Source organism: Podarcis bocagei, assembly GCF_964188305.1.
Source record: "Podarcis bocagei genome assembly, chromosome: 7".
Taxonomy (NCBI): Eukaryota; Metazoa; Chordata; class Lepidosauria; order Squamata; family Lacertidae; genus Podarcis; species Podarcis bocagei.
Genome location: NC_138132.1, coordinates 35,946,574 through 36,234,931, shown reverse-complemented (window position 1 = coordinate 36,234,931; position 288,358 = coordinate 35,946,574). Strand labels below are relative to the sequence as shown.

At 46.2% G+C, this 288,358-nt stretch overlaps 1 protein-coding gene across 1 annotated transcript; it reads left to right on the top strand.

Annotated features, from left to right (window-relative positions):
- Positions 1 to 72,257: 72,257 nt before the first annotated feature.
- Positions 72,258 to 275,401, top strand: GRIK3 (glutamate ionotropic receptor kainate type subunit 3). The gene is made up of 16 exons (XM_081203652.1): positions 72,258 to 72,444; positions 203,388 to 203,564; positions 208,123 to 208,380; positions 210,753 to 210,934; positions 220,266 to 220,319; positions 225,716 to 225,889; positions 226,849 to 226,992; positions 236,607 to 236,714; positions 239,757 to 239,870; positions 244,044 to 244,247; positions 252,928 to 253,151; positions 257,265 to 257,383; positions 260,958 to 261,175; positions 273,455 to 273,677; positions 273,902 to 274,152; positions 275,120 to 275,401. Exons 1-16 carry the CDS (start codon positions 72,285 to 72,287, stop codon positions 275,312 to 275,314), a joined length of 2,805 nt encoding a protein of 934 aa, XP_081059778.1. The 5' UTR covers positions 72,258 to 72,284; the 3' UTR covers positions 275,315 to 275,401.
- The last annotated feature ends 12,957 nt before the right edge of the window (positions 275,402 to 288,358 follow it).

Below are 288,358 nucleotides of genomic sequence, written 5' to 3'. Positions count from 1 at the left end.
AAGCCGCTTCTGGCGAACCAGAGCAGCACACGGAAACGCCGTTTACCTTCCCGCTGGAGTGGTACCTATTTATCTACTTGCACTTTGATGTGCTTTCAAACTGCTAGGTTGGCAGGAGCAGGGACCGAGCAACGGGAGCTCACCCTGTCGCAAGGATTCGAACCGCCGACCTTCTGATTGGCAAGTCCTAGGCTCTGGGTTTAACCCACAGCGCCACCCGCGTATGGATAAGCCCATAATTACTGAAAGATTATCTGACACAAGAGTGTTTGCTTGGGTGACACATCACCCCCGTGAAGCATCCAGAGAATATCACACAAGGAGGTTAGTCTGCCCGGCCATGCCCATGTGGTCTGCAAGGCAGTGGGGACAGGCACTGCCCACAGCCCACCCATGAGGGAGGGTAAAGCAGACACCCTAGGTGGCAAAAGCCTGTAGGCACCCTGCCCTGTGGGCGCCAATTCAGCTGGAAAAACAGTGCTGGAAGAGGAGCCAATTTCTGGGAAATCTTTTGAGATCCCACAAATCTCATGAGTTTTCACCTGCTGGAAGTCACACTGTTTCTCTGTCAGTGGTGGAGGTCGCATGGCGGCACTTCCCATTTTGCCGCAAGTGGTGAAATGGGACGTGTGGACTCTGAGAAGGAAGCACCTTCAGACAAACTAGCTCTGCTTGTGACCACAAGAATTAAAATAAGCCTCTCATGTTCTTCCTTGGGGAACTAACTTAAACATCCTAGCAATATATACATACACTATAAGTATTTGCCTCCCTCTGACTTACTGAGTTGCATTTAACAGTACTAATAAGACAATAACTTGCCTAATAGTCTAAACAAGCATTCATTAAGCCTTAAGAAAAGGTCATTTAGGTTTCTGAGATCTAAAAAACAACTAGAGATGTTGCAATTGGATATATTTAGTTATATCATCTGTTTGGTAAGTTGATCTCTTTCAGATTTTGCTCCTCAGAAGCTCCTCATTGCCTCCTATGAATGACAGGTGCCACACCATGCTTCGCTGGACATCTTTGGGGCATCTTCCACTGCAGTATCAGGGCTAGAACATGAAGGACTTGGGTTCAACCACATCCTCCTTTCAGGAGAGACTGGAATCTGCCCTGAGATGAAAAAGAGGGGGTGGGGACATAAACTTACAAATAAAATAAGCTTATTTGTAGGCCAAGTAAACGAACGGGAGATTTAAATGTGGTGCTGCCCTTTTGCAAGTGATACAATGTCTGCACGGGGGAGAAAAAGATGCTGATTTGCTGGAAAAGAACCTCACATTCTCTTCTGCTATTACCCATAGGAAACGTCACGCAGATGGAGAAGAGATTGGCAGTGCCCTTAAGGAAAGTGACAAGTGAACAGATTGGCATTTTTCTTTTCATACACACATGCACCATGGTTCTTTTTTTCCTTTTTCTTTTTTAAAAAGAGGAGCCTGGCTTTCTCAGAGTCTCTGACCTTCTCCCATATTTGCAGCCAGGAAAGCATTTCTGGGCCCTGCAGGCAACAGAAGTTTAACATCAAGCTCTCCTACCCTGTGCCCACTCTCTGGCTGTGGCACAGGCTGGTGTGTCTGTGTGTGTGTGTGTGTGTGTGTGTGTGTGTGTGTGTGGTTTGGGAGGAGGGGCTGGGTGTGTTGCTGGCCCCATCTTTGGCCAAGGGTCTGGACCCAGGGGGGACTTACTCAAGGAATGCTTCTTGTTTGCAGCTCCTCCTTGCAGACAGGGGCTTGCACACCCTCCAGTGAGAATAATTAAAAAGTGTGCACTTTTGATCAGAGCCTCAAGGAACCTGGGAGAAGAGATACAAATAATAATAATAAATTGCATGTATTATTTCTCAGCTGTGCATCTCGTGCGCGGAGTCCAAAGGTCAGCGCTTCTGTATCTCCCTGGCTGCCGCGGCTGCCGCTGGGATGTCGGCTAATCACTCTTTAAGCAGCGTTCATTGCGGATGGCAAAGAGCTTCGGTGGCAAAGCTCATTCCCCAGCTGAGGTTGCACAGCCAGGTTAATAACACCTTATTTAGCAGAAAATTCCACTTCAGTGGAGCATGTTGGAGAGGAGCTTTGATTTCAATAAGGATGGATATCAGTTCTGCAAGGCAGAGTGACAAAAACGGCAGGACAATGAAACATTCGGAGCTTGGTCATGGTCTGCTTGCTAAGTCGCAAACTCGCCAGTGGGTTTGCCATCATCTGGAGTGGGGTGGGGAGGATGGGTTGTGCTGGGAAAGGGTCGTTTTAAGAACTGCCTCCCCCCCGCCCCCCGTACTGCATGCCACAGATTTAAAGGCTGAATCCTGAACATCTAGTAGCACTTGAGGATCCAGATGGAGATCAATCCTATTTGAATTTGTGTATGCATGAAATTTTGCATGAAATCTAGACAAGAGAAAGTGCTCAGAACTTGATGCTGATTTCAAGGGGGAATTCTCCTCGTGCTGGTTTCAGGGGTCAAAAGCTTGCTGTGAAATCTGCATTTCACTTCTAAGAGGGCCCATGTGATGTTTTCCTTGCCCTCCCATCTCTGGCTGATTGAGATTATTACATATGTGCAGAGGTTCCCTTCGGCTTCTCCTGGAGTGGTTTCACCACCCCATAATTCAAGGCAGGATGTGTGCAGAATAAAAAAGCCAACACATCACACAGCCTTATGCATACATTGCCCTGGGGGAATGTGAGGGGAAAAAAAGGAATTTAATCCACATTCCTCAAATGCACAATGAAAGAGAGATGATAAAAAAAGGCCAGCAGGTAGTATAGATATGATTTGAGTGAAAATCTTGCTTTCCCCACCCGAGTACTTCATGGAGCAATGAGATGAGTTATCCCAGCATGTGCCTGATAAACCAGAGAGCCAGTAACCTGTCTTTATTGGCACCTGGGTCCATGAAGCCCAAGTCCCTACCTGCGTAGATGGTGATCTCACAGCCAGGACTTGGATTCCAAAGAACAAATAGTGAGGACAAGAGACATAGTTATAGGCCTCACTGACAGATTTAAAACTGACAAATCAGGTCTGGATGGCAACCACCTGAGAGTAGTTAAGGAGCTCAAATGTGAAATTGATGATCTTTTAAGAATAAGGTATAACTTGTCCCTGAGATCGAATTCCATCCCAGAGGAGTGGAAAGAGACCAGCATCACACCAGTTTTAAAGAAGGGAACTAGGGGAGATATAGGGAAGTGACAGTCTAGTTGGATTCCAGGAAAGAGTGCAGCCAAGGAACAACATGCACATGGGAGGCAGGCAGAGCCAGCTTCACTGGAGGCACTTTGAACCATCCACTTATTGATACCTACATCTCAGGGAAAATCAGCCACCCAGGCCTTTCAAGGTGTTCTCCCTGCAGCTTATAGGCGTTTACATCATGCATCCAGACTGTGGCCCTGCAATGCACAACAGAGTAGAGTCCATGAACCTGGCCTGCCAATGTGGAGGTTCATGGCTAAGAGGTTTCTAATTTCTGCACAGCACCTGCTTACTTCGTTTATCCTCTGTGGGAGATACTGCAGCCACCTGATGAGGGAGGAGAGGCTGTCTGGCCAGGATCCTGTTTTGAATAGTGCAGTTATGTGGGGAGATGTGGGAGCCATTTGTAGTGGCCATACTTTGAGACACAGTCTCCTGGCCTATGTGTAATAATCATTGTCCTTGTGTTACTACTTGCAGGAGTGAAGTTCCTGAGGGATGTTTGTGCCTGGGATCCTGAGGTGAGAGTCTTGATAAATGCTCTTTTTATATTTGTTTCAAACTTGGAACCAAGGTCTGTGGGAGTTTAATGACCTGACCAGATCCTCCTACACCTCACTGTGACATGCCCTCTCTTTCATCCACTTCATGCCCCTAGCTTTGTGATGGCAGTGGAGTTACATTGGTGTTGTCCTGGCAATATTCTGGCACAGAATCTCTTGCCAGTGCAGGATGCTAGCACCCTGAGACTCCCCCAGCTGATGGAAGAGGCTGTAAAATTCTTAATCAATAAAATGTGATTGTTTCATGGCCAGTAAGTGTCTGTAGTAATAATAGGGGATTTTATTATAGCAACATTTTATAAAATCTGATTCTGTCTGTATGCGGTGCAGTTCTAACAACAACTAAATAAATGCTTTGCGTGTGGTATCAAGGAGATTTTTTTATGTCTTCTCAATATTCTACCCCCGACATCTAGGTTCTTTTGATTTCTCGTGATCTCTTTAGTATTTTCATATCAAAGCAGGAAGTGACATAAAAGTATTTCATTGTCCTCACCTGAAAATACTGATAGAATCAAAAGTGGCAGGTATGGGGAGCCTGAACAGCAGGAGGAGATGCAGAAAACAATAAACTGGGAAAGTGTGAGATGAAGAAAGGGGATTAGAAAGGGGAAGAAATGCAGGGAACATCTGGGCACGGCTGTTTGGATTCCTTATGGAAAGAAGCACTTCTTTCTCATCACCCACCTCATGTATGAGATTAAAAATTCACTCTGATTCCCACCTTCCTATCTGTCTCCACTGTGGAATAGATTTGCCCTATAGTTAAAGGCACGGTTTGCTGCACACAATTTTCACAGGTTTGTTAAGGGATCTTTTATTCTGGAGATAAAACGAACATAGCAAACACCGAATGAGAATCCAGTGTCCTTTTAAAGGCATTAAATGAGAAATGTCCCTTATATATGACTCACAACTCAATATTCATGCACTTGGGGGTTGTGTACTGCATGTTCTGTTGGAAACTCCAGCTGTACAGGAGGTCGAGCCCATCCAGGTTTGACTAACCCCCAACCAATTTTTAAATCCATTCTGCACTTTCATTTTCTGTTTAGGCAGCTGTCTATGGTGCTGAATTTACTTTGCCCAATTCCTCCTCCTCCTCCTCCTCCTCCTCCTCCTCCTCCTCCTCCTCCTCCTCCTCCTCCTTTCTATTTGTTTATGTGTGCCAGCTCCTAGCCAAATGTGGAAGCACATCTAAGCTACCTTAAAAGGACAACACCAGGCATCGGTTGTCATGGTGGCACGATTGCAGTGGTTGTGTAGGACAGGAGGCAGTTGTTGACACGTGAAGAAACTAAACACAAGGAACAAGAACTGGGAAAGATACAGATATCTTGGACTTAGAAGGTTTTAATAATGCATTTGGATGGCATGCATATTTATGGTATGACAAAGTCAAGGTGCATAAGGCCTTTAAAAATCACATTGTTAGAAAAGCACTATATAATGTTTGGACTAGATACAAAGACTTGATGGAAAACAAAACTCCTAGATGGTTGTCACCTTTGGAAGCTAAAGCTGTGAAAAAACTCAATATGGAGGCCAAATGGCCAAAGTATTGGGAAATTTTGGAACAAGAGGGTGACAAATTGAAACTACAGAGTCATGAGAAATTGAAAACTAAGGTACGAGATTGGCTCCATTATTATCAAATAATGGAGGTTTACAAACAAGACAGGAAAATTGGCTTCCAGGTGGAGAAATCAAAATTAGAAACTGAACTGTTAGAACCCAATGCTAAGAATCTGTCAAGAATGTATAACTTGTTGCTGAAATGGAATACACAAGATGAAACAGTTAAATCAGCTATGATTAAGTGGGCACAGGATATTGGTCATAATATTATGTTTGCTGACTGGGAACAGTTGTGGACCACCAGTTTAAAATTTACGGCATGTAATGCCTTAAAAGAAAATATTATGAAAATGATCTATAGGTGGTACATGACCCCAGTCAAGCTAGCAAAAATCTACCATTTGCCTGACAATAAGTGTTGGAAGTGTAAAGAAACTGAAGGTACTTTCTATCACCTTTGGTGGACGTGTCCGAAGATTAAGGTTTTCTGGGAAATGATATATAATGAAATGAAAAAAGTACTTAAATGTACTTTCCGTAAGAAACCAGAGGCCTTTCTCTTGGGCATTGTCGGCCAATTGGTGCCAAAGACAGAACTTTTTTTATGTATGCTACTACAGCAGCAAGAATACTCATCGCAAAGCATTGGAAGACCCAAGATCTACCCACCCTGGAAGAATGGCAGATGAAGGTGATAGACTATATGGCATTGGCTGAAATGACCGGCAGAATCCGTGATCAGGGGAAAGAGACGGCGGATGAAGATTGGAAGAAATTTAAAATCTATCTTAAGAAATATCATAAAATTGATGAATGTTAAAATGTCGAGGTTTTAGAAAAAAGGGGATTACAGCGGCAAAAGATTAGGTAAAAGAAAAGAATAAATAAGGGACAAATTTGATAAAAATAGGTTAAGGATTTGCTGAAATAATTTTGGAAATTGGGATGTAGAAAGGGGAGGTTTGGGGGAGTCGGGGAAGTGAGGTTTATGAAAAAAGGATACGAAATTATACATGTTTGTTTGTTTCTTTATTTGTTTGTATTGTCTATAAATTTTTTTGTAAAACCAATAAAAAATATTTTTTTAAAAAAAACAAGAACTGGGAAAGAGGCAGGGAAGAAAGGGAAGTAAAGGCAATCTATTGGGGCAAAGCAGGTCTCAGCAACAAGAAGAGAAATGAATGCCAACCGCATATAATCAGTTGAATATTCAAAACTAAGGGCTTCCCAGGGGCAGGAAGATTAATCAAAATACCATTATGGGAGCCAATCAGCTCTACCCGAAGGGAGGGGGGCAGGCACATAGGATTCTTCTTTCTCATGTGCCTCATAAGGTGACTGAGCATCTCTGGCTGAGAAGACTCTCAGGCCTGCAAAAGCATCAGTGCCTTTTCTCTTCATTTTTGTTGATATTTTTTTTTGGGGGGGGGGTTCTACAAGTGTATGACCAACCCATTTCCTCCCACCCATTAACCCCCTTCTGCCTGGTTCCCTCTTCCCATCTCCTTTCTTGTCATTTGAATCCATTGGTTTGGGTCCTACCTTCTGGAGCAGCAGATGGAGCTTGCTCCATCTTTCTTGTGACAGTCCTTCAGATAAGTAAATATGGTGATCTTATCACATCTCAGTCTTCTATTCTCCAGGCTCAACATCTGCAACTCCCTCAACAATTCCTTGTAAGGCTTGATTTACACAACCAGCACACCTTCCACCTTGTCAATATCCTTCTTAAACTGGACTTCAGAAGAGGCAGAATAGAGTGGTGCTATTGACTCCCTTGACCAGGACACTATACCTCTGTTGTTGCGGCTAAGAATTACATGAGGTTTTTTTTGCTGCGGCATCACACTGTTCACTCATGTTAAGCTTGTGGTCTCATAAGATGCCTAGAACCTTTCCACATGCTGTAATGGCTCTTAGCGAATCATACTGCAAGGCTGATAGCTGATCAGAATCCAGGAGACCTTTGGGAGAGAAAACACAGGGCAAAAACTCCATATTGTGAGTCTGTAGTGGAATGCGGGGTGAGGGGAGATATTTTCTTCAGTGTTGTTGTGTATCCAGCGAAGGCGAAAGGAAGCAGGAGGCTTCTGTCTTCAGAGGGCTTTGCTATTGACAATAATCAACAATCAGACATTTAGTTGGCAAATGAGGATAATTCAGCCCCATTGATTTCTTGCCACAAATAATTTCTTTTTTCCTTTGTGCCAAGAGACAATTCATTGGAGTGGTTGAGGGCGGGGGAGAAAACAAAACTGGCTGAGGGCTTGAGATGGGATGATGTCATGTTACTTTCAAAATGGAAGGATGAACTCAGAAATAGTGAGGTGGTGGTGGGGCAAATACACACAGCTCTGGCTGGTTGATATATGAGGATTTTACTCCTCGGCCTTCCTCTTTTATAGAGTCATGGGGCTGGACCAAGCAATCCTATCCATCAAACATATTTTTGATGCTTTATTATATTTCAATGTATGCTGTAAGCTGCCCACAGTGGCTGGGGAAACCCAGCCAGATTGACGAGGTATAAATAAGCTAATAATAATAATAATAATATTATTAATAATAATAATAATAATAATAATAATAATAATAATAATAATTCTCCAACTATTTTGCAGTGGTGAGGATGGGACCCATTGTTGTTCTGCCTGAAGAATGGATGCTGTATCCAAAAGGTCTGTTCAGCCTCAAAAGGAGGGTGAGACACACAGAAATATATTAATATATAATTATATTAACTAAGCAATAACACATGGCCAACCACCCCCCTTACCAGACTTGTCTTTCAGATTGTATGTTTCCTGAGTGTTGGGACCTGTAAACTCTGTAGATGCCCTACATTGAAGGTATGGTACAAATAGTAGGCCTGGTAATTATAAAGAAATTATGGATTATTATTGTTATTATTATGCTGATTATTTTACTATTAGGCTGCCTGTCATGTTTTTTATGATGGTTTTTTTATCTTCGATGTTCTATAATGAATTCTTAGTGTTGTACACTGCCCTGGGATCTTCTGATAAAGGGCGGTATATAAATTGAATAAGATAAAATAATAATAATAATAATGAAAGTCCTAAAAAGATGTTTAAATGACACACTGCTTTGTAAGTAGCATTTTGTGGTGCTACACTGGTTACAAGAAATGTTGCATGTAAAACGCATTTCATGTAACATCTCATCATATTTTCCTAATGGTAAGAAACTCATAGAAAAGAATAAAGTTAAAACATATAGATTTTTATTTTCATTTGTTGAGGGGGTGAAGGATGTGTTTTTGTGATCAACATAGCACACTTAATCAATGTTAGCTGTATTTTTTTAAGCTCATTTGCTTTTGTTTGTAACGTAAAAAAATTTCTCCTTTTCCCAAATGAAAGAGCAATCAACAAAGGCTTATTAACCTATTGTTGATTTTCTTGGTAAAGTCTTTAATTGAAATTGGACAGAAATTCTGAGTCATCTTGTTTTACTCTGGTGTAAAATGCCATTTTGAAAAACTGCAGCAAGATAATGAAACTTCAGGAAATTATGTTTAAAATAATATAGAATGTGTTAACTATATATGAGAATGAAAAATGGGTCTGTAGAATGACATTTTCATAGGATTACTCTGTAGATTTGTTCCATTATTAAATGCATATGAGGCAAGAGATCTCAGAGTGAAAGCTCTGCCACTGGTACCATCCAGCATAACCCAAGGGCATGTGGGTTCACCCTCCTCCTCCCTGATCATTTTATTTATTTATATTTATGTATTGCTTTTATAGCCCACCTTTTCTCCACGGAGCACAAGGTGGCAGTCATTGTCCTTCTTCCCCTCCCTGTATTATGCTCACAGCAACCCTTGTGAGGGAGGTTGTGCTGAGAGACAATTGCTGCCCAAAGGTCATACCCAGTGAACTTCATGACTGAGTGGGGATTTAACCCTTTATCTTCCAGATCCTAATCCAGGAGGTTGGAGCAACTTGATTCCCACCCAGCCTTTATCACTCCCCACCCCCAACCCAGCTTCTGCGAGCGCTAAGAGCTTTTTAGAGAAGCCATGTTGAATGTTAAGTTGCCGTTACTCAAATGCAAAACTAATAACTGCTGTTTAAATTGAAGCTGGGCTTTGTTCTATTTAACATCCAAAGGTCAGGCCTGTCTTGCAAACAAAAGGAGGTTTAATCTCAGTGTCGGAGGGAGGGAGGGATGGGTTTTATATGAAACATGGGTTCTGAAAGAGGTATTTAATCCGTAAGGTCACAAACACCTTATCTCACAGCCTGTTCCATCTCTCAGAGGAAGGGAAAGCCAACATCCCACTTGCCACTTGAGATCTCCAGAAGATAATATAATCACAGAATTGTAGAGTTGGAAGGGGACCTAGTGGGTCATCTAGTCCAAAACCCTGGAATGCAGATCTACAGACTCCCTTGTTCAAACAAGAGCTCTATTATTTGACTAATCCAAGGGGACATTTTTTATTTTTACCCTGGCGTAAAACTGCAGAAGGAAAGCCTTGCAGTATGTCTGTGTCTGTAGCTCTCTCTCTCTCTCTCTCTCTCTCTCTCTCTCTCTCTCTCTCTCTCTCTCTGTGTGTGTGTGTAGTGGGGGCAGCCTCTGCCCCACACAAGAAATTGATCCCTTCCATCCCCTCAAGTCCCCTCAAGGTCCCTGCTCCTGCCAATCTAGCAGTTCAAAAGCACGTCAAGTGCAAGTAGATAAATAGGTACCGCTCCGGCGGGAAGGTAAACAGCATTTTCGTGTGCTGCTCTGGTTTGCCGGAAGCAGCTTAGTCATGCTGGCCACATGACCCGGAAGCTCCCTCGGCCAATAAAGTGAGATGAGCACCACAACCCCAGAGTTGGCTATGACTGGACCTAATGGTCAGGGGTCCCTTTACCTTTACCTATTCCCCTCAAGGAGCTGCTACTTTGCATGCAGAGGTCCCCAAATTCAATCCCCAGCCAGTTAAGATTGGGCCATGAACTCTGCCTCAGTAGAACTACTACTGGGTATGATTAGAGACGGACAGATATATGGTGGCTGTGCTCTGCCCCCACCATTGGAGGTAGCAATGCTTCTGAACACCAGGGGCTGCAAACCGCAGGAAGAGACTGTTGCTGTTGTGCTCAAATTCTGCTCGTGGGTTTCCCAAAGGCAGCTGGATGGCCACTGTGAATACAGGATGCTGGACTAGATGGGTCACTGGCCTGCTCCAGGAGGCTCTTCTTAGGTTCTTAAGATGGGATCCACCACCAAAAAGGCCTTATCTATGGGATGCTCTTCCTCAGGATTTTGCATTTTGCATCCTACCTTGACTTCTTTTGGTGAACCCCAAAAGACTTCGCCAATCTCTTTTTGGATAAGACCATGGTTTGGCCACTTGTGGTATCTCCTTGCATTGCAGGAGGTTAGATGACCCTTGGGGATCCTTCCAACATTACAATTCTATGTTATCTCTATGTGATTTTGTCTTGGGAAGAAGGGTCCAGCTGCAGTGATTTCTCATTTACACCTTGCCCCTTTTAGATTTATGGAGTTGATTTATGTACTGATTTTATTACTCAATTAATGATGTTTGTTTTACTGTGTTGAGGTGTTTGAGTGTAAGCCACTTTGGGAGGATCTATGCTTCTGAAAGGCTGCATAGAAATCATTCAAATAAATAAATAAAATGTAAAAAGCAAATAAAGGTTCCTCACATCCAAAACAATATTTTAGAGTCAGAAAAGGGCAACCAAAATGATCAAGGGATGGTGTGACTCTGCTATGGGAAAAGGCTGCAGCATTTGAAACTTCTTCATTTAGAAAAAAATGTGAATATGAGGCAACATGGCAGAAGTTTGTTAAATTACGCATCACTTGCAGAAGGTGGATAAAGCCCCCCCCCCGCCATATAAGAACATCCAGTGAAGCTGAATATTGGAGGATTCAATATATATGTAAAGAGTCCTTTTTCATGCTGCACAAATGCACATAGTTAAACTGTGGAACTCACTCCCACAGGAGGCAGTGATGGTCACCAACCTAGATGGCTTTAAAACTGGATTTGACAAATGCATTGAGGAGAGTTGCTGTAAACTTCAAGAGGGGAGTGTGCTGCTATTGTGCTCAAATCCTGCTTGCGAGCTTTGCATTGAGGCATCCGGTTGGCCACTGTCAGGACAGGACGCAGGATTAGATGGGCCATTGGTCTGATCCAGAGGCTCTTCTTATGTCCTTATGACATTGCTCTTGAAGGAATTAGACCGAGAGATATCTTTGAAGGCTTCTGAAGATTTGGTTCTGGACTTCCCTCTTTGAAGGCAAGTGAAAAGACATGAAAACACAAGAACAAGAAAGAGGGATTTATATCTAGATGGCGTGCTCTGGTCCATGGGGTCACAAAGAGTCGGACACGACTAAACGACTAAACAACAACAGGATAGAGATGATAAGGAAAACAGGAAGACACAATGAGAGATAAAGGAGGTGCTGTGGGATTGGTGGAAGTCAATGTTTGTTTTTCTTTTTAGTGTTTATATTATTAACTTGTAAGATATGGATTTGTGTTTTTTTGTGAATGTTGGTTTTTGTGTTTTGTGTATCCCCCCCCCCCAATATTTTTCGTGTTGTTGTTGTGTGGAAAATACTAATAAAATTAATAATAATAATAATAATAATAATAATAATAATAATAATAATAATAATAATAGAAAAGACAGAACATAAAAAGGGCCTGCTGGATCAGGCCAATGGCCCCTGTAGTCCAGCATCCTGTTCTCACAGTGGCCAACCAGATGCCTGTGGGAAACCAGCAAGCAGAATTCGCACTCATCTCCACCGTGATGCTTTTCCTCCCGGAAATCTTCACCCGCCCAAATCATCTCCTTTCCATGTGATGGGTAATCTGAGAGTCTTCACATTTCGGGGACACCCCCTCTAAGCAGCCAAAAGAAACAACGAGACAGACGCTCCGAGGGAGAATGTGACACCTGGATATTACAGCCTGTAATGGAATCAGCCAAGTGTTAAATGTAGCTTTTAAATAGGTTTTGTGTTCTCCATTAACTTCCCTGATGTTGATTAGTTCTGACAGGGGGGGAAATGGGCTGGTCAGCAACTTTTCCTCTGCCAAGTTTCGGCGGCTCACTGCCACCGTGGAGGTGTGTGCCGGATTGATCAGGTCCCACATGCATGGGGAATCAATTGACATGGAAAGGCGTGTATTTTGCAGTGGATGCTTAGAAGGAGAAATGCTTGTTGGTGTGTTCTTGGCCACTGTCCTGGAATGCAACCCCACAAGTCTGAAGGAAAGGACTTTTTGCGATGTGGTACAGAGGGGACCCACCTCTTATGCTTTCTCTCCCCTCACCCTGAGTCTTCCAGCATGATTATTGTCACATGCCACCCCAATCTCCGAGGGGCGAGAGATTCCAGGGGTTCCAGTAACTTACCCAAGTTCTATTTCCTTGGAATGAAGGCCAGTGAAGACAGTGGTGTCTTTAGGGTATATGGTTTTATTTACACGTCTATACCACATGAGAACGGGACGCGGGTGGCGCTGTGGGTTAAACCACAGAGCCTAGGACTTGCCGATCAGAAGGTCGGTGGTTCGAATCCCCGCGACGGGGTGAGCTCCTGTTGCTCCGTCCCTGTTCCTGCCAACCTAGCAGTTCTAAAGCACGTCAAAGTGCAAGTAGATAAACAGGTACTGCTCCGGCGGGAAGGTAAATGGCATTTCCGTGCACTGCTCTGGTTTGCCAGAAGCGGCTTAGTCATGCTGGCCACATGACCTGGAAACTGTATGCCGGCTCCCTCGGCCATTAAAGCGAGATGAGCGCCGCAACCCCAGAGTCGGCCACGACTGGACCTAATGGTCAGGGGTCCCCTTTACCTTTACCTTTACCACATGAGAATAAGGTGGAGGGGCTCACAGTGTTAACACCCCGGCAGATGTTGCTTCTCCTTTAGTCACAGCTTTGGATCCAGCACAGAGCAAGCATGTCTCTCTGCTTCCAGCCTGTTTCCATTCTTAGCTCACACCCTCAACTCTGGCTATTCTTCTGTCTACCTGCCAGGTGAGAGGGGGTGGAGGAAAGGCCCATCCATTAGTCTATTCCAACACTCTAACCCCACCAGCATACTAGCTCTTTCATTAAATAAAGCAAACAAATAAGGAAACACACAGCTCTCTGCCTCCAAAAGAGGGGAATGGTCAAGAGGGGGTCAGGTAGGACAGCCAGGGGTCAAGCCACCGCTGCCCTCCAGCATCACTTCCACTTAGGGGCCTGCTACACAGTGAAACAGGGGGTGGGTAAAATTGAGGCAGGTCTTGATCGTATGACAAAGGTAAGATCTGGTGGAAAGCTGTTTGCCAATCAATATAAGACATTCCCTGTCTGAAAGCCTGAATGACTTACTCAGAGGCATTTTCTGAAGTTACGTAATGTACACTCCAAGACTGAAGAAGTGCCTGATGAATAAATACCCTGAGCCCATCTGTTCTTCATTTTGAAAAAGCCCTTCTTCCTCTTCTTCTTCTTTCACATTCTGAGAAGATCATTTGCGTAATGAAAGGAAGTTGTTATTTCCACTGTGTTCCCAACACCTCACACTTAGCACATCCCACGTCCAACGATATGATTGAGAGATGCTCAGAACCAAAGATGTGACACTAACTCACTTTTTTCCCCAAGCAAGACTTGATTTTTTATATATATATTTTTGCATTTCTGCCAACCAGGATTATGTCATTTCCAACATTCATCTTAAACATAACCATACAATCCCCATCATTTTTGAGTTACAGGAGAAATGGCAGCCCTATAGCAGGGACATCTGTCTATCTTTTGCCTAGGGGGGTTACCTGCACCTATGATGATGGCTGTCATCACAGATCCATGGAATCATAGAATTAGAAGGGACCTCAAGGGCCATCTAGTCCAATCCCCTGCAATGCAAGAATCACAGCTAAAGAATCCCTGGTGGGTGGCCATTCAACTCCTGCTTAAAAACTTTCAGTGAAGGAGAGTCCACCACCTTCAGTCCATTCAATTGTCAAATGTCTCTTACCATCAGAAAGTCATTCTTCATGTTTAGTTAGAATCGTCTTTCTTGTCATTTGAATCCATTTGTTCAGGTTCTACCCTCTGGAAAAGCAAAAAATAAGCTTGCAAATGCATCCTCTCTCATTCTCTTCTCCAGGTTAAACATGCCCAACTGCCTCAACTGCTCCTCATCAGACTTGATTTCCAGAACCTTGATCCTCTTTGGTCACCCTCCTCTGCACAATGATGTAGAAATTGTGATATTTGATTGAATATTAGATATAGATTTTGATTTTGTTCTAACTGTCCTAATATTAATTGCATTTAACCTTTTAGATAGAATGCATTAGGCTTGTTCTGCATTTTGTGACTCTTATGCCTTCCTCCTATGCTGTATTCCATCTCTCCTATCTGCCCCTGAAAGTGGCACAAATGGTCAACCAGAATATTTTGCTATGTCTTTTTTGAGATTGTGTGTGTGTTAATCCAGCATCTCTCCTTGAAGCTTTTGGACATCTTTTGTGAACAGGGAAGTAAGATATGGGATTGGAGTGTCAATAGCCCCCACTGAAGGCTTGATTGCCTAGGTAACTGGGGTTAAAGTGTGATAGTTTAGACCTCAGGAAGTTGATACCAGTGTGGAGTCATGTATCATGGCATCCCATGACCTGTAAGTTTTCTTGATGTATGTTGAAGGATGTTTTGAAGTTTTATGACTCTGTGTGTGCTGTGTTTGGATCTGCTATTTAAGCTTTGTTCTGATGTGCCTCTTGGCAGTCTTTTCTAACTAGCAGTTCTGCTGAACAACTGGTTAGCAAGGCTGTCCGATTTCAATAGCTTTAATAAACTGGGTTCCTACTGGATCTGTTGGGCTTGCTGTTATTCTCTTATATCCATGTCTTTATTGGAAAGGTGTTCCCTCATCTGGGTAAGAAACAAGTGGGGTAGAAGCAAATTCTTACCAAAACATGTTCCAGCTTGTCCATATCCTTCTTAAACTGTGGTGCCCAGAACTGGACACAGGACTCCAGGAGACATCTGATCAAGGCAGAATAAAGTGACTTTCTTTGATTTGGACATTGCTTCCCTTTATCTGAACATTAGTTCCTTTGATCAGGACATGACAACAATTAGAAACCAATAATACACATCTTTTTGGCCACAGTACAGTACTGGATCAAATGCCCACCAGCTCACTCAAATTAAATATAAGGCTTTCTCTCTTTCATGCTATGTCTGTCACAATAACATCTTGCAACCCCCTTTAAACAAGAACATTCCACCAGCACACCAAAGGACAAAACTGCTACCTCTGCATCTCTTGTGAAAATTGCCACTAGAGGATGCTTCTTCCAAAGTTTCTTCCAAACTGATCTGTATGTATTTTCTTTAGGCGTGAAAAGGAAAAAAGCCAGCAATGATGCCTAGAGGAATATTCCTTGTTACTCACTGCAATAAAAATGCACCACCACCCACCCACCATGTTTATTTCACTTTTTCCTACACACTGTTCAATTTGGAGGTGTTGTTTTCATTACTATTCTAATTAACATAGTAGAAGAGGGAAAATATACTCCCAAATACAAATCGCACAGATGTTTATTCTTCCGAGCTACCTCCTTTCAAAGATTTGTGGCTCCATAAAAGAAGCTACCTGGAAAAATATGTGTTGCCTGCATGTTGATGATGAAAATCCTTTGCAGCCTTGCTTGGCTAAAGTGATGGCGACACAGCACCTTCTCTTGGAATAGGTAGAGTCAGAAATGCTGGGTGCAAACTTTTGAGTTACATTTCTCCAGATACATTTTATTTCTTTGTATTCTTACACCATAAGGAGGTAAATATAATTAAAAAAACTAAAAAACACACACCTTACCATTGTAAGAAAGGAGGCCACCAGAGTTGGTGTTATCTGGTCATCCTGTCAAGGGCAAAAGCCTGTAACTGCCCATTGCTTCCTGTGCAACCACAGGTCAGAGAGCCATCATGATTGCTGCTGGTGGGGAAGGAAGGAAATTGCACTTCCTCAGCAGCAAATTGTTGAGATTTGAGTACTTGGAAAATATATTTTGCTACAACAATAGCACTTCTTTGAACTACATAATGGAGAAACGAAGAACAGCCATGCATTTATCATTCAGCGCACACACCTGCAGCGCCCCGCTGCCACCCCACATAATTTGGAAAAGCCCTAAAGGAAATGGTTTGTCTTCTCCCAAGAAAGATATCAGAGGCAAAAGCTGAGCTCAGCCCACTTTTGACTTCTGCGGTATTTCTTCTCCCAAGTGGTCCTGCATGATGTAACTGTCCTTTCTCCAGAAACATTAAATTTTGGCACTCCAGCTTCCATTTTATTAGGCTAATAAAATAATGGACCTATAAAATTTCTGGACCTTAAAGGTTACTTAGTCAAGTGTTTGAGACAAAAGGAGGGAGAAAGCAGGAGTCCTGAAAAGGTCTGGCTGGAGCTTCTGACCCCTTTCAGAGTCCAGCAAACACCGTCCAGCAGGAGGAAAGTGTTTTCGTCCATTAAAAACAAAAAGGAGTAGAACATAAGACCCCTTTCTGAGGAGTAGGAATATATTTTCTATGAAATAAAAAGCTACAGATTATGAATGCATGCAAATGTTATAGTGCATTTAAAGCAAAGGAATGGTTAATAGAATAATAGAATTGTAGATTTGGAAAGGACCCCAAGGGTCATCTATTGCATGTTATTGTTGGCATCCGTCTGTCTTAGGAGACAGTGGAAGGAGTACACCTTTGGGGGTGAAGTCAAACCATTGGAGAGTTACAGCGCCTGCTGTGGCTGTAGAGACATGTTTTGTTGCAGCTGGGGCAGAAGAAGGCATCCAGTGGTGCTCCTGCAGATGCACTACAATGTTTGTTTTCTCTGTGGTCCTCCTAGTGCCCAGCAATGCATGCTGGACTTGATAAAGGGATGGCAAGATCATTGTTTATTTCAGTTTGTTATAACTTTTATGTATGTCCTTTGCAAAGGAAAATCTATACAGTGGTACCTCTGGTTGCAAATAATATCCGTTCCGGAGGCCCATTCACAAAATGAATAGAACGCAACCTGCAGCAGCGCGTCTGCGCACACGTGGGTCACAATTCACCGCTTCTGCGCATGTGCGTGACGTCATTTTGCACATCTGCACATCCAGAAGACTCCCCAGGGGAGAACATGGTCCTCAGGCTGCAAAAAGCTCCCCACCTCAACTGCAGAGATTTCACTGGGATTTGGGGTCTCTGGGCCTTCCTGCGATGTCCCTGTTTCTAAATTCTTGTAAAGAAAAAAAGAGTTATTTCAGAAACTCTCTTCCAGAGGAAAGGTTTCACAGCCTAGGGCTTTTGAAAAAGTTCCACGCCTACCAAAAAAATAATCAGTTCAGAGAAAACAAATTATTGTTTGATTTAGCACTTTACCCAATATTTACTCCACAAACAATGAGCAGGCAAACTATTTTCATATATACGTAAATGTTGTCATGCTGTGGTTTGTGTGGCCACTGATACATGGCTGTGCTAATGAAGTTTGTGCTCCAGTGCAACAAGAGAAAAGCAGGGAGGGAGGGAGGGGAGCAAGCAAGCAAGCAAGCGTCAGGAGGCCGAGGTGAGCTTCTGATGGTGGAGGGCAAAGGTGCTTCAGAGAGCGGGTTGGTTGGGGTGAGCTGTGAGGAGATGGGAGGCTTGGGTGAGCAGGCAGGTGATAAACAAATGGGTGAGTGAGGTGTAAAGGCACAGGCAACTGGTCGGGTGCAAATGGAGGAGGGGTTGACCAGGTGTGGGGAAATGAAGGGTTGGCAAAAGGTTGGCAGGTAGGTGAGGGTTGATGAGTGGATGGAGGGAATCACAACGGAAGAATCCCTGACAAATAACTACTCAGCCACGGCTTCAAAAACCTTAAATGAAGGAAACTCCACCACCTTCTGAATGAGCTTGTTGCCCTGTTGAACAGCTCTTACTGTCAGAAGGTTCTACCTCATGTGAACAGTGAAGTCCCAGGAATCCTTAAAAACTCATCTAAAAAGCTGAGTTGGAACTTGCTTTCTAAAAGCTTAAAAAGAGGTGCACATCCTTGTGTACATTGTAAACTCTGCCACCATAACTGATCCAGCTTGTTTTGGGGGGAGAGGAGAGCCCTTGTCAGCAACCTGCACAAACAGTAGCGGATTCCGGTCTGCTGATGTCGTGTTACTCACGCCTGGCAAAATTCTAAAGGGCTAAAAAACTCACAAGTTTATAAAAAGGAGCTGGGCAAAGGCTGTGTTAGTCCCCCGTAGATCTTGTGCCTGTTGTTTAAAGTACTGCCAGAAATAAATTTTCCACCCAAATTCAAAACAGGAAGGCTCCCAGTCTTGCACATTGAAGCACAACCTTGCATTTTGCCACCTTGCATTTTGTTTGGCCACAGGCAGGTGGCAATATGGACTTCTGTGAGAAGTGCCCCTGGGCAGGTGGACAGCCCAAGCGAGGAGGGGAGGAGGGACTTAAGGGACAGAAATACTGACCCAGGCAATGTAAGGAGGGGACCGAAGGATGGAGAAGCAGGTGGGAGGTCCAGGCAAGTGTCCGGATGAGGCGAGGAGAAAGGATCTGCCAGGTGAACAGTGTCATGAGGTGTGGAGGGAGGAACCAGAGGATGGAGAGGCAGGTAAGTGAGCATGTGAGTGGCCTAGGGTCTTTTTTTTTCCTTTGCAAGGTGTAAAAGGAGAAGGGAAATGAGTTTGGTAAGATGTACAGGGAGAGGGTTCACAAGGTGTAAAGGAATGGAAGTGGGGGTTGGTGAGAGGGTGGGAGCGTTGGCGAGTGAAGCAAGTAGAGGTCTGGAGAATGAAGCCCAGTTTTTCAGTGGTTGAAACGACTGGCTCGTTTTAGCACAAACTGAAACCGGGATAGAGCCCAAGGATGCAAATTTCTGTTCCTTTGTACTGTGATTATATAGCAAGCAAAGATCCATTGGTCCATATAACTCGGTGGGGGTGGGGAGCAGCCTCTGGTAGTAACAGATTAAGGTTATAAGGCTGGCTGTGAAGCAGACATAAAAATGGCAAGAGGGAGGCCACGCGCTTGCCCCATCTGGCAGCACAAGAGGTGATTTTTGGCAAGGCTCAATAGCACTCAAAGGGCGACCCATCTAAATGATGTATATGCAACATTCATTTCCTTGAAGGGGAGTTGTAAAACCTGTCATGAACAGAGACGGGAGTGGAAGATGTCCAAAGGGGGAGAAAGAGGGGCTCCACATCCCAGTGAAATGGTGCAGAGAAGCAATGGAACTGCAGAAGGGGCTGGATTTGATTACAAGGAGGGCAACTGAGCCACGTGGCCATATGGAAAAGCTGGTTTTTGTGTGTGTGTGTGTGTGTGTGTCTGTGTGTCTGTGTGTCTGTGTGTGTCTCTCTGTGTAAGAACAGCTATGAACATTCTTATGCCAAAGGCGAAAAGTCAAAAGGATTTGCCTTTCATTGGGGTTGGCATTATTTCCTTTTAGTGACACACAGAGAGGAATAATATTGCTTCTCTAGTTTGTTGGCGCAGGGCACAAAGTGGAGCTGGGCCTTCTTCCCTATAATGCGAGCTGAGCCAGGGCTGCTGCTACCACCTCTGCTGCCTCTTCCTCCCAATGCTGCCACTGCAGGGTTCTTGGCAATAGTGGTTACAGTGACCGCAGCATTGGCGTGCCAGCAAGCAGCCAGCCCTCCCATAGCTGGGGAGCGCCATTGCAGCTGCTGCCATTTCCCCTGCTGCCGACCACGACTGCTGTGGCAGTGGCTGTGGCGGATCCCATCTCAGCCATGCTGCAGTCTGGCCTGCAGGATGCTTGCCTGGTACGCCACCATGCTCAGTGTGCTAGGCTAGGTGCTTGGCCTCCTTTTGGCACCACACACATGCGCAATGTCATAGGCACACACTGCATGAACTGTTGCATCAGAGCCACAATGTGCCCCTGAGCCGCCGCCCCCCCAAATGTTGGGGCCAGGCCGGCACCTCTGCATGGGATCCATCATTGGATGGGGGAAGTTCTGGTGAGTCCATCAGACAAGAAAGGACAAAGCAGCAGGGGGAAATGAGAGCACTGACCAGGGTTGAAGAAAAAGAGGAATATTCTTCACACCATCAACATGGTTTGCAAACAATGCTGAAATATCTAGTTGCAAATGGAAAACTGAAATCAGTGAAAATTCCATGTGCAGTCGCATTCCCACATAGCTATGATTTGGAAGAGACACTTGACAGTTCAAAGCATCGGGGGGCCACTAGGGGGCGCATTGGAAGATGGCTGACAATAACATCTCTCCGACCCACACGAGGTAATTTGGAGCCTATGATGGGGGTAATTAGCCTCCTTACCCCCCCCAGGACGGTGGGGGGGACTGCCCTTGCCTGCTGTGCCCTACACTACCCCCGAATTTGTGGGGGTGGGGGCACTAGGCACAAAGCCCTCCTGTGGGATTCTGGCACTCCTGGGCGCCGTCCCTGATCCGCGCCACTAGCTGCAAGAACTTCAAAAGAAACAATTTGGATGAAGCTAATTGCATATATTTCAAGGAAGGAGGGGGAGTAAAGACTGCTAACAGAAGAGATCTCTGATAAAACAAGACAAGAATAAATCATGAGAAGATATGCCAAGATACGGTATGGCAAATGACTGATGGGGGAGGGGAAAAAACTTTCCTTTCTTTCCTTATGTGATTAAACAAGAATCCCCTCCCCTCACGAGTCAGAAATGTCGTTTTAAGGACTTAAGCTGTGGAATTAAGACTGTGTGAAGATAAACTTTCAAACCAAGGCATGTTTTGAGAAGAGCGTGGAATGTACAAGAGCTCTGGAATGACGCAGTTAAAAATGCCGTCGCCATATTGGGAAGTTCTGTCGGAGGTCTTGAGTCTGGGAGGAGAAATAGAGAAATAGAGCTGCTTTTATATTGTGGGTGAAACTCCTCAGAGGGACTTAAGAGCGACAGTTTTGCGAGATAATGATGGAAAGAGCGATGTTATCTATGAAGGTGATGATATATGGAAAGCACCTCGATTTGAGGATTGGAAGAACGGAAAAATTCACACAGGATTAATATTGGTGTTTATCGGCTTAAGGAGACTATCAGAAGAGATCATAAAGAAAAAAGAGAAAATATATGAACAAGATGTGATGTGGAAACAGCAAGATAAGACTGGATAGAATTATGAACTTTGTTTGGACTGATTTGGTTTGATTTGGACATTAACGCAGTAGCAAGAAGATGATCAGAATCCCCCTTCGGATCTTGAAATATGGGTCCCCCCCAACAAAATTTAAAATTCGGCTTTGTAATTCGGAACTTATGTGATGTGATTTGATTTGATTGGCCGGTTAATAAAAATTATTTTTTTAAAAAAAAGATAGTTCAAAGCATCACCTCCCAGTCAGGCGTTGAGAGCCTTGAACATTTAATTATTACATTTATATCCCACCTTTTCCTCCAAGTACATTGCCCCCCTTCTCATTTAACTCCCACAACAATTCTGTGAGGTTGGTTAGGCTACAGTAAGTGATTGGCTCAAAGTCACCCAGTCAGCTTCATAGCCAAGTGGAGATTTGAACTCTGGTCTCCAAGGTCCTAGACTGACACACTGTCTTTTTCTTTTTCTATAAATTTTTAAAAGTTAATTATTAAATTGTTTCAACACATAACAATACAACAGTGGCGTAGCGTGGGGGGTGCAGGGGGGGCCGGCCGCACCGGGCACAACATCTGGGGGTTAGGGTTAGGGGGCGCAAATCCACGGGTTAGGGGGTGCAAATCCACGGGTTAGGGGGCGCAAATTACTTGCCTTGCCCCGGGTGCTGACAACCCGCGCTACGCCACTGCAATACAATACAAGTAAATAATGAAATATCCCACTGTAACCCAGAAGCTGGCCTTTAGGCAATACATACATTGTTGTTGTTTAGTCGTTTAGTCGTGTCCCACTCTTCGTGACCCCATGGACCAGAGCTTGCCAGGCACTCCTGTCTTCCACTGCCTCCCGCAGTTTGGTCAAACTCATGCTGGTAGCTTCGAGAACACTATCCAACCGTCTCATCCTCTGTCGTCCCCTTCTCCTTGTGCCCTCCATCTTTCCCAACATCAGGGTCTTTTCCAGGGAGTCTTCTCTTCTCATGAGGTGGCCAAAGTATTGAAGTCTCAGCTTCAGGATCTGTCCTTCCAATTAACAAAGACAACAGGCGTATAAAAAAATACATACATAATAGCAACCAAATAACAAAAGTCCTTGTCCCAAAATATTATCTGATGCTCTAACCACTACAACACATTGGCTCTCCTTGTTTGGACCAGCAACATGGATGGGCCTTCTGAACTGGCTGCCAAAGAAATACATGCTTGTTCTTTTTGATGTTGGTATTGAGGGGTGTGTGTGTGCGGAAGTAAGAGACCACAAATCTCTCTCCACCCCCCCCCCCGGAAAATTCTCATTTCCTTGTGTGTTCTTGCTAACCACATATTGGCTGGCCCTTCTTAACCACAGCTCCAGGACCTGCTTAAATTCAGCTCTTGAGTGGAAATTGCGGGTTCATAAAAAGCCTGGAATCTTAAAATTATGGTTCCCACAGCAACTGCAAAATGGCAATTATCTTCATTTTGTCCATTCCTGCAACAGGAAGACGTATCGATCTCCTAAATCTACAGCCTCCCTTTTATTGCAGCTTAAATTAACATCTTGACGATGGCAGCTGGGCGAGGAAGAGGAGAGGAGACGCGTGAGGGCTGGACTCTGGCCACCGTTCCCCTTTCTTTCGAGACGTCCCTCCCTGCCCCCACCAACATAGAACATTTGCAAAGAAAACCCACTCCCACTTTGAAAAGCTGAGCCCCCTCAAAATGCATCATGGTTAATTTATTTCCAGTTAGATCATTAGATTGACTCCTTGCAACAAACATAATTCATGGGATAGGCTGTGTCAACCCCTCTCTTTCTATATATCATCTATAATAAATATCGCCACAATAAAATTCATTGCTTGTGGCACTCCTTATTAATGTCAGCACAGCTCAGCAAAGAGATATAATATCAGCCTGACCGGGAAGAATTTATACAGCTCCTACTTGTCCTGCTCTGTTGGAAGGACTGGGCCAGCTGGACACATGCAAATGTACACCCAGGGCAGGCTCTATCATTCGGCAGAGTTAGGCACTTGCCTCAGATAGCAAATGGTGCAGGGCAGGGACTGGCAGCAAAGTGCTGGAGGACAGAGCTATATGAGCCATGTGATTTGCACCTCAAAACTAGACTATTGCCCCCAGGGTTGAAATAAGATTCATCTGATCGGCTTCTATGTGTGGAATGGGCAGACACCATTTTTGTCCCATTGCTGAGACTCGGCAGGAATCTGGGGCTAGGAGTTTCCAAGGAACTCTTACCCAAGAGCAGAATCCACATACGAAATCAGTCCAGAGATCAGGGAATCCAGATGGTCACCGGGACACGGGTCCAGTCCAGAGGTCAGGGAATCCAGATGGTCACAGAACCAAGGGTCCAGATGGAGAGCAGGAAGCAGCAAGGTAGAGCCAGGAACTACAGGCACTGTTTCCAGCATCTGACTGCTGCTGAGAGCTCTGTGAAGACTGATCAGCTGCAGGTGGAATCACTCTGCCTTCTCCCCCTTCAGGCTGCTGTTCAGCGGGCAAAGCTGACTCCTGGCCCATGGCAATTTTGTCTTTTGCCTCAGGTGCCAAAATATATTGGGGCAGTCCCATGAACACCACTTGCCAATTAAATAATTAGGAGCCCAGCTAAGGATGCCAATTAGGAGATACTCTGGGATGATATGCTGATGATCCCAGAGCCCCCACAGCTGGATGCCTGAGGAGCTTATCCCAGCAACTCCCAGCCCACTCTCCTGCACCCTAGTTGACCTTCCTTTCCCTTCCTGCTTCTCTAAACACAATTCTTCTTGAATTACTAGACCTACAGAAGAAGCAGCAACTTGGGGGTAAGTGTCTCACAAGTGGGTAGGACCCCTAAAGCCACTAGGGGAAAATACTGATCCTCCCCAGGTTTTATTTGGTGGGGAGGGGGATGGTTGTGTGTGAGGGACAGGTTCAAAGCCCAGCCATAAGCTTCCTAGATAACCTCTTTGAGTCTCAGATAATTCAGAGGCCTTGGAATGCATACTTGGTCATGCCCACTCCAGAAATAGTCAGGGATGCTTAACTGTGCATTAGGTGAATAAATGTTGGGCAAGGGCTCTACATTTAGCACCTGTAAGTGTACAAAACAATTGTCAGGGGTGTGCATGCTGTGTGCACACAACAGGCTCCTTCAAAGACCCACCACACTTCCAGGTCGGGATTTACTGTGGGGCAGGTGAGCCTCATGTAGGTACATATTTTTGCAGCATCAGCACAATGTTACTGGCATTAAGATGTCAAGCTGTATTATATCTACCCCTCCCCCAGTTCGGCGATTTAATCCAGATTTACCCTTTCCAGAGAAAATCAGAAATGTTGAAAAACAAAACAAAAACAGCAACCTGTTGCCAGTTACCCATTTGCAATACCTGAGCTACCTGTTTACAGTACAGTGGTACCTCGAGTTACAAACGCTTCAGGTTACAAACTCCACTAACCTGGAAGAGTTACCTCGAGTTGAGAACTTTGCCCCAGGATGAGAACATAAATTGTGTGCTGGCGGTGCAGTGGCAGCAAGAGGCCCCATTAGTGAAAGAACACCTCTAGTTAAGAACAATTTCAGGTTAAGAACGGACTTCCAGAATGAATTAAGTTCGTAACTAGAGGTATCACTGTATTACATCCCTATCTGGAAGCATCCCCAGGTTACTCTGGACATGGATCAACAATCTGTAGATAAACAGAGCTCTGTTGCACTCCGTTCCACACTAAGCTGTTTTTTTTACCCTGTACGTGACTTGAGTGTGATGGACCTTGTAAACACAAGTAGAGCCCATCTAGTCTAGCATCCTGTTCTCAAAGTGAGATGCTAGACATCAGATGTCCTAATGGAAAAGCAGAAAGCAGGACCCGAGTGCAACAGTACCCTCTCCATATTTGCTGTTTCCAGGAACTGATATTCAGAGGCATTTACTGCCTCCAGTGGTGGAGGTAGAACATAGTCATTGTGGTAAGCAGCCATGGATAGTCTTATCTTCCATGAATTTGTCTAATCCTGTTTTAAAACCATCACTGCTTCATGTGAGAACAACTTCCAGAGTTTAAGCATGTACAGTGTCAAGAAGGACTGTCTTTTGTCCATCCTGAATCTTCTAATGTTCAGCTTCATTGGTTGCCCTTGAGATCTAAAGATGTAATTTTATATCCCTCTATCATGTCTACTTTTACTTGACTTTTCTCAAAACTAAAAGGCACAAGCCTTCTCCAAGGATATGTAGTAGAAATTGTATCTTCTTTATGGGACTGAATGGGTTCAAGGCAGCATGGAAGAGTCTTAGGACCTGTCCCTACATCAGCTTAATGTGGTTTGTGAATCCCTTCTCCCTTGTCTATGTGGCAAACTACTGCTGCCCCACACTTTTTCCTTCCTAAATCCAGAGATTCCCTATGCTTTGAAAATCTAATCAGGGCTACATCGATTGTCCACCTCCCTTTAACCTTTTCTCTAGCCCAGAATACTCATCTTGCATCCAAGTGCTCTGACTAACAGATCTGTGGGCTGGATCTTGGTCTTGCACTCTCTCCTGAAGGAATGCATCTGGGTCAGATCACACAGCAATCCTCCGTTGCCACCTGAGCTCAGGGAAAGGACACCAGGCATTTCAACAGATCAGTGGCCTTTAAATGTCAACCTCTTGCGAGTGGCCATGCAAGGAGAAGGTAACCCTTGCAAGCATGCCTATCACCTTCAGTTGCAGGGTGATGGAACAGCTTGGATTCCAGTGCTTTAAGTCAATCTGCTTAAAACCACATTTTCATATATTCTTATGTGGATGTCCCTGTGTTTTGAAGGAAAGAGGAAGCCCTAGGGAGAGGCTAAGTCAGCTAACAACATCCAGCCCCCTTCCCACAACGACTCAGGGATCCAACCCACCCACTGAGATGGTTCCCTGTGCTCCAGCTGTTCGTTGTTGTCATCTAGTTAGTCTTTCCTTTGTCTCCTTGGAAGGGTGATTTATGAGCACCAATCAGCTGTAGGAAATGCTGTATGGAAAGCCCAGCGATATTTGGCTAGTCTTGAAAAGGGATCTTTCATTGAGACTGGGTGTGTGTGTGTGTGCAAATGCCTGCGGCAATTCCAGACCCTGTTACGTGCTCTTGATGTTCCTGAAATTGGTCTTTGCTTTCTCCCTGGCAGAGCACGATTGTCTCACTTACAGAGTCAAGTTCCCAATCACATTCTTGTGTGTGACTGGGGCTTGAGTTTCCTTGCCAGGGGAAGCCTGTGTGTCCCCACTAGTGCTGCTGCTGCACATGCAGATTGAGCTGCCAGAACATAGGCGGTGGGTGGGTGGGGGAGCTTCTTTCGGGGGGGGGGACCTGGCATTTCTGAGTGCGCGTTAATAATTAAACCCCGCCGCACAGTGGCTTGTTCATATTTAAACGGTATTAGTGTTGCAAACCGTCTCGATTGGTTTAATATTCATCCTGTAGTCGAGTCTCTGAAAAGTGGTGGCACCTGATTTAAATTGCTCCTGTCAGTTTTGATTAAAAATTAACTTGAGTACAGTTAAAAGGAAATTTCATTAACATTCTTTTGGAGCAATCCCGTGCAATTTAAAGGAACAATTAATACGATTGGTTTGTAGGTCTGCAAAGAGAGGAATCGTTTTGTAAAATATCCATCTGAGAAAAGGCACTTACCTGGGATTTCTGAACAGAGAAATGGCTCACACATTCAGTTATTCTGGGAGAACAGTGAGAAGGTATAGCAGTGGATAGTTTCCAGGTGGTGTGAACATGTCATTTGCATTACCCAAGGGTTATTTGAGGGTTCAGAGGCCCCTCTGAAGTGTGGTGATCTCACTTTATTTAAGTCCCGGGCACCAGTTCCCAGAATTTCTCTTCCCTCTGTTCCATTACTGCTAGTCCCAATTCCTGCCACTGGGTTTTCGTGTATTCAGCTTTCTTGTTTTTGAGCAGACTCTTGTATTCCAATCTACATCCGTTTCAGATTTTCAGTGGCTTCCTCTGATAGATTCTTACACAAATCCTTAATTGCCTTAATCAGAACTTTCTTAGTTGATTTGCACTGACTGCCAAACCACCCAAGGTGTGTTGATTGTGTGTAGTTTATTAACTGTAAAAAAGGTAAAGAGGTAAAGGACCCCTGACGGTTAAGTCCAGTCGTGAATGACTCTGGGGTTGCGGCGCTCATCTCGCTTTCCTGGCCGAGGGAAACGACGTTTGTCTGCAGACAGTTTTTCTGGGTCATGTGGCCAGCATGACTAAGCTGCTTCTGGCGAAACCAGAGCAGCACACTGAAACGCTGTTTACCTTCCCTCCGGAATGGTACCTTGCACTTTGACGTGCTTTCGAACTGCTAGGTTGGCAGGAGCTGGGACTGAGCAATGGGAGCTCACCCCATCATGGGGATTCGAACTGCCGACCTTCTGATCAGTAAGCCCTAGGCTCAGTGGTTTAGACCACAGCACCACCCACGTCCCATAGTTATTAACTGTAGAAGTTATCAAATAGGGTCTGAGTTCTATTACAATTTGCTGGAAGACATCAACAAATTTGCTCATAAAAAGTTGGCACAGGCTCTTCAGGTGATTACCATATCGTGTCTCTTGAATATTGCTGCTCAGTTTGTGAAACCATTCCAGTCTTTTCACACCATGTAGATGCTCTTGTAGATTCAGTTGTTGGCAGGGATTTTTTTCAGCCAGAGCCCACACAGGAGCTTAGCTCTGGCATCTCTCAGGTGGGCACCATTGCCACTCTAAGGGAACAAGGGAGAAGTTCATGGTGAGCTTTGGCACCTCTTCTTCTAGAAAAATAGCCCTTGTTGTTGGTATGCATTCTATTAAAGGACATAGGGTCACCGATATTGTAAAATGGGCATTTTCTGTTCGTTCTAACACTTCAAAAGGATTCACAAAAGTGAATAATGAAGGAGAGACTATAATTTGATCAATAGTTCTTTCACCATGTTTGTTTAAATAAGTATATTGACCCTTACCTAGGTCTACAGGACTCCTGTGAAGAACATACACATTACAGTGGAATGCAATTAACAAGCATTTCAGGCCCTGTGCTTTATATTTGTTGTCCAAAGAACATTGTGAGGTTGGAAAAAAACTTTGGAGAATCAGCAAAAGCAAATAGGTTTGCTGAACCAGTCAAGTATATGTAGAGCACTGGTTCTCAAAGCTTTTCTCTGGGCCACATTTTCAAAAGAAAAATTTGCTTGTGCCACACAGAATTTTGTATTGATAAGAAAGACATTGGAAAACAAGAAGAAACAACTCTTAACAGTGCTTGATTTATAACATAGAACACAACTACTTTATAATATGATTATGGGACATCCAGAAAGTATAAAACAATGCAGCTATATATGAACACAAATCATTTCCCAAATATAACTATAAATGAGTCTTAAGCATGTATACAAACTCAAGGAGAGATGTGAGTTTGCTTTTGCCAGGTAATCTCATGTATATTAGGTCTAATCTGAGACAAGCAAACTCTCATCACAAAGAAACTATTCTCTTTTCTGATCTTTCGTATTTGTCAGAGTGGAAAATCCCTGTTTACAACATGTTGTAGAAAACTGTAGAATATTCAATGCTCTTGAAGAAAGGCATGGATACTGATTCTGATTGTATATCCAGAAAGAGTCAAGTGGCATACTACCCTGTTTCATTTTCAAGGTAAAATCAGGCCGTTTCCTATTCCTCATTCAATGTCAGTCCTGAACCACTGCAATTCACTAAGGGGTCTCTAACCCAGTCAAAATTTTCTATAAACAACAATGTGAAGTAATGATCAACCTTTTCTACCAGTGTTGCAAGATGTTCCTGAATGAGGCCGTACAATTAATTACTTGTCTTTAATTTTTTTACAAGTGGGAACATTTTGAGATTATGTTTCATCGCTCTTCTGCACTAGAGCTGAAGCCTTTTTTAAATTAAAAAATGCAGCTAGTTTGCCTGTAATAGTGAGGATATTGTCATTGTAGCCTTGCATACCAGCATTGAGCTCATTCAACTGGATAAAGATATTGGCCAGCTATAGCAGTTTTGTACACTAATCGTTGTCATCCACCTGGTGCAACAGGTTCCCTTCCTGTTCCAAAAACTTTGTTCTTCAGTTGCAAGACCCGATTTAAAACTTTTTCATGGGACAGACAGCAAACCTCCAAGTGCAAGGGTAGGCAGTGATGTCTTGAATCCATGTCTTTGCAGAGTTGAGCAAAGGTGCGGCGGCCAGAACTATCCAAAATATTCCAAGTGTAGCTGCACCATCGATTTCTGTAGCAGCCTTATGATATTGGCAGTTTTATTTTCAATTCCTTTCCAAATGATCCCTAACATGGCATTTGCCTTTCCCACGGCTGCCACAGCTGGGTCAACAGTTTTGTCAAACCATTGACTACAACCCCAACGTCTCTTTACTGATGACTTTCCTTTAATTGCTAGGCTTCTCCTTCCGAGTGATGGGGAGTCTTTTGCTTCTTTACACTGTTCCGACAACTCTGCTAACACAGTTTAAGTGCAATATTAAAGGGCTTGGAAAATGAGATACGCAGCAATGCTCATCAGGGACAATTTGCAAAAATTGCTCGAGGCGCAGCCTCCAGAATATGAATGTGAGATGCCACTGCTCCCTACAACCCCCTCTGCGTGTTGCTGGTGACGTGACACAGGGAGGGGAGCGGACTGGAAGTGTCTGTTTTGGGATTTCCTGGGAAGTGCACGTCAACACACGGGAGACTGCAATGCTGTTTACAGGCAGAGCTGCGCCCAGAGGCAGTATGGAGTGCATGAATCATTTAACAGCAGCAAACTTTCTGAAAATGTCAAAGAAAGGGATTGTTAACCATTCTCCAAGTTGGGCCAGCTGTCTTTCATGGTCAAGGGCAATAAATGCTCACCCTGTTTTGGGGTGGCTGAAACCATGCAGGCTGCCTTGGGGAGCTCACCTGGAGCCCAACCCAAGCAGCAGCACCTGTCTGGTGCTGACAGAACTACCTCAGCAGGTAGCAGGTGGTGGAACTCAAAAGCAAGCATCGTAACGCTCTCTTCTGCCTCAGTCAGCCTGCACCTGAAGTCCTGTGTCCATTTCTGGGCACCATCGTTTCAGAAGTATAGTGACAAGCTGGAAGGTGTGCAGGGGAGGTTGATCAAGATGATCCAGGGCATGAAAACTCTGATATGATAGTCATCTTCAAATATCTGAAGGACCATCACATGGAAGATAGAGCAAGCTGCTCCAGTGGGTAGGACCTGAACCATTTACATTATAAGAGGTTTGACTAAACATTCAGAAGAACTAGTGATGGCACATCCTGTTTTGACACTTGAGGTGAAATGCGAAGTACTGCCCTGCTGCGACTCCTACCACCAGCACTGCCATACCTGCTGCTTCCACCATCACATGCGCCACCTGCACTGCCTGCCCTGCCACCTCTGCCATGTCTCCACTGCTGGTAGAGCCAGCGGGGCAGGCAGAACACCTGCAGGGGTGCAGCCTTGGGGACTTCCACCACCTCACTCTGCCTAATGGCCAGTCCAACCCTGGGAAGAACTTTCTGGGGGTGAGAGCTATTTGACAGTGGAATGGACAGCCTCAGAAGGTGGTGGACTCTGAAAATGGTGAAAGGTTGGAGAGCATGCTATTAGCCATGATGGTGATGCTCTGCCTCCACAGAGGCAGTAATGTTTCTGAATACCAGCTGCTGGAAACCAGAGGAGGGGAGAGGGCTCTTGTGCTGGGGTCCTGCTTGCAGATTTCCCATTGGGGCATGTGGTTGGCCACTGAGAGACCAGGATGCTGGGCTAGATGGGCCATTGGCCTGATACAGTAGGCTCTTCTTACATTCTTACTCCTGCATTGTGGAAGGGAACCTCAGTGGGCCAAAAACAGTGAACATCCTTTCAGGCTTTGTAATCTTAGATGTTTCCCTGGGAAATTTATTCCCCAAAAGAAATATATGAGCATTTAAAAGATTCAAGTAGCTACTTAAGTAATGAACTGCAGCTCATTGATTGGCGTGTTATTTATTCAGCTGCTCGAAAGAGAAGTAGAGAGAGAGAGAGAGAGAAAGCTCTTATCTGTTTTGCCACAGAAAGAGAGGAAGTCCTCTGAGTCTGGGCTAAGCAGATATGTCAGTATCTATCAAGGTGGCCACTTAAATCACTTCATTAGCCAGTCCCAGGTGTCCTGGGTTGACCACGAACTATGAAATGGAGCATCTGAAGAACTGCTGAAGTTGCACATCACCCACAGAACCTCTGGCCTTTTCTGAGATGAAAACTGGCACAGATTCTTGGTAAATGGCAGCAACTGCCCAGAGTTTTAGATATACGATGGAGTTCAAGAACAGCAGCCTTGAAGCATCTGAGATATGTTAGCTGGGTCCATTTATCTGGAAATAAAATGTGTGGTATACTCTATGAATGTCATTACAAAGGTTATGCACCCGCCCCATCTCTGCTGAGCGGTAGCAAGTTTCCAGGGTGTTTCAGGTGCTCCCCCAGGGTTGTGTTTCTGTTGGGAAATCAAGGCACAACAGAGACTAGTGCCTTTAAGAAATATAGTTTCTTGTATACATGTTTACACCTGGGTCTACCTTGGAGAGAGTTCAGAGCATTACATCTCAAGAGGGGCTTGTTCCCAACAGCAGTGCAGCATTGGAGTCCATGGTGTCCTAGACATGCCTCTGTCCCAGCCAGCCAAGATGGTTCTCCCTCACATGGGCTCTGCCTAGAGTCCTGGCTCTACCTTTCTCTTCCCAAGAAAAGCCAATTGCCCTGTACACTCAGGAACAACCAATTGTCCCTTTCTGTTTTCTACTGTGGGCAGGTGATAGTGAACACATGGTGGGATGCTGTTTTTTGTGGCACTTGCCTGGGCTACTGTCATTCCAGAGAAGTGAAAGGAGATGGCTGGAATGTCAACCTTAATGGACAAAAAGTGATTCATCGCAGAGAAGAAAAACCTGTTGTCTCACCGAGACCACCTGTCGCCATACATATTCCTCCACATCCAGCCAATCCTGACCAAGTCTTTTCTCTCCAGCAGAACCTTCTCCATAAATGTTGAGGGGCTTATAATTTATCTGTGGTTCCTGCATGTAACTAGATGTCCTTTGGGTCCTTTCCAACTCAACAATTTTGTGATAAGCTAGACAACCAAAAAGAGAGGCACAGGGGCAGCCTGGAATGTTTTGTTGCTATAGGCAAAATGTTCTCCTGCTGTCTCATCCTCCCACACCAGCTACAGATTTGGGCCCCTTCATGCCCCCACCTTTGCACCCATGCAATGCAGCTGGCACTGCCAAAACTACACCTTTGCCTGCTGCTGCACCCACACTGCTGCCACGACACAGTGGCAAGGGCATGGGTGAAGCCACAACCGGACTGGCAGTGGTCCATTGAGGCAATAGCGGCACAGTGGTGGGATCAAGGGGCAGATCCTCTGCCTGAAGCAAATTACTTCACCTTGCCTTGTGGAAGTGTCAGCCTTGGGGAGGTGGCAGGATTAAAACAGGTGAAAGCTTGGCTTACTTTAAGGGACTGGGGAAATGAGGAAGTTGTTGGAGAAGGAGGATGGGCTGTAGCTCAGGAATAGAGCACTTGCTTAGCATGTAAGTACAAGCCTTGGCATTTCCAGGTAGGGCTAGGGCTTGAAGCCTAGGTTCAAGCCTTGGCATTTCCAGGTAGGGCTGTGAAAAAGATTCACATCAGAAACCTTGGAGAGCCCTTGTCAGTGCAGATAGTACTGAGCTAGATGGACCACAAGGCAGCTTCCTACATTCCATCAAGGGGTGGTTTTTGAGAATAGTAGAAACAATAGTGTGTTTGAATACAGTGGAGAACACAAGAAAAGTCCTGCTGGACTTTTCAAAGGCTCACTGCATCAGATTCCAGTTTGCCATGTTGGACAGAAGCCCACTGAGATAATATCCAGAAGGGTAGCCATATTAGTCTGTGGCAACAAAAACTACAAAGAGCCATGTGGCATCTTAAAGAGGGACAGCAGATTTATTGAAACAAAAGTTTTCATGGACCAGAGTCTACTTCATCAGATGCCTGAAACGTGATCTTGAACTGGCCTATGGTGGAGGAAAGGAGAGGAGTGAGGCAAGAAGGAAATTGAATGGATAGATAGTGATGATTACGCAAAAGCAAAATAGCTACAGCAACAAACAAGGCAGCATTGGTGATAAGCAACACAGATGTCCTGGCATTACGGAGCTATTTAGCACATGCAGTGCAATACAATTCCATCATCTCAATTCAAGTCACAGGTGACAGAGCTGGATTCCCTGGAGAAAAAAACCATTCAGAAGTTTGAAGCTGGAGGTTCCCTCTGGAGATTCTTTGTTCAAATATGGCCAACAGAGGGTGGTTAGCTACAAATGATCCTAGTACTGTATGTCGGGTTTCTGATTGTCCAATTTGTCCAGTTCTCATTGTCCAATTTGTGTCCATTTTTCATAGAGACTGACCACTTTATTGTAAGTAGGGTACAGAAAAGCATTGCTGGCATTTGACACCCTTTATCACCTTGGAAGGTGAGCAGATGAGCAAACCATGAATGTTCACCCCCTAGTGATGTCATTGCCAGGACCTGCCCAGGACAGAAAATGCCTCCCCTCTGCTGCCACCGCCTCCTGCTCCACTGCATGCCCACCACTGTGCACCTCCCCACCCCCACCCCCTGTTCCTCTGCTACATCCCCATCACTGTGTGTTCTCCCACCGCCCACATGCCTGCCTGCCACCTGGCAGCAATGTGTGGATGTGCTGCGCCAGCAGCAAGCCAGCAGCCATGGGCGGGCGATGGGGTGGTTGCTGAGTGTGTGGCAGTGGGCACACAGAGGAAGAGGAGGCATCAGCCAACAAGCACAGAGCATGCTTCATGGAGGCCAGATTTGCCACCCCTCCCAGCTATCTGGAGCCTGCCGCCCCTAGACACGTCACCTCACCTCATACAGACTCCTCCTTGTACCTCATCTGGAGTTGTGTTCCACTCAGTCATTAGGTTCCTCCTAAACTAGTTTTTGTGGGATGCGGGTGGTGCTGTGGTCTAAACCACTGAGCCTTGGGCTTGCCAATTGGAAGGTTGGAGGTTCGCATCCCCGTGACGGGGTGAGCTCCCGTTGCTCAGTCCCAGTTTGAAAGCATGTCACAGTGCAAGTAGATAAATAGGTACCGCTCCAGCAGGAAGGTAAACGGTGTTTCTGTGTGCTGCTCTGGTTTCACCAGAAGCGGCTTAGTCATGCTGGCCACATGACCCTGAAAAACTGTCTGCGGACAAACGTTGGCTCCTTCGGCCAGTAAAGCGAGATGAGTGCCGCAACCCCAGAGTGGTTCGTGACTGGACTTAACTGTCAGGGGTCCTTTACCTTTACTTTAAACTGATTTTGACCAGTTTAGTTCTCAGGCCATACCTTTATATACATGACACTGGTCTTGCTGCCAGTGGGTTTCTTGTTCCCCTCCGGAATTTCTACTTCACTTTCCTCTTACAGATCTCTGATTATCTGCCTTTGTATGTCAGCAGAGGCCTTCTGACAGTATCTTAAAATGTGAGAAGAAGCCCTGTCTCCAAGAACCAGTTGCTCCCCTATCAAGTGAAGGAATGTCACCATAAAGGTAGTTATTTGGGGTCATGGTCATTGCTCTCAGCCCAACCCAATATATGCTGCTTGCTAGGGCAGCACTACTTATGTGGGCCAACTAAGCCAGGATGAAGAGATGGCACCATGAAATCCCTAAGGAGATGTTGTTGCTGTTGCTATATTTATGATATATTTAAATATCACCTTTTTGTTCCAGGGAACTCAAGGTGGTGTACATGGTTCTCCTCCTCCCCATTTTATCATCACAACTACCCTGTGAGGTAGGTTAGGCTAAGAGATGGTGACTGGCCCCAGATCACCCAGTAAGCTTCACCACCGAGTGGAGATTCAAACCCTGGTCTCCCAGGTCATAGTCCAACACTTTAGCCATTACACCACAATGGCTCTATCGCTAGTAACACCCCCCCCCCAAAGGGAGCTGAGACATTTGGGTGCATGCTATGAGCTTTGGGTAATAAAGTGGACTGTAAGTATGGAAATTATTTGGCTCACCCATTCTTTGTGTGTGCTGACACAGAACCTATAAGCAAGGGTTCCAGGTTTTAAACCCTGGGCTGGATGAATCCACAAGGGCCTGACTCTGGACCAACATACAGTTTGTAACCTCATGCAATGAGGAGGTGACTTTTTGATTTTCCAGCTGACATATCAAAATGTATTGAGGCAGCTCTGTCAATTGCTTGGTTGTAGGCAGAAAGAGAAAGCAGGAGAGCAGCCAAGGCTGTTTCAAATCAGCTCAGAATTCCACTCCACACACACACACACACACAGAGAGAGAGAGAGAGAGAGAGAGAGAGAGAGAGAGAGAGAGAGAGAGGAACCAAAGCAAATGGAGGATTCAGACCTCCAGAAACACTGCACAGCAGAAAGTCTTTCTTCTGTGCCATCAGGTGCTCCCATTTGGAGTCCTTTTCAGTTGCGTGCATGATGGTCTCTCCAGCAACAGGCCGGGGGGATAATTACAGCACTTTTCATAAATGAAGTATGGGAGGCACAAGAGGAGGAATTAAGCTGTCAATAGCATTGCAACAATCTACAGATATTGTTTGGATTTGACACAAAAAGCATCAATCCTCCCTTTAGTGTGGCTGAGCCCGTGAAAGGAAAACAATGGCGAGGAAGGAGTGGGGAGAAGAGGGACGCTAAAGAAGCTGAGCAGAAGATGATTCACGGCTCATTCAATGGGGGGGGGGGGAGGTGGGATCTGATGCAAAAGGATGAAGGGCCCTAGAACATGTTTTTCATCCAGCTGCATTAAAAACTTGCTTGGGGCTTCCATTTTGCCACTCTTGCCGCATTACCCTGTAGCCCTCCACCAGATGCATCCACAGCAGGAAGAAATGAGACTCTTACTGGGTGCTGCTCAGAGTGACAGCAATGTAAAGCAAACAGGTCTAGCCTATGGGAGTCACAATGACACTCACATTTTCCTCCACTGTGTCATTTCCATACACTTGGCACAGAAGAATTTCCTGGGAAATGTCACCCATGTGTGTGTGTGGGGGGGGAGGGAGCAGAGAATGGGCAGAACAGGGAGGAAGGGAGAGAGTTTTATTTACTCATTTATTTTCATAAAATTTATACACTGCTTGTTTGTAAACAAAACAAAAACTGGGAACATTAAAGCGGTTTGCAAAAAAGATGAAACCACAAAATTATCAGTAAGCAGAATTAAAAACCAATAAAAGAAGACTTCTGAAATATTCAAATGCCAATAGATTAAAAGCAAGAGTAAAACTCACATCAGTTTTCTAAACATCTGAGCAGGCTTGCCTAAACAGGAATGTTTTTAGCAGGAGCTGAAAAGATAATAAGGAAGGTGCCAGCCTGGTATCAAGAGGCAGGGAGTTCCAAAGTGTGGGGGCTGTCACACTAAAATATTGAGTTTTTAAAAATGTGGAATGAGTATTATCTGGCACCTGTAAGAGGACCAGTTCTGCTGATCGAAGCCATCAAGTGGGCACATACGGGGTAAGGTGATCTTGCAGGTAGGCTGGTCCCAAATTGTTAAGGGCTTTATATACAGTGGTACCTCGGGTTAAGAACTTAATTCGTTCTGGAAGTCTGTTCTTAACCTGAAGCTGTTCTTAACCTGAGGTACCACTTTAGCTAATGGGGCCTCCCGCTAATGCCACGCGATTTCTGTTCTCATCCCGAAGCAAAGTTCTTAACCCGAGGTACCATTTCTGGGTTAGAGGAGTCTGTAACCTGAAGCGTCTGTAACCTGAGGTACCACTGTACTAATAACGACACCTTGAACTTTACAAAGCAGCAAATCAGCAACCACTGCAAATCTTTGAGCACAAGTCTTACATGCTGCCAAGGTCTCACTGCAGTCAGCAGTCATGTTGCAGCATTCTGCATTAACAGCAGCCTCCAGATCAAATACAAGGGAAGCCCTACATAGAGCACATTGCAGTAATCCAGTTGGGTAGCATGTTTTGGGTCATCACAGCTCCCCAATCAGCACCATTCCAAGTCTGGAGCATTCTTTTGACCAGTTACCTCCACACACTCTCCAACGTCACCATCATTAACTGTGATTCCTCCATTGCAGGGAGTTGGACTAGATGACACTTTGGGTCCATCCAGTTCTACAATTCTATGATCAGCCCAGTTCTCCCACAAAAGAGACCCCCTGGAGGTTCTTTTGGTGACTTCTTTGGAGGCAGATTTAGGGGAGTGTGGGAGGAGTGGGGGCCTGCAACTATGCAACTAAGCGTGAGAGTTGGAGGAGTGATGGATTTTGGTGTCACACAGGGCGTGGCTGAAATTTGAGACCCCAAGATCTGCCACTGCTCCTTGCTCAGAGCACCCCAGCATCTGCCTTCCCTGAGAATGAAAGCCATTGCCAAACACTGCTGCCAGATGTCCTTTGCATTAAGGTGGAAGTTTTCGTTTTATTTATGGGAAGGAGCAGAGAGGGTGAGTCATGCCATCAGTGATGGAAGGGAACAGGACACCTTTCACCCTTGTTACTGTTTCTTGTCTTCTCGCTGTGTGATGTCCCAGGATGATGGCAGCAAGTCTTCCAATCTGTCAGGATGATAGACACAGGCTGACCCTTCTCCCTCTGCCCAGCAGAGACTCATGATCCTCTCATTAGCAGCATAGCTAGCTTTTGGCCCAAATTCAACCTTGGCTACTTGTTCCAGGAGGGAAGCCCAACAGACAGCAGGAAGCTACCCTCCCACTTCAAGCACAGACCAGTTAGGCAAGCAAGAATATTTGTGAGTATCAAATATTGACACAGAATACAGGTGTTAGGTGAGGTTTAGTGAGTACATGCATTGCATCCCACAACAAAAAGTCTTGAAAGGATTTAGAATAAGAATACAATATGAAAGTAAAAATAATGAACATATTAAAATCATTATAGAATTGTAGAGTTGTAAGGGACCCCAGGGGTCCTCTTGTCTATGGTTACCAGGTTTTTTCCAATGAATCTGGGGAATTTGTTTGTTTTTTTAAGCTGAGAAGCAAAGGGAGTCAGTAGTGGGGATGGTGAGGCAAAAGACCCTGGGCTCAAGCACACATGCATATTGTATAAAGGTGCAGAGCCCTTCTTTCACACCCTGTGAAACAAATGTGCAGAATTTTAAAAAAACTGGGCAATGGTGCCTGCCTGCAGCTCCTGAGCCTCCCCCGATCTGTCAAAACAAAGGGAGAAGGGGGCAGGAGATCGGGGGAGATTCGGGAGTCATGGGCGAGTGGTGTGCCGTTGCCCAGTTTTAAAAAAATTCTGCGCATTTATGTTTCACAAGGTGCGAAAGAAGGGCTTTGCAGCTTGCCCGGCAGAGAAACCACACACCTTGGGCAATGGTTGCCCACCTGCAACTCCCAAGCCTCCCCCATCAGTCAAAACAAAGGGGGAAGGGGGCAGGAGATCTGTACCGCCGGATGTCCCCAGTTCCCCTTCGACAGTGGCGGCGGCAGCAGCAGTCAACAGCTTGGAGCCAGCCAGAGCCAACTGCGCTACCAGGCTGGCTCCGGGCTGCTAAGGCTGCCGCTGCCACATTTCCTGGGGACAGATGTGCAAATCTGGGGACTGTCCCTGGGAACTGGGGATGTCTGGTAACCCTAGTCCAACCCCTGCAATGCAAGAATCTCAGCTATAGCATCCATGACCAATAACCATCCAACCCCCTACCCTGTGGAGCATCAGAAAACAAGCTTGCTCAATCTTCCATGCAACAGCCCTTCAGATATTTGAAGATGGTTACAATCTCGCATATCTTGGATGGCCATCTGTCGGGATTCTGTAGCTGTGGTTCCTGCATTGCAGGGGGTTGGACTACTTGACAGTTGGGGTCCCTTCCAACTTTACAATTCAGTGATGCTTTGATTCTATAACCATGCTGGTTCTTAAACCGTGGGCCAATAACTGCTTTCAGGCAAACATCCAGAACATCACAAAAAATAATAGAGGGAAATGCTGAAGAGCGAAGGCTCGTTGGAGGTCTCCATCCTGGACTGAAAAGCCAAGCCACTCTGCAGATTCAGTTCTCCTTTGTCTCCCTCTTTCCTGATGTGTCTTGCTTACCTCTCTCCCGGGATTGTGGCAGGGTCTGGATTGCTTTTTAATTTTGTGTACCAGTTAGACATTTTAGTCACTTCATTAAATAATATCTTTTTCCCCTGGAAAACAGCTTGCCTTTTCAGTAGCTGCTGTGGAAACTTCAAAAACTATATCTCTGTCTGTGTGCATAATTTGCTCCCATATGAGATCAGAGCCACAGCATGGATTATGGGATGGACGGCAGTCACAGACTGCTGCAGCGAGAAGACTTTCAAGCATCATCTCTCTTGGCAGCTGTAACAAAAATGGAGGAGTGTTTGCAAAGTTCAAGTAAAACATAATAGACACCCTAAGCCTGGTTTAAAAACCACAGCTGTATCCAGATGCTTCATGCTGTTAATGACCCGTTCCCCATAATCCCTGCCTATAGATTTTGAGTATGTTGTGGGGGAAGCTTCTACTCCTGCTTTCTCCTTGACCTATAAATATTCATAGACAGGGAGATTTTGATATGGGTGGCTTTCAAAGAAATTATCCCCCTTTTGGTCCATATGCACATCTATTTGCTTTATGCTGCCTTGGTCCCACCCCATCTGGAGTCCTGTGTTCAATTCTGTGCACCACAATTGAAGGATACCGACAAGCTGGAAGGTGTGCAGAGGAGAGTGACCAAATAATCAAGGGTCTGGAAACCAAGGAATGGCTGAGGGAGTTGAGTATGTTTAGCCTGGAGAAGTGAAGGCTGAGGGGTGATATGAGTGCAATCTTCAGGTAGCTGAAGAACTGTCACATGGGAGATGGAGCAAGCTTGTTTTCTGCTGCTCCAGACAATAGGGTCAAACCAGTGGATTCTAATTGCAAGAAAGAGGATTCCAACTAGCCCTTAGGAAGAACTTTCTGACAGTATGAGCTGTTTAGCAGTGGAATGGACAACCTTGGAAGGTGGCTGACTCCCCTTTGTTGGAGGTTTTTAAACAGAGGTTGGGTGGATATCTGTCAGAGATTCTTTAGCTGTGATTCCTGCATCTCAGGGGGTTGGACCTGATGACATTTGGGCCCCCTTCCAGCTCTGCAATTATATGATTCTGTATCAATCAATTCAGACTGTTCCTTGCACCCTTCTAAATGACAGAATCAGCTGTGAGAATGTTGCCAAGGAAGCTGGCACATGGATATATACCTGTCAGAAGAATGAGGTGCATTCCACATGCCCCTTGTCCTTCCTTCCTTCCTTCCTTCCTTCCTTCCTTCCTTCCTTCCTTCCTTCCTTCCTTCCTTCCTTCCTGGCAAGGGCTCCTCTGTCGGCCTTGGAAGGCAGCCAAAGCCAGGCCCCCTGGTTGGGTCACAGTCACTCTCCCCACCTTTTGACTCCCTCCTCAGCAGCAGGCACTAAAAAATAGAAAGAGAATTGGTTTAATTTAGAATAATGCGACACAACTCCCCATTGAGCGCCTCACCCGTGAAGGGTGATTACCTTTCTTTTTTGCATGTAAGGAAGGCCTGAAATACTGATGGGTCTTTGAGGCCTCTTGTAAGATGGGAGGGGGGGGGAAAGGCATATAAGCATATGGGGTCCCCTTCATGGGTGAAATACTGTATATTTGTTATTATCCAAGAGTGGAGGGGGAGGTGGAAGCAAATAGGTGCGTTTCGAAGGGAAGCGTGCGGAATGAATCAGAGGCAAATGGAAGTAATAGCCATCTTATTAGCACGGTGGTGCTTGCCTTGATGCAAAGTGGGACGTGCACGGAACAGCAGATGTCTCTAGATAAATCAAATCCGTAGCCTGATTTAAACTGCAACATTGTGCGGAGACAGAGGGAGAAATTGTTTGCAAAGTATGAGCAGATTCACACAGCCTTGTTAGATAGTGAGGAATGCAGGGCAAGATGCTTGATCCATCTGTCAGGGACTTTTTGGCTGTGATTCTTGCATAGCAGAAGCTTGGACTAGATGACCCTTTGAGTCCCTTCTACAGTTCTGTGATTCCATGATTCTGTGCTGCAGAATTAAGCACAGGGTGAAACTGTTCTGCAATTCTCTCACTCCATGGCTTACAGCTCAGCCCACATTTGCTGCATCTCGCTCAACTATTTCTGGGTGTGTGTCTTTCATAGCGGCAAGGCTCACGTCTGTTCACAGCTGGCTCTGCTCCATAGTAAAGCAAAGATTCAGCTTGCTATAAGCTGAACTCTGCAGAAATCCAGTTTTGGAGTAAAGCTATCCTTATGTGCTCAGAAGCTCATATGTGGTCTCTCAAGCCAGTGAAGCTTCACCTGAAAAATGTCACAAAAGCAGTCCAAGAGCAAGGGCAAATCTTGTGCCATGTTACGGAACTATGGACATGCCAGTGGCTTAAAATGCAGTGAGATTGTTTCTCTTCTGATGCATTGCAAGTCACAGCTGCACATATCTGCACACACCAGAGATGGGGCAGGGATGTTTTCATCCAATGTGCATTGCCTGCTTGGTTCCCGCCCCTACCGCTCCCAACTCCGATTCGTGAAGCTGTCATCTGGACTCATGCAATGGCTGCCTCAAATGTGGATACCTCAGCTTAGGTTTTTAAATCTTTTTTTTTTTATAAATTTTTATTAGTTTTACGAAATTTTAGAAAACAAACAAACACTTAAAAAGACAAACATACACGTATAATTTCATAACCTATTTTCATAAACCTCTTTTCTGGGACTTCCCCATACCCCCCCTTTCTGCATCCCAATGTCCATAATTTGCTTAGGTTTTCAAATCAAATAGAAGTTGATTTCAAGGCAAGCAAGAGTTTTAAAAATGGTGCATGACATGGAGAAAGCAGATAGAGAAAAGTTTTCCCCACCTTTCCCATAATGCTAGAACACACTGACATCCAAGAAAGCTGAATGTTGTAAGATTTAAGATTTAAGGTAAAGGAAAGGACTTCTTTATGCAGCATATTGTTAAACCATGGAACTCACTCCCACAAGAGGCAGTGATGGCCACCAACCTAGATGACTTAAAAGAGGATTAGACAAATTCATGGAGGAGAGGGCCATTGAAGGCTACTAGCCATGACGGCCTCCACAGTCAGGCGGAGCAATGCTTCTGAATATCATTTGCTAGAAACCACATTAGGGGAGAGGGCTCTTGTGCTCAAATCCTGCTTGTGGGTTTCCCACAGACATCTGGTTGGCTCCTGTGGAAACTGTATGCTGAACTAGAGGGGCCATTGGCTTCATCCAGCAGGCTCTTCTTATGTTCTTAGGTGGGAAAGCACATTGAACAGCAGTATTCCTCGAGATACTACAGGGTGGATATGGATTATGGCTAATGTCATGTGTAGATGGCTTCAAACACCAGCAGTGGGAGTGCACTGGAATCCAAGGGAAGTGTGAAGTGTGCACAGCCTAAGTGATGATGACGACAATGACAGTGGTGTGTCCTGGCTGGCCCCTGGTGGGAGAAGCTCACTCCAGACCTTTGCCATCTCTCAAAATATCTTCACTGCTGTATCCTCTTCAGAGGGTAGATGTAGCACAATTTGGCTTTCAGTTGTTTTGCTCATGGCAAACTTTTACAAAAACTGCCATTTTTCAGAAGGTCTTATTCCATCCTTGATGCATCCTAACCACCTGTGCCCAAGGAGTGCATTGTAGAAGAGTGTGGAAAAAAGCCTTAATAAATCCCACATTAAAATCAGATCTCAAATTCTGCAGTGAAGTTGTTCAAAAGAGAGCAGGATCGATAACAGTCTGTTCTCCTCCATTCTATGTGTCAGCTTTATTGTTTCTAACAAAAAGTGAAATCAATAGCAAACGCTACTTATAGTTCATTTTCAAACGCTCAATAGCCACAATGCAATTTTGACCAACAGTTATGAATGATCTGTTATCTTGCCCATCCAATCTTCTGCTTTATAGTCTGCAGGCAAATCTCTTTGCATGGTGTGTGTGTGTGTGTGTGTGTGTGTGGTGGGGTGTGTGTGTGGATTGGTTTCATACATTGACTTTACTTCCCGCAATTCTGCAATAATCGTTCACAAATAGGCTAGGCTTGCTGATCAATTCCATCATCTGAATGGAAGAGTTATTAATGCCTCTAAGCCTGGAGCCAAACTTTTCTGAACCATTAGCCATGCACCCCCATTGATTAAATAAACAAAGCATGGCCCCCTACCAACCAGCCAGTGATCTGACGGTGAGCTGCTTTTCAAAGTTCCTGTTTTAATGTAATTATTATAGCAGCATGAGATGATTCTGCAATTTCAACACAATAACTTCCCCTTGTTGCTATATGTGTCTCAATACCCTATAGAGCGGCATCTCCTCTCTCAAACCCTTGGGGTTTTTTTCCCCTCTCTCCCCCCCCCCCCCCAGCACATTACTTTCCACCATCAATGGAAATTTTTTGAGAAATGTTATGTTGGGGTTTTAACAAACAATATATATGCATAAAATGTTGTGTCCTCAGCGCGGCTGTCCAGCCTAGGAGTATTTCATGGCAACCGTCCTCTTTTACGAGATGTTGATCTCCCTTTGGATGACTTGGAATAATATGAGCTTTATTTTCTCTGGTGGTTGACAAGGGCTAGGTTCATAATCTTCCAAGTAAGGCAAGGCAGCTGTCCAGCAGAGCAAAGCAGGGAGGCAGTTCTGAAGTCAGCTTCCAGAAAGAGAGATGCATTGTGGTGGTTGGCCAGTGCTTTATTCTGAGGAGTAGTGCTGTCTTGGTTTTAATCTGTACATGGCGCTTAGTAATTTTTAGGTGCCTTCATAAATGATAAATCATCATCATACTACTGCTACAGAAAGGAAGGCCTCAGAGTATCACTGCCACCTCTGGTTTTGGTATCCCGTTTTAAGGGTGAGGCTTTCTCCATCTCCAGCAGGGGTATTTAGAGCAACAGAAAGAGTCCTCTTGGTAGTTTCTCCACCTTCAGAAGCTTGGGGAGGTACTGGTAGCCCAGGAGAGGGCATTCTCTGTGGTGCCCCCTAAGCTGTGAAACCCACTTCCCACAGAGGTGCATCAGGCAACTCCATGGTAGAGTTTTTGGTGAATGGTGAAGAAATTTGCCTGTACCTTTGATACCATGGCCTTAGAATCTTCCCTATTTTTGTGATTGTAAATTTTTAATAGAAGTTTTATATGTTTTATTTTAAATTATTGTAACCCACCTTGGGATTTCAGGGTGAAGAGTGGGCAAGAAATTAAATTATTATTATTGCTCGTAATAGTAGTAAATGAGAAATACTAAGGTTTAGCTCAGCACAGTGCTAAGAATGAAAACCTGGTCCAATTTGCGTCCACCTAACTGCATGTTTTTCAAAATTTATGTGGGCTAATTCAGAAATAACCATATCTAAGCCTACAAATTACAAACATAGCTGTATCCAAGTTGCAATTTACATACCTTTAAAAGCAAACATTATGTATCACCTACAGCAATGGGGTGGGAAAGAGGTGCAAAAATGGGGTAATTTCCATGCATCAAAATGTCCTCTTAGCATAGCTAATCACTCTGGGGAGTTTGCTGGCCAATTTGACATTTTCCCTCTTGGATGGAAGCACCATTCTGTCTCTAGTCCCACAGTTGGAATTGCAGCATTTTGCTTGAAAACAGAGAGGAGCAGGAGAATGCAACCATTTTAACAGTGAGAGCTGAGCAAAGGGAAATCTTGAATCTTTATTCAGAGGCATATTGTTGCATGCCACCCCAGTCTTGGAGCAGTGGGATAATCCAAGGGTTCCAGGGGTTTTCCCAGGTTTGGTTTCTTTGGAATGAAGGTCAGTGGAGACTGTGGTGTCTTTAGAATACATGGTGTATTTACACATATATACAACCTAATCATAAGATGGAGGCGCTCATACCATTAGCATCTCAACAGATTTTGCTTCTCCATTAGTCACAGTCTTGGATCCAGCACAGAGCAAGCATGTCTCTGTGTCTCCAGCTTCTAGCCTCTTTCCAGCTAATTCTCACACACACTCTCTATTGTTCTCCTATCTAGTAACCAGGTGAAGGGGGTAGAGGAAAGGCCCACTATCAGCCTCAGGGCATTGTCACTTAGTTGTGGCACTAGCAACCTAGCTCATTCTTTTGCAATGCCAATGAGGGCACTCAGTTGGCCAGCTGAGGTCATTGTTTTACAGACATGCTTCTTCGTCCAGTTCAGCAACCTCATCTGCTAAATTCTAATCCTCACTGGGTGCAGGACCCCAAGTACTGGAAGGGTCTCAGGGCATCATCCAGACTAACCTTCAAACCCACAACAATACGCAGGGCAGAGACAAAAGTGTCTGATGTGGTAGAGGTATCAAATTTCAGAATTATCTCATCAGAATTTTATCTCATCAAAAAAGATTTTAAAATAGTTCAAACTCTTAGGTCCTGTAAATAGGAATGGGGTTAGGAACTTTTGATCTGAATGAAAAAGACATGCATTTAGATACGTATGTTTCCAGCAATTCAGCAGCTAAGAGTTACTCTAATGTCATTAGTTGTCCTAGTGCTTAAAAAGACTATCCTGCTCACTCAGGGCTGAGATATTATTCAGATGTCCAACTCCAAAAAGGAGCCTCATTATAATGGCATTGGGGCTGAACAAGGAAGCACAGTATGTGAGACTATGGGGAATGGGGAGCCTCTACTGTACTTTATTCCTAGGGCAACCAGCAACTGTCAATAATGCCAGGATCTTTATGGGAGGAGGAAGTAAAGGACAGGAGGCATGTTCTATACTACATGGGGACAGCAGGGAAACAACAGCTCGAGAAGAAGGAAAAAAACCTGAAGTTGCTTAGAAGGTGCATTGATGCAAATGCAGCCATAGCATCCTTTGATCTGATGAGCATCTTAAGTGCAACTATGAAGGAGAAGTAACATGCTTACTCCTGCAGTCTGGAACAGCTCGGGGTTGGGGGGGGCGACCTTCTCCTAGCTTGCGCCTGGCTTGGAGGAGAAAACACTTGATACTTCCTCTCAAAGAGGTTATTTACAAGGGCTCTTGTAGCCGGAATCAATGCACTGGATCTGGTGAAGTATGGCTTCAATTTTCCCTTGAAAAACTTGGATCGGAGAATGCTGATTCTGCAGGTCTTCCTTGCCACTCAGTGTGCTCTTGAAAGAGGCCAAGGCTTGAACAGCTAGTGAGAGAGGCACTAGGAATCCAGCTAGAAATACCTTGGACATTGATGGGCTCTTTTTAAACAGAGGTTGGATTGCCATCTTTACCCATGATTCCTGCATTGCAAGGGGTTGGGTCCCTTCCAACTCTATAGTTCTATGACTGAGAGGACAGCCAGCTCAGTTCCCAATTCCACCCCTCCATTTATTCCTTGCTGAATTAGTCTAAGCTGCTTTCCCATGAACTGCCCTTGATAAATGGGAGCTGCAGCTGATATAAAGTGAAGTGGCCTTCCTCCTGGAGATGGGCTAGTAGGCACAATTATGACCCATTACTCCATCACCTTTCGGGGAAAACAATGTCCTTTTTTTAACCCATGAAGCTTGAAATGTTCTGTACATTATGTCCCTGAGAAATTGCCGCCTCTCCTCTGCCCTGAGTCATCTCTCAGGTTTTTACTATGCTCTGGGTGTGTAGGAGTCCATGACAGATAAGGAACTACAGGAGCAGAGCCTCTAGCAGCCCTTCCATAGCTTGGTGCTGTGCTGCTGATTTATGAAATAGGATCTCCTTCCTTCCTGCCCATGGAGCAACCATATAGAGTCATGCTGCTTTGCTAGATACCATCTACAAAAAAAGGTCCCGGGTTGATTCGCAACACAAAAGATAAAAAATGTTGGTGAGTACTATAGACACTGCCTGGGTGAAGTTGTTGTTGCTCTCAGCCATGCAGAAAAGGACTCTGGGAATCCGTGGCCTGTTTGCATCCCCAATTGCCTCCTTGAGGCCGGGCTGTAGCAGCAGCAAACTCTGGTTGGAGACCTGTGCTCCCGCCCATGATGGAAGGTCAGGGCATGTATCAAAGCTATGTTATTAGAGCTAATGCTGCTCTCTCACACGCCAGTTAATTTGCCATCATGATGAGGCACTTAGAAGAAACAGCTATTAGAGCGCTCTCTTCCTGGAAAGGCTAATTGCCAGTGCAGCTCAGATGAGGCTGGGCCCAGCCAGAAAAAAAGGCCAGTGTTCACCTTCATGAGAGTGTCAGTAATTTGGGGTTAAAGGCCTGAAAGAGCTGTTGACCCCCTCGAAATGACTGTGTTTGTAGACAATTCCACTGGCAAGAATGCCTCTTTCTCCTTTTCTTCCCCTTGAATAATAGGTATTTGCCCAAAGATGCTTGTGTGTATGTGTGTGTTTTAAAGTATTCTGCTGCCTGTTGAATGATAATCTCCTTCTTAGATCATCCTTTTGCTCTGGAAAATATGGTAATGACTTGAGACCAGAAGATTATCATCAGCTTTAGGTGAAGAACAACCAGCTGCATGCACTCGAAAAAAGCATTTATTTTAAAAATATGTTGTTTACTCCTTGTTTTGGCAAATGGGAGTCTGTACAGGATGAAGATGGTTCTTCCCCTCACATTCCTGCATGAGGCATCCTCCTTCAGGAAAACAACCCCCATTTCTCTCCTTTGCCATGGAGAGAAAAAAGAGAGATAAGAAGCTAATAAAGAGCTAAGTACGGACCCCAGAAAGAAGGGCCCAAGTAAGCCTGGATGAGTCCACATTACCTCAGTTCCCCACCTTCAAACCAAACAGTGTGATCTCAAGGTGAGTGGGAGGGAAAACTCATGGGGCTTATTTAATATACCAGCCTAGTCAGCACCAATCTTAATGCTTTCCCTCTGTAAAGTTGGGCTTACCCAGTACAGGGATAATTTAACAAGTTTTGGGAAAGACTCTCATACAACAATCCCCCATGAAGCTTTGACCCTAACTGGGCAATCTTGGACCTATCATGATTCCACAACCTGTCCTACCTCATGGAGTTGTTGGGAGAGTGAAAGGCAGGTGGGGTGGATCCATGGAAGAGAACAATAAATGCAGCCCTGAGCCCCTTGGTGGAAGGAAGAATAAAAATGGAATATGCAAATGATTTGGCCTTCCTTTCTAGAGAGAATTGGGTGTCTTTATGAGTACTCAGACACTTTCCCAGGCATCTACGCCTGAAGAAAGGATGCCCCAATCAAAGAGGCTGTGGCACTCTTGTAGTGAGAACCCACCAGCAAGACAGAAACATCTGTTCTCAACCTTCCTTTGCTGTTTTAATGCAACAATTTGAGTCATATGGCTCCAGCTGAAATAGCTTTGCTTCCATTTGCATCTGCAGGTTCGCTAATTCCATAATGTTTCTGTTGATTTGGGTTCTTTAAAAAAATGCTTTAAAAATTAGTGAAAAACTGTTTATAGTTCTGTTGAGACCATGTTTTTGCCTGGATAGTTCAGTTGGTACAGCATCGCAAGGGCGTGGGTTTGACTCTCATGTTGGGCAAAAGATTCCTGTGTTGCAAGGGGTTGGACTAGATGACCCTCATGGTTCTTTCCAGCTCTATTAATTAATTGTTACTGTTTTGAATTTTATTGTGTTTCTTCCTTAGTGGATTGTGCAAATAGCTATTCTGATGATTATTTTTAAGGTAACATAGGGGGCCCTAGTGATGAATTTATAGAACCAAGAGTGGCCCAAAAAAGTTTGGGAACCTCTGTTCTAATGTGTACATAGCCTTTGTCTCCTTGAATGTGCATCCTCTGCTACTGAAACATCAGCCAGAACCGAGCCACTGCTTTTTTTGTGCTGGATGCACAGCTGTTTATGATGAGCTAACTATTTTGTGTGCTGACCTGAGCAGCCAACAGGATCATGTTAGAACTGAAAACCAATTGGGAGGGTGGGGGAGAGAGAACACTCTCACACTCTTAAGTTTTAAGTCAGCATCTGAAAACACACAGCTCAGCTGTCAAATTATTGAAATTCAAGGTTCAGTTTCCAGAACTTAAAATGCAGAGGACAAAGTTCATTTTCCACTTTGGGAAGACCCAAGGGAAAGGAAGGCAAGCTTTCCCCAGGGACCCTGCTGGAACTCAGCTATTCCTTCCTGCTCTAGGAAAAACTGCCATTCTGCCAGCCTCAATCGCCCGCCTGCCACACCCTGGCCAAAAGAGGATGGGGAGCAATTTGCCCCTGCTTCCTTCAAAGCACAGCCACCTTTAGATTTGGTGGACAGAGTGCCTGAAGAACTATGGATGGAGGCTTGTAACATTATACAGGAGGCAGCAACAAAAACCATCCCAATGAAAAGGAAATGCAAGAAAGCAAAGTGGCTGTCCAACAAGGCCTTACAAATAGTGGGGGAAGGCAAGCAAAATGTGAGGGAGATAGTGAAAGATACAGGAAATTGAATGTAGATTTCTGAAAAATAGCAAGGAGAGACAAGAGGGCCTTCTTAAATGAGCAATACAAAGAAACAGAGGAAAACAACAGAATGGGAAAAACCAGAGATCTGTTCAAGAAAACTGGAGATATGAAAGGAACTTTGCGTACAAAGATTACCATAATAAAGGACAAACGTGCTAAGGACCTAACAGAAGCAGAAGACATCAAGAAGAGGTGGCAAGAATACACAGAGGAATTATACCAGAAAGATATGGATGTCTCATACACCCCAGGTAGTGTGGTTGCTGACCTTGAGCCAGGCATCCTGGAGAGTGAAGTCAAATGGGCATTAGAAAGCACTGCTAATAACAAGGCCAGTGGAAGTAATGATATTCCAGCTGAACTATTAATTTTTTTAAAAGATAATGCTGTTAAGGTGCTACACTCAATATGCCAGCAAGTTTGGAAAACTCAGCAGTGGCCAGAGGATTGGAGAAGATCAGTCTACATCTTGCTCCCAAAGAAGGGCAGTGCCAAAGAATACTCCAACTACCGCACAATTGCACTCATTTCACATGCTAGCAAGGTTATGCTTAAAATTCTACAAGGCAGGCTTAAGCAGTATCTGGACCAAGAACTCCCAGAAGTGCAAGCTGGATTTCAAAGGGGCAGAGGAACCAGAGACCAAATTGCAAACATGTGATGGATTATGAAGAAAGCTAGAGAGTTCCAGAAAAACATCTACTTCTGCTTCATTAACTACACAAAAGCATTTAACTGTGTCAGCCACAGCAAAGTATGGCAAATTCTTAAAGAAATGGGAGTGCCTGATCACCTCATCTGTCTCCTGAGAAATCTCTATGTGGGACAAGAACCTACAGTTAGAACTGGATATGGAACAACTGATTGGTTCAAAATTGGGAAAGGAGCACAACAAGGCTGTATATTGTCTCCCTGCTTATTTAACTTATATGCAGAATTCATCATGCGAAAGGCTGGACTGGATGAATCCCAAGCTGGAATTAAGATTGCCGAAAGAAATATCAACAACCTCAGATACGCAGATGACACAGCCTTGATGGCAGAAAGTGAGGAGGAATTAAAGAACCTTTTAATGAGGGTGAAAGAGGAGAGCACAAAATATGGTCTGAAGCTCAACATCAAAAAAACTAAGATCATGGCCCATCTGGTCCCATCACCTCCTGGCAAACAGAAGGGGAAGAAATGGAGGCAGTGAGAGATTTTACTTTCTTGGGTTCCATGATCACTGCAGATGGTGACAGCAGTCACGAAATTAAAAGACGCCTGCTTCTTGGGAGAAAAGCAATGACAAACCTGGACAGCAGCTTAAAAAGCAGAGACATCACCTTGCTGACAAAGGTCCGTATAGTTAAAGCTATGGTTTTCCCAGTAGTGATGTATGGAAGTGAAATCTGGACCATAAGGAAGGCTGATGGCCAAAGAATTGTGCTTTTGAATTATGGTGCTGGAGGAGACTCTTGAGAGTCCCATGGACTGCATGGGATCAAACCTATCCGTTCTTAAGGATAGGATCAAACCTATTGTGATGGGATGATGAGCTGCTTGTGCGTAAAATCCTAGTCCCTCAGAGTTTGGTCAAGTCCACAAACCTCTGTCTGTGACGGAGCGCCTTAAGCATGGCTCCGTCAGTCGCTGGCAGTTTCCGACAGTGGTTGCTTTCGGAATCGTTTCCAACATAAAAGCTCCTTAACGGAAACGCGTCTTCTGGACTCTCGGCATGACAGTTTCCGGCGAGGAGTGGGTGTCCCTATAGGAGGTCCTGAAACCTCCCCACTGTCTTCGCTGGAAGTGTCTCTGAGCCATCCCTCCTGCTCACTTTCCCTCGGATCCCCTCCTCTCCCCCTGCTGGTTCCCTCTTCAGCTGCTGAGTCTCTCCCAACCTGTGTGAGCCCTTCCACCTCCTGTCCTTCCGATGGCAGTTCCCTGACACCTATCCATTCTTAAGGAAATCAGCCCTGAGTGCTCACTGGAAGGACAGATCCTGAAGCTGAGGCTCCAATACTTTGGCCACCTCATGAGAAGAGAAGACTCCCTGGAAAAGACCCTGATGTTGGGAAAGATTGAGGGCGCAAGGAGAAGGGGATGACAGAGGACGAGATGGTTGGACAGTGCTCTCGAAGCTACTAACATGAGTTTGACCAAACTGCGGGAGGCAATGGAGGACAGGACTGCCTGGCGTGCTCTGGTCCATGGGGTCATGAAGAGTCGGACACGACTAAACGACTAAACAACAGCAAAACAGGTGCTCCATCCCCCTGTTTGATTTTAGAGTGAAAGACCATGGAAATGTGTGGCAAGGGGGGAATCCATGGAGAGCAAGTTGTGAGCAAGCTCAGTTGGTGATATTGCACATCATTACTGATGTCAGGACTTGCCTGTTAATACATCAGTCTTAGGGCTCATCCATACTTTCACTTGTACACTGTCCTGGTTTGTCCATCAGCCATGCAAGTTGGAGGTGCTGGGAGCTGTAGTCTGGAACCTCTGGAGGGCACCAGGTTGGCAAAGGCTGGTCTACTCCAAATGCCAGTGGTTTTCCAAGGTATTTCTCCACTTTGCCACCCAAGATCTTTTAGTCTGTAGAAGATGGAATTTGGATTTGGTACTTCTAGTCCTAAGCTATGTCCCCCACCCCAAGATTTGAGAATGTGCATGCAGCCACCTTACACTGAGTCAGATCATTGGTCTGTCGAGCCCTGGTTTGTCTCTATCTGACGGTTACTGCCTCTCCAAGATGGTGGCTGTTGCACTACCAGTGATTCCTTTAAATGGAGACTAGATGGACTGAACCTGGGACCTGATGAAAGCCTACAAAAAGGGTACCCTATCCATTTAAAAATTATATACACAGAATTCTAATGTATTATCACCAAGGTGTCATGAGACACAGTGAAAATGTCTAGATCTACAGCCCAAAGTGTTGTTCCCTATTCACTAGAACCCATGTCAGTCAGGGCGGCATTAGTGATGAACAGGCCTCAACAAGATCAATGAAGCAGAGAATTCACACAAACTCCTTCCCCTATAAAGATTACAGTGTTGCGAGTTTTGTTAGCTCAACCCTGCAAATTTACATGTCGTTTCCCATCTGCTGTGTTGAGCGGAATCCCATCCTGGGGCTTGTAGTCAAGAAAACAGATGGAAGTTTTCTTTCTTAAAACCTGTGGGGGACAAAGGAAGAAGAGGAGGAGCCCTGGAACTGGATTTGGGAGGGGGGTATTTCAAGCAGATTAACCCCCTTGTGTACCTAAGGTATTTGTGCCTCTAACAAGAAATCAAAATTGTGGAAATTCACTTATCTGCCTTTTATGGGGGAGCATGTTTCACTACTTATGGATTACAGTGAAAAAGACAGAGGGAAGTTTCAAATACAGGACAGTGGCTGTATCTCCCAGCCAAGGAGAAAGGTTTGCATTAGGACTGTGCATGACATTTATAAGACTTACCTGGAAGGTAAGCCTTGGCAGGACTCAGAGGGGATCAGTTCCAAGCTGGAAGCAGAGCATGGGACAGAGGGAAGTAGAGGCCAGGTGTGACTTGGGAATACCACAGATAGCATACAAAGAGTGAAGATGGCAAAATTCTTCCTGGAATGTAGAATAAGAGAATTGTAGAGTTGGAAGGGACTCCCAGAGTCATCTGGTCCCACCCTCTGCTCTGCAGGAATCAAAGCTGCAGAATCCCTGACAGATGGCCGTCCAACCTCTGCTAAAAACAACCTCCAATGAATGAGAATCCATTACCTTCCAAAGGAATCTGTTCCACTGCTGAACAGCTCTTATTGTCAAGAATGTCTTCCTAATCTTTAGTTGGAATTTCCTCTGGAGCAGCAGAAAACAAGCTTGCTCCATCTTCATCTGAAGATGGCTATAATATCACCTCTCACTCTTTTCTTTTCCAAGCTAAACATGCCCAGTTCCCATAAATCTTGTTTTTCGGACCTTTTCTCATAATACTTCAATGCATCTTCAGATAGCCATTGGTGATGGGGTTGCAAGTGTGGATACTGCACATGAAAATTTAGCCCAGTAGGAACTGCAGGAGGGCATGGGGGCTGTCTGATGGCAAAGATGCCAACCCACAGACACAGCCATTCCATTGACTTGCAGAGTCTTCTGGTCTCTGATTGACAATGCTTGTTTTGCTAGTTAAGTTTAGAATTCTCAGAACCTACGCATTGCCAGCTCTGCCCCCTATATCACCACAGTTATGTTGGCAATCACATTAATATCTGCAGCCAATTAAGTTATTCCCACCAGTCAAGAAACTAAGATTTGGCCTTCTGCGTGAGTAAATATTCTGTCTTGCAATTTCCCTTCCTGCATTTATCCCCCTGACACTTTTAAAATATTAGATAAACACCAGATTGTTCTGAGATAATTAACAAAGAACTGACTCTATTCTTCAGAAACAGTGCTACTGCTTAATACGTAGTGAATAGATTCGCCGCCCACATTTCTTCTCCCAGCCCACAAATATATCATGCTGAACAATCCATGGAAATAGAAGTTCTATGCACTTGTTGCTACCAAGGAGATGCAATCAAGTCCACATCTTTTGAAAATTCCAGTGGATGGTTGTGGATACAGTCAAACCTTGGCTGTCAAACGTAATCCATTCTGGAAGACCATTCGACTTCCGAAACATTCAGCAACCAAGGATCAAAGGGTGGACGGCAAACTCAATAGAGAAAAAAGAAGAAAACTGGAAGCTGTTCGGTTTCCAAAAATCGGTTGAAAACCAGAGCAGTTACTTCTGGGTTTTTGTTGTTCAGGAGCCAAAACGTTCCAAAATGGAGGTGTTTGGGAGCTGAGGTTTGACTGTATCTGGAAATGTGTTCCACTGGAGGGAATTTGAGGAATACAGCCGAACCTGGGGTGGGAAAAGCTGTGGACATCCAATGAAGCTGAATGTCAGGAGGACAGACAGAAGAAAGCACTTCTTCATGCAACTCAGGAGGCAGTGATGGCAACCAACCTAGATGACTTTCAAAGCGATCAAGATGAATTCATGGAGGAGAGGGCTATCAATTACTACTAGCCATGATGGCTCTGCTCTGCTTCCACAGTTGGAGGCAGCAATGCGTCTGAATACCAGTTGCTGGAGACCGCAGTATGGGCGAGTGCTCTTGTGCTCGAATCCTGCTTGTGGGTTTCCCATAGGAAGCTGGTTGGCCATTGTGAGAGCAGGATACTGGACTAGATCGGCCACTGGCCTGATCCAGCTACAGGGCTCTTCATCTGTGCTTGTGCCCCAGCCAATCAGTGCCCCCCGGGGATGACTCACGGAAGAGGATAGTGCAGATTTACCTGACTCATAACATTAATGTAGGACTCAAAAAGGTCCAGTGTATCAGGTGGATATGAGTACAAGGACATATCCAGACAGCACCCTGGAGAGCAGCATATGTACCTGGAACAAATGCTGGATGCCCCCAAGGGGATAGCTCAGTGGCAAAACTGGTTTGTCCACAACAGAAGAACCACACTAAGGACCATACTCAATGGAGGACACACTGGAGAGTGGTGGAAAATATTCAAATTTCTGCCTGAATAGTTTCCCCATGGCTTTTCTATTCTCCTTCATGATGTCTCAGAAGTTGGAAACATCTGCATAGCAGGAGGAAGAAGGGCTTTGAGTTTGACACCAACGGCTAGTGCTTTCTTTGGCTCTAGGATTGGCAGGCAGGATAAAGGCAAACATGTCAGAAAGCCAGCAGACTACATACAAGGACAATGGCATGCTGCTCCCAGGTCTGCAGGCTCTAATTTTCTCGCCTGACAAAACAGGCACAATTAATGCCCATCAGTTTCAGGCAGCCAACAATCCCAAGGGCTGGTTTTGAAATATCTTTGGAGGAAAGGATGAAAGGTGATTTCCTGCTTCTACAGAAAGAGAATGAAAATGAATATGAACGATTGCACAACACCGGCATGTGTAATAAAGGCATCGGTTACTTCTCAGTCAAAGAGTTCCAAAGGACTGACAGCAAGCCAGAATGAAAATGCTGGAGGGAGGTGGTTGGGTCAAATGAAGCCCCTTGGCAGGTGCTGTGCTGAAGAGAATCCCTTACCCACAATTCACTAGTGCCCTTGCTGCTCTTTTCAAGGTGTGATACATGTGACAATCTGTTGTTCTCGCTGACACCCCTGATTAGCAGACAGATGCAAAGAGAATGTGTCGGTCACTCAAAGCAGAGTCCCCACACACTAACTTTTGTACAATCTATCTTTCTTCCACTTTTTATCTCTTGTAATCCAGTTCCTTAGCCCAAGGGCTGGCAAATTTTCAGGTTTGTTTTATTAGAATCTTGAGGACTACCAACCAGAGCCAGGAGTAGGAAGACAATTACTACTAGTGTTCAATATATCAATAATGTGACATAAAGAAAAGAATTTCAAGTTTAAAAAAGGAAAAAGCAGATGTAATTTGCTTACAAGAAACTCATATTAAAATGTGAGAACTTATTAAAAATTGATTTCTTGGATTATGATACATAGCATGTGATATGAAAAGGGCTAGAGGGATGTCAGTGTATTTGAAAAATAATGAATGGCATGTGGAAATATTCTTTTTAAATTTATTAGGTCCATTGGGAGAAAAGATATTGAAATCAGTGTGTGCTTCTAATACTGATAGATAGAATATTGATTAATATAATATTGATTATTACTAGAAGTGATATTATATGATACCATGGGTGAGAAATCAATAAATAAGATTGATCTTACTAGTAAAAATGAACAATCTGGGAAATTAGCAGGTATTGTGGGAACCAACAAGAAAGTCTTTATGTTAACTGAATCTTGGAGACACTATTATAAAGATCAAAGGGACTATTTTATTCCACCGCACATTTATCACATTTAAGAATAGCAATGATATACTGACCCCTAATATAATATAAAGTGTTGTGTAGTGTAAAAGCAGAGACAAATCTCTATGCAAATCATATCAGGGTGACATAGAAATGGTGTGTGTGTGTCTGTGTGTGTTCAATGGAGGCCAGATGATTTTCTCCTTTAAAAATTCAGAAGTAGTGAACAAATGCCAAGAAGAATTGATGAATTTGTTTCTTTTAAATGAATCTGACAGGCTCTCTGCAACAACAGTTTGGGATGCAAGTAAAACATTCATTACAGATCAATTGACAGCATTAGGAGAAGATTATAAGAATTTGGGAAAGGAATAGAACAAATTTAATAGAGGAAATTACCAAATTGGTAACGAAACAAAAGAAGCCGGGTTAAGTAGTAACTTAAACTAACTAAATATGTGTAAAAGCTTTGCTAAATACATGTAAGTTTTATTTGAAGGGGGAAATGAAGATGGAAAACTGTTTGCTCCTCAACTAAATAAGGGACAGTAAAGTATTTGACACCCCCTGTAAAGAAAGAGGGAGGATTTACGACATCTAATGATGAAATTGAAAGTGGATTTTAAATATATATCACTATAATAATAATAATTTTATTATTTATACCCTGCCCATCTGGCACGGTTTCCCCAGCCACTCTGGGTGGCTTGCAGCACATAGAAAATTGTAAAACATGAGACAATAAAAAATTCCTGATTCAGGGTTGCCTTCAGATGTCTTCTAAAAGTCAGTTATTTGTTTATTTCCTTGATATCTAATCAAAACTGTACTAAACAAAACTGAACCAAGGGATATAGCTCAGCTTCTCTTTCAGACATAAAAATCCCAAATTTTACTTTAACAGATAAACTTAATTTAGAGCTGCTGATTTCAGGGACTGAAATATAAGACACAATGATTTTTGTTTTTATTTTAAGTAAAGCTCCAAAATGTGTTTACAGAAATATATCTATCGTCTATCATCTATCTATCTTCTATCTATCTATCTATCTATCTATCATCTCTCTCTCTCTCTCTCTCTCTCTCTCTCTCTATCTCTATCTCTATCTCTATCTCTATCTATCTATTCATATATATACAAAAACTATAATAATATTAATAATATTAATAATATTAATAATATTAATAATAATAATAATAATAATAATAATAATAATAATAATAATAATAATTTATATCCCGCCCTCCCCAGCCAAAGCTGGGCTCAGAGTGGCTAACAACAGTAAAATAATACAGCATTCTAAAATCAATTCATTATAAAATCAGTTCAAATCAAATTGATGGCAACCATTGGGCTAGAGTTCTTCATTGTTAGCAAAACCTTTAGCTAAAACAATAAATTTAATTATGGAAAGGAAGAGAATTCCAGAATCATGAAAAGAAGCATATACAGTTGCCATTCCCTAAGAAGTTGAGGATTCTTCATCAGTTACAAGCATATCGATTACAAGATTTTTACTGGAATCTTAGCAAAAGGTTTGAATACTATAATTGGTACATTTATAAACTTGGATCAATCTAGCTTTTGGGAGGTTGAAGGGTGAACAATAATATTCATAAGATCATACATATCTTAGATCACACTTGTAATATTAAACAGGAAACTTGCTTCTTTTGGGTGCGGAGAAAGCCTTTGATAATATTGAATGGCTCTTTTCTTTGAGAAAGTTTCATTTAAGGGATTCTTTTAATTCATGAGTAACAGCTTTTTATACAGATCCAAGTACTAAAATACATACAAATGGGATAGTTTCAAAAATCTTTAATTTAGCTAAAGGCACCAGATGGGGTGCCCTTTGTCACCACTTTGTGTCTGTGTTAGCTGTAGAATCAATTTAAGATACGATGATAATATACATGGAATGAAAATTTAAGACAAAGAGGAGAAAATCAAGCTATATGCAGATAATATATTATTAATTCTGGATTATCCCTTCATTTCTTTAATGGAAATAGAAAAACTAATCTTAGCATATGGTAGAATGACAGAATGCAGCTTAAATAAACGGAATAAAACAGAATTTGTAGGCATAAATATAGCAGATGTATGGAAAAAACAATTACAAGTAACATAGATATTGGGTAAATAAACCACTGGGTAAATAAATAACTATGAACCTTAGTATAGAGAATGTTGTTCCATGTTGCTGGAATTGCAAAATATATATTTGTCTTTTTCAAATAGGATCTCCGCAGTAAAGATGGCAGTACTTCCATTTTTTATTATTTCAACACTTGACTATTAAAAAAATATTAAAGTTGGTATTAAATAAATGGCAACAAGTGATTTTTAAATTTATTTAGAATAGTAAAAAGCCAAGGTAGTGCTTAGCTTAGAATTAATGGTCAAATAAGAGACACTTTAGAGTGTGAGAATGTACGTAATTATGATGACAAATAAACATGTGCTGCCCAAAATTCACACATTATTCGGAACCAAGATCTGCAAAACGGAGATCTGCCCTAAAACTTGTTCTGACCATAATGCTGTGAAGATGGAAATGAAATTGACGTCAATTGGTTCCTTTAGATGGAGGATGAATGATACTCTGTTCAGGAATGAAGATGTGACTAAGAAGGCTCAAAAAACTCTAAGAGATTATTTTGAGATAAATATGAATACTACAGTGGAAAAAAGAGTAATCTGGGACGCAAGCAAAGTGGTTATGAGAGGATTCCTAATACAACAGAATGCAATTAAGAAGAGAATTCAGAATGAAAAAAAGGATAAAATCCTGGGGAAAATAAAGGAAGGAGAGAAAAAACTGAGAGCAAAACCAAAGTCACAGGAGATCCTGAAAGAGATAAAGTTATACCAAACACAATATATGAAGCTGATGAATCAGGAAATAGAATGGAAGATCAAACAGATGAGGCAAAAGACATTTGAATCGGCAAATAAGTGTGGAAAATTGTTGGCCTGGCAGATGAAAAAAAGACAAAAATGTAATACTATTACGAACTTGGAAGTGGAAGGAAAGAATATACAGAACCCAGTGGAGATCAGGAAGTGTTTTCAGAGATATTTCAAACAACTTTATACACAGGAGAAGCAAAAAGAAATGAATATTGATTGTTTTTTAAAAATGAATGGACTACGTAGAATCTCTTAGGAAAAACAGTTAATGTTGAATTATAAGATAACGGATCAGGAGGTGGAAGGGGCCATTCAAAACATGCAATTAGGCAAATCTCCAGGACCAGATGGTTTGACTTCAAGATATTACAGATCGTTGAAAGAATGGTTAATACAACCATTGAAGGAAGGCACCAGAGTCGTGGAAGGAAGCTTACATTACACTTATACTGAAAACAGAGACTGAAAAGACACAGCTTAAGAACTACCGCCCTATATCGCTCCTTAATGTGGATTACAAAATCTTCGCAGATATTTTGGCTAAAAGATTAAAAAAGGTGTTAGCAGAAGAAATTCATATAGACCAAGCGGGCTTTCTCCCGGGCAGACATTTGTCTGACAATACGAGGAATATAATTAATATTCTAGAAAAACTACAAGTGAATATCAATACTAAAGCAGTCTTGATATTTGTGGATGCAGAGAAAGCCTTCGACAATATTTCTTGGAGTTTTATGAAGAAGAATTTACAGGGGATGGGGGTAGGACAAGGCTTTGAAAATGGTATAGGTGCAATTTATTCAGAACAAAAGGCAAAATTAATTGTGAATAATGTGATGACAGAAGAGTTTAAGATTGAAAAAGGGACACGACAAGGTTGCCCAATTTCTCCATTGCTTTTTATATCGGTCCTCAAGGTTTTGTTAAACATGATTAGAAAGGACCAAGAGGTTAAAGGTATACAAGTGGGAGCTAAACAGTACAAACTGAAAGCATTTGCTGATGATTTAGTATTGACTCTACAGGAGCCAGAGCCTAGTACTAAAAGGGTACTGGAACTGATTCAAGAATTTGGACAGGTTGCAGGTTTCAAGTTGAATAAGATGAAAACCAAGGTTTTAGAGAAAAAATTAACTATGAATGAGAGAGAGAAGTTTCAGGAGGAGACAGGACTAACATTGGTTTAAAAAGTGAAATACTTAGGGGTTAACATGACTGCTAAAAATGTGAATTTATTTAAGGATAATTATGAAAAATGTTGGACTGAAGTGAAAAAGGATTTAGAAGTATGGACAAATTTGAAGTTATAATTGTTAGGCTGAATTGCTGTGATAAAAATGAATGTGCTGCCAAGGATGTTATTTTTGTTCCAAACATTGCAAATTTTGGATAAGATGGATTGTTTCAAGAAGTGGCAGAAGGATATTTCTAAATTTGTCTGGCAGGGCAAGAAGCCTCGAATAAAATTTAAGATATTAATGGATGCCAAAGAAAGAGGTGGATTTGCCTTGCCAGACCTTAAACTTTATTATGAATCAGCTGCTTTTTGCTGGCTGAGAGAATGGCTGCTTCTTGAAAATACTGAAGTGTTGGATTTAGAAGGTTTTAACAATGTATTTGGTTGGCATGCATATTTGTGGTACGATAAGGTAAAAGTACATAAAGCGTTCAAAGATCATATTGTTAGAAAAGCATTGTTTATTGTTTGGATAAGATATAAGGATTTGTTAGAAAAGAAAACCCCAAGATGGTTGTCACCAATGGAAGCGAAGGCACAGAAAAAACTCAATATGGAGGCCAAATGGCCGAAATATTGGGAAATTCTGGTGCAAGATGGAGACAGAATAAAATTGCAGAGTTTTGAAAAATTGAAAAACAAAGTGCGAGATTGGCTCTATTATTATCAAATAATGGAGGCACACAAATTGGACAAAAAAGTTGGTTTCCAGGTGGAAAAATCAAAATTGGAAACAGAATTGTTAGATCCAAAAACCAAGAATTTGTCAAGAATGTATAACTTGCTGTTGAAATGGAACACTCAGGATGAAACGGTGAAATCAGCTATGATTAAATGGGCACAAGATGTTGGACATAACATAATGATAGCTGACTGGGAATGGTTATGGACCACAGGTATGAAATTTACGACATGTAATGCCCTAAGAGAAAATTTAATGAAAATGATTTATAGGTGGTACATGACACCAGTCAAGCTTGAAAAAATCTACCATTTGCCCGATAATAAATGTTGGAAATGTAATGAGACTGAAGGTACATTCTTTCACCTTTAAGACATTCTGGGAGATGATTTATAATGAAATGAAAAAGGTATTTAAATATACCTTCCTTAAGAAACCAGAAGCCTTTCTCCTGGGCATGGTCGGCCAATTGGTATTAAAGAAGGATAGAACTTTCTTTATGTATGCAACAACAGCAGCAAGAATACTCATCGCGAAATATTGGAAGACACAAGATTTACCCACCAGGGAAGAATGGCAGATGAAGTTGGACTACATGGAATTGGCGGAAATGACTGGCAGAATCCGAGACCAGGGAGAAGAGTCGGTGGAAGAAGACTGGAAAAAGTTTAAAGACTATTTACAGAAATACTGTAAAATTAATGAATGTTAGAAAAATGTTGGAATAAAGTTATATGGCTTTTGTAGAAATGCTATAAGGAATTAAATATAAATAGATTAATAGAGTATTAAAGGGAAAAATAAGGTTAGAATGTGTTAAGACAATTACAGGATAGAAAACAGAGGAAGATGGAAAGGAATTGCTGAAACAATTAATAGAAGTGGAATACAAAAAGGGAGGCGTGAGGAGGTCATGGAAATAAGTGAAAGAAAGATAAGATATTGAAATTGGACTGTGTTTTAAATGGTTTTTGTTTTGTTAGTTGTATGTGTTAGTGTTTTGTAGTGTTTTTTGTAATGTATTGTATTGTTGTTTTTTGGTTTTTTGTAGTGTTGTGTTTAATTTGTTGGAAAACTAATAAATATTTTTTTTTAAAAAAATCACACATTATTTTTGAAATATGATACTGAGCAGGAGCAGGTAAAAAAATGCATGAAAAAATGGCCTCTCTGTGTGTGTGTGTACACACACACACACACACACACACACACACACACACGAAGTGACATATAACCATTATGACTAAATTTTGCTCTAACCACTTTGTCCACAACCTGCCTAGCTTAATGCAGCTCTCTCATGTTCTCTATTTCAGTTTTATTTTCAGCCCTGACGAAGGAAAAAGTCCTGTTCCTCCTACTCCTCCCAGCTCCCTTTGCCTCTGAGAAAGAAACACAAACGTCCTTGTTTAGTGTCCTCGCCCCCCCCCCACTTGGAGAAGAGGGATTTGGGTCTCCTGTGGAGCCCACCTGCCACCTGGCAGAGACTGAAACCCACCACATGAGTCCATGTGAGAGGCAGTCTGTGGCATAATTAATTTAAACAATGCTTTCTCTCCCTCTTGCTGTCCTAATTATTTTCCTCCTTTCACATTCTCCGTTGGCCACAATAAATCTAGCCTCAGGCAGGAAAGGCTGGCAAAGTTTAACCAGTTCCTTGGGATTGTCATTTCAGGATTCCAAGCTTGGGGTCACCTTGTTGTCCTTCATTCCTCTTCTAGTAAGTTTTGCACCAAGATGGAGCAAAATGAGGCCCTGGATAGAAGCAGCAGCAGTTGTAGGAAATGCACAGCAGGACAAAAGCAGGGAAACAGCCCAAGTCCGCTTGAAGGTCTTCTCATCAAGTTGTGAGACAGCAGGCAGGTACCATCCAACTTTTTCTGTGCAAAATCAAGGACACTCCCCCCCATGATGCTCCTTTGCCTTTGCTCTTGCCGCTTGCCTTTTTTTTTTTTTTTGCAAAACCACGGGGGGAAATGCCATTTTTGAGCTATTTTTCTGGGAGGTCGGCAAAAACGGCACTGCCGACATGGTGTGCCATACGTCTGGATTCCTGTGGAGGTTTTTTTTTTATATTTCCACCTGGGCACTGCTGTTGACTGCAGTATTCTGTATATGTGTGGGACATTCCAGATGTATGGCAACCCTGCTACAGGGGTCCCCAACAGCAGTCTGTGATGTTGCTGCAGCTCCTGGACCTACTGCCAGCCACACAGGGATGTTGGCATGGGGTGACACCTGCCAGCCAGGAGAAAATGGAATGGAATGCCCTCGTCTGTTCACCCTCTAGACCAGGGGTTGTCAACTTGGTCCCTACTGCCCACTAGTGGGCATTTCAGGATTCTAGGTGGGCGGTAGGGGGTTCTACGGCACAAGCTGAATCCTCCTTCCATCGAGCACTGGGGGGCAGTAAGGAAATTTTACCATCAAGAAAGATGCATTAGTGGGTGGTAGGTATAAAAAGGTTGACTACCCCTGCTCTAGACTGAGGCTTATTGAGGCAGGCAGGGGCCTGGAAAGCAGTGGAACATTATAGCCCACATCCCCCCCCCCATAGTGAGCTAAAGGTGGCTTACATGGTTCTCCTCACACCTCATTTTTAATCCCCACTACAACTCTGTGAGGTAGATTAGACTGAGAGGCAGTGAGGGGAATGGGACTTTGTGCTGACCATCAGGCAATGGCTTATTCCACCTGCCTTGTCCCACCCTCCAGCCGGGACCGGGTTTAGGTTTGATGAGGCCCTAAGCTGCTGAAAGTAATGGGACCCTTTATATGTCCAGCTGTCCTTTGTCAACAACAAATTGTTGCTCTTTTTTGTGTTGAATATATGCTATATGGTAATTTATGAACCAAATAGGTATCTAACCAGTGGTATTTTAGGGAGCAGACTAGCAGGTGAGGCCCATTACTTACATCATAGGAGCCTACACAACACAAAACACTGTTGCTGTATGTAGGTTTTATTTTATTTGTGTTTTATCTTATATTTTGGAAATGTACGTCCAGGGTTTTTTCCCTTTAATTTTTTTTCGGGGGCCCAAGAGAGTGGGGCCTTAACTATAGCTTGTTTAGCTTATACGTAAATCCAGCACTGTCTCCAGCTCTAGGAGCCCTCAGAATGGAGTTTCTGCCACTGGCATTATGTGTATGCATCTTTTGATGAACTGAATGGAAGACTATGAGTCATGGGGTGACAAGAGTGCATGTGAATTCAGCAGTACTTAGTTTGGTGTTTTTATATATATGATATTTATTAAGGTTTCAAAAAAAAAGTTACATATATAAGAAAAAGAAAAATAGAAAAAATAAAAAATACAAAATACGGAAAAAATAAAAAAGACTTTAAAAACAAATCAATCTTTCCATGCCTTACATTTCATTTACTTGTTTCCCTGACCTCCTCACGCCTCCCTTTTTTGTATTCCAGTTCAGTTAATTAATTCAGCAATTCCTTTCTCTCTTTGTTTTTATCTTAATCCTTTAACTTAATATATTATAGCTTTAGGTTCTCACCTGTTAACAATCCATTTTTACATACACCTTTATAACATTGCTGCTAAAACCACTTAACTTCATTCTGACATCATTCTAACATTCATAAATTTTACAGTATTTCTGTAAATAGTCTTTAAATTTCTTCCAATCTTCTTCCACCGACTCTTCTCCCTGGTCTCGGATTCTGCCAGTCATTTCCGCCAATTCCATGTAGTCCATCACCCTCATCTGCCATTCTTCCAGAGTGGGTAGATCTCGTGTCTTCCAATACTTTGCAATAAGTATTCTTGTTGCTGTTGTGGCATACATACAGCAGTACTTAGTTTGGTTTTGATTGTTGGTTTGCTAATATTGTTAATACAGTCATACCTCTAGTGTTAGGTTCATGTTGCGGATTTTCGGGGTGCGAACCCGGAAAACCCAGAAGTGTATACTTCCGGGTTTTGCTGCATGTGCAGAAGCATTCTGCACACTTCACACATGTGCAGGAGTGCTCTATTGCATCACGGTCATGCGCATAAGTGGCACTCTACTTACAGACTTTTCAGGGTGCGAACGGCACCCCGGAATGGATCGCATCTGTAAGTCGAGGTCCCACTGTACTGTTTTGTGGATAATGAGTGCTGTAATGCTTTGTGAATGTTACGACTTTTCTTGTGCTGTTTAGCTTGTTTTTTAGTTGTTTTGTTAATAGTGTTTTATAGTAGGTGGTTGTTTCGCTGAAGATTTGTAATTGTTTTACTGATGATTTGTTAACTATTTTATGTGATTCATGTGGTGGTTGTGGTGTTTTTCTTTGTTATTGTTATTTATTGTTTGCAAACTACTTTGTGACTCGTGTGAGTGAAAAGTGGCATAGAAACATAACACATGAAGTGAAATGATTGGCCCCAAGTCACAGCCAGTGAGCTTTGTTCATGGCCGAATGGGTATTTGAACCCAGGTGTCTTCCGGGTCCTAGTCCAACACTAATCACCGCACCACACTGGCTCTTGTAAAAAAAATAAACATAGTCTCCCTTATACCCTTATACACACCCATTCACAAAGTCACCCCAGCTCTATTCTGACCGGCAGATCTAGTTGAGTTATCTGGGCAGGCTTTCTGATGGAGAAGGTGGAGCCATTTCAAGTTTTCAGTAGCTCAGCACATTCACTTGGGGTTTGCTTTTTTTTCTATATCTCTTTCTCTCTCCAATTGTGTTTTGTTCATTTCAAACTGACACAGCACAGTATGACTGTCGTTCCTTCAAGGGCACATTCTGGGCAGGCAACAGTGGTCATATATTTTCCTGCTTGGCTTTTACCTCTCTTTTTCCAGCTGTACAGTAATGACTTTGTACAGTAGCTTTTGCTTCCCTGACAAATCTATAGAAATATATTCAGCAAGGGCAGGCAGCATCGTGGCCGAGGATGATGCTTAATGCTCAGGAGTTGTACTTTTGACTTACAGATTGTGCTCTAGCCAAGGAGAGTGCTGACTGGCTGCAGTGTGGGGGGAGGCTGGGCTTAGGACACAAAAGAACCTTTGCAAATGATGGAGGGTGAAACCCCTGGAATATGTGTCAAGGGGTGATGTTTTTTCTCTGTAAGGGGGGCAGGGAAGGAGGGAAGACAATGGAAAGGCAGGAATCCAGTGGCAACAAGGCAGACTAAAACCCCATTTGGATCCCAAAGAGATAACTCGTCATGTACACAGGCAAGGAAAAGCTGAGTTTAGTTGGGCATGCACCCTGGAATTTAAGAAGGCTGACTTCAGGTAGCTTAAGGAGCTACAAGGTGATATCCCATGGTCAGAAATACTCAAAGAGAAGAGAGTTCAAGATGGGTGGGAGGTAAAATACTGAAGGCACAAATCCAGACAATTCCCACAAGAAAGAAAAGTGGTCAGCACCTAAAGAAACCCGTGTGCCTGCCTAATTTGCTTGCAGATGAGCTGAATTGTAAGAAGACCATCCAAGTCAGTGGCCATCACTGCCTCATGTGAGAGCAAAGGCCATAGTTTAACTCGGCACTGTGTGAAGAAGTGCTTTATTTTGACCGTTCTGAGTTTCCCAGCATTTAGCTTCCTCGGATGTCCATGAGTTCTAGTTATGAGAGACGGAGAAGAACTTCTCTCCTCTCTCTCTCTCTCTCTCTCTCTCTCTCTCTCTCTCTCTCTGCCGTGCAGGATTTTACAGCTTTGTATCATGTCACCTCTTACTCTCATTTTCTCCAAACAAAAAAGTCCCAGATGCTGCAACCTTTCCTTGCAGGGACATGATTAGCACATGTGCCTTTGGTCAGGAGGCTTACAATCTATGTCAACTCAGCAAGAGAGAGATGGAGGGAAGAAGCAGTTAAAAGAATGGGGTCGTATGGGGTAGTCTTGTGGTCAACTGAACCAAGGCAAAGGAGAGCAAGAGATGTTTCCTGGCCTTCAGACACCACCATTTCCCCTTTGTTTGATGCCATTTGCAAGGAAGACTGAAGCAACTTTCATTCTAAATAATCATTATATATGTGTAGGCTGTCTGCTTTAAGCTGAAGGCTGACATAGTTTTTTAATATTTTTACAAAATCTTGGAAGAATACACTATAAAGGAGGTGTGTGTGTTTGTGTGTCTGGGGAGGGAAGCCCGATAGAGTAAATTCAATTTAGCAAACCCATCAATCAAGCTTCTAACCATCAAACATAAAGAACTTGGGCACATTTCAGTAGAGGGCACTCCAGACCGAGGAATCTATCCTTGCCAAATCCCAGGCATATTTAGAAACTCTGGCACATGAATCTCTGTAATGTGTACACAGGGCCTCATAACTCACACTGATTGTGGCTGTATTATACCTGATGCATATAAATTTAAACAAAATGCAGGCAGTTGTGGCTAATTCAACCACCAACCATTTTACTCACTCCCCCTTTACTTTTTTTCTCTTCTAGGCCCTTCCTTTGTCTTCATTACTGCTGAAAACTAAAAAGCCCCTGAGGCAAAATTGCTTATTTCACACCTCTTTCTGGGTGGATCATCTTTCAAACGTGTTTTGATTTGGACTTGAAAATACTCTGTCCCATCAGCAATCCCCCCACTCCTTTCTCTCTAGAGATTAATAAAATGTTTCAACATTTGTCCTCTCTTGTAAGCAGTTTCCCTTTGTTCTCGAAAAGCCCAGCGTTAAAATTAATAGGACTGAGTCTCCCCATAAATCTGCTCTTTTTGCTCACGGGTGTGAGAAGAACATGAAATGGTTTTATGTCCCTAAGCAAACCAAAGCGTTAAGAGCAGCGTCCCAGTGTGAACTGTGTCGGGAACAGGAAACCTTGAGCACATGCAAAGCACATGCAAAGCATACAAAACCAGGTCCTGTTGTTCTGGACCTTCTGTCCACCTTGTAGGGTTGCCAGGTGACTAGGAAAAAATGACAAGGTTAGTAGGGTTTTTTTCTTTGAAACCAATGGCTAGCAGCCTAATTGTCTGAGGATTTTATGCTGTGCAGCTTCAGTGAATACAGTTTTTGTGCTGGGCTCAGCTACTGAATTCAACAACAACAACAAAAACAAAATAATAATAATAATAATAATAATAATAATGATGATGATGATGATGATGATGGACTCTGCCTGCTGTCTCCACTACCAGTCCTTAACAAGTCTGAGACTTTTTGAATTCAAGGGCTGGTGACCTGATAGCCAGGTACTGCCAGCTCTGATTGGCCGCATCTTTCCAAGGATTCAGGCATGTATTAGTCTGCCTGGTATATTTTTAGTAAGTCGGGCCCAAGTTACTGGGCACAGTTAAAGAAGTGAGACTGACAAGCATCAGGGATGTCATATAAAGTCCTGAACTTTGGACCAGGTTACCTGAAAGACTGCCTGCCCCTGTAAAGACCTGTAAAATCACATAGGTTATCTGAGGAAATTATACTGGGGGCACCATGCCATACCACAATGTCCCAGCCAGGGTTGTGAGCCTGAAATGGGCATTCCCTGCTGCTGCCCCTGTTGTGTGGGGTGCCCTCCTTCCCTCTGCTAGACATGAGCAGCAACCACCAGCTGCTTTAGATATCTTATCAAGACCTGTATTTTTGCCCAGGCTTTTATCTCCTCTTGTTTTATTGTTTTAATATTTATTTTAGTCTGTATTTTGTTTTAAAGGATGCTGTTTTATTTTGTATATAGTATACACCATTTCAAGATTTTATAAAAATATGAAGAGGTTCGGATATGCTTTTAATGAAATAAAAACTTAAAAGATAAAAACGGTTTTCCTAAAACCTAAAATGATCTCCCTAAGAAGGTTCATAGCAGCACAGCTTGTCCTGTTCTGGACTTGTTCCAGGGCATCAACCTCCTGGCTGCTGCTGCATTGTTGCTTAGGAGGAACTGCTCATATGCCTTTTGCTAACTCAAAGATGAGCTCAACTTTTTTTTTTTTCATTTTTGCAAACTACAGTTATATTTTTCACTTGCATGTCCTTGACATTTCATGGGTGAGCTTCCTCCAAAGCACACATGGGAGTGTGCCTCTGCACAGGGGACTGTGCTTACTGTTAGCCTATCCCTGCACCTTGTTGACTGGCTGGGCATAAATTGTTTAATTTTATTTTGTAATGCACTTCAAGCTCTTTGATCAGGCAAGGCAGGGTGGAGGGCAAGGGGACAGCCAGCCGTTTTAGGATAACTTCGAAATGCACAAGCGACCACAGAGGGTAAGCAGCTTTGCAGCTCTGAGCGAGACCCCTCCTTCCAAACCATCCCGTGCCCCCTTTTAATGAGCTTTCAAGCATCCCCTAGAAGGCAGGCGATGGGAGGATGCAAGCAGAGAAGGTGAGGTGAGCATGCATATTTCTCTCTGGCATCTCGCCAAACCCTTTGTGGATCCGCGTTGCACGGTGAACAAATCAACCCTTCTGACTTCCCCCGGGAGCAGGTGGGTGGGTTCGCTTGCCCTTTAACATGCAGAATGATCACATCTGATTAACTTAATGATTCTTCCTGCCTGGAACAAATTTATTCGCTTTGCAGTTGCTGAGCAATTTCAGGATGCTTCCAGTCGCTCCCGACTCTTGATTGCGGCTGGAACTCTGCAACAGCAAATCGGAGGATGAAATGTGCTGGTGTCTTCGCCTTGGAAGGCGAGGCCCTGACAGAATGCCAAGGCGAGCTCTGCAGGATCAGCAAGACCTCTTCGTGGAGGCAGAGAATCACCCACATATTCCCCAAACTCTCTGCTGCTCCAGCACAGGGTTATTTACTACAGTGCCTGTATGGGAGGAGGCAGTTCTTGGAACTACCTCTGGCTAGCTGGCGGTACTTTTGCACTCCACTGTCACCTCCTTCAAGGCTGGGTGATGTCTGATGGGGAATTAACTCCTCCCTCCAGCCGAACATACCACCACCACATAAACGGAAAGGGCATAGCTCAGTGGTAGAGAATGTGCCTTGCACACAGAAGGTCCTAGGGTTTCATCCCTGGCATCACCAGGTAGGGCTGGCAGAGAACTCTGCTGCAAACCCTGGAGAGCTGCTGCCAGCCAGTGTAGACAGTACCGAGCAAGGTGAGCAATGGTCTGACAATTGCCTCGTACTAAGGCAATTTCCTATGCTCCTATCCAACGGGAGTCATTTATTCATTGCACAGGGTTCTGTGCCGCAGGAGGGTTGCACCTCCTGCACCCCTCTTGAAATGAACATATTCCTGGTCTCAAAGCACCCTTTGATTCCAGGATCCTCCCCCTCCCCCTTCTTGACCGAGAGAACGGAGTTTATCTCAGCGGAGGCTCAAGCAGCGCTCCTCACTTAGCCACCACCGGACCAGAGCCTCCCGCGTCCCAGACTTCCTTTTCTCCACTCTCGATGTAGCGCACCGAAAAGCTTATCCATTTCGGGGCCCTGACGCTCACAGATGGCTGGATATTTGCCAGCTTTCCTAAGGAAGAGTCTCTTCGGGCGAGGGGGTGGGGGGTCTACCTTTCAGCACTTCTTCCTGCAAAACTCCCCGCCGCCCGCGTCCAAGTTCTTAGAAACACGCGCATTTCGCATGGGCGTTGTGTGCGTGAGTTGCGCGAACTCTTCGGGCTGCGCAGTCTCTCTCCCCCCGCCCCCCGCGAGCTGGAAGCCTGGCGCCACAGTCACGCCTCGGCCCTCCCCGCTCCCAACTGGCTCCCTCCTTCGAGGCCTGCAGGGCCAGAGCTGGAGGTTCCGCTGCAGTGAGCCCCGCTGCCTCCCCCTTTCCTCCCCCTTCTCCTCCCGCCTAGCGGTCGGCAGCTACCCAAAGGGGAGCCCCGTCGGGGCGGCCGCGGCCTCAGCCAGGAGGAGAAAAGCACTCTGCACGTGTTCAGAGGCCCTCCCTTCCTCTCCTTTCGGGCCACGTGCCTCCCAGAAGTCCCTCTCCCGGAGACGGGGCGAATTCCTCGCTTGCGCCTGGAGAACCCCGCCGTCCAGTTGGGTCGAAAAAGACCACTCCGTTTAGAGCTTCGGGTTCTATTCACGTAGCCCAGTATTTTCAGCACCGGGACAGCTCCTTCAGCGCAGGGAACTACCGCCTCCTTCCTTTCGCCTAGCTGGCATGCCCTAGAGCATGTACAGAGTGCCTTCCCCCTCCGCCTGAGCCTCGGGGGCAGGGCTTGCCGGGCAGAGGGCGTGCCTTGCTCCGAGGCTTGAGCCCCGGCACCTCTCGGCCGCGATCCTCCCGCAGCAGCGGCGGCAGGAGCAGCAGGCCCCCTCCACGCTCCCCCGCCCTCCTCGTGTGGACGCGGCTGCACAGCTCCGCGCCAGGCAGAGCGAGCGGCGGCGGCGGGAGGCAGCGCCAGTCGGGGGAACTTGCGAGGAGGAAGGAGGCAGGAAGGCAGGCAGGCAGGCGAGCGCGCACCGGGCGTAGGGGGAGCCCGAGCCTCGCCGGGCGTGGCGGGGCGGCGGCGGCTCCGGCGGCTCTGGGTCCTCCTCCTCCTGCACGTCCCCGCCGCCGCGGAGGTCCGGCTCCAGCTGCCGCTCCTCTCCGCCAGGAGGATGCCCCGGGCTGAGGGGGAGGCGCCCTCCCCGCCGCCGCCTCGCCCGCTGCTGCCGCCGCCGCCTCTGGAGGTGTAGCGGGCGCCGGAGCCGGAGCCCGGCTGGCTGGCTGGCTCGCCCGCCCGCCCAGGATGCTGACCTGCTGCCGCCGCCCGCGCCCGCTCCTCCCGCCGCTGGACCGACGCCGCTGCTCCTCCGCCGCCTCCACTGCCTCCTCCGCCGCCGCCGGACTCTTCCTGGGGCTCGTCTGGCTCCACTCCTGCCACGGGATGCCCCATGTCATCCGCATCGGTGGGTGAGACGACAAACCGGGGCGGGGGGGGGGAGGGAGGTCAGGGCTCACTATCATGCTATCTCTTCTTTAGGGGGGGCTGTCACTCCACTTTGGGGCGATTTTATTGGGTTTGGGCTTTCTTGGGCGTTTGGCTGGCAATAGGGGCGGGGGGCGACCTTGATTGATTATTTAGTAAAAGACCTTGAAAACGACCCTTCCAAGACTTTAAAGACGGAGTCGAGATATAGATATATATTTCTGCAAAGAACAGAGTTCTTTTGCTGGCAGGGGTTCTGTCTCTGAGCCAGAGGTGGCTTCGAGGGGGGGGGGCTTGCCTCTTCACCCTCCCTTCTCCTTACTTTGCCTTGTCCCCTTCTGCAATAGACGTCTAGCAGGCGACGGGAAGTTTGCCCCTCCCGCACCCCCACTCGTCCTTTCCCCCTTTCGTTGCCGATATAGACGGAGCTTTTCGCAGGAAGCAAAGTTTGGCTTCTCCCGCGAGGCGCTTTCTGATCTGTGCAGAGAGAGGATGCTGGCTAGAGAAGATGCTACGGAGGATGCAGCTTCGCCTCCGAGATGCTCTGGTCCAGCACATCCTGCGCTAAAGGGGATGCTGAGGGCCAGGCGCTGGAGGCTACATTTCCCTCTGTACAGGAGCCAGGTGCAAATGTGGAGTTTGAAATTTTGATGCTGTTTCCCAGCAAGCAGTTGCTGCCTCTGAATGGGTTCCCCCCTTCCCCTAATATTTTGACAATTACTTTCCCCCAAATATAGTACCAGATTTTGTTGCTGCTGCCAAGGGTGATGTCTCTTGCCTTTGCTTTCCACCAGCCGGCGCAAGGCTTTCTCTTCTTGCTCCCGGGGCTCAGAGGAGTGGGAGAGAGGAACAGCTGTAAATTTTTAGCCATGTGGCAAAGTGAATTCCAAAAGTCAAAGTATCTTTTTTGTGCCTTAATTAAAAGAAAACATTCCCCTGCCTTCTCTTCTGCCTCCTTTCCAGCATAGTTCAATTGTGGTTCCCTTTGTCTTTGGAAGTTCTTGCAGGAGATTTTGTTGCTTGGCATGGTGTGGTGAAGAGAGGGGAGGGGCAGCTCTGATACCAGGGCAGCCCTTAGGATTCCTGAGGTCAACACTCTCCCCAGCTAATAGAACGTGGCCCCTAGGGAAGTACTCCTGCCCCATTGAAGAGAAGGGGAGTTGCCTAAGAGCACGGTGGCATTTGTAAGGGTATCTCCCCACCCCCTGTCTCCCCTGGAAGCAGCTGCCTCTGGGGTCACACATGCTCTAGAGTTCCTTTGTTCTTTGGCCCAGGAACAGCTGAATTGCCTCCATCAGGGAAGGGAGCCAGAATAGCCACCCCACCAGAGCTGGTGTCTTTGACAGAGAGGCAATCTGAGGTGGGATTCTGGTGAATGCCTTCTCAGTGTCCATCCAGCAGGCTGATTTCCAACTAATGTGAGGTCTGGCTTCTGGTCCAGTACAGGTGGTCTTTCCAGCCAAGCTCTCTGCAGTGCCTGTGGGTTTGTGCACAGTCCACACCATCCCTTGAGGATGGGGTAGCCCCTGTTGTGCCTGAACATGGACCCTCTTTCAGTCCCACTCCCATAGAATGAGCTGCTCAGTGTTTGGTGGATTGGGTAGACATCAGGACCTGATGTTCCATTGCAACTGTGCCTGCTGTTTGGCTTCACCTGATGGGTCCGTTTTGTCCTGGGATGCCTGAATGTGAGCTTGGGGAGCTGGCAAACATCAAAGGAGCCCCCAAAAGCCTTGGCATGTATGTCACCTGAGGAAGGCTGCCCTGTGGGCCTAAGGGGCCTCTTCATAATGCAGTGATTTTTCCTCAATTTAATAAATAAGTAAAAATACATCTAAGATGGTTGGAAGGTCAACAGCCTTTTATGAGCTCTTGTACTCATGCTATGGATGCTTCAGGCAAATGAGTCCTATTTGATGCTTAATGTATGCTAACGGCAAAAATGAATGTGCATTTGGGCTGGGGGCGGGGGGAGGTTGTTCATCTGAACATGCACCATGCTGTGTTGCTTTCATTGACAATTTGAGAGTATACAGGTTTAACCTTGGTTGTAAACATGGCTGGAACATAAATCCAAGGAATTTGGATGCTTGATATACTGTTGTGTTTGTGCCATTCAAGAGTGGGCACATGGCCCCCTTTGGATATTTGAAAGGGGAGGGAGCTGGCCCAGCTAGCTGAACTCCACCTCCTGTGGTGTGGAATTTTCTCTGAGGTGAAAAGGCACTGGTGGATTTGTAGAAAGAGCAGAGAAGAGCTTGTAGTTTGCAAATGCTGTGGATTCTACCTTCTAGTTTGGATGGATTATTTCTAGAGGACCACTCAGGTGTGTCTGAGCCATTGTTTATTTTCCAGAGCTCTCTGTATAACTGATTTTCAAGGATGGAGAATAATTTTCTAAACTCTGCTTTTCAAATCTGCCTTGGCTAGGCTTTCCCCTGGAAGCTGGTGGAAGAAAACTGTTTTAATTTTTAAAAGGAAAAAAAGGAAATATGTTGTTTAGATTTAATGCTTTTCTATGTAAAAATCTCTTTTCTAAAAATGTCACATAAAAGAAGAGAACTGAAGAGCCAGAGAGACAAGAGAATTTGTAGCAACTGCGGCAATTTCAGGTTTAGATCAAAGTCAACACAGCTTTCCCGTGCTGAACTGTCATTTTTCCCTTTTAGGAATGCTACAATTTCATTCTTCCCGCTTTCTTAATTTCATTTCTTTGTCCTTTTGTGTCAACTTAAATCAGGTTTTACAATAAACTGAGTTCTAAAAAATCAGGAAAGTTGTTGAATTTCAAATAGAACAGCCTGGTTAAATGACAACAAGGCGTGATTCTGAAAAAAGAGACGGCTTGGAGTGGGGAGATCTGTGGTTCTGTTTTTGCTGAAATCATGGTTTTTCTCAGTGAAAGAGAAAATTCCAGTACTTTCCTACATCGTTTCTGAGTTATAAGCATTGGGTTTAATCAGAATTGCATGCAAACAGAGGGAGATGTTTTTTACTGGAACATCTTCATGTTTTCTCGTGCAAATGTCATGCAACTTTGAGCATAATCTTTCTTTGAGTGTGATTTATTATGCCTGGTGCAAATGTAATTGCAGACACAGGATTGAGGATTTCAAAGGCAATGTGGGGGTAAATCTGGAACAGCCCAATTGTCTTACATGAATATTGGCTGGTGTAAGTGAGGTGGCTGCTGGTAAGTTTGCAAATGCAATTGAACAAAGTATTGTCCTTTGGAGTGAATGACTCCCCATGAAGCAAATTCATTTGGCATTTATGGTTAAATCGCATTTCTTGCCTGCCGTTCATTCATCTGAAGTTTAAAAGCCTTGCTGAGTGATGCAGCAGCAAGTCTCTGCTCCCCCTTGTGCTGCCTTGCAGCCTGTGACATCGCAAAACCTCAAGAAACATGGCAAAAGCTTCCCTAAAGGAGACGGCGAAAGCCTCTCCAATTGCAAGAAGCCTTCGGACATCACATTTGATTGCTGTGGCAAATCACTCATCTGATTGAAGCATCAATTAATATTCTGCCTTGTTGAAAGAGGTCAAATATATGCAGAGGCTAAAAGGGGAGGCAACAGAGTCAAAATCTGGGTGAAATCTTAGACTCACAAGAGGAGTGTCTCGTTGCCATGGATCCTTGGGTTTCTGCAGGTGGCTGGTATCTCTCCAGAGTGTGATGATGCTCCTAGGTGAAGCATCCATCTCCCTTTTGCATTGTCCTACATGCACTGTGGACTTGAATGGGAAAATTGGTTTGGACCAAAACACAATAGCTGCCTGGCACGTTGCCAAAACGTAGCCACCATCAGCCTTGGTGTTCTCCCACAGACAGCAAGCTTCTGCTTTTTTCCCCTTTTTTCTTTTGCACAGAAGCACTGACAGCTCGCCTCACCCTAGCACTCTGCAGATTGGCGGTTGGAAAGGGTGCATCTTGTGTTTTGTGTACACTGTCGCCGTAAGCCCGGCAAGAAAGGGGCTTCTTTTTTTTTTTTGTGCTCTTGGCTTGTGAGGCAGCTGGGACGAAGGCCACAATGCTGGTTTTGAAACAAACAGGCTGAAATAAGAGATGAGTTATGCTAATTTGTGACTGAGAAAGGAGGTTGTGCCATCAATTGTTTGGATAAAATACAAGTAACACAGAAGGGAGGCATGTGGGCGGTTGTAGTCTGCCGAAAATAAAATAGTTCATTGATTATTTTACAGAAATGTGTTGTGGACAAATTCAATTCATAATTACATTTCCTTGAGAGAGTAGCCTTTTATTCCTGGGACTCATTATTCTGTTTGGCTTTTCTTTTTAGAAACATCGCTTCCAGTCATCCCCTCCAGGGAGATTTAACAGCGTTTCCCTGATACCTAACCCCCACTTCCAAATAATAATTTCACAATTGAAAACTGCAGTGTTCAATTGTGTCTGGTATTGTTCTGTGAGAAAAGAAAGAATCTGGAGGAAAGAGTCAGATATTATTTTATTTGGCTTGGATGTGATGAATAGCTTGGAGAAAATCTTGTTTTGTGGGGTGGCTGGAAGAAGTGATTTAGAAGGTGCACTCAAACCTTTAAGGAGTGCAACAAGTGTGTGGGTGTGTGGGGTGTTGATGTGACCACACTATGCCTGGTATCAGGAGATGAGTGATCCTGGAGAGCAATGCTTCCCCCTTTGAGTGTGTGTGAGAATGCAGCATTCCACATTCCTTGGGGGTTGTGTGCAGAGCCTCTCCTGATTCTACACACCTCGGATCGACCCACCTGCTTGCTCACTTGTACTTGCCACGCTGATCTCAGGAGCTGCAGTCAGCACTCAGAGGCAATGCCAGATTTGTCCCACTGTAAACCTGGATCGATGCCTTGAAAGATGACGACTTGGCTCCCAATTTGTGGAAGCGTAATTGAAAATTGATGCTATCGAAGTGAAACCGGTACGGAGATGTTTGCAAGATCAGGGGTGATCTTGTCAGGATAATTCCTCAGAATTAGGGCTCTGGGCCAGGGAGGCTTGATCACTTTACATCGGTGTGCAAGCAAGATTGGGATCTGTGCCTGGCTCCTACCCTTCCTCCCCTATCCCGCCCAACCGCAGCAGTGGTGGGATGTGTCACCACAGCCAGCTGGGGATGTAGCGCCTGTCTCTAAGTTTGTGTCTTGGCGAGTGTTAAACAATGAGAGAGGCACGCTGGCGGCAGCCACGGCCGTTGATACAATAAAGCTTAGCCGTACTGGAGAAGACACAAACTGAATGAAGATCAATATGTCACCCCTCCTCCCCCCGCCCTCACACATTCTCCCCGCGCAAAGCAAATAGCTTCAGACAAGTGGCTTCTCACCACCTGGGAATAGTAGGACCAAGTTAGAAAACATTAGCTTGAGGAACTGTCCCTTCCAGCTCGGAAATTCCAAATGCCTTTAAAAATCCTTTTAAAACAAGAGAGGGAAGCAAACAGAATGAAACGCAAGTCCATTCAGATTCAGGCCAGCGTACAGGAAGAGACGCAGCACCAGGCCAGGTCTGAAAGTTCCCTGATGCCCCGGGGGGAGCAGGGAAATAGCTCTTTTAAAAAAAGACCAAATGGTATTTAAAATACTAGGAGGACATATGCACATCTAGCAGATTTTTTTTTTTGTCATGTCAAAGAAAAAAAAATGCTGCAATGCTTTGCCATGTCTGCTTTCCAATAAAAAATAAAAAATAAACTCTGTATGTAGATGCTGATATTTAGGTCTTGCTGGTGCAGATTACAAAGAGCCCTTCCAGAAGCAAAACAGCGAACAAACAATGAGAGGCTGCTTTTGTGAATACAGCAGCCAAGATTAAGGCAGGCCCAAGTGTATCCATGCATAATATGGATTTAGGTTTTTTCCTTGTCTCTCCCTTCCCCTTCACTTAATTCTGCGATGTGGATTTAAGCTTCCATAAGCTCAGTGTGTATGTGTATGTAACCATCTACCTATTTTAAAATTCTCCCATTTTCTAACCAGCATTAGTGTTTTATTTATTATTGTTTCTTGTTTTTTATTACAGTTCTGTGAACCACCCCAAGATCTTTTGATGAAGGGCGGTATATAAATTTAATAAATAAAATAAAAATAAAATACAGTTGCACCCTACTTTTCAGGGTATAGATTCAGGCTGTTGGTGGCAGCAGGCCATGTGTGTGTGTGTGTGTGTGTGTGTGTGTGTGTGTGTGTGTGTAGAGCCTAGCTTGATCAGGCTCTGATGTGGCCTTTGCCTTCACCTCACCCCCCCCCCCAATTCTCTCTCCTGTGCATAGATGTCATACCTGAAAAGCTCCAAGGATCATTTAGTGACATGCATGTAAATGCTGTGTCGCCGTTAAATTTCTGGGCTCTATGGCGTGCAAATGCAAAATTGGGACGATGCTCTTGGCGCATAATGGAATTTTACCTGCCGGTGTGGAGTGAGGATGGAAGCCATCTGTCCCCTTTGCAGAAGCAGAAACTGCATCCTCCGTCTCCCCTTCTCCTGTTGATGCTTTTTTTGAGGATTGATTTCATATCATGTTTTTGAAACACTGTATTTTCATAAGAAACGAGAATGGCTAATTCTCGGGGGGGGGGTGATAGTTCCAAAATTGCCTTCCCCCCCTTTTTTTTTTGCTCAAACCTGATTCCAAAATGGGTTTTTAATTTCAGGTCACACAGTCATTTGGTGATTTCTGTGAGGTGAGAATGAGGCTGCTGGGGTGTAAACTGTAAGATGAATTTCGAGCGAGAGTGTCATTGTTGCTTCTTTGTGGCAGGCAAATCTAATTACTTAATCCCTGCTCTCTTGAGAACCATCTACGTGGATATTAAGGTTTGGCAGCAGTGCAGGAAACAGGGCTGTGGTTGACGTAGGGTTTGCGAAGCTCAGAGTCAGGAGTGCAGTGGGAGATTCAGGCGGCTTTCTCTGTCGGCCACCCTCTATTGTGTCGTGGGCTGTGATATCGTTAGGGTGGTCTTAAAATTTAATTGTTGCAAGTGCAACCCACCCCAAGTGATGAAAATGTGTTAGAGGACACACTTGCATGGACTGATAAAAATGAAAGACATTAATGCTTTGGCTGCTTTTTCCAAATGTGCTTCATGCCCAACTCAAACGCCATAAACTGGTTGTTGCATTTGTAAGGAGAGCAGAAAGACCCAGGACTGTTTCTTTGCACAGATGCAGACGTCATTTCTAATCTTCTGGCAAACTTATCCTGTTTTTCATACAACAGGAAAACCATATTGCTCTTTCACTTTGCGCCTTGAATTCATTTGCATTTGTTGTGTGTGCGTTTTGCTCCCGAGGACGTGGTTCTATAATAACTCTCCTTGATTTGACAAAATCCTTCTGTTGCCCACCTGGCAGGGTGACTCTTGCCCTTTTCACATGACTGCTCTTAAGCTCCCGTTGTGTTAATAATGTCAAATGAGAGGGGGTCGATCTGTTGCAGACACCACAGCAGGTGTTTGAATGGCAGCTGGTGCTTCAGGTGTGGATGGTCAGCAGAGGGCGCTGTGCTTTGAGGACACTTAACGTGTGTCCTGATTTCCACCCTCCTACTTTTACCTGCCAGATTCCCTTTGCAGTTGCTACATGATGCTTCTTGTTGCTTTTAAGGGGTGTGGTGAACTTCCACCCTCTTTCACCATCTGGAGTCTACTGAGCCAGCAGGATTTCTGGTGCATCCTTGGAGAGACAGGCAGGGAAACCCAAAAGAGCAGAGTGTCCACAGTATATGCTTAAATAGGAATTGCATAATGTCACACTTCTCCATGATACTTTTGCAGTCATCATCGTAATCATCATCATTATCTTGTTGGCAAAAGGTTTTAATGTGCTTCCATGCCACTGGCAACTGCCTTTGTTTTCATGTGTTTCCACCCCCAAACAAATGTTTCCCCTCTTTTCCTTACTGATAAAAAAGAATAATAATATCACTGGTGAGAGAAACTAGGTACAGCTCACATGTTGCACATGTTGCAGATTATTTCCCCCCCCCTCTTTTAATTTTATAGGAGAGAGGAAAGCAGTAGCTCTTTAGGACCACAGGAATTCCTATAGCCTGGTGTCCAAATATCTCATTCATTAATCATAGTTCTGACTTTACTCATAAAAACTCAACAGGAGCAGCCAGGCTGGCTTATCTCACCCAAATTAGGGGGGGTGCCTGCACATTTTGCTTCATAACTTTCCTTCTAGTATGGGGAGAGGCTCCCCCCCGAAAGCTCAAGAGTCTAGGCCAGGGGTCTGCAACCTTTAAGACAAAAAGAGCCACTTGGACCCATTTCCGAAGAAAAAACAACTGGGAGCCGCAAAACTCGTCATTATAAAAATAACTTTTTTGTCACTTTTTATTATTTCTTTGTTTGACCCCTCAGAATTACTCCTCCTCGTAGAAATAAATGTTAAATTAACAAGTTACCTTTGTGTGTGTGTGTGTTCTTCACTCCCCTTCAAAACAGTGACCAGCGTACATGCCCCCTCTAAATGCAGTGACCAGCGTACATGCCCTTTACAATGTAGCGGGCGGGTGGGAAGGTGACGTTGGGACGGTGCATGACTAACACACGCACCGCCCCCATGTGACGTCACAGCCAGTACAGCGCCCGCCACAGTGGGGAGTGTCGGGGCGCACAATGCGCCTCCTCCCCTCGCTAGTATCCGCCCTGGAGCCGCGGTAAAGGTGTAAAAGAGCCACGTGCGTGGAAGGATAGCCCCAGCAATGAGAGTGGTATATATATGAATTTAGATAATAATAATGAAAGAACCAATGTTTAAACGGTAAAAAAGGATAACATATGTGTTTATTGAATAATTTGGACAATAAGTAATTTAAACTAAATATGCAATCAAAAGTACAAAAGAAACATATGAAACAAGGTTATAATTTGCTGATAAATACATTATTTGAGAATGCATTGTTCGGGAGATGTGGGGAAGTCCGACGATGGATTGAAACAAGCTTTGTTAATAATCTCTCTTTTTTTCTTTCTTTTCTTTTCTTGTTTTCTTTGTTTTTCTGTACTGTTCAAATCTATCTGGAAAAAATGTAATAAAAAATATTTTTTTTAAAAAAAATAAAAGAGCCACGTGCGGCTCCGGAGCCGCGGGTTGCAGACCCCTGGTCTAGGCCCCCTTGTAGGCATGGGCCATTACAATTGTACCTGGTGCAGTTGTACCATTTGCACCATTATAAATCTGGCCATGCTTCTCCTGATCTTCCACAGTCATACCTGATCCATGCTTGCAATCCTGGTTTGGAAGGATCACTATTTAATCCAGGCAGCTGGTGTCAAGAATGTCCTCAGCATCACTGGGTTCCTCAGCATCACTGGGTTTAGAGATCTGCTGGAGGGTTCTGCTCCTCATGCTCTTTCTGTGAGGAGACCTCGGGCTTCAGGTCTGGACAGGGATAAACTTTGAACAGTCAGGCTATTGAGAGGTGGCAGCTAGAGATTTGGTCCGAATGGTTTCCAAAGAGTTATCTAAAACCCTGAGATCCAGGAGCCTGTTTTTCTAACATAAAATTAACAGTAATGAAAATCAGAATGTGGTTAACCAGTCACCCAACTGAGGGTTTTGGGCTGCCTCTTCACTTCCCACATGAACTTGCCTCTCAGCTGTGGTCATCTGAGGCTTGTTGTGCATCATTGAATCATAGAGTTGGAAGGGACCACAAGGATCATCTAGTCCAATCCCCTGCAATGCAGGAATCTTTTGCTCAATGTGGGGTTCGAACCATTGGCCCTGAGATTAAGAGTCTCATGCTCTACCAACAGAGCTATCCTTCAAGGGCAGTGGTTGGGGTAGGGCTTTTTGGGTGGCAGTACCAGAATTGTTTCTGTGCGCTGCTCTGGTTCACTAGAAGCAGCCTAGTCATGCTGGCCACATGACCCGGAAGCTGTACGCCGGCTCCCTTGGCCAATAAAGCGAGATGAGCACCACAACCCCAGAGTTGGCCATGACTGGACCCTTTACCTTTACCTTTACCAGAATTAAACAACTCCCCCCACCACTGTGCCCCACCCCAGGGTGCTTAGATTGACCCATTCTTTGTTGTCTTTTAGGCAGGGGACGGATACATTTTTCATGTATGTAAATTTTGTCTTGTTATGGGGCTGATTTTGTTTGGCTCTGGGCTTTGAATGCTCTTTTTAACTGGGTATCTATCCCATTGTTGTAAGCCATCTCGCAGGTTCTTTTTTGAGCTGAAAGTTGCTACAAATATGTTTTATAAATAACACGTTTTGGAGCTTCCTGTAGGGTGGGACTTTATTGCCTGCGGGGCTCTCTTCACTCCCAGATCCTGCTGTCATCAACACAACTTTCACAGAGACCAAATGCCTCTTGGGAATAGCAGTGGGCAGCTGCCGCTCAGGGCCGCTTGAGTTCCCTGTTGCTCTGGAAATGAAAGAGGCTGCTTTCCTCCACTATCCCAGAGTTGCAAAAAAGCTATGGGCTTTGGGGGTCCGTGGGTATTTTTGCAAACTGGAGATAGTGTCATGGGCTGTGCTCTGCAGCCAAGCCACTCTGCTGCAGCACCAGTTATCTGGGCTTCTATGGGCTTCTTCCGAGGCTGTTTTCAAAGAGGTGGAGGGGTGGGGATGCTGCTCTGTGCACCAGGTAAAGCCCCTGTGGCTGAACATTGGGGACCCAATATATGGTTTGGGGTGGGGGGAATTTCAAAGCAACAGGTTTGAGAGAGGGCCAAAGCAGCCTGTTTTGAAAGCACCCAAAATGGAACATGATGCGAAAAGAAATGCCCGATGTAGGCTGTGTGTTTTCCCGCTTAATAAATAGACGGCTGTCATCTTTTGTCTCTTGCAATAAAACAGTAAATAAAATATGGAATAAGCCACGAGCTTAGCTGAGTTAGGGAGGTCTGCTGGGACCTGGCATCAGACTCGCCTGCTACTATTCTGCAGTGAATTTAGAGTACTTGGGAAAGCAGTCGTGGGAGTTATTTTAAATCCCACCACCTGGCCATGCCGGAGGAGCTTCTTGGAAGAAGTGGGCTTATGTAATGTTTCCAGGCACTGCAGTAGGAGGCCCCCCTTTTTATTACTTCCACTTAAATATAGATATTTATATATTGTCGTTTTGTGCAACCGAACAGAGCTTATTCCCAAATAAATTTGTTGAGCATAAGGGCAGCAGCCACCAGCTCCATTTTATTCCTCTAGTTGTGGCGTTGCTATTATCTAAGTGATTTTTTAAAAATGCAAAACTGCATTTTATGCTCAGAGTATTTCCTCCCCACCATACCCCCGCCTCCGGGTTGGCAAATGGTTTCTGGGTTTTTGTTTTTGCTGTGCCATATCAGGAATATAGAAGCAGCTGTAAATCATTGAATGGCAGTGCGGCGGGGGGGGGGGGAGTAGAAAAGGCCTTCTCTGTGCAAGAGGGCTGAATTGCTGGCCCCACCCTTATGTAGGATACAGGTATCAACTGGATTGTGCATTTCTCTGAATTTTGCAATGCAATTTTGCTTCCAAAAATAGGGGGGAAATGCATGTTTTATATAGAAGTGTATAAAAAAGAATGGTTTTTTGGAAGGGAAATGCATTGAAGAGCATAATGAAATATATCAGTGGAAGTATTCATTTGATTTCATAAAATTTATATGCTGCTTGATTATAGAAAAAACCTCAAAGTATGAGGATAAAATCCATATAAAACAAGCATTTTTAAAAATTTGCAAAAGTGGTACAGAACAGACCTAAGACCTCAGCCTGTGCAAAACTGCCGTGAAACAAAAATAGGCTGACCTGTCCTCCCCGAAGTCTGTCATTCCCTCTTGCACTCAGGAAACATGCCTCCTCCCAGTTTGAAGGATGCTGTCCTGCTTGCTTCTCCACTTGGATGAGGGGAGATTACAAAAGTGTGGCATATCTGCAGGTCTAGAGGTGCATTTACTGTACTTTCCACCCTGCACATGCCTTAATCTTCCATGCCTGCAGCTGTGACTCTGGCCCGAACTCTGCCCCAGGATGAGCCCAGTGGACTGCTTCAGGGGGAAGATGGTACGTGTGCAACCACAGCAATGCCACTCCACGCTGCTGCTATTTTGTTTTGTGCTGAGGACTCTAGGAGCCACTCAGTCTCTGCTGCCACAAAGGAAGGGTTACAATCCACAGCAAATAGGCGGGACACTGGGTGTCGGGAAGGGCTTTGCAGACGTAGTTGTCTTTTTTATGATGGATAAAGGAGGACCTGGCTGCCCCTTGGGAACAGCTGGGTAGGAAGAGGTCTAGAAGCAGATTTGGATGAGAGAAGCAAAATGGGGGCAGCAGAGAACATGTGAGCACAGGGTTGAGAAGGGGATGTTGGGGAGACTGGGAGGGAGGGAGGCAGACAGGTTCTTCCAGCGTCTGTAGAATATTTCAGATGCATTACATAAAAAAGTCATGACTTTCTGCATCTGAAGCTGATGAAAACACAACAGTGTGTTCTAAATATAGGGGGTGGTGTTGCCCCTCTCTGATTACTGCTTTGAGATGAAAGCTAGGAGATTTTAGCACTTCAGATAAATAAATGAAACCGTTGGCATACCAGGTCTTGGTGACCCATTGCAGGGGATATTTTCAGCCCTGAATTCTTAGGCTTCTCTTGGGAAGTTGAAAAGTGCAGCTGAGGAACTTGAGCTCATCAGGGAAGCTGGAAAAAGCCCTGTGGCTCAGAGACAAGAGACCGGGGCCCTGAGTCCCAGGCCAGAGTCACCGCTGCAGCAGCTTTGTAGATGCTTTCTGCCATTACTGGAGCAAGCAAGGCCAGGCCTGCAGCTTCAGCATATAATATGAATTGCTGTAAAATCAAAGACAGTCCCCCAGGAAGTCATGTCCCTTGGCAAGAGATTTCCTCTGTAGATGCTCCTGGTAGAATTGCCTCCCCTATCATTTATTCATTCATTCCTCTAGCATTTGCTAGCGAAAGTGGATAGGCCTCGCTCATAATGCTAGAACTCAGTGGGGTCATCCAAGGAAGCTGAAAGTTAGGAGGTTCAGGACAGGTAGAAGAAAGGACTTGTTCACACAGCTAAACTATGGAGTCAGCCCCCCACAAGCTATCATGATGGCCACCAACTTGGATGATTTCAAAAGAGGATGAGACAAATCAGTGAGAAGATAGGATTCTCAGAGGCAGCTAGCTACCATTGCTATGTCCAACCTTCACTGTTGGAAGCAGTAATACTGGTTGCTGGGAATCTCAGGTGATGCCAGGTGCTCAGATCCTGCACATCCTACCTGTGAGCTTTGACTTGGCTTGGATTTGTGCCCCAATGCTTTCCCCTGTGGCCTTTTTTCTTACTCAGTAGCATGCAGGGCATCACTCTCTAGAGGTTTCTGTCCTGGCTCTCGCTGGGCAAAGGACTTGAGTGGAATCTCTACAGTAGCGCATTCATAACTTCATCCACCTCATTTTAAAAAAAGTGCAAAGCCAGGAGATGGAGAGGCCAGGAGGATGAAAAGATCTGGGGCTCAGCTGGCTGTAAGCTGGGTAGCAATAAGGGTAGTACAAGAGTTGTCCGTAGCTATCGCATATCTACTTTAATTAGATTTTTAAAAATTGTTCTAGGTGTGTACATGTGGAAGGTGCCTGTTCCCAAGTTTCTGAGATGGGGGCAAATTCCCACCACTTGCAACCCCCCCCCCCAACAATTCGCCACGTATCAAGGAACAGCAATTCTCTGGCAGAAATCTGGGCTTTTATTCAAAGCCCTTTATTTAAGAATTTCTGACTGAGGTCACCCAGTGTGGCCCACATGTCTTTCTGGGGGTTAGCACTCAAGTGAACATGCAAAGCACTTCTCTCTCTCTCTCTCTCTCTCTCTCTCTCTCTCTCTCTCTCTCCCTTTCCAATTGTAGCTTCTTCAAGGTTACTTGTTAAGATGTGTTAAGATTCGAAATAATGGCTCCCTCTTTACACATGTGGGAAGTGATGGGCCACTGTTCACCTTCCATGCTGGAGAGTTTCTTGCCTGCCCACTACAAATTTGTATTTCTCTGGCCCCTGCCTATTTTTTTTTAAAAAACCCTCTGCTTTCATGGGGCATGCAGTGATTTATTGAATAATCAATTTCTTTATCTACCTAATGCTTTCAAGTAATCGATCAGTGCCAAAGCAATAAATCCAGGCTGTGATTTCAGCTCTCTCTCGAGTGTCCTGAGGATATTTTGCTAAGAATGACTTGGAGTTTTCCATGTTCCCCACTACTCTTTCTTTTCCTCTTCCAAGGTCTTTTGTTCAAGGCACATAAAGACAAAGCCCACAGTGTACATGCCCCTTAGGCCTTGTTGTTTGCAGGGCTGAGGTTGGTATGCAGTCGTTTAAAGGTTGAATTAAAGGTTGAATTGATTGGTGGGAACAAGTTTTAATTGATGGAGTCTGAGACTAAAGGCGACTTTCTTGCTGCTGTTCCTTCTTTTGGGGAGGCTGTTTCGTTCTTCCTGCTGTGCCAGGAAATAAAAATAAAAGGTGACTCTGGTGTCCTCAAAAAGAGGGGCTGGCTTTGTACATTAAATGGCAAGATCTTACCCCATTTTTTAATGTTTAAAATGGTTGACAACCTTTGTTTTTAATTATTTCTCTTAAAGCAAAGAGAAAGCACCCGAGTTCTTCCATCTCTTTCTTTCCTGTATGTTTATTACACTCGTATTCCATCTTTCCTTCAAGGAGCTCAAGGTGGCATGCCTCTCCCTCTCCCCATTTAATCCTCACAGCAACCTTATGAGGTAGGTTAGATTGAGTGACAGGGAATAACCCAAGGTCATACAGTGAATTTCATGGCTGCCACTGCTTCCCTGGCTGATCAGGCACTGCTGTGTTCCAAAGCCCCTTAATACAAAGAGTGAATGTATTCTGGGTCCACTATTAAACATGTCCTGCTCTTTGGGGCTTGATGATGTTAAGGCTTATGTAAAGCTTGGAGCTTTCCTTTTGAGGAGGCAAAAAGCTTAGGTGTGCCAGGCTGAGTGGCCACTAGGGGAAAAGCATGGGGTGCAAGCATGTTTCTGGAGGACATCCCAAACCTTGTGTGATGTTCAGCACAATTCTTAATGTGACTCTTCCCATTAAGAACATAAGATAAGGCTGTAAGAAGAGGCTGCCTGATCAGGCATGGGCCCCCATCTAGCCCAGCATCTTGTTCTCACCATGGCTAGCCAGAGACCTCAGTGAGAACCTCCCAAGCAGGACCTGAGAACAAGAGCACTCTCTCCTCCTATGGTCTGCAGTAACTAGTATTCAGGAGCATTGCTGCATCTGACACTGGAGGTTGTATATTGCCATCATGGATAGGAGTCATTGGCAGCCTTATTCCCCATGAATTTGTCTAGTCTTCTTTTAAAGCCATTCACATTCGTTGCCATCACTGCCTCCTGTGGAAGTGAGTTCCATAGTTTAACTATGTGGTGCATGAACTGGATTTTGACAGTTTGTTCCTGCATGGACAGTGCAACTCTCTTAAATCCCCCATTGATTGCTAACGGGAGGAAAGAGATATTTTCTAGAAAAGTTTTGCAAGGTGGCATTAAAGAAACAAGTGTACACTTACTGAAAACAGAGTTACTGGCCATAAATCAACTCATAGAAATAAACAAAATTCATAGTGTAATCCCTGTGCATGCTTACTTAAGAGTCAATCTCATTGAGCTCAGTAGGTTTTACTCCCAGAAAGACCCATGCAGAGCTTGTCTGAGGCCCGGGGTGGGAGTCTTGTACTTGGCACAACAGTGTAAGTCCAGCAGGCTCCTGACAGGACCCCTGGTCAGCTTAGCCCTCCAAGGCCCGGGGCAAGCATACGCTGCTGTCTCCTCCCCCCAGGCTGCATGGGCCTGCTCCCAGAATTGCCACTTCAGTTGCTCAATAAATGTTGAAGGATCCAAGAATATCTGAGCCTCGCAGCAAGACTAGTGCTCACTTTAAATTGCACAATGACCGCTTGCAGTGACTTATCTGACCCCAAAACAGATGCTAGGTGTGGTTTGGGGAGTTCATTGTGTTCCTGAGCCTTCTGACTGTAGCTTCAGACTTGTCCTACGAAGGAAGGATCTAAGTTAAACATTCCCAAATGGAAACAGTCTTGGATAGCTTTGTTCCCAACAGATCCCCATGTTAGATGGACCCTCGTCCACTGTTCACACAGCACTGGAGTGTGTTGCCTGTTTTGCTTGGCTGAAGGTTCAGCTAAAAGAAAGTTAGTGTTTGCTCTGTTTTGTCATATTGAAATATTCATGTCGCTCTGGCTATTTGGTTTTGGAGTGGCAGCATCTCCTTTCCTTGCTATGAGGCTGTTTTACATTTTGAGTACCTGGCTTCTGGGGCCAGATCCATTTCTCCCAATTAGAGGGAAAGCAAATTGCACACTAAAAGCTGTAACCCAGCCCAATTTGCATCTCATTACCCATAATACTGTCCATTATGAATTCACATTTAATTTTAGTACTCTTTTTTTGGAGGCGACTCACCACCTAATTAAATCTTCCTTTTACTCCAGGAATATGTTGTTGTTGTTGCTGCTGCTCTTTTCCTCATCCTAAATGTCCCCTCTCTCTCTTTCCATCTCTCTGCCAACAACAACAGCTAAGACATGGCTGGAGAGAAAACACAACACTTGTGGGAATGATGGTTTTGGCTGATGTGTTCTGCCACCATTTCATCATGCCTTTAAACAACATTCCTGCAATGTTCTGGTTTCCCAACCAAATCCAAATCCTGCTTTGGGAACTTAAGTGGCTTTTTTTATCTTCTGCAGGGAAGAGGCCCATGTTCTCCTCTTAATGGTAACTCAGAAGCAGAGCCACTGCTTTCCATGTAAAAGGCCCCATGTTCCCATCTGAGACCCTGGAGAGTCAGTGCCAGTCAGTTTGGACAATACTGAGCTAGATGGACCCCAATGGCGTAACTCAGGAAGCAGCTATGTGCCCCAGTCACACTGCCATTGTGTTCAGGTGCAGGGCAAACCGAAGAGGTTTTCCTCAGACCTTTCTTAAAATGTTCAGCTGTTGTTCTCCTTTCAGGGGACTAGGCCAGGGATGGAGAACCAGCAGCCCTCCAAATGTGGTTGGACTCCAACTGCCAGCAGCCCAAACCATCATGGCCACTGGCCTGGGTGAAGGAAGTTGGAGTCAAGCCACACCTGAAGGGGCACAAGTTACCCAGCTCTAGATTTGGCAAAGAGGGTGAGTATCAAGAATTTCCATTTTGATTACTAGTCTGGTTTGGGTGTAACCATTGGACAAAACTGAACATAACTGCACCCATGATAAGAAAGGAAGCTGCTTGGCTTCAGAAGCATGGAGTGTTTTCACAATCTGCTCTGTTGTATCAGAGAATACGTGGTAAGAAAATGTCGTTGTTGTTGGTGCAAATTTGCAACATTCTTTCTCTATCGCACCATTCTCAATGTTTGGTATTGTGTCTCATTTGCTTCTGCGAGCCATGGGGGAAAGCCTGCACTTGTGTTAAGTTCCTTCCCAGCCCACAGAGCAACCTTTTCAGAAACTCTTGTCTTGGACACACTTGCCCACAAGCTTTCAAGCTTAAATCTGCAATCAAGGCCACTTCCTGTGCTTTGACCTCCTTTGTGCATGTGTGGAATAGGGGCATCAGCATAACAACACCACCACTAATAAGACACTCAAACTTGCCAGTTCAGGGAAACCATTTGGAATCAGTTGGCAATGATAAACCATTGATTAACATGTAGAATTCCCACCACCACCAATAGCTATTTCACATGCTCAGATGACAATTTCATGAATTGACAGGGTTACAGACACTGAGAAACCAAGCAGGTAATGCTCATTGGGTGAGGACACCCCCACCCCGACTTTGGCATGTACAGCAATGCTACTTGAAATGCGGGGGGGGGGGGATGGGGACAGATGCTGGATTTTCAGTTGCTAGCGTGTACATAACCCGTGTTTTCCAGAGGAAGATCCTTGCTCTTGTCTCTAGCACCCACCAATACAGTAGTACCTTGGTTTACGAACTTAATCTGTTCCGGAAGTCTGTTCTTAAATCATAGCATTCTTAAACCAAGGCGTGCTTTCCCATAGTAGCGGGGGACTCAATTTACAAATGGAACACACTCGACAGGAAGTGAAACATGTTCACAAACCAAAACACCTGACAGTAAGAGCTTTTCGACAGTGGAATTTGCTTCCAAGGAGTGTGGTGGAGTCTCCTTCTTTGGAGGTCTTTAAGCAGAGGCTTGACAAACATATGTCAGGAGTGCTCTGATGGTGTTTCCTGCTTGGCAGGGGGTTGGACTCGATGGCCCTTGTGGTCTATTCCAACTCTATGATTCTATGATTCTACTTCTGGGTTTGCAGCGTTCATAAACCAAGGTACCACTGTAATCCTAATTCCATACTACTAACCCCTCAAATTAACACCACTCCCTCAATTCATGGTTGTGAATGGATAACTAGGACAACACCAGGTGCCTTGTAATTTTCTCCTTTTGCTGCTGCTGTTGTTGAGGATGGATTTTTCCTTACTCTCGGCTGTTCTTCAAAACTTGTGTGATGGGGCTGGGTGCCTAACAGGCCTCTGGTAATGAGGATATGAATCTCAGTCAACTTCTTCTTGAACCTGGAGCTGCAGATGCCTTTGAGAGAGCCTCGTTCTCCTTCAAGAAGTTGCTTTGTTTGAAATGGCTACAGAGATCTCTCGTCTGTTGCAAACACATTAATTCTCTCCTTAAAGTGTCTGACCTTAAAGGCCATCTTGCCTCTGGCTTGCAGTGCTGTGATCTTGCCTTTCCTCTGCAGCTGGCATCAGGTACTTAGCATTTCTTTCATATTATAAAGAAAACAAAAGGTCGCTTCCATTTAAGATGGGGCACTAATCATTGCAAAGCATTGGTGCCTTGTTGCAAATGCAGCTGGAAAGCATTCCTGGTGCCTTCTGGATAGGCCGTTTCTGAGGACAGTTTGACTAGATTTAACATTTGCTTGTCAGTTTGATACACCACACACACACACACACACAGAGAGAGAGAGAGAGAGAGAGAGAGAGAGAGAGAGAGAGAGAGAGACAGGATGACACGCACATTTGCTGTGATATTAAGGTCACTTTTGTGTGGCTGACTGTCCCTTTCTGTGAGTTTGTGGGGAACGTATTTCCATATAAATGATGACAGTTTGCACCAGGAATAAGCTGGAATTGCATATTGTTGTGATGATCTGCATATTTGGAAGAAGATCTGGAGAAACCAAGGAGCTGGTGTTTGCACGTGTGTGATCATCAAAGGAAATGGACCTGCCTGTTTGGGAAAGAAAGACAAGTCTGTGGAAGGGATTATTGATGACCATTTCCCAACAAAAGTGCGTGTTTGCATTTTTATTGGAAGAAAACTACTTGTAAACCACAGGGGAGCCAATGAAGTTTTTCTTTTAAAGCCATGTTGTATGCTTTATGGCTGTTATAAACCATCTGATTCAATTTATAATGGGGATAATTACTCATGAAATCAGCCATTCTGGGCAATAATTGGCACATTCAAGAGAGAGCCACCTTGAGATGTCAGCTGACAGAATCTGGAAAGGAGAAAGCAGCTGAGCTGCCTTCAACCTCCAGGGTAGGGACCTATGGTAGTAGCTCTACAGGTGTTTTGGAACTCAAACTCCCATCAGGGTTTGCACCCAGCTGATTTATGGTTGCCTATATTGTTGAGCCCTAGAAGCCTAAGGAAATTGACTCAGAGAAGTCCCAAGTGTTGAGGAGGAACTTGGATTGGCTGACACATGGCCCTTCCCTGCTGCAGTGTGGGGTTTTAGAGCAACAGAGTTGTAGAATTGGAAGGGAAACAAAGGGCCATCTAATCCAACCCCATGAAAGGCAGGAATCAAAACTCAAGAATCCCTGAAAGATGGCCATCCAACTTCTGCTTAGACACCACCAATGAAGGAGAGTCCACCACATTTTGAGGTAGTCTACTCCACTGTTGAACAGTTCTTACCATCAGAAAGTTCTTCCTAATGTTTAGCTGGAATCTTCATCGTTGTCCTTTGAATCCATTGGTTCAGACCCGGCCCTCTGGCGCATCAGAAAACAAGCTTTCTCCATCTTCTATCTTCCATGTGACAGACCTTCAGATATCTGAATCACCTCTCAGTCTAAACATACCCAACTCCCTCAACTGTTCCTCGTCAGGCTAGGTTTCCAGACCCTTGATCATCTTGGCCACCCTCATCTGTATATGTTCCAGTTTGTCAATGTTGTTTAAAAACTGTGGTGCCCAGTACTCCAAATGAGGTCTGACCAAGGCAGAATGTTATTGTCTAGTCGTTTAGTTGTTTCCGACTCTTCATGACCTCATGGACCAGAGCACGCCAAGCACTCCTGTCTTCCACTGCCTCCTGCAGTTTGGTCAAACTCATTTTAGAAGCTTCGAGAACACTGTCCAACCATCTCATCCTCTGTCGTCCCCTTCTCCTTGTGCCCTCAATCTTCCCCAACATCAGGGTCTTTTCCAGGGAGTCTTCTCTTCTCATGAGGTGGCCAAACTACTGGAGCCTCAGCATCAGGATCTGTCCTTCCAGTGAGCACTCAGGGCTGATTTCCTTCAGAAAGGATAGGTTTGATCTTCTTGCAGTCCATGGGACTCTCAAGAGTCTCCTCCAGCACCATAATTCAAAAGCATCAATTCAACCAAGGCAGAATAGAGAAGTACTATTACTTTGTTTGATCTGGACAATACACTTCTGTTGCTGTAGCTTAGAATTGCATTAGTGATTTTTGCTGCTGCATCACACAGTTGACTCATGTTAAGCTTGTGGCTTACTAAGACCCATAGTACTGCTGTGAAGCCAGATGTCCCCCATGCTATTTCTGTGCATTTGGTTATTTTGAATGAGACTTTACTTTTAAGATGCCTCATCTGGTCCTTGGGATAAGTGCCTTGAGTTCTGACTCTGCAATTGCTCTCCTGCTGAAAATGCTACCTGAACCTGAGGCCATAAATCTGGACTTTGCTTTTCCTCGCTACTTCTGTGCTTTTCTTCTTGTTAAGTTGCTTCAAGTACCTTTGAATGTCAGAGAATGTGGCATATAAATATTTAAACAAACTTACAATCTTAGCTTAGAGGCAATGTGGAGTGAGTAAGTATCTCTCTCTCTCTTATTTCCGTTTGAAAGTGTTTGTGTAGTAACTGCATCTTAATAAAATAGCCTTTAGATACGATTCCTGGTTTGCCTGGAGAGACAAGAATGCATTCTTGTTCTCTGACATCTTCCATTTACTGCTGGTTTTCCACAGAGCCATTCTAGACTGTCAGAGTGCAATTGTAAGTATTTTAAAAAAGTATATATTTACATTCCACCTTTCCTCCAAGGGCCTCAGGGTGGCCTACAGATTTCACCCCCATTTTATCCTCACAACCCTGTGAGATAGGTTTGGCTGAGAGGCAGTGACTGGCCCAAGGTCACCCGGTGAGCTGAGTGGGGATTTGAACCCTGGTCTCCCAGGTCCTATTAGAGCACTGTAACCACTATACCGCCACTGACTCTCAGGTGCAAAACACCCATTGTATTCAGGGGAGCCTACTCCTGCCTGAGTAACCATGACCAGGAAGCCTGAGAGCAAGTGTCAGAAGCCTGCTCTAGCCCACACCAGAAGGAGGGGGTGTAAGGTCACATTGGTTTGTCTCTTGCCTGTGCCATGTCCCCTAAAACTGGCCAGCAAGCCACCTGATTTGCCGCACAAGGTGGTTCTAGAGGGGCACTACAGGCCAAGGAGTGCTCAAGAAGCTTTTCTGCACATGCTCTAATACAGTGGTACCTCGGGTTACATACGCTTCAGGTTACAGACTCCGCTAAACCAGAAATAGTGCTTCAGGTTAAGAACTTTGCTTCAGGATGAGAACAGAAATCGTGCTCTGGCGGCGCGGCAGCAGCAGGAGGCCCCATTAGCTAAAGTGGTGTTTCAGGTTAAGAACAGTTTCAGGTTAAGTACGGACCTCCGGAATGAATTAAGTACTTAACCTGAGGTACCACTGTACTAGAACTTGGGGGTGTCCAATGAAGCTGAATGTTGAAAGATTTAGTGCAGATAAGAGAAAGTCCTTCTTCCTGCAGGTGCACAGATAAACTATGGAACTCACTGCCACAGGAGGCAGTGATGGCCACCAACTTGGATGGCTTTAAATAGGATTGGACAAATTCATGGAGTAGAACAATGCTATCAATGACTACTAGCCATTATGATCTTCCACAGTTAGAGGCAGCAGTGCTTTTGAATACCAGTTGCTGGAAACCACAGCAGGGGAGGCGGCTCTTGTGCCTGTGACCTGCTTGCAAGCTTTGCACAGGCATCCAGTTGGCCACTGTGAGAAGAGGATGCCGGACTAGATGGGCCACTGGCCTGATGCAGCAGGCTCTTCTGATGTTCTGCCTCTTTCCATTTTTATTTTTTTGCCTTGATTGGCAAGTGAGAGAACCGGAGGACAGTGCCCTGGACCCCGCTGCATGTCACATTTCCCTGTTCTGCAAACTGAGTTTTCTGTGAAATTGTTTGTTAGCATTACAGTTCCACAGCTGTTTCCCAGACACAACTGTGCATGTCACACATAGTAATAATAGAATGCCCTTTAAAAACTACCTGTAGAGGGAAAAGAGGGGTGGGGGAGGAGAGCCTGTAAATTACAGGTAGAATCATTTGAGAAGGTGCTGCTGAGAGGTGAGCACTCAGATTTGAGAAGCTTTTAGTCTCCTGTCTGACCAATTTGCAGACTGTTTTGCATTTTTCTTCAATTACTTCAATTTATCAGAGTGGGCTCCGTGTTGCAGCATTTAACAGCCCATTGCTGGCGTCTGTTCGGCTTCTGGTGACAATGACTTTTGCAGGCATCTTTGAAACACACACACACAAAAAACGGTGTCATTGTGTGTGTCTGTGGTGGGGGACAGTTTTGAGACGCTGAGGGATAAGGATATGGGATCATGGGCACAGCCAGGATTTAGGTTAGGGGGGTGCAGAACTTCAGTTAGTGAAGTATTTTTTATTGATTTGTGAGGGGGCAGTTGCCCCCCCCTTTGGCTATGCCCATGTGCGGGATGACCCTTCCTTATGTTTAACCCTATTCTTGGATGATTCTTAAGACTGAATTTGCACCTGCAGCTTCAGCTCTGGGATCTTTCCCTGTTTCAGTCACTGCACAAGTTAAATGCTTTTCCTTGTATAAATGTCACCACACACCTTCAGTTAGTGTGGCAGAAGATCAGTCCCCACTTGCCTCCCTGGGTTTCTGGCCTTGTTCAACCAGGCCTTGGGCTGATTAACATCCTGTATCCTTTTAAATTTGTTTGTGGGAGGCTGGGGGGGGGGAGGGAGTATTGCTTTGTTTTTATTATGTATTTTGTGTTTTTTCTTGTATTTTTATGCTGTGAACTGCCCTGAGAGCTACAGATGAAGGGCAGCATAATAATTTAATAATCTTCATCAACAACAATGACAACAGATCAAACCCTAGGTATGGTTTCAAGGCGCTAGTCCCTGCTGCTGAAATCACAGGCAGGCTGCTCCTCCCCCAGTCCTGCTGCTGCTTTGTTGCCAGCATGGTCTGCCTTAGCATCACACCTGAACCTAGACCAGTGGTTTGTTTTTCTCCCAAGACAAGGATTCAAATCCCAACTGAGTCATGAAACTTTGTGCGTGACCTTGGGGCAGTCTCTCTGTCTTTCAGCTCAACTTACCTCACAGGCAGTGGCAGAGAGCAGGCGGGGGCATGGCTGGCGTGCATCCCAGGGGCATGGCACATGTCCTGGGGGCGTGGTGTGCTGCCTCCAGGGACGTGGCGTGCATCCTGGGGGCGTGGCATGACACCTGTGGGGGCATGGTGCCCAGCGTGGGGGGCGGGCAGCCGCAATGGCACCCCACCGGAATCGTGCTGCCGGTGGCGCTGCGCTCCCCCCGCACCCCTCTTCCTCTGCCAGTGCTCACAGGGTTGTCATTGAGGATAGAAATGGCAAGGAGGGAGAAACCGAATATCCCACCTTGGATGAAAGGTGGGTTATAAAGGTGAGATCCAGTGTGGTGTGTTAGTTAGCACGTTGGACCAGGACCTGGGAGACCAGGGTTCAAATCCCTACTCAGCCATAAAGCTTACTAGGTGACCTTGGGCCAGTCATGGCCTCTTAGCCTAACCTACCTTGCAGGGTTGTTGTGGGGATTAAATGAGGAGGGGGAGAAATGTGTTTGCCACCTTGAGAAAAAGGTGGGATATAACTATAAATAAAAAATAATAATTAAAAATGTAGTAATAAGTAATATAAAAGCAGCCTTGCATCTGAATCTGTGCTCATGGTTTGTTTCTCTTCAAGCAAACCATGGTTTATCTGGAGAGGAACAATGCATGGGCTGTGGTTCTAAGCCAGACCATGGCTTAGCTATTGGGGAAAGAGCACAGTATCTGCTATTTAAGCAACACAGAGAAGCACCCCGCATGTTTGCCTTTAAACTATGATTTAGTTAATCTATGATTTAAAGCGAGGTGTGAACCAGACCAGTATCACTAGGCACTACCATTCATCACCCAGTAACACCCTCCAAAAACATGCATGAACTGATTAAACAGGCAGGCAAATGAGGTGTTTGCAGTGAGTGTTAATTTCTGTGTGAGAAATCGTGGATCCTGGAGACTAGAAAGGCAAAGTGTTTTGGTACTTGCTATAGTCCCTTTCTTAATTAAATGACTCAAATAAGAACTTAATTAGAATGTAATAGATTGTTATTGCACATTTAAAAAGCAGGGGATTATTAAGCACATATTTAAAATAAACCTTTTAGCGGCATGCCTAGTGTACAGAACAATCACACAATCTTAATGAATATGGGTGCGAGCAGATGAGGGCTCAATATTGTTCAGATACTGCAAACAGGTGGTTGGCAACAGATTTTACAACAATGCAAAAACAGTAACAATAAAACTTTGTGGTACGATCAGATTGCAACTACACAAAACAAACTGAGTGAAAACAGTACAGTACATACAAGCCCCAGCTTCAGTACTAAGGCATCAGGGATCCGGAACATGGTCCCTTGGGCACCCCAATAAAAATGGGGGGACAGGTCCCCCAATATTTTCTGCATGTTAGTGCCTCCCTACCTCCATCTCTCCCTCCCTTGGGCAGCCACACCCCACCCAAGATGGGTGCAGCTCTCTTCACCGGCTTTTGGTACCACTTCTGTGTTTGTGCCAGGGCAGCTGGGGAGAGGCAGGTGGGCAGGCCCACCAGTAGGAGAGGTGAGCAGGTGGGGATGGAGGTGGGTGGCAGGCAAGCAGGCAAATGGGCAGAAATTTCTTGCATGTTGGTGGGGTGCGAGAGGCGAGTGAGCGGGGAGGCAGGAGAGGTCTGTGCCCAGTTACGCACGGCCAAGGAACTGGTGCTCCACAGAAGGGTGGGAGGGTGGAGAAGTATTTGCGGAGGGGCAGCCCCCCCAATATTTTGTTCAAGTTGGGGCCTATGGTCCTACCCTAGGTAGGCCCAGTGATGGGGTGGGGTGTGGGATCAGGGTGTCTGGTACTGTTACAGCTTCTGTTTACTTAGCTAATAACAGCAAACCTTGTTAAAATGGTTGTGGTTAGCCTGGCCTCTTACTACTCCTTGGTGTTGTGTCAGATGTTCCCAATATAGATCTTCACTTCCGCCTTCATCCTGATGTAGATCCTTATTTGCCCCTTGTAATGGATGTAAATCTTTCCTCATCGCTTCTTCCTGGGCTGGGGGACACACCATTTTGTGGTTCTCCTCAGGCAGAGACGAAACTAGGCTTTATTTCATCCGGGTCAAAGACCCAGTTTGGCAGCCCCCATGTGCATTTTCATACACAAACACACACACAGGCTGGGAGCCTCAATGGTGCCCCTCTGGAGGCTTCACCCAGGGCAAAATACCTGGCTAGCCCCCCCCCCCATAGCTATGGCACTGGCCTCAGGCGCCAAAATGTCTTGAGTGAGCCCTTTCCAAACTTGGCTCTGTCTCCGTGGCCCACCAGCCACTACTGAAAAAAGATAGCCAGGCCTGTAGTTCATAGGATCACGGAATCATAAAATTGTAGAGTTGGAAGAGACCCCAAGGGTCATCTAGGTCAACCACCTGCAATGCAGGAAACACAGCTAAAGAATCCCTGGCAGATGGCCACCCAACCTCTCTTGAAAAACCTCCAATGAAAGTGAATCCACCACCTTCGGAAGGAGCCCATTCCACTGTCAAACAGCTCTCACTGTCATAATTCAGTTGCTGCCTAATTATTCAAAATAGTAAATTTCAACATCTGAGCTTCACAGAGAACATGATTATGTATTCTGTGGCCCAGTTTGCTTTGCTGCATTTCATTACTTGTTAAGAGTGAGACAAACCCCCCAGCTCAGGCTCAGATGTAACAGTAAGCCAAACCAAACCATGGCATAGCTCTGGGTAGTGCAGCCACAGGCAGCAGTGGAGCAAGCTGATCAGGCGCCTGGGGCAGCACGCGTGGGCCAGCCACCTGCAGGGGCGGGGCGAGCTGGGGCAGGACGCTCCGCGGGGCCTCCAAGGAGTCTGCCTGCCTCCTCCCACTCATCTGCCCTATAGCTGAAGGGGAGGCAGCGGGCAGACTGTTTGGGGAGAGATGTGTGGCTCAGGTGTACTGCAGGCCCTGTGGTGAGTGCCGCCTGGCATTTTGTCACCCCCCCAGTAGTGACACCCGGGGTGGACTGCCCCCACCGCCCGCTCTTCCTCCGCCCCTGGCCACAGGACTAGGGAAGGAGCAAAACATCTGTACCCACATGCTGGCTAGTTCATGCTAAGCCATAGTTTGACCTAGCATTACATACAAACCAGACCTTTATCTGAAATAATACATTTTATAAAATATTGTTTTCATTTATTACTTTACACGTTTCTATCTCACCTTTTTCTCCAAGGGACTAAAGGTGGTGTACACTGTTATTACCCTCCTCACAACAACCCTGTAGGGTAGGTAAGGCTCAGAAGCAGTGACTCGTCCAAGGTTACCCAGTGAGCTCCATTTATGGCAGAACAGGGATATGAACTCTGGTCTTAGTCCCAGTCCAACACCAGTCTTAACTCCTGTACCACATTGGCTCTCATATTGCATCCTTGAACAAAAGGAGACTCCTTAAAGCAAATAGATTGGAGGACTTTCACAATCCTGTTGGTCTTAGGCTATGAAGAAAACCAAGAGAATCTTGGTCCGTGATAGGAGCAGCCCCCAATGGACTCTGCCTTAGCAGCTGCCTGCCGGGAAGAGTTTTGCACTAACCCTCTTGTAAGGAACTTCAGTTTTCCTTTCAAGAATGCAGATCTTTGGAGGATGCAAAAGGTGCAGATGTTTCTCACTAACTGTCAGCGAGAACAGGAGCAATTGCTAGATTGTTGTAGCTGCTCAGTATTCTATTAACATTGCCACGGGGCTGAATTTATTTTTAGTTTTGTCTTGGAAGCCAAGCACGCGTCCTTCTGTCCAAGTTTCAGAAAGTGTCACAAGAAGTTGTGTCCCTCCCTGCCTCGCTTTACATTTCAAACGCTTTATTGTCCAATGGGTGAAAATCATTTCTTCTCCAAATGTATGTACTCCTCTCCCCCTGTCTCTGCCCAAACCAAAGGAGGCGTCGGAATAAACTGCAGCTGTGTCAGGAGTAATTACAACCGTGGAGCCTTGTCAAGGGCTCTCTTGTCTGGCTCCGCTGCCATCTGCGGCATGCTGAATGCAGAGATCGTTGGAGTCTCGGCTGCTCAATGCAGAGAATAATCCCGGAGCCTCAGATATTTATGGTAAATTATTTAACTTTATAGTTGCGTTTTATGGCTTCATCACTCCACATGTGGCAGCAGATCCTGTGTGCTGGCACTTTGGAGTTTCACTTTTCCAGCTGCAGCAGAAGTACATCACAGTGAAAAGAAACCCTTCAAAAGCCCTTGGGAGATCGATCAGCCCTGCCCTCTGCATCACCACCCAGCCCCTTTCTCTGTCTGACTTTGCTCCCCTCCTCCCTCCCTCAGGACCCACTGAATGGCTTTCTTGGTCTGTTTTAGGGGAAAGTTTCTTAATTGATTAAGGATGGGTAGATTCTTGAGAGGCTGCTGTGCCCAAGGGGCTAGGACCACCCAGCATTGCGCCACAGAGATCTCTTCCTCCACGTTGCTTCTCTGGAATGAGATGACTGTGGCTCTTTTGACATGCACAAGGCACCCATTGTTTCTTGGCAGCTTTGTGTAGCCCTTTGCAGAAGAGCCTGATAGATGACCTGCCTTGACTTGGTGCCTCACAAAGCCATTGGGAGTTGGGTCACACCCTGCTTGGCTCAGTGAGCGCTGAAAGGAATGGTTTGCGATTATGGTAAATTAATGAATGTGTTTAAAAGTCATATGTTCCACTTCATTAGTTTGTCATTTTATTTGTACGCCGCTTCCCCCCCCCCCAGCTCAAAGCAACTCACAACAGAGGAGACAGGAAGGCACTTCAAAATCAAACACTGCAAAACAGTTTGATAATACAGACGTCTCCCTACTTAGTCATGTTCAACTCATGTGCAACTGCGCATACACATGGCACCAGGAAATAAATAAATTGATTTAAACTGCAAAGAAGCACGGGAGGGGAAAAATGGCCCCCAAAGAGTGGGAAACCTACAAAAATGGTGTGAAAGAGTGGGAAAATGGCTAGCAGTCCCAGGAGCCTTTGCGCCAACCTCTGAGGAGAGTTACAGGTTGAGAAAGGAGGTTTGGAGGGCGCGATTGTGGTGGAGTTTGGTGGCTTTTGGGGAGTGTTTCACTTTTTAGATGGTGTTCCATACTATATAAGATTTCACGTACTGTATACAAGATGCCTGGAACATAATCAAACAACAGTACAATAGCAACTATGACAACATAGAAAACAAAATTTCAGTACTATAAATATAACAAGATTACAACACCCCAAACCAAAAATAAGATAGAATAAGGTTACCAGGTTTTTTTCAATTAATCCGGGGACACTTTTCAACTTCAATGGCTTTTGCATGAGGACTGATTTGTAAATCCGGGGACTGTCCCCAGGAAACGGGGACCTCTGGTAACCTTAAGATAGAGGCTTGTCAGTTTCACCTTGGTCCTAGAAACACCTCTCGTGTGATGTTGCTCACAGTCCCTCTCCTACAGCAGGTTCTTATAAGGCTTCCAAGGGCAGAGAGTGTGGTAGATCTTATGTCAAGCAGAGCTCAAAGTAGTTTCCCTGAAAGTATAACTTCAGTCCTCCCGATGTCTCCAGATGTGATGCTGTGCCTAGCATGAGGCTGCTGCTGGGGTCGTTCTTGCCATCAACATGTTCTTTAGCGTGTGCAGGTGTGGAATCCCAACCTTGGTCAGGGCTGTTGTCCTTAGTTCCTCATCTAGCAAAATGACTGGCGTATTCCTTGACGGATAGCTGAAGGAACCCAAAGTCAACGCGCGTGCCTCTTGAACTCAAAACTGTCATTTCTGCTGCCTCATAAATTATAGGAATTAGTTGTAAAAAATGTTATGAAGTGTCTGGGTTTGACCCTGCGCAGGCAGGCGCTGGGTGCCTCCGAAGGATGATTAATGGAACAGTTAGAGTGCGGAACGCCGTATTAAGGGAAGCCTCCCCCAGACTTTCTTCCCAGGGATAATGCTGATAACGTGAATGTTCTCTTGATGCTGTCATGGAATTGTGTTTTATAGAGATCTGTTTACAACTGTTATCGGGGGCCTGTGAATGTTTGACACTTACGTACATTAAATACCTTTTTATAAAGGCTTGTCTTGTTGGGGGCGGAGAGAAGAAATCCTTCTTTGTAGACAGACTACAATCAACTCTTTCATAGGGCTGTGTGGAAGGAATCATGCTCCATATTTATCCCCTCCTGGCAGCACTTATTATTCACAAACTGCATTTTTAACTGGAAGAGGGATTTGCAGTTTCGATTGTCTTGACCTCAGGGACAGCCCAACCACTCGGTAGAGGGGGGCTGATGCCTCAGCTGGCAGATGCCGTGCTGGTAGTGATGGTAGGAGTCAGTCTGCTGCCTCCAGATCTGGTAGAGGGTGCTACCTCATTGCAGTGGGATCTCTAAGTGGACTGGGAGGGGGCCATCTTGTTTGCTGCCTCAGGCAACAAAATGTCTTTGGCCAGCCCTTGTTGACCGTTGCAATACCTGTTATCCATTTGTTTTATTTATTTAGAAAACTTGTACATTGCTCTTCCAGTGCATTTGCAGCATTCATGATGACTTACTAGATAAAAGGAAACCAATCCTACAAAAGAAATAAATAGCAGCATAATAATGAAAACAGCCACAATCCTCAGCCGAAATGTGGTGTCCACTGTATAATTTGATTTAGTATTTGTAATCCACTTATCCAACAACAATGTTGAGCTCAAAACAGTTCACAGTAATAATTGTACCATTCAAAATTAACAAACATTCCAGTAACAATCATATCGAAAGCGCAATGGTGAATAAATAAGACAAAACTGAGACAACTTCATTGCACAATAAATGCAATTCCATACAAATCAAAGGTCTCCACCAAGGAATTCAGAGCAGAAGTTCAACCTCTCCTCACCAGCTTTTGAGTCAAAATAACAACTGCAATGTAAGATAGACAGCTTGCTTCCAAAATGATAAAAGCAAAGCAAATGTCAGCAACGCTCTGTAAAGGAAACACCAGGGTGTGGAGCATGGGGAGAAAAGGGGAGCTGGAGTTTGCTCATTGACAGATCCAGTTTGTAATCTTGGGCAAGAATCTCACCCAACCCTCTCCAATCACGGGGCTATGGGGCAGCAGTGGCGTAGCGTGGGGGGTGCAGGGGGGGCCGGCCGCACCGGGCGCAACATCTGGGGGTTAGGGTTAGGGGGCGCAAATCCACGGGTTAGGGGGCGCAAATCCACGGGTTAGGGGGCGCAAATTACTTGCCTTGCCCCGGGTGCTGACAACCCACGCTACGCCACTGTGGGGCAGTGGAGGTGGGGTGTTAAAGTTATAAACCATTCTCCAAGGATCTTCCTTGTCCTCACTCTTTGGCTAGTTCTCTAGTGGGGTCTTCTGGGTCTCCACCTGCGTGGTGTGATTCAGAGCAGGCCCCTCCCCCCCCCCATGACAACTGTTGGGTAAAGTAGATTTGTCCCCCCTGCCCTTGTTCTTGATGTCGGTCTTTATTCCCTCTTTGTTCCTGGCGTAGATCTTCATTCCTTGCTTGATCCCAGTGTAGATCTTTATTCCTGCCTTGTTCCTGATGTAGACCTTCTCTTACCCCTTCTTCCCTGGTGGAGAGGGGCACTATGATGATGGTGGTGGTGGTGGCAGCAGTGATGATGTTGTATATAAAACCCTTCAACCAAGATCTCAGGGTGGTTGACAAGATTCTGTGGTTTGCCTCAGAATGTCTTAGGCCAGCCCTGCGCAACATGAAACACTGAACTAGACTCTGAAGCAGTGGGGGGGGGGGCTGGGGGAGGCCCTAGCATTTCCCCCCAAAGTCTTTGCATCCCCACCTGCTGAGATGAAGGGAGCAATGTGTCATAACTGTAAGGGTGGGAGGCTCATGCTGCAGTCAAGAGGCTGCCTCCCTTCCCTGTGTCTGCCTATCTGGAAATGGGTGTGGAGTTGGAGTGCTGGGTGGGTGTTGTGTGGCGTTGGGATCCAGTTTCTCTGGACTATACAGTAAATAAAAGGGTGTCCTTATGTGTTTATGTTTTCTGCAGCCTATTGGAACGTACCTCTAAGCCTCAACCGTGGCCAGGATTAATCACAAGCTATAATTAGCGTTATTAAATGAAGTCATTATAACATTAGAAGTCTAATAAGTGAGTTCACGGACATTAACCTTGAAGTAATAGTAGTAAAAAATGGAATCCAAAAGAGGCTCCTCTGTCACTTGCGTTCTTCTGGGGAAGAATTGAAAATAAAGTGTGTGTGTGTGTGTGTGTGTGTGAGAGAGAGAGAGAGAGAGAGAGAGAGAGAGAGAGAGAGAGAGAGAGAGAGAAATTATGAAAGGGAGCAGGAACAAAGTGGATAGAAGGAAAAAATGTTGGACTTCAACACTGGCACTAGGACAGTGTCCTCCACCTGAAGGAAGCATGGAAGCTGAAGGCATGCAGAGCAGGCCACATGGCACCCCAACACTTTGCCACCAGTCAACAACAGTGCCTGTGACTTGGGCAGGCTGCCAGTCTACTGGATTGGTCAGTCTAGGGCAGTGATGGCCCAACTTGGCCCTCCAGCTGTTTTCGGGCTACAACTCTCATCATCCCTAGCTAACAGGACCAGTGGTCAGGGATGATGGGAATTGTAGTCCCAAAACAGCTGGAGGGCCGGCCACCACAGGTCCAGGACCTTTACAAATGGAGATGTCTATGATGCCTGGGAGGATTAAGCGCCAGCTTCCCCCACCCCCACTCCCAAAGGAAGTGGAAGATGTCTTTCAGTTGCCACAGCACCTGAGCAGCTGGCTTGCTCTTGGCTTCCAAGTGAAAGAGGAAAGGTTGGTCAACTCCTCTCACATCCTGTTTGTCTACTACTACATACGGACATGTTCTGACCTTAAATGGCTCGGGACTTACCTCAAGGACCGCTTCTCTCCATGTGAACCTGCCCAGACCCTGCGATCATTAAGTGAGGACCTTCTTCATGTGCCTGACCTGGGAGTGGAGCTGCAGCCTGGTGGCACTGGGTCAGTGCCAAGGAAGTGGCCTCTGAAGCTCCCTTCCATGCCACAGCCCAGCAGAGGAGAGGAGAGGTGTGGCACTACCGCCACCACTTCTCCTCCTTTCTGCCGCTTCCACCCCCTGGTCAGGCCTGACCTAGGAGTACTGGTGGTGGTGCTGGGCTGGCACTGAGGAAGCGGCCTCTATAGTTCCCTGGTGTGCCAGAGACCAGTGGAGGAACAGTGTGGTGCTGCTGCTGCTCCTTCCTGATGCTTCCGCTCCTGAGGTAAGAATTTTGCAGGATATGACATTTAGTCAGAACCTCCTTTCTTGCGATTTGAATCCATTGGTTCGGGTCCTCCTCTCTGGAGCAGCAGAAACAAGCCTGCTCCGTCTTCCACATGACAACCCTTCAGATGTTTGAAGGTGGTCATCATTTCACCTCTCAGTCTTCTCTTCTCCAGGCTAAGCATCCCCATCTCTTCCAGCCATTCCTCGACAGGGGGAGAACCATGCATGCAGCCTTAAGCTCCTTGGGAGGAAGGGTAGGGTGTAAATGCAATATATAAATAGTGATAAATGGTGTCTTACCTGGGAGACCCCAAATGCTAAATTTTCAACAAATATAAGAAAATATTGAAGCAGATGCACGTTTTTGTGCGTTCCATTTTTTGTGTGTGCCAAAATGTTCATGTTCAAAAGACCTTTCGTTGCAGCATGAAGCAAATTGTACAGGAATCAAGACTCTTTCTTTGCGTTTTGTTTTTCCATGTCTTGGACTCTCATCCCAGAGTAGACAAAGCTATGGAAAAGCACACACACCACATAGCTGGCCTTTAAGACTCCAGGAACTGTGTACTCCCTCTCGCAGCTCTGCACACCTCAAGTCTGTTCTTGAGCTTTGGTTGCAAAAAGTAGTTGTCCAAGCTCAGCCACCTGATTTAAAGATTCTGGAGAGGCCTTTCCCACATCCTCTTAGAATTCAGCTCAGCTGGGGATCATCCTCTATAAACCAAGGGATTCTTGGCTCCTTTGCTTCTGGGTTATGGGGGCTTCCCTGCGCTCTCCCTTCTGGGTGGCTCGGGGAGGCAGGCTTTGGCAACCGGTCTTGTGGGCTTTAGCAAGCTTCCTTCTATCACCAAGGACTTGGAAGGGGGAGAAATCAGGGAATCCATCATCATGGGGTGGGGGCATCAAGTCATTTTCTAAAGTAACTAAAGCAAAACGAAACTAAGCAGATGGTTTCGGCTCGGGTCTGGAATTCATTTCTTTCTGCGTATAATTTTGCTTCTTTTTCTTCTTCACAACATTAAATTGTAGTGCTAATAAGGGGGGGGGGGAGAAGATACATTGTTCCGTTTCTGCAGCTGAAACTCCAGTTGCAAATATTGTTGTGTTGTTTATTGATAGGGCTATAATATGGGTGAGGTATTGCCAGACGGCGGCATTTCGTGGCGTTTAGAGAGAATCGGCAGTAACGTATTGTAAAGCATTAGCATAATAATTGGTAAGCATTCACAGATGAATAGTTTACTGACTGATAGATTTTGTACAGAAACTGTGAAGGTTACATGGAGGGTGAAAACATTTCGCTGTGTCAATGAACATACTTAATTTTTCTGGAAGTGCTATTTAAATTGTACGGCGCTGTGGCATTAGCATAACAAAGACATAATGCTTTTGGTGGTGTGCTATAATAGGGAACACTGCCCCACAGTTGCTTAATCAGGTGACCCAGAAAGGATGATGGCCTCGGCGGTTGAAATATTGGGCTATTAATCTCCAGCTGGCGTTCACCGGGAGCCGGCCGTCTCTCCTTGGCACCAAGTTCTCCAGAATTTAGGTTTTCTGTCTTGCTTGCAGTTGCCTATAGAGGTTGTGTGGCCTTCTGCTTCAGAGAGAATAACTCTAGGCATAATTCTGCCATGTGCATCTGGTGGTGGGACAAGTCCCATGCAATATGCAGCCCTAAAATTTCATTATTTTATTCTGGATACAGAGCAGTGGAAGGGACAGGATGCAATGCTTGGCTACTATGAACTGACAGTTGGGGGGAGTGTTATGTATGGTACAATCACATCTTACATAGGGATTTGGTTCCAAGGGGTCCAGGTACAGTGGCGTAGCGTGGGTTGCCAGTGCCCAGGGCCACACAAAGGGGGGTAGTGGGAGGGAAGGAAACAAATGGAGCATGCATGCACATTCAACTGCCCAACAGCATCTGCATCACCCAGGAGATTGTACCTGCAGAGATAAGAAAAGAAGAGCCATTCTGTTGCCTGGAGAGGTCACTTCCTGGTTTGCATGGAGAAGCTGTTTTCTCAACATAGCCCAGCGACTGAAACACACAGCTGTATTGAGGCAGCACCGGGTGCTGAAATTTTGTGCCTCCTAACAATTTTCCATTTGGGGCAACCACCCCTGTGGCCCCCCATGCTATGCCACTGTCCATGTTTACACAAAAATTGTGTCTACCCAAACACTTGGAGCTGCCTCATGGCTATTGGGTGAGGAGGTGGAGTGAGAGAGAGAGGGAGAGAATCCCCAGCAACCACAAGGTTCATGTGCCAAACAGGCTTTGCCCAGCAAGCAAGGTGGAGAGATTAAAAAGCTCTTCTTGTGTTGGATAATGTAAGCAGACCTGGTGCAAAAATACCTTTTAAGCTCTCTGCCTTGCTTTGTGGACTAGGTGCACTCATTGCACCAGCTCTGGAAGGCTATGAATCTTCGTGCAAGCTCAGAATACCTTGCAAGTTCTCAAGAACCTCCCAGGACTGGTGTGCTTAGTAGGTCTTGCTCCCTTCCAAGCAAGGCAGAGAGCATAAAAGCTCTTTCTGGGCCAGGTAACCAAAAGCAGACTGGGCATCAAAGGAGTTTTTTAAGCTCTCTGCCTTGCTTGGATTTAACTTGCACAATTTCAACCAACTCACCTCCAACCACATATGGTTGAAATATTGCAAGTTAAATGCATGTAAGATACCACTGTACTGCATTCACACTGTTAGTAGTGGAGGATGAGGTGGAAAAGGTAAATGCTCTTGTACATCTGAATAGGAATTTTCAGAGGTGTGACCTGCAGGTTCCTTTTCAGGCAAATCTCAGTGGGCTAAGAAGATGAGAACAAAATGAGTCTAAATCAAAGGTTTAGTATTCGATGAGATGTTGTTGCTGTGGGATGGAGGAAGCAGGTAGAAGAATTGATCTTGTTGGCTAACTCAGGGTCCCTTTTGGAAAGTGTTTGGGGGTGTATATGCTTCTTCAGTCTCTCAAAAAATTCCCTCCGGCTACTGGAAATTTGAAATACCACACCTATGCATTTACAATTAATGCAGATGTCTCTTTAATTATGTAATCATCATCATCATCATCCTCTTCTTTATCTGCTGGCTGCTGCCAGGAAAATCTCTGCAACACCCTGGAAGACCAATCCTCTCCAGACTTCAGAATGTGCAGTGGCTCCACAAAGCACAGATTTGCTAGTCATGCTGCAGGAAACTGCTTTCTAATGAGTCAGAGAATTGGGCCACCTGTCTGGCAATGGCTCTTCAAGCACTACATGGTCTAATGGTGTCCAGTGCAGCCCATCCCCAAATCCATCATTGAGCCATACTGTTACTTGGACCACCCAAAATGTCACAGAATGGGGAGCAAGTTTCAGAGGGTTGGAGATTAAGCAAAAAGAGAAAGGAGACAGAGCTGGTTTGAAGTTAATAGTCATCAACTCTGCATTATGTCTTTGACGCATTCAGCAGCAAGCTAGATTACTCAGACTTTGCTTAACATTCAACCTGATGCTCTCGAAAGCTTGCCAGCTACTTTTTGCCAGTTGCCAGGAATCACAATTAGGTAGTGGGCTTCCCACAGGCACCTGAGAGTGGAATACCGGATTGGATGGGCCCCCTTTGGCTGGATCTTGTGGGCTTTTCTGATGTTATTACAGTGGTACCTCGGGTTACAGACGCTTCAGGTTACAGACTCCACTAACCCAAAAATAGTACTTCAGGTTAAGAACTTTGCTTCAGGATGAGAACAGAAATCACGCGGCAGTGACAGTGGGAGGCCCCATTAGCTAAAGTGGTACCTCAGGTTAAGAACAGTTTCTGGTTAAGAATGGACCTCCAGAACAAATTAAGTTCTTAACCCAAGGTACCACTGTATAACATTTGGGTTGATCTTGGTCAAGGTAATGTCCAATTCTGGAGTTTGGATTTCTCTCTCTCTCTCTCTCTCTCTCTCTCTCTCTCTCTCTCTCTCTCTCCTTTCTCTTTCTCTCAGACCAAAACAGCTTCCTTCTGCTTTCAGCACAGCCTGTGCTTATTTCAAATGGATATGACTTTGGGAATAATGAGATTTATTCTCACACGTGTGTGATGTATTTTATTCCAGACATGTTTTAAGAATAAAAATGTGGGCACATTTATAGTACAGTGAATGGATTGTGTGGAGAGGCCCCTTGGCACTTTCCAGTTCTTTCCTGCTGTGTACTTTCACATTTATGAATCTGAAAACATCACATCATAAGCCACAGCAAATAACAGAGAAGCTCCCGGAAGGTTTTCCTCCTGCTGCTCTTCCTTGGACAGGGGTCCCTGTTTCCTTGTTGGGGCTCAGAGAGCATGGTGGGGGAAAAGGGAGGGAGGCAATGATCCTGCCTGCCCTCTGCATTGGAGGCTTTTCCAAGCATTTGTGTTAAGTGATGTGTAAACTACCTCCGTTCTTTCTGAAGTGGTTGACTCTTTCTCCTGCTCTTCATTTCTACTAGGAAAGTGTTTCCATTGACAAACCCTTCACAGCTTTGTAAACATCTTCAGCTCCCTTTGCCTGACAATCAGAAATGCAATTCGTAGGGATGGATTTGTTTCTGTTTTTCTGAAGCAAAAAGGAGAAGAAGGTGGCATGCATTAAGGTCAAGATGGCGGAATGGTGTCTGGTTCACTTTCTGGCCTGACCTTCTCCCCCTTCCTTCATGGGGAGTTGACCCCAGACATCTGCTGCGATGGCAGGAGATTTATTTATTTATTTTTTGCTGTTCAGAAGGGAGACCACAGGTCAGAGGGTATTAAAAAGAGATTGCTTCACTGTGCTCCTTGCCTGAACTGCTGTATAATGGACCGATCTCTCCAATGTGCCATTTCCCCACATGTGGGGAGATTGAGATACAGACACATTATCAAATGAGTGATTTCCCCACCCTGTGGACTCTCTGGTGGTTTTCCTTGAGCATCAGTTTTATGATACATGGCTAGGTTTGGTTATACAGACCTGCGAAGATTGTGAATGATCTGGCTATTCTGAGCTGCTTCTGCTGCTACTAAATAATCCTCCCACATTTTGAATGTTTTTTTTATTTTCGTTTTATGACTCTCTGCGGGACTCTAGACACTTCACCCAAGACATAAGGCTTTCTTATGTTAGCTTCAAAGAACGCCTTTTGTGAAATGTGCTGTGTTTTCCCTGCACATGTGTGAAGTTATGTCTAAAAATGTCTGTGGCAAAAGATTGCATTAGACCACACATCTCTCTAGCACAATATTTTAAAGATGTGCTTCGGCCAGAGGGTGCAGGGGCATTTCAAATGGCTGCATACAAATCCCTCAAAGGACACCCCTTTCCCATACCAAATATTAAAAAATAACCTCTTGAGCAATGGAAGGGGGAGGCAGATGTCAGAAGGGGGGCTGCATCTGCTTTGAGTGGGCTTCCTCCATTTCTTCTGGGGATGCTGGGACTTGCCCTGGACCATTTCCAAGCAGGAAAAAGGATTCCTAAGCAGGAGTGCTTTTGCACCAAATCCATCTCCACTGCTGGCCTCTACTTTCTTGGCAGGTGAGGAGTTGTGGGGCAGGAGAAGGGGGAGCTTGTGGCAAAGGCAGTGTGGGGCCAGTGTGGTGTCGTGGTTAAGAGTAGTGGACGCGTAATCTGGTGAACCGGGTTCACATCTCCGCTCCTCCACTTGCAGCTGCTGGGTGACCTTGGGCTAGTCACACTTCTTTGAAGTCTCTCAGCCTCACTCACTTCACAGACTGTTTGTTGTGGGGGAGGAAGGGAAAGGAGAATGTTAGCCTTTGAGACTCCTTAGGTTACTGATAAAGCGGGATATCAAATCCAAACTACTACTCCTCCTCCTCCTCCTCCTCTTCTTCTTCTTCTTCTTCTTCTTCTTCTTCTTCTTCTTCTTCTTCTTCTTCTTCTTCTTCTTCTTCTTGTGAAGCCAGTCACTCTTCACTCTGATTGGAGCAGGCAGGCACCCAGGGCTGCCTTCAGCCTGGTCCTACAAGGTGACCAGGAGCAATACCATTGCAGGGGTTTCTAGCTACCCCACCCCCATCATCAGAAGCCTTATAAGAACTTGCAGCAGGAAAGGGTCAGTGAACACAGCAGCCAACTCCTAAGGACCAAGACCCCCAATTTTTTTTTGAGAGGCCCCCCTCAGTTGATGGGCATTGCCATTCAAATGGTGTGTGTGCATCATGTCTTGTGATTGATTATGCCCCCCCCCCCATATTCAAGTTGGCACCCCTGACAGTGAGCAACATTACAGGAGACACAGAGAGGCAGAAACAGAGTTGTCATCTTACCACAAAGGTTGCTGTGAGGATAAAGTGTGGGGTGGGGGGAGATGGAAAAATCTTGAGCTCCTTGGAAGGAAGGGTGAGATATCAATGAATAAATCATAAATCAGAGGCTATTAAGGAAAATCCTTTTGTCCATTGTCAACTGGCAGGATGTATCGGGCTTTCTGCTTCCTTAAATTGGAGTCTGAACCAGTGATGAGTTGCTAATAAGCTGGGTGAGGTCCAAAAGACTTAAGTTCAGTCCAGGGAGCCTGGGATTATTCATGGTGGCTGGGCCGCTTCATCCAAAGCTTGTACAGGATTGTGCGCCCCTCCCCACTCCAGGACTGTGTGTGCAGGTTGTGCCTGGCTCTGCATTGTGATGCTCAGGTGGCCTCTGTGGCCAGGGATGCCATTTTGCAATTTCATTTGGTATGGCAGCTGCTCTCTTTCCTGGGAAATAAGAACCCAGCTACCGTGATACCTGTCTCCTGTGGTCTCAAGATTAGACCGATGTAATGTGCTTCATCTAGGGCTGGTCTGCAGGATATTTGCCACATAACACTTCACAGGACTCTGCTGATTGCCAGTTTTGATTCCTTCTTTTCTCACATTTATATCCCACCTTTCTTCTATCAAGGAATATATGGAGTGTGCATGTTGTTCCCAGAAGGTATCCCATACTGGGAATGACCTGACTTAAACCTGCTTAGCTTTAGCAGGTTACAAATATAAGAAGTGCCTGCTGGATCTAGTCCAGTATCCTGTTCTCACAGTGGCCAACCAAATGCTCCAATGGGAAGCCCTCAGGCAGGACTCGAGCACAAGAGCACTCTCTGCTGCTGGGCTTTCCAACAACTGGTATTCAGGAGCAGTTGCATAGCGTGGATTGCCAGGGCCCAGGGCAAGGCGGGGAGTGTGGGAGGGAGGGAAACAGATGGAGTACACATGCACATTCAACTGCTTTACGGAGACTGAGTCACCCAGGAGATCGCAGCTGCAGAGATAAGAAAAGAAGAGTTGTTCCATTGACTGGAGAGGTCACTTTCTGGTCCACATGGAGAAGCAGTTTACAACAGAGCCCAGTGACGGAAGCATGCAGCTGTGTCGGGTGATGAAATTTAGTGCCCCTGAGAATTTTGTTACCAGGGCAACTGCCCCAGTGCTCCCCATGCTACGCCACTGTTAAGAAGCATTGCTGCCTCAAACTGTGGAGTCAGAGCATAGCCATTGTGGCTAATAGCCATCAATAGTCCACTCCTCCATGAATTAGTTGGCAGCCTGATGTGCCTTTGGACCGTCCCCTGGGACCCCAGTGAGCTTCTAGACTCAGTTCTGAGTGCTGGTTTTGCCATTGTCCTTTAAAGCTCTCAACAATCTGAAGGATCTGAAGGAGCATCATTGTTCAGATCTCCCCTGCCATGTCCCCTGCCATCACTTTGAGGTTTCCATTAGTTTATCTTCACTGTTGTAAACATTAGAAAACGCTCCTTTACAAAAATGAAAAGAAAGCCAAGGTTCTGAAGATGAACTTTTGCGTCCAGTTCCCTGCAAACCTCTGTGCTTATTTGATGCATGGGATACAAACTATCTTGGTCATTGCCTAGCAACCTAGATGCACTTCTTCCCCCTCTGCAAAAGCACTAAGGGATGAAGCCACAGATGGAGGAAGAAGAGGAGAGAGAGGTGATGGGAGGGGCAAGTAGGGGAGTGAGATTGCCTTCTGTTAGCAAGAAGGTGAGCTTTGATGATGGGGATAGGTGGAAAGGTGGCAGGTGAGATTTAAAGGCACAGAGCCTCAGTCAGCCATGAAAATCAATGGATGGAGTCATCCTATGCAAAGAGCCCTACTGGCTGAAGACATCCATTGTCACTGGGCAACTGAGTCAGAATGCTTCTCTGTGTTGTTGTCCTCAGAACTGCTGGGCACCTCTTCTGTCTGCACTCAAGCAAGCTCAGTCTGCATTCAGGGCCTGGAGTTACACTGTTCTGTGTATATTTATATTCACTCCATAAATAGCTCACCATCAGAATTCTGAACACATGGGGTTATCTGTGCCACAGAACGAGGAAGAAATAATCTGTTTAGCTCAGGTTATATTAGGTCCACTGTCTGTGCAAAACAAATTGCCACTGCTGCCTGAAATGCATCACCCCTTGTTATATTTCCTGTTAAATGCGGTGATTTATTCCCATTTCAAGAAATTAAGAAATTAGAACAATGAGATGTAGCAGCAGGAAATGGGGTGGGGAAGAAGCATCAGACAGCAGCACTTGCATCTAGTAGGGGCTTTAGGGGGCCCAATCCACCAGTAAGATCTCCTGTATAAATGGAATCCAGCCAGTTGAATGAGAGCTACACATGAAATGCTTCTCCTGGATGGATGAATAAAAAAATAATAGTAGATTCTGAAAACCAAATGAGAGGCCTCTTGAATAATAATAATAATAATAATAATAATAATAATAATAATAATAATAATAATAATAATAATAATAATAGTATGAACAGTGTCAATGAAAGGGCAATGTGTGCTTTGTTTAAGTTATTTTTTTATCCTTGTTTGTAAGATGCCCTGAGAACCTTACTAAAGGGCAGGATGGTGTAAGCTAGCAAACATGTCTGTCACTATGACAGCAAGTGACTTGGGTGCTTTAGCTGAGATTCCTGCATTGCAGGGGTTGGACTAGATGTTTCCCATCCAACTCTACGATTCTATGATTCTACGACTGTGTGCTTCCAGCCCACTTTTCCTCTTCTGCTCCAATTGGCCAACTGCAAACACATGAAGGGCCAGTGCTCTTGTTGGAGATGGGCAGCTGGTTCACTCCTTTGGGCTGGTGGGGTACAGTTGGAGGTCCTTGGTTCCTTGGGCCTGAGGGAAGGCCCGTGAGGGCCCTGGCTCTTGCTCTATAGTCCCTGGTGCTGAGGGGGGAGTCTGGTTCAGTGGCCCTTCCTGCCTGCAAGCCTCGGGGCCAGAAACCTGGTCCAGTTGTTTGGCTGCCAACAACGTCGCCTCCATGTCAGTGTGCTAGTCAAGACAGTAAAACTTGCTCTGCATGTGCTCTTGAAGCAACTCTCTCTTCCTGCCATTCATTCATTTCCCCATTCCCCGCTCCAGCTAAGCTGCACGCACAAGTGATTTAGGCATATCAACACCCTGCTTAGTTAGCGGAAAGCATAGTGGTGAAATTTTGAGCTCCTTTACCTTTACCTGAAATTTGTTAAGATGCAGAGCGACACTCACCTTTTTAACGTCAGTCAAATGGAGCCCCCAGCTCAGAAGTTGTAACAGACACTTGAATTAAAAGGATGTCAGTGCAATTGTGCATTTGCTCACATGATTAAACAAAAGGGGAAAATGCTTAAATGTTTTTGTGTAAATTCTCCCCCCCCCAGGGGCTATTTCTTTTTATGAGTATAGTTATGAAAATGACATGGAATGGCTCTATGCCTTGCCAATTTTCTAGCCCACTCTTGGATGCAGACTCTGTTTTTTTATTATTATTATTATTATTATTATTATTATTATTATTATTATTATTATTATTAATTTATTCCCTGCCCATCTGGCTGTGCTTCCCCAGTCACTCTGGGCAGCTTCCAAAAAAATATTAAAATACTGTAATACATCAAACATTACAAGCTTCCCTAAACATCTTGCCTGGATCAAGGTGTATTAATAATAATAATAATAATAATAATAATAATAATAATAATAATAATAATAATAATACCCCACCCATCTGGCTGGCTTACAGCACATATAAAAATTGCAAAACATCATTAAAAAATCTCTAAACAGGGCTGCCTTCAGATGTCTTCTAAAAGTCAGATAGTTGTTATTTTAATTTGAGAGCAGATGAGAGGGCATTCCACAAGGTGGGTGCACTACCGAGAAGGCCCTCTGCCTGGTTCCCTGTAACCTCACTTCTCTCAGTGAGGGAACCACCAGAAGGCCCTCGGAGCTGGACCTCAGTGTCCGGGTTGAACGATGGGGGTGGAGACGCTCCTTCAGGTATACTTGGCTAAGGCCATTTAGGGCTTTAAAGGTCAGCACAAACACTCTGAATTGTGCTTGGAAGTGTACTGGGAGCTAATGCAGTAGGACTGGTGTTATTTGGTCTCGGCGGCCACTCCCAGTCACCAGCCTAGCTGCCACATTCTGGATTAGTTGTAGTTTCCGAGTCACCTTCAAAAGTAGCCCCATGTAGAGTGCATTGCCGTGGTTATCAACTAGGATACTGGTCTGGCCCTTTTGGATGCTAATTCTGCTGCTGTCTGGGAGATAGGTTTTCCCTGAATGCATTTCTGTCTACAAGGGGAGAAAATATATGTGAATATAGGGAAGGAATTGCGCCTGCATCTACAATTTCTGATATTAATCATAAAAATTATTGTGGGGAAACGGGCAGCTTCGTGAAGCAGATCATAGGGTTTTGTCAATCCGTAGGGGACTGGGAGACATGTCTGCACCTAAAGAGACAGGCTTTCTAGAAACATTTTGAGTGACTGACATGTGTCTTTGAAAAAGACCTTTAAAAATGGCTTCCATTAGGAGCTGAGCCCAGGATGGACCCCAGGGGAGGGTCTGTAGGAGGAGGCAAGGAAGGATTGGGAGGTGCAGTTGAGGAAGGGGAAACAGGCATATTTTATTTATTTTGTAAAATTTATACACCTCTTGATTGTAAAGAAAACTTCAAAGTGGTTTACAGAGATAAAAGAGCAAAATTATCAATAAGAAAAATTAACAACACTGATTTAAATAACTAAAAACAGATTAACACTTGCACCAGCTTTCTAAAAGACTGTATAGGTTTGTCTAGACAAAATATGTTTGTTAGCAGGCACCAAAAAGAGTACAGTGAAGGTGCCTGCCTGATGACAATAGGTGGGGAGTTCCGAAGTGTAGATGCTGACACACTAAAATATCACATTCTTATGTGGCAGCTGTAATAGTGCCTGTTCTGCCAATCGAAGCAGTCTAGTGGGTGTTTATGGAGTAAGGCAATCTTGTAGGTAAACCAGTCTCAAGTTGTTAAGGGCTGTATATACTAATAGTAACACTTTGAATTTGGCCTAGTATCTTGCTGTGTGTGTGTGTGTGTGTGTGTGTGAGAGAGAGAGAGAGAGAGAGATTTCAGCTCTACCTGTTGTCTGTGAAACTGGAATCAAATGTTGATTGTTACTCCAGAGAGACCTTATTTGGATTTGGAAAGCTAAACTTTCCGCTCTCTTCGCAAACGTGCCTCTTTCCGAGTGGACACGCCGTTGCAATTTTAGTATTCAGGCAAGGAAGTGGATGATATAAGGGCAAGGTAATGCAAAGCAAAAGTGGTTTTTGAAGACGTCTCCTCCTAATTCAGTAATTGCCAGTGTTTGCTGACACCACAGAGAAGCCGTCGGGGGAGAGGTGGGGAGGCGGCGAGTGAATTGCTAATAAGTTTGGGGTAGATGTCATTAACTCACAAACGTTTTAGCGCTTCCACGCTGATACTTCTGTCTGATTGTGGATGCTTTCATGTGAACACAAGGCTGGCTGAGGGAACACCAAACAGTCATACTGTTCAGAAAAGAATGATTAAATGTTAATGGAAAAGCGAGGGAGAGTGAATTAGGCTGGGGTTACTTAGTCGAGGAATTTTAATGAGACTCTGATTTCATTAAAGAAAAGTAAACAGGAAAGTGAGCGTGCTGTCATAGGGCTCACCCACAGTTACCACTTGCCCCTCATTTTCTAGGCACAGGCCCATACTTTACCAGTTCATTCCCAAGCCCTGCTGCTTTCCTCAGGAACACCTGATCTTTGCTGCTGAATCAGAGCCAATGGCAATTGGGGTTGACACAGATTGCAGCTTGCTCCAATTCAGCAGTAAAGAGCAGGTTTTTGTGGGGAAAGCACCAGGGCAGAAATAAAGCTGTCAGACACAGACCTGGAAAGCTTGGACCTATACCTAGAAATGTGGCGGCGAGAATGCTACTGGACCAAAAATGGAAAGAAGAAACATTACCAACAAAGGAAGAATGGGAGACAAAATTGATGGACTATGCAGAAATGGCGAAACTGATGGGAAAGATCAGAAACCAAGACGATCAAGTATTCATTAGAGACTGGAGTAAATTTGTAGTTTATTTAAAAAACCACTGTAAGCATTGGCAGTGTTGTAATGGCATTTGTAATGTGAAATTGACTATAATAAATTAGGGATACGTAATAGTTGGAAAAATTATAATATGCAAAAAAAATATTTTTAATTTAAGAACCCATGGGAGGGAGGAGATGAAGTCAGAAGGTTCAGGGAAATTTGTAATTGGATATATGTGAAAGATAATATGTACAAAAATGTGGAAAACGTGTATATATATATATATATATATGTAGGTTTTGGTGTCTTCGGGTGTCTTCCCGTGTAAGAGTTGGGGTGTCTAGGCGACGTTTCGACGAGGTCTCACTCGTCATCTTCAGGCTGGTGCTTTCGGTTTCTTGTTACTGGAACAGAGCAGGATCTCAGTGTTTGAGTTCTTATAAATACTGTTGAGGGGGTGTGGTGTATAGCCTCCAACGTTCTGGGCAGAGAGGAAGTTCCCAGGTTAGTGTGCCTTTTCTTCTTTTGTTCATTAATTACTTGAGGGATATCTTGAGAGATTTCTTGAGTGATATTCTGAGTACCATTTAGGAGGGTCATTAGGTGTGAATTAGTTGCTAAAGCTTTCGTGTCTTGACCTCTTGAGCTTGTGAAGAGTTTTTCTGAGAAGATGGCTGTACTGCACTTAGTTGTGCTCTGGCTTGGCTTCGTGTATAGGGGCGAGCTGTGGTTTTGTGCCCTGTGCCAGCCAGATCTGTGTAGGGATTGCAGGGGGGTGCAGCATCCGGAGGTGCCACTATGGTTTGGCTACTGGATGGTGTCTGTAATTTATCTGTGGAGAGGGTCTGGGTTTGGGTCTGGTGTGGTTGATTGGAGATGGCGTTCTGCGTGCCTCTGGTTCTGGTGTCGGTTTTTGTGGGGAGGGCTAATTTCCAGATGTCTGGCAGGCGGGACGTGTCGTCACGCTTGTTCATGTTGTGAGGGTGTTTCTCTATCTCGATGGCTTCCATGATTATTCTCTTGTGGTGATGTTCCATGTTAAAGAGCAATTTGGAGTCTGCAAAATTAATTTCGTGTCCTGTTTCTTTCATGTGTTGGTAAAGAGAGGAAGTTTTTTCTTCTTTTTTGACGGCATTCTTGTGTTCTGCGATACGTGCATTTATTCGTCTGTTTGTTTGTCCAATGTACGTGGCTGGGCAGACTTTGCAGGGTATTTCATAGACCCCTTGGTTTTCTAACTGGATTTTATCTTTGGGGTTTCTGAGGATATTGGCTATTTTTTGGTTGGTGCAAAAGGCTGTTTTGATATTGTGTTTATGGAGGATTTTGCTAATTTTATCTGTAGTGCCCTTGATATAAGGAAGGAGGGCCATGCCATTGTTTTCTTCTGTGTCTTGGTTTTTGGGGGGTGTTTCTTTTTGGATTAGTTTCGTAACCCTGTTTTGCTGGTATCCGTTGGCGATTAACACATTTGAGAGATTCTGTAACTCAGTTGTCAAGTGGTCTTTGTCAGCCAGGCGTTTGGTTCTGGAGATGAGAGTCTTGGCTATGGAGTTTATTTGTGCAGGGTGGTGGTGTGATTGTGCATGTAAGTAGCGGTTGGTGTGTGTTTTTTTCCGGTAGATAGTGTGTCCTAGGGAGCCATAATTTTACAGATAAAATTAGCAAAATCCTCCATAAACACAATATCAAAACAGCCTTTTGCACCAACCAAAAAATAGCCAATATCCTCAGAAACCCCAAAGATAAAATCCAGTTAGAAAACCAAGGGGTCTATGAAATACCCTGCAAAGTCTGCCCAGCCACGTACATTGGACAAACAAACAGACGAATAAATGCACGTATCGCAGAACACAAGAATGCCGTCAAAAAAGAAGAAAAAACTTCCTCTCTTTACCAACACATGAAAGAAACAGGACACGAAATTAATTTTGCAGACTCCAAATTGCTCTTTAACATGGAACATCACCACAAGAGAATAATCATGGAAGCCATCGAGATAGAGAAACACCCTCACAACATGAACAAGCGTGACGACACGTCCCGCCTGCCAGACATCTGGAAATTAGCCCTCCCCACAAAAACCGACACCAGAACCAGAGGCACGCAGAACGCCATCTCCAATCAACCACACCAGACCCAAACCCAGACCCTCTCCACAGATAAATTACAGACACCATCCAGTAGCCAAACCATAGTGGCACCTCCGGATGCTGCACCCCCCTGCAATCCCTACACAGATCTGGCTGGCACAGGGCACAAAACCACAGCTCGCCCCTATACACGAAGCCAAGCCAGAGCACAACTAAGTGCAGTACAGCCATCTTCTCAGAAAAACTCTTCACAAGCTCAAGAGGTCAAGACACGAAAGCTTTAGCAACTAATTCACACCTAATGACCCTCCTAAATGGTACTCAGAATATCACTCAAGAAATCTCTCAAGATATCCCTCAAGTAATTAATGAACAAAAGAAGAAAAGGCACACTAACCTGGGAACTTCCTCTCTGCCCAGAACGTTGGAGGCTATACACCACACCCCCTCAACAGTATTTATAGGAACTCAAACACTGAGATCCTGCTCTGTTCCAGTAACAAGAAACCGAAAGCACCAGCCTGAAGATGACGAGTGAGACCTCGTCGAAACGTCGCCTAGACACCCCAACTCTTACACGGGAAGACACCCGAAGACACCAAAACCTACATTCCTGTACCCGTGAAAATCTACGAAAGCATATATATATATATATATATATATATATATATATATATATATATGAATGAGAGAGAAATGCAGAGGAAAGGTAAGCATGGATGAGCCCATAATTTCAAGACTTCAGACTCTGGCTTCAGAACTCACAAAGTGGAACTTCTTTCTGTTGAAAGTACCTTGTGATACACCTAAAGTTCATTCAAATAAATGCTTTTTTGTGGGTGTCTTCTGCAACCTTCATTGACACAACACTTTTACATTTATGTATGTGGTGTACATGTTTCTTCCCCTCCTCATTTAATCCCCACAACAAGCCTGCGAGGTAGGCTACACTGAGAGGCAATGACTGGCCCAGGGTCACCCAGTAAGCTTCCTGTCTGAGGGGGGATTTGAAATGTGGGCTCCCAAATGTCATTCACTTGCAAACGTTTCAGTGCTTCCCAGTGGTGGAGCTTCATGCTCCGGCACCAGGAGGCAGAGAGCAGGCGGGGCCGGGGCTGCCACGCATCCCGGGGGGCAGCCACGATGGCACCCTGCCGGGAACGCGCTGCCAGGGGCAGCGTGCTCCCCCTGCACTCCTCTTCCTCCGCCAGTGGCCCTTCCACGCTGATACTTCTGTCTGACCGTGGACGCTTTCATGTCACCACAAGGCTGGCTGAGGGAACACCAAACAGTCACATTTTTAAAGTCGTCTGAGTCGGTGGCCATCACTGCCTCCTGTGGGAGAGAGTTCCATAGTTTAACTATGCACTGTGTGAAGTTCTTCCTTTTATATGTCCTGAATCTCCCAATATCCAGCTTCGTTGGATAGCCAGGAATTCTAGTGTCATGAGAGAGGGGGAAAAAAACTTTTCTCTACTTCCCCCATGCCATGCATAATCTTAGAAACCTCTAATGTCACCTCTTACCTTTTCTCTAAATCACTAAGTCTCAAACACTGCAACTCTGGATCATTTTGGTTGCTCTCCTCTCCAAAGTCTGAGGACACAAAGGGCTCTCCCAGTACTGCTCTCAACGGCATAGATGCACCTGCCCAAGAAGCAAGTGTTCTGCCTCTGAGATATGGCTCAGCAAGGCATCCATTCCATGCACTTGGACATGCTTGTTTTCAGTTGCAGATTGACTCAGAAGCACTCGGGACGCCCCTTGCACTCTGGCATGGTGACGCACGCTCAGAGCAAAGCAGAGAATGAGGCCTGCAGGGAGAAGAGGCAGCCAGCGAGGCACCAGAGCAAGCCTTTTTCCTTGCCCTGTTCTGTGTGAGACCCTGCAAGTATCAATCAGGCCAGGGGAGTTGATTATGTGTTTGGAAAAGCCTCCCACTTCCCGCCCTATTATTTCTCACCTTCTGCAAGAAAAGGAAACTGCCAGATGCTCGGGAACAAAGCTTGTGCCTCCTCCATGGTCTTTCCTTGATCTGTTCTCCAGCAGAGTAATTGGGATGATGAGAGACTGCTTTGGCCCTCCTGGCTGAGCAAAGGCTGGCTGGAGGATTTGCTGTCCATTTCTAGGCCCTGCTGGGCTGCCTTTGACATGGGAGGGCTGGTGGGTATTCCTCTGGCTCCTAGTGCTAAACAACTTGCTAAATATTTCTTGGTTGTTGGTTGTGGTTCCGGACTCTGTAGAAGGACACAGGACAAAAACGGTGCAGGGTGCCTGCCTGGGGGGATTCCAGTCTACATTTCAGAGACAAGCCTAGTACAGTGGTACCTTGGGTTATAGACGCTTCAGGTTACAGACTCCGCTAACCCTGAAATAGTATCTCGAGTTAAGAACTTTGCTTCAGGATGAGAACAGAAATCGCGTGGTGGTGGCAGCGGGAGGCCCCATTAGCTAAAGTGGTACCTCAGGTTAAGAACAGTTTCAGGTTAAGAACAAACCTCTAGAACGAATTAAATTCTTAAACTGAGGTACTACTGTATTGGGAAGTGGAGACAGTGGTGCTGTTGTCATAGAATCATAGAATTGTAGAGTTGAAAGGAACCCCAAGGGTCATCTAGTCCAACCCCCTGCAATGCAGGAATTCTGACGTAGGCACGTCTGGACTGTTGCTGATGTTTTGGCTAGGCAGGAGACTTTGCTACAAAATCATCATCACCCTGCCTTTCCCCCAGACCAGGGCTCAGGGCAGCTTACACAAATTAAAACAACACAGATAAAATACAAAATGCTAAAAACGTATAAAAGACAATAGTTGAAAGGAATGAAAAGAAAATCAAAACCAACTTTATTAACATACAGATAGTAAAAATAGCACAGTGCTATTAAAGCCCTTTCTAGGTCTGTCAGAATAAAACAGTCTTCACCTGCTGGCAGAAGCGCAGCAAGGAGGGAGCCAGTCTGGCTTCTCTGGGAAGGGAGTTACAAAGTCTAGGACAGGGGTAGGCAACCTAAGGCCCATGGTCCACAAGTGGCTCATGGCGGTCATTTAATTGGCCCCCGAGCATGGCACAGGTACTTGCTTCTGCGGCGCCAGAAATCGTGTCTGCAGAGATGCAGATGCTGGAAATCATGGGTGCTCATGCTCACACACAATCTGGCCCACGGTCCGCTGCAGTGAACCAGCCCTGGTCTAGGAGAAGCCACCACTAAGAAGGCCCTCTCCCATGTCTCCACCAAGCATGGGTGTGAGAGAGGAGGGTCTCCCCCAAAGTTCTCAGAGCCCAGGCAGGTTCGTATGGGAGAATATTGTCCTGCAAATAGCCTAAGCCTAAACTGTAAATCTAGGCTGCCAAGAGGAAATGTGACCCTTGGACTGGAAAAGCTCCCCCACCCCACTCCCACATCCTTGTGCTGGATTATCTCAAAGGTAATGCCTGCATGCTTAGTCCTGAAGCATGGTGGGGAGCAGGCAAGCAGCAGCAGAAAAAATGAAGGAAAAACATAATTGTACCTCAGTGGTGATGCTAGAAGATGGGAGGTCACAGCAGCAAGGTGTGTTTGTGTGTGATAATATCAGTGGGTTTTTCAGGTGCATTTGGCTGGTCGACTGGTCAGTTCCTGTCGGAAGCTCAGTTCCACTGGGTTGCCCTCTCAGTGTAGCCTACCTCATTGCAGTTGCACTCTCACTCCACCAGGGGCAGCTAGCCCTTTTTGTGCACAAAGCATAATGCAGAGTTCTCCTGCCCTGCTGCACTCCAGCACTGAGGTGCTTGAAAATGCTGCTTTTTTAGAGCAATTAGGTTCACCACAGCCAGTCACAAGCAAACAATCACACCCTAGGCCAACCCCAACCTCTCTCACCACCAAAGGAACACAAGTGAACAACACAAGCAACGCTGACACCAAACTCTACATACATTAAACATAATAGAAACACCGCCACCTGACCCCACCCCTATCCATCTTCCCTCTCTCCACCCCCCTTCTTTTTTCTTTTTTCTTTTCTTCTCCCCCTAATGCCTCAACAAATGAAACGGATTTGTTAAAATGTTACATGGAGAGATAAAAAATACAAGGCACTACAATTCTGTAAAACAAGAAAATCCTGAATAAAATATATATTAAAAGAGCAATTTGGCTTTACCTCAGATTTTAGCTCTGTGCTTAGTGCTAAGAATGCAGGTAAACCATCCCTCCTAACTGAGAAATGAAGTGACCTGGGCTCTTCTGAGATTAGTCTCCAAAGTGTGGGCAGAGGACCCACTTTCCGGAGCCAATAGGGAGGTGAAACCACAGGGGCTAGCAGGCCACTTCCTGCAGCCTGGAGGTCCGGATGCGGCCCACAGGCCATGCATAGAATACCACTGATCCTCACAGTCTCTCCAGCAACACAACAACAGTGGGGGGATGTGCATGAAGGTATTCCCCATGATGCTATCTTTACAATTTGCCTACGCCTTGGGTTTATGCAAACTTGATTAACCAACTAAGATAATGAGTGAACTGAGAATGATTTAATTGAGTGACAACTTTAACGATTCTACAAGAGAATTATGCTGTGTTCTATATTCTGTTCTTTGTGGGATAATTGGGAGAGCAGTCCAAGGGAGGGGGAGATGGAAGGATGTATTCTGCAACCTGCCCTTGCCTGCTCCTTATGGACTAGGCAGGGAGATCTTTGCAGGAGCGCTGCTAGGGCCCAGCTACCTAGGTTAGGAGGCCCTCAGTTGAACTCAGAGAGGTAGCAGTGGTGATTGCAAGCTGCAGTGTGCCAATGGGGGCATCAGTAAGGACATAAGAACATGAGAAGAGTCTGCTGGGGGATTATAAATTATTGACTATTAAAATAATAGTTAGGGCAATAAAATGTAAGATTAAAAGAGGAGGTTTGAAAATCATTAGACGTGGTTGATGGAAGTCTTAGGCTAAAATAGCCAAATGATGTATAAGATGAGATGAGATGATATGTTCTGTTTGGAAAATATATGCAAAAACCAATAAAAGTGTGTGTGTGTGTGTGTGTGAGTGTGTACACATACACACACAATGGTACCTCGGGTTAAGTACTTAATTCGTTCTGGAGGTCCGTTCTTAACCTGAAACTGTTCTTACCCTGAAGCACTACTTTAGCTAATGGGGCTTCCTGCTGCTGCCGTGTCGCTGGAGCCTGATTTCTGTTCTCATCCTGAAGCAAAGTTCTTAACCTGAAGCACTATTTCTGGGTTAGCAGAGTGTGTAACCTGAAGCGTATGTAACCTGAAGCATATGTAACCCGAGGTACCACTGTATAAGGAAGAGTCTGCTGAATCAGGCCAATAACCTATCTAGTCCAACATCCCATTATCACAACAGCCAACCGGATCTCCCCTTCTGTGGTTTCCTGCATGGAAGCATTGCTGCCCCCTACTGTCAAGGCAGAGCATAGCCATCATGGCTAATAGCTATCAAGAGCCCTCTCTTCTATGAATTTGTCTAATCCTATTTTAAAGCCATCCAGGTTGGTTTCCCTCCAAAAATTCTGGAACTGTTGTTTGTTAAAGATGCTGGGAAATGTAGTTCTGTGAGGGGAAAACTATACTTCCTAGATTTTTTTTGGGGGGGGGAGGGGACACGTGTGTCTTACATATCATGGATCTACCTTCAGATCTTCTGGCCCCCTGTTGACTAGTGAAAACTGCTGGAGACTGAATTTCTATGCACTGAAATAGAAAATTAGCTTTATAATTGGGGGCAAGCACCCCACCTGCCACCCTCTGCTCCCTCCAATGCCTTTCAGAGGTTCCTGTGGGATAGTTCATAGCTGCAGCAAAATTTCTAAGGTTATCAAGATTCCCCATTGGCCGCGGCTGCTGAATAAACATAAGAGGTGGGCTCTTGGCTTTTTTCCAGTCACACAAACATATAAATATTTTGCCAGATCCATTTTTCTTCATGTCTGCGGGAAGACCACCCTAATACATCATGTAAATGGCAAAATGACATTGCACCTGCCAGAGCAATTGGCCCTTTGTATTAATGGGAGAGGTGGAGAGAGAGAGAGAGTTAGGCAAGGAGCTAGATTGCAACCTGCTTTTCACCAGAAGGCTTCATCAGAGGAAGTGCTCAGTTCCACGAACTGTTTGCAGCGTTAAAGAAGAGCAGTGGCAGACCTTTGGATCTTAAATTCCAGCAGCGCTCCAAGCGATGCCTAATTTTTATGCCCCTCTGCCCTGCCTCTCACCTTCCATTCAACGTCACAGCTGTGGCGCCCCCAAGGCTCTGCAACTGGTTGTGCTCCCCGGTCGCAGGATGTTGAGAAAGACCTTCTTCATCAGGCTTTTCAAAAGCAACCAAAGGAAACAGATGGATTAAGAGACTGAAGGAAAGGCAGGTTCATCTGCTGCCCGGTGACAGAACTCAGTGCTACAAGCAGGCGCCATTAACAATAATTTAACTTACTGCAGTGCAATCTATGTAGAGCTCCCATTGCGCTTGGTCTGAAAGCTGCAATTAGTGCAGAATGCTGCAGCACAATTGCTGACAGGAGTGAGGCCTTGTCAGCATGTAACACCTGTGCTCAGAGATCTGCACTGATTGCTGATTTGCCACCAGGCCTAGTTGAAGGTGTTGCTATTAGTATAGAAAGCCCTTAACCATTTGGGACCAGTTTACCTGCATGATCACCTTACCCCATGTATGTCCACTCAGTGGCTTTGATCTGTGAAACTAGCTCTGCTACAGGTGCCACATAATACCCCATTCTACATTTGTAAGAACTCAATCTTTTAGTGTGGCAACACCTACAATTTGGAACTCCCTGCCTATTGATTCCAGGTAGGCACATTTACTCTTCTCTTTTCAGTGCTGCTACACATACTTACGTTTAGAAAATCTGAGCCAGATGTTTAGAAAGTTGAACCCCACCCAGCAGTTTCATGTAGAATTTAAACAGCATAGGGCAGTGGTTCCCAATTTTCCAACTACCATACTTTTCTGTGTATTAAAGTTAAAGGTAAAGGGACCCCTGACCATTAGGTTCAGTCGTGACCGACTCTGGGGTTGCACGCTCATCTTGCTCTATGCGCTGTGGGTTAAACCACAGAGCCTAGGACTTGCTGATCAGAAGGTCGGCGGTTCAAATCCCTGCGATGGGGTGAGCTCCCGTTGCTCGGTCCCTGCTCCTGTCAACCCAGCAGTTCAAAAGCATGTCAAAGTGCAAGTAGATAAATAGGGACCACTCCGGTGAGAAGGTAAACGGTGTTTCCGTGTGCTAGATGAGAGTTTTTTCTTAGAAATGGGGGGCCCTTATACACGGTCAGTGCATATTGGTGGTGTGGGATTGTTTGCTTTCGCTAGCTGTGTGCTTGTTATTGGTGGGTGTGATAAGAGCTGGTGTTGATTTGCTGTCGCTGTGGCTATTGGGCGGGCGATTGGCGGCTTCTACTGGTAAGGAAACAGTTGATAGGCAGTTTTTATGGCATGTGGGTGCAGCAGCGCAAATCAGACGGGCGAGCGATTTACGGCAGCCCCCCCTAAAAAAAGCTCAACAACTCTCCCCATTTTCTTAAGCTGGAGGGGGCACCTTATACACGGTGTGTGTGTGTGTGTGTGTGTGTGTTACACACAGAAAAGTACGGTACTTTGGACCCCTTGTTTTTCAAAAGCCAAGCCATGGACCCCCTACTTTTGAAATTTTTGATGTATCTATGGTAGTTTTTGTTCTGTAACCCAACTTGGTGGGTTATGCGGACCCCCTGGGATAAAGTGAACCCCATAGGGGATAAATTGAACCCTGAGGAATTTAAATCACACTTGTGATTTAATGTACACCCTATAGCTTTCAATGGGGCTTAGTCAAGGCTAATTTTAGCTGATCAGAGCCAGACTTGTTCTATGCAAATGTAAAAAAAGAAAAAAATTAATCAGTTTTGAAATATTTTCTCTTGACCAGCCTACTGGACATACATATATTTGGGGATTTCCTTTTTATCCCATGGAAATAAACTGCTTTGTCCAGTTACTGCCGACCTTTGTTCTAGACACTTTGGGGGCCTCTTAGTTGCCTCTAAACAGAAAGCAATTTAATAGGCTTGCTGTGTTGTGTTCCTTAATGGCTGTCTGGAGCTGCATGGCACTGTTGTTAACTGGGTGGGATGAAGCTGTTTGTTGCGAGTTATTTCTGAAATGTGTTATGAGACCTGCTGCAGGGAGCCATCCGTACAGGCCTAGCTGAGGACACCCTGTCTCTCTCTTTCTCTCTCTTTAGCACTCAGTCCTGGTGTGGTCCTCAGTCCTATCAACACTGCAGACAGTCAGGCCAATGACCAGTAGTTGCAATTAACAGGCTCTTTCTTTTCCCCTGCCCAAACCCTTTTCTGTAAACACTCTTGAAAAGACTTTTAGTCTGATCTGTCAAGGCTGCATGTGTGTGTGTGTGTGTGTGTGTGTATACACAAAAGGCCCTTTGTGCCCACAAAGAAGCAGATTAGGGTTGTGTACCAGCAGACCCTCCAAGTGTCCCTATTTTCCAGGGACGTCCCTGGTTTAGAGAAGCTGTCCTGGTTTCTGTTTTGATCCCGGAATGTCCCACGTTTCCTTAGGGTGTCCCTATTTTCCTTGGCGAAATGTTGGAGAATATGGAGTTATCCGACACCTGAGCCATTTGCAGGCAATCCTGTATAGGGAAGGTTTTTTTAAAAAAAATGTTTAATGGTTTACTATGTTTTTGTATATGTTGGAGGCTGCCTAGAGTGACTCGGGCAACCCAGTAAGATGTGTGGGGTATAAATAGTAAAATTATCATTATGGAATGAGATGTCCCTATTTTATCAGAGAAATGTTGGAGGGTATGTACCAGGCCAGAGGAACAGAGAATGAGCCAGACTGGGGGCTGTACTCCTAAGCAGCAAGGACAAACTGGAAATTGAGGAATATGACTAAGTTAGATCCTTTCATTTTAGTGGGAATACTCAGAGTAAAACTTAGTAGGATACAATCCTATGGCGTCCATGCATGCATGTGTCTGTTTTCATGTGTGGCTTAGTGCACCTTTGTCCACATGTAAGCTCTTTCAAGTTCATGCCTCCAAAATCTCCCTGTTTGCTCTCCACACTAATGGGCAATGCATTAATAATGTGTGTTGTTGTGCCCTCCTCTCAATTAGTACTTTCCACCAAATGTTCTGAGCAGGCTTGCAAGTATTTGCCTGTTTGTGCGCAAGCACCTTTTAAAAAGATATTTAATTTTCACCTGTCTGTGTCCTGTGTGTGCAGCCAGGAATGTACCTGAGAGAGAGAGTGGGGTGGTGATACTTGCTGTTATTATTTGTCCCTCAGAGAGTTGGGTAACAGTAGGAAAAAGTTATCTAAAAGCAAACTTTTTCCTTATGGAAGAATTAGGAAGAACGTTTTGACAGTAAGAGCAATTTGACAGTGAGATGGACTCCCTTGGAAGCAGAGGGATAGGAAGGGGTGGTGGTGGAGGCAGCCCACCCTAGGTGTCATCCCTGGGGGGTGTGTGTGTGTGACAAAAAGGCACACTGTGGGGGGTTCTCCGCGGTGCCTGATGCCACAGCATGCGGTGAATCATGCCCCTCCACAGCTCCCCCGCCCCCCAGTGCACGGCATGGCTGTCGCTCCGGGCACCCATGCAGTTAACCCCAACACTGCATACACAATCTCTCCAGGTAGGTTATGAGTATTTTAAAAGGAATTCACAGTTTCCTGATGGGCAAAGAGATCTTATAGCAGATAGGGATGGGGGTGGGGCGGCGAGATTTAGGGTGGTTTCAATTATGCTTTACTCAGAGTAGACCTCTTGAAATTAATGGACCCAACTTAGTCATGTTCATTAATTTGGATGAGCCTATTCTGAGTAACACTTAGCTGGATACCACCCTTAGTTCCCATTCTAATGTGAGACTACTTTGCACTTCTTTAGAAAAAAATATTGAAAAATTTCAATGTAAAATACAATAAGAATCAAACTAGTCTGCAGAACAAGAATAATACAAAACCAAAAAATAAGAAAAACAAGAGAAAAAAGAGAAGAGAGAAAGACAAAAAGAGAAAGAGAAAGAGAGAGAAAATTCAGTGGTACCTCAGGTTAAGAACTTAATTCGTTCTGGAGGTCCGTTCTTAACCTGAGGTACCACTTTAACTAATGGGCCTCCCGCTGCTGCCGTGCCGCTGCCACACGATTTCTGTTCTCATCCTGAAGCAAAGTTCTTAACCCGAGGTACTATTTCTGGGTTAGCGGAATCTGTAACCTGAAGTGTCTGTAACCTGAAGTGTCTGTAACCCGAGGTACCACTGTAATAATAAGACCCTTTATCATATTTATATCATATATGTTGCCTTGACATGTGTCCTTTGGGGTGCCCTTTATGCTTGGCAGGAACACCAGGGTGAATGCCAATAAAGCATTACCCCGAGCCATCCAAGGGAGGGGGTGGGTTGACCTTGCTATGCCTCTGCTTGGAAGGTGATGGACTCTCCTTGGTTGGAGGCTTTTAAGCGGAGGTTGGATGGGCATCTGCCAGGGATTCTTTAGCTGTTATTCCTTCATTGTAGGGAGTTGGCATCCTTTCCAACTCTACAATTCTATGATTCTATGAGACATGCCTTTCATTTGAACAGAAATGGGGGAAACCCACACAGATCAAGTATATTTTAAGAGGAACAGAGTCCCATGAGATGAAGTTCCTGCAAATAATGGACAGGCTCCTACTAGGTGAGAATAGTTGAAATGCTTCTTCACCCAGGAAATCTGTTTGCTGGTGACAAGGTTTGGTTGGGTGGGCAATGGCATGTTTTCCCTTACCCTTCATCCTGGGCCATGTTGTGTCTCTCCTCTCCAGATACATCTCAGCAGGATGTCTCTGCAGGGCTTTTGGACTCAGTGCTGCCAAGTGGCAGCATCCAGCAGGGAAATGGGGAAGAACTGGATGTTTATGCAAAGGCTGTGCTTCCCAGAATGGAAATTTGAGTAATGTAGGTTCTTCCAGTATGAAGCAGAAGGTGTTCCACAGTCTTCAAAAGCGGGTGGGGAACCCCTTTCAGCCTAACAGCCACGTTTCTCCATTAAAAAGCCACCGAAGGCTGTATTCACATAGTGGGTGGACTGGGATTCAAAATGGGGCAGAATCAGTTTCTTTCTTTTGATTGTGCAAAAGTGGGGGGTGGGGGGAGAGAGAATTTGCTAATCCCAGCAGAATAATGCAAACAATGGTAATGCACATCTGAACCGCAAACCCTGCCTTGCAGCTTATTCAAACCCTGAATATTCAAAATGCAGTGGCTTCCCAAAAATTATATGCATGCAACTGCAAAATGCATGGACAATTTTTGCATATTTCCAAGGAACCCAAATCTACTTCTCTTCTGCTACATTTGCGTGTCAAAACCCCTCCCCCAGAAAGAAAGACACAGGACACGATGTTTAAGTTTAATGGGCATGAAATGGCCACAACTTTATTGATTAGAGAACTGAAGGTATTGGCCCTAGGCATTGGCTCCTATCCGCTACCCGGCATGATGTCCGGGAAGGGTTAACACTAACCGTGGGAGGCCCCCGTTGGAGTACGCCAACTAGGATCCCACGGGTGTCACCGCTTGGGGCGTGCCGGGGGCCCTTACCTAGGTAGGTTTCGGACAAGACAACGCCCCTCGGAGTCCTGTACCGGACTACCCCATTTTCTGGGGGAAGGTGATGGCGTTCCTTCCCCCCCCATCCATTTGCATAACAATTGAACCCCAGCCAATGCCTAACCGCCAATACAGGGAAAGTTGTGACAGTTTGCTACGAGGTAGGCGAAAAAACCAACTGGCGGAAGATCGCCAACTTGGAAAAATTCCTACCAGGCCCCTTGCGGCGACCAACCGAAGTCCATAGCAAGGTCATGACTACCTACGGCTACCTAAACGTCTAAGGGTGGGTGGGATGGGAAAACCTCTCAGCTGGTCGGGAGTGAAGAGGGCGGACCCTGGCCGTGCCCGGCTTAAAATACTTTAAGCCACGCCTCCCCCCGGCCCGCCGATAGGCGGGCGGGGTCGCGAGCACGCCCAGGGATTCCCCCAACTCTCGCGGGGGCCAAGGTTAGCCCCCGCGCTTGGGGAGGAGGGGCTAGACCGCAACCCCCTCTCCTCCCCATAGTCGGAAATGGCTTTGCGTGTCAAAACCCCTCCCCCAGAAAGAAAGACACAGGACACGATGTTTAAGTTTAATGGGCATGAAATGGCCACAACTTTATTGATTAGAGAATTGAAGGTATTGGCCCTAGGCATTGGCTCCTATCCGCTACCCGGCATGATGTCCGGGAAGGGTTAACACTAACCGTGGGAGGCCCCCGTTGGAGTACGCCAACTAGGATCCCACGGGTGTCACCGCTTGGGGCGTGCCGGGGGCCCTTACCTAGGTAGGTTTCGGACAAGACAACGCCCCTCGGAGTCCTGTACCGGACTACCCCATTTTCTGGGGGAAGGTGATGGCGTTCCTCCCCCCCCATCCATTTGCATAACAATTGAACCCCAGCCAATGCCTAACCGCCACTCGAGCAAAGCTCGCCGCCAATACCTTCAAACCTGTAACCAACTCCTACGCCCTGCTATGGAAACCCCTGAACCCAGGACCTAATCCCCGCTCTGATATCATCCAACCATAGGTCGTTCCCTGCATCTGACAGATGCACGCCATCCCTTCTGTAGAGGGCCTCGTTGCTGAACTGGATGCCCGGGTGTCTGATGACGAACCCGCCCAGAGCTGCCACTCTACGTTCCACCGCTCGTTCTAAAACCTTTCTCGCCTTGTTGACTCCTACTGGGCTCACACAATCTCTCCATGTCCTCCTCTCAAGCAACGAGGACCAAATTATTGTGACATGTGGGTATGCAGTTACCAACTCGGTCAGATCATCAAAAATGTGCCACCTCAGATCGATCGCCTCGCGATAAGCGAGATCATTTTCTCCCAATTGAATCACTAGGGCGTCAGGCGGACCCTCGGCCGCAGCCCTGGCCATCACGGCTGGTTTGAATTCACTCCAGCGCATCCCTCTACGCGCTATCCAAACCAGCTCCACCCTGGGATGTAAATTCAGGTTGCCGCCCAGACCACTTCTCAAGGCATGAAACTTGGCCCAGTGCACGATGCTGTGGCCCACCAACCAAATGCGCAGTCTCGTGGGTTCTGAAAAGCAAATAGAAAAGTGGGCGGAGGTCAGGGGTGCAACACGCAGTCACAAGTTGCTTCTCACATAGGCTTTGTACGCGTTAGATTTCCACCTCCCCAGGTCCTTAATCCTCTCCGTGGGGAGCCCCATATGTACTGCAGTGGTGGCTGCGCCAATACGAAAGGAGTGAGCAGCAAATTCTGATGCCGGGAAACCACAGGCCGACAATGCCGACCGCATAACCCTAGTGAACTGGTGTCTAGTAAGGCGGGATCCGTCCGCATGTATCAGCAGCGGACCAGGGCCGCTAGGCCTTAGGTAAAGAAAACGCCTCGTGTCCCGAACCGGACAAGGGCCCTTCCCGTGGGCTGCCGGCAGCCGGAGCAGGGCCCCCTTGCCTTGCTGATCTGTCTTTGAGCTCCGCACCCACACTATGAGATCGGTTCTAGAAAGGGTCAGGTCGCTCATCAAAATTCCCCTCTGAGACTGGCTGGCATCCCCTTCACATACTACCTCGCCTACGCGTAGGGCGCCGAAGAAAGCAATGGAAAACGCTGTTGAGAATAAACGCGCTTCGTGCTTTGACCAGCAAATTTCACGAAGAACTTTGTGAATCTTAAACAGAATTTCATAAGTTACAGGCCGCCTCCTGTCCGCACATGGGGGTTGCTGCCTACGCCATCCCTCCAGAGTTTTGCGCACAATGAAGGCTGCGCAGGGGTCCTTCTCGAAAAATGTTTTACAAAAGTACGAGATCCCTGCTGAGTGAATATTGAGTGTCTTAGGAGCCCGGCCTAACTCCCTCATGTGTGCCAAGTAGCGGAGGACCTCCCTGGTTGAGGGAGTGGTGTGACTACTAGAGCCAGGGATGCGTGCGCGAAATCTTAAAAAATCGACCCAAGCCTTCTTATACGATCTCATTGTGGACGGGGCCACTGCACCGAATACTCCCTTCATTATATCTCGCTCCCAATCCTCCAGAGATGCTCCGGGAAAGGCATCGATGATTGGTCCGCTTCTGGCGCTAACGAGCGGAAGCGCTCCATCTGAAAACGAGATAAAGCGTCCGCGATGTCATTATTAATGCCAGGCACGAATTTGGCCGAAAAGTAAATATTCTGTTCTAAACACAGAAGGACAAAAGCACGCAATAGGTTTCCCACTCTGGTGGACCGAGCAGATTGCCTGGCAAGGACCGCTACTACTGATTGATTGTCGGTGTTGAAGCAAACCCTGCGATTACGAAATTGATCCGCCCACAAATGCACGGCTACGACAATCGGGAAGAACTCCAAGAAAGTAAGGTCCCTGGTAATGGGCTGACCTTGCCACTCCGCGGGCCACCTTTTGGCACACCACTGACCGCGAAAATAAACACCGAAACCTGAGGACCCGGCTGCATCTGATTGAACTTGGAGGTCAGCATTAAGTAGCAGGGTATCCTGCCATAATGAAATCCCGTTGTACTTTTCTAGGAATTGTAACCAAACCCCCAGGTCAGCTTTTACCTGTTTTGAGAGGCGCACCCTGTGTTGCGGAGCTCTGAGGCCCGCTGCCAATCGAGCCAGACGGCCGCAAAATGGCCGCCCTGGGGCAACAACCCTGCACGCGAAATTCAAATGGCCTAGCAGGGACTGGATCTGTCTCAATGTTATTTTCTTTAGGGGTAAGAGCTGTTGTATGATTGTCTTGAGCGCCACCAATTTTTCCACGGGTAAGCGGGAAGTTTGGGCCACGGTGTCCAACTCGATACCCAAATAGACTAAGGATGTGGCTGGGCCCTCTGTCTTGCCAGCGGCTAGGGGTACCCCTAATTCGCCGGCTAGGGATGTAAAAGCCTTTAGCATAGAGGAGCACCGTGATTTACTGTCTGTGGCCAAAATAAAATCGTCAAGATAGTGCGATACGCCAAAAGACCCTGTTCTGTTGCGTAGAGCCCAGTCCAGGAATGTGCTGAAAGATTCAAAGGCTGCACATGCAACGGAGCAGCCCATGGGCATAGCCTTGTCAATGAAATACGCGCCGTCAAATTTAAAGCCCAGCCATTTAAAGTCATCCGGGTGAACCGGAAGAAGGCGGAAGGCGGACTCGATGTCGCATTTTGCTAGAAACGCCCCCTGACCGAATTGACGGATCATCTTTACAGCCTGATCGAAGGAGGCGTATTTCACTGTACAAAGCTCCTGAGGAATTGCATCATTAACAGAACCCCCTCTCGGGTAAGAGAGGTTGTGAATCATGCGGAATTCCCCCGGGGCCTTTTTTGGCACGATGCCCAACGGGGAGAGGTGAAGCCCCTGAAAAGGCGGTTCGAGAAAAGGACCCGCAACCCTGCCTGCCCTGATTTCTTTCTCTATTTTCTTTCTGACTATATCAGGCCGTTCCCTAACAGATTTTTGGTTATCCGCATCCCTGGAGTCGGGTGGGGTGGCCACCGGGATCCTAAATCCCGAAGAAAACCCCTCCCAGAGGTATTTTCCCGCGGCTTTGTCTGGGTATTGTTCCAATAGGATTTTGAGGGGCTGCAGGCGAATAGGGGAGAATGCCAAGCCTAGATCAGTGTTACTGGCGATTGCCGGGACCTTGACGGGATGCACCGGGGGCACCTCTGGGATTGTTGAGGAAGTACCCCCTTCCCCCTCGAAAGGGCTGAGGCTTATTTTTGAAGCACGCGGAAGCGGGGTGATTACCCCAGCATTGCTCGCATTCATGTAGATACTTACAAAAGGGGCGAGAGCACACGCCCCTGTTGAACTCCCAGCATTGTCGACGCTTCTTTGGCTCAATCTTACCCACTTTAGCCGCCTCCTGACTCTTCTTCTCGATGTAGGGGTTTACATCCTCGCCCCAGTAGTTAGGATCTGTGAGGTCCCATCGCGTGGTGGGGTGGAGAGAGGCATTCCTCCGGAAGTTCTCGTCGTACGTTAATGCAGCGTTTTCACCTGCCAGAGCCCTAGCTCGCCTCACATGAGCCTGGTAAGCCACTAAATCCATGGCGCGGTGGGGGTAAGCCGCGCAAACTACACCCATGAAAACCTGGTACCCGTCTAACCAGTTCTCAAATGTGCGCTCTGCCCTGGGTGTTCTATACCTCCTTCTACCATAAGAGCGTCTTTTCTCACCCTTCCCTGTCAATTTTGTCGGGGGGAGCAGGGTAAACATATCCACGTAATCCCCGTTGAGGATCTTATTCCTCTTCCTTTGTGACAAGTGGTTTCCCAGGATGAAGTCTGTGGGCTGATTGGTACCAACCTTAACGTCCTCCACCAATGCCCCATCGTTCCAATACAGCACCCCGTTAAAAACCTTACGGTGGGAATTGGCCCTCCTTTCATGAGCCCATAGGGGGATCCCATGATTGGACTCGCCAATACCCCAATAGCCATCCATTGGCCCTTCAGAATCCGAATCTGAAGAGGACGTACCTGATTCCTCCTCCTCGGTGTCTGAATGCCTGCTCCTCTTCTTCTTGGCCGATGTGTGCTTCTTTTTGGACTTCCTCTTACCCCCTTGCGGCACACTGGCAGTGGTGTCGGCCGCTGGTAGAGATGGCTGATTCACACCCGGTTCCCCTTCGGAGCCAGAACCTGCGCTGTCTTCGGTGGAGCTGTGAGTCTGATGCTCCTGAAAGGCACTTGGAATACCTATAGCTTGAGAGATGGTGTTACTGCCGTTCCCCTTCTTGGGTGCCTTCCCCTTACCTTTGCCCTTTGCTGGGGCCTTGGCTTTACTGGTAGCTTGCGTTGCCTTTTTTGGGCGGGCAGACTGCGCCCGCGTACTGGGTCGGCCACTAGCTGTGACGGCGGCCTGAGTACTGGCTGCCGATGCAGCCGCCTGGGCACCGGCTGCCGATGCGACCGATTGCGCTCCAGCCGTCGCTGCAGCCGATGAATCTGACAGCCCTTGGTTGGGGGGGGAGTGTCGGGTATTACGTCCTGCGATGGCTCCAGAGCAGGCAGCGCCGAGGACCCAGGTCTACATTGCCTATAAAGAGTTTCGAACATCCTGAAAAACTGATGTAAAGTTTGAGGATCACAAGGTAAGGCTGTAGCCTGTGCACCACCATTACTTGTGGAGGGGACCGGCTGGTCGCCGCCAGTGGAGGACTGCTGGTTTCCACCGGAATCCAGCTGGTCGGGAGTGAAGAGGGCGGACCCTGGCCGTGCCCGGCTTAAAATACTTTAAGCCACGCCTCCCCCCGGCCCGCCGATAGGCGGGCGGGGTCGCGAGCACGCCCAGGGATTCCCCCAACTCTCGCGGGGGCCAAGGTTAGCCCCCGCGCTTGGGGAGGAGGGGCTAGACCGCAACCCCCTCTCCTCCCCATAGTCGGAAATGGCTTTCTCCTCTTCTTTGATCTTCTGTTAGCAAATCACTGTGGAGAGGGAGGATTTGCAGTATGGAAGCCTTTCGCCCTGAACAGCTGGTGATGGGCAGGAGGAGACCCTTTGGACTGAAAGAAATCCAGGGGCGGCCATATCCAGTACAGAGTAGACGATACTGAACTGGATAGGTTAGTAGCCTAAGGCAGCTTCTTATGTTCCTAATGCCATGTTTGGATTATAGGTCTGAGGCTAGAAACCATATTTTGTATTGATCTTTGTAAGCCACTCCAGAAGGCTCTACAACTCCCTCTCTCATAACACTAGAACTTATGACCATCCAATGAAGCTGAATGTTGGAAGATTCAGGGTAGATAAAGGAAATAATCCCTTCATGCAGCACATAGTTAAATTATGGAACTCCCTCCAATGGGAGGCAGTGATGGCCACTAACCTAGATGGCTTTAAAAGAGGATTAGACAAATACATGGAGGAGAGGGCTATCAGCCAGAATGACTATGTTCTGTCTCCACAATTGGAGGCAGCAATGCTTCTGAATACCAGTTGCTGGAAGCTGCAGGAGGGGAGAAAGCTCTTGTGCTTGAATCCTACTTGCAGGTTTCCCACAGGCATCTGGTTTCCCCCTGTGAGAAGAGGGTGCTGGACTAGATGGGCCATTGGCCTGATCCAGCAAGTTCTTCTCATGTTCTTATGCCTCTTTAATGTCCAGGGAATCCCCGGTATTTTGAAACTGGGCTTTATTTGATCTCACTTGGGAGAACCACATGAGATTACTTCTGTATCTGTTTAAAAATGAATACCATGCATTTCCATTTAAACGCTCGCACAAAGTAGTTCACATAATCAAAAATTAAAACAGCCAGACAAAGCATCCTTAGAACATCTCTGCAGTTAAAAGGGGAAGGGGAATCTGATGTGTGTATGTGTGTTTAAAAATATGAAATTCCTTGAAGTATAAAAGCAATCAACAGTTCGAGAGACTGAACCACCGATTAAAATAAAAGCATCCTGTTAATGCAATCATTCCATTGCATGCTGAATTTATTTACTGCATTTATAAAAATGCATGTCTGGAGGGAGATGGTGTGGAGGAAGGAAGGGCGCCCCTGAGAGGAACGAGAGGCACTGGGTGCTGTTGTTGGGGGGAAATGCTCAGAACTTAAGAGCCAATGCAGTTGCGTAGATGGGATAGCCATCAGATCATTGTCTGTTGCAGGTCTAGCATTGTGAATATTCCCCTTTCTGATAGATACCGCCGAAGAGATAGCTTTGCTTGGGTCAGTGGTCTGAAATAGCCTTCTCTTGCTGGGGAGAAATGACAGCCAATTTCTCTCTCCACTCCTTCCCAGACCAGCTTCTCTGCAGTGCCTGTTTGGGAATTATTCCATCCATTTTAAACTATAGCCATTTCCGCAACCTGGAGGCATCAGAGTGATTTAAGGATCTGTGGCCAAGATGCTGCTTGTTGAGCACTTTAATCTCCCTAAGTACCTTTCCACCTCCGGAGCACCTGCTGGCTCAGCATTCAAGCTGTCTTTGGTGTCCAAGAGCGAAGCAGCCAGCCCACTTTGGTGCTGACTCTGGCACCTGGCTTGGGGTGCGCTTTGGTCTGGGATGCTTATTGGTCCCTTTGGGAAGAATACAGATGAGGTCAACCCACCGCCGAGGCCCTTTAGTGCCCCAGCTGTCTGATGATGCCCAAGAAGGAGGAGTCATTCTGGGCTGATCTGGATTTCTAATGCACTGTGGTGGATGTCAAAGCAGCTGCACTGATGAGGCTAGAAGGAGCCAGTGACTATAATGTGTTGATTTATTTATTATAGGCTTCTGCTCTTCCTTTTCATTGCAACAGGAACACTCAAGGCAGCCCAGAACATTATTTCAATAATACAAACTGGCTAAGTAAGACAGTAAGTGTGGTTCAACAATGCAGTGGGCTACCTTGGACAGTGCTGGACTCTCCTTCATTGGAGGTTTCTAAACAGAAGATGATGGCCCATCTGTCAGGGGTTCTTTAGCTGTGGTTCCTGCATTGCAGGGTGTTGGGCTGGATGAACCTTGGGGTCTCTTCCAACTTCTATGATTTTATACATTAAAATGATGAGAGAGCAGTGGAGCAGGCACACCCAAAAATATAAGAGGGAGACATGGCCAAGCTAAAGTATTCACCTGTTGGGGAACATTCTGTGTGGTGGGCCAGGGGGGTTCCACAAGGTGGATGCTGCCTCACAGAAAGTCATCCCCTCCCTTGTTCCCACTGACCCCACTCCAGCCAGTGATTGAGACAGAGAAGGGCCTCTGTCCAGGGGAGTACAGATGATGCTGAACCTATTTAGGAATTTAAATTTGACAAACTTCAATTGCACTTGGAGACAAGGTGGCAAATAGTATGGATGATAACTGTGATCCAGAAAATCAGTTCTTAGGTTAACACAGGACACCTGAGAGAGAGAAAAAAAGGGCACCTAGGCTGTATCTTCGCAAAGCAAAGCAAAGCAAAGCAAAGCAAAGCAAACCAAACCAAACCAAACCAAACCAAACCAAACCAAACCAAACCTATGCTAGTTACTTCTGCAGGGCAAGGGATCACTTAGGAGTCATTAACTTGCACCTCACATATTTTAGAACCACCATGAGTACTGTTGCCATGGAAGGCAACAGGAATGATGACAAAGGCTAGCCCACTTGTCTCTGTACAGGTGAACTCTGGATACAGATCCATGAAGGGGATGGATGGATGGATGCAAAGCCCCATGAGCCAACACTTCAGAAAATTACCCTAAACTGGAACCAGGCAACCAGGCAAGCTGGTTTACTCCCCTGGTGTGACCACATGTCTTGTGTGATCTCTCCAGCTTTTGCGTTTGTCTTGCAATCCATGCCTATGGTGAGTGTGCAGCCAGCAATTGGGAGCTCGCTGTGGATGCAAATGGCTCTTGTTCTCTGCTTATAAGCTGCGGTTCAGATACAGTTTACAAGCTGCTTGAGATAACCGCTCTGCTGTTCCCCTTGTGTGCCCCCCTCCCTCGCAGATAAATTATTGGTGGCATCTTTATGTTTCAGTAAATCCTGGCTCCCTTGACTGTGTAATTGTCAAGTGCTAAATAATTTCATTTAGGGCAGATGAAGAAAGATGTGTACAGCTTCTGAAAGCATTTTTTCCCAATCCGTTCAGCAGGAAGAAGCCTGTCCTCGGAGGTGGCTTGTGCTGCAGGGACATTTAATAATGAGGGTTGCTTTCCTTGATGTGCTTTTCCACGATGTAAATCTAATATGTGACTCCCTGGACGTTCGGTTCAATCAGGTTTACACTGATGTGGACCTTGGGGCTAATTGCTAATTTATTACAGGGTGGAAAAGCCAGCAAACTCCTCTTTGGTACAGACTGTTGTTGACAAGAGTGTCACCTTCCCAGTGTGGAAACAGTTTATTTTTCTACTCTTGACCTCCATTACTGTCTTCTTCTCTTCTTCCACATCCATGTCCTGACCCAAGATGAATCAACCTGTGGTTGCAAAACCTTCTAGCTCTTCTAGGCATCATGGGATGTACCCCCTAGCCCTACCTCAATCCCAAGGGTAAAAAACAGGCTAGGGACTGGCTATCGGAGGGGGGGGCTGTCTCTAACCATGTGAGCCTGCCTGAATCTTATGGCAGCCAACATCCACAAAATCCACCCCAACCTGTGAGACTTGCACTGTGGACTGGCATATAGATTTACCAAATAAATAGTTTGTTTAACTAGTTGGGAACTAGTTGTAGAGGGTAACCTCATTACCTAATGGACAACTAGCTGTTTCTCCTACATAGCTGCAGTTATCATGTCCTTCAGCTGCTGTCTCACTACCATCTTTGTGACATGATAATTTCAGCAGAAATGTTGTAATCAATGACCAGGAGTCTGGACAGTCTCAGACATCTGAATATTCTGGCAAATAATGAGATAAATCTTTGAACTCCTGTAGAATGTGGAGGGAAAATCTGTGGTCCTCCTGATGTTATCAGATTCCTTATCAGCCTTACTCAGCCTAGCCAGTAGTCAGGAATTATGGGAGCTGTGTTCTTCTAGATTAGTGGTTCCCAAATTTTGCAGACCACTGGCCTCTTGTTTCCAAAAACTCCCCAGTGCCCCTTATCCTATAAAATGCATCGTTCAGAATAGCGGTGTGCACAACCCACTAAGGAAGGTAAAAATTCAAAATAACAATTAATAGTGCATTTATTCAAACTCCAATGAAAACTATTTCATTTAATTAAGTCAACAAAATCAATGAACTTGATCCAGTGGTACCAGCTTTTCAAAGTCTGATAGCCACTTATATCTCTACCACCTCCCCTGCCTCCCCCTTGCTTTTAACTCCCTCCTCCCACTGCCCCTTAGAAGGTGGTACCACCCATTTTTGGATCCACTTCTGTAGATGCTGTCGGACTCATGGTTCCTCATCCCATTTGTAGAGCAAACTCTGGTCTCTGTGGTTGCTGTTACTGCTAGCAAAGGCTTTCATGAACCTGGTTTGATAGTTATAGAGTATGACAAGGAGCATTAGAGACAACTGTGTCAATGTTTGAAGTGGGAAAGAAGGCTGAGGACTTCAGGCTAATCCAGATCTGAGATACTCCCATTGGAAACATGAGTGGCCTCCTAATCATAGTCATGCAGCCCTCTTTTCTGAGCTCACGCCTCTGTTGTCCCTGCTGCCTGCTTCCTCCCTTGAGGGATCTCATTCCAAATGTAGGCTGCCTGTCCTTCCAGCTCTATGAGCTGTCGGATCATTTGGCATCATCATGATTTGTGGGGCAGATGTCTTTATTTTTGCATTAGGGTTTAGAAGGGCAACTCTGTCTTGCAGATGAGATGTAACTTTTTCCCCTTTTACCAACCTATGAAAAAATGCAGTTAATAGCTCACACCTCCTAACAGGTCCCAAGAAATGCCATTGAAGTTCCATAACACTTTATATGACAGCCTCTCTCATTTCTTGCAGTGATGATGATGTTAAGTGTTAACCCAAGGAACTAGGAATTGTCATCTCTGTTCTGAATGAGTGCTTGTAGCTTGCAGTTGAGTGGATGATGGTGAATGAATTAAAGCTGATACCAAGCAGTGTGAAAGTCTTACTGGTAGGGAATGTCCAGGTCCTGATGTGGATTCATGGAGTGATGAGAGATGGAATGGAGGAACCAGTCACAGTACTGCACTTGGAATGACCTACAGAAACCCATACCTAAATGACTGCAGATCAGAATCCTCTTTTTATGCACATGTTCTAAATACTTCTATTATGTCCTTTAAGTGTGTTGTGCATACCAAAACAATTAAAAGAAAAATAAACATCAAATGGAATAAATTATATGTAAAGCCATATAATATATCCGTGCCAGACCCATGAAACACACTTTGTCTAGGACAGTTGCCTCAAAACATCATCACAGGCAGTGACCTGGGATGGAAATAAAGAGCTTGCTTATTTATAACCAATAAAAACTAGAAAAAAAGTTATTCAGTGGAGTATTTTCTGTTTCATAAGTCCATTAGGAACAATGAGTGGGTGCCACTTTCAATTTCAATATTACGCAGGGTTGTTAGTTTCCAAGCTTTTAGCTTTATTTACTAAATACAAGTAAACTAAGGATGCCAAGTTAAATCTAGGGGCAGCAGTCGATTTTCCAAAGCAAACAGATTTCCCCCCTCAGTAGAAAATTACTATAATTTGCTTGAAATTTCCACCCCCCCATTCAACTAATTTTTTGAGAACCCAATTCACAGGCAACAGATTTCTACCACAGGATTGCTTGCCATAGCCTTCTGGTCACTGGGAAGCTGCAACACAGGGCTTGTCCACATTACCACTTGCCTTGTGTATAGAAAGCATGAGTCAGATTGGTTTTCTGCTTGTCCCATGCTTTCTAAGGATGGATTTGAGCAGTTTTGCCTTTGCCTTGCCACTCTCCCCTGGAAAACCTACTCTTTAGTGCTAAATCAGAGCAAACAGCCATCTGTAGAAAACCCAGTTGACGTTTGCCCTGATTCAGTGGTAAACAGTGGGTTTTCCCAAGGGGAACTGGTGGGGCAGGTGGAAGTGTGGATGAGCCCACATTCTAATGTGGGGCTTCCCTTGTGGCTGAACTGAAAACTGCAGTTAGTACAGAATGCTGCAACATGGCTGCTGGGAGGAGTGAGACCCTGTCAGCATGTTTCACCTGTGCTCAAAGATCTGCAGTGGCTGCTAGTTTTTTACCAGGTCACAGTTGGCATATTAGCTGTTTCGGTTCAGTTTCCTTAACGGATCACCTTGTGCCTCTTTGGCTGCTTTGATCTGTGGAACTTTCACTTTTACAAGTGCAAAATAATGTCCTGTTTTTGCAGAGTCCATCCGTTAGTGTGGTAGCAGCCTACGCTTTGGGACTCTCTTCCTTCTCACTTTAGGCAGGCACCCTCACTACATCAGCTTTGGCTGATATGAAAGCTGCAGTCATCCCTGGACTAAAAATATCTTGGCCACAATAGTCCAGCCATTGATAACTTCAGTAATGGATTGCTGCAATGTAGCGCTTCCCTTGCCATTGATCCAGAAACTACTGTTATTGCAGAATGCTGCAGCATGATTCCTGGCATGTATCCTTCCTCTATTGTTTTAGATGCCTGCTGAAAACTTCTTTATTTCAGCAAGCCTACTCAGACATATAACTTAGTGACTTACATCTGCTTTGTAAAATTCACTGATTTGATCTGTGTTTAATTGATAATTATTTTATGTAATGTGTACATGTATGTATTAGTTTTTTGGATTTTAGTTGTGATTTATCTCCAGTTTTATTATGTACACCACAAGAGAGCTTTGTGATCTCTAAATAAATAAATAGCATCACTTCCCTAGTACAGTGGTACCTCAGGTTAAGTACTTAATTCATTCCAGAGATCCGTACTTAACCTGAAATTGTTCTTAACCTGAAGCACCACTTTAGCTAATGGGGCCTCCTGCTGCTGCCGCGCCGCCGGAGCACAATTTCTGTTCTCATCCTGAAGCAAAGTTCTTAACCTGAAGCAATATTTCTGGGTTAGCGGAGTCTGTAACCTGAAGCGTATGTAACCTGAAGCATATGTAACCCGAGGTACCACTGTAGTGGACTTGGAAAAAACGCAACTTGGAAAAAATGGAGGGATTCTCTCCCCCCCCCATTTTTCCCACTAGAACTCCCACCAGCTGGAGAACACTGGGTGCCTGCCTCCATCTTTTCCCATCTTTCAACTTCCAAGGGACACTTGGTCAGTAAGTGCTGTGGCAAAGTACTGAGATAGGTCGTCATTCTGATGTCTGACCCAGCATGTAATGGATAATTGCCAAGGGAACAACTCAAATGTTTCTAATAGACATGTGTTGCCTGCAGAGAAGTGAACGAAGTGGCTCAATGCCACAGGAACTCATGCAACTGAAGAAATTTAGTAAGAAAATATAGCTGCCTCTAGGAAGCGTGCTCAGCATATTTTATTAAAAGTCTCACATTTGGCAGTGGTCCAGTATCTGCTGGGTACCACATCAGACTGAGGCCACTGTTTAATCCCTAGGTGCTAAGGATCCCATCTAATTTCTGCTCACAACAGCTATGTAAAAAGATGCTTTAAGATTTTGGGTGGAGAGGGTGCCGATGAGCACAGAGCAGTAAATGATCCAAATGCAAATGACTAGGAAGCCATTTCTCTCCTGCTGCACTTTGCTTTTAAAGGACAAGAGATGTCGCCTGCAATTTGAAGAGTTCTGCTCTGCTTCCACTTGGGAGCTTCTGCTAGATGATGGATGTTTGTCATCTGTGTGCAGCAGCCTCGGGATCTCTACTGGAAGAAGGCATCCACAGATCTCAAGGACAGTCTTTTGTAAAGTCTCCGTTCTCCTTGTTAGGCTTCCACCCGGAAACCCCCACCAATGAATAATAAGAATTTAGGATTTAAAAACCCAAGGATGGGGTAGCAGGTGGCTCTAGTGAGGATGACAGATCTGGTAGCACCTCTTCTTGGATGGGAAAGGCCAGTGTCATCCCCACCTTGTGCCAATAATGGAAGTTCCAATGCCATAAAGCCGGGGGGGGGGCAAAGATGCTGTCTATTGCATTCATGCTAACTATGCCAAATTTTGTTTTGGAATAAGTGCAGGAGAAGAATAGGAGGCTGATGCCAGTGTCACCCGCAATTGAGTTTTTCATTCTTGGGCACCATGAGGATGGAATCTGGTCCTCTTGCGAACCCAGAATCCTCCTTCAACAATCCCTGAGGGGCAACAAACCTTTTTTGGGGGTGAGCAGACTCCTGCTTGCCCTCTGCCTAATTTGTAACTGTTGACTGTCTAAAAATATCTGCTCTATGTTTGTTAGGAGTATTCCCGATTGCCAGCTTCTCTCTGGCCTGCACTTGACCAGCGCAGTGGTACCTCGGGTTACATATGCTTCTGGTTACATATGCTTCAGGTTGCAGACTCCGCTAACCCAGAAATAGTACCTCAGGTTAAGAACTTTGCTTCAGGATGAGAACAGAAATTGTGCTCTGGCAGCACGGCAGCAGCGGAAGGCCCCATTAGCTAAAGTTGTGCTTCAGGTTAAGGACAGTTTCAAGTTAAGAACGGACCTCCGGAACGAATTAAGTACTTAACCTGAGGTACCACTGTACAGTGGTGCCTCGCAAGACGAAATTAATTCGTTCCGCAAGTTTTTTCTTCTTGCGAGTTTTTCGTCTTGCGAAGCACGGTTTCCCATAGGAATGCATTGAAAATCAATTAATGCGTTCCTAGGGAAACCGCCTTCAGACCAGGTCCGGGGACAGTCTGTCCCCCGACCTCTTCTGAAGGCTGGGGGGGGGGGACAAGGGCTTTTCTTCCCACCCCCAGCCTTCAGAAGGCTGTTCTGAAGGCTGGTGGTGGGAAGAAAAGCCCTTCTTCCCACCTACCGCCCCGCAAGCTCCGGGGACAGGAGGGCTTTGCTGCTGACCGCCAGCATTTTAAAAGCCCCTGCTGTCCCAGGGCGATTTTAAAATGCTGGCGGGCGGGAGTGAAGTCTCTGCTGTCCTGGGGAGATTTTAAAATGCTGGCGGGCTCCTGCCATAGGCGCGCGTCACCTCTCCAGCTGGGAGAGGGTCGCAGGGGGCTGCTTTAGCCCCGCGCCTATGGAGGCTCCTGCCATAGGTGCGCGTCACCTCTCCAGCCGGGAGAGGGTCGCAGGGGGCTGCTTTAGCCCCCCGCGCGCTCTCCCAGCTGGAGAGGTGACGCGCGCCTATGGAGGCTCCTGCCATAGGCGCACGTCACCTCTCCAGCCGGGAGAGGGTCGCAGGGGGCTGCTTTAGCCCCGCGCGCGCTCTCCCAGCTGGAGAGGTGACGCGCGCCTATGGAGGCTCCTGCCATAGGCGCACGTCACCTCTCCAGCCGGGAGAGGGTCGCAGGGGGCTGCATCTCTGCTGTCCCAGGGAGATTTTAAAATGCTGGGGGTCGGCAGCGAAGCGTTCGCTCCCGCCCGCCAGCATTTTAAAATCGCCCGGGGCAGCGGAGAAGTCTCAGCTGTCCCGGGAAGGCAGGCGGGGGGGGGGAGCAAAGACTTTTGCCCCCCGCCGGCCTTCAGAAGAGGTCCAGGACCTCTTCTGAAGGCTGGCTGTGGGCGAAAGTCTTTGCTCCCGACCGCCAGCAATTTAAAACAGGTCCCTGGAGATTTCCCTATGGGCTTTCGTCTTGCGAAGCAAGCCCATAGGGAAATTCGTCTTGCGAAGCGCCTCCAAAACAGAAAACCCTTTCGTCTTGCGGGTTTTCCGTCTTGCGAGGCATTCGTCTTGCGGGGTACCATTGTATAACTATATTGGCTTCTTAAAGGAGGCTTCTGGTTTTTATTCTTACAGATCTTGATGCACTGTGTTCAAGATTTGCCTTTGTCTTTAGGAACATATGGGGCGCCAGCTGCCCATCTAGTCCAGCATCATGTTCTCAGAGTGGCCAACCAGGTGCCTCAACAGCAAACCCACAAGCAGGGGTTGAGCTCAATAACATATTCACCTCTTATAGTTTCCAGCCTTCCGGCCTTCAGAAGCATTACTGCATCAAGCTGTGGAGGCAGAGAATAGGCATCATGCCAAGCAGCCTTTGACAGCCCTCTCCTCCATGAATCTGTCTACCGTATTTTTTGCTCTATAAGACTCACTTTTTCCCTCCTAAAAAGTAAGGGGAAGTGTGTTTGTGTGTGTGTGTGTGTGTGTGTGTGTGTGTGTCTCTTATGGAGCGAATGCAGGCTGCACAGCTATCCCAGAAGCCAAAACAGCAAGAGGGATTGCTGCTTTCACTGCGCAGCGATCCCTCTTGCTGTTCTGGCTTCTGAGATTCAGAATATTTTTTTTCTTGTTTTCCTCCTCCAAAAACTAGGTGCGTCTTGTGGTCTGGTGTGTCTTATAGAGCAAAAAATACGGTAATCCTTTTTTGAAAAAATCTAAGGCTTTAGGGGTTTATATTTCCCGCTTTTCATTTTATGTTCAGTTTGAGTCTGTTCATTTTATACTCTTCTACAACAAGCCAAGGGTGGCTTCCTCCTCCCCCTGTTCTTGCCCCCCTTCCCACAACTAAGCTGATTCTTTCAGGTATCTCTGAAGCTCCACACCTTCAGGTCACTCTTCTCAATGGCCACACTAGGGTTGTCCTGATGACACCTTGATTAGAGAGCTGTGTGCACAACACCATACGCTTGCTTGCTTTTGTAACACACCAAACCCGCACACGCTTAGGACTGAGGCATGTTGACCCATTTCTCCATCTCCTTGGATGGCTGGCTCGAGCATTTGCAGCTAATGGGAGCTGGCCAAATGATGCTCTCCTGAGCACCACAACAGGCTTCTAAGCTTGCCCAACTGAAGAAAGTGTAGAAATTGATTTCGTTTTGGACCAAACACCTCTTGTGACCTGGAAATTAACCAGACTCCCAAAGGCTGTGCCCTGGAATGCTTTCTCATTCGTCTGTGAGAGGAGCCCATCTGTGTCCATGACAGAAGTAGGACAGGAATGGTGCTACGTGGGGGTGGGGGATGAGGGGGGCGGGATACACCGGTGGTGATGGTAGGCAGCTGGGGGGGGGGAGATGAGGACTTCTTGTCTGTGTACGTCTTCTGTTATCATTAGGCGGGTTCAGTAATGATGTGGTTCTCAACTCGCTCGCCTTAAGTTTTATTCTTGTTGCTGTTACTGATGCCACACCATCAATATGCAGTGTGTTTTACAGAGTACAAGAGGACGGTTCCCTGCCCCAAAGGGGTTTACAATCTTAAACTGAACACAAGGGAGACAACTGTAAGGGAATGGAGACTGTGGTAAGCAGTGGAAGTCTGTTACACAAGCTTAGGCCTAATTAGAGTGAGGCACACAGTAGACTGTGAAAAGAAAAATACTTTAGGGATTAGAATATATCAGTTTGCATCCATGCACCGTGCCAGTGGGGAAGATCTCAGTATCCGCACATGTTCCACAAGTACCCAAACCAACCACTTCATTATAATTACTGCTTGCTTTTATGTTTGCATGATAATGGGAGGCAGATTTGCGAGGGGGTTGCAGAGAACAACAGGAAAGGGTGTTGTTGCTTTGTTTTTCTGAAGCAGAGTAAACCACAACACTTTGCTGGCAACATGATAAGCATGGACGAATCTCTGGTCTGTGCCACCTTGATTTTGGGCTGCTTCCATACTAATTGTGAATTTTTAAATAAACCTTTTAAAATATATATTTTCTCTCCAAATTGTAGGATTTGACTTCTAGAGACTCATGGGAATCATGAGGGCCCATGTGGTGCAGGTTTTGGCATGTTCGACTAGGCCTGGGGAAACCCATGTTCAAATTTCCACTCTGCCATGAAGCTCGCTGGGTGACTAGGGACCAGGCCCCACCTGTCAACCTAGCCTACCTCACAGGGTTGTTGCAAGAATAAACTGGAATGCTGGAGAACTATGTGCAGCCTCTTAAAAGCTTTTTGGAGGAAAGATGATAATGATGATAATAAATAAGAGTAATGAGAGGAGACTGGAATCTTTCTGCATGTGTGTACACAGTAATACAAATTTATAAAAGGCACACCAACATTTCCCCAGAAGGCAAACTAGATACAGGTTTGTGTGTTTTACTGGAGGCAGATTTCAGAACAGAAGACCCATAAAGTAGGGAGAGTTGGCCAATATGGTGCATTATTTTCAATAATAATATTAATAATAATAATAATAATAATAATAATAATAATAATAATAATAATAATAATAATAATAATAAATAATATAATTTTATTACATGCCCCTCACCAGCAGGTACCAGAGTGGGTCATATTTTCTTATTTTGAAATATTTACAATAAAATTAAATATGTATTAAATGTGCATTCTATACTTGACCTCCTTTATGTCTCATTTTGAAATTGTTAAGATTTTAGTTTCCTGTTCATTACTTTGCTTTGAATATATAGTTTATATTTGATTTTCTTCTGTAATGTTTTATTTTGGATTTTTTCTTTTGATGTTTTAATGTAGATTGTAAACTACTTTGATATTTTTTTTCTAACAATATAAAGTGATATAGAGATGAAATGAAAACTAGTACCAACAACTCAGAATAGTAACAATTCAGAATAGAAAAGAGTTAAAACCTATTAGGCTACATGAACCATTTCCATACCAGCTGGATTTATTAAGAGCGGTAACATTTTTTCCTTCTCCCTCTCTGTCCCTTTTTCCTTAAGTGTCATGTCTTTTGAGGACTGGCTGACTGCTGATCTCATAACTAATCCAAAGGGACATGTGTGTGAGAGAGAGACTAATCTGAAGGTTGAATAGCACACACACACCCCACCTCCACCACCACTGCCTTCATTTTAGTGGAGCAAGAGGCAACTCAGGATTGCAATGTTAGTTAGTATCCGGTCCTGCTTTTTCTTCTCAATGTCATTTTACCTCCAAAGCATGTTGGATTTTCAACACCATCAAAGTCCCAAGAGTCAGGCACTTGACTTTCAAAATCCCCAGCCTGCCCCTACATTGGATGTTTGTTTTTCCAAAAGCCCTCTTTGCTATTGAGCTGAAGGGAACGGTGTCCTTCAGCCGTACATTCCCTGCCTATTTATACACAATGTGTCTCCATGTGGACAACAAAGGTCACCACCCAAGTACTGGAGAGTTATTTGCTACATTAAGTGGATCTTAATGCATCTTTTGACACAGGCAGGAGGTGACCCAAGCTGAACCATCATTAACTCCAAAAAGAGTCTCTGCTTATTAGCATCTGAGCATATTTCAGTCTTTTTTAAGTGGGAAGAAAATGGGGAAAAAATCATAACCCCTATTGGCTATTTCTTTCCTACCCCATGCATATTTATAAGATTTGGAGAGATCTCTCCTAAAATATAACATTTCACTGTCTGCAATAAATAATACATGTAAAACAGGCTTGAAATCAGTGTATGCTCTTTCACTGTAAAGGAGCTCTATTAAGTATTCAAAGAGCAGGGGGGAAATGGGGGGAGGATGGAACAGAGCTCAGCGGAAATCAGGATGAAGTGGGGTACGTTGCTTTCAGAAACCTTATTTCAGAATCCATCTCTCTCAAACCTCTGCACCGCCACCCTCAGTATTTCCAACCTTGTGACTTTCTGGCTTCCCTTTCCATTTGTATCTCTTGGGAAGGCCCATGTCATTGGATGTTTTGAGGACACACCAATCAGGAAGCAGGAGGAGAATCTTTGTTTGTCTCTCAAACAAGAGCAGAAGAGGAAAGGACTGACCCGCCTAGAAATAACTAAATCCAGACCATCTAGTGATGCAGCTGTTCAAGGACACTTTCCACACATCTCTCCCCCCCTTGGTTTAAAGAGACAAAAAGTAAGCCAGCACTGTTGATCTAAGTCTTCAGCCATTCCTCTCTAAACTCCTTAAAGCAGTACAAATTAGACTGATGTACATTAGAACATAAGAATTCTGTTGCATCAGGCCAATGGCCCATCTAGTCCAGCATCCTGTTCTTACTGTGGCCAAGCAGATGCCATTGAGAAACCTGCAAGCAGGATTTGAACACAAGAGTCCCCTAGCCTCCTGGGGTTTCCAGCAAGTGATATTTAGAAGCATGGCTGCTTCCACTTGTGGAGGCAGGGCATGGCCATCATGGCTAGTAGCCCTCAATAGCCCTCTCCTCCATGAATTTGTCTAAATGCATCCTCCTCACTATTCTTTTCACCTTTCCACTCATGGTCCTCCTATAAGGAGCATTTAGTATCTATGGAGGCTCCCTGAGTGTGTTAGAACCTGCTGCCCCCATCTGATTTATATCACCCTAAATTTGTAGCTTCTTGCATCTCAGTGGCTTCTGAATAACTTGACCAGAGTGTGTAATGAGCTGAGTAGTAATATGGCTGTCAATCTTAGAAGGCAGAATCTCAAGTACATGCAACTTGTACTTTTGGCAATTGAACCTACTCAGGAGTCGAAAGAGGGTGTCACCAGTTTTTTGTTTATGATTCAGTGTTTGATTTCAAAGAGATGTTTGTTTATTTGTCCCTTGATGGAGGCTGTCATGTATTTGTTCCCTCAAGCTTGATATTAACTCTGTCTCTTGGTTCCAAATGTGACAATTCTCACACTAAATTGCACTGGTTGTAGAAATGTCCACAATTTCTCTTAGCTTGGTCATCTGAAGCAGCATTTTTTTTCTGGGTCAGGCCAGTTTGGCATGCGATGCTTCTCTAAAGTTGAAATGGGCATTCTGGTTGATATTCCCTCTAGCAATTCTGCAAGGCTATAGCCAGCAGCTATCCATGGTGCTGAAAAGTAGCTTAAGAGAACAATAAATGGGTAATTTTGTCTCGAAGATTTCATTTACAGCCTGTCCTGCCCTTTCTGCGTCATTGTTTTCTTGAGAATAGTGAGAACTAGTGTTCTGTCCTGTCTTGCTAAAGGAGCCCACAGGGCATGGCAGTAGGGCAGTGCAGGAACACAGAACCATGAAGCTCTCTGAGCGAGCAAATTAGGAACAGTTTAAGGATCCCAGTTGGTGTGATGGTGGGTGGAGAAACAACAACATCTCTTACAACTAGTACAGGATGCCTTTGCTTTTTGGAAAATATCCTACAAACACAGATTAAAAACCCAGCACTGGAAATGCAGTGAGTGCCTCAGACTTCCTTTCCTAAGCTCTATCCACTTATAGAATCATAGAATTGTAGAGTTGGAAAGGACTCCAAGGGTTATCCAGATCAACCCCCTGTGGTGCAGTAGTTGCAACCAAAGAATCCTAAGCAGATGGTCATTCAACCTCTGCTTAAAAACCTCCAAGGAAGGAGAGTCTACCACTCTCTGAGGTTGTCCATTACAAAGTCGGACAGCTTTTACCATCATAAGGTGCTTCCTAATGTTTAGTCGCAATCCATTTGAATCCATCACTTGGGGTCCTCCACTTCTACATGGCAGCTTCCTCCATCTTCTACATGGCAGCGCTTGAGATATTTGAAGATGGCTATCATATTACCTCTCAGTCGTCTCTTCTCCAGCCTAAACATTGCCAACACCCTCAACTATTCCTTATCAGGCTTGGTTTCCAGACCCTGTATCATCTTGGTCGCCTCAGTCATATTTCCACTGAGATACGTCTCAGTCCTAGTGACTAAACTCTACAGTGACACTCTCTCCACAACCCAGGTAGAAGAAATGGAATCTCCCTTACATTGGCAGAACTTCAGAGCCCTTGAAGAGTTTTATGACTCTGGATGTCTTTCTTTTGTAGAAATGAGTAGTCGTCTCTCTACATTTCTGCTACCTGAGGGGGAACATTCAAAGTTTGTCTGAAGATGTGTCAAGGGGCTCTCTTGCCCTTGATGTGTTTTCCCTCAGTGCTTTCCCCTCTCTCTGCTTTGGCAGCCTCCCCTCTTAGAAGCAGGATAATCACAGTGCATCAACCTGCTTCCTGCAGTTTGATTCAGAGTCTGAGGGTTATCTCCCCCCACAACCTACTCTTGCTTTGCTCTGCTTATCAAAAATAGTTGTAAAGATATTTTTGCGTGTGTGCATCTCCAGCATCAATCGCATGTTGCTGAGAGATCAAAGGGAGGAGGTGGCTTTTATTTGGACTCTGCTGGTCTGAAGGAGTAATTTGTGTACCTGTCATCTCACCCACTCAACCATTAGCTAGGGTAGGGTTGGGGAAGTGTTTGAGACCTCTTGGTTTAGAGAAATGACAAGAGGCAACAAGAAAGAAGCTTATAAAATTATGCATGACATATAGAAAGGGGATAGAGAAACGTAACATTAGAAGTTGTGGACAGCCAGTGAAGCTGAGTGTTGGAAGATTCAGGCCAAAGAAAGTGGGCAGAGATTACCACCAACTTGGATGCAATTAAAGGAAGATTGGACAAATTCATGGAGTAGAGGGCTATGGGTGGCCACTAGTCATGATGGCTGTGCTCTGCCTCCACGTTCAGAGGCAGTAATGCTTCTGGACACCAGTTGCTGGAAATCACAGGAGGAGATCATGCTCTTGTGAATGGATTCTGCTCTCTGATTTCCCACAGGCACCTGGTTGGCTATGGTGAGAACAGGATGCTGAACTAGATGAGTCATTAGCCTAATTGACTCATTGTATGTTATTTTGTTCTTTTCTTTGGCAGAGTGGGGCTGGCAAATTGTAAATGGTATACAATAGCTCAAGTGTTGGTTTTAGGGCATTCCAGACAAAGGGTCTCTGTCCCCAGCCCTGCATCAACTCTAAAGCCTTCAAACTGCTTTGCAAGCACCTTTGTGCAATTATTAACCAAAACTTGTATGTATGTTCCCTGTTTTTTTTTTAAAAAAAAAAGTGACTCAAGGCCCCAAAATAAATTTGAAAATAAATAATTGCCGTTGCATAAAATATTATGGGAATGTACAGAACAATGGCAGTTAAAAGGAATTTTTAGTATAGAGTTAGTTAAAAAAAAGGGGCCACAACAAAAGGTTGCCAAGACCTAAACCTCCCTTGCAATCACTCTTAGCTGAGCTCCAAACAAATATCAGTATCAAAGAAGAAGTTATCTATTTAGGTAAAAATATTTATTTAAAAATAGAAGAATGGTCGATTATGCAACATTAGGAAACAATATCTTTTGAATTTAGTATGGTTTGAGTATTTTCTACCAAGACACTGTTCTGAAACATCGAAATAAAAATAGGTTAAGAAAATTAGCAGCATTTGAAGGAGCCAGTTTAAGTAAGGAAACACAGATTATCTAGAATTTACCATCTGTTATTAAAATATGATTGCAAATCAAGATGACATGATAAAATTTGTGCAAAAGACACTGGTAATAATGTTGGAAATCTAGGAAAGTGATCATTAAAGTCTTGTGAAGTCAAGTTATGGTACAAAGTTATATCAAGGCAGTAGATGATGCTTGTTGTCAATGCTATAAATAAAAAAATATCCAGAAATGTGCTGGCAGTGCAGAAGAGAGGTGGACAACTGTTTTCATACATGGTGGTCATGCCCCTCAGGACAGAAATTCTGGGGAAAGATTGAAAAATTAATATATGAAATGTTACAATATGCTAAAGCACTGGATTCATTAATTTTGCTGCAAAATTACCCCTTGCTCAAAAAATAAGGAGCCTACAGAATTACCTTCCTATATGATCGTGGCAGCAAAAATGTGATGTGCTTCAAAATGAAATTCTCCCTCCCCCTATGACCCCTGGCTTTGGTAATTAGCTTTAACGTCAAAACTAGTGTACTATGTAAGGTCAAGAGAAACAAGTTGTGAACAGAATAAATCTGTGGAAATAAGGCCTCTTTTTGTAATCTGTTGGCAGAGAAATCCTTAACTCCCTAATGTTCCGCATAGTTTTTACATGTTCTGAAGTACCAATAATTAAGTGATGTTTCCAATAATCAGAATTATATTAGATGTTAGCAGAGGCACTTAAAAATGCAGAATTCAAAGAGAAAATCCTTAACCAATTAGTATTTAACTGGAGCAGAAAGAAACAGAAGTTTTGCCTTTTTGTTGCACCTTGTTCAGGGCAGGAAGACATTCAGCTAAACAGCCGGAAGAAAACTCCCTCAAAGCTAGAAAGCCTATCAGAGGAAGGGCTACCTAAGTAAAGATTATGCCAGCTTTCCTGGTTGCTATGCAACATCACTCACCTCCCACACTATTGGGTGGTTGACTAACACTGAAAACAGCCTTAACCCTTAAGCTGCAAACAAAATGATATTTGCATTTTGGTTGTAATAAAACACAATGTAATAGGAGCTAGGAAGAGTGGTAAAGTTATGAAAATGAATAACTATCAAATACGAATATACAGCTAACTCACAACTTACGTGCATTTAACTTGTGCACGTTCAGCTTGGCAATTAATTAATAATAATTAAAACGGAGGTGAATAGGGGGCAGACATCTGGGAGAAAAGACTTTGGCAATTCTACCCACTATTGAACCCAATATATTTTTAACTACACACGATGTGTTTTATGCACTATCCCCGGAACCTAACCCCAGTGTAAGTTGAGAGTGAACTGCAATTTACAATTCTCATGTGACAGAAGTGCATTGTACTTTTTATACATTCACCCCATTTTTGCATTTCAAATTGATGTATGTGATGTATTGAAATTTGTTGTTGTTGTTTTTACAAAATGTGACATTTTCAGTGGCTGATATGCGTCCCCACAGCAGCATTTTCACCATGAGATAGTTTAAGAATGCAGCTGGTGCGAAAGACTGGATTACCTTGTATCCAGGCAAACAACTGGAGTTTATTCCCACTTCCCCACCTTCTGAATGCAGAATGCCTAAATGATTTTTAGCGTTGTTTTTAGGAGAAAATGGCATTTTTCATGAAACATAATCAAAATATCGCTCCTGTTGCGAGATAATCTTTTTTAATTGTTAAATTAATTGAGCAGTTAAAAGCACAGCAGTAGATCCATCAAAGTGTGCATTCAGTTTTTCCCCTGTCATACCTACATTGCAAAATTAACTGCTGCATTAGGATGACAGTTGGAGAAAGAGTGGTGACAGAATTGGTTTTTTTTGGGGGGGGGGGTTTGAGGGGAATAAGTGTTGCTGATTAAAGCATCAGTCCTCCTAACCCCATATACCTGGGAGTAAGCCCCACCATGTTCAGAAGGACTTACCTCTAAGTGGGCATAGTTAGGATAGGATTGTTATGCTGTGATCCTCCTTGCAGTTACTGGGAATCACAGGGCATGGCAGGGATTGGGCTGCACCTGATAGAAAAACTAGAATTGTCTTAGCTGCTGAAGAAAGCCTGGCAGTTTGGAATGAGGAAGGAAGGAAGGAAGGAAGGAAGAAAGGAAGGAAGGAAGGAAGGAAGGAAGGAAGGAAGGAAGGAAGGTAGGAAGGTGAGGCTCTCTCTTCCATCACTCAACAGTTATCATGTCTGTAGATGATGCCTTCTAATGCCTCCTTTGCAGCTGAATCATCATCTTCTTCTTCTTCTTCTTCTTCTTCTTCTTCTTCATCATGACTCGTAGCCGAATAAAATTGTCTTCCATAAACACGGTTTTAAAAGTCTGTAAGTGATTGTGGAGGCCAATTCTGGATCCACACGTCCTTCCGCAGTAGGGACATAGGTTTCCGGGCGGAAGTTGATCATGGGGAGGGTTTGCCAAGCGTGCCTTCCTCTTAGCATGTTTCTTCGTCCTGAGTTCAAGCGTCTTCAAAGCACATGACACCTTTGGTAAAGGCTGTTCTCCAGTTGGAGCGCTCGCAGGCCAATGTTTCCCAGTTGCCAGTGTTTATACTACATTTTTTTAAGATCAACTGGTGAAACCACATTTGGAATATTATGTACAGTCTGGTTGCCTCTCCTCAAAAGGGATATTGTAGAGTTGGAAAAATGCTCAGAAAAGGGTGAAATGTTCAAGGGGGTGGAAGAGCAACTCCCTGTGGAGAAAGGTTGCAGTGTTTATGCCTTTATTGTTTAGAGAAAAGGAGAGTAAGAGGTGATGTGATAGAAGCCTATAAAATCATGCATGGTCTAGAGAAAGTGGAGGAGAAGAAGGTTTTCTCCCTCTCTCATAACACTAGAATTCGCTGACATCCAGTGAAGCTGAATGTCGGAAGATTGCCCACCAACCTACATGGCTTTAACGTACGATTAGGCAAATTCATGGAGGAGAAGGCTGTTGATAGTTTCTCACTATGGTGAAACTGTGCTCTGCTTCCACATTCTTCTAATGTCATTATGAATATTAGTTCAGTGTTTTTTTAAAAAAAAGGGTTAGGCAAATCTACCTAGCAATATGAATGTTTAGGGAAGGGGCCAACATTTCCCTCTTGAGGGGGGGGGGGCTGCTAGGGGCGCCTTGGAAGATGGCGCATATTGTCTTGTGGGTGGAACAAAATTATTAAGCAGAGCTTGGATGGTCATCTGTCACGGATTTCTTCATTGCAGGGTATTGAACTAGATGACCCATGGGGTCTCTTCCAACTCTACATATGATTTTATGAAAGGAGATTCCTGCTAAACATTAGGGCACACCATATCATCCAGACTGACACCCCTCCCAACTCATAGCACGACTTTCTCTTTCCTTGGCCCCTTGCCCAGAGTTCATGGACACCCTCCCTGCTTGCTCACTCGCTCCCCGCTCGTCCTTCTCGGTCATGCCTGCCTGGTTCCAGGCATACCTCTGCTTTGCACAGCTGGAGTCCTTCCACTGAAGATGCTGCTCTGCTCCTCTCGCTCACTCACTGCAGACTAGGTCCTGATAAATAATTCACCAGCCTCCCCGGCTCGGCAGCATCACCCGTCTGCAACCACAGGTTGCTGCTCCCTTCTGAAGCCTTTTAAATGCCTTTATCCCTTTTCAGAAACCATCACAAGAAAGGACAGCAACAAAGGGAGGTGAACGAACAAGCTTGAACGCACATTAGCCTTCTTGGGAAGGAATTCAAATCTCAGAGGCACAGACGCTTGCTCTGGAAAATCGTCTTCCCAATGCAAATAAGGATCATTTAATGGGGAGTTGTGGGGGATAGTTATTACTGCTCAGAGGAGGGGATCTGCTTCCAAAGTCCCTCAAAGCTACCCCAGGAACAACCAGGGACAGGTAAAAAGTAAAGGACCCCTGGACGGTTAAGTCCAGTCAAAGTTGACCATGGAGTTGAGGTGCTCATCTTGCTTTCAGGCTGAGGGAGCTGGCATTTTCCCACATACAGCTTTCATGTGGTAAGTATGACTTATGGCACAATGGAACACAGTTACAAAAACCAAACCAGAGCGCATGGAAATGCCATTTTCCTTCCTGCTGCAGCAGTACCTATTTATCTACTTGCGCTGGTGTGCTTTCGAACTGCTAGGTTAGCAGGAGCTGGGACAGAGCAACAGGAGCTCACTCCATCATGGGGATTTGAGCCGTTGACCTTTCGATTGGCAAGCCCAGGAGGCTCAGTGGTTTAGACCACAGCACCACCCACATCCCCTTACCTGGGACAACCCTTAAGGCAAATAAGATGCTGGGGGCAGGAGACAGAAGGGAGATGGGGACCTTTGTGGAATCAGCACAGCATCCTATTCCTCACCACCTATCCCTTTCCAAGACCCTGCCAGCTTGCAAGGACCAAACATGCCTTTAATCTTTTCCTGCCATTTTTATTTCACTCTTTCCTGCAGTAGTCAATTAAAAATGAGATTGCCTTATGCCTTATGCCATATATGCCCACTTGGCCACTTGGATTGCTGAAATGGGCCCTGTTACAGGTGCCACATAATACCCAATCCACACTGTTAAGAATTTGATATTTTAGTGTGGCGGCACCTATACTTTGGAACTCCTTGCCTATTGCTGAATACATTTGTGGTGGAAGGAATGAGAAAACAGACACCAGAGGATTGTTGGATAAAAAAAGCATTTCCTTTGTCTTGGGAAAAATGAAGCAGGCTCTTCTTATGTTCTTACTTTAGGCTGGTTGACTACAAGGTAAAGGACCCCCCTGATTGGACAGAATGCTGTGCATAAGCTGCTGCTTGTTCCTGGGTTTTTCCTTGGCAGGTGGCAGTTCTGAACCGGTGGACTTCTAGAGACAGCAAACTCAGGTGGTGCGACCCACACTGGAGGCAGGGCAATGATCCCTGCCCTTGCTCCCCCTATGTGACACCCTTTTACATAAGCAATGCAGGAGAGGAGTAAACAGGAAGGGCTGTTCTCGTATTCTTATGTTCAGGTTGGTTCTCCATCGGGGTGGTGTGTATGTACGTTCTCCACCCTCCATCTGCAAGATGGCAATAACGTTGCCTCTTCAAATCATGCAATGGCAAGTGGTACAATAAAGAGATGAAGAGCTTTGGAAACTTAACGTGCTACCTTGGGCTGTGAGCCGTGTTGTTTTTCCGTCCAGGCCGTAGGTGCTGTTTGAACAGCCACACGCCATTTCTCTGCTTTGCCTTCTTCCACTTGAGTGCTCCCGAATGCCATTCTCTAAGATGACGGATGGCATCTCCTTGGGGCGACGCATATTTGGGGCAGCCCCCACCCCCACCCCTCCCATGCGCTCCTCAAATGTGAGGAATATCTGCAGGCTCAGTGGATGGGGAGGGGGAGGCTGCACACAGCATCTAAAAATAAATGTGTTTTGAGTCAAGGAAGTCCCTCTTTGAGTAGGATCTCTCTCTCTCTCTCTCTCTCTCTCTCTCTCTCTCTCACACACACACACACACACACACACAGAGATATTTTAGTGGAAGTGGGGGGCATAGGTGATAGCCCCAGAATATGTTTTTTGCAGGGCCCAGAGGAACAGCCTTGTAATCTCTTACAGTTTATAACCATGGAGGGATTTCTCTCCCACTCCTGCTGAATGTGTGAAAGTGGCTCCAATTTGGGCCTCAGCTGCTGGTGTGCTCTCTTTTTATCTAAGAAAAGCAATTACAGCCACTTCTTTGCCGAAGCAGTGGGAGGGCATATGTGTGTTGCCTTAACTGCCGTGTCCTGCCTCTGATTCAGCAAGCATGGCAAGCTCTTTGCTAATGGGAGCATCCAGCCAGCTGTCTCCTCAGAAGGAAACTTGGCGCTTGGGACTCTCCCTCCCCCCCTCCCCCTGAGGTTTGGGCAAGATGGGAGCCTGCCATGATGAGAGAACCCCAAAAGGATCACGGCAATAGAATCATAGAACTGCAGAGCTGGAAGGGAACCTAAGGGTCCTATAGTCCAACCCCTTGCATTGCATGAACCACAGCTAAAGAATTCCTGACAAATGGCCATCCAATATTTGTTTAAAAACCTGCAATGAAGGAGAGTTCATAACCTTCTGCATGAATCCTTTCCACCATCAAACAGCTCTTCCTGTCACAAAGTTCTTCCTAATGGTTCCTTGGGATTGCCTTCCTTGTAATTTGCATCCATTGGTCCAGGTCCTCCCTTCTGGAGCAGCAGAAACCAAGCTTGCTCCGTCCTCCTTCAGATCTTTGAAGATGGCTGTCCTATCACCTTTCATTCTTCTCTAGGCTAAACATGCACAACTTGCTCAACTGTTCCTGTTCCTTATAAGGCTTGGCTTCCAAACTCGTAATCATGTTTGTCATCCACCTTTGCATACCTGCCACCTTGTTGATACACTTCTTCAGCTGTGGTGCCCAGACAGATATAAGGCTGTGTACACATTTGTCTCTGCAAATAGACCTGCTGCAGCTCCCAGAGCTATGTGCGCTATGTAGAAATCTGTGCTATGCATTTGGGCGGAGGGCAGGAACAAGCTAAGTGGCCACTGCAAGAGATGTGAGCAGCAGCAGCAGGAGGACGAGGAGGAGGAAAGAGGAGTGGTGGTTCCTGGGCGGGCAGGGAACCAGCAGCAACTCATCATGAAAGGATGGGAGTGGCCTTTGTCCTTTTCATCCTCCAGATGGAGAGTAGAACAATTGCAGCTTTCCCCAACAGGGAGCTTTCATGTCTCTCCAGCACGGGGGAGGGACAGGCCAAGTACTAATTGGACCACCCATGCTGTGCTTAAGTGGGGGAAGGTGGAGCCATCAACCATTGAAGGCATGCCTTGATGCCATTGTCCTAATAAAGGGCACTGGAAGTCGAAGCAGGTTGGCAAAGGAGCAAAGGCATTTTTCTGTGGGAAACAGTTCCGTTGGAAGATAAATGGAATTGTTAAGGACATAATGCCCAGGAATTCCCTGGACATTAAAGAGGCATAAGAACATGAGAAGAGCTTGCTGGATCAGCTTGCCAACGGTCCATCTGATCCAGCACCCTCTTCTCACAGTGGGAAACCAGATGCCTGTGGGAAACCTGCAAGTAGGATTCGAGCACCAGAGTATTTTCCCCTCCTGCGGTTTCCAGCAACTGGTATTCAGAAGCATTGCTGCCTCTGATGGTGGAGACAGAACATAGTCATTTCCCCCTTACTCACCTTTTCTCTAAACTAAAAAGTCCCAAATGCTGCAACCTTTCCTTGTAGAGGAATAATTCCATCCATGTGATCCTTCTGGTTGTCCTTTCCAGAACATTTTCTAACTCTGCAATATCCTTTGGCTTCAGAAACAAAATCCCCTCTCTCACATACACACCAAAATTCACTTCAAGTTGCCCAGCAATGTTGTACTACTGCAATGACTTCCCTTAATTAAAAACAAGTAGTAACTCATACAAATGGATTTCAGAGCCATAATAATTAAAATATATGATCTGATTGGTTTTTTTTTTGGGGGGGGAATCAATGTTGCTGTTGCTGGTTCTGTAGCGTATGGCTATGTCACTGAGGCAGCTACACCCAGCTCTGTGGGCTGACTGCAGAATCGGACTTGAACTGGAAGGGGGGAAATGGGGGGGAGGACCATTTCCCCCCCAGTTTGATAGAGAAAAAGAGAATGGATTCTAACCTATAAATCTTCAATGCAAACTAGAAGCTCAATTACAGGGGAAGAAATGGTGGAGAGAGAGCGCCAAAGTTTACCAGGTTGAGGAGCAGGCAAACAGACATGGACAACTTCAGCCACCCTATCTGTCCATCAGCTGTGCACAGTGAGTTTACAAAATCATTTTTAAACATAGAGAAATATCATCACAAAGTGAGAAAATGATGTATCTTTTCAGCTGAGGGACAGTCCCTTCCTTTTCCATGTGCCTGGACTCTGATTGGACACTGCTACAGCCCACCTTCTCCTGCTGGGAAATTGAGAGCTCCAGGCTAGCACTCTCCCAGGTTGCCCTCAATGGCCATGCCTCCTCTCTGTCTAGGCATCCCACCCTGTTCTGCCTCAACCCCCCAAGGCACCTTACATACAGGTGCCTTGAAAGCCACCCCTTTCCTTATTTTCCCAAGTCCTCCAAGTCCTTTTGCCTGCTCCACTCTGGAGCCTCAGAGCCTTCCTCTTGGATCCCCCACCCAGCCCTTAAGAGAGTCCACATTCATGCTAGCTTGGAGGGAATCCTAAAGGAAAGGCAGCCCACAGGAAGCCTGCCAGGAAAGCCAGGCTGGTGTAGTGGACGGAGTGTCAGCTTGGAACCTGGGAGACCAGGGTTCAAATCCCAACTTGGCACGAAGCTCACTGGGTGACCTTGGGCCAATCACTGTCTCTCAGCCTCACCTACAACACAGAGTTGTTTTGGGGGTTGAATGAGGAAAGGGAGAACCATGCATGCCACCTCGATCGCCTTGAAGGGAAAGGTGGCATATAAATAAGGAGTTATTGAATCCAGTCAAGGTTGCTGGGGTCCTTGTTTGCAAAGGTTGGTTTTCCAGGTTGTTGTGGTCTGTCCCTTCCAAATTCAACACCTGTGGAAGTTTGTGGCACACCTGGCACTTGGGGCGGGGCAGTGGCAGCAATAACCCCTCGTTAGCCCTTCAAGTATCAGCCTGTATTTCTGTTCAGCTCTCTTGCATTTCACCCCTTAATAATTCTTCATTCTGCCGAGTGACTTAAGTTTGCCGTTAATTGGATTTGTGTCCATTAATAAGCTTCCCCCTGCTCTGCCTCTCCTGTAATTGGTGTTAAATCACAAGAGTTCCAATTATGAGACTTCGTAATTGACTCTCTTAATTTCTGGACTCATAGCTGGTTTGCATGAGTTGTGGGGAGAGGGAGTGTGCATGGCTCCACCAGGAGAGCATAACACCCACTTTCTGCTTGAATCAGTAATCCACCCCAGTTGCTTGATGCTGGTTGCTTCAGCTGAAAGACTTACACCGTCTGACTCTGTATCATCTATTTGGGGCTTTAGAACAATGGTAGTGCTTCTAAAAATCACAGAAGTGTAACTTTTATTTGGACCAAATGAAATAGAATAATACATAATATAATAGAATGCAGGAATTGCAGCTAAAGGTTCCCAGACAACCTCTGCTTGAAAACCTCAAATGAAGGACAGTTGACTAACTTATGTAATCCATTCCACTTCCAATCAGCCCTTACCCTCAGAAAGTTCTTCCAAATGTTTAGTTGGAATCTCTTTTCTAATAATTTCAACTCATTGGTTTCGGTCCAGCAGCCACAGCAGGAGAAAATAAGTTTGCTCTGTCTTCCACGGGACAGCCCTTAAGATATGTGACTCTTATGTCACCACTCAGCCTCCTATTTACCACGCTGAACATACCCAACTCCCTCAACCGTTCCTCATAAGGTTTGGTTTCCAGGCTCTTTATCATCTTGGTCACCCTCCTCTGCACATGTCCCAGCTTGTCAATAACCTTTTTAAATTGTGGTGTCCAGAACTGGACACAGGACTCCAGGAGGGGTTTGACCAAGGCAGAATAGAGTGGCACTATTACTTACTTGAATCTAGGTACTAGATTCCTGTTTATGCATCTAGAATTGCTCTAGCTTTTTCCATTAGTGCCACACGTGGCTAGGCTCTGAGTGATTGACCTGTGGATCAGAAATGCTCCAGTTGAAATCTTATGTCTGCCATTCTCATCTGATGCTCTGATATTTTCTCCCTTCTGTGCCTTCAGCTCTTCCAAGCAATCTGGATGGGGAGCAGTGGTGAATTATCTACTTATTGAATCACAGAATTGTAGTTTGAAGGGACCCTGAGGGTCCAGGAATGCAGAAATCTCAACAAGCATCCATTACAGATGGCCATCCAACCTCTTCTTCAAAACCTCAAAGGAAGGAGAGCTCCCCACCTCCCAAGGGAGTCTGTTCCACTGTCAAACAGCTCTTACTGTCAGAAAGTTCTTTAAAACATTCAAAAGATAAAATCAGCAATAAAGTACAAATAGATTAAAACATTCTACATGTCTGGGTAGGCCTGCCCAGACAAAAATGTTTTCAGCAGGTGCCAAAATGAGTACAGTGAAGGAACCTGCCTGATGTCTGTAGGCAGGGAGCTTCAGAATGTAGGACCTGCCATGCTAGCAGATTGATTTCCTACAAATGCAGAATGGGAATTAGGTGGTGCCTGTAACAGTGCCAGTTCCACAGATCAAAGCTGTTGACTGGGCATATATATGGGGTAAGGTGACCATGCAGGCAAACCTGTTGCTAATTGTTAAGGGCTTTATATACTTAGGGCTTTTTTTCTAGGAAAAAAGAGGAGGTGGAACTTGCTGAGCTTTTTCAATGGGAGCACCTACCTTCTCTTCTTCACTGCTGACACCGACCTCCACCTCTGTCACAACAATCGACACACAAACCCGCTCATCGCGCAAACACAATAGTCGCACAAACACGATCACCACGCCATACAGCCCCAAGAAAAAGAGGTGCCGGAACTCAGTACCGGTGGGTTCTGACTGAAAAGCACACCCTGTATATACTAATAGTAACACCTTCAACTTGGCCTGGTAGCAAATTGGCAACCGGTGCTGATCTTGGAGCACAGCTGCTATGTGCAAGCAAGGCTGCAGAATTCTACATTAACTGTAGATTCCAGATCAGTTGCAAGAGAAGTCATACATAGGGCACATTACAGCAATCTAGTCTTTTAGCAACCAATGCATGAACTATTGTGGCCAAGCTTTCCTGATCCAGGAGTGATCTTAGTTGTTATAACAATTGCAGATGCAAATGTTTCTCACCCTCCTTTGCACCACACTAGCAGGACCATTGAATTGGATCCCCTGGTGCGTTTCCCCTCCCTCTCCATTAAACAGCAGAGACTTACCTGCTGGGAGACTGGGTAAGTGCTCCCACCCTACCAACACCTCCCATGACTGCTCTAAATATATTTTATCTTACAGAAAGGTTTTTTTATGAAGTGTGTTTTAACTTTTCCATGTGTTGAAAGCAGACTAAGAGGTGATATGATATCCACCTTCAACCGTCTGAAGGGCTGTCACATGGAAGATGGAGCAAGCTTGTTTATGGCTGCTCCAGAGGGGAGGACCCAAACCAATGGATTTAAATGAAAAGTAAGGAGATTCTGACTAAACCTTAGGATTAACTTTCTCACAGTAAGAGCTGTTTGACAACAGAATGGACTCCCTTGGAAGATAGTGGACCCTCCTTCACTGGAGGATTTTAAGCTTCTCAAGGGGTTGGACTAGATCAGTGTTTCCCAACCTTTTTTGGGCAAAGGCACACTTGTTTCATGAAAAAAATCTCGAGGCACACCACCATTACAGCCCCGTGACGTCAGCGCGCAGCGTCACACCGGGAGGGACATGAATTGCTAGCAAATTACATAATCACCTCCTTGAGGGCTGGCTCATCTTCTCCGAAGGCAGAACCCCATTAATTAACAGGACAGACTCACACCATAGCCAAGACGAGGGGGGAAAACCTCAGTCATGCACAGTCATGCACATGTGGGGGCTAAATGAGGACGAAGACCGGGCAGAGAGCAGGGTTCAAATCACCCCACCTGGCCAGGACAATCCCTGGGTGCTCCCTTGGGCCACTCGCCTGACCCACCTCGCAGGGCTGTTGTTGCGAGGATAACACGGGGAGAACCACGCACGCCCCCGGGAGCTCCTTGGAGGAGAAAGCGGGCGATGAATGCAATGCACGAAATATATGAGAGGCGACCAGGTTTTGCAGGTGAGGGGCCCCCGCCAGCCTCCGCTTCCAACACCCGGTGCAACGACGCCGAAGTTTCCCCCCGGGCTCGGCTCGGGGAGCAGCGCTGCTCCCCCCCGGCTCCTCTTCGCCCTCCCGGCTCTCTCTGCCGCCCACTGGGGACCCCCCTCACCTGCCAAGTCCGGAGCGCCGGTGGAAGTTGCATGCATGCATGCAGGGCGCCGCGTTGCCATTGCATTGCACTGCACTTCATGCAACGCCTGCACGCATGCATTGCCTTGCATGCCCGCCAAGGGGTCTCCCCGCGGTCCGATGCGTCCCCTCCGGCGCGGATGCAGCATTGCAAAAATAAAAAACCCCCGACGCAGCCCTACCTGGGGGGCAGCCTCCGCCTCCGCCGCTCCGCCTCCGCGGGGATCCCCGGGCTCCATCCTGCCGCCCGATCTCCGCGGGGGCGCAGGCAGGCTGCGCGGGGTCTGCGCGGAAGAGTCCCTGCCCGGCCGGCCGCCGCCGCTGCGCTCATTCCATGGCCGGGAGAAGAGCGCTTCAAACAAAACACCCGGCCCACCAGGCCACGCTGGGAAATGTAGTTTGCGCACCCCGCGCGGGCGCGGAGCCCAAGGGCGAGGGGACTACGGATCCCGGCAGCCCCCGCGCCGGGGACGGAGGGGGAGAGGCCGGGTGCAGGGATGGAGGGACGGGTGGGCGAGCGAGTGAGTGAGTGGCAGCCGCCAAGCCTTGGCCGAGAGCCAGGAAGGGCCTCCCCGGAGGAGGAGGAGGAGGAGGGAGGCGCAGAGCGGGAGGGAGGGAGGGAACCCCAGGGGTCATCTAGTGACGGCGCCCCAATCGAAAATTTGACTTTAAAAAAAAAATCTTTCGAATTTTTTAATTTTTCCCGCGGCACACCAGGCAACATCTCGCGGCACACTAGTGTGCCGTGGAACAGTGGTTGGGAAACACTGGACTAGATGATACCTTGGATCCCTTCCAACTCTACAATTATGTTCTTCTACGATAAAAAGGGACCTGTGACCATTAGGTCCAGTCACGGACGACTCTGGGGTTGTGGCGCTCATCTTTACTGGCCGAGGGAGCCGGCTTACAGTTTCCGGGTCATGTGGCCAGCATGACTAAGCCACTTCTGGCAAAATAGAGCATCGCACGGAAACGCTGTTTACCTTCCCGCTGGAGCGGTACCTATTTATCTACTTGCACTTTGACATGCTTTCAAACTGCTAGGTTGGCAGGAGCAGGGACTGAGCAACAGGAGCTCACCCCGTTGCAGGGATTTGAACAGTCAACCTTCTGATCGGCAAACCCTAGGCTCTGTGGTTTAACCCACAGTGCCACCCGCATCTTCTATGATACTTGCATTAAAAAAAAAACATAGAAAGAAAACTAGGAAATGCAGGAACTGTGAACTGAAAAGGCCTGGGGGTTAGGTTGGTGCTGTTCCAACCCTGATGGAAAGCAGCTCTGACTAATCCTAGAGTCCCTGATCTCCATCCCTCCTGCATCAGCATGACTTGCAACATTTCATTTGAGCTCTGGGCTCCTGCTCCTTTGGGGCACCTTGCCAGAACCCAGGCTCTGCCTGCTCACACATTTCCTACCTGGATGCAGAAGATAAGGCCTCTAAATCTCAGCCCTCTCCCTCAACAATTATATCTTCAGCACAGGAGCCGGACAGAGCAATTTAATCACCCATTTGGCACTGCACCTTCAAGTCTGCTCAGCGTGCGCGTCCTTTGAAACTTGTTGAAATCTATTATGGACCTTTGATCTTCCCCTTCATAAAGAGCTGGCTGTGGAGAATGGATGGGATTAAACAGAAACAGCTTCCCCTGCCAACATTCTTTCTCCCCTCCCTCCTTTTCTTTCTTAGTGATTTGAAGGACATGTTGCAGGCGCCATTCAACTTGTGCTCGGGAGCTGGTGATCCTGGCATGGAAGCTGCTTTGTCATTTGGTTGTCTCACAAGGCTTACCATGACCTGGGAATAAGGTCATTATGAAATAAAGAGTAATTGTGTTACTAGCAATGGGGGAATGAGGAAAAAACACATGGACCAACCAACTAGTTTGGCATAACAAAAGGGAATAGGTTCATAAAATGTGTCCTGTTGCCTGCTCAAACATGGCTAGGGTTTCTTCTGTTCTCATGTCTTTCAGGAGACTTGAGATAAATCAGTCAGGTATGATTGCTGCTACAATGGAATCATAGAACTGTAGAGCTGAAAGATACACCGAGGGTCGTCTAGTACAACCCCATGCAGTGCAGGAATCACAGCTAAAGAATCCATGACAGATGACCATCCAACCTCTGATTAGAAACCTCCAATGTAGGAGAGTCCACCACCTTCCACGGTAGTCCATTCTATTGTTGAGCAGCTCTTACCACCAGAAAGTTCTTCCTGACTTTTAGTTGGAATCTCCTTCCTTGTAATTTGAATCCATTGGCTTGGGTCCACCCCCTGGAGCAACAGCAAACAAACTTGCTCCATCTTCCATGGGACAGCCCTTCAGTCCTTCTTGAACTTCTCTTCTCCAGGCTAACATACCCAACTCCCTGAACTGTTCCTAATTAGTGTTAATTTCCCAACCCTTGATCATATTGGTCACCTTCCTATGCACATATTTCAACTTGTCAATATCCTTCTTAAAATGTGGTGCCCAGAACTGGACACAGCTAACCCCTCTTTCACTTGAAGACTGTTGCTCTAACATTTGCGGGGTGGGGTGGGGATAAGGCAGGACGATGTGCATTCTGTACTAAAATGCATGTGAATGTTGTAAAGAAACAAAATGTGGCTGTGTTGTGTGCTCCTGTTCAGGGAGCATGGCAGCCAACCAACCATATTCTCTTCCAGGATTTTGCTTTCTTTCTACCTCCTCCTAATTTCTGCACCACTCCCATGGCAGTCAGTCAATGCTCTGCATATGCTGAGCATACACAGTCTTCATTGGACTGTTTTTCATGCCTCCCGTGGCCAAATAGGTTTTTTTGGTAGATTTTTTTTTGGGGGGGGGTTAGTTTTGCAAACCATAAAATTTCCCTCAGGCCTGCTCACATTTCCCTCTTGTGTATGGTTTATGTGGTTTTGGATACATCGAAATTCACATGCAAAAAATGAGGTTGCTATTCCTATATAGAGGAGGGGTAGGGAGGATCTCACCTATGAAGCTAGTTAGGGGTCTCCCCAGTTGGCCATCATGTCCACCTGCTAGTCACTGAGGCCCCATATGCAGTGTTTCTGAAGGCAATCAGCTGGTTGGCAGCCCTTCAGAAGTGCTGTATGCTGGCTTCTGAAGTGTCACCAATTAGCTGGTTGTCAGGACTTCAAAGCACAGTGCAGGGCTCTTCACAAGGTTATTGACAACTGGGAGGTGCGCAGACGAGAGCTCAGGAATCGGGAAACCAACCCTTCCTTATGAGTTTGTAGTTGGTTGACACCTGCCTGTCTTGGGAGACAATGAAAGAGTGCACAAAAATACATAACATAAAAACAAAACAATAACTCCCCCCCCAACAGTTTAAAAGGCCATAGATTGTTTAATTAACCAAAGGCCTGGGAGAAGACAAATGCTGTCACCTAATGCCTAAATATATATATTGAAGGTGCCAGTTGAGCCTCCCTGAGGAGAGCATTCCACAAATGGGGAGCCACCACCTTTTGGTGTGGCCATTCTCTGAGCCTCTTGTGGAGGGGACACATGAAGAAGAATGTCAGGTGTTGATTTCGGGGTCTGGGTCCGTTCATATGGGGAGAGGTGGTCCTGAGGTATTGCAGTCCTGAGCCATTTAAGGCTTTATAGGTCAAAAACAAAATTGGACCCAGAAAATAATTGGCAGCCACTGTAGTCAGACCAGGACTGGTGTTATATGCTCAAACCATCTTGCCCTGGTGACCAACCTGGCTGCCAAATTCTGCACCAGCTGAAGTTTCTGAACCGTCTTCAGAGGCAGCCCCACATATAATGTGTTCCACTAATCTAGCCCAGAGGTTTCCAGAGCATAGACAACAGACGTTAGGTTAGTCCTGTCCAGACAGAGGCACAGCTGGGTCACCAGTCAAAGCTGATGGGCGGTACTCTGTGTCACTGAGGCCAGCTGAACCTCAAGTGACAGCAGTGGGTCCAGCAGTACCCCCAAGCTTCATCCTGCTCACTCAGAAAGAGTACAACCCCACTAAAAACAGGCAGCCTCCCCTCCATCCAGTCTAGGGAATCACCCACTAACAGTACCTCATCAGGACCACTTATCAGGATTGGCTGTCATCTATGCTTCTATGATCCAGTCCATTATACTGCCACATTTGCAGGTGTAAAGGAGAAGTAGAGCTGTGTGTCATCAGCATACACTGGGGATATTTAGCCTGGAGAAGAGAAGACTGAGAGGTGATAGTCATTTTCATATATCTGAAGGCCTTCACATGCTGATGGAGCAAGCTTGTTTTCTACAGCTCCATAGGGTAGGACATGAACTAATAGAGTCAAATTACAAGAAAGAGGTTCTGACTAAATGTTTGGAAGCACTATCTGATGATAAGAGCTGTTCAGCAGTGGAATGGACCATTTTGGCAGGCAGTGGACTCTCTTTACTTAAGGTTCTAAACAGAGGTTTCTCAGTGTTTCTTTAGCTATGTTTCCTGCAATGCAGGAGGGCCCTTTCCAGGTCTATGATTCTATCATTCATAGAATCATTCACAGAATGATTCCTTTTCAAAGAGCCCTGTGTGGTCCTTCAAAGTCCTATACAGTATATTATATAGGATCAGAATTTGTAACAACTTATGTAAAGAGGGTATTTTATTTTTATACTTCTACCCACTACTTGTTAAAAAAGCTGATGATGGGCTCCTGCATTGATCAGAAAATGGCTCCTCAGCCATTTGCTCTCTGTGCGCACGTAATTCTGTATCAAAGATGCAGGTGCTTCAATAATCCAGAATTGCTTGGCATAAAGTGGGATCAGAAGGTGGTGGGGTAACACAGGGAGAGGAAGAATGTGAAGATGCCTCAAGGCTTTTTTTGCACAGCCATAAGGGCCAGGAATTGGAATATGGAGATTCTCAGAATATGAAATTCCTTTCCAGATGGTGGCAGATTCTGAACTTGCATAATTCACATATTGGGCCACAAACTAACTCAGCCGCTTCCATTAAATCTTGGTAAGGACACACACAACACACTTTTTTCTTTTTTCATACATTTTTTATTGAAGTTTTACAATTATAAGAAAAGGGAAAATTTACAGAAAAAAATAAAAAGAGAAGAGAGAGAGAAGATACCAAAAGAAAACCATTATGCATCCTCAGTGCAAACATGGAACACAAGAGCAGCAGAACATTTTTGAGGCTTAATCAGTGCTTTTTTTCCCCTAACAAAATGTTTAAGGGTACTCTCATTTTGACTCAAGAAAATCAGCATTTTATAGTTCAAATTGGGGAAAATAAATACAATAAATGGACAAAAGTTCAAAGATTCACAAAATGTTTAGAGGTATGCGTACTCCTGCATCCCCCCAGGAAAAAAAGCACTGGGCTTACTACATATTTAGAAAATAAAATATTGTAGTGATTACCAATATGTTAACCATGAGGTGGATGAAACAAAAATGTTAATCTTATTTTTTTTGTTTTCTTATCATGTGTACACCATATGAATAGAGGTTTGATAAGCACAACATATGACAAAATAAAATAAAATAGAGAGGCGCATAGGTGGGTTGTAACTTATTTATTGTACCACATTTTCACGTAACTCATACTTCAGTATAAGCTGGAGGGACCATGCATATTCCCCCTTATTCATAAGTGATATGAAATCACAACATACTGGAAAAATTCTGTCTTTTTTACTCGACCCCCTAGAGAATTTCGGTTTATGGGAATTTATTCTAACCAGCCTAAAACATTTTTTTCACTGACTAGCTGCCTGTTTGACCATTTTGGCCCATCTTTATTTTACTAGCTTGCTCCCTCCCCTTCTCTTTGTCTGTTTGGACTCCAGTTTTAGGAGGACGTAAGGCTCATGTGTAAACACGGCCACATGGCAGAATAATAAAACTACAGCTGAGAGTTTATTTATGGCCTGGTTGCCTTGAATAAACCCTGCTGCCTTTTACAGATGCCCAATAACAGTTAGCGTTCAGACCGTTCCAGTTTTCCCACCATGTGTTGAGGTTTAAAGGGTGCTTGTAGGATGAAAGTCGACTGTAAATGCCAAAGCTCTGGGCTCCTGATTTACTCCCGGGGGCTAGCAGTAGGATGAAGCTACTAGGTGATGAGGAGCTGAAAGATACAGGCAGGATCTGGTGTCTGAATGTTGCAGCAGCAAGAATTCTAAAAACGGTGGCCCAGGCAAGTGGATGGAGAGCCATGTGGACTCTGCCTCAAGTGCTTTGGGGGCAGCTCTGCTTATTTTATTTATTTATATCTATTTCATTAAAAGGATACATTATCAGCACCGTGCTCTAGCCAACTGAGCTATCCAGTTGATGCTCAGCAGCTCAGTATAGATAGAATCATAGAGCATTGCTTGATTTTTAATTTATTATTTATTTATTTTTTAAAAAAACCCATTCACAAATCATTTTCTGGTTTCTGCATTTCAGGCTAACGCCAGGAGATTTCGGAAGGAGTGAGGGTGCTCATATCTCCTTCTGTTACAAAACGAGCAAACTGTTGGCTAATGATATATATTCATTACATAAATAAATAATAATGCTGACCTGTTTGGCAAGAGAGAGATCTCCAACCTACACCATGTCCTTGAGCTATTCTACTGGAGCAGATCCATTATGCTGTGTGTAATCTTTTAGTGTGGCAACACCTACACTTTGGAACTCCCTGCCTATTGAATCAGGCAGGCACCTTAACTATACTCTTATTGGCACCTGCTAAAAAGATTTTTGTTTAGGCAAGCCTACCCAGATGTTTAGAAAGTTGGTGTGAGTTTTAATCTGTTATTGGTCTATTGTTATTTTCACTTTTCTAAAGCTTTATTGCTAATTTTTCTTATTGGGAATATTTCTGTTTTACATTTTTTTTGTAAACCACATTGAGGTGGTTTTTGGGTTTTTTTACACTCTCACGTCTATAATTTTTATGAAATTAAATAAAGAAAATTAAGCTTGAAGGTTTGCAGAGCAGGGCAATCAAGATGATAAAGGGTCTGGAAACCAAGCCTTATGAGGAACGGTTGAGTGAGTTGGGTATGTTTAGCCTGGAGAAGAACAGACTGAGAGCAATCTTCAAATATCTAAAGGGCTGTCACATGGAAGATGAAGCAACCTTGTTTTCTGCTGCTCCAGATGGTAGAAGCTGAACCAATGAATCCAATTGGCAAGAAAGGAGATTGCAACTAAATATTAGGAAGAACTTTCTGACAGTAGGAGCTGTTTGACGGTGGTAGAGACTCCCTCAGAAGCTGGTGAATAATCCTTCATTGGAGGTTTTTAAACAGAGGTTGGGTGATAATCAGATTCTTTGGTTGTGATTCCTGCATTACAAGGAGTTGGGCTAGATGACCCTTAGGATCCCTTCCAACCCAACAATTCTATGATTCTTTGAGACTGTGAAGATATACAGTGGTACCTCAGGTTACATACACTTCAGATTACATGCGCTACAGGTTACAGACTCTGCTAATCCAGAAATAATACCTCGGGTTAAGAACTTTGCTTCAGGATGAGAACAGAAATCATGCTCTGGTGGCACGGCAGCAGCAGGAGGCCCCATTAGCTAAAGTGGTGCTTCAGGTTAAGAACAGTTTCAGGTTAAGAACGGACCTCCGGAACGAATTAAATACTTAACCCGAGGTACACGCTTTTCTACAGAATTCTAGGAATTACTATACAAGGGACTGATGCCTTGCAAGAGACAGGACATCTAGACCTGCTAATGGAGGAGAAAAACCCTGACCACAAACGTCCTCTGTCTTGCTGCTGCACTCATTCATGAGAAAGGCTTCAGGAGTAAACCCTGACGAAAAATCCATAACCACTGCCTTGTGGGACAACTTTGGGAGAAGAAAAGCTAAGGAGTAAACCCTACGCAAATCCTGAATGGAGTCCCTAAGATGGTTGTATGGCATCCAAGGAGTATTCCCTCATGACTGCCTGCAGCAGCTTGTTCCATTGCTGTATGAACCTGTTAGTTAGCATGCGTAGTGAATCATTTAATCACAAGGCTGGTTTTGGGATTTAGCTCAGTGGTAGGGTCCATGGGTGTAGCCAGGCCTCTTTTTTTAACAGGGCAGGCCTTTTTTGGGGTGGCAGAACCTCAGTTAGCTATGTATTTTTATTGATTTGAGGGGGGGGCAGCTGCCCCTCCCTGTCCCCCCTTGGCTACGCCCATGATAGAGTCCTTGCTTTGAATACAGAAGACCTTGACATCCCTAGCATCTCTAGAGAACGCTGGGGAAGATCCTCTAGAGAGCAATGGCCAATCAGTGTTGACAATACTGAACTAGTTGGACAAATGATCTGTCTCGGTGTAAGGCTGTGCTGTTAACTCATCAAAGATATACAGGAAAAGCCAAGCTGTATGGAGCTCAAGAGTTAAAAATGGCCATGTGAACTGACCTTTTACTCTGAGCTGGCCCAGCCTCCATGGAAATGTCACTCCCTTCTGAAATGTCCCTTTCCAAAGTTAAAAGCTGATTTGGCATTTTGGCTGGCTCTTATCTTGATCTGGAGTTATTCTTGTAAGGCTGTATGGGTTTTGTTTTGTTTTCTCCAATTAATAAAGCATGCCAGAAAAGCTGGGGATGGGTTATTTTAGCTTAATCTTGTTTCATGCTAATCAGCAATGTAAACATCCTCAAGAAATCTGTTGCTAACTTAATTTGTTTCTGCCGTAGCAGTGCTGAAGGCCTTTGATCTCAGATTAGCGCTTTGATCTGCTTCCTTGATCAGGAACCTTGCATGGTGCACCACCAGGGGTTGCTCTTCGGCACATTTTTTTGAGAGTCAAAGTGGGTCATTGAAAGAAATGTCAAAACAGCAGCTTCTAGTCGAGCACACAAGCAAACACCATGCTACAAAGGCAGCTGGGACTTCCAGATGTAAGGAGTGGAGGTGTGTGAGTGTGAATAATGTTTTAGATAAGAGGGCCCCTCAAGACATCTACAGCTAAGCCTGCAGTCATCTTTCCTTTCCTCTCAAATGTCCACATTCGTCAGTGAATGAAGAGTATTGAATCGTGGGAGATTAGTTTGTGGCTTGTACAAGAACAAGTAGTGGTTGGTTGTTGTATTAGGCCTGGGAATACCCAAGTTGTGGGGTGACCTGGTACTATCTCTCAGGCCTATATCTAACTAGCTAGCTATCATCTATCTACAGCGGTACATTGGATTACAGACGCTTCAGGTTACAGACACTTCAGGTTACAGACTCTGCTAACCCAGAAATAGTACCTTGGGTTAAGAACTTTGCTTCAGGATGAGAACAGAAATTACGGCGTGGCAGCAGCGGGAGGCCCCATTAGCTAAAGTAGTACCTCAGGTTAAGAACAGTTTCAGGTTAAGAACGGACCTCCAGAACAAATTAAGTTCCTAACCTAAGGTACCACTGTGTTGCATTTATACCCATCTTGTTCTCCAAGGAGCTCAGGTGGCATACATGATCTTCCCTCTCATTTAATTCCCCACAACAATCCTGTGAGGTAGGTTAGGCTGAGAGGCAGGGACTGACCCAAGGCTGAGTGGGGATTTGAACCCTTGTCTGCCAGGTCCTATTAAGGCACTACATCACACTGGCTCACAGGGTTGCTCTGGGATAATATGCATATGGCTGGGGCTGGGGGAATGATATCTGTTGCTCTGAGCCTCTGGTGGGAAGGGTAGAATAAACATTCAATAAACAAATGAATTATTCTTCACCTTGCAAAGAAGTCCTCATATGTAACTGGCTCACCTAGTCCAAGAATGAATGAGGACCATGCTCTGCTGAATGTCGTTGCCTGGTTCCCCAGAGGTCCTTGACACACACACCAGGGGGGAGGTGAGTGGCAATTGACAAGACTGTGTGTATGCAAAGCCCCAGCCTCAGTGGAGCTTTCAAAAGAGCCTCTTTTCTTTTGTTAGGTCTCCTTGCTACCATTGGCTGCCCCTTGCCATGCACCATGTTGTCTTCTGCATTGCAGGAGGTTGGACCAGGTTTTCAGGCATTACAGGAGGTTGGAGGAGGTTTGAGTCCCTTCCAATTCTATGATCCCTCTTGGACCCAGAGCATCTTTTCCCTGCCACTCTGTCTTTGAAAACCTAGCGACTCCTTCCTGCTCATTTGGTTTGCCCTTTTCTTTCTCTGCCTCCGCTATTCTACCTGCCATGTTGGTGTCTGTCCACCCCACTGGTTCCATTTTTTCACATCCATAGGAAATGGAAGCATTTTGTGACAGAGTGAGTTTTGCCATGATTGACAAGCAGTTGCAGTATAATGGCAGAGGGGCGGCCTGCCTAGGCCAAGCCAAACACATGTCAGTCTTGCTAAAAATAGAAGATCTGCCGTGCCAGCTTGCCCATGTGGGGGCTGCTGAGATGAAAGAGCAGGTGTGGGCAGGGACTGTGGGCTGCCAGCATCACACCTCCATTTCCCTCCTCTCCCCTCCTTCGCAGTGGTTGCTTACATGGCAGTATGGCAGAGACCCAGGGCTTTTCGTGCCATGGCATTTGTTACAGCACAAACATCTGGGATTTACAGCACCACCTGGTTATAATCCCCAGTGCAGCATTTATCTGGAGCTACCAGCCTCATTTGGGAGCCTCTGACAGCCAGCAAAGCTGCAAGAGTTTATTTTTGGCTGGGTGGCTTTTCCTGATCCACCTCATCTCTAAAGGAAAGCATTTGAGCCAGTGGAGCTACAGTAAACACACAAAAGTGAACAGACACACACAGCCTCCTGAAGCAAGGGAGCGTGAGCATTTTACATGGAGGAGTTTATCTTGCATCTTTCCAGGTTCTGTTTTCATATAAATGTAGAGTTGGAAGGGACAACAATGGTCATCTAGTCTAACCTCCTGCAACACAGGAATCACATCTCAAGAATCCCTGAAAGATGGCCGTCCAGCTCTGCTTAAAACTTCCAGAGAAGGAAAGTTCACCACCTTCCAAGGCTGTCCATTCCACTGTTGAATGAACCATTAAACGTCATTCCAGGAGGCTGTTCGGGACCAGAGTTGAGGCAAGAAGATCTGCACCTTCCAGATTTATACTGCGGAAAGAAGACAAGTCTGACTCAAGTTTCCTCCTCAGCTACCAAATGTTGGTGGAGAATTCAGAACTTTTGAGTATCACTTTTGGTGCCCTTCACTCTGCCCCTCTATCCCAGCTAATATATCCCTAACATGTAAATTCCATTACCTTTCCAGGCAGTTTCTATCTGCTGTTCGTTATAAAAATCACCCGCCATATTCCATTAATTTCTCATTTAGTCTGCATAAAGTGCTGATATGTACATTTTACCTAGGGTGTGTGTGTTTTTTTAATCAGTTAATTTAACCAGAAACATTAATAATGTAGTTCCTTTGACACTTGACTGCTCATCTGTTAAATGGCTTATGCACAGGAGAATACTGTCACCCTAAGTGACAGGAAATATCTAATATAATGCAAACAGAATGTTTAATGCCAAAACGAACAAAAAGAGAGAGTGTCTCTTGGGAGCATGTATTACAGGTTGGTGGTGGGGGAAAACCTTACTGTTCTTCCCCGGTTTCTTGTTCTCTAACCAAGCAAATCCTCCTCTAGACAAAGAGGACGACACACATTTTGATTTTTGCTCAGCTTTCTATGTCCTCATAGAATCCCTCAACTCCTGTGTTGCTCTGCCTCCTGCAGCCAATCACAGCAGAGTCTGGGTCTCCAAAAGAGGCACAAGAGGCACAGTGAGTTCATCACTCACTGAACACAGGCTGCCTCTCCAGTGGAAGGGTTTGTAAGTTTAATTTCCTGGTGGCAGTTGGAAATCCAAATACATTGCAGATTTGCTGAGTTGGGTGGAGAGCTGTCCCTACCTGTGCTTCCAGGGTGCAGTGGCAGGTCCCTGCCTCCTACATGTCAGTGGAAGCAGCTGCTACAGGAGGCGGTGATTGCCATCCACCTAGATGGCTTTAAAAGAGGATTAGACACATTCATGGAGGAGAGGGCTTTCAATGGCAACTAGTTCTGCTCTGCCCCTATAGTTGGAGGCAGCTTCTCAATACCAGTTGCTGGAAACCACAAGAGGGGAGAGGGCTCTTCTGCTCAAATCCTACAGGCATCTGTTTGGCCACTGTGAGAACAGGATGCTGGACTTGGGGTGTCATTTTCCTGATACAGAAGTCAGGCTCTTCTTATATTCTTATGACTCCGGATGTCTCCTGTTCTGCTGTGAGTGATGGACTTAACCCTGTGTATTAAGGAGGGGAGCCACGTGTCTCCATCTACCCCTTTCTTTTATCTGTCCAGAATCAACAATCAGTTTCTTTGGATGTTCACAAGTTCTAGAGTTAGGGGAGAGAGAGAGAGAGAGAGAGAGAGAGAGAGAGAGAGAGAGAGAGCGCTTTTCTTTGTTTACTTTCTCCATGCCACCTCTTTCTGGTCTTCTCTCTAAACTGAAAAGCCCCAAATGACACAACTTTTCCTCATACAGCAGTTGCTCCAGTCCCTTGATAATGTTGGTTTTTCTTTTCTGAACCTTTTCCAACTCTAGAATATCCTTTTTGAGGTGAGCTGACCCGAACAATGCACAGTATTCCAAATGGACTCACACTGTAGATTTTTATAATGACATTGTGGTATTGGCAATTTACCCAATTGCTTTCCTAATAATCCCTAGCGTGGAGTTCACCTTTTTCATGGCTGCTTGACACTGGGTCAAAATCTACATCAAGCTATGTACTAGGACCCCAAGGTCTTGCTCCTCCTCAGTCACCACCCCACATGCCTAAGATTCTCTCACACACACCCTGATGTGCATCAAGTTATACTTGTGTACACTGAATTGCCATTTGCCATTTAACAGTACTGAAGCTTGGGGTGTAGAATTTCCACAGAATCTGGCAAAAAGACTCTTGATTCCGCTATAGACTCCCTGCATTTCAAATCCATCCTGGCCAGGTTCTTTTCAGGACCATGGACAGCACTTCCAGCACAAAGTAACCTCTGCCCCCTCCCCCTCTGCCGCCTTAGAGACTTTCCTGCTGTTTTCTCCCTTCAGTCCTTGTCCAACGCTTTTGATGTGCTACTGTGCCCCATCATATTAAGCCAGGTCAAACTGAAGTGGCAAGGTTGGGGAGCTTTCACTGTATATTTAAAGGGACAGCAGTGTGACTCCTTTCTTACCAGAGTAAGAGACTTAGTCTGGCATGTTTAAGGCAGCTGAGCACAACTGGCATGTGGGGTCGAGCAGATTGCTCTCCCCTTGTCACACTTAATGAACTTGCCTGGCAAACCAATCTCTTTTTAGCCCCTGAAGCTCACAGGCTCTCTGGCCCCTCTTACAGCTGGAAGAGGGCACTACACTCAGCTCCAGCACAATGTGCTCAGTTTGCCCCCATAACTTACAACAGCTCTGCTATATTCAGCAGCAGGTATGGCTGTTCCTGGCTACCATTATAAATTGTCCTCCTTGCTTCCTCTTGCCTTGACCTGAGGACAGATCTACGGAGCATTGCAGGAGGTTGGACTAGATGACCCTTGGGCTCCCTTCCAACTCTCCAATTCTATGATTCTATGAGTGAAGGGGCAAGCTGACCTGTATGCCTTTATTGTTACGCATGCGCCTTGCCCGGCTCCCTTCTGGCCATTCTCTTATAAGGAACCTTGCAAAGTACTTTGTAATCTTGTACTTTGGGAACCTTGGAAGAGGTGTGTATCAAATGGTAGCTTTCTGTTATGGAAGTATCAGCACATCTGACATTATGATGGCAACACTCTTGTTTTTCACATTTCATAGTAATTGTAAAGGAAATTTATCATTCTTGTCTGGTCCTTGAATAAAAAAGGAATACGATTTTTTTTGCTCTATAGGACCATAGGATGCACCTTGTTTTAGAGGGGGAGAACAAGAAAAAAAAATTCCCCCTCTCTGCTCAGCGCCCCTTCAGCGAAGCCGAAACAGAGCCCCTTCCATTTCTCCTCCCGCTTGGCTGAAGGGGCGCTGTGCATCTCTCCCTCTCTGCTGAAGCCGGGAGAGTCTTGCTCTCCTGGCTTCAGGAAAAGGAACCCAAAGCCTCCGGAGCGCAGCGCGAGTTCCCGCGAGTTCCCTCTGCGCTTCGGAGGCTTCGCGTTGCTATCGCTGAAGCCAAGGAGCCTGCATTCGCTCCGTAGGACGCACACACATTTCCCCTTAATTTTTGGAGGGGGAAAAGTGCATCGTATAGAGCGAAAAATATGGTAGGTTTGGGATGAAAGGGGAGAAACCTCATTGAAAGCTTTCTGTGATCTTTGTCTATGTTTTTATAAGGCACACTTAAGAGGAGACAAATAATGCAATAAATGAATAACAGGGAAATGCAGGCATTTCCAGGGGACCCACATTTGCTTTAGCTTTGACCTTGCTGCTGTTTGCTGTGCCTATTTTATTTTTTTCTGTAAAAGTCCCTCTCCCCTTTGGCTCCTTTGAACTTCTCTGAAAACTGGGGAGCATAGATCAATTTGAGGGCTCTTTGTGGGGTAGTGGTTAAACATTTCAGTTCTGGTCATTTTTTCCTGCTCTTTCACCATTAACAGTCTAAAGTGGTACATTTCCAAGGCAGGAGGTCTGATGCCCCGAACAGTTTAATGCCTAGGGTTCCTTTTGTGCCTTGTATAAATCACTCTCTCTCTCCCAATTTCTCTTGCTTCCTGTGACATTTAGGGGAGGGGAGGCAGGATCCTGCACCCACTTTTTCATGTGTTCCTTTTAGTATTATTTTGATGGGAAGCAGAGAAGTTGACTGTTTCAGAGGCTGCCTGGATGTGTTAGCAGGGAAGCAAGTGGTGTTGTCAAAAGGGACTGTTTGCCAAAGTGAAACAACTTGGTGATTTATATTGGAAGGAAGTAGGTGCTGCAGTTAAAAGCTTCTGAATGCCTCCTCTTTAGCAGAAGCTAGTTTGGGTTTGGGTTTCTTAACTTTTTTTTTATTCTAAGCAAGAGCCTCAGAGGATCTTCTTTCTTGCAAATTTGCTGCTGCAAATGCAACAATAATGAGCAATTTGCATAAGTGGCATTTGGGCTGACAATTTGTCTGTGAAACTGGCAAGAAGAGAAGTAGAGGGAGTCAGTGCTGAAAAGGGCTGAGCACTGTTTAGGTTCAGGAGAAGCTTTCAGACCCAACATGCCTCTCATGCTGCCAGGGTGTCAGGGACTGGCTAGACGAGGAGGAGTGGTGTGGCTGCCAGTTGCCCAGAAAGCACCAGGGAGTAACACTGGGGAGGAGGGAGATTTTGAGCCTGACTCAGACTGGTGGGACAGGGAAGAGCAATCCACAGAGGGAGCCATCGGGGAAGTCTTGGAGCCAGAGAGTGGGGGCAAAGGGGAGAGGCACAATGTGGGCCTGATAGGGAGAGAGCAGAGGCTGCATCTTCTGCATTGCAGGACAGTCCTCTTGCGGGCACTTCTACCTCCCCCTTACCTTTCTCAGTGTGAGAAAGGAGAGCTGAAAAATGGAAAGAGCGGATAAGAAAAGGTGAACCATGCTGGAAGAATGTAGAGAGAAACACTTAAATAAGGGAAGGAGGGGATGGGTTTCTAAATTCTACAGTTTTCATACCCCGAGAGCGTCGGTGTCAGGTGTCTCTGGTTGTGAACCAATAAAGTTCTTTGCATTCAAGTCATGTGCCTGTTGCTGATTTACAGCCCAGTTGGCAAGGCTATTCTGGAAGCCTGACACAGGGACTTGCAAATGTCTGTAGGCATTTGCCACATTTCCAAAGAGAATTGAGTCTTGTTCTAGGGTCTGCCACTGCTCAGTATAGTGCCTTTTCCTGGGAAAACCTCCTTCAGGCAAGGCATGAGGTCCTGGCTGCTTCAGGCTTTGTCTAGCTCCTACACGTTTCACAGCTAACATTGCATGTGATGGTCATTCCCACCAAACTATGCAGCTACACAACAGCAGATATTTACATGCTCTGCCACAACTGACCAGCAAAACTTTTCCTCTGTCTGGAATTGTTTTTAAAAATAATGTTTAGTTTCAGAGATAAAAGGGTTGGCTAGGCCAGGAGTGTATGGAAGCTTTGGCCTTCCAGATGTTGTTGAACTACAACTCCCATCAGTTCCCACAAGCATGATCAATGGCCAGGGGTGATGGGAGTTAACATTTACCAACATCTGGAGGGTCAAAGGTTCCCCACACCTGGACTAGGCTGAAGCTCTTCTCCTTGACATACTAGGTTTCTGGGCACAGGGAATGGTGGCAGAAATGGTGGCAAAAAATGGTGGCAGAAAATTCAAATATTCCACCTTGGCATCCCTTGCCACAGAGGTCTGTACCACATGCTTTTATCTTACATCTCTTCACTATGTCATCTGGTTCTGGAATATAGCTTCTCCTGCTTACAGAATTGCATCTCTGTGACCTCCAGGGTGTTTTGCCACAACCTACACCAGCCTTCCCCAACTTGGTTGCTGGCTGGGGTTGATGAGAGTTGGAGTCTGAAACATCAAGAGGGTACTAGGATGAGGAAGGGTCTCTCCACTGCTTGGACATCTGCATTATCCCAACTAAACTTTAGGATGTGCAGTTATACGTATGTGTGCTAGCTAGCTACTGTTTGCCATAAATCCTCATCCACTGGCCTGCAGGCCTCATTCAGGCCAAGAATGGCTAAATTCGGTGGTGGTGGTTTTGTGATCTTGATGGAACTCCCCATCCATGGTTTGTCCCCCCCCCCCCCGTGCTGGTCCCGGGGGTAAGGTACCGTGAGTGTAGCAGAGTCCACACGAAGCGGGGCGAGGTCCGATGCAGAGAGCCGGGCGGGGAACAGGAACGCTGGAACGGAAGGCTGAGCAGGTAGCAGGAACACCGGACGGTCGGGAACAGGAGGCCGTGCAGGGAACAGGAGTACTGGATAGTCAGGAACAGGAAGCCGAGCAAGGATCAGGATCACAGGAAGGTCCGAAGCCAACAACGACGTTGCTCCCGCAACCTGGGGCCGGGATGAGTGGGCTTTTATCCTCTTCTAAGGTCAGGGGCGGTCCCGACCCCCAGGAGTCCCGCCTACTCTGGCCTTAAGGCGAGCACTCCTCCTGGGGGCAACTAGTTCCCTTCGCCTCTCTGCCCTAAGCCTCTGCAGATCAGGAGAGGCCGAAGGGTTACTGGGCCCTGGAGGAGGCTCACCTGTGGCCACTGAGTCATCAGGCCCCTCTGGGGCCAGGAGGACTTCACCTGGGGCCAGCTCCTGCTGCACTGCCACAGGTGCAGGCTCTTCAGCCTCTAGGCCTTGCCCCAGTTCAGCCGGCCCTGGAGGCGGGGACTCCTGTGCAGGCTGGGATTCCTCTGTTTCATCCTCCGAATCGGAATCCCAGGCCATCACACCATCCCCCCTCCCAGGCCCCCCCCTCAACCGAGGGTCCGGACCCGGCTTGCCGGGGTACGTCGCATGGAACTCTCGGAGGCAGGCAGGTGCGTGGACGTTGGCCGCTGGTTCCCAGGAACGGTCCTCTGGTCCGTACCCCTTCCAGTCAATGAGATACTGTAGCTTTCCCCTGCGGTATCGGGAGTCCAGGATGCGTTCCACCTCGTACTCAGGCTCACCCCGAACCAACACTGGCTGCGGTTGGGGACGGTTCGGGTGGAACTCGTCGGGTGGGGCCACAGGACTCAAAAGGGACCTGTGGAAGACCGGGTGAACCTTCAGGGTTGCAGGTAACCGGAGACGGAATGCCACAGGAGAGACTTGGTCCACGATAGGGAACGGGCCGGTGAAGCGGGCGTCCAACTTCCGCGAAGGTCGAGAGGGGTGGAGATGGCGAGTGGAGAGCCAAACCAGGTCACCGACGCGAAGTTCCGGCCCCACCTGGCGGTGGCGGTCGGCCTGGGCTTTGTACGCTTCCTTGGCCTGGTGCAGTTGCTCCACCAAAAGCTGTTGCTGGGACTGGAGCTCTTGAAGCCACTCCGTCACTGCCGGGACCGCGGATGCCGGCAGCACCTCTGGAAACAGCCGTGGATGATAACCATAGCTGGCCTGGAACGGGGTCTGCTGGGTGGACGCATTCACCGCGTTGTTATAGGCGAACTCCGCCAATGCCAGGTGGTCAACCCAGTCATCCTGCTGGTAGCTGCAGTAACACCGGAGGTACTGCTCTAGCACCGCGTTCGCCCGTTCCGTCTGGCCATCGGTCTGTGGGTGGTAGGCTGACGAGAGGCAGACCTCTGTCCCGAGGGTCTGGTGTAATGCTCGCCAGAACCGGGATGTGAACTGAACGCCCCGGTCGGACACCACGCGCTCAGGTAGTCCATGCAGGCGGAAGACATGCTGAAGGTACAGCTGCGCAGTTTCCTTGGCTGTGGGTACAGATGGACAGGGAGCGCAGTGTACCATCTTGGTGAAATGGTCGGAGAAAACCAGAAGGCAGGTACAGCCACGAGACGAGGGTAATTCCACTATAAAGTCCAACGAAACCGTGTGCCAAGGGCGCGGTGGAACTGGCAATGGCTGAAGTAGGCCGGGGGGTCGCCCGGTAGGACCCTTGGCGCGACGGCAGACATCACAACCAGCAACGTAGCGAGCCACGTCAGCCTTCAGGCGGGGCCACCAAAACTCCCGACTGACCAAATGGGTGGTCCGATACCGTCCAAAGTGCCCCGCTGCTGGGGCATCATGGGCCATCCGGAGAACCTCCAGCCGTAGTGGCCCTGGCGGGACGTACAGACGACCGTGGTGCAGCAGCAGGCCCTGATGCAGGACCAGCCCCGGATATTGTGGACTGGACCCTTCAGCCAGCTCCCGGAGACGATCCTGGGCCCAAGCGTCGACCCGCTGCTGTTCCCGCACCCGAACCTGCAGTGGCTGCGCCTCCTGGGTGGCCAGGAATGCAGCCGGAGGTAGAATCGTGGTGGGTTCTGCTTGCTGTACCGTGTCTGCGTTGTCTTCAGGTTTCCAGGACAGAGCATCTGCCTTCTGATTCTGAGAGCTAGGGATGTAGCGGATCCGAAACTGGAACCGGGAAAAGAACAACGCCCACCGGATCTGTCTTTGGTTCAGCTTGCGGGTGGTCTGGAGGTACTCCAGGTTCCGGTGGTCGGTTCTCACCTCCACCGGATGTCGTGCCCCCTCAAGATGGTGGCGCCAGACCTCAAAGGCTACCTTGATGGCCAGTAGTTCCCGCTCCCACACAGTATAGTTACGCTCCACTGGGAGGAGCTGGCGGGAATAGAAGGCGCAGGGTAAAAGTGGCGCTTCCGGTCCGTGCTGCTGAGACAAGACGGCACCGAGAGCCGTACTGGAGGCGTCAGTCTCTACCACAAAGGGTCGAGCAGGATCCGGATGTTGCAAGATTGGCGCTCTCTGGAAACAGGCCTTCAACCCTTGAAACGCCTCCTCCGCCTCCTTGTCCCAGGAAAACGGCGTCTTGGGGCGCAGTAGTCGGGTCAACGGGGTGGTGCGGTGAGCATAGTCCGCAATGAAGGTTCGGTAATAGTTGGCGAACCCCAGGAAACGCTGTAGGTCCTTGCGGTTCCGAGGTGCTGCCCATTCTCGAACCGCTGCCACCTTCCCAGGATCCATCTGCACCCCACCTGGTGAGAGTCGGTGACCCAGGAAGTCCACTGACCGCTGATGAAACTCGCACTTGCTGAGCTTTGCATACAGACGATGCTCGCGCAAGCGCTGCAGCACGGTCCGGACATGGCCTTCGTGGCACGCCGGGTCACGGGAGTAAACCAGAATGTCATCCAAGTACACCACCACATACTTGTCTAGCAAGTCCTGGAACACGTGGTTGATGTACCGTTGGAACACAGCAGGCGCGTTGCACAAACCAAAGGGCATAACCAGGTATTCGAACTGTCCGTACCGGGTCCCAAATGCGGTCTTCCACTCATCCCCGGCGCGGATCCGAATCAAATTGTAGGCACCCCGGAGGTCTAGCTTGGTGAACACCTGCGCCCCTTGCACCCGCTCCAGTTACTCCGAAATAAGGGGCAAAGGGTACCGGTCCGGGATGGTGATTTTGTTCAGGGCCCGGTAATCATGGCAAAGGCGGAGCTCCCCACATTTCTTTTTAACAAAGAGCACTGGCGCAGCAGTGGGCGAGGTAGAAGGCCTAATGAACCCACGCTCCAGGTTCTTGCGCAAGAAGTCCTGTAAAGCCTCGCGCTCTGGCTCGGTTAACGAGTATAAGCGACTCACCGGTAGAGGCGCTCCGGGCTGGAGGTCTATGCCACAGTCAAAGGACCGATGCGGCGGCAGCTGGTCTGCCCCCCGTTCCTCAAACACGTCGTGATAGTCCCGGTATTCAGCGGGGAGCGTTGCAGCAACCTCCTCAGTGGGCGCAGCTGCTAGCATCTCAGTCTCAGCCGGAGAACTGGGGTCTGGGAAGTGTACAGTCCGTTTGACCCAGTCAATCCGCACATTGTGAGCCTCCAGCCAGTCCATCCCAAGCACCAGGGGGAACCGGGGCATGGAGGCAATATCCAGAGTTCGCATCTCACGGTGCTGCTGGAGGCACAGGACCAGGGGCTGGGTCTCCTGAGTGACGGCACCCGAACGCAGGGGCCGTCCGTCGATTGCCTCCACCTGCACCGGTTCTGGCTTGTTCCGCAGTGGCACCCGATGCTGGGCAGCAAAAGCAGCGTCCATATAAGAGCGGGTTGCGCCCGAATCCACCAGCGCATGGGTAAGAATCCATGGCCCTCCTGGAGGGTATAGATGTACCGGAACCATAAGGTGTTGTAATTCAATTGGTGCGGCCCCATTCTGTGCTGTTTGGGACCCCCGGTAGCCAGGGCCATCAGCTACTGGGGTTTGGTGGTTTCCCTGCGGCTGGCGTTTCTCAGGACAGAACCTTGCATAGTGTCCGCTTCCGCCACAATAGAGACAAAGATTCCCCTCCCGACGCCGCGACTTCTCTGCGGGGGAGAGGCGTGGCCGCACTGCCCCAAGCTGCATAGGTTCCTCCAGTGACTTAGCTGGGCCCGTGGGGTTGCTGGTCGACACTGGGGCCAAGAACTGGAGGTGCCGGCGGTCCCGAGCCTGACGCCGGTCCTCTAGCCGATCGTCAATCTGTAGACTCCATTGGATAAGGGTGTCTAACGTGGTGGGGCGTTCCATCGTGGCCAGCTGGTCCAGTATCTCATCTGAAAGCCCCTCGAGATACTGGTCCCGGAGAGCCGAGTCGTTCCAGGTCAAATCCTGTGCCAGCAGCCGGAATTCTGTGGTGTATGCGGCCACCGTGGACTTGCCCTGTCTCAACCGCCGAATCGCCCGGTTGGCTTGACTCCCTTTCTGGGGGTTGCCGAACGCGGCCTCCAAACGATTGCAAAACCCCGTATAGTCTGCCAGCAAAGGGGAGTCTTGCCTGAGTAGCGGCAACGCCCACTTGGCCGCCTGGTCCTTTAACAAACTAATCAAAAAGTGCACCTTGGTGCGGTCGTCAGGAAAGTTCCGGGCTCGCCCCTGAATATAGAGCTTGGCCTGGGCCAGGAACATAGGAAAGCTGGCCGGGGCTCCATCAAATTTCTCAGGCAAAGCCACTGGGTACTTGCCAGGAGTCGGGGCGTCGGCCCCAGGAGCCGGTAGGGCTTCTAAGCATTGCTGAAGTGCCACGACCGCGTCATTGAGCTGCTGCACGGTGTGAGTTAAGGCCTGGTTCTCCTGGGCCAAAGTCACCAGTGCAGCCGCCTGGACCTCCATGGCCTCTGGCTCCTCCCGAACACACCCCTACGAAGGGGGAGTGCGGGTGTGGCGGGAGCAAACTGTGCTGGTCCCGGGGGTAAGGTACCGTGAGTGTAGCAGAGTCCACACGAAGCGGGGCGAGGTCCGATGCAGAGAGCCGGGCAGGGAACAGGAACGCTGGAACGGAAGGCTGAGCAGGTAGCAGGAACACCGGACGGTCGGGAACAGGAGGCCGTGCAGGGAACAGGAGTACTGGATAGTCAGGAACAGGAAGCCGAGCAGGGAACAGGAGTACCGGTTAGTCAGGAACAGGAGGCCGAGCAAGGATCAGGATCACAGGAAGGTCCGAAGCCAACAACGACGTTGCTCCCGCAACCTGGGGCCGGGATGAGTGGGCTTTTATCCTCTTCTAAGGTCAGGGGCGGTCCCGACCCCCAGGAGTCCCGCCTACTCTGGCCTTAAGGCGAGCACTCCTCCTGGGGGCAACTAGTTCCCTTCGCCTCTCTGCCCTAAGCCTCTGCAGATCAGGAGAGGCCGAAGGGTTACTGGGCCCTGGAGGAGGCTCACCTGTGGCCACTGAGTCATCAGGCCCCTCTGGGGCCAGGAGGACTTCACCTGGGGCCAGCTCCTGCTGCACTGCCACAGGTGCAGGCTCTTCAGCCTCTAGGCCTTGCCCCAGTTCAGCCGGCCCTGGAGGCGGGGACTCCTGTGCAGGCTGGGATTCCTCTGTTTCATCCTCCGAATCGGAATCCCAGGCCATCACACCCCCCCAAAAAGTGGGTGAGTTTGGCTTGTAGTGAAATAAGTCTTGGGACATTTAAGTATGTAACACAGATCAGTGTCAAATCCAAGCCTGATCTGCTCACTGTGAGATAGCAGGTGTGGATCCCACTTCCAACACCACATGGACACACTTTCAGGTCCTGTTTATGGCTAAGGTTATTGATAGCAAGTGAATGTTTGTAAATGTGGAGCCAGAAGATTCATTCAGGTTAATTAATGCAGAGCAGTTATCTCGTGTTTGTGTGTTGGGGAGGATAATTATGATCCCTTCCTAACACTGGGAATCAGCTTGAGATGTGAAGCTATAGATAGGGGTGGAGCAATGGGTGTAGGGACCATCTACCCACAACCCCTCCCCCCATACAACTTTCCAAAGTGCTTGCCACAGTTTTGGGGGTCAATCCCTTCCAGAGGGGAGCTGGTTCTAATCAGTGCCTTCTCTCATTTGCTGATTGAGGCACTCCAGGGAGCAATTAGCCCGCTTTTGAAATCCAACAGAGGATGTGAATAAGTGCTTAACCTGCCTGCCAATTGATATTTAAAATACAAGGAGGCAGGCATAATAAAATGGAGCGTACAGTTAATATTTGATGAGTGGGCTCCTCTACCCCGCCCCTCCATAGCGCTTTACATATTTTGACAAATAACCAGTCTCTTTCATGATATGACAATTCCTTGGAGGAGGAAGACAAAAGATTGGGGAGGATTCAACCCTCTGGCTGGGATGGAGAGGTAGAGCTGCTCTTGACTTAATTATTCATCAAATAAGCTTATTAATTTTATGTTTGCTAATGAGCAGGCATTCTGTCCCAGGTTTTCCCACCCTAGATAACAGCCTCGTGACTTACCCTCTGGGTGCCTCGCCAGGAGGTACATCGTGTGAATTTGTCAAACTCCCCCCCCCCCCATGATGCCTCTCACTAAAATGAACTTACTTGGTGAGGAAATAAATGCTCCCTGGACCTTGTTCAGCACAGCAGCAAATGCAGATTCTCTGGAATCTCTCCAGGGCCATTCCTGCCTCTCACCACTTGACGTCTTCATTGAGGATGGTATTTGATCTGCTGGCTACTTGCTCTTCCAGCTGCCTCTGATTCAGCTGCCATTATGCGTCCTGCTTTGGAGGCTGTAAATTGACTTCTTCCCTCTCTCCTGTCTGGTGGAAAGTAGACTGTCGCACCAGTGGGCATATTATTATGCCACGTGCATTTAGAAAGCAGAAGGCAAAAGTCAGCCCCTCGTGGTGGTAGGATTCCCCCCCCCGACAGTCTGAGAGCATTTATTGGCTACCAATCTCAGGGTGACTTGACCCAGAAAATGACCTGAGATTATACTGATGATCATAGAATTGTAGAGTTGGAAGGGACTGCAAGGCTCATCTAGTCCACCCCGTGTAAATGACCCTTGACAGATGGCCATCCATCCATGATGCTAAATGGTTATGGTCCTGGAAGCTGAGAACCGGGTCAACATAAACTTCTCCAAGCTCTTTGGAGGAAGAACAGGTTGGACATGTCACAAAGCAAAACAAAGATCAACAACATCACTGTTCTAAATGATCAGTTTACTTGATTATATATTTATTAATATTCAGTATCCCAGCCATTTATTAGGATCTACACAACATTCTCCAGTGAACGTTTTGGACATAGATTGTGCTCATTCATCCAGCTCAGAAGCCTCCTTGTTTTCTTTAGTCTTCGCCTCATTAACTTGACTTATTTCTCCTTTCCATCTCCAGCCAGATGTGTTATGTCCCTGCTGCCTCCTGTGCCTTCTTTGACAAAGATGAAAGCTGTAGCCTTCAGAACCTCAGGCCACAATAAATCAAGCGATTGGCCCTTCCCCAAGTCAGTTATGATGTTTGCATTGCAGCACTGATTATTCTGTTTAAGAGCAGGGCAACCTCGTCTTTGTGGTCTTTCTCCTAGGTCTATTCATGTGGCCCTGAGCAAGGCCTTGTTGATCTTCCTTGCCATTCCACATCTGCAAAATGGGAGCAATGGAAATAAACTAAAGTCATAAAGCATTTTCCAACTGAATAGTAATACCTGGTTTTCTTAGAGCAGCCCTGTGAGGGAGGACACACATTGCAGAAGAAGGGATGATACAGGTGGGGTGGGGGAGAAGAATGGCAGGTGTGAGGGCCACATTGAGATTCCATAGCAGAGGTGGGGATTTGAATTCTGGTTCCTGCTCAGCCATTAATGCCATGCCAGCTCTGTGCCAAGTAACCAATGAACAGCAGGAAGAGCTGGTTCCCATTCATCTGATCCTGTGCAGGGTGACTCATGCCTGGGACAGCTGAGTTTTGCGAAAACCAGTTCCTTCTCTGCTTTTGGCATCTGCTGAGCCAAGGTTTGTATGAAAGGAGCTGGCCAGGGTAGCATTTCTGCTGTTGAGCTGCTTTTTGTAGCTTGGTCTTTGGCAGAGTGTGCTAAATTTAGCCACCTTGTTTACAATCAATCTGTACAAGGGGCGATTTTCAAAAGAAATGCTTCTTCCATACAGCCAGTTGATGGTGTGCTCGTATGTGATTATATTGCTATACTTGGGCAGTGTTGCCATGAGTTTTCATCCAGTGGCCAGAAAGAAGATCATCATCATCAACAACAACAACCACAATATTAAATGCTCTGAGCAACAGAGATGCCAGAGGTTTAATGCAATCTTCAGGACAGAAATGAAAGGGCTGATTGCTATGTTTGATCCTTCTTTTGATATCTTCTGCATAATCACGGCTGAGAAAGCTTAATTTGGGAATTGTGTATGTTGAGGGCAGAATTTGGATCAACTCCCCATTTTACAAGTTTTTCTCGTTTTGGAGCATGCCAACAGGATCATGTCCCATGAGTAGGCAATGTGGACTTTAACCTAGGAAATGCTGCCTTTTGAAAAGAATGTCCGGGATCTAAGGACCGTGTGACTGGACATTTCCAGGTGTACATTTTGCTGTGTGGCAAATGTGCTCTATTGTTGTGAAGTCATAGTTTTAAACCCTCATACCTTCAGGGAACTTCCCCACATTGACCTATCTTGGAGGGCCAAGACTCTACCACCTACTTCTCTCCTTGGTCTTTCTTCCTGGCTGTTGAAATCTGCCAGAGCGGGGTTGGCTGTGTTGCACATTAGAAGTGTTTAATGCTTCTTTGAAAAGTAGTTCCTACTGTCCTAAATAGTCAGTTATCAGTCTCATGTTAAAAATCCAAATTTAGATCCTCTGGTGTGAGAAAACTGCTCATTCTCCAATACTCAATTTTGGGACAATGTGTTAGAGCAAGTGATGACCAGAAGATCTCCATGCAGTACTGGATAATACATGATTAGGGTCTGTTCCAGCCTGGTATCAAGCACAAATTATACCCTGGAGGATCAGTTGCACCAGGGAATGGGTGTGAGGAGGAGAGTGCAACCATTTAGTTTCCTTGGACCCCTCAGGGACTTTTGATGCCATTGACCATGACAGTGTAATGACCTTGGAATTCCCTCCGCCTCTCTGCCCTGAGCCTCTGCAGCTCAGGAGAGGCTGAATCGGAGGAGCCCCAGCCTGCACAGGAGTCCCCGCCTCCAGGGCTGGCTGAGCTGGGGCAGGGCCTTGGATCTGAAGCGCCTGCACCTGAGCCGGATCCTCAGGAGCAGGCACCAGGTGGTTCCACTCTGGCTCCGGAGGTGATTGAGGACACAGTGCCTACAGGTGTGCCTCTCCCAGCCCTGTTAGGGGAAGGTGAGTCTCCCCCTGGGTCCAGTAACCCTCCAGCCTCTCCTGAGCTGCAGAGGCTCAGGGCAGAGAGGCGGAGGGAACTGGTTTCTCCCAGGAGGAGTGCTTGCCTTAAGGCCAGGAGAGGCGGGTCTCCTGGGGGCCGGGACCGCCCCTGGCCTCAGAGAAGATAAAGGCCAGTCAGCCCGGTCCCAGGTTGCGGGAGCAACGTCGGACCCAGACCTGTCCTTCCAGAGTTCCCGTCCCCGCCCAGCTTCCTGCTTCGGACCCCGCCTCGCTCTTTGTTAACTGTTTCCAGACTCGTGACCCAGGACCGGACTTTGACCACGCCAATGGTAACCTTCCCCCCGGGACCAGCACAGACATCCCTCTGGACCAGATATCCTGGCTGAGCTTAGTAGGCATGGTGTTACAGTGGCTTTGGTTCTTACTGGGTGATTGGTCACAGAGGGACCACTCATTGACTGTTTAACATCTGTGAAATTGCTTGGAGAAGTCTCATGGGAATTCAGGCTGAAGTGTCATCAATGTGTGGAAGATAGAAGTATAGTGTCTAGATCAAAGGAAGTAATAGTACTGCTCCAACCTGCATTGGTCAGACTCCACCTGGAGTCCTGTGTCCAGCTCTGGGGACTACAGTTTCAGAAGGATACAGCCACACTTGAACATGTGCAGAGGAGAGGGACCAAGATGACCAAGGGCCTGGAAACCAAGCCTTATGAGGAACAGTTGAGGGAGTTGGGTATGTTTAGCCTGGAGAAGAGAAGACTGGATGGTGATATGATAGTCAACTTCAAATATGTGAAGGGCTGTCACATGGAAGATGGAGCAAGCTTGCTTGTTTTCTGCTGCTCCAGAGGGGATGACCTGAACCAATGGATTCAAATTCCAAGAAGGGAAATTCTGACAAAATATTAGGAAGAACTTGCTGGGGGTAAGAGCTGTTGGACAATGGAATAGGCACCCTCAGAATGTGGTGGACTCTCCTTCAATGGAGGTTTTAAAGCAGCGGTTGGATGGCAATTTCCCAGAGATTCTTTAGTTGTGATTCCTGTATTGCAGGGGGTTGGACTAGATGACCCTTGGCATCCTTTCCAACTCTACAATTCTATGTTTCCGTGATACCCTCCTCTCCTTCACTTCCCTGTCTATTCACTCAAGTTCTGTTGCTGAACTTATGAATTGGTGCCTTGAGGCAATACTAGGACTCATTGGGTCCTTCTCATACCCAGTGGTTTTTAATGTGTCTCTACTGTGGATCTGGTCCTGTCACCTTAACCTAGCTCTTCTTACCTTGGGGCACTGCCACATATTCCCTCACAGAAACATGGGGCAATATGACCCACAATGAATACCCTGAGGCAAAAGTGCTTGCAGAGGGAAGGAAGAGCTCAGTATATGCTGTCTTTTCTGCTCTGCTCTGCTCTGCTCTGCTCTGACCGCTGATTCTGAGTCAGGGAAGCTGTAAGGCAGGAATGACAGCTTTTGTGGGGGCTCTGGCTTAGGTCAGTTTAACCCACTGCCACTGAGAGGGACAAAAGTGCCCTTTGGAGGGACATCCAGTATGAATGTTCCAGTTGATGAAGGCCATTGTGTTTCCTCTGTGGGGATGCTGAAAGAGAAGGCAGATCTGCTCGGTCATATTAGATTTCTCTTTCAAAGCAACTTTCCCCATTGTTTCCATGGCCAATTTGTCACTGAAGCTTTGAAGGATGTGCGTGGTTCACATGGCGTGCAAACGCCCAGCTTCTGTTTGTTGTGTGGGGCAGCTCTGTAGGAAGGTTGGTGTGACTGAACACTTGGTGAATGAAGCTGGGGAAGAGGGAGGGAGAGATAAAGCAGCGAGGGGGTTAGAAGATGGCAGTGCAGGCGTTCCCTGTGGCTCTGCATGACACTCAAAGCATCTTCCCAGCAATATTTCTCCCTTTTATATATATAAAAAATTAAGGGCACTTTGGTGGCCTTTAGCAGTAAATCAAGGTGAATGCTGTGATGTTTGCCTTTGCTGTGAACTTGCAAGAACAGAGTTCCTTCCGATGCCTCCTCCCTCTCTCCCTCCCTCTCCTTGTATGTGCGAAGAATCTTTTCACACAACATGAACCAAAGGGAATCTTGACTTTAAAATATTAACACAATGCACGTTGGGTTGTCTGCCAGCTTTCGCTACTTTGCAAGCTGCTGCTGCTGCTGATCGTAATGTGGTTGTTACTGTCAGGAATGTAGTTTGTTCTTGGGACCTTTCCCAACATCTGTTTTGTTTTTTACGGCTTTTGTGGGTGGGGAGGTTTTGATAGCAGCAAGAGGAGGAGCCTCCACTCCTTTTGTAGACCCCCACAGTTTATCTGGGCAGATGCCATCACCCATAGAGCTAACTCTCTCCAATTTTCCATGAGCTCCTTGGTGAAGTTTTTGGGTCTTTTCAACAGGGAGCTAGCTACTCAGAGCCTTATTCTGGCAGATCTTGGCTGTTCTGGAACATTCACTTTTCCAAGATGAGGCATGTGGAAAGCCTTCAGGGACCTCTGTTTCCAGGTACTCTGATGGAGTCACCTTCCTCACTGGGAGGAAACTTTTAGCTGCTCCCTGGCTGGAAAAATTCAGCAGGGAGCTCAGAAGACTAAGCAGCAAAAAGAACATGGGCCTGAGGGAGCCACTCTCCTTCAGTTTGTCACCTTTCCAGTCCCAGTGGCAAGGCCCTTGGCTGAGGCACTGATGGGCCAGAAGGGGGTTATACACTGGAATGGGACCAGGACCAGTGGCTCACCACCCCTGCAGTAGGACATAGATGTGGCCTTTGTCAAGCAAGTCTTCCTGTAACAAAGGAAGACTGGGTTCCTCTGATCTCTGGTTGCCTTCAAAGAACATTGGGAAACTTTAGTTGTTCAACATGGAGCTGTCAGACATATATCTAGAGCTGAGGGTGGTGACACTGGAGTGTATTACTTCTCTTCTATTTCAGTCTGCTTCCAAGTGCAGTTCAAAGTGCTGGCCATTGTAGCAATGGATGTGGAACTAAGTAGGAAGGTTAGAACAGCAGTAAGGAGAGAAAATCTTAGTGACACAGAAGGAAGCCACAGGTTAAGAGGAAAGCTATAATAATAATAATAATAATAATAATAATAATAATAATAATAATAATAATAATAATTAATTTATTATTTATACCTCACCCATTTGGCTGGGTTTCCCCAGCCACTCTGGGCGGCTTCCAACTGAATATTAAAAACAGTACAACATCAAACATTAAAAACTTCCCTAAAGAGGGCTGCCTTCAGATGACTTTTAAAAGTAAAATAGTTGTTTATTGCTTTGACATCTGCTGGGAGGGCGTTCCACAGGGCAGGCGCCACTACCGAGAAGGCCCTCTGCCTCGTTCCCTGTAACCTTACTTCTCGCAATGAGGGAACCGCCAGAAGGCCCTCGGCGCTGGATCTCAGTGTCCGGGCTGAACGATGGGGCTGGAGACGCTCCTTCAGGTACCAGGAAGGGATTCAGCACACAAAGTAGAGAGAGCGAGAGCAGGAGGGTCAGAGAGAGTTAGGAGTTAAAGGAAGTTTGTTTAAAGAAAGTTATTTGTTTTATAATACTCTGCCCTGATCCTTATTGATAATTAACACCACATTTGAAACAGTCATCACATTTTACATACCTGCCAACATTTCGGGAGGGCAAAGTGGAACAGCCCTCCTACCATCCCACCTGCCCAATCTCTGTTGGTGTACAGCAATAAATACATAAAACCGTACAGTAAAACAATACCAAAAAGTTAAAAACTGACATCACTTGACCACTGTGGAAAGATGTATCCTTAATGCCTGCACCCTTAAATGCCTGCATAGGCCTGGCTGAATTGAAAAGCTTTCAGCAGGCATTTAAAAGTTGGTACAGAAGGCACCCACTGAATCCATTGGCAGAGAGTTCCACAGGATTGGGCAATGACACTAAAGGCTCAGTTTCTTGTTACTGTCAAATGAGCCTTGCCAGCTCATGGAATGACCAACAATGTTCCTACATATGATCTCAGGGATGTGTTACCCATGGAACACAACCCTAAAAAATAAAACCTGATTGGAATGGATAAGAATTGCAGAACAGCACTATGTAGTATATGCCACAGAGGTCAGGCCTGTAGTCTCTCACTTTCTGGCCCATCGTGATGTCAGCTCCAGAAACTGCAAATGGTCACACAAATATATGTGTGTGTGTGTTTGTGTGTGTGTGTGTGTGTGAGAGAGAGAGAGAGAGAGAGAGAGAGAGAGAGAGAGAGAGAGAGAGATCAAGGGCTTGTCTCCTGCTCCTGCTACGTTTCTTAGGTGCTGGTGCTCTTTTGAAAATGTGCCTTCCTTAGAAACAACAAGAATCTGGAAGGAGATTTCCCAAAACCTTGGAGTGGCTACATCCCTTGTTTAATTTATAACTCAGGCAAAGTTCTTCCATTTTATTAAAACAGAGAAGCTGCGACAATTATTTTCATAATTAACTGACTCTCCAAATTAACGCCAATTACACTGTGTAATCATGATTAAGATTATGCATTAATCAACTGCTCCAAGTTAGTGATTAGGCTCTTTAATGACTGCAAAGAACTTGCATGGAGGTGTGGGTGGGTGTGCGCAGCTGTCACCCAGAAGGAGTCGGGAGCTGCAGTGGCAGCAACCCCAGAATTTGCACGCAGGTGCCACTGAGTTGCTCCATCCTGTGAGCAGAGGATGAGCGCATGGACCACGGCAGGCAATGCGCATCTGGATTCTAGCACAAAGGAACTGTAGCAACAGAGCTGAACGAAATGGGACATGAAAGGTCTCCTAATATAGCAGAGGCAAAGATGGGTTTTTCAATTCATCATTCTAGAGTTCTTGCAGTCTGCCCTTCTATAGCATGCCATACAGAACTGTAGCTGACCCTTGCCAAGTCATGGAACAGAGGTGACTCCCTTATTGATAAATTTCACAAGTAGATCAGGCATTCAGATTGTCTGCTGAGCTATGGCGAGTCTTATACCAAGTCAGACCATTGGCCCACCTTGCTCAATATTGTGTGTAATGACTGGTGGCAGGTCTCCAGGATTTCAGAAAGGAGTCTCTTTCAGACCCTCTAAGGGTCCCTATCTTCCAGGGACAGTCCTGGATTTACAGAAGCTATCCCAGTTTCTGATTTGATCCTGGAATGTCCCACTTTTCCTTAAGATGTCCCTATTTTCCTCAAGGCAATGTTGGAAGATTTGGTAGGACATTCCTACTTTCATTGGAGAAATGTTGGCGGGTATGGAGTTATCTGACCCCTGAGCCACCTGAAGGCAGCCCTGTATAGGGAAGTGTTTTAGTGTTTAATGTTTTATTATGTTTTTATATATGTTGGAAGCTGCCCAGAGTGGCTGGGGCAACCTGGTCTGATGGGCAGGGTATACATAGCAATCATCATCATCATTGAATAGGATGTCCCTATTTCCATCAGAGAAATATTGGAGGGTATACTCTCCCAAGCCTACTTGGAGCTGCTGCGGATGGAATCTGGGACTTGCAAGGCAGAACCTCTGCCACTGAGCTCAGGAGATGCTCAGAGTTGAGAAAAGCCCTGCTGGATCAGATCAGAGGCCCATCTAGGCCAGCATCCTGTTCTCACAGTGGCCAACCAGATGCCTCTGGGAAGCCTGCAAGCAGGACATGAGCACAAGAGCATTCTTCCCATTTATGGCTTCCACCAGCTGGTATTCAGAAGGGCCCACTGCCTCTGACAGTGGAGGCAGCACATAGCCATCATGGCGAGTAGCCAGTGACTAGCCCTCTATATGGATTTGTCTAAATCCCTTTCAAAGCCACCCTCAGAATGGGCTGCTTGAATGCAATGGTGTCGCTTTCCAGGTTTTCTGCAGCCCCCCTGGATGCAGCAGGGGAGATTTGCTTTGTCGCCTTGTGTTTGCAGCAAAGCCCTTTCTGCCTAATCTGGGGCTCCCAGCTGCTGTCTTGTCCAGCCCCCCAATCCCAGTTGTATTGCCTTCCTTGGAAGAAAAGCTTATTATGTCCAAATGGATGCCTGGAGTGCTAATTTATTTCGGATCAAGTGCAAATGTAATCCCAATCCCAAAGCTGCTGTATTGTATCGTATAAGAAGGCAGGGCAGGAAACAGAAAATCTTCTCTTGAAAGGGAGCAGCCTGAGAGGGACACAATATCCTCCGTTTATTAACCAAAGCGACATAAAGCTGGCTGTCACTTCAATGTGATACGAAAGGCAGAGCAAATCTCTGCATGGCATTTGGTGGGGAAAGGGTGGCGCTTATAGCTAGGCTGCTTCAGTTGGTCCCAGGTGCTCCATGAAGGATGGCGAGGGAGTGGGGCAGCCCAGATATCCACCCCACAACCCCATTTTACTGCGGGGGAGCAGCTCCCTGCTCTGTCTGCCAGTTGGAGCTGCCACCTTCCCCATCTCAGCTCATGCTGGGCAGAAGGAGCAGATGCTCCCCTGTCTCTCCACATTAAGTGTTTCTGTTGCTGGAGGATGCTTGGCAAGGGCTCGGGACTCTTCCTAATGTAGCGCTCAAACGAGAAGGTCCTCTTTGACTGTATTATTTTGAATAATTGATCCCTTCAAGTTGGAGTCAGAGTGCTGCTGTGATGGAAAAGGGTTGTCATCTCATAAATACTTCATGGGGAAGATGATGGGAGTCATCTCGGATGGTACTGGGGGTGGGGAAAAGCTAGCAGAGCTCATTGCTAGCAGAGCTGAGTGCCACCTTAGATTGGCCCCAGAAGGATCCTCCCCTCAGATGTGGGATCCAGAGCATTGCAGTATCTATTTATTTGTTTTAAATCTATGCCACCATTCTTGCCCAAGGACAACCAACAGCAGCTGGCAGCCATCCACATATTAAAAGAATATAACAAACTATCTCAGAGTTGCAGCAAAACATGCAAGCAAGAACTCCTAAGGAACTTGAGGGCTTTCTGGATGTTGAGGGACACCGGAGCCACTTCCCTCCTTGTTTGAAAACAAATGGGCCAGTGTGATGCAGTAGTTAGAGTGCTGGACCATAAAGCAAGCTGAGTGAACCTAGGCAACTGCAACTCTCAGCTATCTCACAGGGTTGTAATACTCTTTTATCCTCCATTCTTGAGAACATCAAGAACGACTGAGCTGGTAGAGGCTATTGACACCATCCTGTGCCATTTTGCTTGATCTGCTCTCATTGAAGTGCAATTAATTGAGGAGGAGGAGGAGGAGGAGGAGGAGGAGGAGGAGGAGGAGGAGAATGCTCCCTTTGAGTGTTCTAGCTGGTAAGAGTGTTTTTATCAGACTCTTTGCAGTTTGTTTGACTGTTTCACGACAGGCTCGAGTGATGGGAGCTGGTGATGGGGAGTGGTCAGGGTATGGGCAAGACTTCCCCTTTGGCTGATAAGAGCCAGCCAGTCACATGTTTGAAGCAGGTTGACATGGGACTCACAGGGTGGGGGCAGGGCGCCTCTGCTGACACTTAGAATTGCTGGTCAGGTTCTGGCAGGCCCCTCCCTTGAAATATTGCTTTGGGGAGGGGTTAGTTTAGAGAAAGAGCGAGTAAGAGGCAACATAATAGAAGTTTATAAAATTATGCATCACATGAAGAGAGTGGGTGGATAAAAGTTTTTCTCTGGCTCTCAAAATGCTAGAACTTGCAGACATCCAATGAAGCTGAATGTTGGAAGATTCAGGATGGATAAAAGAATGTCCTTTCCTAATGCAGAGTTGAACTATGGCACTTGCACCCATAGGAGGTAGTGATGGCCCTCAAGCTAGATGGCTTTAAAAGAGGATCAGACAGATTCATGGAGGAGAAGGCTTTGGTGGCCACTGGCTATGGTGGAGGCTATGCTCTGCTTCCATGTTTGGAGGCAGCAATGTCTCTCAATTCCACTTGCTGGAAATTGTAAGAGGAGAGGGCTCTTGTGCTCACATCCTGCTTGCTGGCTTCCCTTTGGGGCATCTGGGTGGCCACTGTGAGAATGGGATGCTTGACTTGATGGGCCATTGGCCAGATCCAGCAGGCTGTTCTTAGCTTCTCATGGGACAACTGCTGAAAACCTATTTATTTTAGCAATCCTACCCAAAGATATAGTTTAGTTACCTATATTTGTCTTAAAGGTTTTGCTGATTTTACCTGTGCTTTTATTGATAGTTTTATTATGGACACATCTTTGTGAGTCTTCTGATTGACTGTTCTCTGACTTTTTAAAGTACAGTACTGAGATAAATAAACAAATCCTCTGCCTGCATTCTTAAAAGTACATTTCCCAGCTTTTATAGCTGCAGCGATCAGCTTGAAAAATGCATAACTAGCGCCAGGTGACATTTGGGAAGCTCTTGGGGGTGGGGGGGACCTTCAATTATGATAAATGCATAATGGTGCTTCTGTATTCCCTGTGGACTTTATTGTGTGTGTCCCTCCCACCTGGCCGTAGGCAAAAGCAAAATAAACAGATACAAAATTGCTCTGAAATTGCAGATTTTAGAGACTCTCCTTGGTGTAGAATTCGGGCACCTTGATGGCAAGAATGGAGATTTAATTGCTGGGTGCAACTTCCTTTGGACTCCCACTGGGAGGACTTTCATCCCAATCCCCACTCAGCCATCAAGCACCCACGATGAACTTGGGCAGCCCTGCTTCCTCAGCCTCCTTTTCCTCGCAGGGCTGTTGTGAAGATAAAAAAAAGGAGATAACGCTCCCATGGATTATCTTGGCAGAAGGCAGGCTAGCATTCAAATCAATAAAATATAATTAAGTGCCTGGAGAACTGCAAAGGATCCAGCCGTGTTAAGAAACAGCAACAGACAAGCTCTCCTGACACTGGAAAGGGAAGCTGGCTTTCCGCTAATGAATCGGGAGATCCATCTGTTACTGGCTGCATCTGCGTATTTCATTCATCCATTAATTATTTTGAGTTGCTTGTTAATCAGAGAGTGCCTGGTTGAGGTCCCTCAACACTGTTTCACAGGAGAGCAAGGAGGGGGAAAGGAGGAAAGGAAGGAAGGCATGAGATTCCCCCTCTCCACGTCTCTGAAACAAGGAGATACAATTACATGATTTCTGCCTGGGTTCTGGTGCTTCAGTTGGAGAGGTTGTCAGTGGGGAATAGAGGACAAGCCTTGAAAATGCAGAGCCAAGAAAGAAAGAAAAAGCTTTGCAATGCTGTGACATGAACTGCTCTGCCTTTGGGGAGAGATAATGGCATTAACAACTTCTGAACAGCAAAAAGCAGGCCTTCTATGGTGTGTGCATTGCAGCAACCCAGACTGTTCCTCTAAGTTGGCTCAGAATGAAGTTTCTGCTTGTCTGAACTCAGAGGCAAATCTGAGGAGAGCAGGCAGAAAAGAGGGGGGCAAAGAGAACCTGATGTCTAAAACTAGGGAAGAACTTGAGGACTCTTGGAGGAAAGAAAAATTGATTTATATTGGCTAACTTACTCATCAACAGCCCAAGCCATTTGCTGAACTGTTGGGTGCTACAGAATCTTCATGAAGATTCTATTTCAGAAGAAATATGTTTGTTTTGAAAAGTTGGATAGTTGTAAAATCTTAAATTTCTAGATGGAGCAGCTGTGCTGAGTAGAAGGGGCTCTACCCTAAAGTTAACCCTGAGTGATGTCCACAATCTGCTGCAAGGTATTAGTGCAGTCAGGAACAATGGATACAGTTTACTGAATTTGAAAACACTGCAGCTATTGTCCCAGTTGGACTAGTATCTTGCAGCTGGTTGTGGACACCACTCAGGATAAAGTCCAAAATTCCCATCCCTTCTAGTCATTTCCATGAGCAGCCTTTTGTCTGATCCAGTGGAACTGGGAGCTTGTACTCTGATCTTATACTCTTAAACTGGTGTGAGAGATGAGGAATGTTGGTGTTTAAACCTTAAGATGAACCAAACACATAAGGGATTTGTATGCTAAACGGGGAGAGTAGAGACTTGCCTTTAATGTGTGGAGGGGGAGGAGTGCTAATGAAGTAGAATCCTACATAGATGATGCTGCACACTTCAAACATCCCATTCTAACTTCGCCACAACTTGGTTTACTAAATCTATGGAACAATCAATTGAAAAGTTTCATCTCAGGAATTCTTGACATGGATGCTGGCCAGAACCTCAGTTGCCCCCAAATAGAAAACCTTGCAGGACTTGGTGGGAGGGATGCAAAACTGAATTTCACACAATTAAAATAGCCAACCAATTATCCCATACTTCGCTGTTGGCAGCCTATATGCAGCTTAAATGCCACATCAAATAGTGCCTTGTTTTCATCCAGTCAATGCCCAAAGAGAGCTATATTTTAGGGTGAGCCTTGGCTTGATTGACCAATCAGAATTCCCAATCTGTACCCAGTCATGTGTCTCAACTATCTCCCTTCCACCCGACACTGACACCCACAATTCACAAACATTTACTACATTCAGATTGAGGGAAGAAGCTACTATGCTCTTGCAAAAATGTGCCATCTGGCTCTAGGAAGGCAAGGCAAGACAGAAAGTTGTACCTTCACAGAGTCATTTCACACTCCCTGTGACAATATGGCTACACTAAAGGCACATTGATGTTTTCCATGGTCAACATGGAACAAGCAAAGCAAAGATGCACAACGCCAGATATGTAATAGGCATTTATCTGGGGCAGATAATGCACATGGCTGGTTGTGCCTCCTTGGCACACAGGTGTGTTTAATGCCTCAAACCCTAGTGTGCCTCTGGGGACCCCAAACAGGTGAAGCAGTGCTGAGAGGTGCAACTGGAGTCTTGATATTGAGCAGCCTTGACCTGGACAGTGATGACATTCTGTTCTTTCCTTGCAGGAGGAATCTTTGAATATACAGACGGCCCAAATGCCCAGATAATGAATGCGGAGGAGCAAGCCTTCCGATTCTCAGCAAACATTATCAATAGGAATAGAACACTGCTACCCAACACAACCTTAACCTATGATATCCAGAGGATAAGCTTCCATGATAGCTTTGAAGCCACGAAGAAAGGTGAGTATGGAACAAGTCCCTCTTCCTCCATAGTTTTTGGGTCCTGTCCAGTGAAGGACTTCACGGACAAGAACTTTACAGGTTAATGTGCTTGGTTGTTGTGGCTGAACTTGGGAGTTATTGGGCTCATGATCTAACCCCATTTCTGCTGCCCTTCCTCAGTGGGCCTGGTGTGTTATGAAACCCATGAAGAACATACAGGGTTTAGCTTTCTGTGGGAGATACATGGATGCCACCCTTGGGGCAATCATTTCTTGAAGTCATGTTAGCAGAGAGTGAGGTCGGCAGTGACTGGCTCAATATCACACCCAGTGATCTTCATGGGTTGAGTGGGGATTTGAACCCTGTTCTCCCATGTCCTAGTCTAACACTCTAACAACTACACCACAGGCAGAAGAATAGATGATGGGAACATGGTGTTGAAGAATGGAGAAAACCAAAGAGGAAGTTGAATGCAGGTCTAGAGATGGGAGGTGGGATTGACTAGATGACCCCTTGTGTCCCTTCCAACTCTACAACTCTAGGATTTGGCCTGTTGACAGGAGGGAAGTGGGCAGGCCAGAAAAAACTAGAAAACTGAGCCTTTTGTGGGTAGAAGGGCTGGGCTCTGCCCTTGTAAGAGCACCAGGCACCGTTGAAGGGTTGTACAGAAAGAGAGAAACTCTGCCAATGATCGCTGCCATCATCAATTTCCAGCAAAAGTGGTCACCAAAGTGCCACACTTCTTTGCATTAGTTCTGCATTATTGCTGAATCAGATCTCCACAGGAATTGAGCCTGGTGCCAAGAAGTCCTGGTGCCACAGAAAGCCTTGCTTGCTATCCTCTGCCCAGGCGACTAAACATCCAATAACCCAAACCTAATTAAAGCTTTTTTAAAAAATAAAAATAAAATCTTATGTGATTTCATCTAGAGCTGAAGCTAATGGAAGGTGACAAGTAAATAAGGATTAGGTTTTTTAAAACAAACAAACAAAAACCATGCACACATAGCTTCGATTGAATATGGCTTCGATTGGTAGAACGGTACTGTTTTTCTTTTTGGGGGCAACATCTTTATTGAAAATTCAAAAAGTACATAACCATACATGCACCAAACATGGTGAGACACAAATGAAAAGAGAGAGAGAGAAAAAAACAGAACCTGTGCAGAAGAGAAAACAAAGGAGGGGAGGGGAAAACCCCCAAAACTATATATTTTACAAGGTTGTTATTGTACTTCACCAGATCTTAACCCATTACAGTATTTGTAAGAATGGATTCCAAATATCATTGAATTTGCCCATGACACTGTTACTGCTGCCACATAATACCTGCTCCACATTTGTAAGAACATGAACTTTTAGTATGGCAGCAGCTACACTTCGGAAATCCCTATCTATTGATATCAAGCAGGCGCCTTCACTGTTTGTACTCTTTTTGGCACCTGCCAAAAGCAGTTTTGTTTCAGCAAACCTACTCAGATGGTTAGAAAGTTGATACATGTTTTAATTTGTTCTAAATCTGCTGTTAACTTTTCAAAAGTCTTAAATTATTGTTAAATTTTTTTGACAATAATTTTATTGCTTGATTTTTTTTGTAAACCTCTTTGAATAGTTTTTTTAAAAAAAATAATTGAGCGGTATATAACTATAATGAAATAATGGACAAACAAATGCCTTTCATGGAAAGTAAGAAAAAGAAAGCAATTTTTGAGCCCACGGGTCTGCCTGTATCTCCCACACTTTAATTGGCTTATTTGCCAGGCTACATTACTCACATTTCAAATGGGGAAATTTAATTTCCAGCTTAGAAATCCCTGTAACATTTCCATGGTTACACTTTTTTTTTGGGGGGGGGGGGTTAGCTTGTTCCTAATTTTTTCCCCACGATGTAATGTGGCTAAGAACAAGTGACCTTGAAGAATGATGGGGATTTTTATCTTGTGTTGACATGTCCATGTTAAAAAAAAAGAAAAAAGTTTATACTGGAGTTTACTTTAAAGGGTCACCACATTTTCAAATGTGTCTTTCTTGTCAACTTTGTTTCTGTTTTCCAGGCTTGAGAAACTGAGGCTGGAGAATAGGGGCTTTGCCAAGTCTCTCCAGTTAGACCAGGGCTGAGTCAACATTTCAACCTGGCTTGTTTTCTTCCCCCAGTTACAAACTGGACCTCCCTGAACAAAAGCACTCACCCTAAATTCTCTCATGAGAAAAAGAGCTTCTTCTAGCTGCTCCTTTGTGTTTCAGTGCCTTAAAATTAATTTTGCACATGGCAGCCTGAAAATTTATGTACCTAGCTGAAAATATGTGTTGCTCTTCCAGTAGAGCTCGTTGTAAATACCATAGTTTACTATGCCAGTGAGAACTGTGAATGGAGTGGGGAGACCCTTAGGATGCATCTGCTGTGTTCTTACAAGAGCAGAAGTGCATCATTCTGCTCTTCCTTTATTCAGGGGCTCCCAGCTGCATGTCCTAGGAGATCCAGTGGGGCAACTGATTATCTAGTAACAACTGTGGTTTTCTAATGAGGAAGCGGGGATCTGTTGTTGTTGTTGTTACTACTACTACTTTTATTTATTTATTGCCTGCTCTTCACCCTAAGGTCCCAGGGTGGGTCACAACATTAAAACACACTATTAAAAACAAATTGAAACAACTCACAACCATAAAAATAAGGTGGGTCCTACAAGATGTACCTGGTGTGTCATAAGCCAGGCTAAAAAGGTGGATTCTCCAAAAGCTGTACAATGAGGGTGGCAGACACCTCTGTGCGGAGGGAGTTCCGCAGCTTAGGGGCCACCACAGAGAAGGCCCTCTCCTGGGCCACCCCACCCCGAGCCCCTGAAGGTAAAGAAACTACCAAGATGGCCCCCTCTGTTGATCTCAGCACCTGAGAGGATCTGAAGGGAAGGAGGTGGTCTTTTGGATATTTGGGGCCTGAGTCATTTTGGGGCAACTTGAATTGGCCCTGGAAACAAACTGGCAACCAATTTTAAAACAGAGGTTATAGGAGATCTAAATGGAACACCAGCCACAAATCTGACTGCTACATTTTTAACCAACTGAAGTTTCTGCATTGTCTTCATGCACAGCCCCATGTATATCTAGGCTCTGAGGGTGGGATACCAAAGAGAATTTGTAACCCTATGATCATGGCTCTCTATTTGGATCTCTGCTGAAGGTAATACAAGCCCTTCTGGGACAAGAGAATAACATTGCTCAACAAGAGGCAGGTGTCTTCTATACTTTTTGCCACTGAAGTTTCCTTAGACTCTCCCTTCTTCATGTTATCTTGGGACTGACATGTGAGCATTATGTGCAGCTTTTCTGAAGATTCATGCACAGTATGTCAAATCACTGGAAAGATGAGGGGGGATTTGTATGTTCAAGGTTTGAACTGGTTGTCTGCATCAGAGAGTCTGTGTGGGGAAGCGGTTAGAGTGTCAGACCAGCCTTCAAACCTTGGCTCAGTCATGAAACTCACTGGGTGTGGCCTTGGGCCAGTCACGCACTCTCATCTCAGCCTGCCTCACAGGGTTGTGGCGAGGATTAAATGAAGAGGGGGAGAACCATGTGCAGCACTGTGAGCTCCTAGGAGAAAAAAGTAAGATATAAATGCAACAAAGGCAATGCAAATGCAAAATGCATTACCCCAATGGAGAGGTTCAGGTCTTCAGTTCTGCCTTTCTTAATAGCCACTGTCAGGTGTTTGCCTGAAAGTCCAAAGGGGACTTCAAAGCATGCTTGACTGAAAGTGCATAGAAGCCTTCATGCAATCAGTAACTCTCATAAACCTCCCACATACAGGTCATGGGGCTTGCATAAACCCTCCTGCTCCTCTACACGATTTTAACCCTTATGTTTTCAGGCAAAAGCCTGAAACGGCTCATGCAGGGTGGAAATCCCACACACTACATGGGCTGCTAAATCCATCATCAGTTGAATAACTCAGTTTTGTTTTGTCTTGTCAGTAAAATTCTCTGTCTAACAAGAGATGAAATATATTCTGTTGGCTTCCTTCCCCCACCAGCCATAAGCAAGCATCCTTTCCCTGGCGAAAGGATGATTAAACAAAATATTCTCCTAATCTGCTAAATGAAGGGCTTCGTCTGGCCTTGAGGATGAGCCCTCCATAAAAACAGGCTAAGTGGGAGGGTTGTGCATGCTGTTTCCCCAAAAATTATCCTAGAGCACACATTTTGGTGTGACTGATTAAATATGACTGGTCAGGGCTGCTGCAAACATTACAATACAATACATTACAAGTGAGATGTGTGCCTTTCTGTAGCTCACCCCATTAGCATGTGAGAGAGAGGCATGGCCTTTGACATAAGCATCATGGTCTGTGGTGGTATGAATAATAAGATCCTCAGGTGGGCTGAGTTACTGGTTCAGTGAATTAGGGAGGCAATCTTCTGACACTGCCTTTCATGCTGAAAGCCCAGATTCTTAATCTTGCAAGCTGCCTAATCGTGCAAATTGGCCTTTGACTCAGGCCAGCGTCTTTCTTGATCTCCTCTGGTTGTTTCTTCCTTTCTGCCTTGGTGTGATTGATGGACTTGATCCCTTTCCATTCCAGCCTGTGACCAGCTGGCGCTTGGTGTTGTAGCAATATTCGGGCCTTCCCAGGGTTCCTGCACCAATGCCGTCCAGTCCATTTGCAACGCACTGGAGGTCCCCCACATCCAGCTGCGGTGGAAGCATCACCCTTTGGATAACAAAGACACTTTCTATGTCAACCTTTACCCGGACTATGCCTCTCTCAGCCATGCTATCTTGGACCTTGTACAGTACCTGAAATGGAGGTCAGCCACTGTGGTGTATGATGACAGTACAGGTAAGCAGGGTTAGTGGGAGCCCATTGGATTGGCTCTGATGGGGACAAAGGGCCCTTGTTATGTTGCAGAAGCCTCTGGACCACACAGTGGCCTTCAAGAAACATGGGAGTCATCATACGATGGGAGGCATTGACATGAAAATGGAAAATTGACCCAGTTATTCATCTTCAGACATTTTCTAAGTCACTTCATAGTGGCCAGAATGTTATTTTATTTCTCTCAGCTTGCTCACCACAGCTAACCAATCAGATAGCAAATCATATAAAAACAAAGAACCACCTAAATGAACCCAGTCACAACAACCAAAGCATAAAAATAAAATTCCAAAGCAGGCATCAAAAATTTGAAGCCAAGTCAGCAAAGAAAGAAAAATATTCCACCAAAAACTTCCTTCATAAAGCCAAGTCTTCACAATCTGCTATTTGCTGCAGAATATAGACCAGCCTTCCCCAACCTGATGCCCTCCAGATCTGTTGAACTACAGTCCCCATCAGCTCCATCCAGCACGGCCATGCTACAGTCCAAAGCATCTTGAGAGGACACCATGTTTGGGAAGAGGCTGATACAGAATCTCACCAAATGATGTGCAGTCTAGCCTGTGAAGTCTTGACTATCACAAATGAGTTGTTTGGCTCTTGATAGGACTATCCATTTTTATTTTTATTTTATTTTTTGCACGCACTCTGTCATTCTCTGGTAAAAAAAATGCCCCACACCCGACACTCTTCCTGCAGCCTGTCTCTCTTGGGGAAATGGCTTATCATATGCCATCTTTCCAAATGTGTATATGAAGAAGTTCTAATCGAAGCCAGGCTGCTAGTCTTTCTAGCCCCCCTTTTGTCTGGGCTGCCTGACGGTCACTTTCCAAGGTCCCAGGCAACATAGTTTTCCATTCCCAGGAGCTGAAATCTTTTAGATGGGTGTGCTTGGATTGAACTAGATACCTCAACTGGGCTGGAACCCGTGGTTACTGCAGCTTGTTTTATTGGCTGTCTAAGTATATTTTCTTGGCTCTTATTTTTTGGTGGCATCTAATGGCTTCAGCTTTTGCCTTATCAATTTCCTCTTTTTATAGTCTTTATTGTTGCAATCCACCTTGGATGGATATTATCTGGAAAGGCGGCCCAGAAATATACTAAAATAAATTCATAAATTATGTGTGCAAAGCATCTAGTGTTACCCTCAGTGAATACCTGCTCAATGAACACAACACAGATATCTCTGGGAAGAGTATAATCAGGGCACCCTTACAACTCAGAGTGGCTGCCTCCTAAGTTACCGTATATGCTGTTCATTCACACTCACAAGGACATCCTCCCTTCCTTGTGTTAGAGACACAAGCACACAGCTCTGAATATGTATGTGTTTCAATTCAGTCTCCCCATCCAGAGTGACGTGTTGCGTCAGTTGGAAAGTATTTTGTTGGTTTGTCTTGTTGTTTTTTAAGGCAGAGAGTTTCTGGCTCCTGCAATATCATAATTGCGAGCAGCAGGCCAATGCTTTTCCATAATGGAATTAATTACCCCTAAGAAGTCAATTTGTCAAAAGTTTCAATTCCACTTGACCTTGAGAAGGTGGCTGACTGTGGCTCAGTGCATAGGGAGGTTTTCCACCATGAGATGTGTGGTGCTGATGCCGAATCCAGAGGATGCTGCTATGAGCTTGAGATGTTTCAAGGTTACCTAAAGGGATTTTAAACTCCAAAGAGATAATTACCAAATGGTTGAGTTGTTGAAGCCACTAGGAAGAGTATACTCTGTATGCCAGCAATGTGAAAACACCAAAAAGCAGGCCTTCATGTCAGGGGAGGCTCCACAGGTGGGGTGGCATACAAGTTTGCTTACCACCTGGACCCCTTGGATACTTCTGTGTAAACACTTCACATTCCAGGGGGAAGTGGCCTCAGCTTATGACCATTTGGGGGGGGGATGCTCTGAGCACTTGTGTATTTGTGGCACCCCCTTTTCAGCTGATTCCCACATGAGGTTGAACCCCATCCAATTTTCCCTACAAGTGGACTAGCAGAGGGAGCTACTGATTCAGCCACCACCACCACAAAGTGGTCTTACCTCTGTGGTCTTGGCAAGAGGGTGGAGTGGGCAGGAGAAGATTTGGGCCCTTCTATTGATCTGTAAAATACTGTTAAGGTGTGGGGGGACAAGGGAAAGGATCCCCTCACAAGTGGGTTTCTGTTAAAAGTAGCACCATAATGGGGAGATGTTCCTCTCCTTTGGAGCTTCTACAGGTCCTTCACCATCACCCAAGATGGTGCAGCCATTAGCTTTGCTTTCAGGAGATGGGTCGCTGCCTGGGCTTGAAACCTGTCTTCAACTGTGTCTGGTGTTTTGTGGTTGTCCATGCTCTCTCCAAGGCCTCATCCGGCTGCAAGAGCTGATCATGGCTCCGTCGAGATACAACATCCGCTTGAAAATCCGCCAGCTGCCCCTCGACACAGATGACACGCGCCCCTTGCTCAAGGAAATGAAGCGGGGCCGGGAGTTCCGGATCATCTTTGATTGCACCCACACCATGGCTGTCCACATCCTCAAGCAGGTGGGTCCATCGGGTGGGTGGGGGTGCTTCTGGGCAGGTGCTCCCAGGCTGTGATCTAAGAGTTCCATCCAGGCAGACCATCTGCAATTAAAAACCATTAAGCATCTTGCACTGTGCATTGCAAATGCAACACTATTCAGTGGTCTGCTAAGACCCTCAGAAAATATCAAGTGTTTTTTGTTGAGTGGGGGCAGAGTTTGAGATCCGCTGCCTTAGAGAATGCCAGTATTATGTGGTGTCCAGAGCCTGGGTGGGTGGGGCTAGGACAGGCAGTTCACTACATGGGCCAATACAAAGGAGGAGGGCGGTATAAAAGAACAGGGGTGAACATGAGTGAGAAACAGTTAAAAACACACACACAACAACCCTAAGAAGAGCCCTGCTGGGTCAGACCATCTGGACCAGTATCCTGTTCTTGCAGTGGCCAAACAGATTACTTTCTTTCTTTCAAGCCTTAGTACCCCACTTTTCAACCAGAATGGCTCCCAAAGTGGCTTACATACAATTAAGGGATGCAGGTGGCGCTGTGGTCTAAACCACTGAGCCTCTTGGACTTGCTGATCAGAAGGTCAACAGTTCAAATCCCTGCAACAGGGTGAGCTCCTGTTGCTCTGTCCCAGCTCCTGCCAACCTAGCAGTTTGAAAGCATGCCAGTACACATAGATAAATAGGTACCGCTGTGGCAGGAAGGTAAATGGCATTTCCATGGGTGCTGGTTTCCATTATGGTGTTCTGTTGCACCAGAAGCAGTTTAGTCATGCTGGCCACATGACTCGGAAAGCTTTCTGCAGACAAACACCTTTAACTTTACATACAATGAAAATGAGATGGTCTCTCTTTTTTGCACCAGTTTTCCCTGAGAAAACACGCTCTTTAAAGCTCAATCAGAGAAATGGTAACCTGCAGAAAACCCAAATTGCTGTTTGCTCCAATTCAGCTTTAAAGAGTGCTTGGCACACAGCTTTAAAATGTGGACCTGTGCCTGGAAAGAGAGAGGCAAAAGGTAAGTGTGGATAAGGCCTCAGTCATGCAGGGAGCTGGGTTCAAAACAACCAGCCAAATCTTTGGATGCAAGGCTCAGCTAAGATATACTTTAATTCAAACATCTGAATTCTGTCTGGAGGGTGGGCAAAGACCCCGGGGAGGGAAATTGTTTGTTTGCTGTTACTCTATTAAAACTATTAATGTACAGGGCAGAATTTTTCAGGGTCTTGCCACGCAAAAGAGAGCATAATGCTTGAGGTCGGCTGTCTCCCGAATGGCCTGGCTGGGCCTTTGGTGACATCCCTTCTTCTGCAACTCTGTGCTGCTGCTCCAAAATTACTGTGAGATTTGGGCCCGGGAGGGATCATTCTGCAAATGGGTGAGCAGAACTGACATCTCCTGCCTCCTCTGATATTCATGTGCCGTCTGTGCTGGGCACTCTTCCTTTATTAGGCAGTTCTATTATCGTTCATTGTGCCCGTCTGCTCCATTCATGATGGAAGGAATCTGAGGGGTGGGGAGAGGGAGCAGGGGGAGGCACAGCACAGCCTGGGAAAATCCTGTGTGGTCCTTCCAGGACACAGGCAGTTGGGGAATGTGCAGAACTTGCCTGTGGCTCCACACAAATTGGAAGATACAGCAAAGTGGCACTTTAATGTGTTTGCATTGATATATCCTGCAGCGGCTGTTAGTTTATGTCTTTTCAAGGCAGTGGCTCCTTCTGCCTCTTCTTCGCAGAACAGGCTGATAGTGCATGGATTATTATTATTTTTCACTCATAGGATAGCTAGGGTGCTCTTGAGCATGTGCAGACGGCTTGGGGAAATCCCCCAAATGTAGCATTCATTTGGAACTATGAGCTATTTTACAGGAGGGAGGGAACTATTTCCTCAGTTTGACATTTTATTAATTTATTGCATTTATATCCCACCTTTTTTCTCCAGGGAGCTCGAGACCAGGGTTCAAATTCCCACTTCGCCCTGAAGCTCCTTGGGTGACCTTGGGCCAGTCACTGACTCTCAGCCTCACCTACCTCACAGGGTTGTTGTGTGGATTAGATGAGCAGGGGGAGAACCATATAGGATACCTTGAGCTTCTTGGAGAAAAAGGTGGGATATAAATGCAATAAAAAAATAATAGTAATAGTAATAATAGCCACAAATTCAGCCAAGGTGACATTTGGAATCCCCACCACCAGAGTTTTGGTCTTTCATTTCCTGTCCTAGCTCACCTTATTGATATACTGAGGAGTAACATCAGAGGCATCAAACCCCATCTCTTACTCCTGAGTCCCAATTCAGTGATGTGCACAGATGTTACAGGACTGCACCTTTATGAAGGCTCTCTGGAGCTGGCCGTGAGTGGCCTCTTTAAAGAGAGATGCATGCTGAACAAGTCTAACCGTGCATGACCAGCTCACCCCATGACCAGATTAGCCTCAGTGTAGTCAGCTGACACTTCAGCGCATGTTAGAGTCATATGGCTGGTCCCTTCCCTCTGCATCACTGATTCAGAAATCAGACCTCTTGGGTTTTGCCCCCACCAGCAGTGACATCCTGGTCAGATAAAGGATGGAAAGGAAAACAGAGGTATAGCAGACTCTCTGCTGTGCTTTGTGGTTTCCCTCCCTCTCCCTCCCTCCCTCCCTCCCAGTGTCCCCAGTTTCCTACTTCTCTGCAAACTGCTCCATTGTCCCTCCAAGCAAAATTCTGCCCTAGTAATTTCAGCAGAAGCAGCACAAAACCAGGAGGCCCTCTGGCTAGAGAGTGGCAGGACGGGAGGGGGAGGGTGCTGTCAGTCAGGCTGGAAATCATAGCATCCTCCAACACCTGCTTTCAGTGACAGCAGTTCAGAGGTATGGCAAAAGGAGAGAGGACTGTGCGGTTGTGGAGGGACCCTTTGTCAGGCTAACACCCTGTCTCCTGCCTTTCCACTTAGCAGAAGCAATCTGGGAATGGGTTTACAATAAACCTGCATCAGGAGAGGGTGGGGGTTGGCTGAATCAATGCCTGGAGTGCCAGCATCAATGCTGCTGCTGCTGCTGCTGCTGCCTCTTGGGCCTCTGTGCACCATTTTCAGCCTCTCAGCTGGAACTCTCAGCCCAGCAAGGCTAAGCAAGAGTGTTTCCGCTCTTCTAACAATCTTTATGCCTCCCTTTATCCCCCTCCACCAATTCTTGCCATCTCCGGACTTTCCCCCTTCAGTCCGTCAGGTTCTGTCAGGTTCCAGCCAACAGCCTTGTCCTTTACCACTCAGAATCATAAAATTGTAGAGCCGAAAAGGATATCCAGGGTCATCTATTCCAACTCTTTGCAATGCAGGAATCACAATGAAAGCACCCCTAACAGATGGCAATCCAACCCCTGCTTAAAAACATCCTTCGACCACCTTCCGAGGGAGCCCACTCCACTCTAAAACAGCTCTTACCACCAGAAAGGTCTTTCTCATGCTTAGTTGGAGACTTCCTTCTTATAAGTTGAATCCATTGGCTCAGCTCCTGCCTTCTGAAGCAGCAGAAAGCAAGCTTCCTCCATCTTTCATGTGAAAGCCCTTCAGATATTTGAAGGTGGCTATCTTATCACCTCTTAGTCTCCTCTTCTCCAAGCTAAACATACCCAACTCCCTCAACCATTCATCATAAGGCTTGGTTTCCAGACCCTTGACTATCTTGGCCACCATCTGCACATGTCCCAGCCTGTCAATATTCTTCTAAAATGTTGGTGCCCAGAACTGAACATAGTATTCCAGGTGTGGTCTAACCAAGATAGAATAGAGCAGTACTATTAGTTCCCTTGACTGAGACACTATACCTCTGTTGATGCAGCCAGGAATAGCATAATAATAATAATAATAATAATAATAATAATAATAATAATAATAATAATAATAATTTATTTATACCCCGCCCATCTGGCTGGGTTTCCCCAGCCACTCTGGGCGGCTTCCAAAAGAATATTAAAACACTATGATACATCAAATATTAAAAGCTTCCCTAAACAGGGCTGCCTTCAGATGTCTTCTAAAAGTCTGGTAGTTGTTGTTCTCTTTGACATCTGGTGGGAGGGTGTTCCACAGGGAGGGCGCCACTACCGAGAAGGCCCTCTGCCTGGTTCCCTGTAACTTGGCTTCTCGCAGTGAGGGAACCACCAGAAGGCCCTCGGTGCTGGACCTCAGTGTCCGGGTAGAACGATGGAGGTGGAGACGCTCCTTCAGGTATACTGGACCGAGGCCGTTTAGGGCTTTAAAGGTCAGCACCAACACTTTGAATTGTGCTCGGAAACGTACTGGGAGCCAATGTAGGTCTTTCAAGACCGGTGTTATATGGTCTCGGCGGCCGTTCCCAGTCACCAATCTGGCTGCTGCATTCTGGATTAGTTGTAGTTTCCGGGTCACCTTCAAAGGTAGCCCCACGTAGAGCGCATTGCAGTAGTCCAAGCGGGAGATAACCAGTGCATGCACCACTCTGGCGAGGCAGTCTGCGGGCAGATAGGGTCTCAGCCTACGTACCAGATGGAGCTGGTACACAGCTGCCCTGGACACGGATTTAACCTGTGCCTCCATGGACAGCTGTGAGTCCAAAATGACTCCCAGGCTGCGCACCTGGTCCTTCAGGGGCACGGTTACCCCATTCAGGACCAGGGAATCCCCCACACCTGCCCGCCTCCTGTCCCCCAGAAACAGTACTTCTGTCTTGTCAGGATTCAATCTTAATCTGTTTGCCGCCATCCATCCTCCAACCGCCTCCAGACACTCACACAGGACTGTCACCGCCTTCACTGGTTCTGATTTGAAAGAAAGGTAGAGCTGGGTATCATCTGCATACTGATGAACACCCAGCCCAAACCCCCTGATGATCTCTCCCAGCGGCTGCATGTAGATGTTGAAAAGCATGGGGGAGAGGACAGAACCCTGAGGCACCCCACAAGTGAGAGCCCAGGGGTCTGAACACTCATCCCCCACCACCACTTTCTGAACACGGCCCAGGAGGAAGGAGCGGAACCACTGTATGACAGTGCCCCCAGCTCCCAGCCCCTCAAGACGGTCCAGAAGGATGTTATGGTCGATGGTATCAAACGCCGCTGAGAGATCCAGCAGAACTAGGAAACAGCTCTCACCTTTGTCCCTAGCCCGCCGGAGATCATCAACCAGTGCGACCAAGGCAGTTTCAGTCCCGTGATGAGGCCTGAATCCCGATTGGAAGGGATCCAAATGGTCCGCTTCTTCCAGGCGTGCCTGGAGTTGTTCAGCAACCACTCGCTCAATCACCTTGCCCAAGAATGGAAGATTTGAGACTGGGCGATAGTTGGCCATCGTGGCCGCATCTAAAGATGGTTTTTTAAGAAGCGGTTTAATAACCGCCTCTTTCAGCGGGTCTGGGAAGGCTCCCTCACGGAGGGAAGCATTCACCACCCCACGAAGCCCATCGCCCAGCCCTTCCCGGCTAGCTTTTATAAGCCAGGATGGGCAAGGATCAAGGAGACAGGTGGTTGGTTTCACTCGTCTAAGCAGCCTGTCCACATCCTCGGAGGTAACAGATTGGAATTGATCCCACGCAAGATTAGCTTCTTTTGCTGCTGCATCACACTGTTGACTCATCACAACTGATTCCTGTTAAGCTAGATCCTTTTCACACATACTACTGGCAATCTAGATGCCCCACATCTTATATTTGTGCAGCTGGTTCTTCCTGCATAAATGTAGAGCCCTGCATTTGTCCCTTTTGACATTCATTTTACTGGTTTGGGCAAAAGTCCTCCAATCTGTTAAGGTCATCTTGAATTCTGAATCTGTCTTCTGTGGCATTAGCTATCCCTCCCAGTTTGGTGCCATCTGCAAATCTCATGAGCATCCCCTCAATTCCTTCATCCAAGTCATTAAACAACAACGGGCCCAGGACAGACAGAACCCTGTGGCACCCCACTTGTCACTTTTCCCCCAGGATGACGGGGAACCATTAATGTGTACTCTTTGGGTTCGGTCAGTCAACCAGCTGCAAATCCACCTAACAGTTACCTCATCCAGCCCACATTTTAGCAGCTTCTCATAAAGTAAGTTTATAAAATTATGCATGGCATGGAGAAAGTGGATAGAGAAAAGTTTTCCTCCCTCTCTCATAATACTAGAACTCATGGACATTCCAATGAAGCTGAATGTGGGAAGATTCAGGACAGATAAAAGAAAGGACTTCTTCACACAGCACTGAGTTAAACTATGGAACTCACTCCCACAGGAGGTTGTGATGGCTGCCAACTTGGGTTGCTTTAAAAGAGGATTTGGTAAATTCATAGAGGAAAAGGCTATCAGTGACTACTAGCCATGATAGACGCTATGCACTGCCTTCATGGTCGAAGGCAGCAATGCATCTGAATACCAGTTGCTGGAAACCACAGGAAAAACCTGAGTGCTTTTGTGCTCAGGTCTAATTTGCAGGTTTATCAGAGGTATTTGGTTGGCCACTATGAGAAGAGGATACTGGACTAAATGGGCCTTTGGCCTGACCCAGTAGGCTATTATCATGTTACATTCTTATGGGAACTCCTCCCAAGCCTCTTGGCAACCCTCAGCCACCCTCTTCTATCCTGGCCCCCTTCCTGCACACGCCTCCCCCTGCCCCTAGTTCCGACCAGATCCAGGGTGTGCTGATCCATCTAAATTCTGTTGCAGCTTCTTTCAGAATAAAACTGCATGATTTCACAAGCAGTCACAGAGGTTTCTTTAAAACGAGTCTGTCAGCAGCACCATTGTCAGATGGTGGGTTGTCCATCCTCTGCTGTACAAATCATCAGCAGTGCCATAGATGTGCTGCATGTGGGGGCTTTTCTGTAGCAACCTTTTCTTGCTAGCCACTGCAGTGATGGCTCTTGATTCCAATCCACCCATTAAGCTCCATCCCTCTCCTCCTCGGAAACGCTGAATCTTCTTGTGGGCGCCAGCAGCAATGTTCCTTCCCAGACTATATAGGCAGCATTTTCTGCAACCTGCCAGGCACTTTCAATTTGTACTAATTGATTTGATGTCATTGACAAATACAGGAGAACAGCTTTTGTTCCCATCCCCGGTCACCCTCTCCAACTCCCTACCACACACTTACCTCTGCAATTTAATTTGACCATTGAAATATTTCTAATTAGAGCTTCCAAGCACTGAATGCAATCCTCCTTCTGACGACTGAGGGGTCCTCTCCTGGTTGTTTATTACTTAATCAGCTGTGTGTGTGAGGGTGCATGTTAAAGGCCCACACAAAACAGAGGGAATCAAAGCTAATTCAGATCTAACAAGTTGAAAGCTCCTTTCCTTTCATCACACTTTCTATGAAGCTTGGGATTTATTGGGGGGTGTATATTTGTATATATAGACTTTGTACCTTTGCAGTCATCTTAGATCAGAAAAAATGTGTTGGAAAGGGAGAGAGTATAAAACAAAATCCATGAGCTGGTCTCCATAGCACATCTTTAAGCAGCTAGGCTAATTCAGGTGGGTCTATCAGGCAGCACCTCTTGGGGGATATTTATTTCAAACTGACCTTGTGCCAGAACTGTAGCCCTTGAGCAAGACCACAGCTGGCAGGACAAACCAGAGGATCCAGTAAGATAGATAGATAGATAGTCTGTAAAGGTACATTACAGCATCAACAACAAATGTTAAACAAATAGTGAAGAGTTCAATTTTCATTCTTCATGTCTGCCTCAAAGATAATAGCTTGTCCAGAAAGCATTTAACAGAATAGTTGTGTTATAAATCAGGTGAGGACATCACTCCCAACAGACATGTGTGGGAATGGGGGCTGGGTTTGGGACCCTCCTTTATTGACCTATGTGACAAACGGTAATCACGTTTCCAGAAAGCACTTAATAATTTTCCTGTGAGCTGACTCTGATCTGCTCATTGCTTCCCACCCAAGCTATATTCCAGATCTTTGCAAATTGAATTGCAACATTCATCTAGGGCAGACTTTGCCAATTCCCCCCCCCCCAAGATTTGTTGAACTACAACTCCCATAAGCCCTGGCATCATATGCCAGTGCTGGCTGGAGTTGATGGGAGTTGATGTCCAAGACATCTGGAGGGTGCCAGGTTGGCAAAGGTGATTTAGGGTTTTCCATTGTTTAGCTCTCTCCATTCTGGCAGCTGCTATTGAAACATAATATATAAAACTGTTCCTGGGAATCTTTAAATAAACCTAGCAAAGCGTCTGTTTTAATTGAACACTGAATTCTGAACAGTGAATCCACAGAGTGCACTGCTGGGGCAAATGACTCATCAAGGCACTGACTCATGCCCAGAGGTGAAACACTTTCTGCTAGAAGCATTTTAAAAGGAAGTTGAAATTCTCAGGAAAGTGGAATCTAGCACCCAGGAGGACCACACTTGTTCCCAATTCTAGGATATAGGCAGGCCTGAGAGAGGAGCTGACAACTAAGTTCAGTCTGAACTCGTGGACATCCAATGAAGCTGAAGGCTGGAAGATTTCGCACAGTGCATAAAGTATAGAATTTGCTCCCACAGGAGGCCATGATGGCTATCAGCTTGAGTGGCCTTAAAAGAGAATTAGACAAATTCATAGAGGAGAGGGCTATCAACAGCTACTAGCCACAATGGCTGTGCTTTGCCTCCACAGCTGGAGGCAGCAGTGCTTCTGAATACCAGTTGCTGGGAAAGTGCTCTTGCGCTTGAATCCTGCTTGTGGGTTTCCCTTTGGGACACCTGGTTGGCCACTGTGAGAATAGGATGCTGGGCTGGATGGGCCATTGGCCTGATCCATCAGGCTCTTCTTATGTTCTTGTGAGTGAGTCAGTAGTCAAACCTGGGAGGCTGGATTGCCAACAAGCGGGGGTCAAGGTTTTTAGGGTTCTGTTGCTGTGAGTCCCAGCATTGAATGCCCTGTGACAAAGGGGGACTCATTGGTTGCCTTGGGCCTTGAGACATTGCATTCCCAGACACCAAAGTGTTAAAGCTTCCAGAGGCAGACTTTGGGCTGTGCGAGCAGTGCTCATGCACTGGGCAATGAGCCAGGGGGTGCCACCTCAAAGCTCAGTAAGTGAGGCACTGGGCTTTGGGATGGAGGCATGAGACTCTGATAGGGTCCTAGAGTCCTCCTGCCTTCTTCCCAAAGCCTAGTCAATGCTTCCCAGCCTCCTTCACAAAGCCCAGTGCCTCCTTACCTGCCTTTGGGAAGGTAGCATGAGTGTGTGTGTGTCAAATTTTGGCCTCACACAGGGTGCCAAAGTACCCAAGTCAGCCACTGAAGCTGCTAAACCTATTTCCCACAAGGCTCTGTGGGCTCATTCTTTCTGTTACAAATTCACATGCTGTATTTTTAATTCACTTTTCATTTGCTTTCTTCTCAGGCCATGGCAATGGGAATGATGACGGAATACTACCACTTTATCTTCACCACACTGGTAAAGTATCTCAGCCACACACCTGCCTTACTGCCCTTTAGTGGTATCCACAAAGGAGGAGGGGGGTCACCTGATCTCTGGCTCAAACTGCATCAGCTAAGTTAGAGTTAGGGAAGAACCATTTTTTTAAAAGAGAGAAAAGAACAGTAGTGTCCAGATCAAAGGAATTAATAGCACTGCTCTTTTCTGCCTTGGTCAGACGCCTCCTGGAGTCCTGTGTGCAGTTCTGAGCACCACAATTTAAGAAGGATATTGGCAAACTGGAAGGTGTGTAGAGGCAGGCTACCAAGATGACCAAAGGTCAGGAAACAAAGCCTTATGAGGAATGCAGGAGGGTGACTAGCACTTACCACCAGAAAATTATTCCTAATGTTGGGTTGGAATCTTCTTTATCATAACTTGCATCCATTGGTTCAGGTACTACCCCCTGGAGCAGCAGAAAACAAGCTTGCTTAATCCTTCATATGGCAGACTTTCAGATATCACCTCTCACTTGTCTCTTCTCCAAGCTAAACATACCCAGCCCCCTTCCATAGGAGTGGGCAAATAACACAGAAGGCTCAGTTTGGGCTGCTGTCAAACGAGCCTCACCAACTTGGGGAAGACCTTGGAGCCCTCCAAGCTAGTGTCCCTTCTGATAGCACAGATGAGTAGCAGTGAGGGTGTGTGTTTGTGTGTGTGTGTTTTGAAGTGTGCAGAGCAAGCCCACTGTAGAGCAGGTGGGAAATCCTGGCCTCTGCTTGCCATGTTGCTCTCTCCCCTCTTCATTTCTTTAATAAACTCCTGCCCTGATGTCATGGAACTGAAGGCCACACACCTGGAATTCCTTCCTGGATTGCCTCCCTCCAGGTCCTGGACAGACCCCCTGCTTAGTTTTAGCAAAAATGATGTTCCACACACCCTCAGACCACGTCACAGAACCAGATAGCAACCCGCTCCCCAAACACATCCCTGGAAACATCCACATTTAATTTTTTTAACATTCCATCCTTCCACCAAAATGAAAAGACATTTTAATTACTGCTGCCACCGTTATCTATTTGCAACAGCTTCTCGCAACTCTCTGATAACCTCCTATTAATCAGGCCCAGCTGAGTCTTGTGAACTTTTTTTTGCACACAAGTACAAGCCTGGAGGTGAAGATGAAGAAGGAGTGTGTGGGAGGGGGAGAGAGCAAGAAAGAATTATAATAAATTAATAGATAAGCAATTACAATTAGTGCCACTTCCCTGAAATAACAGCTGTATCGTGGGACAGATATTTTAAGCAGCTGCTGCTCCAGGCTCTGTTCTCTTTGGAGCTGCCATTTCTGCCATAAGAGGCCCCTGGGAGGGGGGGTGGAATTAGTCTGTTGTGTTTCTCTAAAAGGTCCCCAGCGGACCCTGCAAGCAATACAGGTCGGCATTAGACAAAGGTAAGGGAGCAACTCTTCCTACCAAACAGAAACGTTGAAAGTGTAGAGCAGCCTTCACTAAACTGGGGCCCTCCAGCTGTTTTGGACTATAAGCCATCAGCTTAAACCAGTACAGCCATAGGATACTGGGGCTGATGGGAGCTGTAGTCCAAAATGTCTAGAGGGCACCAGTTTGGGGGATGCTGGTGTATAGCCTTGCAGAGGATCATCCTGAGTCTGACTGTTTGAAGTGGTATTGTACTGCTTTAAATGTACAGCGCAGATGGGACCTGCCTCAAGCAACTGCTCATTGTTGTGACTATTTATGTCCCATAGTCACAGACAAAAAAATAAATAAATGCAATTCTTTGGGGATGTGCAAGAGGTACTCTTGACAGCAGAGTATCATGAAATGGTAATTAATTTATTAATAGCTGTTAGGATGGAAGAAGCATCAGGTGAAATCGTGAGAACAGAAGGAAATAAAAAATTAGGAAATAAAAGAACTAGAATATGCTGTTTGTGAACTTTTGAAATGTGCAGTTTTTAATCTAAATATTTATGTGACCCTGTTAAGATTTTTGATTCATGCTTTGTGGAATGAGAAAATGGATTGTGATCCAACAGAAGGCAATACAAAAATGTAAGCAACAGCCAATGACTAGCCACAAAATGCAAACAGCTTTGGATATAGACCTGCCTGGAAGCCCCAATGTTTCAGCCTCTGTATTTTCCTTCTGATAGTGCACATCTGTAAGTGTGCCTTAAATAAATGTTGCAGCTGGTATCAGCATTGGCTGTGATTAGAGATGGCTCAGCATTTTCAATCATTCTCCATTTACATTCAGAAAAAGCTCACCAGCTTTCCTGAAGCTCTTTCCAGATCATGTGTGGTGATGGTGCTGGGTCCACGTGTACCATCAAGTTGCTTCCAGGGAATTGTGGTTTGGGGCCACATGTATGGTTGATCATGCAGTGCATGTGGATGGTTCAGCACCCTGCCCTAGACACGCACACCCAGTTTGCTTATTCATGCAGCAGAGCCTTGTTTTATAAATCACATGCCATTTAACTAGCTCATGTAGTTCCACAGCAATCAATACAAGCTAGCTTTAAGTGCCTGGTCCATTGACTGCTGGCTGAGCATATGCAGAATCTCATTTAACATTCCAAGCCAGATGAGAACTTTTGAGGGGAATGGCACTCAAGTTGCAATACAGCTGATTGTGACAAGTTCCAGAAAAATTCATATTTGAAAGCCGATGTGGGATAGTGGTTAGAATGTCAGACTAGGCCCAGGAGACCAGGGTTTGGATCCCCACATTGCCGCAAAGCTGTGCTAGGCACTGCCTCTCAGTCTAAACCAGGCTTCCTTAATTTCGGCCCTCCAGATGTTTTGAGACTACAGTTCCCAGCATCCCTGACCACTGGTCCTGCTAGCTAAGGATCATGGGAGTTGTAGGCCAAAAACATCTGGAGGGCTGAGGTTAAGGAAGCCTGGTCTAAATGTGGTAGTTGTGGAAATTAAATGAGGACGGTTGAAATGAGGAGTGAAACCAGTGAGGGCGAAGTCAAAGTGAAAAAGAATAGTGCATCTGATTTTAATGCAAGAGTTTCCAAGTTGTTTCTTTGACCAAGTGGCAAAAGTTCTGGTCTGAGCCCGGGGGTTGGGGCAGGGTCCGAGTTAGCCACCAACAAGTGAAGACTATAGCCCCCAGCTGTGATTCCTGATCACTGCATTTGGGAAATGTCTGGTGGAATGATTAAATGAGGAGGGAAAGAACCATGTGTGCCACCTTGAACTCCTTAGAGGAAAAGGTGTTATATTAATCAAACAAGCAAGCCAGCCAGCCAGCAAGCCAGACCAGGTTAATTCTAACCTTGGCACCATCAGTAGCTATGGCTTTTGTTGAAGGTAGGAAATTGTGTGTGTGTGATTCCTTCCTAATTCTCTGGGCTCTGCCTTAGATTGGCTCACCATTCACTAGCATGAGATACAGGTTTAAAAGAACTTCTCTTTACAGATGTTTCTAGTGCTGTTGTGTCCTCCCAGCCAAATGTTAACTGGGATGCTGCTGAGTGCCATTTCCTTTCCCTTCCATTGGGGTCAGCTGTTCCTGCTCCTTCCTGCGAAGCAGAGCAACCGCCTCACTCACCCCTCTTTCAAGCCCCATTTAGATGAGTTTGTGGTAGGTTTCAACTGCAGACCTCCTGAAGTGCAGACCTCGCTTTGACGGCAGGAATTAATATTCCAGCTCTACTCTGCAAAGCCCTGGGAAGTATTAAGGATGTGCACTGGAGTGGGACTTGCAAATGGCCCCTGTGCATTCTGACTGCCAAGAGGCAGGCCTGGGCTCCCTGCCAGCACTTTGCCTGAATGGTTCCCATTCCACCTCTCCTCCACTTATTGCTCTCTCACTTGCAGACAGTGGGGGGGGGGATCATAAAGTCAAGAAACATCTTAGCTCCTCTTTGATGGTGGTCTTCAAATACTGAGCACTCTAGCTGTTGGCACTGACAGCCAACAGGCTGCCAATTAAACAGGGCCAGCCCACCCATGAGGCAAGGTGTGGTGACCACCTCAGGCAGCAGAATCCACAGGGGCAGCAGATCCCAATTTTGATCTTTCTTCCCTCCTTGTTGCTGATGTATATCTTCTCTCACCCCTTCTTCCCTAGCGGGGAGAGAGTGCCATTTTGGGGCCCTCTGGTGCCAAAATGTATTTGGGCTGGCCCTGCAATTAAATAAAAATAAAGAAAAGTCTTTTGAGGACTTGAAGGAAATTCTTCCTAACATTGTAATGTGTGTTGGTCTCAAACTGGAAGATGACCAAGAGACATCTTCCGACTACAAGAGGCTCCTGTCAGGCAGAAATGGAGGATTCTGGGTCAGGGGACCAGGCCTGTTTGTAGAAGTCTGAGATGGTCAAGAGAAAAAATACCACATTTTTCTCTCTCCATCCAGTTTAATGAATGTAAGATGAGAAACTCTGGGTTGTATATGTGGGAAGTGGGTGAAAATTTGGTGATCCAGTCAATGCTTGCACTTCTCCTGCCAGATCCTGGCCAATGCAGTGATGCTAACAGGGTTCCCCCAAACAAGGTTCAAATTTGCTCATCAGCTGTCCAGTGGGACATAGAGTAAGGATTAACCAGTAAAACCCACAGCCTGAGAACTGGAACAAATCACTCAGTCTGTTATTGTACAATGGTTAATGATATTCCAAAATGATAATATCTGGTGGAGATGTGGTGTTCTGTGTGATGTTCTACATGCAATGAATGGTAAATTTGCAGTGGGCAAATTACTCCTGTGTCCCACTGCGCATGCAGATCCTACCTACTCTTAGGGGGGTGGGCAGTCTAAAAGATCAGTGATGGCACAAATCTGAAACAGTCATTTTCCCGTGGGCTTTGTGTTTCTCTCATGAATAGAATAGACTGCCATATTAGACTGAAGCATCATCATTGCCAAGGTTTATTTTGGCTGCTTGTGGTTTTGAGAAAATTTAACTGTATGCTTACTCTACCTCTCTCCCCACTTGAAAAATTACAAGATGGTGAAAATATTAGCAATACTAGTATTCCAGAATGATGGGTTTTGATGCTTGGAAGTGGCAACTATAATAAGATTTAATGCCATACTTTCCAAATTATTTCTCCCCCCCCCCTTTCAAACATTTTCAATATTCTCTTATTGGAATTAATGCATAATTAATCAGCACCATAATTAACTGATGCAAGACAGGGAAATGCCTCCCAGCTGGAAACACCATTGAATCTTTTCCTAAAGCAACATTGGAGGACCAACTTCAGTGGGAATTTGCTCAGGCAGAGCAGCTGTTGAATTTCAAGGGGAGCCAAGTTTCAATAAGAGTGGTGAAGTGTCTCAGAGGACTTGGCCCACCTTTGAAGACTGCCCCTCCCTCCCAAAAAAGAACTAAATGGTTCAAGGGGGAAGTAGATAAAGCGCTGAAATGAAGTCTCCCTCTTTCTTTTTAAAGGATCTTTATGCATTGGATCTAGAGCAATATCGCTACTCTGGAGTGAACCTGACTGGCTTCCGCATCTTGAACGTGGAGAATCCCCATGTCTCTGCCATCATTGATAAATGGTCTATGGAGAGGTTGCAGGCAGCCCCCAAGCCTGAGCCAGGGTTGATCACAGGGGTGATGATGGTACGATGGCCCATTTAAATTACTCCTGCCTTTTAGTGTGTGGTGCAAACCTGTGTTGATGAGGGCAAGAGGCAAGGGAGTTTGCATGTCAAACTGTTGCAAACTCTATTTTTGTATGGTTCTGTTTTGGACAACATGTTGGGAAGACAAAGCAGTTGCTTCTCTGTGGGGGGCAGTTAACGCAATCGGCTGTGAATCATCAGCAGAACTACACCTTACACATTAATGCATGTCACAAAATCTTGACAGCAGCTTCTATGGAATAGGTGTTTTGGGAGGAGGCAATTTAGAATAAAGAAACTGCAATGGGATACAGTGTTTCATCCTTCCCCTGCTCACTGCCTTCCCTTTGCTGCTGCTACTCCTGCCTCTGTAGGATTCCAGATGCATGATCTTGACAGAAGGCCATTCAATGATGTCCATGTAAACTGGACCAGAGACTACCAAGATGAAAGTACAGTGGTGCCCCGCAAGACGAATGCCTCGCAAGATGGAAAACTCGCTAGACGAAAGAGTTTTCCGTTTTGGAGGTGCTTCACAAAACGAATTTCCTATGGGCTTGCTTCGCAAGACGACAATGTCTTGCGAGTTCCTGCTGGTTTTTTTCCTCCCCCCCTTTTTCTAAGCCGCTAAGCCGCTTATCAGCTGATCTGATCAACAGATAAGCCACTAAAAGCCACTAATAGCGCTAATAGCGCTAATCCGCTAATCCTTCAATGGGCTTGCTTCGCAAGACGAAAAAACCGCTAGACGGATTCTTTTCGTCTTGCGAGGCACCACTGTAGCAGCATGCTGCAGATGGCTCAGTTGACCTAAGGAGGCTGGAACCAAAGACTATATTGGCCAAAATGGATTTCCTATAGTGGGGGTGGCATGATCATCATCATCACTTGAAAGGTGAAAGGCTTCCGTGCTCCTAGAGCTGTTATCAAAGCAAATCCTGTTCCCCTTCATTTTAGACAGATGCTGCCCTGTTGTACGATGCCGTCCATATTGTCTCCGTGTGCTACCAACGGGCTCCACAGATGACTGTCAACTCCCTCCAGTGCCATCGGCATAAAGCCTGGCGGTTTGGTGGACGCTTCATGAATTTCATCAAAGAGGTAAGAAGTACAATGCATCCGGATGGAACCTGCTTTTGCATCTTGAGTTAAGGGATGTGTGCTCAATGCTGCAAAATTGCTGTCTATGGTCCTGAAACTCTTGCATTTGCATCCTGGGCAGTCTTCATTGTTGCTGTCCATGGTCCTGATCTCACTCTAGCAGAAAGCCAGCTCTGGTGATTCTGAGCCTGTATCTTTGCTTGGGCCATTGCCTCTTTCTGGAGGCAAAGATTGCTTTGAATTAGGCAGGTGGTGGAGATGAGCCTAAGCCCAGTAACAAGTCGTAATTAGCTCCAGGTGCACGTACTTAGCTTGCAGAACAGCCTGAATTCAATCTCAGCCATCCCCAGATAGAGTGGGTTGGGGGTACGGACACACACCCTGACATTCAGGAATGCCACTGCCAGTTTGAATAGACAGTGTAATTAGTCTAGACAATACTGTGCTCAATGGGTCTGACTCTGAATGCATTTGTGCCAGTGTCGCTTCTAATCCCATCTGGCACCTTTATTTTGAGAGACAGCTGCCCATATTCTTCAGGAGAACCCAGGACTAAGCATACATATGTAAAATACCAGTCCTCTAGGCTGGATCACAAGGAAGGCTCAAGCAGTATGTGGACCGAGAACTCCCAGAAGTGCAAGCTGGATTTAGAAGAGGCAGAGGAACCAGAGACCAAATTGCAAACATGCGCTGGATTATGGAGAAAGCTAGAGAGTTCCAGAAAGACATCTACTTCTGCTTCATTGACTATGCAAAAGCCTTTGACTGTGTTGACCACAGCAAACTATGGCAAGTTCTTAAAGAAATGGGAGTGCCTGATCACCTCATCTGTCTCCTGAGAAATCTCTATGTGGGACAAGAAGCTACAGTTAGAACTGGATATGGAACAACTGATTGGTTCCAAATTGGGAAAGGAGTACGGCAAGGCTGTATATTGTCTCCCTGCTTATTTAACTTATATGCAGAATTCATCATGCGAAAGGCTGGGCTGGATGAATCCCAAGCCGGAATTAAGATTGCCGGAAGAAATATCAACAACCTCAGATATGCAGATGACACAACCTTGATGGCAGAAAGTGAAGAGGAATTAAAGAACCTTTTAATGAGGGTGAAAGAGGAGAGCACAAAATATGGTCTGAAGCTCAACATCAAAAAAACGAAGATCATGGCCACTGGGCCCATCACCTCCTGGCAAATAGAAGGGGAAGAAATGGAGGCAGTGAGAGATTTTACCTTCTTGGGCTCCATGATCAGTGCAGATGGTGACAGCAGCCACGAAATTAAAAGACGCCTGCTCCTTGGGAGAAAGGCGATGGCAAACCTAGACAACATCTTAAAAAGCAGAGACATCACCTTGCCAACAAAGGTCCGTATAGTAAAAGCCATGGTTTTCCCAGTAGTGATGTATGGAAGTGAGAGCAGGACCATAAAGAAGGCTGATCGCCGAAGAATTGATGCTTTTGAATTATGGTGCTGGAGGAGACTCTTGAGAGTCCCATGGACTGCAAGAAGATCAAACTTCTCCATTCTGAAGGAAATCAGCCCTGAGCGCTCACTGGAAGGACAGATCGTGAAGCTGAGGCTCCAATACTTTGGCCACCTCATGAGAAGAGAAGACTCCCTGGAAAAGACCCTGATGTTGGGAAAGATGGAGGGCACAAGGAGAAGGGGACGACAGAGAATGAGATGGTTGGATGGTGTTCTTGAAGCTACCAGCATGAGTTTGATCAAACTGCGGGAGGCAGTGGAGGACAGAAGTGCCTGGCGTGCTCGGACACGACTAAACGACTAAACAACAACAGGCTGGATCACAACCAAAGGAACATGATTTATCTTAGGGACAGAGGTGAAACAAGAGTAGAACAAGCTTCAGTCTCTGCAACCCCCAGCCATGGCTTGTGCTGAGCCCCCAACTTCTCTATCTCTCTACCTACCTATATAAATGTACAGATTAGGGCTGTTCATTTCCCCTTCCAGCCCCTAGACACACCATGTTCTTCCCTTCCAAAACTTTGACAATGCCATAGATGGCTTCACTGAAGATCTCTCTGCCAAATCCTTTTAATAGAAATGTAGGAAGCTGCCTTATCCTGAGTCAGAGCTTTGATCCAACTAGCTCAGTATTGTCTACACTGACTGGCAGCTGCTTTCCAGAGCATAAGACAATAGCCTCTCTTAGTCCTACCTAGAGACACCTGGGACCTTCTGCATGTAAGGCAGATGCTCTGCTACTGAGCTCTGTCACAAAGAATGGTAGCCTATTGTCACATAAACTTACAAAACTTATCTGTACTGAAACAGACTGACTCTTGGTTTATCTTACCCATAATGCTTTACTCCAACTGGCAGCAGCAGGTCTCCAGAGTCTCCTGGAGACTCCTTTCCCACTCCTTCCACCTGAGATGTTTTCCAAGGGAGTTGCTGATTGAACTTGGGACCTTTGGCACGCAGCACAGGGGTACTTCCGCCAAACTATCAGCCTCCCCTCCACCCCCGGTATTTTTCTCTGTCAAATAGGAACACCATCTGCTGCCTTTCCTTCCCACCTTTCTCTCTTGTTGAGGAGTGTTTACTTGGTGCATCTGTCAACCACTTAGTGAACAGCTCAAAAACTCTCGTGGGGAAATTGGCAGCAGGCACGCCTCTGTTTTGGCAGAGCCACAGACTTGAGTGAGCTGAATGTCAGGGGAATGAAGTGGGGACTTCATTTTTCTCTGTGTTTTGGGTAATTACCATCTCCCTCGCCTGCAGCCTAAACAGCTTTCCTGACTGCATTTGGCATGCAGGGAGCGTCACTTGGATCCAAGAGGCAGAGAAGCCAACTGAGTCTCCCCATTGCAAGAGGCCAAAGCAGGGATGTTTGAACTTCCCAGTACACACTTCGGGGAGATGTTCTCTTGGAAAATAAACCATGCAAAGAATTTTTATTTTTTAATGGTAGACTGCCACTCCCTTAAAAATGTGCACTCCTGGAAGAAATCATCAAAAGGCATCATAGCCGTAGGACCTCTGAAAGACTCCAATCACCAATTTTGAATGGTTTTGTGCAGAGTTCTCAGAGTTGGCAACCTGGCTACCTGACTATGGATTCTGGCATGATTCAAGCAGACAGGCCCCCCATCACTGGTTGTCAACAGAGATGGTAACAATGGGAAGCCTTGTTGACTTACTTGGAGCCTGTCAAACTGTGGAATCAAATTATGCTGTTGCAATGGAGAACCTGTGCTGTTGGATGGCCTCTCCATTACCCTCCAACATCACCATCTCAACTTGACTTTTTGATTGGCAAGGGGGCCTGAAAGTGTCCAATCCACTGAACATCTTGCCTGCGTCATGCCTCCAGTTTCCAGGGCAGAGAGTTGATTTACAGGTTGTGTGTATATGCACAGGTGCACTTTTGCAAGTTTGTCTTGTACAAACATTCCCCTAGGTGGCATAAATGGCATGGGGCTGAGTGGGAATGCTCCTAGATGTGCTATGAAAAGCTGGTGGCCACATCTCAAGAGGGGACAACTAGAGCAACTGATACTAGCCTGAAGCTTTAGGTAAGAGTGGGTGCGACTGGGCAGGTCATCAACCTCCTAAATCACCAAGGAAGCTGAGGAGCTTCCATCTCACTGAGGAAGAAGCTGGTGCCTCATTCAAGTGATGCTCAGCAAAGACCTTTTGGAGAGCAGCCAAGCACCACTGAATGAGGGGAGGCCAGCTGACCTCTGGTCCCAGCTCTCAGTTCCACTTCACCTGTCACCCTCTTTCTCAAGGTGCATCGCTCTGAGTGATCTCCTGTGACTAGAAATGAGAGATTCACAGCTCAAGTGTTAGCAATTACTATGAGAACAACAGAGACACAGAGAAGCTCTGGAGTGCTATTCAGGTTGCCAAGGAAGAGGTTGAGGGTTGACCTTGCTATTATGCATGTGGAAATTAGAGGCACTCCATGGCAGTGTTTCTTTTGAGCCTTGCAGACAAAGACACAAGAAGAACAGAAGCCCAGGAGTTAATCTGTGTAAACATGTTGGCCTCAAATTAAAGTCTCCTTCCTTCCTAATAGTGCAACCAACCACGGCAGACTGCTGCTCTGCTTGCCCTTTTCTCTCACTTCACTCAAGTTTTATGGAATATCTACACCAGTGGATCCCAAACATTTTCAGGCCACAGCCACCTTGCTTCCATAAACTCATCCCCAGAGCCCCCTACCCTATAAAAAGCATTATTCAGAATAGCAGTTTGCATGGCTCTCTAAGGAATATAGTAGCACAGTAAAATTCAAAACAGTAACAAGTAATTGCACATTTATTCAAAGCCTAATTAAAACTATTTAGCTTAATTAATTCAACAAAACTGGTGAACTTGATCCAGTGATGCCAGCTTTTCAAAGTCTGGTAGTAATTTAGCAAGAGTTTTATATACCACATTTAGTTAACTACTTCACTGTTCAGTAAACTTTTAATGCTCTTGATGGGATTAAACTCTCTCTGAAGGAGCAGGTACTTAGCTGGGGGGTATTTCTGCATCATTTGCTGTCACTTGAGGCTCAGGTGGCCTCAGTGACATGGAGTGCCTTCCATCAGCTTTGGCTGGTGGCCCAGCTGCACCCCTAACAGGAGAGGAATAACCTAACTTTTGTTGTCTATGCTCTGGTAACCTCTAGTTTAGTTTACTGCAACATGTTATATGTAGGACTGCCTCTGAATATGGTTTGGATACTTCAGCTAGTGCAGAATTCAGCAGCCAGATTGCTCACCAGGGCAAGACAATTTGAGCATATGACAGTGATTCTGGTCCAATTGCACGGCTTCTGGGCCCAATTCAAAATGCTGGTTTTGGCCCATAAAACTCAGGACCACAATATCTCAAGGACCGCCTCTCTCCCTATGAACCAATATAGACCCTGAGATCATCATATGAGGCCCTTCTTTGTGTGCCTCCTCCATGAGAGGTTGGGGGGCACCATTAGAATGGCCTTTTCTGTGGTGGCTCCCCATTTGTGAAATGCTCTTCCCAGGGAGGCTTGCCTGGCCCCTTCATTATATACTTTTAAGTGCCAGGCAAAAAATATTAAATAGGCCTTTGGTTGATTAACATTCTATGGCCTTTTAAATGTGTTTGTGGGAGGGGGGGGGGGGCTATTGGTTTGGTTTTGTGTATTTTGTGTTCTCATTTTGTACTATGTTCTGAACCACCCTGTGATCTTCAGATGAAGGGTGGTATACAAATTTAATTAGTATTGTTTTTTTTCAAAAGGAAAAAAACAATGCAAGTAATGAGTAATTGAAGTGCCTTCCCTCACCCCACCCCACATCCACTACTGAAATAGAAACGGACATTGGGGCAATTCAGAGAAGCTAGTAAGGGGGCAATTCACAGGCTGGTCATTGCCAATCCATTAGCAACAGGAAGCCATAAAATGAGCAAAGGGCCTGAGCACTCTTCTGCTCTCCCTCTTCCCTGAAAGCACAATTCCTTATGGATCAGTTTGGTCCTTTGGCTCCTTGAACTAGGCAAACACAACAAGGGCTATCAGTGGCTACTAACCATGATGGTTATGCTCTGCCTTTACAGCTGGAGGCAGCAATGCTTCTAAATACCAGTTGCTGAAAACCACAACTGGAGGGGTGATGGCTCTTGTGCTTGCAGATTTCCCCCAGGCAACTGTTCAGCCACTGTGAGAATAATAATAATAATAATAATTTATTATTTATACCCCGCCCATCTGGCTGGGTTTCCCCAGCCACTCTGGGCGGCTTCCAACTGAATATTAAAAACAATACAGCATTAGACATTAAAAACTTCCCTAAAGAGGGCTGCCTTCAGTTGTCTTTTAAAAGTAAAATAGTTGTTTATTGCCTTGACATCTGCTGGGAGGGCGTTCCACAGGGCAGGCGCCACCACCGAGAAGGCCCTCTGCCTGGTTCCCTGTAACCTTACTTCTCTCAATGAGGGAACCGCCAGAAGGCCCTTGGTGCTGGATCTCAGTGTCCGGGCTGAACGATGGAGGTGGAGACGCTCCTTCAGGTATACAGGACCAAGGCCGTTTAGGGCTTTAAAGGTCAGCACCAACACTTTGAATTGTGCTTGGAAACGTACTGGGAGCCAATGCAGATCTCTCAGAACTGGTGTTATGTGGTCCCGGCGGCCACTCCCAGTCACCAGTCTAGCTGCCGCATTCTGGATTAATTGCAGTTTCTGGGTCACCTTCAAAGGTAGCCCCACGTAGAGCGCATTGCAGTAGTCCAAGCGGGAGAACAGGAGGCTAGACTAGATGGGCCATTGGCCTCATCCAACAGGCTGTTTTTATGTTCTTAGCAAGTGAGGAGGTGACAATGCTGACAATGTGCTTCTGTCTTCAGTTCCTTAGATTCACCTTCCTCTTTCCTCTGAGCTCTATTTTATGCCCAGGGCTGTTGCTTCCCTGTGTTTTCAACCAGTTGCACATTTGCAAAATCTGCTGCCAGAAGCAGAGACCATAAAGAGGCAACATTTGTCCTTTGGGAGGCCCCAAACAGAAGGCATTTCTCTACTAAAGAAGCTGACAATTCCCACTGCAGAGGTAGCAACTTGCGCTGCTTTTGCCAGTGTGTGCCAGACCTTCCAAAGCTTCTGTCACAAACAGGAAAGTGCCTAGACTTTTTATAGCCATTCTGTCCCTGCCTCCAAATCTACCCCTGCTTTGCAAACTGTTCTTCAGAATTTATTCTGATCCACTAAACCTCCATTGAGCTTTTTGTCTGCTGGATCAAAACAAGCCCTTTGAAGAATAGCTCGATCATATGCTCAGATTCTCAAGCCTTTATTGGCATATGGATTGATCATTTGCAGGGTTTGCAACTTAATCAAGAGATCTCGGGAGACCTTAGGACCTTAGCCTCGCAGTCTCTTAGGGTCTCAGGTTTAGCAAAGTTTATAGTTCCCTTACTAGCAAGCTACAGTAAACTGGGGGAACCTAGGATTGTGTTTGCAATATGTAGAATTGTAACTTCATTCTGCTCAGTTATAAACACCAAATAGTATTATTTAGTCTTGGTTATGGTAATAAGTAGAATCATAAAACTGTAGTTAATATCTTGACCCTGCTCCAATGAAGTGAAATTTCAGCCTTCACGACATAGGAAAACGGCCAAGTAAACAGCTATTTTTGTGGAGGAGGGTCAAGATATTAACTGATATGCATGAAATTTCAGATATAGCTTTATAATCCCTAGTGTAGTAAGATAAGACCTTTGGAGCAGGCTTTTTTTTTAAAAAAAAAAGATTTTTATGAACTGCCCTAATGTGACAGCCCACCAGATATTTGAAGATGGCTACCATATCATCTCTCAGTCTCCACTTCACCAGGCTAAAAGGTTATATATGATAGCCAGCTTCAAATATTATAGGATCATCATCTTCAAATACTTAGGGATAGGCTTGCGGGGGGAATGCAAATATTGACATATGTCTCCTTTTTCTTAACAGTACCTTTATTTTCATTATGTATGAAATCATAACGTGGGATGTGGGGCAGCATGCTCACTGGGGTTATTTCAAGCTTTGTTTCCCCAGGACATGTGGTGCGAACGACTATGGCGTAAGGAGCCTCATGAAAGATTGTGGCTCCTTCACTGCGATATGACAGGAAAACACTAAACCCTGTTAACGGCTTGGCATTTCATGGACGGGAGCAGGGAAATACCAGGCCTAAAGTTCACGGCATGTAAAACGGCTTTCATTAAGTGCAGGCAAGGACTGGCCACGCGAAAGCTCAAATGTCACAAGCTGGCACAGAAGTTGATAGGGTGGACCTCTTCCCTCCCCAGCCCCATTGGCCTCCTGCTCTGTGTGTGAGATAGAGAGATGGGGGAGAGACTCCCTTATGACATCGAGTTTAATTGTTCTGGTGGCTCTGGAAACTGAGAATAACAGTGATTTGCTGAGGTGCTGAAAGTGGAGAATGATTCATGGAATCATAGAATTGTAGAGTTGAAAGGGACCCCAAGGGCCATCTAGTCCAACCCCCCTACAATCAAGGAATCACAGTTAAACCATTGTTGATTGATAGGTGCTGTGTTGAAGGGTGCTGGTCCCCAAGTGTGCACAAAACGCCTCTGAGTGGCACATCAGGGTCTTTTCCAGGGAGTCTTCTTTTCTCATGAGGTGGCCAAAGTATTAGAGCCTCAGCTTCAGGATCTGTCCTCCCAGTGAGCACTCAGGGCTGATTTCCTTCAGAATGGATAGGTTTGATCTTCTTGCAGTCCATGGGACTCTCAAGAGTCTCCTCCAGCACCATAATTCAAAAGCATCAATTCTTTGGCGATCAGCCTTCTTTATGGTCTAGCTCTCACTTCTGTACATCACCATTGGGAAAACCATAGCTTTAACTATATGGACCTTTGTTGGCAAGGTGATGTCTCTGCTTTTTAAGATGCTGTCAAGGTTTGTCATTGCTTTTCTCCCAAGAAGCAGGTGTCTTTTAATTTTGTGACTGCTGTCACAAACTGTTAGTATATAAAGCCCTTAATGATTTGGAACCAGTTTATTGATGAGATCTCCTCATCCCACGCCAGGGGTTGGCAGCCTAAGGCCCATGGGCCAGAAGCAACCCATGGGGGTTGTTTAAGTGGCCCATGGACCCCCGCTGGCCACTCGGGGACCCACAACGCCCACTTGGTCAGCTCTCACCATGCTAAACCAATGCGGAGCAGAGCAGGGACCGCTTTCTGCGATGCTGTCCAGATTCCCATTGGCTGCATGAAGCTTCTGCAGCCATTGGGAAGCTGTGCATGCCTCATCCACACTGGAAGGAGCACCAAAAATAGTGTTTGCACATGCATGCGTGCACGCACTCGTGCACTATGACGGAATCATGAACTGGCCCAAGCCACAAAAACTTTGCTGACCCCTGTTCCACACATACCCACATGACCACTTCAATTGGCAAAATTTCAGTACTACAGGTGCCACATAATATCTATTCTGCATTTAAAAGAACTCAATCATTTAGTGTGCCAGCACCTACACTTTGGAACTCCCTGCTTATTGAGATCAAGCAGGCTCCTTCACTGTAGTCTTTTTGGTGCCTGCCCTAAACATTATTGGTTAGACAAAGTGCTTAGGAAGTTGAGGCTATTTTAATCTGTTTTTGTGTTTTAACTTTTGTATGGTTTAAAGTATGGTTTGGATTTTTTCTTTATTTTACTGTTTTTGTGTAAACCTCTTTGTGGTTTCTTCCAGGCAAGTGGTGTGTGTGTGTGTGTGTGTGTGTGTGTGTGTGTGTGTGTGTCTTTCTCCCCAGGACTGTGACTGGCCAAAATCTCAACAGACCAGTGAGTTATTTCCCCTCCATGGTGAGCAACCTGGAAGGGGTGAGCGTAAATCAGGGCTGAGACTACAGTGGGATTTATGGGGTTCCCCAGCCTCTGCAGTCCCATGAGCAATCGGGGGTGATTATTAATTAATCAAGCTCTTCAGGGGCAGAGTCATGGTGGAAGGAGTAATTAAAATAAAGCACTGTGCTTCTCTGGAGCAGATTGTGATTTATGAGCTTGACAAATGCCTCCTTTGTCTCTCCCCACTCCCACCCCACTATTCGTCAACATCCCCCAACCTCCAATGCCCCCCCTTTCTTTCCCCAGGCCCAGTGGGAAGGTCTCACTGGACGCATCGTCTTCAACAAAACCAGCGGCTTGAGGACGGATTTCGACTTGGACATCATCAGCCTCAAGGAAGACGGGCTTGAAAAGGTCAGTTGGGTTGCCTCACAGCCTCCTTTCCTCTTTTCAAAGATCAGAGCAGTTCTCCTGGGCTCCCCCAGACTATCCATTGACCCTGAGAACCATATAGGAGCTGAAGGGTTGGCATTGCACTGGCGAGTCCTGCTCATCCCTTACTCATTCCCTAATCTCATTGGCCAGCTCACCACCTTTCAGCCTAACTGCCTTTGCATGGTTGCCGTGAGATCAGCAAATCAGCATCTGATCATCGCAAGTGGACTTCTTTTGTACATGGAGGTTTTATTTTAGGTCTCCTAGCCAATAGCTGTCCTCCAGGAATGTGTTTAATTCTGTGGATTCTACAAGTAAACTTTGCTTTCAGGGAAATGGGAGGTGTTCTTGTGAAGATGTCTTATTTTATTTATTGCATTTATATCCCACCTTTTTCTCCAAGGAGCTTGATGTGTCATACATGGTCTGTACCCTCCTCATTTAAGCCCCAGAACAACCCAGTAAGGTAGGTTAGGCTGAGAAGCAGTGACTGACTCAAGGTCACCCTTCATGGCCAAGTGGGGATTTGAACCCTGCTCTCCTGGGTCCTAGTCCACCACTCTAACCACTGCACCACACTGGCTCTTGCCATGTTCACATCCATTTAATTGGGTCATCCAAGGGAGAAAAAATATATCCCAGTCTAAAAATATCTCCAGACTTTTTTACCTTCTTCAAGACTTTCTCAAGGTGTTGGTGTTAGTATTTCTTCCAGCACTAGTGCTTATTCAAGATAATTTCTGGACACTGTTACTTAAGGCCAGCATGTGGCATTAAAATTCCCTAACAGCTTCTTGTATGCTCTGCAAGGATGCTGGGACTCAGTTAATTTCCGTCATTTCCAGCGAGTTCTTATCACATTTTCACGCTCTCTTTCTCTCTCCCTCTTTCTCTCGAGTGTGTGTGCTTAAGCTCTCTCTTAGCTCAAGAAAGGCTTTAGAGTGTCTGTGTCAAATCTCTGTGGAGTCAGGACATTAAATTCCAGTCAATAGGTAATCTGAATTAATTGTGTGCCCAAACCGGGAGCAAATCCTGATATGTACTTATGTTTAATAGTTTACATTTGCCTGAGGTTTAGCGGTGAGTTTCTGATCTTCCTTGCCTCCTGCAAGTTAACGGATTATGGAGGCATTAAACATGTGTAATTACAAATCCTGTATCCAGCTAGCATGGTGGCAGTGCTGGCAGTGGTGGGATAGCGGGACAGTGTTGAGGGATTTTTATTTTTATTTAGGCAGGCTTGGGTCCCCCATGTAGGGTATTTTTCTTTCTTTTGCCAAGTCATCGTCACAAACTGCAGAGAGGGTTCTTGCTTGCCATTTGCATGTCATCATAAAGGTAAAGGTAAAGGGACCCCCGACCATTAGATCCAGTCGTGGCCGACTCTGGGGTTGCAGCGCTCATCTCGCTTTATTGGCCGAGGGAGCCAGTGTACAGCTTCCGGGTCATGTGGCCAGCATGACTAAGTCGCTTCTGCAAACCAGAGCAGCGCACAGAAACGCCGTTTACCTCTTCGCCGGAGCTGTACCTATTTATCTACTTGCACTTTGATGTGCTTTTGAACTGCTAGGTTGACAGGAGCAGGGATCGAGCAACAGGAGCTCACCCTGTCACGGGGATTCGAACTGCTGACCTTCTGATCGGCAAGCCCAAGAGGCTCGGTGGTTTAACCCACAGCGCCACCCACATCATCATACCCACTAATAATCTTTCCACACATGGGTTATTGCAGGATGAAGATGAGGACCAAGGGAGGGAACTGTCTTTTGTATATAAACAATCAACTCTTTTGAAAGGGGTCTTGTTGGTGTTTTAATAGAATCATAGAATTATGGAGTTGGAAGGGATTCAAAGGGTTGTTTGGTCCAACCCCCTGCAATGCAATGAAGTTTTACTTCATATCAGTAAAACATTGTGTGGTTGTGTGGTTACCTTGTGTGGTTGTGCAGATTTTTTTGGGGGGGTCCTTGTAAAATGTAATACAGAGCTTCTTGCCTTGCAGACTGTGTCATTTAAGACTCAGGGGTTCTCAGATAATCCACAGGTGAAACCGTGAAATATGCCAGCTTCCTCCTGTGTTAGTTTTTACAAAGTCTTTTGAATCCTCTCCTAAGATAGCTTGAAACATCACTTAGTCATTATACGCACATGCAGACACATAAACATCTTGTTTATGTTGTTGTTTTCGCCATCTGTCTGTCTCAAGAGACAATGAACTATGCTTGGGGGACAAAGTTAAACCGCTGTATTAGCAGCACTGAAGTGACCTCCCCAGGGCATGAGCTTGGGTAGTGTGTATGGAGGTCCTGGACTGCCCAGATGATGAGACCTCTCCCCTTTCAGCCTCACTGAAGTAAAGCAATACATTTGGCATATACTTTAACTATGGAACTTGCTCACACTTGGATGGTGTTAAAAGAGGCCTGGATAAATTCACCATGATGGCCATGCTCTGCCTTCGTTGTCAGAGACAGCAATGATACTGAATGCCAGTTGCTGGAAACCAGAGGTGGAAAGAGTGCTCTTGTGTTCAAATCCTGCCTGCAAGTTTCCTGTTGGGACATCTGGTTGGCCATTGTGAGAACAGCAGCCTAGACTACATGGGTCACTCTGACCTGATCCAGCAAGCTCTTCTTATGTTTTTTAATCATGTTAAGGTTGTGTTACATCAAAGTAACAGTTTGTACAAGCACTGCCCAGCCCTCTCTCTCATTTATTTGCCTGTTTTCACTTGAGCAGGGATGGGGATCATTTGCAGTTCCCCTCCAGATGCTGTTGGACTTCCAACTCCCATCAACCCCAAAAGCCAACATGACCCAGTGGTCATGGATGATGGGAGTTGTAGTCCAGCCACATCTGGAGGGCATCAGGTTCCCCACCCCTGAACTAGAGACTGATTTCACAATATCTGACCTCCACTCCACTCCCTTGACCATTCTCTCTCTCTTCAGTGGCCTGACTGGTCTGGCCTGATGGTTTGGTTGAATTTTTGCTCATTTCTTGTCTTTGCCTCCATCACAGGTTGGTGTGTGGAGCCCATCTGATGGACTGAATATCACTGAAATCTCCCGAAGGCAAGGCCCCAATGTGACAGATTCCCTCACCAACAGATCCTTGATTGTCACCACAGTCCTGGTAAGTGGTTGCAGGGTTCTATCTAACCCCTCCTAGATTTGGCTGTTTCCATTTCTAGATCGTAACCCCACCACCACCTTCTAAGGAGAAACCAACATGGAGCTTGAGCTGTGTTTTCATACATTACATTGTGTATGGACAGATTATCCTGATAGCAAAAGGGCTGAACTATTTGGGCATGGCAGGGAACTGTCCAAAATAATGTTCTCCTTGGCAGCATCCAGACTGGGGTTCAGTGAAGCCATTGGAGCTCAATGTGGTGTATATGGTTCTCCTCCTCCTTAAATAATCCCCACAACAACCCTGTAAGGTAGGTTAAACTGAGAAGCACTGAGTGGTCTGAGGTCACCCAGTGGACTTCAAGGTCGAGTGGGAGCTTTGACACTCTAACAAATACATGTTCACACTTCCTCTCACCAGTGGATTCCAATCTGTCTTCTGCTCAGCCCTGTGCTAGGGAGCAACTTCCCACAGCCCAAAAACCACCCGCTCTGAAACTGCAACCAAGTCCTTGTCATCTCTCAGGAGCTCTTATTGACATTTCTCAGCATCCCTTGGGGCTCCCCCTCCCCCCCACACACTTAGGCACCCAAGTGACAAACTACCCCAAAGTAATTCACTTAGTCAGCAATGCTTGGATACTCAGCCGGTCTCCTTGGCCACTAACTGTCACAGCACATTTAGCACACGGGCCTTCTATTGGATTTGAAGGCAGGCATCAGTTCAGGGTGAATTTCCATCCAGTCTCTAATGAATTATGATGAAGCCCACTGGTTTAGATTCAGATGTGTTAGACAGAGTGCCGAGCTTTGTTACTTCAGGAGGTAGATAGGGGGAGGGCGGGGGCAGGCGAATCCCTTGGAGAGGATGCTGCAGAGAGATTGAAGAGTTTCTCTCTTTGAAACTACACACACAGGCTCCTCTCTCCCAATTCCAAATCATCCCCCCATTTTGATAGTTTCTCTAAGCCTTTGCTACAGCATCAGCAGCTGGTCCTTGTGGGTCTAGATCAGCTGCCATAGTATCATGGAATTGTAGAGTTGGAAGGGACTCAAAGGATCATCTAGTCCAGGGATGTCCAACCAGTAGATCACAATCTACTGGTAGATCCCCAGCTGATCCTGCTAGGTCGCGGGATTATTATCTGTTTACTGTTGTTAGCCGCTCTGAGCCCGGCTTCGGCTGGGGAGGGCGGGATATAAATAAAATTTATTATTATTGTGTACAAAAAGTTATGAGAGAAAAGCTTAAAAACTCTGTGCAATCCTCCCCCCCCAAAAAAAAGCTCAACAACTCATCCACTCCCCCCACCCCATGTTTCTCCTCCCTCCAATGACAATGGGTAGATCACTGCCAGTTTTTTTATACTGGGAGTAGATCGCAGTCTCTTGGGAGTTGGACATGCCTGATAGTCCAACCACTCACAATGCAGGAATCACAGCATCATTTTGGCCTGCAGGGGGAGGCCTTGGTCACCTTGAACAGTTTAGCCACTAAACCTCGGCCCCATCACTATTATAGATTTAAAGCAGAATCATACCATTTGAAACAGTCATCCGGAAACTGTAGTTTGTTAAGGGTGCTGAGAGTTCTTAGAAGACCCCTCTTTCCCTCACAGAGCTACATATACCTCTTCCCAGGGACCTCAGGGAGCTGTAGCTCTGTGAGGAGAATTGGGATGTCCTAACTACTCTCAGAAGGGATGCGGGTGGTGCTGTGGGTTAAACCACAGAGCCTAGGGCTTGCCGATCAGAAGGTTGGCGGTTCAAATCCCTGCAACGGGGTGAGCTCCCATTGCTCACTCCCAGCTCCTGCCAACCTAGCAATTCGAAAGCACGAAGTGCAAGTAGATAAATAGGTACCACTCCAGCGGGAAGGTAAACGGCGTTTCTGTGAGCTGCTCTGGTTCACCAGAAGTGGCTTAGTCATGCTGGCCACATGACCCGGAAGCTGTATGCCAGCTCCCTCTGCCAATAAAGCGAGATGAGCGCTGCAACCCCAGAATCGTCCGCGACTGGACCTGATGGTCAGGGGTCCCTTTACCTTTAACTACTCTCAGCATCTGTAACAAACTACAGATGCATGGTCATCTGTCAGTGATCCTTTCGCTGTGATTCCCACATTGCAGAGGGTTGGACTTCATGACCCTTGGGGTTCCTTCCAACTCTAGAATTCTATGAATCCACAATACACTTCCCAGGTTTAAAGTGATGCGATGCTGCTTTCAGTGTATAGTGCAGATGGGGCCTTAGACTGCCTTATAAAGTCATATAATCATAGAATTGTAGAGTTCAGATTCATTAGCTGTGATTCCTGGGTTGCAGGGGATTGGATTAGCTGTCCCTTGGGGTCCCTTCCAAGTGTTCTATGATTCTGTGCTGATGACGCAGGTGGAGACGAGTGCTTCTGGTTTGCCTGAGTTCTGCAACAGTTCCCTTTTCAAGCAGGGAATCACCCACAGCTCCCTCCCGCTCTGCCACTTGATGGCCCGTTTACTGTTGCTGATGCTGCCGCCACCAAGACGTGGTGCTGGGATTCCTCCCTGCCTCCCCCTTTCACACCCTCCTGCTCATCCTGCAGCGCCTTGTCGGTGGCAGCTGGCCGATGATGTTTCTCCAACAGACCGTTCCGCTCTCTCCTCCTCGAGCCACGGGAGAGCTGTGAAGATCCTGAAATTGAGGGCACCTTCGCTGAGAAATCGATTAGCGAGCCCTGAAAGCCTGCGAATTGAATGTCTGACCGTTTCCAGTAATAAATTGTGAAACAGCCCATGAATAAGTGCCTTGCAGAGTTCAAGAATTACCCCCTAGGAAATGTCTGAGACCTCCAGGAGCGGCGCAGAGGCGAGCAGAGCTCCTACACGATGCTGCTTCTTCAGCTGTTAAATATGGAGGAACACGCCCCCCTCCACTCTGTTTTGTGCCTCCCGAGATTAATGGGGCTTTATGGCTTCTCCTGCTGGCCTCTAGACTTGAGTACGAATGCAAAAGGCACAAGGACCAGCTTCCTGGATGGGCATCCTGCCTGCTGCCTTGCTTTCAGCTGTTCCTTGTCCACCAGCTGTACCAGTTTTGGGTGCTGCAAGTTGTTTGTCCTATTTTAAAGACTGGGTAATCCAGTGGTTTCCAAAGTGGGTGGTATCGCCTCCTTGGGGGGCAGCGGAGTTACCAAGGCTGGGCATTAAGAGGCAAGATGGTGGCGCCGTGGGGGGAGGAGGGGTGGATACCAGAGGTGCAAATGACTATGAGACTTTGAAATGCTAGAATCCCTGGAGCAAGTTCATCGGTTTTGTTGAATCAATTAAATAAATAATTTTAATTGGATTTTGATTAAGTGGGCAATTAATTGTCACTGTTTCAAATTTTATTGTGTTCTTGCAGTCCTTAGGGGGTCATGCAAACTGCTATTCTGAAGAGTGCTTTTTAAAGGGGAGGGGAGGGGGAACTGGGGAAGAGTTTATAGAACCAAAGGGGTGCTGGCCCAAAAAAATATCAGTACTATTGAAGTAGCTCCTTCACCCTGCCTAGCAGGTTCCAAACATGGAGAAAGCCTCTTTTTATGGGTCTTTCATGGAAGACAATCTTTATGTGGGGCAGTCAGGCTGAGTTCCAAAGAGTGGTAAGATCCAACGGTAAGACAGGTACCCATGAACCACTCTGGCCTTCTACCACGTCCTTAGGAAAATAATGCATGATGGCCTGATCTGTAAAATGGGAACATTCCAAACAGCTGAGCATGAGGGGCCACAATCCAAAGCAGAGATGAGCAACCATTAAAATCAATAGAGTTCAATGACTTCTTTCAGGGTGTTTACTTCTGTCTTGAATTGTGGCCACTGAAGTTTTGAAGCACATTGAAAATGAAACAAGTTCTAAGGATGGAATATGATATTCAGTTATTTGCTGCATTTATATCCTCCTGTTTTCTCCAAGGAGATCCCAGGTCCTAGTCAGACCATCTAACCACTACAGCACACTGGCTCTCATTTGTGTTATAATGCTATAATGGTAGCAGGCAGGATAACGACCAAACTGGCTGCAGTGCCAGAAAGCAAAGAGAGACACCCAGATCCGTCCTGTGGCTGCTCAAAGTGGCTTCTGTGGCTGGTGGGTTTAGCTTGCATGTGGTTGTGTAGCTACTCTCTGTTTGTCTCTTTCCTTCCTTCCTGTGTAGGAGGAACCCTTTGTCATGTTCATCAAGTCAGACACCGTGCTCTCTGGGAATGACCGCTTTGAAGGCTACTGCGTTGATCTCCTAAGGGAAGTCTCCCGAATCCTTGGCTTCAGCTATGAGATCCGTGTGGTGGAAGATGGGAAGTACGGAGCCCAGGATGAGAAGGGGCAGTGGAATGGCATGATCAGGGAGCTGATTGATCATGTAAGTACCTTGCTGTTATCTATAGATGTTCCTCAGGATCCCTTCCAACTCTACAGCTCTATGATTCTATATGCTGCATCATCCTTTCCCACCTTCATTTGTCTGTCTGTTTGCTTAAAATACTTCTATCCTGACTTTCCAGAAGGAACCTACGAGGCTCAACCTGGGTAGCAGCAAAAAATAACATCAATAAATGCAACCAGAAAACATGTAAGGATATTGGTTTGAAAAGCAGATAAAAACTGGACAGTTAAAACTTAACCGCTTCACAGGTCAGATGCTCATCAAAAAAAAGAAAAGTTTCCATATGGCAGGAGAAGGCCCTTAAGGAGAGGGCATACCCCCCCCCCTCTGGATAAGGAGTTAAAAAACCTGTGTGCAGCCACAGAGAAGGCCTTCGTCTGCACCTCAGCCAAACACAACTCTGATAGGGAGGAGAGCCTCTCCAGAAGATCTTAATAACTGGACAGGTGTGGAGGACAGAAGACAGACTTCAGAAATCCCAAGCCATTTATTGAGGGTCATGATTAGAACTTTGAATTGGGCTCAAAAAATTAACCAGAAGCCCACAAATGAGCTGTCATAAAGAAGTAACATACTCCCAGTACCCAGCTCTGTTCAGCAGACTGGCCACAACGTTCTGGAGCAGCTGGAATTTCTGAAGACTATTCAAAGGCAGCCCCACAGAGAACACATTGCAGTAGTCTATTTGAGATGTGGCTAAGGTATGTGTCACCATGCCCATCTCTGGTGACTCATGGAATGGGCACAGCTGGTGCACCAACCTAAGTTGGGTAAATGTAGTCCTGACCACAGTCAATAGTTGAGCATCTGTGCCCAAGGCTGGGTCCAGGAACATCCCCTAAGCTGTGCACTTGAGTTTCCAAGGGAGGGATTCTGCCCCATTTCTGTCTTGTCTGGATTAAGCCTCAGCTTGTTTGTCCCCAACTCATCCATGATCAAATTAAAAACTGAAGGAAAAATTGAAGGAAAATTGAAGGAAGGAGAAAGAGACATGGATACTATCCACTTGAAACTGGCTTGTGTTGGACTTGTGTTCGACCGAGCTTCTCCGAGCTCCTCCGACGTGATTAACAACCTGAGCCTTGATGAGGTTCCAAGCACGTTCCCCCATTACGCAGAGTATCCAGCACAGGGAAGGACGAGATAGTATGAGCTACATGGCAAAAAGAGTTTTATTCCTAACTACGCAGACGGAAAAGAAAATGCATCCTCTCTCTGTGAGAGCAGAGAGCAACTAAAAAACAAAGGAACAGGAAACCAGTAACATCACATCCGTCTCCTGTCTTCCATGAGACTTCCAATAGCCTGGAAGCTGTGGAATGCAAAACAGAGTCTTGTGACTCCAAGAGTACTGCACAGTGGCAACACACAGAAACTAACAGCTTGGACTGAAACTGGAGTATTGGTGGAGAGAGAGAATCTGAATTTTCATACATTTGTTTATTAGTAGTTACTTAGATCTACAATCTTCTTAAGCCTATGCTGTGCATCATCTGTCTGTCCATCCATCATCCATTTCCACATGTTCCTCTTGAGTGTGACCAAGAAACAGAACCAAATATTGTGCTTCTTTGGAGAGATTGCTCTGTGTATATGCTCTGAGGTAGTTGTTGTAGTCCCTAGAAAAGGTGTCTGGTGAAACATACCTTTTAGCTCCCAAACAACTAGAAGGACTTGCTAAGGAAGAGGCAGAGAATCAGAGGCAAACTCAAAAGCAAAGTGTTTCTGAGAGGCATGGGCTGGAGTCACATCCAGCCCTAAGCAATCTGTCTCTCAAGGAGTTAAGCTGTGGCCTGCGGTCCAGAATCCCAGAGGCAATATCTCCGCTTGATGATCCATGCTTGCACTTTTATAGTCTGACCCTGCTGCAAAGCAGAGGACAAGCTGTTAAAAAAAAAAAAAAGCAGGACCAGGTGTGTGAGGAACAATTTCATTTATTTGGAAATGCAGTTTTATTTTCAAAAGCAGAACGTAAACAGATTCTTCCTTCCAGCTGAGTAGATGCAGAAATCTTTTGCAGGCGACAGAGGCAGTTCTCCTCCGCCTAGCAGTAATACACCCTTCTCTGAAAACGCTACGCTGGATAGCCTCCGTGGATAGCATTATTGGGCAAGCTTCTCCTCACTCAGGTTTGGTTGGACTGGAATCTTTAATAAAATAAAAAAGCAGGAAAATAGCTTGGCCCATTTCTGAGCCATTCCTGGTTCTCTGGCACTCAAGTGGCAAGGCAGAGAGAAGCCTTTTGTTTCTGTTCTCCTGGGTCTGAGGGCTTGTCCACGCTTCTGCTTGCCCCATGCCTAGAAACATAGGAGCCAACTGCAGGGGCCCTTGGGTGCTTGGGCACCCACAATAATATAATTGTGGGGGCTGGGCACCCACAAAGTCAGTGAAGAAGGCTGGCAGGTGGCAGCAGCACTGCCTCCAAAAGAGAAGCAGTTCAGCTCTGCCCTCCTCGGCCAACGAGTGAGGCACCCTTTTCTGGGGGGTGGGGCTCAGACATGGAGGTAGTCTCTCTGCCTCCAAGCCCTTCCCCATGGAGAAGGGTGCCTCACTGGCTGCAGATAGGAGGAGGAGGAAGAGGAGTCATTGCTGCTGGCTGCCGCAATGTGGACTTGCAACATCACTCGCCCACACCTGCACCTAGTGTGAGTGAGATCACATGCACTACGTCCAGGCAATGTCGCATGTCCAAGTTGCGGTGGTGGGCATCCACAATCCTGAGAGAAAGGTGGCACCCCTGCCTTGAAAGCATGGGTCCAATCAATTTTCCACTTGACCTGAGCTTTCTAGGCTTAGGTCTGAGCAGTTTCCTTCTTGCCCCCACTCCTTTCCTAGTGAAAACCACTCTTCAATGCTAAATCGGAGCAAACGTCCATCTGGGGAAACCTAAATTGCTGTTTGCTCCAACTGAGCACTAAAGAGCAGTTTTCCCCAGGGGAAACCAGTGGGACAAGAGGAGGTGTGAATAAGAATAATATTACAGCATGCCAGGGTGCAAGCAGAGGGTTGGACTAGTTCTGCCCTGCCCCGTGTTATCCTCACAATAACCCTGTGAAGTAGGTTAGGCTGAGAGTGAATGACTGGCCCAGGATCACCCGGTGAGCTTGAATGGGGGATCTGAACCCTGATCTCTCAGGTCCTAGTCTGACACTTTAACCACTACACCACACTGGCACTTGTGGACGAGCACATGCCAACGTGCTTTTGCACAAGCAACAGGTACAAAGTCACTTTGCAAAAGAAGAAACGCTTTGAAACAGCAATTTTAAAAAAAGCAACCACGCTCGTAAGAGCACTTTCAAACAGTAATTACCACCTGCCTGTTGAGAGCATCTTTTTATCGGAGTCCCTCAAAGCACTCCACAAACATTAATTACCCCCCTGCAATGCTAAGTGGGTTCCGTTTTAATTGAAACTGTAAATGACTTTGCTCAGAGCTGTGCACCGTATCGGGGCAGAAGGGAGGCAGGAGCCACAGATCCTAAAACCTGGCTGCCATGGCTGTGGCTAGCCTGGCTACTGTTGTTTTACAGGAACCATGGTTCTGACAGCTTGCACCATTTTACGCAGATAATCAGTTGGTGTAGTACAATAACACGAGAGCAAAGGGGCCTTGTTTCCCTATGGGAAAGATGTCTTTTTAATAATCATTTTATTAATAGGAGATCCACCTTTCACCATTTATTTTAACCATTTGGTGATTAATCTGGGCTGCTGTGTGTAGGAAGTCACATGAGGATCCAGAACGGCATCAATTTCTTGATGCTCTAATAATACCATGAAGAAAAAAATGCAATCTGAGGGACTTCTAATTTCCCAGCCCACTGAAGTGTCTTCCATGCAAATTTCAATTCAGAGGCCTCCTCAGACTGAACCTGTAAAACAGAACAAAATAATTAATGGCATAATTACCCTCTGAATGCAGTTTGGAGGCATCAAAGTGGGGGGGGGCTCTCTCTTTTACATCCACCGACCCCACGGAATGTCTCCCTTAGCAATTGATTTGTTGGGTTTAAGAGTGGGAGAAACATGTACATACACAGCACTGCATCAGCCCAGCCAGGAAGCAGCATTCATTTCTTCCAAGTCAGACTACTCTAAAAAGCCAGCGCAACTGTAGTGATTACGGTGGTGGATTGAGACCTGGGAGACCAAGGTTCAAATCCCCATTCAGCCATGAAGTTCACTGGCTAATCTCAGGCCAGTCACTGCCTCTCAGTGTAGCCTGCCTTCCAGGATTGTTGCAGGGATTAAAGGAAGAGGAGGAGAACCACATACACCGCCCTGAGCTCCTTGGAGGAAAAGTTGTCATATAAATGTAATAATAAAGCAAAGCCTTCCTCCAATAGTTGGGGCTTGGTGTGGGGACTGCTGTTGTGTGCACGCTGCCATCCACAGTATGAATGTCAGTGTGTTTAGGTGAGTGTCTGAACAAACTATAGATGTATCCTATAGATATCCTTTTGCAGTGTGTGTTGAGGGGAGTACACTGTAACTTCAGGCCAAATGCCTGAGATATGTGGAACCTTGCAGAAAGCTGTGATGCTTGTTCTCTGTCAAGAGACCTGACTTGGTCAGCACATCCTTTGACGCACAACTTTCCCCCCTGTGCAGAAAGTCAATGAGTCACGTAACTCGTGACTCGCCCAAGGCACACTGTTTCCCACCACAGGTGGCCTGTGATGTGAAGATGAGGACAACCAGTGGTGCTGCCCTTTATTTGTCAGCACTTACATTTTGGGATTGCAGGGACTCTACTTTGCCCCCCGCTGTGTGATCCTGGCAGGTCTGGCCACAGGCAGTGCAGCCTTAAGGGAAAAAACAGCTTTTTAGAAAGTCCTTTGTTTTGAGGCTGGCCTGAAGCAACAAAAGCAAGAACATCTCGTGCCTTGGAAGGTTTATGTGTTCAGTTCCCCTCACCCTGCAAAATGACCATTTTCCTCCTGCAGCTGGGGAAATCCCCTGCTGGCTCAGAGGACCATCCCATACCATGGCCATTCATTTCACACACAATTTTGAAAAATGTAGATGCTAACCTTTGAAGACAGCGAGATCCTGCAAATGCAGGGAGGAGGAGGAGGAGATCAGGGACACAGCTCCACCCCCTCCTCTGTTGCATCCCCAAACAACTTGCAGTTGAAGGGGACCCTCTCCACAGACCTTCATGCCTGAGCATTGACACCTTGGGATGCTGTTGGAAATCTCTGGAGGAACCGGATGCTGAACTTAACGAGCCATTGGCTGGATGCAGCAGGCTCTTCTTACATTCTTAAATTATGTGGTCATGTGGGAATTGGCTTTCTTCATATTCGTTATAGGTTTGGGTATATAGGATTCTTTGGTGTTGTGCAAAACTCACTTTTGCTTGTGGTTAATGAACAGTATCTCCATAGATGATCATATCAAATAGCAGAAGGTTATAAAGTTGTGGTCTTTGGTCTTAAAGATCCACTTAGACCAGCGTTTTGATTCCAGCTAGATACCTCCTGGGATTTTCATAGGAAAGGCATAAAGGTAACCAGTGCCCTCTCTTCTTTGCCCCCCCTCCCCTGGTATCTAGTACAGTCATACCTTGGATCCCAAATGCCTTGGTACTCGGACGTTTTGGCTCCCAAATGCCACAAACCCAGAAGTGAGTGTTCCGGTTTGTGAACATTCTTTGGAACCTGAACATCCGACAGGGCTTCCGTGGCTTCCAGTTGGCTGAAGGAGCTTCCTGCAGCCAATCAGAAACTGCACTTTGGTTTCCAAACGTTTTGGAAGTCAAACAGACTTCTGGAATGGATTCCGTTTGATGTCCAAGGTACGCCTGTACTCAGAAATTTGCTATCCTGGGCGTGGTTCTTCATGTACCTATCAGGGATGGTAGCTTGGTTAATCTTCTATCCATGAATTCATATTTTGCTGTTTCTAAAAGCCACCACAGCTCCTGTCCATCATAACACCCCAGGACAGTGAACTGCATCAGTAAAACTTATTCAAAAGAAACTCTTCATGACACATAATTCCTTCTGCCTTCTGTTCCTTATAGCTCCAAGGTAGCCTTGTTCTGACACTCCTACCGCAGAAGAGGCTTGTATCAAAAGCGGCTACGTCTTTTTGTCCTTATTGGACATTTTGCACCAATATAAGCTGTTCTCTGTGATTTCTATTTGGCATGAAGAACACAGAAAAAACGGAGGGTTTTTCTTGAACAGAAATGCCTCCCCACTGATAACTGCAGCTCAGTCCTAATCTCTGTCCCTGGGGGATGATTTGACAGTTGATTTAATGCTTTCACCATAAACAGAGCATTTATTGACAGTAAATTCCAGCAATTTATGTCCTTACAGCTACCTGGCTTGGGAATGTTTTTGCACCTGATGCTGAGAGATTGTTTAGTGCAGATGCGGGTAAAATCACTGCCCTCAGATGGAAAGGGGCAAGCTTTCAAGACATGCCCTGATTCTATGCCCTGTATGTTCTGAGCTGCAGGAATTTGGCATGGAGAAAACAAGGGCCAGAGGATGGGAAGGAACTCCTGAAACACACAGTTTATCTTTGCCTCTTTATGTTTGCCTGAGTCCACTAAATATTTTGATTAAGCTGACCTGAAAGGAAGGTAAATTTGAAGGCAAAACATATGTAGAGATCTTCACAAACTCTCTCAGGGAAGACAAGACGCATTGTCAGACATTGCTGTGTTACACTTGGAATGAATTTCTCAGAGCAAAAAGAGTTCTAGTAGGATTGGTGGAAATTCTCAGGCTGGCTTTGTGCCTCCAACCTAGATGTCTTTAAATGTGGTCTGATCTAGGCTTTTTTTTATCTTGCTATATTTGTGCATCTCTTGATAGCCTTTTGAAAAAATGACTTTGGAGATGTGGCTTTAGCAGTCTTGACTTGCATGCCAATTTTTGCACTGCTGTATATCCCTTTTATTCAATTCTGAATTTGGGGGATTGGATCCTTTAACAGACACTTGCAGCTGCAAACCATGAGGGCAGGAGAGAATGGAGTTCAAACAAGCCATTGTTTTGGTGAAGGCTGGTAACTAGACAGACATGGGCATGATCAAATTTTGTTGTCAGTGGTGATGCACGTGGGGCAGAATAAAAAGCTGGAATGGAAAGCAGTTGTCCAGCTGACCATTTTGAGACATGCTGTGATCAGATTGTCCATGTTACTTCTTGGATGACCTTCCAGTTCCCTGTGTGGTGAGAAGACTGTCCCGCTCTCCCACCAGGAAGGAACATAATGTTGGAATCAGCCATTATGAATCTTTTGCCAGTCATCTGCTGAAATCTGCTGGAACTAACAACCAAGTATCCTCTTCTCCATGGTCTCTTGTGTTCTCCAGTAAAATCAATAAAATATGCATTATTTACCTTGTCTCCCAGTGGTGCAGACAATTAGTTTATCTAATATCTAAAGTATACATGTGTTGTTCCCTCCTTTTCCACCTTGGTATATTTTTGCTGTTCCTGTAGTAGCCTAGGAATGAGTCAACTGGTCAGTTCCTATTTCTCTCAGTTTATCATTGTTTTCCTATCTTAAGTTCTTTTCACCCCATTTGCAAACTTTTATAAAGTATGCATGAAACAACTGCTTCTTTGTGCACATTTCTCCTGATATATGCATTTTTGCAGCAATTTCCCCAAATGCAATGCATTCTTAAGAACACAAGAAGAGCCAGCTGGATCAGGCCAATAACCAATCTAGTTCATCATCCTGTTATCACAGTGGCCAACTAGATGCTGGATCCCAGCACAACAGCCCTCTCCTCTCCTGTGGTTTCCAGCAACTGGTACTCAGAAACATTACTACCTCCAACAGTGGAAACAGAATATCGCCATCTTGGCTAGTAGCCATAGATAACCTTATTCTCATCCATCCACCTTGGCATCAATGAACGCTAATGGCCACTAAAAGGGTCGAGTGGCCACAGTCCCTGGCATGAATGGAGAACCAGTAGTTTGGGTCTGCTATGGAAAGAACAGGGATGGTCCTGCTGTGTCTGTCTTCCTTATCAAAAGCATTTGTGCCAATCAGACCAAACTATAATTTTCTCTTAACTTTCCTTTGAGACACTTTATAGACCCCCCAAAAAACCAAAAGGGATAAGAACAGGGATGTGATTTCAACCCTTGAGTTCCTAGGGCAACTCTGCTACCCTCCTGATGTTCTGGACTATAACTCCTATCAGCTCCAGCTAGCTTGCCATTGTGGTCCAGAACACCCAGAGGGCACTGGCTTGGGGAAGGGTGTGCTAGGACATTTGGGAGCTCTGATTCAGAAGCTCCCAAGTGGATCCAATCCCAATAGCACGGCTTCCATTCACGGCTAAATTTTAAGCAACCCAGAATGCATGCAGAGTTTGCAAAGGAACCCAGGGCAGCCCTCTGAAGCTGCCAATGGCTCCTTTGCAGCTGCAGGTTTACCTGACTCATATTGGACATCACATGGCATCAGATGGGTGTGGCTGGGAGGAAAAAGCATTGCAGGCCCAACTGTAAGGCCTGATTTGACCTGTGGGCCAGAAGTTCCCAAGACATCAATCTTCATAGCAGCCCTTGGGGAAACAAGATTGTGACTCGAGAGACCCAAGAGCCTTGCCCACCACACTTTTCCTCCTCCATTTCTAACAACTGCTCCCTCTCTCTCTCCTGCTCCACAGAAAGCTGACCTGGCTGTCGCTCCGCTCACCATCACCCATGTCCGGGAGAAAGCGATTGATTTCTCCAAGCCCTTCATGACTCTGGGGATCAGCATTCTCTACCGGAAGGCCAATGGGACCAACCCCAGTGTCTTCTCTTTCCTGAACCCTCTGTCTCCTGACATTTGGATGTACATCCTCCTTGCTTACCTGGGAGTGAGCTGCGTGCTGTTTGTGATAGCCAGGTAAGGAGCTCACCAGCTACAAGGGGCGCCAAAAGGAACTCTGTCCCTAGGATTTGGCTCTATGCTAGGGAGCGAGATCCAAAGCCTTGGAGCAGCCACTGAGAAGGCCCTCTCCTGTGTCTCCACCAAGCACTCCTGTGAGGGTGGCAGGACTGAGAGAAATGTCTCCCTTAAAGATCTCAGAGCCCAGGCAAGTTGGTATGGGAGAAGACGGCCTTTCAGGTAGCCTGCATACACATGTGCCAGTCATCTTGTCTTAAAGAACAAGCCAACCCCTTAAGAGAACTTTGGGGAAATCCCTTCCTCTCCCCTGTATGCTAAGTCCCTTCATTTTTGAGGGATAGGGTGTCTGTGTGTAGCAGTGCTAATTTGACTCCCACTATGGCACTTACCACTGTGGTCTAAACCACTGAGCCTCTTGGGCTTGCCAATCAGAAGGTTGGCAGTTCGAATCCCCGCGACGGGGTGAGCTCCCGTTGCTCAGTCCCTGCTCCTGCCAACCACACAGTTCTAAAGCACGGCAAAAAGTTCAAGTAGATAAATAGTTAGCACTCTGGCGGGAAGGTAAATGGTGTTTCAATGCACTGCTCTGATTTTGCCAGAAGCGGCTTAGTCATGCTGGCCACATGACCCGGAAAAACTGTCTGCGGACAAACGCCGTCTCCCTCGGCCGGTAAATATAGATGAGCGCTGCAACCCCAGAGTCGTCTGTGACTGGACTTTACTGTCAAGGGTCCTTTACCATTTTTTATGGCACTTGAGGAAAGAGCAGCCCTACAAAGGGTCTCCCCTCCTCTGTCTGTGGCAGCCAGTCCTGGCTCCAGTCCCCATCACCTCCTGCCCCATTCCCAATGAGAAAAACGCACATGCAGTGGACAATGGCAATAGCCCAGCACATCCTGAAAAATAAGTGGAGGATGGCACTGACCCGGTTGCTAATGGCAGGCATTTGATGCAATGGGAAACTCCGTGCTGCAAGCCCTGTGCAGGAGAGAGCCACCTTTAGCGGGGAAAAGCACACCCCACAGTTAAAGACAATTGTCTGTCTCTTGCTGGTAGCAGGTAGGGAGGTTGCTGGCCTCCTTCCCCGTGTTGGGTTAATAGGATATAATTGGGAGAAGTGGGGGGGACATGGTGGGTGCTGGGGGCCCTGGCCATCCCCTCTGGGTCAGCTCTGTTCCTGCCTTCAGGAAAATAGCCTGTCCAGGCTGGGATCTGAGAGGAGAGAGGGAGGCAGAATGGAACCACAGCGGTGGCAGCATCATTATCTCCATTAGCCCTGGTGTTCCGGCTTTTATGATGCTTTGCTGGCTCCCTGGGGCCATTACAGCATTTGGAGGCGATTACCTGAGCTTAGTGCCTAATACTCTAATTTCATGTAATGCACTTGTCAAAATCAGCTCCGCAGGGAGGAAGGCTGACTCTTTGTTTGCTCTGGCACATCTGGATTGGCAAAGAGGTCTGCTTTTAAAAAGGGGTTGGGGAAAATGCAGGAGGCTTAGACACCAATTTTGAGGAGAGTCTTCTCCAAAGAACCTGATATTTGTGGAGTGGCTAGTCCTCAAGGGAGTGTCCCGGTGCAAGAGAGCAGCTCGAAAGGGGGAAAGAGCAGATGAAGAGAATAAGTTTTCTGGGGGATAGACTATAATCTGGGAAATAGATTCAAAACCTGATTTAGCTACACACTCCCTGTCTGGCCTTGGGGCAACAGTTAAAATTCTTATAAAGAATGAATTAATTCCACTCCATTTTTGCATTGTGCCAGGCCACAATGGGAGAGAATTGCTTTCTGCTTTTCATTCTTCCGCTTAGTTTTGCCTCTCTGTCTTTCCATCCACATTTGCTCTTTGATGATTTCATCTGCATAGATTTCCAGGCAAAATAAACCCCAAATCACATGAGTGTGTGAGTGTATTTCAGAGCAAAGCGCAATTTCTCCCCTTGGCTTGGTTTCAATTAAAGTTCCCGTGACTGTAACTTTCCCCTCTAAACCTTCCTGGCTTTTATCTATCTCTTTGAGCAGCACCTGGTCTTCTGCATAATTAAGGCTGTGCACAGATGGTTCTGGGCAGAAGAGGGTGCAGAGAAAGGGTCCCAGGACATGGCAAGGAGGAAATTGGATCTTTCGCCCCCAGCAATAATAGGGAACATTTTCACTCTTGACCCTTGCCCAGCTCCAGAATTCTAGCCTGCAAGGGGAAAATGTTGCCAAAATTGGCACACCTTAATTCAAAGGCATGAGCCTCTCTTGAAATAAACCGGCCTCCCCCTGCCTCCCCACCATATAAAGGCCTCCATCAGTTCCACCATAGGTCACTGCTGCTTAAAACCAGCTCTGTGGCTGCTTGGAGACCCAAAATGGCAGTGTTTTGATCCATCAGAGCTTTTAATAAGGCTTTGAAGCTTATTGATGGAGCTGCAGCCTGAATCCACCAAATGTCGCTGAGGTTAGAGATGTAGAATGATACCTTCTAGGTGGCCACTTTTGCCTGGTGTTGCTTTGTAGTGTAGTCAAGGCAGCAACATGAATGACAATGTTTAATTGTGGCTGGCTGTGCGTTGACGCCTGGGGTTTCAGGACAGCCCCGCTGCTGCTGCTGCTGCTGCTGCTGCTGCTGCTACTGCTGCTGCTGCTGCCACACACCAGAGGCGTGAAGTTCTGTATTTGGAGGAGCTTGGGCGGGTGTTGGATTGGGCTCCTTATTGTCTGGGAATGCCAAAGGGCCCCCCCCAATCATTCAAGAATGTGGTATCTGCTTACACACCAGGAAATGAATGAGGCAAAATAATAAAATGTGCCAAAGCTTCTCCTCCTCCTCCTCCTCCTCCTTCCTCTTCCTCCTCCTCTTTGCAGATCTCTCCATTTCCATTTCAGCTGAGCGTTTGGAGGAGATGAGGCTGTTGTAAAGCCAGGAGAAATCACAGAGGGAGAAATTGCGATGCTAATTAATTTGTTTGGTTCCGAAACAATTATGTCAATTATGCAGAATTTAAATTCATTATCTTGCAAAATGCAGGACCTTTGGAAAATGTGAGTAAGGAGCTCCAAAGGTCCTGCATTCTTCCTCAAATCCATCTTTAACTGGTCTGGCTTTGATTGGATCTTTGCAGCAAGAGGAAGGAGCAGAGATGAGAATGTTACATGACAACACCAGCCAAGGCTTCCTGGAAAAGGCCTACCACTGTCATCTTGGCCTGATCATTGAGATGCTCGAAGGGGGAGTCAATTACAGTCGTACCTTGGATCCTGAATGCCTTGCAAGTCGAACGTTTTGGCAAACTATTTTTGGAAGCCGAATGTCTGACGGGGGTTCTGATTGGCTGCAGGAGCTTTGGTTTCCGAACATTTTGGAAGCCGAACGGACTTCTGGAATGGCTTCTGTTCGACTTCCAAAGTACGGCTGTATGTAGCTCTGTAACCCAAATTTGGGAGATAGGGGAAGCAGGTCACCTGTTCTGCCCTTCTGTTGGAAACTATCAGTAAAACAAAAGTGGCAAGCTTGGGGCAGCTGTTATAGGACCTGATCCACGGCTAGGAGAGGTTATTGTCATCACCCCCTTTTTATCCCTGACTCCACCCCACTCACAGGCTTCCCCACTGCCTTCTCAGTGTCATATCTTAGACTGTCAGCTGGTCAGGGCAGACAGAGACCAGTCCTCAGGAAAGCACCAGTCCACTAATGACACATTCATCATCATCATCATCATCATCATTAAATAGGGATGATATGGCTACTCAAAAAGAAAGGGATTTCTAAAATGTAAAGGACAGGGATTTGCCTTCATTAGCTCCTGCAACTCTATCCAGTCCCATGCATAGCAATGGTATCCTAAGAAAAGTCAGTCCTGCATGGCAGACGTCAACTGAACAAGAAAGGGCAAGGAGGGTGTAAACACATGCTGCTGAAAGAGGCACTTCTGTGTCCCCCCCCCTTCTCTCACACAAAGGTCCCTGACCCCACTGCACTCCCCTGTAACAGACAAAAATGTATGAGCCCCAGATAGCCCTTTACCAGCTGGATTAGTGCCAGCTGCCTTTGTTCTTTGCACCAACCTCTTCTGCCCTGTCTGTTAGGAGTCCTCCCTTGATGCCCGCCTTCTTTCTCCCTGCAGGTTTAGCCCTTACGAATGGTATGACGCCCACCCCTGCAATCCAGGCTCGGACATCGTGGAGAACAACTTCACCCTCCTCAACAGCTTCTGGTTCGGCATGGGAGCGCTGATGCAGCAAGGTAGGCCCCCCTCCCCTGAGCAAACACCCCCCTCCCGCAAACCACTCTTGTTTGGTGTGTACCTATGTGTGTGTTTGTGTGTTGACAGGTGCAAGATAAACGTAGTTGCGCTTGTCAAAAGAGAGAGAAAATTGCCTCTGGAGCAAGAGAAATAATGTTGCGCCTCCTTTCCCTTTTTGTCGCGAGGCAGCCGGGGAGTTTCTGTCATCAGACGATGACAAGCAAAGACATTGGTTTTGAAATGGTGGAGTCTGTTTCTTAACAATTACAGGAGTGCTTGTCAAGACCAGCTTCTGTCTCTCCTCCGCTGAGGAGGCTCTCGGGTGCTGCCATGACGGAGCCAACTCGCTCTTCCTCCTTCTCCCCTGAGTGCCTTGTGGAAGCCAGGGGCCGAAATCCATCACCTCACTGGTGGCTCTGCCCATTAATTGAGCTGTACCAGCTCAGGGCAGGTTTACTGCCCTTGGGATCTGCCTCTGCTGCCTGGGCCACTTACTTCATAGCTCAGTGGTAGAGCATCTGTTTTACATACAGAAGCTCCCAAGTTCAGCTCCCATCAGCATCAGGTATGACTGGGAAATAACCCTTCTTGGAGATCTGCTGCCAGTTAGAGTAGGCAATACTAATCTATATGGACCAGTGGTCTGGCTGAGTATAAGACACCTTCCTATGATAGTGAGGTTGCTCAGGTTCAATCCCTGACGGCATCTCCAAGTAGGACTGGGAGAGTCCCCTCCTGAAACTCTGATGAGTGAGCTGCTGCCAGCCAGTGTAGGCAATGCTGAGCTGTATGGGCAAATGGGTCTGACTCAGTCTAAGGCCGTTCCCAGAAGCAAATCAGCACTGTGGGCTAGTCAGGAAACTCCGAGAAAGGATGGGGAATGGTTTTTGCTATATCTCTCCAGAGGCAAAAATCCAGGTGTCTTGCACAACTTGCTTTGTAAAACAAGCTGCATCTCCACACTTGTTTTTGTTTTGGTTCACCAAATGGGGTTCTGGGGTTGCATGCAGCCCTTAGATTCAGAATCGCTTCTTCAATGCTAGGATTGTAGCCTCGTGGGTCTGCCTCGCTCTCTCATACTTGCAAGTCCACTGAGTACAAAAGCCTCAGGAAAAAGTAGACGCACTAGGCACTCATTTTAAAAGGTTTATAACATGACCTTTTATTTTATTGGTATCTGAACCACACTAAACCTAGGAGGCAGCTCTTCTCTATCTTCTGGCTACCCTACAATGATTCCCTATCCCTGCAGGCCTCCCTCCTCCCAAGGAGGTGGATGTCCACATGGGGAGAGAGGGAGGAGCTGCCTGCTAGTGGGCCATATCTTTGGCCTACATTGGACCTTGGGACAAAGGCTAAGCAATAGTAGTAGTAGTAGTAGTAGTAGTAGTAGTAGTAGTAATAATAATAATAATAATAATGGTGGTGGTGGTCTCCAGTCACTTCTCTTTCACTCCCTCCTGAAAACCTTGAAATCTCTCCCATTTTTGCCAATTGCCAATGATGGTGAAATCAGGAGATTTTAACAACTTGAGGGTCACATATCAGAATTTGGCCAGAGGATAGAGATTAGCAATTAGATTATCAAGTGACTAGATGCACACTGGCATCAAATGCCACGTGGTCAAGCCCACCTGTTTTCCCACCCGCACCAACCCAGCAAGGGTGTGGCATGGGGCAGAACGTGGCTCTGACTAGCCCAGCGTCTACAGGATACTTCTGTGGGCTCAACAAGCCAGCCTTGTTTATTATATATTGTGAAATAAAAACCTTAAAATAAAATAAAAACAAGCTGAAGTCACCTCCTGAAGCTCAGAACCTGAGTCTCTGATGTCCTGGCCCTCCAATTCTCTGTGTTCTCCAGCTTTGAAGACGGTTTGGAAACTGGTGCAGAATTCTGTGGCCAGGTTGCTTCCTGTGGAGCAAGACAGTCTGAGCACATAACACCAAGCCTGGTCTTGCTGCAATAGTTTCTGGGGCCCAGTTCAAAGTGCTGGTTTTGACTTTATATGGCTCAGGACGCCCTCGTCCCATATGAACAGGCTTATACCCTGCAATCATCATCTGAGGTCCTTCTTCATGTGTCCCTCCCACAGGAGGTCTGGAGGGTGGCAACATAAGAACGGACCTTTTCAGTGGTGGCTCCCCATTCATGGAATGCTCTCCCCAGGGAGATTCACCTGGTGCCGTCATGATACATCTTCAGGTGTCATGCAGAAACATTCCTTTTAAACCAAGACTTTGGTTTTAGCTATCTATGGCCTTTTGGAGTGGGTGGGATGTTTTAATGCCCTCCCCCGGTTTTAACGTATGTACAGGGAAGGTTGTAGGTTGTTTTGCGAGCCACTTTGAGTTGCCATGGCAAAAAAAACTGACTAATAAATTTTAGTATTAAAATAAGTCTGGGGTCTCTGGACTGTCTGCATAGCCAGGGTGGTACTGCCCCCCCCAAAAAAAATTAATCCTGCCCTGATTCAGCTGACTTTTTGATCCCCCAATTCCAGACCAGAGATGTCCTTGGAGGGCGGTAGCAGCAGCAGCAGCTCCCCCCCCCCAAAAAAAGAAAGCTTCTTTGCTTTTAATAGGCACCAGGAGAGGCCAGTACCAAAATAGAGGAGCCCTTAATGTCCTTCATCCCTCCTCACTCAAAGTCATTACAGGGCCGTTATACCCTTTTAAAAAAACCATATTTTCCTACCTCCAACTGCTATTTAGACCCTTGATCGTTTCTCTCCCCACCACCCCCAAATTGGATACTTTTTAAAAAATGCCTGTGCATTTGAAGCCTCTCCCTAGAGTGATCCTTTCTGAAAAACCACTCTGTATAAAAGAAGCGCCTCTTTTTATTATTATTTTAAACGGTAGAACAAAACACCCATAAAAGTTCACAAGCGGCTTTCTATTTAAATCACATGAAAGCTGTTCCGTTAATTACTTTGGTTTGAAAATTCCTCATCAACTGCTGGCTGTGCCCAAGGTCAGGAGCAGGAGCTGGTGGGGGGGGGGGGAGCAGGCGGTGGCGGCAGGGTCTGGAAGCATTACAAGGTAAACGACTATTTATTTGAGCACAGCAGTCTGGCTCATTTCCATTTTAAAAATGGATTAATTTGTGCAACAGTTACAATTCAGCAACAAATAGGCGATAGGATAGCCATCTTCAAATACCTGAAGGGCCACCCCATAGAAGATGGAGCAAGCTTGCTTTCTGCTGCCCCAGAGGGTAGGGCCTGAACCAGTGGATTCAAATGACAAGAAGGGAGATTCTGACTGAATCTTAGGAATAACTTTCTGGCATTAAGAGCTGTTTGACAGTGGAACAGACTCCCTCGGAAGGTGGCAGAATCCCCCTCATTGGAGGTCGTTAAACAGAGGTTGGATTCTTTAGCTGTGCTTCCTGCATTGCAGGGGGTTGCTTGGGACTTTAAATTCTACAGTTCTATGTGTCAATGAATAAGGTTTGAGGTGTGTGTGTGTGTGTGTGTGTGTGTGTGTGTGTGTGTGTGTAAAAGGTGGTGTGTTTCCTGCACTTCCTTCCAGTCTGTTCCACTCTCACCCTATTCTCCTTCCTCCCAGGCTCTGAGCTGATGCCCAAAGCCCTTTCCACCCGCATCATTGGGGGCATCTGGTGGTTTTTCACCCTCATCATCATCTCCTCCTACACGGCCAACCTGGCTGCCTTCCTGACCGTGGAAAGGATGGAGTCACCCATCGACTCGGCGGACGACCTGGCCAAGCAAACCAAAATCGAATATGGGGCGGTGAAGGATGGCGCCACCATGACTTTCTTCAAGGTGAGATTTGTGTGTGTTCGATCCTCACTTCCAGGCAGACGTGGAAATGCACAGCCAGGCTGTGGGATTGGAGCATCAATCATGACAAAGGCAGCGAGGAGCTTCTGAAGAGGAATGCAGGCCCCTTCTCTCCCCTGCTTCTCCCTGGGAATGGTCAGGGCTGGCCTTTCCTCACTTCTTCTCTACCCAAAAATGCACTGGGAGGTGGGTTGGTTCAGAGCAATGTGCTTGTGCTGGAGGGGGTTACGGACGGCTGGTAGCACTACCCACCTTCCTTGAACAATACCCACCTACCCTCTTTTGGCTTTCCAAGGTCACTGCCAATGTGGGTTGACTCGGTGCTTTTCTTCTAGAAAAATAGGTGCTGGTATTGCGTACCCTTGAGTGCTCCCAGGAAAAAAAAGGTTGACTAGCAAGTTGTGTGCCCAGAGAGCAACTGTCAAGCCAGGCTGAGAAGCAGAAACTTGGGAGGGAGTTTGCAGTGTTGTGTGTGTGTGTGTGTGTGTGAGAGAGAGAGAGAGAGAGAGAGAGAGAGAGAGAGAGAGAGAGAGCTCATCATGCAGCACTAGACACACACAATGGCTACATGCTGTATAGCTACTAATAATTAGCAAAAAAGGAGCAAACGAGGAAGGGAGCTTTCGCATCTGGAAGATCAAGATCCAAGGGGGAATTGAGGCCAGAGGCCTGGAGTTCACACATTGATTTCAATTAATGCAATGAGTCTTGCACTGCTGGTTACTGGTTATGGCAGATTGGTCTTGCCAGGTGTGTGTGTGTGCGATTTTGACCTGTGCGGAAAGTACGGAAAGCAGCAGGAAATCATTCCGACCTATCAATGCAGGAAATGCTTATCAACTTAAATCTAGCACAGGGGCAGGTCTTGCCAGCACACTGTACCAAGAGAATAGCAGGCTGGCGAGTGGGAAAGTGAGTGTTGCAGAAGACCCCTGGCACAGCCCAGGGCCGTTTTCAAGCTCCTAGGCTATAATATTGGATAATGACCTCTCTAGGGGTACACTGAGAGGCAGCTTAACTGTGGGGTGTAAATAAATGATGGGATGCATTTTTCTTTAGCTGTGACCGACAGGTGAGGACAAGGATTGCACGGTTATTCTTTCTATTAATGTGTTTGTAAAGTTGTTCTGTTTAGGAGGCATCCTTCCTGGATATATTCAGAGTTGTCAATGGCAACAAAAAGTGTGTCCACATCTTGTAAAGCAACAGGGAACACGGCTGTAACGAGGCATGGCAGCAGCAGCAGGACTCTGTGTCTAAACCCAGACCTGCTGCAATGAGTGGGGAGGCAGGACCCAGAGGCAGAAGGGAAGGCAATATACCAGGCCCAGAGGCCAATGTGGAGGTGGGAACTGACCTGTGAAGCTTAATTGTAGACGATGCTTGAGGAAGTTTGCTCAAATTAACTCCAGTCTAGGTAGCCTTGTGATGAGATTTCATGCTGCCAGTGAGAAACTAGGTTTGAACAGAACAAGGGACATTCTGGAAGGGGTGCTCCCTGCCCAAGCCCTCCTCTGGGTGGTGGGCAGGAGGGAGGGAGCAGACTTTACCCCCATCCAAAAAGAAAAGTTTGGATATTATTAGGCCCACAAGGTATCATGTTCTCTCAAGAAAACAGAGTTCCTAAGTTTCATAGTTAGTCGCCATCACTGCCTCCACTGGCAGTGAGTTCCATAGTTTAACTATGTGTGGCATGAAGAAGTCATTTCCTTTATCTGTCCTGAATCTTCCAACATGCAGCTTCATGGGATGACTACAAGTTCTAGTGCTATGAGCGACGGAGAAATACTCTCTTCTACCCACTTTCTCCATGCATAAATTTATAAGCATCTACCATGTCGTATCTTCCTCTTCTTTTCTCTAAACTAAGAAGTCCCAAACTCTGCAGCCTTTCTTCATAGGTCCACTTGATCATGTTGCTTGCCCTTTTGCAACTCCACAGCATCCTTTTTGAGGTGAGGTGACCAGAAATGTGCAAAGTAATGCAAAAGTCGTTGCACCATAGATTTGTATTAACAGCATTATAATACTGGCATTTTAAAATTTTTCTTTATGATCCCTAGCATGGAATTTGCCTTTTTCGTAGCTAGAGATGTCCCCCATGCAAGGCGTGGTTTTCTAATGATGAACTGGTGTGGAAAAACCACCACAGCAGCAGCAACACAGCAGCACTGGAAATTCACCCAAATCCAGTAAGGGATCCAGGGATAAAAGCTGAATAGATGTCAGCTGCTGCTGCTGCCTGGATGTGCTAATGCACAATCGTGCACATGCCTTGGTGGTCCTCGCACAGCCGAATGAGCATCTCTCCGCATCTCCTCTTGCCATGGGAAATGTCTCCGGAGCTAGGATGTGGGAGGGCAGGAGTTTCTCGTGCCCTGCAGGTGTTTAGTTTCAACCAATTGGCCTGCTCTGCCATGCTGATAGCAAAAGGGTATAAATAGGCCACACAGGAGGTTTTGTGAGGCCACAGCAAAGGCAGCAGCTCGAAGACGTGTGCTCAGATTCTGCACCAACATCTGTTGGTTCTCTGCGTGAGGCTTGGTGCTGTCATTTCTCAGACCCAGGATTCAAGCAATTGCCTTTGTGATCATGCGGCCTGTTCGCAGTCACTCTTTCCTGGCGTCTCACATGACAGTGCTGTCATTGGCCAGAACTGCTTTACCTGACCCTCGCCCATCATGAGACTATGAGAACATCAGGAGAGCCTGCTGGATAAGGCTAATGACCCATCTAGTCCAGCCTCCTTGCAGGGGCTGAACAGTTGGGGAAAACCTGTAAGCAGGACCCAAGCACAAAAGAGCAGCACTCTCCCTTCTTGTGGTTTCTGGCAACTGGTATTCAGAAGCAATGCTGCCTCCAACTGTGAAAGCAGAGCATAGCCTTTATGGTTGGTAGCCATCAATATCCCTCATCTCCATGAATTTCTCCAATCCTCTTGTAAATCAGTCCAAGATGGTGTAATGATCTCAGGCAGGAATGATCTCACTGCCTCCTGAGGGAGGCAGTTCCAAAGTTCAGATATGTGTTGTGTGAAGGAGAACTTCTTGAATCTTCCAACAAGCATCTTCATTGGATGTCCACAAGTGTTATGAGGGAGGGAGAAAACATTTTCTCTAGCTGCTTTCTCCGTGCTATATATAATTTTATAAACTTCCATCCCTACACCGCCGCCTCTTCCATCAAGACGATATCCAGCTCACTTCTGAAGAGGCAGGACCCACAACAGGGTGAAGCACAACTGGCTTAAACCAGATTTCATAGAATCGTAGAGTTGGAAGGGACCCCAAGGGTCATCTAGTCCAAGCCCCTGTAATCCAGGTATCACAACTAAAGCATCCATGATGGATGGCCATGCAACCTCTGCTGAAAAACCTCCAAGGAAGGAGAGACCCCAGCCTCCCAAGGGAGACCATTCCACTGTCAAATAGCTCTTACTTCATAGTCAAAATAAAAAAATTCCTTCCAGTAGCACCTTAAAGACCAACTAAGTTAGTTCTTGGTATGAGCTTTTGTGTGCATGCACACTTCTTCAGATACACTGCCTGCAAGGCCCCCCTCCAAAGGCACAAACAGGAAACTGGGCGGGACAGGCCCTCATTGCCCCCACCCAACAGGATGGCTCTTCTGGTTTCAGTCATTCACTAGGATGAGAGTTTGGGCTCAACCCTTGTAAACTTTTCATCAGGTTCTGGTCCTGTTCAAGCAAAAAGGCCCTGAAGTGAAAGGAAGTTCAGAAAACACTCCCGCGGCCATGAATGGAGTGTGAGGGAAGAAGAGGAGTCTACCTATCTGGTCTGGTTGGGGTCTCTACAGTTTTCTTTGCCATCAGTGGGACAGTTTTTTTGCTGTCATCCCTCTCAGCAACTCAGCACATCAAGGCATGAAAAGAGACTTGCATTTATTTCCACAATTTGAAAAGAAATTAATTGAGAGAGGCAGCAGACTACGATATCACACTTTCTTTTCTTTCTTTCTTTTTTTTAACACAATGCTGCCTAAGACAGAAATTAATTAAGAGATTTAAAGGGGGCTTTGAAAGTGTCTTTCAGTTGTAATGTGCGTGTGAAGAAGGGAAGCCTGAGCTAGGGGGAAGTGCCTTGCAGGCGGATTATCCCTGTTGCAAAGTTAATTTCCTTCTTTGCCAATTTAACCTAAAGTGTGGCTCTTAGAGGAGAGGGGATAGGTGCAAAGGCAAATGACAGCCAGTGAGGGTGGGAAGGGAAGTTGTGGGCTTGTGATAAGAGTCAGGCAAAGGCAGACATGTCCAAAGTCCGTTTTGGGGGCTGGTCAATCTAATCCACCCCTGGTGGCAGTATATGTCCTGGGGTAAAATCCTAAAAAAAGCCCAACAACTTTGAGGTAAACTTGTAAAGAAAAAGAAAAAGCTCAACAACTGTGGTCAGCCATCACACATGTTCACTTGATCAAATCTGAACCACTTTGAAAAAAGTTTTGGCACCCCTGGGCAAAGGGGCGTAGTGTTGGGGGGGCTGCCAGAGCGATGGCCTCGGGCACATACAGTGGTACCTCGGGTCAATAACTTAATACATTCTGGAGGTCTGTTCTTAACCTGAAACTGTTCTTAACCTGAAGACCACTTTAGCTAATGGGGCCTCCCGCTGCCACCACGCTGTGATTTCTGTTCTCATCCTGAAGCAAAGTTCTTAACCCAAGGTACTATTTCTGGGTTAGTGGAGTCTGTAACCTGAAGCATCTGTAACCTGAAGTGTCTGTAACCCGAGGTCCCACTGTATTTTTGGGGAGCACTGGCAGGGCAGCATGAGAAGGATGCAACAGGCATGCACCCTTCAAATCAGTCCGATCAGACTAATTGGAAGGATGTGGCATCCTCCTCACGTCACCCTCTGCACCCCACCCCAGGCGCCATGAAGACACACTCTGCCGCAGTCATCACCTCCTATGGAAATGACCCTCACAGGAGATGGTGATGTCCACCAAGCTGATGGCTTAAAAAGAGGATGAGATGCACGGTTTCCCATAGGAATGCATTGAAAATCAATTAATGCGTTCCTAGGGAAATCGCCTTCAGTCTGTCCCCGGACCTCTTCTGAAGGCTGGGGGGGGGGGACAAGGGCTTTTCTTTCCACCCCCAGCATTTTAAAAAACCCTGGGACAGCGGAGGACTTCTCCGCTGTCCGGGCGATCTTAAAATGCTGGCGGGCGGCATTTTAAAATCGCCCCGGGACAGCGGAGGACTTCTCCGCTGCCCGGGGCGATGTAAAAGCCCCTGGGAAGGCAGGCAGGGGGGACAAAGACTTTCGCCCCCCGCCCGCCTTCAGAAGGTGTTCCCACCCCCCCCCGCCCGGCTTCGGAGCAGCATTCCGAAGCGGGGCGGCGGGGGCAGGTGTTCCCGCACCCCCGCCCGGCTTCGGAGCAGCGTTCCGAAGCGGGGCAGCGGGGGCAGGTGTTCCCGCCCCCCCGCCCGGCTTCGGAGCAGCGTTCCGAAGCGGGGCGGCGGGGGCAGGTGTTCCCGCCCCCCCGCCCCGCTTCGGAGCAGCGTTCCGAAGCGGGGCGGCGGGGGCAGGTGTTCCCACCCCACCGCCCGGCTTCGGAGGAGGTCCGAGGACAGTGGGGAAGACGCGATGCGCTTCCCCGCTGTCCCGGATATTTCCCTATGGGCTGTCATCTTGCGAAGCAAGCCCATAGGGAAATTCGTCTTGCGAAGCACCTCCAAAATGGAAAACCCTTTCGTCTAGCGGGTTTTCCGTCTTGCGAGGCGTTCGTCTTGCGAGGTACCACTGTATAAATGTTATGGTTCAGGAATTGCTTTGCCTGAGAGGTGGGCTGCCTTCTTTAAGTCCTGATGGGTGGTGGACTCTTCTGAGCACAGGCAGAAACCTGGTAGCAGTCCCAGTGGGCAAAGGGGATAGTGAGGAGATGGGTGGCAGGAGAAAGAAGGAGAGGAATAAAGACCCCTTCAAACACTCAAAGCAAAAGCCTCAGGTTGTTAGCTGTGATTCATGCACTGCAAGGGGTTGGACTTTCAACCCTACAATTCTTTAAGTTTCCTTCAGAGAGTGGCTTCCTGCTGCTCACATGGGTCCTAACCATGGAGCTTACTTGCATTGCCTTGGTGTCCTGTCTCTTTAAATGCTGCGGTCATTCCATGAATAGCAGCATCTTTCATTCAGGACTAGCTCAGGCAAAGAGGAGGGATTCACCTCAAAGTCTCTCACACGACTGGTGCCCCCATCTGACCTCTGCATTTCTTGTTCCAATAATAATAATAATAATAATAATAATAATAATAATAATAATAATAATAATAATAATACCCTTTCCATCTGGCTGGGTTTCCCCAGCCACTCTGGGCATCTTACAGTGCATATAAAAACACAGTAAAACGTTAAACATTTAAATTAGCCCCGCAAAGGATGGTGGATGCAGCACCCAGAGTATTTTGGCCTCCTCAGTCCAGGGATGATTCTGGCAGGGTGTGTGAGAGTGTGTGTGAGAGAGATTTGCAACAGGGTTTCCTGGCAACCTGCACAGAGGGTGTGCTTGCCATGAAAGAAGAATGGATGCCAAAATTAGCAGATGGGCTGCCCATCAAACAGCTGCTATTGCAAAGCGCTTCTATTAATTTGAACAAAACAACCCATTTAAACCGAAATTCACTTGCTAGAGACTAGAGTATGTTTATAACATCCAATCATGATGTAACAAAGGGTGTAGCATCTCAATAAATCTTCCGTTGTTGTTGGGTGTGTGGGGGTTTTTTTTTTTTTAATCTCTGCATGGCGCTTAAATCAATAGATGACAGATACCTGATTAACTTCAAAAGCTGATGTTGTTAATTGCCTGCTGTATTGACTGTTAGCTTTTAATGGCAAGCAATTACAGTGGACATTTGACAACTAATATGGTTATTAAAAAAAGAATATACTCTCTCCGAGGTGATGCAGCAATAGAAAGTGGGAGTTAATTTGCATGTAATCAAAGCCTAGCCCTAATTGAAGATGCTTTCCATTGGAGCATGACTGACATTTACAGCAATAAAAAAGAACATGGCATGCATACCCCCACCCCCCACCATAGCTTTTAGGCCTTTAAACGGGGGGGGGGGTCAGTGGAGGTATAGCTTTATATTTTTATAGATGCACCCCAAGATTTTTTAGTGGAAATCAAGCTTGCTGGAGACCGTAGACTAGAGACAAGCTATAGTTTTTAAAAAGAGTTGAATCAAAACAGTTTCCTATATGTTTTGTTGTAACGGGGAGCACAGACCACATGATTCAGGTCGGACCTAGTTTTGGCAGTATGGAAAATAGCCTCAGTCCAAAGCCCTTCATCAGCTGGTCAGTTTGGTGTGGGTTTTTTTTTGGGGGGGGGAGGGTCCTATCCAAGTCTGTTCCTTCCACCCCCATCCCATTTCTAAAGTTAGTTGGAGGGATAATATGCTCAGTTACTTTTAAGTTTGATTATTTTTAAAAGCAGAACATCTATGACTTTTTATTATGAGGCAGAATCGGATGAAATTTGCAGGCTAGTTCACTCCTGAAGGCATGGATTCTACAAAATTTCAGAATGATTGTTTATGTTATTTTTAAAAACAAGATAGGTGCCCCTAGGCATGTCAATTTGCAGGCAAATAGGTTTAGGGGTTTGGGGGCTGTTTCTCAAAATTACAGGCTGCATCAACAATGTATAGTGTCCAGATCTAGGAAAGCAATAATATCACTATTCTGCTTGGGTCCGACCCCGGCTGGTTTGTTGGCTATATCCAGTGACAATCAGAGGGAGGGCTGGGAGGGCTAGCTACTTTGGAATATTTCTATCCAAATAATATTTCTGTTTTCTTGATCTTACTAGCTGCTCAGTATCGATAATGATCCGGTTTGAAGGGACCATCTTTGGCTGTTCCCAAAGCTCAAGCTCAAAAGGGGACCTCAGATTTAGACACTTGTTCAACTTATCAAATGCCAAAAAAATTAACAACTTGTTTTTTGGGGGCATCAAATCAATATGTGATCTGCTTGGAAAGTTTGTTTTTAAGCCCAATTATGTCTCATTCTTTTTGGTGCCATATTTTGTTTTCATGTGTTTCCTTTTTAAATTATTATTATGGCTCAGAATCTGGAAGTGGCTACGCCTCTCATGACCTCTTGGCTGTTGCTCTCTGCAGGGACAAGCTCTCAGGTAGTTGCGTGTTGAGACCCCGAAACCACCCCCTCGTTGAAGAATAACACACACAAGGACAACTTTATTGATTACAGAATGTGAGCGGTATTGGCTTAGGCATTGAATGGACCCGACTATATCTGACTGCTGCCCGTTGTGCAGGGAGTCCGGTAAGGGTAAACCACCAGAAGGGGGAGCCCCATCGATGCATACCAACTCAAGCTCCCCCTGGTGTTCCCGTCGGGGTTGGGTCACGGCCCTAGCCCCGCCCCGGGCTTTGGACAAGATCCACACCCCCGGATTCCTTTAACGGAATACCCTTAAGCTTGGAGGGGCAGGTGATGGCCACAGCTCCCCTCCCCCCTCATAAGGTCAAACAATGCCTAACCGCAAACCTAACAAAGTTGTGACGATTGCTACGAGGTAGGCGAAAACCAAATGGCCCGTGCCAATTTGCCAAGTGGAAAAATTCCTACCAGGCCCCTCAACGGTGACCAACCAAGGTCCATAGCAAGGCCAATGAAGAAAACCTGCGAAATAGGAAGGGAAGGAGGGAGATTGAGGAAGCGAGCCAAGAGGAAGCCCTCCGGCTCACCCCTCCGCTTAAATGGTCCCAGCCACACACCCTCCAGCCAGCGGATTGGCTGGCTGGTCACTGACATGGCCGGGATCCCCCAGGACAACACGGAACTTTGTCCCCCACCCCCTGAGGAGAGTGGGTGGCCACATGGTCCACGGCAACTCCTCCCCACGGTAAAGTGGAGCGGACCTGTCCAAGGTCAGGAAGGCCCTCTGCTTGGTTAGGTTTTCTGGCTGACCATGGCCTGGTTTTCCTGCAAGCCTCACCAACTCCCACAGAAATGGACACAGGGCAGCCCACCTGACCTCCTTACCAGCCCTCATGTCCTTCCAGGTATGACCAAATATACAAAGTCACCAATAAATCAAATCTAAACATGACACTCTCAAGGTTTTTTAAAAGCAGATTTTCAGTGGCACGAATTCCCTACCAGGCACCCCACACTAAAAGAGAAAAAGGCTGAATGAACATGAATGTGCTCTCCCCACTACCGATTTGCTTACACCCTGTGACAGGGGCAGTTTCTCTGTAGGAGTCAATAGTTCTTATTTACTATGCAGGACAGTCCAATGGCCCCTGCATCAGTGCAAATCCCAAATCAGTGGCACTCCCACTGGTGCAAGGACCTTTGTTCCCAATGGCACATTTTGTGTCCCGTTGTACAATATGCAGAAAAGCCTTCTAAACCCCAATGCCAGAACACTATGGAGCAGGCAGAAAATGTAATTCCCCAAGGCCATTTGAGGGATCCACCCAAAAGAGATCTTTAGTGGACATCTGGCTATTGCACTGAGTCAGGGGAACAGGTAGTCGTGCTAGATCCAAAGTGGGTGGCCCCTCCTTATAAAAGCATGTGTGGTCGGGAGCTAGTGTGGTGTAGTGGTTTGGGTGTTGGACTAGGACCTGGGAGACCAGGGTTCAAATCCTCACTTGGCCATGAAGCTCATTGGGTGACCGTGAGCTCAGCCACTGCCTCTCATCCCAACCTACCTCACAGGGTTGTTGTGGGGATTAATGCGGGGAAGAACTCTGTAAGCCACCTTGAGCTCCGTGGAGAAAAAGGTGGGATATAAGTGAAATAAAGAGATAAATGTGTTACGGTTCAGGGTTATGCCCAAATGTGGCCGGATTCTGTTCTGTTCGGTGTGTAATCTGTTGTGGAAAGTGCTGGAATTCAAATGTTCTTCGCCTAATGGTTGGTATATGACTCCTTAGCTACCGTTTATGACTCTCACTTTTAAAACAGCAAATGAAATGAGCTGCACCTCCCTCCCATACAAAAGCAATAACAACAAACAGTCCAGAGTGCATTTAAAGACAAGATAATGGCTCCTACAGGAGGGGCCCCGTAGCTCACCGAATGGCTTCAGTGATGTGAGGCAGGCCTCCCTCCTCCAAGGCGGAAAACTCCCACAACTGGGTTGAGAGAACTTGATGGTAATAAGAAGTAGTATATCATACCCTGAAGCACTTCTGAGCCATATCGTCTTCATTGCATGATTTAGGTGAAAGTCAATAACAGCGCTGCCGCCCCTCCCCGCATCCTGCCAACTTGGCTGCTGCCAGCTGAGATTGTATTTCTGTAGTTATCTTCAGTGTGTGAAATACTTTGCAGCTCTTCCCTAATTTAACTTCACAATAGCTTTCTGGCGTAGGAAAGACTAAGTAACATTTGAGTAGGGACTACCCAATTGTAACTTAGATTGTTTTAAAGCAGGGGTAGTCAACCTTTTTATACCTACCGCCCACTAATGCATCTTTCTTGATGGTAAAATTTCCTTACCGCCCACCAGTGCTCAATGAAAGGAGGATTCAGCTTGTGCTACCTACCGCCCTACCTAGAATCCTGAAACGCCCACTAGTGGGTAGTAGGGACCAGGTTAACAACCCCTGTTTTAGAGGAACAAAAGAATACTCCCTGCTGGAAGGAAGGAAAGGTCCTTCATTCTGCTTCTAGCTCAGGCCCCCCAGCACAGAAGTTATGTCAGCTGCCTGTTTCTCCCCCATTTCTGATATTCGGAGGCACACTGTTTTTGTATCTGAAAGTTCTGGTTAGGTAACAGATGTTGATAGACACATCCCTCTCCGTGTATTCATTTATTTATTTTAAGCCACCAAAAGCAGTGGCTATCATTGCATCTTGAGGCAATGAATTCTACTCATTCATTCATTCATTCTATATCTCCTTTGGCCTGTCCTAAACCTATGGGCATAGCTGGGGTGGGGCAAGAGGGCAGCTGCCCCCCAAATCAATAAAAATAACTGAGGTTCTGTCCCCGCCCCCTTATCAAAAGTCTCCCCGTTTAACAAAAATCCTGGCTATGCCCATGCCTGAACCTTGTGCCAAACAACTGCATTGGGCGACCCAGAATTCCAGCATTAAGAGAGAGGGAGAAGAATATCATCCATTTGTTCCCTTTCCACTGGTAATCTAGGGGTGTTGTTGTTGTTGTTTAGTTGTGCCTGACTCTTCGTGACCCCATGAACCAGAGCACGCCAGGCACTTCTGCCTTCCACTGCCTCCCGCAGTTTGGTCAAACTCATGCTAGTAGCTTCGAGAACAGTATCCAACCATCTCATCCTCTGTCGTCCCCTTCTCCTTGTGCCCTCCATCTTTCCCAACATCAGGGTCTTTTCCAGGGAGTCTTCTTTTCTCATGAGGTGGCCAAAGTATTGGAGCCTCAGCTTCACGATCTGTCCTTCCAGTGAGCACTCAGGGCTGATTTCCTTCAGAATGGATAGGTTTGATCTTCTTTCAGTCCAAGGGACTCTCAAGAGTCTCCTCCAGCACCATAATTCAAAAGCATCAATTCTTCGGTGATCAGCCTTTTTTATGGTCCAGCTCTCACTTCCATACATCACTACTGGGAAATGTTACAGGGGTGTTACATTCAGAAAAAAGATGAGCCAAGAATGTGTGTGCATCCTATACACAACACAAGCCAGTTTTCTAGATGTTTTGGACTACAACTCTCATCAGTCCTTTAGCTCCTTTGTATAGCCAGGCTGTCAGGTTGGCAAAGGCTGTTCTGTGTACTGACACAAAGTACTATCAAGTAACTTAGAAACCAGAATTGAGACACCATCCATCATGAGAAGCAATAGGAGAACAGTTGGTTGCTCCCAGAATGATTGTGTGAGAGTGACAGTGACAGTGAGAGTGAGAGAGTGAGACAGACAGACAGACCAACAAACAATTAAACAAACAATCTGGGCAACTGCAGAGTACAGTTGAGTAAGCTTTTCCTGTGCAGCCATAGTACAAGCCATAGTCCATCACCAGCATTTTGCAGACCAACTGCTTTCTTGCAGTGCTGAAATTGAGTTCCAGGGTTGGCATGCCTTATTCCATAAGCATCTCCTGGGACATGAAACACCTTTGACAGATCAGTGGAAGGAGGAAGCGCTGTGATGCTTTCAGGTTGGACAGAGAAGGGAAGAGTGTCTGTGTGGCAGAGATGCTTTTTTTGCAGCCTTCGGCTTCCTGCCATTATTAAATACATTGTTTTCTGTTTTCCATGGGTCTGCCATTTTAGAAATCCAGGATCTCCACTTTTGAAAAGATGTGGGCCTTCATGAGCAGCAAGCCCTCAGCTCTCGTTAAGAACAACGAAGAAGGGATCCAGCGTGCCCTCACCTCCGACTATGCCTTGCTGATGGAATCCACCACCATTGAGTACATCACCCAAAGAAACTGCAACCTGACTCAGATTGGGGGTCTTATAGACTCCAAGGGCTATGGGATCGGCACTCCTATGGGTGAGGAAAAGCAGTGCCTGGCCAGGAGAATGAAAGAACTGGGTTTGCTAAGGGCATGCTCGTAGTAGCTGCTCCAAATGCTGGGCTGGGGACTCACTGGCTCCTGCAGTGCTTCCAGGTTGGGTTGCGGGAGAGGGATCCAGCTTGTTGGGGTGCAGAGCGTTTGGCTTTCTTTGCTTTGCATATAATGGCATGCCCACCTTCTCTGTGCCTCCTACTTTCAGGTTCACCCTACAGGGACAAGATCACCATTGCGATCCTCCAGCTCCAGGAAGAGGCCAAGCTGCATGCCTTGAAGGACAAGTGGTGGAGAAGCAATGGCTGCCCTGAGGAGGAGAACAAAGAAGCCAGTGCCCTTGGGATCCAGAACATCGGGGGGCTCTTCATCGTCCTGGCGGCTGGCCTGGTCCTCTCCGTCTTTGTGGCCACCCTGGAGTTCATCTACAAGCTGCGCAAAACAGCAGAACGGGAGCAGGTATGGGCTGTGGCAGGAGCACACAGGGACCACCAATCTGACCCCCCACAAAAAACCCACAATCTGAACAAGAAAGGGATATACCTGAACCCCTATGAGCTCCTTAAAGGAACTTTCTGTCCAAAAGCAGCCCCTCCACTTTTCGGGAATGTGCTTGTGCAGATTCAGTGTGACATTTGAAATGGGGTTGTATTATTATTATTAATTATTGTTACAATTATTATGTTTGAATAATTTTTACCTGCCCTTCACAGTAATGTTCTAGGTTAGATTACAGCATTAAAACACAATATAAAAAAACAATATGTGGTGGCCCTTAAGCTGTAAAGCTCCCTCCCCACAGAGGTGGTATTTGGCACATACACATTGAATAGCTTCCAGAGAATGTTGAAGATGTATGTCCTTACTCTGGCTTTTGACATTTGAGGTGCATATTTTCAGGACCTCGCCCTCTTATTTTTATAGCTCTAATTTGTTTTTGCATTGTGTTTTAACACAGCAACCCGCCCTGGGACTTTAGTAATAATAATACCTTAATACTGAGAATAATACTCTAGTCTAAATGAATGAATGAATGAATAAAATAACCTTCAGTGTTGCTAATGCAGCAGTTTGACTTTGCCCCCAGAGCTGCCAACAATGAACATACAAAAGTGTTTTATAAATCCTTTCCTCGTGAGAATGCACCAGTAACAGTACAACAACCATGAGATCTAGAAACTTGTCCTCTTGGCTCCAATTCTGCCCTGGCAGCATGCTCATATGCACACACAGCACACCGGCCTGTAATGGTCCCTTGGTCCTTGACAAGTCTGTTTCCTGCATGCTTCCCATTTCAGCAAGCAAGAGCCACTGCAGGTTCATTGTGCTTGCGACATTCCCAGGTCACGTGCTGATTTCTGCCTCAAGGTTATTTCACCCCAAGTCTAATGCAAGCCTCCTTCCTGTGCCTCCTCCTTTCTTCCAGCGTTCCTTCTGCAGCGCCATGGCCGACGAGATCAGGCTCTCTCTCACCTGCCACCGCCGGGTGAAACACAAGCCCCAGCCCCCCGTCATGGTGAAGACAGACGCCGTCATCAACATGCACACGTTCAATGACAGGCGGCTTCCCGGCAAGGACAACATGGCCTGCAACACGGGACTGACCCCCGTGTTCCCGTGATGGGGTGTGGAGGGTCAAACACCAGGGAGGGGCTTGCTGGAGATGTGTGGGGAGAAAGGCGCATCAGGACTGCAGAAGCAGAGAAAAGGAGGGAGAACAAACCCCCAGTTTTTGAGAACAAGGCCTTCAATGTAACTTCAGCCATCATCCAACTTGGATACAAGAACCCAAAGCATGGATCGCAACGCCTTCAGTTGGGAGTCGTTGTTTGATTATTATTATTTTTCCAGATCAAGGTTTAAGCAGCACCATGGACTCCTCGGCACCCAAGCCCTGCCCTTCCCCAAGACACACCCAGGAGGAGTCTTCATGTTTACATATCAAATGGATGGAAGACATAAATAAAGCCAGGGCATGGACTGATCTGGGGCAGAGGAGAGCCGCTGCAAAGCCTGCGAATCTGACGCTTCCATTTCAGTATGGCAATAAACAAAGCAACCACATTGGGGGTGGGGGGTGGAATCTGGATTGGCTTGCGCAGCATGTGCCAGAGACAGCGTGGGAGAGAGTTGTGGGGTGGAGAGCAGGGGAGGAGACTCCTGGTCAAAGTCACGAGCCTTTCCCTTGAAGGAACCCAATGGTGGCCTCAGCACTGTGCTGGACTCTTGTGCACCAGGAAGCCCCCGGTGGGCCACCAGCACAGCTGTCTTGCATGGGTGTGTTGTGGGCTCCTACCTGGGGAGAGGAGACAGCAGGGGAAGCCTCTTTTATTCAGGGGGAGGGGGAGGGAGATTGGGTTTCCATTTGTCTGACAGGAACCGTTAAGGGGAGAGAGGATATGTCCACAGTGACACAATCAAGCATTGCCTCTACTTGGAGGTGTGGATTCCTGGCACTTGGAGGAGAAGAAGGAATTGTATCCTTCAGAAAGTGGCCCCTGCAACACTTTGGTGCTGTCTGTTCCAAGTCAGTTATGTGAGACCAAGCAAAGCCACCATCCTTGGGGTGAAAGAGGTTGCCCTCAGGAAGGCTAATATAATCCGCAAATGGGTAATGATGGCCATGATGACTTCACTGATAGAAGAGGGGCATGAGAAAAGTGGATTATAATTCAGCATTTAATTGGGGTTGGGAAAGATTTGGCAAGACTCTAGGCATTTTGTTGGTGGTCAATCTGGATTCTGGGTGAGTTGAAGTCTGTACATTTCTGGGTGCATTACTCAAAAATAAGTCCCACTGCATTCAATGGGGCTTATTCCCAATTTTGTGTGCATAGGCTCATTGCACAAATCACTACCATTAGAAGTCATTAAAGTGTACTTCAGGCAGAAGAGCCTCTCCCCTGGGTACCATGAATTGTCTTTTTCCTTCCAGACAGATTTTTTTCTCTCTCCAAATGACCAAAGACTGCCCTTTGCCTGCCATTCAAAAGAACACAGTGAATGGGCAACTCTGTGGTATTGCCAAATACTGACTGTCTTTTCCCTGAAAACCTAGCAGGAGACTGACAGGTTGTGCAACTGCATGCAAAGCTGCCTCTTTCCACATCCAGTCAGCTTTAAGACTGATGCAATGGTTTGTTTTGACTTGACTTAAGGCACATTTGCAAGACAAGTTTCCAAACAGTCTCCTAATTTCAAAATTTCAGTAGTCAATTACCTGCCAAGTCTAATTCATCTCAGTCCACAGCTGGGGAAAGTTATTATCATTCATTGATCAGTTTATATATTGCTTGCATACCACAATGGCTTCTAAGTGGCTTACAAGCATAAAATCAATTATAAAACCCATACATAATTGAAATGCACAATAAAAGAATTTCATCAAAACATTTAGAACTCCCATATACTAAAACAAGCCAATAGAAAAGCAGAACAATTAAACAGTTGGATCAAGAAGTGCAAGTTCAGGAGAATGCTGGCCTAGACGGCCGTGTTTTCCAGAGCTGGCAGAATGCCAGTAGTGGTGGAAGGCCTCTCATATCGCAGCAGGAAAGGCATCCCACAACACTGTTGCTACCAGTTCTAGGCCAGAGAGAGACTCAGAATCAGACCCTGGTCTAATTGGGTGATTCTCAATCCTGGTAACGGTTGATAAGATGGGAGCGGATTCCCTAGTCCACCTTCTAACCCGCCTTTCATGAAGTCTTGCCTCTTTCTGCTAGCATTCATATAAAGCCAAGTTCATGCAAAGTGCAATTTCTTAAAGACCCATGGCAGAGTTCCTGCCGCCTTCAAAAACAGCCGAGACTTTCCAAAGGAGAGAAGGGAGAGGTTCTGCTGGCCAAGGGGTCCTCAAAGTGATACAGATCCTGGCACAGCTCCAAAGCCACTCAGAGCTGCCTGACTTCACAGGTGTAGGAAACCCAGTAGGGAGAAGAGCACCAAAGCATTAAGAGGCAAGAGGCATCTCACTGACAAAAACAATGGGTGTCCCTGGCATATAACACATAGGAGGCCAGAGTCTTGGGCTTGGCCATTCACACCCGTCATTGAAGCTCCTTTGCCTCCCGCCCAGTGGCCCCCTTGCTTTCCTCCAGTAGTTCTGGGCTCTGACCACAAGCAAAGGTTTTTCTCTACCCCCCCCCCATTCCCCCATTTGTTACCCTTGTTGCCCAACCTGCTACTTTCTGCCATTGAGCTGCCCCACCAAATAGGACAGAAATTGACCTTCTTAGCAAAATTTGAAGAAACAATTAGCACAAAGCATTCAAGAACAGCCCTCAAGCTAGTTAATGAGAGGGGAATTTAGCTGGAAGGAGAGGGCTAGCGGTTGCTACTAGCTGTGATAGCTGTTCTCTGCCTCCACAATTGGAGGTAGGGTTGCTTTTGAATACCGGTTGCTGGAAACAGCAGGAGGGGAGGGTGCTCTTGATTCCTGCTTGCTGGTTTTCCACAGGCATCTGGTCAGCCACTGAGAGAACAGGATGCTGGACTAGATGGGTCATTTGCCCAATCCAGAAAGCTCTTATGTTCTTAAGGGTATTCGCCCAAAATATGGCTTACTGGGGTGGGCTCCCAGAGAGGAGCTGAGTCTTTTTGGATTTCCACAACCCACTAAGCAAAGGCAAAGTTTGGCTTTGCCTGTTTTCTGAACCCAGCTCTCTCCGCACTAACTACAAGCCATAGCCAAGATTTGTGCACATTCGTTTGGCTTACTGCTTTGTGTGAACAAGGCCACTGTAACCCACTGAAACATCTGCCAGTGACCTCTAACCAATTTCACACAACTCCTCCCTGCCACCTAGGAAAAGGAGCCTGGGGTCACTGTTCCATCCCTACTGGGAAGCAGGAGGCCATTTTGCCAAGAAGACAAAAGAGTTCAATCATTCTCAAATCCATTAGCTCAGACAGGCTTCGAAACTTTTTAAATTCATAGTGGCACTTGAAGTTGCTGCTGGTTTTGTTTATTCATCTCCAGTTGAATAAATCATCAATTTATTTCAGCAGATTAGATCAGCAACCATTCAGCTATCTCGGAATTCTTTGCAACATCAGTTTTGTCATCGCAGGTGAATTTGTCCAAAACCTACTAAAGCCAGTCTCTGAATTTCATGTAAAACAGTGGGGAGGGCTGTGCACTTTTAATGTTGCTGTAAGTCTTTATTCCTGTTCTTTTTCATATGTTTGTCTTCTACGCCAGGCCTGTTTAGGCAAATGTTTTCAGTGTGTGCATAAAATCGATTGAGAGCTTTCCTGCTACCCAGACTGAATTGGAGGTTCACCTGTATCGTGTGGAACAGCTCACCACTTTTTGCCCTGGCTGCTGATGACCAGCCACTGACAGAGACAAGATACTGAACTCAATAGCGGGAGTGTCTTGGCTAGCCAACCAACCATGATTTTATGATGACTTGGAGAGAATGTCGGGAGTGATTTGGGGTGGGGGTGGGGATATAATTTGCTTTTGCTCAAGTTCTAAGTGGTAACACAGGGAAGGGAAATGGTCAAGGTTGTCACTACTCTGCCAAAGGCCTTGCAAAGGAGAAAATGCAGCCCTTGAACCTTTGGCCAGGGCAGTGCCCTGGAAGCTCCAGCAAAGATGTCCTCTCCACTCCCCTGATGGCCAGCAAATACTGACTGATACTCAGCCTGGTTGTGGTGTGCCCAGAACCTCTATCCATGTGGCTCTGCAACAGGACAGTCTAGGTGACTTCTGGAGGTACCTTCTGATCTTGAACTGTCACCAAGATGTGGAGCTGCAGTGCCAGCCCAACCACGCACATGTTCTCACAACCACACAAACTCACATTGCTTGATCACGAATACCTGTTTGGCTCTAGGAAGGTGACCCAGCCAACAGCTGTACCAGAATAAGGACTGTGGACCATCATTGTCAAAACTGCCCTTTTGCTGTCTATTCCATACTTCCCTCTTGACAACAACAACAACTGACAGGACTGGTCTCTGTGACATTCAGGGGAAATACTCCTTTGTGGACATGCAGAAATTTCTATGAATATAGTTTTTTGTAAACATTTTGTAATAATTTTGGTTTCATAGTAACTGTGTTACTTGCAGATCATTCTAGGCAGATGTAAATAAAATTTCCAAAAAAACAAAACAAAAAATTGAGTTTAACGTTTTAAAAGAAAAAGAAAAATCTGATTATTTTCCTTTTTAAGACACTGTGATATATCAAAGTGCACAGTTTGCTGTATGAGGTAACATTGTTTTAAATTTTAAATAATAATAAAAAAGAATTTATACAAAAGAAACACCCAAAAATTCTTTCCTCCCGTATTTGTGTTCCCAAAAAGCGAACATGCAATTAATGCAAGTCATATCTGTTATATTATTATTATTATTATTATTATTATTATTATTATTATTTGAATTTATGTCCTGTCCTTCCTCTTGAAGGAGCCCAGGGTAACAAAAAGATACATAATTTGTTTAAAGCATCCTAAAACAGTAAAAACATTCTAACAACAATTACAGTTAAACAGATTTATAGGCAGTTAGATTTAGAGTTTTTCCATCCAGTAATTTCAGGGTAGTCGGGAACAATATTCTTCAGCCATCAAATGCCTTAATAAGCAGGAATGTTTTCAAATTCCTCCTGAAAGTTAATGAATGCCTCCCAGGGAGGTCATTCCACAACCAGGGAGCCACCACTAACAAGGCCCTACTATGGATCAGCGCCAACTAGGCAGCCCCCATTAGTGACACCACCAACAAGGCCTCACTTACCAATCATAGGATTCAATATAGTTGATACTGGGGAAGGCGCTTGTCAGGGGCTGCCTCAGGTCTCAGCTCACAAAAGACCAATGCCAAGCTCTTCTTATATACAAGGATGTTTATTGCAGTTCATTATTGGTTCCACTACCGAGGCGTGCAGCCCTGCGTCTTTTAGCCTAGACGTTTGAAGTCCCCTCTGAGTCGGTCCTGCCTCTACACCAGCTTAAGAGGCTTGTGCTAGACCACCTCTTCCTGTCCTTTCTTTTCCGCAGGGTCTTCCTGCCCCCCTGGGTTCCTTCCCTCCTGCTTTCCCCTGACGCGGATCCCTCAGATGCCTGCTCCCCCCTCCTTCGTGCTTTGGGGCCAGGCTCCTCCTCCAGGCTCTCTGCATTTCCGCGCGCCTCCACATTTGAACTTGGCGCGCGTTCGCTACCCCTGACCTTCCTTTTGACAGCTACACTACTCCCTGTACTACTCTCCGCCCCTTCCGGCAGGACGTCCTGCCCCGATCTCCTTCCCCTGTCTCCTTCCTGCTCTGCTCCGTGTGTCACACTGGGAACTCCACCCTTCTCACTCCGTTCCTCCTGGGAAGCCGACCCCGATCTCCCACTCCCACTCGGGGTTTCCCTGCTGCTTCCCTGCTCCTGGCAAGTCCCCCCTGTGACCCCCCTTGGCTTGACCAGGGGCGCCCCCTTCTGGGAATCCTCCGATTCACTTGAGAGACTCATGGAAGACCTCAAGTCATTGTCATCCTCTTCCTCACTGTCCTGGGTTTCTTCCCCATCGCTCTCCGTCTCCCCCCTCACCTGTGCCTCTGTCCCTGAACCCCTGACAGCGCTCTTTTAGGTACTTGGTTCCCAATCCATTTAGGATGTCATATGTGCATACTAACACCTTGAATTTGGCCTGATAGATCACTGGCAGCCAGTGCAGTGCCTTCAGGACCAGTAGCGCATGGTTCCATTGGGCTGCCCAGTTGCCAACCTAGCAGCTGCATTCTGCACAAGCTGCAGTCTCCAGACTGTATTCAAGGGCAGCCCCACATAAAGCACATTAAAGCAATCAAGTGGGAGGTCACTGGAGTGTAGACAACTGAGGCCAGGCCAGTCTAGGAATCCCATAGCTGTCAACAGAAAACAGAGGTAATTCTAGAAGTGTTTCAGTATCCAACTTTGAACAACCCATTGTTTATTAATTTCAAGTCTTTAACATCCTTTAAAGCCCTTTACGGCCTAGGACCCTCATACCTACAGGACCACCTCTCCTGGTATGTCCCACGGAGGACCTTACGGTCTTCAAATAAATACATCTTGGAGATCCCGGGCCACAGGGAGGTTAGGCTGGCCTCGACCGGAGCCAGGGGGTTTTCGGCCATGGCCCCAATCTGGTGGAACGCTCTGTCACAAGAGACTAGGCCCTGCGGGACTTGACATCTTTCCGCAGGGGCTGCAAGATGGAGCTGTTCCACCAGGCCTTTGGCCAAGGCACAGTCTGACCCCCTCTCTCCTTCTGTAATCCTCACAGAACTCTAGCCCAATGGTTGCCATTAATTTGATTCTGAATTGATTTTAGAATGTATTTTAATTAATTGACTGTGTGATTTTATGTGCTATTTTTACTTGTTCTTAGCTGCTCTGAGCCCGGCTTTGGCTGGTGAGGGCAGGCTATAAATACAAATTTATTAATATTATTATATCCAACCATGAAGGGTTGCTCCGTCAGTAGAGCATGAGACTCTTAAACTCAGGGTTATGGGTTCCAGCCTACACGATGGGCCTGGATTCCAGGGGGTTGGACTAGATGACCCTCGTGGTCACTTCTATGATTCTTGTGTGTCTCTTGAAATGGGAACTTCCAAGGCTCCATTCCCATAACCCAATTAACCTTCTTGAAAATCTGGGAAAGCCAGCATTTTGAAACCTTGCTGATGAGCAGCATTAATGTCCAGCTGAGATTCTTCAAGACAGAATAAATCAAATGCCTGCATATCAGATCCAAATTCAGGGTCAATAAACTTGTCAGCCTATCTTGCCACTTTCCATGACAGAATATGCAACGAGGATTCAGATTGATTGAGGGGCCTGTAGACTATCAGTATTTTGCAGGAGGGAGGTAACAGCATGCTACAGCTTTAGATTTCTGCAAATGAAATGGATGAAAGCTCTCTGTCGCTCTACACAGATCCTTTCTGAGGTTTGGAAATTAACAGGGAAATACATTGAAAAGTATGAAAATGAAGGACTAGTGGGAAGATGTTTAAATACCCTGGAAGCAAATCAGGGTGAATGCTCATTGTCATATAATCACTCCATAAGCAAATCAGAATGAGTACTCAATAAATACGAGGCATAGTCTAAACCCAATGGTGGCTTGTCCATTAAGGCAAATGGGGCACTGCCCAACCAACCTCTGTCAAGTCTCAGCCAGCCCTTATGTGCCTGCCTTCTGGTTTAGAGGCAGTCCAGGGGGCAGCCCCACCTGTCAGTTTCCTCCTCGTCCACCTCACAGTTACCTTAGTAGAATCAAGCAAGGAAGAAGATGGGGACAAAACTAGAATTTGCTAACTCTGACTGTCATTGGTTCTGACTCCACCTACTGCTTCGGCTCCCTGCCTTCCATCCTGCCAGCCACAATCAGCCCCAGCCATGACAGGTTGAACTGCCACATAAGCTTCATGCAAGCAATTCAGAGGGAATGCTGGATAAACAGGTCTCCTGTTTTTTGCTGCTCCAGATGGTGGGACCCAAACCAATGGATTCAAATGACAAGAGAGGAGATTCCACCTCCACATTTTGAAAAACTTTCTGATTGTAAGAGCTGACCAACAGCAAAATGGACTACATTGAAAGGTGGTGGACTCTCCTTCGTCAGAGGTTTTTAAGGAGAGTTTGGAGGGCCATCTGTTAGGGATTCTTTAGCTGTGATTCTTGCATTGTGGGGAATTGGAATAGATTATTTTATGATTCTGTGTTCAGCTGCAAGTCATCCAGGGATTAGCTAGTGGCATACATGCGTGTGTGGATCAGCCCTTTGTGTTCAGGCAAGGAGAAGAGAATTTTATTTTTAAAAATATTGTAAATTGTCTGTAATTCCTCAGCGTCGTGAGATAAAAGCTTGAGCACTATTCTGGTTGAAGCTGGAGTTGGGGAGGCCTCTCCTCCCTGCTGCTCTTCCCTCACCATCTTCTTATCGAAGACTTTGCCTTTTATTAAGCGGAGGTGTTTTTGATATCAAATGCACCTCATTCCAGCCTCCCTGCTAGCTCAAAGCCCTGGAAAAACCTGTTTATATCCCTCCATCTATTTGATGTGTATAAATGCAATTAAAATCTCTCATCAGTGTGATGAAAGCCAAGCGAACTCCAAAATGCCATTTTTTAATTAGTGCCAGAGCTTAATGCAATTTGAGGTGGTGAAGAGATCTTAATTCTAACCTTCTGAAGGGGATGGAAGGGGCCAGAAATATCATCACAAGGAAATAAAGACGCTACCTGGGGTGGCAGAAAAGTCACCACAAAGTAATATTCCTTCTTCAGTTTTTGCATGGAAATGTGGCCCCAGGCCTAGCAAAACCATGAGTTGTTATGCTCACCACATAGAGTTCTAGAGTTACAAAGTGATCATCCACTGAAAGGATGGATGGGGAAGGCTAGAGCATCTGTCTTGCATGCAGAAGGTCCCAGGTAGAATATTTGAGATCTCCAGGTAAGGATGGGGAGAGATCCCTGTCTGAAATCCTGGAGAACTGCTGCCAGCCAGTGTAGGCAAGACTGAAATGGTCTGACTCACCGTAAGGCAGGTATCAATGCTCCTATGAAAATGATCACATGGGAGCCAATTAAAAACACTGGCTTCTCCTGCAACTGTTGAGAAGGGCAGAGACTGAATCACCTCAGGGTAGACTCTTCTCTCCTTTCAAGTTTATCAGTTCTGATTGCATAATATAGTAGCTCTTGTGTATGTTTTTCTCCTTCTTTCATGCACTCAGAGTTCCTGGAGCGAGTGTGGCCACTACAACCGCATCCTCTCTTGGGCTCCTGCTACTTTGCAAAAATGGAGCTAACCCATATGACATTTGTATTTACAATGTTGTAGGCTTGCGGGGGGGGGGGTCAGTCCGGATGATGCTCCGAGTCCCTTCCAGTTCCTGGGGTCCTGCATCTTTAGGGGTAGACGGTACGAGAGCAAGCTTGTCAGACCAGTCCCTTTGTCTACTCAATGGATTTAGCTGACCAGTTAAGACCCTCAGTTAGCAAAACCAAAGAAGTTGCTCTAACTGCTAAATAGGAGAACAAAAGCCAGCAAGTGTGTGTGTGTGTGTGTGTGTGTGTGTGTGTGTGTGTGTGTGTGTGTGTTAGCTGAGCTGTAAACAGGCTGGAAGGTGAAGACACAGAAATATGATTGCCCTGTGCTGGATTCAAAGCTGTGACTAATGGAAAAGCAAGACCTGTGGGGGATGTTGATGCTTTGAGCCCCTCTACCTTATGCTCAGGTTGTATAAATGTGTAAAATAATAGCATATGTCCTAAAGACACTACAGTCTCTGCTGACCTTCCTTCCAAGGAAACCAAGTCCTGAGTATGCACTTGGAACCAATGGCAACTCTCACTGCCCAGAGAGTGGGGTGGTATGGAACAATACTGTTCGGAGGCCACCCAGGTCGTTGAGGGAAGGCAGTAGAAAAAGAGAAACCTGATTGCCAAAATCCAATTCTGTGAACGCTGAATGACTTCAGCCACTTTGAAATCCTCTGGCAGAATCTGACATTGTGCATGTTTAGGAGGCAAAACAGCCTGCGCTTGTTCTACAGAGATATTCAATGCGGTGCCCTTCTCTGGTCCTTGATGGTGTCACCCTCAAATCTCCCTCATTCCTCTTCTAATGATGAGCCTGAAATCCCCACCCAAAGGAGAGGCTTTCAAGTTCTGAGCCCTGATCAATATGCAGCCAAGCTGTCAAAGGCAGCAGGAACCCACTGATGTCTTGATGCCGTTCCCCCCAACATGCTTACCCCCATGCGCGGTAATTAGGCCTCTGCATGAAGCGTCTGTTTCTGAAATGGTGGTGACTCCTTTGCTAGCAGCGGATCAACTCAGGTCAGGGAGAATTCGTTTGTCATGGAATCGCAACATGGAGGGTCGTCAACAGAGCTTGTTAGTGTCGGAGTGGGGAAGCCCCCTGCAAAAGTGGTCCCATCATTCTCATCCATCAAAGAATCCCCCTTTGCCTCCCAGCCTGGGTCAGGGTGCCAGGCATGAATAATTTATCAAAAAGTAAAAAAATCACATATATATTTTTTTAAAAAAGAGAGAGAGGCAAAATTAGATTGGTTTTTCCCCCTCCAGGAATTCATCACAAGAACAAACAGAGGGGGATTAAGATTTTCCTCCCAACCTGAGTCTCTCCATGATTATTAATACAGATATGAAACAATTGAAAGGGCATTCCCTCACACTTCACTGGGGTGATTAAATGGTGCTTTATGTGTTAATTTATTGTGTTTATAAAAATGCTTATCCCCTGCAGCTTCCATTTCCGGTGGGATTCTTATGGCAGCAAACAATCCAGATATGAAACACTAGAACATTGCAAGAGCCAAGACAGCAGGCAGTCATTAGCAAGGGGGGGGGGGGAGAACCCAAATCAACATCCCAGAAAACAGAAGCAGGCAGACAGATCAAGGGAAAACTGAAGTCAGCTGGAGCATTTTCTCAGAAGGCCTGCAATAACCTGAGTCCAAGGAGGTGATCAGCTGCATCTTCCAGAGCAGACAGTACCACTGGCGAGGACCACTTTTCACAAGGCCTTGAGGCCACCCCATCCTATCAGCCTCCACACATCCTCTGAGCAGTGGGACATGGGCAGCTGCTCCTCTCCCAACAACTGCAGCACGCTGCAAACAGGTCCATGGGCAGGACAGAGTCCTTCTGGGATCCAGCTCATGAACCACCAAGGTCGTTAAAGGTAGGAGCCAATCCCTTTAATTGGACCCAGCAACAAATTGTGAGCCCATGCACATTGTGGTGATGTGGTTGAAAGACCAAGCTCTTGTTACCAGCCTTAACTGTTGTGCTTTGTGACAACAGAAGTTTCTGGACGCTTTTCAGGGGCAGCCCCACATACAGTGCAACATTGCGGTAATCTAATCTGGAAGCAACATCGGCCTGTGCAATTATGGCATGATCATAGGCTGCAGCTTTTCAGTTCACTGGCTTGGGCCCCTGAGGTACACTTTGCCTGTGTGTTTGGTATAGTTGTGCTATAGTTGCCGAAACACACGTCGTTTTGATGATAAGGCGAGCAGAGAAGGAATTTGAGGAGAAAATTGCTAAAGGCAGAATGTCAACCAACAAACATTTATCTTAATACATCAGGAGCAGGAAAGCAGCAAGGGAGATGGTAGGAGTTTTAGAATATTGCAATGTAAAAAAAGAGCATTGAGAGACATTGCAGACAGCGGCACAATGAACCATTAGCCTCTGGACTTCATTGTCAGGTGTCCAGTGTCCAAACAAACAGATAGCTCCAGACAGCTTTAACGCAGCTTCCGCCATCATCAATCAAGATGACCCTTCTGAAGACTGCTTCCGGCGGGACCAGAAGCAATTGGACTTTTGCTTCATACGCCTTTTGTTTTGCTTCCTATCTTGCAGCCCTCCCATTCGTCGAGACCTCGTCAGCTCCCACCCCTTCCCCATTCTCTGAGAGGCTGTCTCTTAACTCTTTCCTGCCTTTTTGTGCTTCCAGTGAGCTTTGACTGCGTTCTAGCTTGCTCTCAGACATTCCCTTATCAGCTGGCATTCCAAGGGGCAGGGGAACTGGCACTAGCCAATGCTCATCCTGCATGGCAGTTAACCCTCTCTGTTCCTGGCTGCTTTCTTCAGTTGGCAGTAACCCTTCCCTGGGAGCTGGCTGATTCAAGGCATTCGCGGTCTTACAGGGGCCCTTTCTTCAGATGGTGATGTGCACGGCTTCAGTTCCTTCGAAATGGAGTGTGCCAGCCCATTCTGGGGTCTTCCTGCTCACTCTGCTGAGCCCTGTACTTCTGCCCCTTGCTCATTGCAGACCAGCTTCACTGTGGATGATGTTGAAGAGAGGCCCAACTCTGTACTACTGTTTCCAGATAGTGGATCTGAGAAGCACAGCAGGTTCCTTCTCTACTTGTGGGGGACAGGGGAGGAGGTGGAGGGATCCTGCTTTTCCTAAATATTTCAGGTTGTTGTTGAATTTGTGCATTGCCCTATTGTTAGCTTCATCTCAGACCCAGCAGACATCTGGTGCCTTTAAGTGCTCATCTGTTTAAGGAGGAAAATGTTCCTGGCTAACCATAGTTTAATTCTCCTAATTATGAAAAGGGGTCATTTGTGCTACTTAACCATTGTGGGAAATAAAGTGAAAGAGAGAGGTTAGTCAATACGGACGTTAGATTTTCATGTTCTTTTTTGCCAGGAAACCTTGCAGCAGATGGGGCATCTCTGAGTAGTTTCGGGCAGTCAACACAGATGCTTCTGTTCTACAGCTAAGAAGCAAAACAAAACAAAACAAAAATTCTGAAAGGTCCTCAGACAGTATAAAATGAAGAAAAATCTCAGCTGGTAGGAATTCTTAACAAATGGAGCCTCACCCTCCGAACTTAAGGCCATAGCTTCTAGTGAAGGAACTTGGTGGAGGTCCAGAGAAATATTTGTTTGTGATACTAACCCCATGTAGGACCATATTCTCCCATCCGAACCTGCCTAGGCTCTGAGATCTTTGGGGTAGGGCCTTCCCTCAGTCCTTCACAGACACACTTGGTAGGGATGTAGCAAAGGGCCTTTTCAGTGGTTGGTGCCAGACTTTCAAACTCCCTCCCAAGAGAAGCTAGGCTGGCTCCTTTCTCATTGTCCTTCTAGTGGCAGGTGAAGACTGTTTTATTCCAACAG

Excerpts from the sequence above, each read along its gene's own strand:
- GRIK3 (XM_081203652.1), top strand. The coding sequence starts at position 72,285 with ATGCTGACCTGCTGCCGCCGCCCGCGCCCGCTCCTCCCGCCGCTGGAC. Across the intron at positions 210,935-220,265 it reads CTGTCCACATCCTCAAGCAG|GCCATGGCAATGGGAATGAT; the intron begins GTGGGTCCATCG and ends CTTTCTTCTCAG. Across the intron at positions 225,890-226,848 it reads TGATCACAGGGGTGATGATG|ACAGATGCTGCCCTGTTGTA; the intron begins GTACGATGGCCC and ends CCTTCATTTTAG.